This window comes from Lepisma saccharinum, chromosome 14 (genome assembly GCF_977018435.1).
Source record: "Lepisma saccharinum chromosome 14, izLepSacc3.1, whole genome shotgun sequence".
In the NCBI taxonomy this organism is placed as follows: Eukaryota; Metazoa; Arthropoda; class Insecta; order Zygentoma; family Lepismatidae; genus Lepisma; species Lepisma saccharinum.
In genome coordinates this window covers 53425127-53668919 of record NC_139242.1, presented here as the reverse complement: position 1 = coordinate 53668919, position 243793 = coordinate 53425127, and the positions used below count along the sequence as shown (strand labels likewise).

At 38.1% G+C, this 243793-nt stretch overlaps 3 protein-coding genes across 7 annotated transcripts; 2 read left to right on the top strand and 1 right to left on the bottom strand.

Annotated features, from left to right (window-relative positions):
* Positions 1 to 4117: 4117 nt before the first annotated feature.
* On the top strand, positions 4118 to 66469 carry roq (RING finger and CCCH-type zinc finger domain-containing protein roquin). 3 transcript variants are annotated; one of them, XM_083135607.1, is made up of 18 exons: positions 4118 to 4197; positions 5933 to 6095; positions 7668 to 7857; positions 18442 to 18675; positions 19496 to 19671; positions 23720 to 24053; positions 31047 to 31278; positions 31705 to 31913; positions 34431 to 34641; positions 36218 to 36437; positions 38855 to 38983; positions 42231 to 42376; positions 44799 to 45019; positions 49136 to 49307; positions 55958 to 56027; positions 57413 to 57514; positions 62565 to 62678; positions 65808 to 66469. In XM_083135607.1, the coding sequence occupies exons 2-18, from the start codon at positions 5934 to 5936 to the stop codon at positions 65925 to 65927; spliced, it is 3042 nt and encodes a 1013-aa protein (XP_082991733.1). In that variant the 5' UTR covers positions 4118 to 4197; position 5933; the 3' UTR covers positions 65928 to 66469. The 3 variants fall into 3 exon arrangements, 2 of the variants coding, with proteins under 2 accessions (XP_082991733.1, XP_082991732.1); XM_083135606.1 differs by having other exon boundaries at positions 44784 to 45019; XR_014443351.1 differs by lacking the exons at positions 55958 to 56027; positions 65808 to 66469 and having other exon boundaries at positions 44784 to 45019; positions 62565 to 62666.
* A 15059-nt stretch (positions 66470 to 81528) lies between these two features.
* LOC145998888 (mitochondrial adenyl nucleotide antiporter SCaMC-like) lies at positions 81529 to 182449 on the top strand. 3 transcript variants are annotated; one of them, XM_083135602.1, is made up of 10 exons: positions 81529 to 81859; positions 117162 to 117203; positions 118124 to 118250; positions 119313 to 119400; positions 120848 to 120959; positions 165422 to 165580; positions 167242 to 167502; positions 168871 to 169038; positions 175822 to 175969; positions 180429 to 182449. In XM_083135602.1, exons 1-10 carry the CDS (start codon positions 81680 to 81682, stop codon positions 180620 to 180622), a joined length of 1479 nt encoding a protein of 492 aa, XP_082991728.1. In that variant the 5' UTR covers positions 81529 to 81679; the 3' UTR covers positions 180623 to 182449. The 3 variants fall into 3 exon arrangements, with proteins under 3 accessions (XP_082991728.1, XP_082991729.1, XP_082991730.1); XM_083135603.1 differs by lacking the exon at positions 117162 to 117203; XM_083135604.1 differs by lacking the exons at positions 81529 to 81859; positions 117162 to 117203; positions 118124 to 118250; positions 119313 to 119400; positions 120848 to 120959 and adding an exon at positions 142814 to 143152.
* Positions 182450 to 189253: 6804 nt separating this feature from the next.
* Pgls (6-phosphogluconolactonase) lies at positions 189254 to 203947 on the bottom strand. The gene is made up of 4 exons (XM_083135601.1): positions 203706 to 203947; positions 195074 to 195274; positions 192268 to 192551; positions 189254 to 190913 (listed from the first exon to the last, which is right to left on the bottom strand). Exons 1-4 carry the CDS (start codon positions 203827 to 203829, stop codon positions 190806 to 190808), a joined length of 717 nt encoding a protein of 238 aa, XP_082991727.1. The 5' UTR covers positions 203830 to 203947; the 3' UTR covers positions 189254 to 190805.
* Positions 203948 to 243793: the final 39846 nt, after the last annotated feature.

The window sequence follows — 243793 nt, the reverse complement described above, 5'->3', positions numbered from 1 at the left end:
CCAATAATGTTCGCATGAGCACGTGAACACTAATGTATATGTATTAAATTAAGTACATATTAAATGCACACACACACACACACATACATATATTTATTCGAAAAAATGCTGTTTGATGTACGAGTATATACACACAATTTACTCTGACGCGACGTCTTTCACGTCTGATAACTTGTTTAGATATTTTGTAACACTGACTCCTACGGTGTTCAACGGAGGGCGTTGAACACAATTGGTGTGCATGTTGCATAGAACTGACAGCTAAGGGGCTGTTGGCCACTATACCCCAAAGATGTTCACTTTGCTGTGCAAACCCTCACTATACCCCGAAGATGTTCACTTTGCTGTGCGAACACTGCAAGCGACAATACTTCTTACATTCGGCATCAGAGTGCAGTATATACATGGCATGTCTAGGGAGACTCGAAAAGGTCTGTGCTACATAGTTGCAAACTTAAGCGACAATTCGCTAAACCTGGCGTATTTTAAAGGGGAGGGGGACAATTTCCCCTAGGTCCTTCTTGTATTACTTCAAATATAGCGTGATTTTGGGGGAAATTGTTGAAAATAAATTGAACTGTTATTCTCACTTTTTGAATTCAATGTGAAGTTACAAGGGAGTGGAGTAAATCTGCACTCAGTACAAAAACATTATTGTGAACACTCGTATTCGAACCGCACGTGACGCCACTGCCTCTGGCTGATACAACATGACACTGCTTATTATCGCAGATGTCATCATATATGTTACTGGGAACCAGGCGCAGAGCGTCCATGTAAGCCGTGTAAGCCGGGCTTACACTTTATTAGTTCTAGTAAAATGTATGTAATTATATGGCAAAATTCGTAAAAACTTCAAAGTTCATCTCGGCCCGATACCAGTCTTCGAGATCCTGTTTGTTAGATTGCAACACTTCAGCACCAGATGGCACATGAGAACTCCCGCCTTTTGCTTGGGGAAAGTTGTAAGCCGTCTGAATGTTGCCTTACAAATTTCTGACCGCGAAGGAGCAGTGCCTACCCTCGCCCACCGTATCTCGAAGGAGAAGAGCAAGGAATATAGGGAGAAGAGCGCGTCGAAACCCTAGGTGTGTAAACCTACTGGCAGAGGCTTACAACAGCGTTGCAAACCTCATGTTTAGAAAAAGTGTTGTTCATGGACGTCCGCAGTATTTCTTTCCACCAGGGAGGATTAAGCAAAGTATTTTTTTCAGGGGTTAGGGTAAACTAGGTATATTTCCCTTCTCAAAATATACTAATTCAATTTGAAGTTAACATTTTTCTGCAACGCCCTTACAATAATTAACAATTTGATGTGACTGAAATGAAATTATATGTGTGAAAATGGTTGACATTCATTTTTCAGGAAGTGTCTCCTCCCCTTGCCCCTTCTGGACATCCATGGTGTCGTTTAAACTCCGAAATTATGCTACATATTACTAAATTGTTCTGGGATTTTCATATTATAAATATTAATTTATAACAAAAACAAATATAAATTCGAATGGTTCAACCAACGGCATCGTTATGTGAAAAGTTTGAGAAAATTCAACCACAACGAAAAGCGGCCCTGTTGTTTTATCTATATCTCCAACTTACAAACGACTTTTTAAACTTGTGCGAGATTTAGCACCATTATGCTTGGGTTGGCTTCACTGAATACGCGACAGCGAGACACAGGTCCTGCAAGAGGAGGGGCTCCAGCGTTGTCGGGTGTGAATGGTTGACTGCAAAGGAAATTTGAGCCGGTGGTGCTTCAAGGATGTTTTTTACCCCAGGAACAGGGAATTTTGAAGCAAAAAACTAACAGGAAGGGGAAAAGGAGAAACCTAGAAATGAGCAGGACACGGGAAAACTAGATACACATTAATGTGCTAAATTCTTGTTGTTTCTGTTTTTCGCTTGTAGGAGAGCATAAACATTAGACATATTAAGACTCTGTTTTCCGTTTATGTATGAACTCAGCTGGTAATAATTGAGCTAAAAAGTGAAACAAATATTAATGAAAACTGAAGATTGAACCAATTTTACAAATTTCATGTCAAATGTGAACCAAATATTATTAATTACATAGTCCGTGATTCAAACACTCTTCGAACAACGTACGAAAAGCCTGTTTATGATCTTTTAGGTGCTAGATTTGCCTTTACACTATCCTAAGAAAGCACTTACATGTCCTTTGATAGAAATTTCTGGATATATCCCTACAATTTGTGAACATTTCTTTTATATTGTATTTTTTTTTTACTAAATATAGGGAATTTTAAGGCAAGAGGGGGAATTTATTTATATCCGAAAGGGATATTCCCCTCACAGTCCGAAAGATCACTGCTTTGAGCAGTGACCGATTTTGGATCTGGTTTCTTTTTGTTTCCCCCTTCTTGCTGTGTGTTTGTTAAAGTCTCGAGGTATTGCTTTTGCAAATTCTATTGAAAAGCGGACTGTCGTCCCTGTGCTGTGGTGTGATACAGTAGTGAAGTGCATTATGGAATAAAATGTGTGTGATTGTGCGGTGGGGTGGAGAACTTGTTGAAGACGCCGTTGTCCAGCAAGGATTTTGCTGCCAAGAATAAACTTGTGGATATAGGTAGGCCCACCCCTTTCTTCTCTAGCGCCGATTTTGCGATTCATGATACGGAGCTGATACTTGGTTATGCGGTTGTAAAAAGTATTCAGCACTTTTTTGTTTCCTTCTGTTTTCGTTTGTTTATTATTATTCATTTTATCTAACTTTGCATATTTTTTATCGATACGTTACTCATTGTGATAGGAATAACACTGACTTAATTATCAGATATCCAGAATTTTTAATTTGGTGAAAAATTCCAGGGAACTGTTCTGGAAAAATTGGGGGGGGGGTCGATGTGTGTAGATAAATCACTAACCATGTCAGCCCAAAAATAAGCACAACGGGAAATAGCCTTCGTCATGCTAGGCTTACACTGTTGGAAAGGTCACGCTCCGCCACTGCTGGGAACCAAATTTCTGTTTCGTAAATCTTTCTTTTTAAATAAGCGACACTATCTGCTGATATAAAATTTCAGGAGCATAGAGAAAGAGAGAGAACATAGGGGGGGCCCTACAGGTCGCGGAGTCGGCCGCTACGCCACTGTAATCAGTCAAAGCAAAGATTTCTCCTTTTGTGGAGAATAGATTGTAGAAATGTCTCGTTCTGGATTGGAAGAATTATGATCACCCTATTCTGTACCAAAATCTACATTCATTCTTTCTATCACTCTATTTTCTTTCCAATTCTCTTCGCTAAATTTTCTATCTCCCCCCACCCGCTTTGTGGTCATGTCAGTTTCTGAAATGCCGGAACTGTATTTGGAGGGGAGGGGGGGGGGGTTCGTCTCGATCTCGACTTTGGGAAATATTTTTGGTATGTTGAAAAGTCAGGTAAACCAAAACGTGAACATGTGTTAAAATGCTTTCTCGAAAGCTTTTCTTATTTTATAGAGTATTGGGGTGGCTTGGACAGTACGACAGGTGGGGATGCTTGAAGCATCAAAGAGGGGTACTTCGAGTATTGTTAGTCCGCCACTGGAATTCTTGCGGAGCGGCATAATGCCTTATCGGCATATGCCATAGGCTGCCGATCATCATCGCTTGTTGAACGATGTCGCCGCAGGAATTTCGTAAAGGGCAATAAGGAGTTATTGCTACATTTCCCATTTTAATGTATTATTTTTTAAACAAAAAATCTGCATCAAAGAGGAAGAAATTCACTCGTTGCCAATGTTTTTATTCGAGGTTTTTATTTTTTTATCGGTGTTTAAAAATGCATACCAGGATGGATACTGCTACTCCCAGAATAGTTTTTTTCTATATTTTTCACCCTTTTATCTTGATGCAGGGTCATTCCCCAGGACCGTCGCTAGAGGGGGACCATGGTGGACTAAGCTCGACGTGAGTCGGAGGTTTGCCTAACCTGTTTTGGTTTTAAAAAATGAAAACTTTCGTATCAGTGATTTAACACTTGTCGATGGAAATGGAAATGAATATATTCTTTTTATTTGTTGATGACGGGACCGTACAAATACAAGAAAGTCATACCAATAGGTAATCCTTGGTCACACTGCGCAACTCGTGACTTAGTTGTCTGTCGTAATTTGCACAACAGATGGCGATGTGTCAACAATGTTCTGTTATGGCCGCAATGGAGACTTCCTGATGCGCAAGATAGTGGTATTTCAGGTAATTTTTACAAATTTTCTGATTGGTGTAACAAAGTTACACTTATATCTTTCTCAGTGTGATTAATAATTAGCTTGTTTGTATAATTTTGTGGTTTTAGTGTCCGCTAGAAAACTTACGGGGGTCTCGCAAAGCAAACCGGAAAGAGGTGGATGTTGCATTACAAGGAAATAAATATTCCTGAACGAATGTAATTGGAAAATATTACGCAGGTCTTAGAATGTCCCTTAAGATACAGTTTTTACTTACCACAGAGCGGCATGAACCATACTTCACATGGTTGTTTAATTGCGTGAGCGTCGTTGAGGTTTGCAATGGGGGGAAATGACCTTCCTTCAAGCTCTTCCTGACCCTGAAACTGAGGTTGGTGGTAATCATCGTGAAGAAGAGTAGACGTTTGTAAGTTGTAATCCTCGTTCGTAAATTACCATGTATGATTGTAAATCATGCATTTGTATGAAGTTTATGATCTTCAAGCACTGATAAATATTCTAAACTTCATATATACAAATGTGATATTCGATCATGTCATGACCAAGCCCATCATGGCCCATTTCAAATAGGATAGGTATGTACATGTTACTGAGTATTATATGTTGAATGAAAATAATAATTTCCGTTGGTAACAATATGATAGAATATTATTTTTTTTAAATAATCTAAATAATGTATTTGAAGTCGAATGAAAGGTCAATGTCCTTAGTTCCTTGACTGTTGTCGTTTTCACTCCATATTAAATGATTTTTTTCTCGTTTTTTATGTATTTCACATGGAATTTACATTATCATGTCATTTTTATATATACTGTATTAAATGCTCGATTGAAGGGATCATAAAACTTCCTTACACCTATATTTGAATAAGCTAGAACATGGACTTAGTTTGTTTGCCTGATAAGCTTGTATTTTATGTTCCATGTTTATACTGAATTATTAAGTAGATGTTATAATTATAATGATGATTGATGTGAATGAGAAATGTAGTAAGAATCCTAGTTGTGAGTTTTCGCAGATGTGCTGATTTATTGGTATGGTGAAGATATTATGGGTTCAGATAGTGAGAAGCTTGATATTGATGTGAATAATTGTTACTGAAACATAAAGATTATAGTAATTTAGTTCTTGATTAACCCATGAAAAAGTAATACACAGTAGTTATTTACAGCATAATGTATGTCAGCCAGTTGTTTTGTTTATGGGAAATTTGCACACACCAGCAGGTGAACCATTATTCTGGCAGTGGTAAAATACATTTGATGCATTACTGTGTTATTGATTTCACAGTACTCGTGTTTCGCCCATATTGTATTGTATTGTTGAATTTGTGCAACTCCCATTTTGTTTATGGAACCAACCTGCTTTCCAACAAGAAGGTGATGGTCATGAAAGGATCACCAGTTTGAACCTGTGGACAACCATTGTATGGCTTTGTTTTACTATGATGTCTTCCCCACTCACCACAGATACTGGATTCCGGCATGGCGTTTTTAATAAATGCCATCGATGTTACTTTTCTTCCTGTTCAGTCTTTCTCCATTATAGCTAACCTAAGATAAGTAGTGTAAAAATGTCAACAGGAACAAACATTAAGAAAAAACAGTGAATCAACCGTTCTAGTTCTTGCTTGACAATTTTAGTGATCTGTTCCAATTAGTAATATATTTTATCAAGTGAACATGATTGGTGCGGATATTATTGTAGGTTTGAGGTCATTTTTTTTTCTTTTTTAATTTCAGAATGCCAATCCAGGCACCACAGTGGACTGAGTTCCTGTCATGTCCAGTGTGCTGCAATGAATTTGATGGCACTTTACGCAGCCCTATTAGTTTGGGTTGTGGCCACACTGTGTGCAAGACATGCCTCTCCAAGTTACATAGAAAACAATGCCCTTTTGATCAGGTAAGCGTGTTTTGAAATTTCTCTGAATGTGTGCACTTAAATTACATTAATAGCTATGAAGTCTTATGTGAATTATTTTGGAGAAATGAATTATTAACATTAAAGTAGCACATGCTGGTATTCTTATTAACTTTGCACATTGTCATGTATTGTACAGAATTTAACTATTATAGAGACCAGATATTAAAGAAAAAATATAACTAGGCATTCTCGTCATACTCATTTAACTTGTTTTATGCCTATATATTGTGTGTTTCATGTGTGAATGGCTGAAGTGAAAATAGTTCAATTATAGATTATTAATGAATTAAACTACAGCCCCGTCTAGTTGGCTGCACTTTTTGACACTGTGCAGTGCAGGTGTATCCAGTGTCAGAGTGGTGCAAGGAAATTACGTTCAACTAACTAGACGGAAAGCCGTGTTCGAGTTCAGAAGATTCAACAAATGCCTGTCTGCTGCATTAAACAGTCATTTGATTTGTTAGCAAGCATCACGTGACCAGATACCATACATACACCAGTCCGGAAGGTAGTGTAGACGGTGCACACACCAAATATACTACTTGACTCCAAATCAACAAACTTGACGACTCTGTGTTCCACCGTGCAACCAACTAGATGCTTTGGTGCAAAGAGAGTCAAAGCGAGTCAAAAACTGCAGTGAACTAGACAGGGCTTACAATTATAAGGAAGAAATATTAGATGTTTGTATATTTTAGTGATAAAAATATATATAAATAACTTACGTGAGTGAGTAGGAATGGTTCAATACGACGTTTCGGAAGTCTGTACTATTTCCTTCATCAGGTAAATAACAAACTTTAGGTGCCAAACATGGCACCACGTTGTCAAATCGTAAGTTGAGTTCATAGGGAGTTTTTAACCAGTGAGTTTCTCATCGGGGTTTTTATGCCGTCACCTTAGGTTTTTTTTACCTTTCCTAACCTCAACCTGAATCCTCAACTTACGATTTGACAACGTAGTGCCATGTCTGGCATGTAAGGTTTTTTATTTACCTGATGAAGGTAGTAGTACAGACTTCCGAAACGTCGTTTTGAACCATTTGAACTCACTCACGTAAGTTATTTATATATATTTTTATCTGTATTGATAGTGAGTAAAACGCACCATTGTAAAATGTTTGTATATTTTAGGAAAGTAGAGCTTTTTTGTAGATTAATTAGTTTGTGTAAATAACACAACGTAGCAGTGAAGTAAACAAATTAAATGTCCACACACATGTGAAGTATTTTTCTGGCAGTTTTGCATATTTGTTTAAATGAATATAATAATACAGCATGTACTTAAAATAACTTTAATTTTTGAATCTGATAAAGATGTGTTCAGAGATAATTGCATGAAAAGTTGGGTCACTCTAGCTGAAGTGTATTATTGAAATATACACCTTGGAGAAAATTTACTAATTTTTCATGCTTCGTCAGCACCTTAACTTTTTGTATTTTAAGTAGTACATATGCACCACAACTCATGGAGTTAGGCGAATACAACTTCCAATAATTTTATGTTATTGACAAATGACAAAATAAAAATGCATATTACTTTTTTTTACAGACAAGCATCAATACAGAAATAGAAAACCTCCCTGTAAACTTTGCATTGCTGCAGTTGGTAGGAGCAAGCGTTCCGGAAAGTGAACTAAATGGAACTGTAAAAAATCTTGGTAAAGACGATTTGAAGAATTACTTACAAGCCAAGAAATGTATAGAAGAACTAGCATTATATTTGAAACCCTTTTCTTCAGGTATGTTCAGTGCTTAAGTATACACTATTCTCTCTTTTATCAATGTGTGCATTCATGTTGTATAGTAAAGCCAAGGTGATATTAATTTTTGTGTCCCAAACCTATGCACACATAAACACTAAACAATGTGGTCTAAAGACAATAAAATCTGTTTATGTTTGTCACAAATTTTCATGTAAAAAAACATGATTGTATGCGTAAATCCACACTAAGTTTCGATTATGTAGTAATTTTTACAAGCCTTAAGCAAGAATGAGGAATGTGATTAGAATACTGGAAAGAGAGTGGACATAAGTTTGAAGTGAATTTGAGTGTATTTAAGTATGATTTTGTATATTGTGGATAGTAGCTTGTGCAAGTGACAGTGCTGGTAATTGGTTGCTATCTGAGGTGATGTATTTGCTTGGAAAATGTTACACATGCATGCTGGAGAAAAGCAAGTGTGGAATTATTAAGGAAATCAAACCTCACAATCCTAACCTATTCAAATTGGATACATAGTAGTACCATAAGTGTGTAGGGGTGCAATGACGGTGCTAAGAGCAGCAAACCTGACCTGCATAACATATTTTTTTGTAAGTACATAGTAGTAAAATGTAAATATTGTTCTGCGCAGCATTGTTCAGTATGTGCTTATGGACAAGCACAAAATTTGATTCATACATAAAATGCCTGTGAAAGATGATGGTGTCAGAATTTCACAATTTGAACATGAGCCGAAATCCACCCACAAATTACTTTAGCTGGCATCCATGGGAGACAGCTAATTGTGCTAGGAATCCAGGGTTCGAATCCTGGTTGGGCGTGGATGTTGTTTGTAAGTGTCCCTTCATAAATTTCATCATTCAACCTCATCTTCACGAATAGTCAAATGAGGGAGAAAAGTAACATAAATAAGCACATTAATCTCTCCCACCAGTACTAACTCAACAGTAAAAGTAAATGGGAAGCATCACAGATAAAGATGCAGGAGAGCTGTCACACTACCCATCACAATTTCCTGACGAGATCTTGGACTTGCGAGTGAAAGTTAATGTGAAATCTGACAATCTGCACGGTAGCAGTTTAGTAGTATGGTGGGCATAATAATCCTTCACAGACTTGTGAAAAGTGAAAGTCCAGGAAGAATGTGTACTCCCGCTATATATAAAATTATAAAGTAAAGTAAAGTGCTCCCCTGTGCTTTACACCATGCCATGAAGGTGTATAGGGGCGTAGAGTTAGGGCCCCACACTTTTTTGATCTCTGCAGAGCTGGGGAGGATGTGATCAGCATCATGCTCCTGGCTGCCTTTACCCTGAGTTTCCTTCAGGTACCTACTTTATACGACGCTCGGTGGGTGCCGGAGCCACCTGAACAGGTGGAAAATATCCCGATTTTCCCCCGCCGGGAATCGAACCTGGGTCTCTTCCATAATAATCAGTCGCCCTAACGACTGAGCTACAGTGGCTTTCAAATAAGTTACAAAAATTACAAAGTATTAAATTATTTTAAATGTATTTTATTATAAGTAGGGATATAGGCATATCAATTCATCAGTAAAATTCCCAATGTTTTTACTGATCCAATGTGTCTATATATGTCTCCTGCTATTTAGTGCAAAATTCTACCCTTTGTCACATTTTTAATCAATATAAGGGTATAATTCACATATTCTCATTTTGTGAAATACGGTATTTATGCGCATATAATGTGTATAATTTTTGCCCCCAAAAACTGTGGTGCGTATTATGCAGGGAATAATTTGGACAGCCAAAATGAAAACATGCATTTTTTTCACTATGTCATTGAGTATAGCATGTATTTACCTACAGATTGTCTTCCTTTAGGAATAATAATTTAAAAAACTAACTTTTAAAAGCAAAATGGCAGTTTTCCATGAGTTTTAACTTATTATTGGAAAGTTTTGCGACATCGAGGAAAGCAGCACCATTCTGGCGGCATTTAAGCATGCGCCTCCCGTCACACAGGAGGCGTATCAAGCGGTATTTTTCGCGGGAGAAATAACTTCCACAAAATTCGTTTTTGCCTTAGAAATTTGCAGGAAATCATCGTAAAGAATTGCGTGAAGCCATGCATGTTTTCACTGTCACTGCGTATGTCACGTACATATCAACAGGTGCAAATACAAATTACGAGGTGATGTGGCATGCCGAGGCTTTTCGAAAGGCGGGGGAGAGTTTACGTATACTTTTTATATTTTTCCATCTTTGGCATTCTTTTTCTTAGGGATGCTGGATGGGAGGGTGTTTGCTTTGGCTCCCGCTTGGCCACGCCACTGACAGATTTGGTTTCTTCATTAATAATACACTGGTCTTAACAATTAGGGGTGCAAGCAAGAAATCCCAAATCCAAAGTTGGAAAGTCAAAAGTAGCAATGTATGTTGATGAAGTGAGTGTGTCCTCAACCAGTACAATTCATCTGTGATGAATTGTCAGCATGAAGAACTCTCTAGTGACACCATAAGGCACGTGGCAGAATTTGTGATATGAGGAGCAATCACGAGGTCACTTGGGAACACCGGTTGTTTGGTGCTGGCAGACCGTAAGTGCAGGTGGGATTCAGTTGAGTAGTGTTGAATAGGAACGATGGCAGAATAACACGATTTAGGGGAATCTAGCGCATGGAGAGCCATTCGGAGGATGGAAGCAGGGCAAACACAACGTGAGGTGGCTGCAGCCCTTGGTGTGTCACGCAGTGTCATTTCCAGGTTGTGGACACGATTTCAACAGACAGGTACAGTACGAAGGAGGCCTGGGCAAGGTCGCCCACGGTCAACAACAGTTAGGGAAGACTGGTACTTAGCATTGTCGGCTCGCAGGAATAGGCAGCAAACTGCAACTGACTTTCAACGCGGCCTTGTTTTGGCAACAGGATGAAGAGTCTCGGGTCAAACTGTACGAAATCGCCTGCGGGAAAGGGGTTTTTATGCAAGAAGACCAATGGTGTGTGTCCCTCTGAATGCCCAACACCGTAGGGCCCGCAGACAGTGGTCTGTGGAACATCGTGAGTGGGGACATGGAGAGTGGAGTTCAGTTCTCTTCTCGGATGAGTCACGTTTCAGTCTCCAGTCAGATAATCGACGCATTCTCATCTGGAGGGAACGTGGGACTCGCAATTATCCCGCACATGTGCGCGAAGTGTCTCAGAATGGTGGCGGTGGCTTAATGGTATGGGCAGGGATCAGTGTTGGTCGACGTATCCCCCTGCACATTATCCGGAACGGTACTTTGACAGCCTTACGGTACCGGGATGAGATCCTCAGGCCTCATGTTGTCCCAATGGCTGCAGATATCGGTGATCGTTTCATTTTTGTGGACGATAATGCCAGACCTCACCGAGCACGTCTGGTTGACGCCATGCTATGGGATGAGGGTATCGAACGAATGGTATGGCCAGCATCCTCCTCAGACTTGAATCCCATTGAACATGTGTGGGACACACTCGGAAGATGCATTGCTGCTCAGCCAGCGCCGCCTACAACTCTGCAACAGTTGGAAATGGCCCTTCTGGAGGAATGGGTGAATATCCCGCAGGCTGTCGTTGATAACCTTATTGGTTCCATGCAAAACAGATGTGCAGCTGTCATAGCAGTTCATGGCGACCACACACCTTATTAGAGGTATGGATCTGTTGCGTATCTGTCCATTTCTGTTGTCTTATCACCGTGCTGTTCTCCTGATTTTGTGCAGTACCTTGCAGAAATCACCCCTAGAACTCTGTTGTGCTAATGACTCAATAGACATGTATTGTACTCACCTAATCAAAATACATTGCTACTTTTGACTTACCAACTTTGGTTTTGGGATTTCTTGCTTGCTCCCCTAATTTTTTTGACCAGTGTATTTAAAAAAAAATGTATAAATGTGTACTGGCCATTTCCCATATATTTTTCCTTTCCTTTGTATCGGAACGTTTTGACGCATCGAGAATAGCAGGATTCTGGCAGGATTCAATGATGCACACGGGAGGCGTATCAGCGGTATTTTTTGTGTTAGAAATAACTGAAAATAGCTTTCTCAAAAAACTGAACTGTGAGCTGAAACTGTCACTAATATCTGCTAGCGACCCCTGCCAAAATGACAAGAAAAACCAAACGGAATATACATAGCATATAATCTGATAACAAATATGAAGGTAAAATAATTACGTCAACACTTACCATATAGGAATAACTTTTGTATATTTACTGCACTATTGCAACTTGACTCATGTAAATAAATAAATAACGTATACATTTAATTTCATCATTCACTCCCAGCAGTTCACAGTTACTAACACAAGCTATCTGAAATGCACAACACTCTCTCACTGTCACTACTGCTGCTGTCACAAGAATTGTTGCTGTGACAGTCTATGTCTTCATAAATTTTCTCATCCTCACTTCCATCCATCTTGTTTGATATCCCCGTTACCTTAAAACTTTTGATCATCATTTCCAGGGAGATGGAGTTTCTTGCCTCATGAACCCATTCGCAAACAATTGGAAGCGACTCATACTTCATCCTCCCGCGTGGTGTGAGTTCATGCTTCATTGATGTCATCCATCTATTGTAAGCAGCTTGCAATGCAACCTTGAACGGGCAGTTGATAGCTACATCCAAGGGCTGCATTCCCCCCGGTATCACCACCAAATCTGATGAACGACGAATTCTTTGTTTCACATCATTGGTGGTGCATCCGGCAAAACTGTCTAAGACAAGTATCGAAAGTTGCCACAATATAGCACCCGGCCGCCGATCCCACACAATTCAACCAGTCCTTCATGAGTTCTTCCGTCATCCACCCCTTTTCGTACGCTCTGACTATAACTCCCGATGGAAATGCTTCTTTGGGGACTTTTTTTCGTTTAAATATTATATATGGAGGCAACTTTCGACCGTCAGCCGTGATAGCCAGCATATCTGTGCACCGTTGCTTATCTGCTCTAGTTGCACGGACCTATCTCCAACGAGATGAACACTCGTCGATTCTGCCATATCAAACCACAATGGAGTTTGATCTGCATTGCCAATCTGTGACATCATGTAGTTCTTCTGCTGTCGCAGCCTGATTATGTATCGGATAAATCTGGTACACTGTTCTTCATAATCTTCGGGCACCTTCTGTGCAAGTGTTGTTCTCCACGTGATGGACAACCGGTTTCTGTTCGTGAAGTGCCGGACCCAACCGTAGCTTGAAGTCCTTTGCGGGAATGTTCTTGTTTTGAGCTATTTTGCTTGCTTCGAAGATGAGCATATCAGTCGAAATAGCATATCCTGAGCACCACAAATTCATAATATATTTGTATAATTCTTGCTCCACTTCTGGATATTTGCAATTTTCCCCCGAAAAGCCCGCTTCTTGGATGGAGCTCTCTTCAGTTCTTCCCCTTGTTTCTGCCAGTTTCGGACATTTACTTCACAAAGATCGAAATTTCGAGCCGCAGCCCTGTTGTCGTTTTCCTGCGCACACTTTAGAACTTGCAATTTGAAAGCAGCAGTATAACTCGTCCTCTTTCCCATCCTGATCTCTCTTGCTTCTACTACAGAATCAACAAGGAGGTTACAGAAGAGATAGTTTTGGGGTGCTAAACATATTGGTGGGAGGGGGGGGGGAGGTGGTGTGCGTTGGTGACTCATAGTGTACAGAAGGCGATATTCACGTCTTGGTCCAGTAGGTGACTATTTGAACAGGCATTTTGTCATTCGACCTACAACTACTGTCTGATTAAAAATTAGGGATACTCAAATTTAGACTCCTGTTAAAAATTGACCAGCGGACCTGCATAAAACTAGTTACATCAAATTTTAGCTTACTCAATTCTGCCATAATCAGTTGCTGGTTCGTGGAGGCGTAACCCCACCCCTTTGGCCAAGCATTCCTAGAAAGAGAACGTCAAATGCAGGAAAAGATAACAAAATGAGTGCCAACTACTAAAATAAGTATAAATGCCCCCCCCCCCTTTTTTAGAAAATTCTGGGCACGCCACTAGCGTTCTGGGCAACCATTTTTTTCTGAGTATGCCTTAGATTTTTTTGTTGTCCAGAGAACAATAAAGTTCCTTTTTTTAATGTTTTCCAAACGACCGCTCTGTTTGAAATTCTATTAATAAAAGACGTGTGGCCATAAAAAGTTTATCAATTTCGTGAAAAACTGTTTCGTTAGTATTTCGAGGTCCTATTACCTCTGTAAACAAACAATTCAACGCACATCGCAATCGTGAAATCTGCGGATTGTCAATGCAAGTCTGTATCTTCAACGCACATCGCTATTTCATTGAATATTAATTCCTATAAAAGCTATTTTGCAACGTGGGTCTACAATTGTAGTGAGTTTTACAAAGAGCTGCAAAGAGCTTCAAAACAAGACCAGGAACTTACTTTTGGGGCTATCCAGAACTCAGATTTTACGTTTTCCGGGGGCCCATAAATAGAAAACTTAAAATGCGGGTAAGCATAAGGGAGGAGCAAAACTCAAGTGTCGATAAGAATCTAAGGCAGTATTAATATGAATTGTTAAGGAAAAAGCAAGACCTGCTGTGTAAAACAGTGGCGGATTAACGTGACCCACTTTCGAGGGTTGACTTCTTCTGACTGCCGTCTATTAGGTTCAGTTTATGCATCTGATTGTGTGGGATATCCGTTTACTCTGTAAACTGGTAATTTAGTTGCTAATTTTTTAAGTCTCTGGTAATTGGAGGGGATGATCATTTGTAGCTAAATGTCAAGCATCTTTAAAAACCGTAATCAAAGTGTCGTAAATTCAGTTCACAGTGGAGACATGTAGAATAATTCAGATCCTACATTGAGCTGAATATGTATCCAGTCCCGGTCAGCCGAACAGCATAAAGTGAACTCAAAACAAGCTTTGTCAAACTTACATATTTTTAGACATCAAAATAAGGGGGTTATCAGTGACGTGCTGGGATTTTCGAAAGGGGGAGGGGTAGGTATACTTTCTTTTAGTAGTCAGCCTCCATTTTGCCATCTTTTCTGCCTTGGACGTTATTTTTCTTTTTAGGAATAGTGGGCCAAAGTGAGGGGGTTATAACCCCCTCTCCCCTCGGGGCACACTTCTGATTTACGTCCATATTGATCGACGATTTATTGTTGAATTTAGCAGTCTTGCAAAGTGAAAATACCCCTTCCATCTTTAGTTTCCCCGTAAATAAGTGTTTCGGTTGGTTTCTCTCTCTCGCTCCACGTTTAATATTGCGTGATTTATTTTCAGCATGTGAATGGCTCTAAAGGAAAGCAACCATTATATTTTATTCTTAGCATCGTGTGCATTTCCTTCCTGTTTATCAGAAGGTGCAAAAGTAAAAAAGAATACCTAGCCTTTTAAGTCCTCGATTTGTGTCTGGCACTTGTTTCCTAATCATCAAAGAAAAAGAACTTTGTGAGACAAGATTCAAAACACTGCTGTTTTTTTCCCCTTCACGATGGATGAGTCACTGATTGCTCTGTAGCCACCAGACAAAACATTGGTGCTGACTGCCCTCGCAAACACTTCCAACCATTTGCAACGGGAGGGAGGGGAAGTGGAGCTGAAGGTCCTCGGCACCAAAAGTCTTATCAGAAGTGTGCTACTGCTCACTCATTTCCCACCTAAGTTGCAGAAAGAAAGAAGGGTAAGGGTGAGGACCACTGCTTTACGCCCTCCCATGCTGTCAACACTACAGACCTACGAGCAAGATTTCTTATGTAGATACGGGCATTAAAAAAAGAATAGAAACAGGCTGAACCATGCAATTATTGCATAGCGGTGCACACAGGTATGGGCAAGATGGGTGATTTTTTACCTGTTTTTTTTTTTTAAATATGTTGAACGTACGTATCCAGGAGCAACTTCTTAATTTTAGACGTCACAGGCAAGGAGGGGGGATGCTTTTCGCACATATGTTAATTGGTTAAGTAAGATGTCTCGTGTTGGGCTAATGTAATCAAGGGGTCTCCCGGCTTCAATATCCGTTGGAGGCACATAGTGGTGCGGATTAGACTTTAAACTGTAGGTCCATTACCGATTAGTTTTTCTGTGCATAAAGTGGACTTTAAAAAAACAACAATTCGATCAATCAATCGTGTTGGGCTAAATTCCACACGAACAAGAAAATTGGAACAGTAATACTTGTCACATTTTAGTAATTATAAGACTAGTGGTGGTACGTACCACAGGGGACATGAGGAGGTTAACCCCCCGCAGCAAACATGAGAAAAGTGACAGTAAAGTTCTCCATACACTTTGCACATGTTGTGATGCATATATATATATAGGGGAATGTGGGATTTGACGCGTTCAGGTCCATGCTCCGACCACCTTTCCCCCACACACTTCCTTCGATATCTGCCAGTTTGGAGGTGATGTGATGAGCGCCATGCTTGGGCAGCCTTTACCCTCCACCCAAGGTTGTCCCCAGGTACTCATTTATTTGATGCTGGGTGGTCTCTAAAACAGCTTTATGCGGCAGTTTAGATCACCCACTTCAGAAATTGAACCCCGGTCTACTTCGTGTAAGTCAAGATGCCCTACCGACTGTACCACCATGGTACCCCAGTAGATGAGAATAAATAAATATATGCTCTTTGGCCCAAATAAGCATTTTAATGGTATTTAGATGTTCACTAAATTTGACTGCTCCCAGAAAATATTGCCACACCCCTCTTTATCCACTCATTTCTCCTTGCCCCGTCACTGTACAACACATGAGTCACATAATATGCATAGAAAAATTGTTCTTTGCCCCACACAGAAGAATACATGTGTCCAAAATTTGCCCCTCATCCCCCCAACAATCGATTTAACAAGAATATTTTCCGTCAGTGAGTAAAATATCGCCCATCTGCCCATAGGAAAAAAGAATCACTTCAGCTTGTGCATTTTCAGTTTCATTCTGGTAACCAAACGAAATAGCATTCGTGAAAAAACTTCAGATTAAAAATAATTTACAAGGAAATATAGACTAGATCCAATTGTATTTCCAAACGGCTTTCCAGTATTGGATAGCGGAGGTTGACAAACCCTTTTATTTTTTCCCCCCATTTCCAACACTGCAGGCAAGAAGAAAGGAGAAGTTTTTACAAACAAGCCCCCCCCCCTCCTTTTTGTAAATTTTTGTCCTCTTGTCAGCCAATTTTCCATTTGCATTTTTGTGTTTAGAGGGAGGGCGAAGAAGACACCTTAGTCACACAAATTGTGTCCAAACTCTAGAGACGGCAGCATTTAGCGAGAATCAGTTTGGCAACAGTGCGCATGTTGTCTAAGGCAGAAGCCAAAGAATGGACTTGAGGAAACACAGACTTTCTGCCTCTAGTTCAAGGGGGGTGGGGGGGAAGCGGTGTTGCTACACGCCTGATTTTTGTCCAGTCGTACAGGACACCTCTTTGTATCAACGACCCTCCTTCGCTCGCATTTCAGGGACAGGCAGGAAATCAGAGACCCATTCGCTTGCTACGTGGCGGTAAACATTAGGCTTCGCCGTGCTTGACTTTGATGAGGGTGCCACCTGTTTCGAAAATGACCCAAAAGTGAAAAATTGGGCAACGCAGAATACCACGAGAATTCCCACTCACCATGGCAACTAGACAAAGCCGATTGGTTCAGCGGTTCATGTGACCCTCCATGGCTTTCTACAGAAAAGACAAATATAGAATTTCCAAGTCCGTCTTTTGGCCGGAACCACTTGTAATCTTGACGGGGAATACAAAAACTGATGTTTTCCCTTCTTGTCCATCAAGGGAAGTGTGGCAAATGCATGTCCCTTCCCTTACTGAACCATGCCTCTTCGCTCTCTCCTCTTCTATGAAAAGCATAACATCTGGAAGTTCAAGATTGCGTGTTGAATGCAACAGATGCGAGAGCAAGGAAAAACTTGTTTTTATGGTCTACTGATTAATTTTAAATGAAATCCGTAATTGTTAGTCAGACACTAAAAAAGCCATTTCTGGGACCTGAATTGTACTGCGCATTATATACGAGATATATTTTTTGTTGCTTTTCCCCATCCAAAACGAGGGTGCGTATTACACACGCACACACAATTAATAATAATAATAATCCTTGCGCAACAGCCCTGAAGGGCCTTGGCTTACCTACCGCCTGCCGGTCTCTCTCCCACGCTTTCCTTCGTCACCTCTAAGCGTGGAGATCTGCAACCAGTATTGGAATAGCCGGGGGGTCAGCCCGACGTATTCCCAGCCGTTATAGTAGGTTTCCAGGACCGGATTATGCTTACTCATTCGAACCTCCCCAATTTCCTCACGATGGTGGGTTGCCACCGGCCCTATACGTAGGCCGAATAAATTCCGACCAGAGCCGAACCTACGCTGTCCGGCAGCAAACGATCTTAAGTTGAGTGAACGCCTTAACCCACTCGGCTACGGAGGAGGATGCACGTGCAATTAAGAAGGTAAATAAACTATTCAGATTCTTCATTGAAGATTAGTGAATTTATGCCTGTAGAACATTGGTATTTTATTAGTATGGGCAAAATTTTCATATCGGACATTCCTTGAGTATAAGCATTGAAATTTCAATTGAAAAATGTAAGAACTTGTATCATTAAATTGAAATTATATTTCCATTCTTTATTCTTAATTTTACAGGGAATGGGAGCGGGGGAATCAGCGTTCTCTCGCGACCTATGCAACGCAAGCTTGTGACCCTCATCAATTGCCAGTTGATGGAAGAGGAAGGCCGGTCTCGTGCTATGCGAGCAGCCCGTTCTCTGGGAGAACGAACAGTAACAGAATTGATCTTACAGCATCAGAACCCTCAGCAGTTGTCAGCTAACCTATGGGCAGCTGTGCGAGCTCGTGGTTGCCAATTTTTAGGACCAGGTAAGTTGAATGTCTGTTCAAAGCAGTTTACGTCATGATATTAACATATGCATGTCACACGTCTGACTTGGTGTCAACTGCATTAGTATCTTGATAATATCATCATGGAAATATGTCAGTTCACATTTAATTAACAGTACTGGCAATTTGAATAGTTTGTTGTTAATTCTGGGTCAGCATTGTGTGGTAAATTGACTGGCAGCTCTTTTAATATTCTGTATGGATGGACTGGATTATGCTGTAGTGTATCAGTGTTGCCTAATAGTGTAGATATATTGGTGTATCATTAGTGTTGCCTCGATGGCATAGTGATTACATTGTTGCCTTGTAATCAAGAGGTCCAGTGTTTGATACCCAGTGGAGGCACATTGCACACTGGTTTGGATCCCACTTTATACTGTAGAGCTAGTCCCGATTAGACTATCTGTGTATAAAGTGTATTTAAAACAAAAATTCAATTAACCAGTTAATATTAATAATTTTACCAATGAAGTTTTTCTATAAAAAAATTATCAGTAATTTTATGGATCCAATGAAGGAATTTCCATAAATTGTGCATTTCCAACGTCTTGCTGTGCTTAATGTGTAAATTAAAAAATTGCATAATCTATTCACTATTTACTTGACTTTTCAACAAAAAACTCATAAAGTATCTTTTATCATGCTATTTGTGTGTTTTTTTTAACAAGTATATTGCTGGCACGTGTTGTCGTAAGAAGTTTTTTACTTTCATAAAACTTACGAGTGTCGCGCATGAGTCTATTGAAGATAGGCAGTTAAAAAATCAGTTGATACTAACAAATTCAAATGTTTTTTACAGCAATGCAAGAAGAAGTTTTAAAACTTGTACTCCTAGCATTGGAAGATGGCTCAGCTTTATCTCGGAAAGTGTTGGTCATGTTTGTTGTGCAGAGGTTGGAGCCCCATTTTCCACAGGCCTCTAAGACAAGCATTGGTCATGTTGTACAGCTTCTCTACAGAGCATCATGCTTCAAGGTATGTGTTTAATTCTTAGATGTTGAATAGAACATCATGTAAAATAAAGATGAATCTTAAGTTGGCATTCAGTACTTTTGCTTCAATTTTGTCATTCTATTTTAAGTGAAATATACTATAGTTTTCATAATGGTTGTGGTAAACGCAGTTTAAAATTACTTACGTGAAATTTAGAAAATTTCGCACTTCCGCATTGCACAATTTAATGTCTTCATTCATAAAAGAGTACGGCGTTTGTAGGGATGGCCACAAAATCTCTGGATTGGATTTCAAATTATACAATATCCATTTTGGAGAATTCAGATGTATGGATAGAACAGATTTGATGAATGATTTGTAGAAAATCCATACTGTGAAATATAAAAGTGACAAATGAAAGAATATGTGAACAGCTTGTATAACAAATAAACAATAAAACTGTCTGGATGATGCACATATTTAGATATCAGGACATTTCAGATAATCTGGATATCCAGAAAACTCAGATAACACAGTGCAACAAATTTGAACTTTGTGTCTTGCCGCGAGATGAAAGAAGGTGTTCTTTACTAAATCAAATACGCTGATTACGAAAATGACATCAGAAATGTTCCATCACGTACCAATTTTTCTGGAAAAGATACGCCACATGTACCATTTAGCCCATGTACCACTTAGCGTATATTTTATATAATTAGCAATATATTGTAATTCATGAAAAACGAAGTAGCAACTTTCGCGACACTTGGAAATGACTCCATTACAGTACAGGAGGAACCTGTAGCTGGATAAAATACAGATCATGGAACAAAATTAATTGTTTGTATTACAAAACATAAAAAAAGGTATGAAAAGGCTGCGAAAAGCTTGAAATGTGCCTACAAGTTAGAAACGTGTCCTGGAAACTTTCTGCTTTTGGGTAGATGGTGAAACTTCTTATAGGAGTGTCCAGCAGTAATCTGCCAAAAGGTTTGGTGACCATCTTCCTTTATATCGTCTCTCCATGGCAGCAATATCTTGGTGGAATCGCTCGCTATGTCATGTCTCATCTCAGAGATTAGGCGGGAAAAAATCGAAATGAGAATGCAGGAAATGTACTTTCAAAGACATGTTGCACCCCATAGCCTGCTAACAGTCCAGCATGCATTCCGTCAGGTCCCTGTAATTGTCACAACTGACGTTACCCAAAAAATTGTTGCAAACATCTTTGAAGGCAAGCAAAGCTGCCTTCTCATTATCTGTCAGCAACTCTTCAAAGGTTATGTCTTTCATCAAGTCACAAATCTGAGGCCCAATGAAAATACCATCTTTAATTTTTGCAGTACTAATCGTAGGAAATTTGGACAGTAAAAATTGAAAACCCCTGCCATCTTTGTCCATTGTTTCTCAAAATTATTCATGAAGCCCAATTTCATATGGAGTGGTGGTAAGAGCACACTGTCTTTGTCAATAAATTTTTCTCCCAGACTGAAGCTTTCTCTCGAAGGGCACTGTTTCACAACATAATGGTCTTTCCTTGCCTTACTGTCCCAGTAACACAAGAAACAGCAATATTTTCTGTAACCAGTCTGCATTCCCAGCACAACCCCAGAACTTTGAGATCACCACAGATTTTCCATTTGTGGTTTGAATAGCCAATATACTTCAGAAGTAGTCTCATTTTCTCGTAGGTTTCTTTTAACTGAATGGGATGGACCACTGGTATCGAAGGTTTCTCGTTTCTATTATGCAAAAGAACAGCTTTGAGACTACTTTTTGAGGAATCTATGAAAAGGTGCCATTTTTTTGGATTGTGAATCATTGAGAAAAAAGTGGAAAGACCAAACTGTCATTTACGGAAATATATACAAGGGTTTGGTTGTAGTAGGTTTTTTCTTGAAGACAAACCCAAGCAATTCAGCTTGCCTTTTTGAAAGACTTAGATCACTTACAAGATCATTCAATTCTACCTGTAACAATGGTTGTGGTTGAGGCTATGATTTAGATGGCATGTAATCAAGATCTTCGTGATCTATTGGTTGGTCACTACCATCATCTTTTTCATCTTCTAGTGTCCACTCCGCTGGTGGTTTTGGAACTGGGAGAGAATCAGAATGCGGAACTGGGCGCATTGCAGATTCCAAATTTGGATATGAAACTGTTTGTTTTGATTTACTTGAGATTCCTGTTACTTTCGTTAAACAAAAGTCGCAATCTGGTACGTGGTCTGTAGGTTCCCTCCACAACTGTGGTACGGAAAATGGCATAAATGGGTGGGTTCAATGCAACCAGTCTCTTAAATAGCGGGAGCAACGTGGGCATCAGTTCTGTGGTGCCCAACACTTACCCTCTTTTCCTTTTGATTTAAAATACAAATCTTACGCTTTTTTGATGAGCGTGGAAATGGGATGTCTTTGGGACTTCGTCGTAAACTCGCCACACACATAACAGAAAGGGTTTGGCGAATTAACTAAACTTCCTAGACATTGCTGAACACAAGAAACTCGCGAACACGCATAAACAGTATTCTTCACGTTAGGAGTTTTGCACGACACGAACTGCAGGAACAGACACTGACTGATGCAAATAACTACAACTCCACTATACCTCAACCAAGTGGTTACGTATCCCTTCCCCCTCCACCCCCTCTCTTATGCACTGTCGAACCCTAGTAACAGGCTGTGCTGATAAGCGTCGCAACAACAATAACATGCAGTCGTGCACTGATGAAATTGTGTTTCCAGAGAAAAGTTTAGGTGATAGCGAAAAACTGTTTTCACTATTGTCATCAGGGCACTGAACTACATAGGAATCACATGTTTTTGTTCTGCGGCAATTTTCATTGTCGCACAGTGTAATCAGAGTATCAGATATCCTGATTTGGCCATCCTTAATATGAACATACAGTTGTTTGTAATACATGTGAATGTCAAATGTTGGAGCAGAGCCATAGATGACTGGAAAATCCTCACTTGTGTATTGGTCCTCTGAAGACATAGTGCTAACACTATTGCCTTGTAGTGTCTGGTGGAGACGCATTGCACAGTGGTTTAAACTATACGTCTAGTCCCAATTAGAGTATGTCAAGCCCTAAATAAACAATTGTGTGTATTGTTCATGCCCATGGATACTTATCTAAAATTATTCCTTGTTTACGTTTGATTTCTTGTGGACTGCAGTTTTGGGATAGTATTTAAAATTTAAATATCATGTGAATAAGTAACACAACAGTATGTATTTATTAAAATGATGTATTATTTACTGAATAAATACAGAAAATACATGCACAGATATGGATTATAACACCATCTGTTAGATACTTTATTATTTCTTTGTGATTTGAAAAAATATATAATGTGCTATTTACAGTAAGTCATTCTTTTACCCAAATGGATATTCTGAATACAAAGAACTACATTGTGAATATAAGCAGAACTTGACCAGATGCATGCTGCCTAAGTTTTTCATGAATCGTCATGTGCATCCATTATATGAGGGGTTCAGAGCACAAGTGACGTAATCCCATTGAAGACAGTTTTGAGAAAAAGGGCACATTTATATAAGTTACTACTTTGTTTAGCTGTTGGAGCGCAAGCACAGTGGTGCCTCTATGAACAAGAATTTCAAACTTAGGAGATACTTATCTCGAGCATTGAAATGTTGATACTTCACAGTTCTAAGTTCAACATGTAACTCCATTTCCACTTGTGCTATGAACCCCCTCATATCATGACTACTTGGTAATTAAAGGTGGCCACGGTGGCTCAGTCGGTAACGCGTCTGACTGCCATGCTAAAGGTCCTGGGTTCGATCCCCGGCCGGTTCAAATCCGGGAACTTTTCTAACGTTGGAAGCGGCCCCGGCACCCACCCAGTGTCGAATAACATGGGTACCTGGGGGAAACCCTGGGGGGTAAAGGCAGTCAGGGGCGTGATGCTGATCACATCACCCCCAGTCACGACCGGATCAAGAAAGTGTGGGGCGTTACTCCCACACCCCCTATACGCTTTCATGGCATGGTGCTATGCACAGGGGAACACTTTACCTTTTTTTACATGGTAATTAAAAATATTTATGTATTTTGTTGTAGGTTTCCAAACGGGAAGGTGACTCTTCTTTGATGCAACTTAAGGAAGAATTTAGAACTTACGAGGCACTAAGACGCGAACATGATGCTCAAATTGTACAAATTGCCACAGAAGCTGGCCTTCGAATTGCTCCTGATCAGTGGTCAGCACTTTTATATGGGGACACTGCTCACAAGTCACACATGCAGAGCATAATAGATAAACTACAAACTCCTCAGTCATTTGCGCAGTCTGTACAAGAACTGGTTATAGCTTTACAACGCACTGGAGACCCAGGAAATCTTTCAACGCTGAGGCCTCATTTGGAACTGTTGGCGGCCATAGATCCTAGCCCAGGTAAGAAATTACATCAAAAGTACATTAAGTAATTTCTTTTAATAGTTATTCATTTATTGTTTGTAATATTTTTGTTGCATATCTCATTTGTTTTAAAAAAAGACTCTTATTAATTATTTTATACTATACTACACCAACAGGCATGACTTGTTTTCAGTGAATTTGGGCCTTAGGTTTTTTTGTTTGTTTGTTTCTAAGCAAATGATCATTTTTTATAACTTATAGCTTGTAACTTAGCTTATAACGTGGAAATTTATTATAACTATTTAGAGAACCTTAGTATTTCTCTTCTACCCAAAAGTGAGTGAGTGAGTGTGTATGTGTGTGGGATCGCCACATGCATGAGAAAGATATATATAGTAGGGCTGAGTCGATACCGATTCAGATACCTTAACTGATTCCAACTGATATCGATACAGTAGGCACCCTCTAGTTCAGCCACCTCAAGACCAAACCGTAGGCCGAACTAAAAAGTGACCGAATGAACTGAAGTAATACAAAAAAGAACAATAAATCCTATATAGGGTACGGCCATACATTAAAATTAGTTATAAGGTAGTTTAAACCATGTTTAAAAAACAAACTACATCTGGCCTACTTAGTACTTACCGACAACGTGATGTTTTTCTCGACAGGTTTCGTCTACTTTCTTTACCTTCACTCACAAATGCAACTGTTGATTGTTGCTTCATTAAGTATGAAAATGAAACTAAAAACACAAAACACAAAGGTATAAACACTGTCACTAATTTATATGAGACAATACAAAAAGTAAATGCTGTACAGTATTCCTTTTACTGAATAGCGAAGTTTTTTCATGGACGCTATATCATTTGATTATCAGAATGAAGCTGAAAACGCACAAGCTAAAGTGATCATTTTTTTTTCTATTGACAGATAGGGCGATATTTTACTCACTGACTGAAAAAATATTTGTGTCAAATCAATTGTGGGGGGGAGGGGGGGTCAAAGTTGAGATAAATGATTCTTTTACATGAGGCAGAGAATGTTTTCTCTAGACATATTGCATAACTCGTATGTTGTAAAGTGATGGGGCCAGGAAAAATTAGTGAATAAACCAGGGGTGCGGCAGTATTTTCTGAGAGCAGCCAAATTTATTGCACATCTAAATGCCATTAAAATGCGTATTTGGTGCAAAATAGCAAGGGGGCTGCCCAAGCGTGGTGCTGATCACATCATCAAATTGGGGGGGAATGAAGAATATGTGGGGTAAAGGTGGCCAGAGCATGGTGCTGATCACACCATCTCCCACATCCCCCTATGTATATATGTGTGTCACAGCATGGTGCAAAGTGCATGGGAAACTTTACCTTGTTGTTCTCATTTGCAGGGGGAAGGGGCGTTTGCTTCCTCGTGCCCCCTATGGTATCATCACTTGTAATTATTGAAAAGTGCCAAGTGTTTCTGCCCCGATTTTCTTCCTCGTGTGGAAGTGAGAGCCCTTTACACAAGACATCTTAACCAATTAACATAACTGATAAGCGATCTCCCGTCTCCTTTCCTGTGATGTCTAAAATTACGTTGTTGCTTTAGAACCTGAATACACACATTCAACGAACATAGCATAGGGCCAGCAAAAAGAAAAAAAAACCTCCTTCCGTCCACAGGAGCTCATTTATTTGCCACTGTGCACAGCTATGCAGTAATTGAAAGATTCAACCCTTTTCACTTTCTTTAATGCCCGGCGTCGGATATCTTGCTCATATGTCCAAAGCATTGACATGACAGCATGGGAGTGTCTAATCAGTGATCTTCCCCCCTCCCCCACTCCTTTTTTCTTTCTGCAACTTGGCCCGGAATGAGCACACTTCTGATAAGACTTGTTCAACTGCATTTTCTCTGCTCCACCACCTGTTTGTCTCCCCCTTCCCCTTTCACCCGTTACAAACTGGTCGGAGGGAGGGGTGTCTGTGAGCAGCTGGCTACAGGCGCCACTGTTTTGTCTTGAGACTCCAGAGCTATGACTCTTCCACTCTGCAGGAAAGAAAAAGGACATTGTTTTGAATCTTTAGGAGACAGGAGCACCAGGTACAAAGCGAGGAGTTGAAAAAGAAAAAGGACAACCTATTTTGTTTCTTCTTGTTCTTCCATCTGACAAACACCTTGAACAAACAGAGCAGTGCAGGAAGGAAATGCACATGATGCTAAGAATAATATAATCGCTGCTTATTATCAGAACAATTCACGTGCTGAAAATAAACCACACAATATTAAACGTTCACTTGAAGACAAATAAAGAGAGAGAAAAATTAAACACGTTATTTACGGGGAAACTATTGGTGGAAAGGTTGTTTGCCCTCGGCAAGACTTCTAAATCCAATAATAAATCGTCCATTAACATGGATGTAGCTAAACGGGGTTGATGAGGGTCATAAGCCTCCCTCCCTCTGGCCAGTATTTCTAAAAAAAAAAAAAAAGATTGCAAAGTGAGGACTGCTTACTATAAAGAAGTATACGTAACCCCATCCCCCCTTTCGAAAATCCTGCTCATGTCACTGATAATTTATTGTGACGTCTAAACATGCATAAGTTTGATAAAGCTTGTTTTGTACTCTTCATGCTGTTGGGCTGATCTGGACTGGATACATATGCAGCTCAAGTGGAATCTGAACCATTCTGTATGTCTTCAGGACACTTTGATTACTGTATATAAAAATGCTTGGCACCCAGCTACAAATGATCAATACCCCTCCAATTACATGGGACTTCTAAAAATAGCAACTAATTACCAGTTTACAGAGTAAACGGAGATCTCACACAATCAGATGCATAATTCATATTTGCGCAGGTGTGAATTACTCACTTTACTAAATAGTATTTCATAAAATATAAAAAAGTGTTTACTTCCATTATGTGAGTATGTTCCGTTTGTAAAAGCAACGTTTCGGGGCTCTACTGCTCCCTTCTTCAGGCTTCTTCCTTGGCACGTATTATTGCTACATGCCGCGTCAATTTACGTTGAACAAGGAATAAGGTAAAAGGTTTCAAATGGTTAAGGAATTGTTAAAAACTTGCCCATGTCTCAATAAAACTTTCCATGCCCATTTCATTCTTTTTTAAAAAAAAGCCTCTGAAAACATATAAAGGTTGAAACTAAAACTGTAAAAACACCCTCCCCTCGATCACCTGTGTTGCTACCCGATTTTCTTTCTTATATAATGCAGGAAGTTCTCCAAGGCTATTCCTCTCCTACGTAGCTCCCCTCCCCTCCCCTCTGCCGTATCCTTACGTCATTTTCTACTTGAAATCCCGTGTCTTCTGGGCTGCGTGAATTACCTCCAGCGTGACATGAAATCCAGTTTTGTTTTTCTTACCTACTTCCCACCTTTTAAACACCTTTATCCATATTTCATCAGATGCATAAACTGAACCTAATAGTTAGAAGCAGTCATCCACCGTCCCTATCCTCGAAAGTGGGTCCCGTTAATCCGTCATGGACTTTCACAGCACATCTTCCTTTTTTCCCTTAGAAATTCATTGTCATACTTCTTTCCTGTTGTTAAATAATTTTTGACACAATATACCTCGTAAAAAGTCGATTGTGTAGTCCTTTCTTACTGACACTTGAGTTTCACCCCTCTCTTATACTTTCCCATTTTTTAAGTTTCCAGCATTTTACGTTTTTTTATTTACAGGCCCCTGAAAAATGTAAAATCGGGGTTTGACTGTACTCCTAAATTATTCTCATATAACATTATATTACTTAAAATGTCCTATGACATTTTATGTGAACTTCTTTCTAATCCCAGAGGATGCAAAGAAGGAAAGAGAAGAAGTTTTTGAAATGTTGCAAGCATTGTTAAAGTATTATATCAAAAAAATCAGTGTATTATTATGTCCCTGCCAGAGAAAGTTATAGTGTGTAAAATAAAATGTTTGTAGTGCGTATAGCTTACAGCTTGCACAAGGAATGCAATATAAATACAAATGTAAACAACATTCTTATTGTTTGGATTAACCTGTGGAGGGAGGAAAGTGATGTAAAAATATACACAAATACAGATATATATACTTAAATATCATTTGGCAGCTCTGTACTTGTCCTGCTATCCATTATTCTCTGTCATTTGCAATAGAATCAAGTCACTGCAGTGTCGGGATCGGGCAGCAGTCACACAGAAGGGTAAGAGCACAAGAAGAAAATCCACAACCCTCCATCCCACAGTGACATTCATCCCTTTCCCACGAACTCCGGAATGAGCGTAGGATTAAAATAATGCTGGTTTTGATAATGTGACGTTCTTAACCCACAAGTTTGCGAGCAAGAATTGGCAATGAATGGGTTCTATTATATCCACATAGCGTTGACCACCAGGCAGTTACATGCCTTCAATGTCACTTTTGGGTGCAGCACTTTCTCTTTAGCCCTGCCTTTGATCTTGTCATTTTCTTCCCAATAGCGTGCATCATTTTCGGATATGTACATGGAATTCTTGTGTGGGACCCCAATCTGTCACAAGGAAAGGTGAACGAACTTTTGAGGAGGATAAATGTTGACAAATGAGATGTTTCTCTTGGCCGCTCTAGCCACTCAAAATCTTTGGTATCATCGCCTCCGTGGCAGAGCGGTTAGCACATCATGCTACGATGCCAGGTGACCAGGGTTTGAATCCTGGCCTGGGCATGGATGTTTGTGAGTGTACATTCATCAATTTCATGATATCATCACTGATTCCCATCTTTGCAAATTAGCCAAAAGTGGCACAAAAAGCAAAGTAAAATAAAGCAGATCTATCAATCAACATTTGATATCGGTGAAAAAAAATTGAAACGATACATCGGTATCGGCTCAGCCCTAATATAGAGATTAACATTTTAAACTACTTTTTTTTTTCATAGAGTTCCTCATGTGAATCAACAAATAATTATAAATGAAAAAGATGTATTACCATATTTACGCAAGTATAATATGCACCCTGGTTTTTGATGGGGAAAAGCAAAAAACATATCTCATATATCATGTGCAGTACAATTCAGGTTCAAGAAATGGCTTTCTTAGTTGTAGGTTGTAAAGCTGTTCCGATGCTAATCAATAACGAATGATATGATACATGTTCAATAAGTCACCTCTTGCTATGTGGACTAAGATGAGAATGTTGTCTTGTGTATACAATGAATCGTCAACCCACACCACCTCCCAAGCTCCCGCCACTGTGTTTAGCATCCCAATGTTTTCACTTTTGTAAGCAAGATCAAAATTATGTTATGGATTTGCAGTTCTCAGGAAGTTATTTTCTATTATTTCTCGCCTGACAAATGCCACTGATACGCATCTCACGTGACGGGAGGTGAATGCTTGAAATCTGCAGCGTGACTTTTCTCGGTGTTGCAAAACATTTTGTTACAAAGTAAAATATCATGAAAAAATAGCCATTTTGTTTTTATAGTGTTTTTTTTTAAAAAAAATATTATTACTTAAGAAATCCAACCTGGTAATTTGTATTTGTGCCTGTTGACAAATGCATGTTATATGCAGTGACATAGTGATGTGTGATTTTAATATTGGCTGTCTGAATTTTTCCGTGTATAATATGCATCATAGTTTTTGGGGGCAAGAATTTTGCAAAAAAGTGTGCATTATCATGAGTAAATATGGTATTGTCACATTCTGGAGTGTAACAGACACACAGGGGCATGTGAATTACCTTAGCAACTTAAGGAATTCCCTGTGTGGCGGGGATCGTCGGCTGGTCACTCTACTCTACCTAGCTTATCCTTATACGGAGTTCACGGGAAGAGTAGGAGACATACCTTTCTTATATGCCTACGGACTAGCCTTACCTTGGTACATAAACTTAATGACTTCACAATTAGAATGTAAAGGGGGGAATGTATCTGTGGGAGAGGTGTTAAACAGATGAAAAAGAGGGATGTGAGTGTGTCTGTATGGGATATACGATACTTACATTGAATGTGATTGTCCAAACGTCTCATTCAGTATAGCTCCTGGCATTCTTAATGCTTAATCTTAAAATAAGATCTTTAGTTTATTACCTTACTGATAGTCACAGTGAACTCATATGATACCTATGATCAGAGGAATAATAGATAAAGCAAACATTTGATTTAATAAGCAACAAAACAAATAAAGAATATACGTGATACAAGGATTAATACGTATATATATATATATAGGCCTTAAGGCATGGTTATGATTACATTGACCCATGGGGGTTTAGCATTCAATTAGTTTAGGACATTATGCTGAATCGATCGGATTCTATAGTGTAAACAACAAAATGAGGGCTGGTGTACAGAGATGGCCCTTCTGGATCTGATTCTCTAAATCTCATCATAGTAATCCTAACTATGCTGTGTGTCAATGTACCACAAAATCTATTAATTATAATCCTTAATCATAACTAACTATGGGTGTGTGCCAGTGTATGCCTGCATACGTGTGGGTGTTAATACAAGGTGGTGCAAAAGTCATCACCTGATTTTCTTAGCCTATAGCTTGAGTTTTAAATTAAACAAGTAGGTTTTTTGTGTTAAACTTTTATTGATACTTTTAAGTTTTATGTCCTCAATTTTTAAAGATAACATCCAATAAATGACCACCATTCGAATTGATTCAAATTTGGGCTCATTTTATTGCATTTTCCATGGTGTTGGAAATCTGCGGGGAAATGTTTTCAATTTCATGCTGAATATTGTCTTTTAGTTGATGTAACGTATCTGGTTTATTCACATAAACCAATGACTTCAAATATCCCCAAAGGAAAGAATCTGTAGCAGTCAAGTCAGGGGACCTGGCCGACCATGGCAAATCGCCAAAACAGGAGCCCGAATATGTAGAAATGTTTAATTTTAAATTTCCTGAACTATGAAGATAGAGTAAATTATGGCTTCAAAATACTTTTTTTTTTGGCTAAAATGAAATTACTGTTATCTGTGCATGCTTTGATGTACACCACTTTTGTAGTGTTACAAAGTGTATTTATAGTATTTGTATGTTCCCTCTCCTTACAGAATCAAGTGTTCCTGCCTGGTGTGAGTGCAGGGGTGCATTAGAGGCTGTGAGGGTAGTTGTAACAGGGTTGGTTGAATTCATTCAACATCACGGCAGCCGCAAACTTCAGGAGCCAGGCCATCCCCATAATGCCAAATACAAAATCAGCATGTGCAGAGATCTTACACTGCGAGGAAGTTGCCCTCGTGGCAGTAATTGTACATTTGCTCATTCAGATGAGGAACTGGAGAAGTAAGTAGTTTGTTAAACGCATTATATAACTATATATGTATTGGAACCTTGATATAAATATGCAGTTCCCAATTCTTTTCTAATATCAGATATTCTGTCAATAATTGAAAATGATGATCTAGTGCCAGTGGTAAAGATTTTTTTTAAATTTTGAGTAAGTACGCAAGAAATAGTTTGAGCTCTGTAAAATAGTGTTACTTCAGGGTACTAAAAGAAAATGTTGTTTTAGATATGAGCTCTGCAATTATTAAGTACTGTCAGGTAGTAACAATAATAGTTTTAAATCCTATCCTCAAATTGTTACAAAACTATGCATTTTTTAAGTTGTTTTTATTCCTTAAAGGATATGTTTCATTATAGTTTCACAGCTAAAAATATCAAGACATAGGTTGCTATATTTAGTATTAATTGATTGTATTTTTTAAGATACAGGGCTAAAAATAGAAAGGCAAATTCCAGGAACAATACAAACCTAACCAAGAATGTAGATCACGTACATACCAATAAGCCTGATAAGCAGACGAATGATTTCCACAGTAAAGATAAAGTGTTTGTTCAGACAGATGATCTCTTGTACTCTACCACTACACCAACTATCACACCTGCATCCTTTGACAATACAGCCATGAGAGAAGGTGAGTCTTAGTATTATTATTATTATTATTATTTGTCTTAGAATTGTTATTATGATTTTGTCATTTGTAGAGATGACACAGATTCTGATCTGTTGATTAATAGGCATATTGATGCATTTGTTTGTCAGTAATATTATGTATAATTTTATTGTGTAATTTCCGTAAGAAGTCTTCGGAAGATTACTTTTAAAAGTAAATGAGTTGGAATTTAATCATGGTTACCAGCTGATACTTGTGCGGATCAAAGTGTTTTGGGAAACTTAGTTAATGTGTTTGTGAATAAAGTTGGGCTGAGCCGATACCCTGACCGATTCCAACCGATACCGATACTCGTATAATTCCAGTATAAAATAACAAATGCTAACTACTGAGTCATAAAACTCATCACATCACATTCTATTGACATTAAGTAACTCCCAAATTATTCTCATGTAGCTTTATAGCACTTTAAAATGTCTTGTGACATTTTATGTGAACTTCTTTCTACCCCCAGAGGATGCAAACAGAAGACGAAGTTTTTGAAATGTTGCAAGACTTTTTAAAATGTTGCAATTACATCGAAAAATCTTTGGTGTCCTTGCTCCATTTCATGTAAACAACATTCTTGTTGTTTGGATTAACTTGGAGCGAAAGGAAAACTACTTAAAACTATATACAAATGCAGATATATATTTATTAATGCTCATTTGACCTGCTCTGAACATGCCCTGCTGTCCACTATTCTGTCATTTGCAATAAAAACAAGTTACTGCAGTGTCTGTATCGTCCAGCAGTCACACAGAAAGGTAGAGCACAAGAAGAAAATCCACAACCCTCCCTCCCATAGCAACATTCACTGCTTTTCCAAGAACTCCGTAATGAGCCTAGAATGATGATAATATTGGTTTTAAGAATGTCCACGTTCTTACCCCACAAGTTTGCAAGCAAGAATTGGTTATGAATGGTTTCTTTTATTTCCACATGGCATTGACCAGACCACAAGGCAGTTTCATGTCTTCAATGTCATGTTTTGTCAGCACTTTCACTTTAGTCTTCCCTTTGATCTTATCATCTGCTTCCCAGGAGGGTGCAGCATTTCTTGGGGAATTCCTGGGCGGGACCCTAACGGAAGGGTGAACGAAGCTTTAACGAGGACAAATCTTGGCAAATGAGTTGTTTCTCTTCACCGCTCTAGCCACTCAAAATCCATGGTGTCTGATGGTATCAGCGAAGAAAATTGAACCTATACAAGAGTATCGGCTCAGTCCTAGAATAAAGTCATAATTAACATGCACTGGTTTTCTAGAGTAAATGTCTAAATATGCAGTTCCTTTTTCAAAGCCAACGCCCATTACAATCACCTGGTTACAAACTCTATATGATTGAACCATTCAGATTTATCACAGAATATTTGAGATTTTACATCAGATTCTTATTATGTCAGGTGTTGGTATTGACGAAATCTTCCTATTGTCCCATCCCTATCAATGTATGTATGTTGTACAGTTCTCGAAACCTAGCCATGCTGTAAACCTAGCTTGAAACTTGAGGGGGGGGGGTGATTGAGAGTGATATTTTCATAGAAAATAAAATCTTTACCAATGTCCACAAGAATTGTTAATATTGCTAGAACATGTGCATTTTGATTTTCCACCATTTTTTTGGGGGGGGATGCTTAATCATGTATTATGCTATAAAATTTACCAAGATTCTCATACGATAAATGAAGAATAAATTCGAACCAGTCATTTTAATTGATTGAGTTGCGGTTTTAAGTCCACTTTATGCACAGTAAGGCTAATCGGAACTGGACCTGCGGTTTAGAGTGCACTTGAAACAGAAACTCAAACTCGATCTTCTTTAGTACTGTGATTCAAAGCCGTAAGGTCCCAATCTAATCTCGGCAGAAATAAATAACCCGACCGATACCAGCAGTCACACAAAAGACTGACACAGAAGGTAAGAGGATAAGAAGAAATTGCTGAATCCACTTCTCGCTTAAACGTAGATAAAACATAGCTAATTTCACAGTGACCTCCATTCCTCTTTTCCAAGAACCGCATCCACCTAACCCGGCATTAGCATGGCGTGTGATTTTAAAATGACCACCTATGTTACCCCCAGGAGATTTCAAGCAAGAATTGTCAATGAATGGTTTATAACTAAGTTAAGCAGTTACATGGTCACATTTGGGTTCAGCTTTCACTTACCCATGCCGTTGATCTTGCCATCTGCTTCCCAGGAGGGTGTCAGGTTATCCAGTGTTTGTAGGAAAAGCTATGCAACTTCTTGTGCTGGCCTCCCAATCTGTCACAAGGAAGGGTGAACAAACTTTTTAAAAGGACAAATGAGACGAGCTGCTGCTGTAGCCTACTCTCCCGAGTGGTATCGGCATTGTCTCAGCCTTAATTTTTTTAAATGAACAGGGAATGCTTCTTTCTGTATGTGCAATTTTTGAAGGGTAAAGACAACTATCTATAAGCACACAGAATTAGCCTTTTTTCTTCAATATTATATGTTATTATTTTCTATCTTTAGGATATTTGGGGCCAACACCAACAATGCAAGTAACTCCTCCCATAGCTCCTAATGTAGCTCGTCCTCCAATTGGAGTAGCAGTTCCTCGGATAGGGTATGAGTATGGACCATACAATGCAACATATCCTCCTGCAGACCAAGCACCCCTGTACCAACCTCCACAGCAAGTGTTTGCAGCCACCCCAGGAACGTTTACTCCGGACATATACAGGTAAGCAGAAGTGCAAACTGTGGATAGGGATTTAGGGATTTAATTTTGTCATTTGGTTGGGAATTCATAGGTGCGATATGAATAAGAATGTACTACACACATTGTTTGCAACTGGCTTTTAAAGCAACAAAATTCAATCTCACAGTGCTATAATCTTTAAAGTAAGTATAATTTGATATTTTAGTTACACTGTTCTACAAATTTTCACTTTCTTTCTGTTACAGAAAGCAAAATAGCGGTTTCGTACTGAAATTGACCTCCTGAACACGAATATGCACTTGTTTTTCTAAGATTGACTCTTAATTTGAAGTTACATCATATTTCATGTTACCCATAAGCAATGCATTGACTCTTAATTTCAAGATAAGCATAATTCATGTTATATAACAATTAATCATAAGCAATGTGGGCATAACTTCATAAATATGTATATGTGTGCCGCAGCCATAAACCTTCAGGTTTACGATGGCTAGAGAGTTAGTTAGTTAACTTGGGGGGTTTGCTAGAAGCCAAAGGTGGTGAAATACTTCCCTGAATACATGACATGTCGGAATGGAGTGCTGTTGTTGGAAAGCTACGTTGCCAAACAGCCACCAGTGTTGCCATGTCGCTGTATATACTGGATATACGAAATATAACAATACTCTGTAGACACTGCACAACAGAATGCAAACTGGCCAATGTTGAGGGAATCTGGAACAACAAAGGATGGCGTGATATACTGGAATGCGACGTGCTAAACCATCAACAGTGTTGCTATATATACTCTAGCTAAGCTGGATCGCTTGAATGTGCCCCCTCTCCCCATCCCATCTTCTGTTACACCAAAACGAGAGCCAATCGAACTTTTGTTTCATTGTTGTCATTTCAGTGTTCAGCATCCTCAGATTAGTAAAGAATGGGTACTTTCATTTCTGTGACAAAATGTGTGTAGAACAGTGTTATTTGTTCATACCTTTCCATAGCATGAAATTGCATAATTGCGTTTTACTGAAGTTTGATGAAATCTAAGTAAATCACCAGCTTTTATGTCTATGTCAGTTGGGACTGTGGTTGAAAAGTACATTTTCATGTCAACTGTGGTGGGAATTGTCTGACATCAACCTTTACTTTAAAATATTCATCTCAGTTCATACTCCTAACGTGCAAGAGAAAAGCTGGTGGAATAATTGTAAAACCTGCTCCTAAGATCTTAGGATTGCCGCAAATGACAAAATGCCGTCTACTTGTGTGGACACTCAGTTCTTTCCTCAACTGTCTGTCAAAATATTAACTCTGTCTTTGATCCAGTGGGTGAGAGTTCTGTTGCCTGTTAAAGAGTTCACATTTCAAATTAAGCTGATTAGTTTCCTGAAGAGAGAATTTTGAACTAGAAAGTGTCTGGATTTCGATTTATATATACCGAAATGCATGCATTCAAAATTCTATATTATTGGCTAGCGAATATAAACAGCTTGAAATTAGAAGGTACTTCTTATCATCAAATATTGCATTTACAAGTTTTAGCGTACAGGTACGTTTTTTGTGTGGTAAATATTTCTGGTTTGTTTTATATTTGATTTCGTATTTGTTTCAGTGCTGCCCCTCAGAACATGATGATGACCTCTGGGGCATTGTATGCCACTCCACCTCAACCAGATTATGGATCTCCAGCACCAATGACAGAACACAGACAGATGGAACCTGCTCGGACTATGACACGCACCGGATGGGAAAATTCACAGAATAAAACCCAGGCTACTGTAAATTCTGTGAATCAAGGATGGGCTATGCCTGTTGTAAATAATACCAAGAAGGTAATTGAATGTTATGTGATAATAGACAAAGCTTGCAGCATACTAAGTCTTAGCTTAGTTGAAAATTATTCAAAAGGTAGTACAGTAGCCTTATATGTTTTTGAATGGTCTCTGTTGCTTGCTTATCTGTACAAAGTTGCATATAAATAAGCATTATAAATTGACAGTGATGTGTCTGTATGGAACTGCACACAGATGAGGAAGACAAGTTACTAGTCTTTCTCTTTTTGGTGTGCAAGGGGACACCCTTTCTGAGGGCACCCAAATATCAATGTCTCTTTCACCTACTGTATCCTGCACTGCATTTTGCAGACCAATGAGGATGTGGCATCTGGACCCTGTGGGGCTCAGGTTCTGTCATCCATATATGTTTGTGATTGTCCATTCGCCCATCTTATCACCATTCATTCCCATCATCACGATTTGTGAAAAGTGCCAGAAAAGTGACTTAAAATAAACTATGAGGGAGAGTCAAATGTAAACTTTAATTCGTTTTTGTTTTTTAACAGTAGGTTTCTGCATATAGGGTTACACAAGTTTGCTGAATTTTAGTGTATACCCATTGCTGATCAACATATATTTTCAAGTCTGAGTTAGAAGAATATTTGGTATCTGTGTGCAGTCACTTATGAGCCAGCGTGGAGGTCTTTCCACCCATCTGCATGCGGACTGTTGAACTTCCTCCTCTATTTGTAAACTTGCTGGCGTGGTAAGCATACATAGAGACATTGAATTTTCATTTGCCGTAGAATGCCTATAAGTTTTAGGCTTCTAGATGACAAGAAACCAACCACTCCTCTTCGCTAGTGCATGTGTATGCAGGAGGCGCCATCTTTAAAATGACATACATGCTGTTGTGGAATTCACTTGACAAGTGTTGCAGCCTTGAGGTCATTTAGTAAATAACAGTCAATACCTAGAGGCATGTATTTTTGGTAAATAAAATAGCAAAATTTTGGTTCAAAAACTGTCAATTTCCAGTTCAATAGCATTAAATAAAATAAAATTTTGGTGTTATACCGGTGAAAAATCACTATATGAAATGACATTTTGGTTTTAAAATTGTGAATATAATCCTAAATTTGATTGATTGATTATTACACAACATAAACATATCCCTTCTAATAGCACATTTATGTAGTTACCAGAGTATTAAGTTTATTCCTGTGAAAAGGGGTCCATTTTTGTTTCCCAAATATTTACAGCAGAATTAATCAATTTGCCATGAATTGCATAACTAGCAGGATAATTCAAACAAGAAAGAGTCGCGTCTAAATTTCATGTTTAATAGTCTATTTCACATTTTGCAGTTCATTTCGCATCATTTCGTGACAAAACAGGGTAGGAAAATGCACCTCACACCTTTCAGAAACATGAAAAATTAACATTACAACGTGTTATTTTACATTTTGTGTTTCCTTCAAAAAACAAATATGCATGCCTCTATCGACTAGGGCTGAGCTGATACCAATTTCCAGCGATACTGAATTTGCTTGAAAATTGTAATAATTTAAAGTTGTTGAAGATATTCATCAATTTACCCAGATTTTTGCTTTAAAATATACAAAAATTACCTCATAATATTAAATTACATGTTATCACAAGATTAAGTTTCTTCAAACTAAACTCGTGGAAAATATAAAGAAACTTCCAATTTTGCATAATTTCCAGGATGCATCGGTATCAGCTCAGCGCTAATCGATACCTCATGTAAATTTCAGCTGTTTACAGTCGAACTTTTAAGGTTTTCATTTGACTCTCCCTTGTAAATCAATCAATCATCGAGTCTTTCTTTTTAATGTTCATGCAATATGTGTGCGTGCACATTGTTTCTTAATTTCTTCAATTACGGGAATTATTGACACAAGCAATTAATGTTAACTCTGTGTGAATATTCTTCATAGACATGATAAATTGTCAGTGCTGCAAAATCATTGAAAACATCTTTTTTATGTTTTTTTCATGTTGTAAGGTCAGTGTGAAATTTTGCCTACAAAGGCCCTCAAGCCATTGAGATTGTAGCTTGTGAGTACCAGAAAAGCTAACCTCTCTCATTTTTTCTTTTGGAATTGCAATTTGCCACTTTTGAGGATGTCAAATATATGAACTGCATTAGGAAAGTTATAATTAGCCCATCATTGAAATCATTACTAAGTGTAAGGACATTTTAAGTTAATTTACAGTATTTCAATGTTTGCGGTATGTCAAGATTAATTTTTGCACATATTTTCTCAAAATAAAGCAGAAATTATCTGTGCATCATACAATTTTCATCTAGAATGAAATCCGAAAGAACTTGAATTTTGTTTCCATGCTCGATTTTGTAAATTCCACCCCCCCCCCCCCCCTCTCTCTCTCTTTGCTTTGCATGATAACTGTAGCAATTTTTCATGTTAACAGATGATTTGTTCTTACAGAGAGTCACATCAAAAAGCCTGGCAGCACTACAGCAAAGGAAGCAGGAAATTATATCTCAGTTGGAGAAAGTTGTTGGAAAATCTGCTGCATCAGCAATATCCAGTTCGGCTTCTTCTCAGGCAAGAGTTGTAAGTATCCTCTGGTTGTATCTACAATTGTCCTTCAGGATTCTTTCATGATCAAAAAGTCTTGCTAGAATTAAGTACAATGGAACCTCGATTTTACGTTTTTCAGGGGACCAAGCTGGAAAACTTAAAATCGAGGAAAATTTTGTAACATTTTGCATCAGGATTGAATGTATAATGCGGGAAAATGTAAAATCCAGGAACGTAAAAATGGGGTTCCACTGTTTAGATTAGGAATGCTCTTATGGATCCAACATTTATTGCCTTGTCTTGTCTTGGAAAATAAAATTTGATGTCATAAATATGCAATTAATGGTGGGCGTTCCCTTTGAAATATAGCTGCAGTTGTTTAACTTGAGCATAAGTAAGAACAGTGTGTTTATTTTACAGTGGCTGAAAAAAGGAAGTTGCACTTTTACATTTGTTTTCAAAGCTTCATGATAAAGTGGTTAGCAGAGCATGCTACGATGACAAGGGTCCTGGTTTCTTTGTTCTCATCCTCATCTTCGCAATAAGCCAAAAGTGGCAGAAGGGCGAAGTAAAATAAACAGAATCAATCAATCAAAGACATGTTTGTCAAACTGCTAAAAAACAGCCCAGTACTTATTGTAGAATTGGATTTACAGATTACTCTTAGTGTGCTTATCAGCAAAAAAACATGTCAACTTTCAATATCTCGGTCACGACCAATGAACAAGGATACATTCTTCAGCTTTTTGATTTTGATAGAATATTTTGATCAAATAGATTTGCTACAAATGAAGGCATAGTCAATTCTAGCATAACACAGCATATATTATTTTGATTGTCACATCCATCTGTCTGGGGGAGATAAACAATTGAAAATCAACATGTGTCAGTTTTTAATATTTTGACATCAGTACAATTAGATATAAAAAAAATGTTTTTTTTGAAGAACTGTGAATTCTCCACATGATGCGATCTCCACCTCCTCGATCGGCTTGTCCATTTTGTCTGATGTAGTCAACCATCCATTCCATTGATCTTCAACTATTAAATATGGACAAAAACATTTACCTGATGTCAGTGTAATTTTAGATGAAGCATATTGATTGAATTGTATGTCTATCTGTGGAAACTATTGTAGATACATATGATATGAAAGGATACCAAGTCTTGGTATATTATCGATTGATGTGTCCATCCATCTATGGGCATCAAAAATTAATATCAATCATCTTTATTAGAACCTTAACCAGTAAAAGTATACATATATATATGGGTAAAATACTAATAATAGGGCTGGACTGATACCCATATCAATGTCCATGCTCATCGATTCTCACAGATACTTATGCTTGGAAATTTTAGTAATTGATAGTGGTTCAAAATTTTGATATTAATTTTTTTGGTATGTATGCATTGCTTGCATAATAACCATGGACTACAAGAGAAATAATATTAATATTAGTGTGTAAGTATTGCATTCCAATTCTAAGTATTAATTTATCAGAGTTTTGCTTCAAAATAGTTAAGAATTACAGCAGAATGGTCTGAAGTGTGTCTCCTGCTTTCACTGAAGTGCATCTGCCACAATCCGTGAGGTGCTGTATTGAGGTTGCCGATGGGTAGGGACATTGGATTTTTGCAATGCACGAAATCCGAAAAAAAGATAAAATAATGAACATTCTGCACATAACTACACCCCCAATGATGAAATATGCATGAGTTTTATTCGCGAAATGTGTGCTTTTCCACGAAATGAACGCTTTTTCGTGAAATATCATCAAATTAAGTAGAAAACATGCAAAAACCGGCAATCGAGGTTGTGCCCGTAAACTGTCGATTTGTAATGAAACGTTTGCCTAAAGTTTCCTACCACTTGCAGCTGAAGAACATTTTGTCTTCGATCACATCCGAATGACTCTGCAAATTGGGATTTCCCATGCATATAATCTCAGTTCGAAAACTTCGCTCCCTGTCAAGCTGCATTTCTTTCTTCTCCCGAATGTCTACTCAACTTCCAGTTTCATTGAACTTGCTAGATGTAGCAGCGATAAGATTAGTCTGTTCCCGCACATCAAGGGAAACAATGGTGTCATTTGTGTACAGTCATGAATGAATTTTGTTTATCAATATGTGACTTTCAACATGTGTTTGTGTATGTGGAGTAGTGATTATTTTATTTGTTGGACAGCAAGGATATCCTTTAAATACATGCTATGAATAAATCACTTGAGATATGCAATTTTGAAATGAAGTGATTTTGTGTTGATGTTTTCTTTTTGGTTGGACAGCTAAGTACTTGTGTATGTGTACAGTATATAAAAATGAAGTAGTTTATCAATTTATAGCTCTTTTGTATGTTGTTTCCTCTCCTAATGAAAAAGTGTGTGCCAATTTTTTTTCCCACCGCTGGTATATACCGCTGATCAAACATTTTATTTACCGCTCTCCTCAGTTTTTATTTACCATAAATTTGTCTCCCTACCGATGGGGTTTGGTGCTGCTACCACTAGAGACGTAGTCGATAACACACAAATGTTGGATGTGCATCTCGTCAGGAGCGAAGCGAAGTAATTGTGAACGATTTTTACGACGAGTTTATAAAAGAGTTCGCAAGAAATCGTCACAAATGGAAACTTGAAATTTTGCATATTTTCCAGAGTAATTAGACTTTGCAAAAGTGTTGCATGGCATTTTTTGCAGAGCCTGCAAAAGACCAATATGCCAGTATAGGATCAGCCATAGCCAATAAGATAAAATGTTCAATGAAATGTTGGTTGTTTTTTATTTGGCTATTCAAGAAACTATAAATGCTGCAAGGATGGAATTTTGTGTAATGGATTTGGATTCAAATACTAATGAACTATGATATAGATTAGTCTCATCCCCTAAATGTGACTTCATTACACGGTGCCATATGCATGGAGAACTTTCACCTTTATCTGACAATGAACTGGCAAGTACCCATAAAGCATATTGGTATTACATAGTAAATGCAGCTTCTGATTGTTTTCTTACTAGTGTTTTAATGACTGGCTTTCATATCTGCTAGTGTTTTCACACATGTTTGGGTGATATTTCTTATGTGGAAATTGCTCAGATTTTTTACTTATTGCAATTGGAAGAAGATGAGAACCTTTTTTTTATTTCTTTAACTTTTAAAAATTGCTCTCTGAATATTATGTTTGTTGTAAGATCATAACTAGTTATTATGTGGTGAACAATTTTCTCTCTAGTAGAAGTAAATATAGTCTAATCACACGATAATTTTTTTTTCTTGCAGACAACTTCCTTACCAAATACTGACAATCAAGTGTGTACTTCAACATATTCAATATGGACTTCAGGTGGTATATTCCATACTGGAATGGGTGGTAATTCTCAAGTCAGTCAGCTATCTACCGCAGGACCCCCTACGACTTTGTACAGGTAAGCAATCAAAGCTGAAACCCATTGCATGCATACATCATTTAACATGTTAGAAATACATGAGTATTTGAAAGTATTAATTATTAATATGATATGCAAATTGTGACTTATTCCTTACTTCTACTTAAAATTCTGCAAATATGGATTTTCTTCAACTTTTTTTCATTGTACTTATCTCACATGTACAGATGGGGGACAAAATAATACGAACACCACCTGTGAATGTAGAGAAAATCTTTATTAATAGGGGGTTGGACCACCCTGTGACTGAAGTACACTTTGTATGCCACGTGGGATGGACGCATAGAGGTCATGCACAATGTTTAAGGGAATATGGAGCCATTCTTCCTCCAGAGCAGTCTCCAATTCCGAAAGTGTGGCTGGAGGCGGACTTCGAGCACAAAGTTTGGACTCCAAATATCCCCAAAAATGTTCTATAATGTTCAGGTCAGGAGACTGTGGGGGCCATTCAAGATGTCCTACTTCACAGACCCAGCAGTGTGGATAGGAGCGTTGTCGTCTTGAAAAAGTGGTCGGTCCCCAGGAAATAAAGTCTGGACAAAAGGATGGAGATGATCCCCCAGAATGCTGCGATAGTGACTGGCATTGATCTTCCCATGCAGAAAAACAAGTGGTCCCACACCATGCCAGATATCGCGCCCCATACCATAATGGACCCACCTCCATGCTTCACAGTCAGCAAGAGGCAGTCAGGATGAAATGCATCTCGAGGCGTTCTCCACACATAAACGCGCCCTGTGGTCTGAAATAACGTGAATGTTGATTCATCAGACCAGATGACTTGTTGCCACTGCTGTGGGGACCAACTTCTGTGAGCTCTGCACCATTGGCGTCGCTTGACAGCATTACGTGATGTCACCAATGGCTTACGAATTGCCACTCGGCCATGAATGTTTGCAGCATGGAGTTCCCTTTTGACAGTTTTGGTTGAAATGGGGTCCTGGAGATGCCTGTTCATTTCAGATGTTATCTCGGATAACGATAGCTTGTGCTTTCGGGCCACTATGCGCTTCAACACCCTCCTATCCCGAGCAGCAAGCTTTGTCTTTCGTCCACTGTTGTGCTTTGAAGACGCCATCTTACCTTGTGTTGTGTACGCTGTCATAACGGCTGATACTGTGCTCCTTGCACACCCAACAAGCTTTGAGGTTTCAGTCACCATGGCTCCAGCTGAACGTGCTCCAACAATCATGCCTCTTTGGAACTCTGTCAGGTCTGACATTGCAGTGTCTCTTGAGAGCGTATGATAGACGAATGCACCACCAATGACTGCTGTTGGCAAACTAATACCTTCCCCTTCACAGCCACTAAGTGGCAGACTTCAGTGCCAGGTGGTGCTGCTGTACTGCCGGTGTGAAATGTGGCATACTTTTTCACAGGTGTTTGTATTATTTTGTCCCCCATCTGGTAAAAAAAAAAAGGTAAAGTGCTCCCCTGTGCATAGCACCACGCCATGAAGGCGTATAGGGAGTGTGGGGGTAACGCCCCACACTTTCTTGATCCGGTCGTGAGTGGGGGTGATGTGATCAGCACCACGCCCCTGACCGCCTTTACCCCCCAGGGTTTCCCCCAGGTACCCATGTTATTCGACGCTGGGTGGGCGCCGGGGCCGCTTCCAACGTTAGAAAAGTTCCCGGATTTGAACCGGCCGGGGATCGAACCCGGGACCTTGAGCATGGTAGTCAGACGCGTTACCGACTGAGCCACCGTCCCCCATCTGTATATTATTAATGGTTTTTTTTGATAAATTACAATGCATTTGTACACTATTTTTTATATTATTATAATTCAATATATAATCAGAAACATAATCAAGCAATTCATGTTTAGGAAATAAAAGATGCTGTAGTGGAATAAATACACGTAAGCAAATTACTAATTATGTCGGCAAGACTTACCTTATATGGTTCTATATTAATTAATAGACATTGTTAGTAATTCACTTACATGTATTTATAATCAAGCCAGGAAATTAACATAATACAATATTCAATGTGCTGTTTATTATAAATATTTAGTGAATAATATTGTATTTTCCAGAACAGGCATAATTGTTTGTTGTGTCAAATTATATTATTTATAACTTCATAAACATGTGGCACAAAGTGTATGCTATGCCTTAATTCAATTTTTAACTGTTATGCATACTTGTAAATTGCTAAAATGATTAATACCAGCATCAACAGGAATCTGTAAGACTTGCAAGGCTTAAGAGATTTTGTGTTGTTATTGTGTGCTTTTTTTCGTTATTTCTTGTAGTCTCATTGTTCATGGAATAACATATCATTTTAAGTTATTTGTATTTCAAATATTGCCAATTTTTATGCAACAGTTTATTTCTACATAACATGAACATCCTAAGAACGCAGATACTAATGAAAAGCAGTTTTTTCTCCTGCAGGACTGATGCGCCATTGGCAGATGATGAATTCATACCATTTGACCCTCCAATTGTTAGTAAATATGGACCTATCTCCCGTATGTCGAAGACGATTTTACGACCAAGCAACCCTGTCCAAGCCTCATCATCATTTGGCGACAGCACAATTTCTACCCCTATGGTTAGGAGGCCAGTACCTGCAGCAAGCCCTGTGGCATCGTGGTACTACAACAATGCTCAAGGTTAGTCTTGCTTGTTAGAGATACGTAGCTCAGTAGCACTGGGTCCCTCTTTGTTTTTGTTTTTTGGCTGTCCTTCATGGCGAAAAGAGGGCAATGTGTTTGCGGTGAATAACACTTTCATACATGTGAAAATACTAGGGATGGGACAGATTAATCAGTACTCCATTGGTTCGAGCCGATATAGGCATATCGATGTATGGGATCCTATATATGTGAGTTGGAGATTTAATAGTGGCAACTATTTATTTACAAATGATACAAAAGAGATACATATGTCAAACTTTTACAGCCCTTCAATGTATACACTATCATTGTGTACGACCCATTGCCAGCAATGTGGAAGTATGACTATAACCAGTGGCGTAAATAGCACCCCCGCAGTGCGGGGGCCGCACGAGCTTCGGAGGTGCAATAAGAATGATAAATTAAGAAAGACTAACAGTTCACAAAAGTTTTTCTTTCTGCGGTAAAATACAATATATTTTCAACCGAACATATATTTCTATGCCCCTACAACTACAGACAGAAAAATAATCACTAGAAAAGTAGAAAGTGGATTACCAGATTAGAAGTAATACCTGAATAGTTTACGTCGCCGAAGGGTAGACGACAAGCAAGAAAATGCATTGGCAACGCTGACTTTCACCGCTCCCCACCCCTACTTACAATTTCTACCATGTTATCAACATTATATAAGTAACTTTCTAAACCCATTGGATTGTTTTAAACTAAAGATATTCTTGTAAATCAAATAAACAATAGATTTCAGGGCATGAGACAAATCAAAGAAAGCCTCACCTTTTTAGTTTTTAAGCCCCATGAAGATGTATCTTGCACTAGAGCTACAGAAATTGTTTGTTTTTGGAATGTAATCAAAAGAAGAAACATGTCGGAACATCAGCGAAGTTGCATAATTGCTCTTGATAGAAAACAAAATTCTGGCTAGTAGCATTCCTAACGTATTATATGCTGTATTTGACCCTACATGTGAGGTCTTCATCAGCTGAGAAGTCATTTTCCAAGCTAAAATTGATCAAACATTACTTGAGAAGCACAATGACAAGAGTAAGATTGAGTGGACTGGCACTCTTAAGAATTGAAAATGAGCTAGTTCGAAAATTGGTCTCGACCAAACTAGCACAAGAACTTGCTTCCATAAAAAAATAACAGAGAACTATAGCTCTTTTCAGTTGTTACGGCGTGCGCTCTAGAAGCTAGCAGGGGAAGTGGAGAGCGGGGAAACGACCTATCCAGCGCAACGAGACAGGCCGGTTAGAGAGAGAGACTGCAGCGTTGCCAGAGTAGCGGGAAAGGCGAGTTGAAATCGAAAGAACCATGAAATACAGACGTCCCATTGTTCGCGTATGGCCTGAGAATGCGTATTATCCCCATCTTGCGGTCAGTAGAATACCGATAAGTGTATGATATCAAGTGTATACGTTGTAGGAATTCTTTCCAACTGTACCGAATGGTAGCTAGCATTGTCCATTACAATCATTTCATCTTCGATGTTCCTTTCGTCAAGCGTATCTAAAAACTGCAGAAACCACTGAAAACTAATTTACATTCCTGTAGAAAACCAGTGTGACTGGAACCTACGTGACAAACAATAATGCTCCCACCTTTACCCACGGGCACTTTTAAACCCCCTGTACCCTCTTTATTTTGCCAGATTTTCGTTGGAGCGTAATTCTGATGTATGTACGTTTCATCTAAATGAAATACCTATTGGGCAAACGTTCCTTATTTTTTAGAAGATGCATTTTTCGCAAAAACGTTACTCTGGCTGTAACTATATCGGCTCTCTCCATCAGAAATCGTCTACCGTCGTTGCTCTTTTTGTACTTGAACCCCATATACTTCAGTATCCTCCACAACTACGAAACTCCCCACTGAAAGCTTATTTGTGTATGCAAATCAACGAAAACTTGTTCAGTGTTGGATATTCGCCCTTTACATAATACCCGAGGATAATTCTTCTTGTTATATCTTTATCGCAACCGTCGATTGCCTTTGTGATACTGTTCCTTTTGATTCGTTTGCGTGGTGATTCAAATTACGTTGAACCCGACGCCTCAAGACTGTCATTGCCTTCCCTAACAATACGCTGCACAGTTCGCGTACTCACTCCACAAGTTTCCTGCCTTGGCTACAAACTACCTCTTTCCTGTTCGCCATCGTACGATACTTACTGCGTTAATAAGCAAAAAGCTCCGTATGGAACAACGAGAGTACAAATAAACGTCACATCACATGCCACATACACGTTTATCGAAGAAACAATGCAGTTAGGCAATACACGACGCGACAACAATTACTCCCACGTATGTTATTCCTACATTCCGCTTATAACAAACAGGAATCAACACTGGGGCAAAACACCATCGGCAACGCGGTGAATTGGCAACACAGCAATGTGCAGAACGAAGTTAGCGCTGCAGCTTCCTCCCGCAACTGCGTAACTCTCGGCTCCACCGCTAGGTGGTCTGTTCTCTGGTTGGTCAGCGGCATGTTCCCCGCTCCCCACTTCCCCTGCCAGCTTCTAGAGCGCACGACGTAAGAACTGAAAAGAGCTATAGTAATGGGCATTTAACAGCATCGTAATTTTTGTAGTAACACTGTACTGTCATATGCAATTACAATATCTAATTTTTTAGTTTGTCTGTTGTCATAACTTGTCATATCAGTTTTTACATTGATTCAAATTCATATACAGTAGAGTGTCGATTATCCGAAGTAATTGGGGAACATGGGTGTTCGGAAAACTGGTTTGTTCGGATAATCGAACTGTACATGTTTATTTGCCAAAAAGAAGTACTGTACAGTAAATTTATTCATAAAAACAGGCATCTCTTTAAGTATTACAAAGTAACGTACAAAGGCAACTTTAGTAGGAATATATAGTATGTGGTACAGTTTATTAAACAAAAATATGTACATATTACATACGCATTTTGCATGAACAATACATACACCGACAGAAGTGTGCTGATTGTTGAAACACAGCGACTGGCGGCTTGGCCGGTCAGCAGCGTCTTATGAAGGCCCCATTAGAAGCAATGTTCCACCAGCGGTGGCTCAGTGCGGCGACTACTGTGGGAAACTTGGTTTGGGAGTGAGGGGGATGATGGACGGTAGGGTGGGAGAGTAACAGGTGCGAGCGAGTACACAGTTCGGTTAAGCGGTCGTTCGGTTGACCGACGTTCGGATAATCGACGCTCTACTGTATGTATTTTCATATTTGTATACCTAATATAGCCTAAATATAGGCGTGACTTAATATTTTAGAAGAGAAAAATTTTCTTTTAAAGAGTAGGGGCGGGACGGGGGCACACATCTGAAAGTTGCGGGGGGCGCAGACCATGTTAGTTATGCTACTGACTATAGCTGTAGCAGCGCCTGGTTTGTTGACTCTAAATGAACAGTCTCTTGCCTGAAGAATTTCTGGAACAGTTTGGAAGTGAATGCTCTTCATCTTAGTGATGAGATCAAAGTTACAGGGGCTTACATCCGGGTAATATGAGGGATGATAGAGCACCTGCCAGCCCCATCAAGCTAACAAATCAGCCACAGGTTGTGCTACATGCACCCGAGATTTGTCCCTCAAAATGATGGGACGATTCAGCAGAAAGTGTTGCCTCTTCGTTCTCAATGCAGGTTGCAGGTAACACAGATTCCCCCAGACCTCACGAAGACATTGATGACACTGTTGTGCTGTATGGCCGTGGGCACATTCAATCTTTATCCAACTCTGCTGTGCCTGCTTTGAGAACATTGTTGTGACTATACAACTACTCAACTTTAGACCGACCGCCAGCTCCAATGATTCTCTGTTCCTCTCGTCAATGCACATGCGCTCAGTGTTAGAAGGAAGAGTCAATTTACTGGGAGGTAGGTTAGGTATCTAACTAAAGTGTGGTATAAGTGAGAAGCACTGGTTCTGTTTCATGGTGTATATACAACTGTGTTGCCACTATTAAATCCACGTGTCTATTTGTTGGGACCATCTAAAATCTGGAAACATAAAAGCAAGGTTCCGCTGTATATTGATAAATCTAAAACTGTACTATTTGTCCACTCTACTGTATTAATTATTTCTGCTTTTTGATTTTGCAGGTTACCCAACACCTTTACCAGCTGCTGCATTGCCTGGGGGCCATATTGTTGCTCCACCAACAGCAGGATTGGGAGATGGCTACATAACTATAGGTCATGGTATTTTGGATCCACCACAGTTGTTTGTACAGAGTCGGTCTGCGGATGGTACCTCGAATTATGCTTCCAAAGAGTAAGTTGGTGTGATCATATTTAAAGCCACACAGAAAAATTAGAAGCACTATGTAGTTCTCACTTTATGATTTGCACACACATTTACTTAAATTTCTACGTAGTACATTTACTCTGTGTTTCAAATTATAAGAAAATATACAGCTCCATGCGGGGAGAATCTAGGCATGCTTGACATCATCAGTGTTTCAAGGGCAACAGATCCCAGACAAACATTTCCACACAAATAAAACAGCAAGAGTGAGAAATCAATGATACCGCGGCTGGCTCTGTAGCTCGGTTCGTAGAAGAATGGCATGGTATGCTAGAGACTCAGGTCTGACTCGTAGTTGATCATGCATACTGGTATTGAGTATTAGGTGCACAAATGAATTTTCGGTCTTCCTTGAAGAAAGAAATGCTTCTTCATGAAAAATAGTCTTATTTTTTAATCAGCAAAGTAATCTTCATTGGAATATATACTTTTGCCACCTTTCAGGCAAATGCAAATCCCCTGGCGATATAGTGACGGTTGTTTAAGAGTCCATATACTTAGCAATGCTATTTTCCACCTCTTGGAGGTTTGTGAAGTGGGAATCCACTAGGTGATGCTACAGTGACAGGGCCCAGGTCAGGGAAATAAGATGCATGAGGCAGAACTCCCCAACCCAATGAGTAGAGTACCTCCTTAGTTCATTTTACCATATACAGCGTTGCATCATCATGCAGCAATATCACCTTCCTAGTCCCACTGCTGGTAAATGGTCTCTTCTCAAGTTCATTACTGAAATGAATCAGTTGACATTGGTTTTTGGATTTTTGTTCAAACAGTTGCTCGAGATAAAAATGTCCCTCCTGGAATCACCAAAACCATTTCTCGCAGGTGCTGTAGTATGATATGGCATCTTCACCCAAGGCCGAATAAATCATTTCCTTTGCCTCAGCGGCATTTTTTTTTCAGTTGATATGTAAAGGCATGCAGTATCTGATGACATTGTGCCGCCTGCTGTTTCTCCATGTTACGTTGTCTTCTAGTCAGCTATTTTATCTTTTTAGGTTAGTATTGGAGTGCCAAAACATGGCGGGGAAAGTTGCAATTTGAACAATCACAACAGTAAAGTCTAATAAATGAATTAATGTAGGGGCCAATAATTAATTTGTACACCTAATAATTTTGCCATCAAACCACGTTGAGTGTTTTTGTAATGCATGGTGAACTACAAGGTGTACAACTTTGCTTCCGCCGTTTTTCCCCAAAAATATGACGCTGGAATGAAAAACATTGCTTACCCAGGCATTATTCAAAGTATTGTCCATCGCTGGCCACTACTTTCTCCCATCTTTCGGGCAGCGTACGAATGCCGCGTCTAAAAATTTGTTCATCTTTGGAGGCGATCCACGAATCGATCCACTTTTTGACTTCTTCATAAGATCGGAAGTGTTGGTCAGCCAGTTCATGAGCCATTGATCTAACAGGTGATAATCAGAGGGAGCGATGTCTGGAGAATAAGGCGGGTGGGGTAGGACGTCCCATCTTAATGTTTCCAAGTACGTTTTCACCACTTTGGCAATGTGGGGTCGTGCGTTGTCATGCTGAAACATACCCATGGCTTTCAGATGTTTTGAAATGGCTTGCTGTGTCAATTGTGATAGTGCCAATTCTTCTTGAGTTTGACGCGAGTCTCCAATTCTGCATCTTCGAAAACTTTCTGTCTTCCACCACTATGCCGGTCTTCGACGTTAAAGTCACCGTTCTTGAAGCGTTGAAACCACTCACGACAGGTTCTCTCACTTATAGCGTCCTCACCATACGTAGTGGAGAGCATTCGATGAGCCTCAGCCGCAGTTTTCTTCATATTGAAACAAAAAAGTAGAACCTCCCGCAAATGGCGAGAATTTGGCTCGTACACTGACATTTTCAATCGCGAACAACTTCACGATGCACACACCACTCGACTAATGTTTGAATGGGGTTATCTTGACAGAGGTCCAAGCTAACTGCGTGACGTCTGCGGTCTGCTTCTTCGACCACTACTTCCTGTTGTTGCCACCTGTTGGAAAACGGCGGAAGCAAAGTTGTACACCTTGTACAACAATCATTACAATTTGCCATCTTGTGTCTAATATAATCATGGTGTTACAGTCAGGGAGACTACTGAATCAAGCTCTCATATCCAAGAGGGCCTCCATTAGAAAAAAATGCTTTGAAAAGGCCAAAAAAATTAAAGAAAAATATGATATGTGATAAAGATATAAAAAAATATAACTAACCATCTGACAACTAAATGATATATCAGAAATTATACACAAAGAAACCTCATGGTGTTGTTATCCCCAGCCTCAACATATATAATAACGGCCTCCCGATGGCATCGTCGTAACATGTTCACCTTGTAATCAATGGGTCCCGGGATCGATACCCAGTGGAGGCACATGGCACAGTGAATCGGATCCCTCTTTAAACTGTATGTTCAGTCCGAATTAGCCTTTCTGTGCATTAAGTGGACTTAAAACAAGTCAAATTCAACATACGAGGGCAAATCTAATAGTTTTTGAGCCTAATTTTTTCTAGCTTGTTTTAAGTGTTATATTGCAAAATATACGAGCGATGCAGTAGGCTTTTCTTGGAACGGCCCTATTGTAACTTTCGATATCTTCCACGGCACGGCACTGTTATCACTTGGCAAAGATGACCAGAGTGCTCAGGAAGTCCACGCCATATGAGCAGCGAAGTGTTATTTGTTTTTTATGGTGCAAAGGACAAACAGCTACAGATATCCACAGGGAAATGGAGCCAGTGTATGGGGACAAGTGTTTATCAGTGCAAAGTGTGCAGTGGTGGTGCAAGGAGTTTGAAAATGGACGGGAAAATGTGGAGGACAATGAGCGATCGGGCCGTCCTCGTTCCTCGCTGACACCAGACAACATTACTCATGATGATGAAATGGTGAAAGCTGATCGACGTGTTCATCTGAAGGACACACCACACCATGCTCTGCTGTTTTGACTTGGGAGTGTAATTCTATCCACGTGTCATCGCCAGTGACAATGAGGTCCAGGAAACTGTCACCCCGTCGACGTAACGCTGCAAATGGTTCAGTGATATGACCATTCGCTTGCCCTTGTGGACATCATCAACAAGCTTAGGAACCCACCGACACGACACCTTACGGTATCCCAACGAATCGTGAACAATGTCGTAAACACTACCATAGGAAATGCCAAGTTCAGTGGCAAGGTCCTGTTTGTCCTTTGCACCATAAAAAACGAATAACACTTCGCTGCTCATATGGTGTGAACTTCCTGAGCACTCCGGCCATCTTTGCCAGCTGCAGTGCTGTGCCATGGAAGAAATCGGAAGTTACAATAGGGCCGTTCCAAAAAAAAGCCTACTGCATTGCTCGTATATCTCGCTTTTGTAATAACACTTATAACAAGCTAGAAAAAAATTAGGCGCAAAGACTTTTCGATTTGCCGTCATATATAAATCCGAATCTGTGTATAATTGCACATGAATTTTTTTTCTGATGATGCCCCTCTGCTCTTAGTTAAATTGATTGAATTGTTGTTTTAATTCCACTTTATGCACAGAAAGGCTAATTGGGACTGGACCTACAGTTTCAAGTGGAATCCGATTCACTGTGCTATGTGCCTTCACCGGGTATCGAACTTGGGACCCCTCAATTACAAGGTGATGATACCACTATGCCATTGGGGAGGCCCCTCTCGGGTTTGCCCATCCTCTGACCCAACATTATGCCTTCATTGCATGTTGCAATGCACAGGAAGTAGGTTTACCTTGTAGCTTGCATCTAATTCAACACAATATGCAATTCATTGTACTAATTTGTACTGATACAAAGGAGAGGATGATGAAGCACCACTTTAATAAGAAGGAACGTAGTGTTTATAAAAATAAAAAAAAGTAAAGTACTCCCCTGTGCTTAGCACCATGCCATGAAGGCATATAGGTGGTGTGGGGGTAACGCCCCACACTTTCTTGATCTGGTCGTGAGTGAGTGTGATGTGATCAACATCATGCCCCTGACTGCTTTTACCCTCCAGGGTTTCCCCCAGGTACCCATGCCAATAGAAAATTTTCCGGATTTGAACCGGCCGGGGATCGAACCCGGGACCTTTAGCATGGTAGTCAGATGCGTTACCGACTGAGCCACTGTGGCCACTATAATACTATATAGCGAATAAAATCAAGCATTATGTTTGTGAAGTTAATGCAAGTGAAAAGTGAGTGTCTTGACAGCATAGCATGTTCAGTGGCTTAAAATTTACATAAATCATATGTATATTTTATTTAATAATTGAAAGCAGTAAGATCATGAACTTTTTTTTAAGACTGGTCTTTTAGTACGTAGAAATTTTTAAGCGAAAAATGCAGGCTCGACCAGGACTCGAACCTGGGTCTCTGGCATACCGTGCCGTTTGCTCTACCACTGAGCTACCGAGCCAGCTTTGCCTCGTCTGATTTATCGCTGTCGCTATTTTAGCTGTGTGGAATCGTCTCTGCCAGTGCTACCCCAACATGATCTGCTGCCTTTGAAACACTGTAGACTTCGACGATGGCTGGTTCCTCCCTGCGTAGAGATGTTAATTATTGAAATAGTTAATAATAGTCAATAATTAATATCTCCTGTGTGTGCCTAATCTTCAATGGTCTTTTAGTGTTTAATTAGACTTTTTAATTCAAAACTTACTTTTTTTTTTCAAAAACTTCTCAAACATTTGCCTAGCTGTGAAATTTCCAGTTTGTGGTGCTCTTTAGCAAGATATACAGGGTGAACATAAAGTCCCAGCCCATTTTGCAGAAATAATGTATTCATGAACGTGATATTACATCATTAGTATACAGCATATCAGTGCTGTTCAACATGATGTCCATCAATTTCAAAACACGTTTCCCAACGGGTCTGTGTTGCTCGAAACACTGTGTCCAACATCGCCCCGGTGATGAGTTCGCATGCGTGCCTTATGCGTTGTTTGAGGACTGCCACATTTGCAACCTTACTCTTGTAGACCTGTTCCTTGATAAAAAAAAAACCATGCAAAAAAATCCAATGGTGTAAGGTCGGGGGACCGCGATGGCCAAACACGTGTGGATCCTCTTCCCATCCATCTGTCTGGAAACATGTTGTTGAGGTATGCCCGCACAGTCAAGGCGAAGTGCGGTGGTGCACCGTCTTGTTGGAAGATCACGGAATCAAGAATCCCATCATCCTGTAGCTGTGGCTGGAGGAACAGTTGCAACATTTCGAGATAGGTGTCTGCTGTGATGGTGTTTTCTGCAAACATGAATGGCCCATAGTTTTTGTTTCGTGAAACCAAGCCATACGTTCACCTTGGGTGTATTCCGTTCCCATTTGATAGTAGCATTCGGGTGTTCAGAAGCCCAGATACGACAGTTATGACGGTTCACAGTTCCACAGGTGTGGAATGTCGCCTCATCACTGAAAAGGATGTTCTCCATTAATCCATCCTGTGCTGCAGCCCCGCAGAATTCGTAGCACACGTCTTTCCGTACAGCGAAATCCTCCGGTTCCAGTTTGTGGATAACCTGGACGTGGTACGCTTTCTTTTTTAAGGTGTAGTGCAACACTTTCCACACCGATGGTTGAGGTATCGCCAGTTCTCGACTGAGGCGACGAGTTGATGCAGTGGGACTACGCTCAATGGCTTCACGGATACGTGCTACTGTATCACCTGACATCGATGGTCGACCTGTACGTTGCTCATCGAGTACAGATCCGGTGCGCATAAATTTGTTCACCAGTTTTCTGATATTACCTCGTGTTGGAGCCTCTCGTCCACATTTTCTACGAAACGTCTCCGTGACCTCCTCGAATGTCTGACCACGCAAACGTGCCGTTACAATCACAATTCGTTCTTCTGTTGTTAGCATCTCCTCGGAGTATCATTCACCTGAAATATAAAAACCATGCATTAATTATTTCTGCAAAATGGGCTGGGACTTTATGTTCAACCTGTATATTTATTTTGAATATAAAATCTTGGCATTTCACTGTGAATCATTGTTATAGTGAGGTAGCTGTCACATTTCTGTGTTGAAACTGAATACACTGTTCTGATGACTTACTCATTTTGCTCATGAAAAGTAACAAACATAGTTTAATTTGTGGCTTCTTCAGATAGGAACTTACAGAAACCATGGGAAACTACCTTTCAATAATGTTTAATTAAGAAGGGGTGCTGTGGTCAGATCTGCAGCTGGCAGGATAGAGAACAGAAGTGTCGGATACTGCTTGCTCCTTATGCCATGATAAGCCTCATCAGCAGGAAACATTGGAGGGTGAAAAGGGGGTGTTGGGGGAACGTATCACTGTCACTCGATGTAGCCTATGTGAATATGTGAAGTTGCACATCAGCTACAAGGAAAGCACAGGACTAGTTTTTAACATCTTTTTTTATCTTGAATGAAGTATTAATTTTTACTATTAATTTATTTTTATTCAATTTTTACTCTCATTGCCTTTACTCACATGGTGTAATACAAACTTCTGACACATTTGTGGACGTTCTTTGCTTGCTACAGTTTGCATTAAGTGTGTGGTGTAAGCAAGTTGACAATTAAAGTTTGGTTAGAAATTCATTTGAAGAATTTTCCCATTCATTTGTTTTTCTTCCGTTCTTTGTTTGCAGCTTGTTGATGGAGTCACAGAAAGTCAAGCAGCAGTTATGTGATTTGGAGAGAAAAATAAATGATTTGAAGGTAAGAGCTTACCTTGCTTTTCTTAACTTTCCCTAAACACGTAAAGGCAACTGACTTTCTAGACAGTTAACGATTAGTTTTGATCACCCTTTTTAGAGTATTAAAATACAACAAAAACAGCTATCCTACCTACTTGAATTAATCATTATAACAAGTAGTTGAGATGAAAACATACACATATTATTCATAAATCTTTAACTTTATGTGGCACTCGAAGTACAGCGGAACCTTGATTTTATGTTTTTCAGTAGAGTAAGGTGGAGATACTTAAAATGTGAAAAAAATGTATGATCCAGAAAAATATAACGTGGTTTTATGAGACCATAAAGATTAAGTGTGTAATGTTGAAGAATATAAAATCAGGGTTCTATTGTATTGAAATATGTAATTGCTTGTTGGTTTAGATGTGTGTTCGTGTGGATATCATGACATAGTTGTTGCTATATCATTAGCATGAAAATCATGGACTTAGATTTCATCTTTAAGATACTATTTTCATAACTTTTTATCATCACTTGTGTTTTTTGGTTGACACACAACTTTGTTACCTTTTCAGTTAGTTGTAATTGGTATTAGGAACCAATATGAAATTTTTACTGTTATCAATTATACTTGAATATAAAATGTAATGATATTTATAACTTATTCTACCAATCTGATATAAAATTACAAATTTCTTCAGCTTATTAATTAATGTTTAAAACCAGGTGACTACAATAAATAAGTCTTAGACATTTAGATGACAAAACCAAAAATAGAAATATTGGATCTGACATCATATTGGCTGGTACTGATAGAGTATCCGTCCCATTCCTAAATAAATATGTAGCTTGAAAATAAAGTGGAACCCAGATTTTACATTCTCGTGCATTATACATTTAATCTTGATGGTCCCAACATACCAAAATGTTGTTATAGTTTCATTGATGCTTCATTTTCCCACATTTTAATTTTTTTCAGCTTGGTCCCCTGAAAAACAAAATCGAGTTTCCACTGCAATCTGTTGAAAATCAGGCTGAGTTGATACCAGTTTCAACCAATATTGATACTGATTCGTGTTTTGTATCAACTTAAAAATGTTCAGATTATTGATATTTGATTGATGTGGTTTTTAACTAGTCATGCAAATATTTTTACCTTGCTGCTGTTAGCTTGAACACTCCTTGGAAAATAGAATGAAACATCATATATAAGGTGTATAAACACTTTTAAATGTGAACTTTCCTAATTTTGTAGAAATATTACTTTTTTTTAATTCAGTACACCTATAGTGTCCAAATTCGTAGCTCGGTCAAGTCAAAGTATGCATTACATTTTTATATTGCAGCATTAAATTAAACCACATAGTATGTTGGTTGTAAATAATTGTTTCTCCTCTTCAATAGCTTGCAACACAAGGAGCAGCATTAAGCGAAGGAGAAAGGTTGACCCAAGAGCTTCAGTTGATAGAGCAGGGTATTCGAGAGAAGGAGAAGGAGCTCAGAATTGTAAGTAGCTGTTGTTCTTTTCTTTTCTCATAGTGTGTGTATGTGAGTAAGTGTGTATGTTCATGCATGACTAAATATACATATATACATATTATATATACCCACTTCGTTAAGAATGGCACCACTGTTGAATAAGGAATGCATGAGATCAAGATAAGGGTGTGGATAGCATGTTTGAACTTCTTGCTTTTTTATGCAGTTCCTTGACAAGAACAGTTCATTTTGTGAATAGCACACCTATGAGGTGCAGCAACTGAATCTGACGTTTTTAAATCAAGTTGTGAGAGGTAACGAAATTCAGTTGTTCGTTACCTCAAAGCATGTCAGTCGGCATGGAGCAGTGGTTGGCACAACGCCGTGCTTGTGGTTGAGAAATAATCTCACAATGAATGTGTGGTGGCAATACAACGGGTCTTCTGTCGGCACTTTAAACATTCACCGTAATATGCATGTTCCCAGTCGGAATACCATTTTACTATGGGTAATAATCTTCAAGAAGACCACTTCAGAAACACCTGGTGGACATCATAAAGTTCACACTCCCAAAACATCGAACGGGTACGGGTCTCTGTTTTGAGAAGTCATTCAAAAAATGAACCGTCTGTGACAAGAAAGTGCTTTCCTAAAATGCTTTGAGATGTAGTACAATATGTATTAAAGTGACTTGTTGCATGAAAGAGTTCTGTTTTTTAAATTAAAAACTGTCAGGTTCAGTTGCAACACCCTGTATAATTAATGCAAGGGCTTCTTGCAGCATGATGGTGTTATAAGAAAGTATGGCTCATCACAAGGTGGTTTCAAAAACATCCTTCAGATTCCAGATCTGAACCCCACCTTTGGAATGAGGTCAAATATGCTGAAAAGTCTATAAAAGGTCTACATGATGACACACAGACTGTATGGACCAGCTTGCGTGTGGAACTGTTGTGACATTATCCCCCCCCCCCCCCTCTTTCTCTCTCACTCACTCACATATATATCTGAAAGATTTATAAATGTTCTCAAGGTTCAGAGTGTCACTTGCTGTGTTCCTACTCAGTATTTGTGCACTATCGTACAGTTTGTCTGTGGAGAATGAAGACTTATTGCACTAATTCCTTATTCACTTCTGCCACGTCCTGGAGAAGGTGACACCAGTCCGGCTTAGGCCAGGGTAAAACATGAGATTCTCAGGGCAACTAAAACTGATATATATATATATAAAAAAAAAAGTAAAGTGTTCCCCTGTGCTTAGCACCACGCCATGAAGGCGTATAGGGGGTGTGAGGGTAACACCCCACACTTTCTTGATCCGGTCGTGAGTGGGGGTGATGTGATCAGCACCATGCCCCTGACCACCTTTACCCCCCAGGTTTCCCCAAGTACCCATGTTATTCGATGCTGGGTGGGCGCCAGGGCTGCTTCCATTGTTAGAAAAGTTCCCAGATTTGAACCGGCCGGGGATCGAACCCGGGACCTTTAGCATGGTAATCAGACGCGTTACCGACTGAGCCACCGCGGCCACTAAAACTGATTGATAACTTATTTTAGAAGGAGAAAGGAAACAACTTATTTAACCTACTACGGAAGGTACAATGCACCGTATATTCTTAATTTTTATATTACATTAAATTTATATACAGGATTGTATTTAGAGCTGTCTCTTTGTTTCTTGGTCACATATATCTCCATTAAATATATTTCATCTACTGGGAGGCTTCTTCTTCTTCTTCTTTATGGATATGTGATGGACTTCTTCTATTTGACTAACAAGCTTCTTCTTACTCTGCTAATAGGCTCCCTCTTCTTCTTTTTATAGGTTTGTCGCGTGTTACTCACAAATCCAGAATATAGAAAAGGAAAGTTAAAAATTGTACTTACGTATGTGAGTATAGTGCTCTTATTGTAGAACGACGTTTCAGAGATTGACTATCTCTTTCCTCAGGTTCGTATAAAAACTAAGTACTTGGCATAGTACTGCGTCAAAAATGTAATATGAGGATTGTGGTTAAGGGTTGGTTAGGGTACATTTAAAATATTAAGTTTTTGCTATTAGAAGTACGTAAAAACCAAGCCGTTCCCTAATAAAACTTGTACAGTAGACCTATTCACAGGTAAAAAAGTTCAAAAAGTTAAAATTCTAAAAAACCTGCATAAATCACAATGCAACCTGCAGGTTTGGCCTTTCCTACCCAACTGTGCTTATCTTTCCACATGAAGGTCAATTCTCAACGAATATTTCCCCTCCCCTTAATTTTCTCGTTTCCCCTTATTACGTCACAAATCCAACGTGAATTCACGTTCCTCTCTTGCAGCTTGCATAACTTCCGGAGTGACGTGGAAACCGATATTGGGTTCAATCTTCCAGGCTTTATCCCATTTTTTGAGGAAATTGATCCACCCTTCTTCCAAATTTCCTTGGTCCCTATTAAGATTACTCTTCCCCCCCCCTACAAATACTCGCTGTTTCATACACGTTTCTTCCTAATTTCCTCCCCTCTTTTCTGATTACCTCTTTTTTTGCGATTCTATGCCCACTTTCCAAAATATGTTCTGAGAGACCCGTTTTGGGAACTTTTTCCCTTATGTCCTTTTCATGCTCGCTCCATCTTTTACCCATATTTCGGCCCGTCTGTCCTATGTACTCCTTCCCGCATTGGCATTCTATTCGATAAACCCCCTTCTGTTTTTCCGGTATTTCCCTAGTTGTCTTTCCTTTCTTATAATCGGTGAAGTATTTTTCTACATTCTTTGGTGCTTTCATCTCGCAAACGATTCCAAAATCTCTCGTTATTTTTCCGATTTTTTCCGATACGGATTGATGGTAAGGGATGCCAACGTACTTTACCCTCCTATTTTTGATTTTTTCCCCTTCTTTTTGATCCCCTTCTTTCCTAATAATTTTCCGTGCTCTCTCCGCTATCTTATCCATTTCTCTATTTGTGTATCCATTTTTTAATCCTGTTTTTCTTATCCACCGAATTTCGTTGTCTTTTTCTTTTTCATTATTGCATAGTCTACCGGCCCTAATAAAAAAGTTAAGGAATACGTTTTTCTTTGTTATTTCGGGGTGCGCCGATTCCTTGTTAATATATAAGTTCCCCGATAGGGGTTTATGATGTACTCCTGTTCTAATCCTATTCCCTTCTTTCAAGATACTAAGATCCAGGAAATTGATTTTTCCATCGCTTAAGTTTTCCCTAGTGAAGTTTATTCTTTCGTCTTGTTTTTCTAATTCTTCAAAAACCTTGTTCAGTGCTAGGATTTGTGACGTAATAAGGGGAAACGAGAAAATTAAGGGGAGGGGAAATATTCGTTGAGAATTGACCTTCATGTGGATAGATAAGCACAGTTGGGTAGGAAAGGCCAAACCTGCAGGTTGCATTGTGATTTATGCAGGTTTTTTAGAATTTTAACTTTTTGAACTTTTTTACCTGTGAATAGGTCTACTGTACAAGTTTTATTAGGGAACGGCTTGGTTTTTACGTACTTCTAATAGCAAAAACTTAATATTTTAAATGTACCCTAACCAACCCTTAACCACAATCCTCATATTACATTTTTGACGCAGTACTATGCCAAGTACTTAGTTTTTATACGAACCTGAGGAAAGAGATAGTCAATCTCTGAAACGTCGTTCTACAATAAGAGCACTATACTCACATACGTAAGTACAATTTTTAACTTTCCTTTTCTATACTCTTCTTCTTTATGGATATGTGAAAGACTTCCTCTTCTGTCAGCTAATAGGCTTCGTCTTCTATTAGTTGATAGACTAATTTTTCTATTAGTTAATGGACATCTTCTTCTATTGTTGATTGGTTAGTAGACTTCTTCTTCTATCAATTGGTTAATAGACTTCTTCTTCTATCAATTGGTCAATAAGCTGCTGCTTCTGTCAATTAGTTAATAGACTTCTTCTATCAATTAATATGCTGATTCATGTATTGGTTAATAGGCTTCTTCTTCTATCAATCAATATACTTATTCTTCTATAAACTTCTTCTTCTATTATTTGATATACTTCTTCTTCTATCAAGGAAATCATATGCCTTTCATATATTTATTCTTCTAGTAAATATATATCTTATTTACAAAGGCACGTATATCCAAAGTCTTTCATTTAATAAACATTGGATTGATTCCCGTATCTTCCCTGCTATATTTCCCTTCTTTCTTATGCTTTGTCAAAGATACAACAATAATTCAACTATATTTTTGCTGCACAGTAGCCTAATACAAGCAGAAAAAAGGGGTTAATCGAAGGGTGCCGCCTGTCCCGCACTCGACCTCGATCCGAGTCAGCAATATATGCGCCGCAACGGAAGTGCTTGGGGGCCGCCACTGAGTTGGCGTCGCACCGGTGAAAACAACCAAAAAGATCTAATGGGAAATCTCCTTCCCACTAAGACGGTAGAGATTTAAAATTGTAATCGCTTTTTAACTTCATTTATCTTTACATATAATCACATATCCGCACGTGTCGAACATTTCTTTATCTCGCCTTTATCCATCTCCATTGTTTATCTCAGTTCATAAATTTATGATATCACAAATAATTTCAGTTCACCAAACACTTTCATTCAATTCGCGTGCGCATTGTTACTATAATCTGCAATTCTAATATTTCTTCAGCGTGCTGCCATCTATAATTTCTTATTTCAATCATTGACCATATGGTTTACATGTGCGGGTGCGTAACACTTCATTGTATCATTAACTCATTGACATTCCTAGCCTGAAGGCTTTTCCTCAGGTCTGTCTGTATTGTCATTGGATCCTCATCTTGGCGCTATTACAGGTCTTTTACCATCAGGTTTCCCAATAAGGGTGATGTAAGTGTTCCTTTTCTCTCCCATCCATGTTTATGGTTCACATGGAGACGGTAAACACTTATCACAAACAGAAATGGTACTCTTTTCCTCAATGTATTCTTGTGTATTTTGTGTGTGTGAGTGAGAGAGAGATAGAGACAGGTATATATTGTCACGGTTGTTTTTTGTAACAGGAAAGAAATGTTAATATGTTTGTTCAAGAAAGTGATAGAATGATGTAACATTTTTATTCACAGAACCAATTGGTGTCAGCCTCTTTAGTGTCACCAACCATTAGAAATGCTGGCTGGAATAAGGACCGAGGAGTGAATTGGAGTTTGAAGGCCAATTCTGGATATAAGAGTGATGATGTGAGTATCAATTTAATGTACATTGGAGTGTTGAATATATATTCCTCAGTGGGCTGAGAATAAGGTGGAAAACGGTAAGATCTGTGAATGTAAAAATCTGTGTTCTACCATACTTGATGGTGTTTTGGTAGCAGTAAAAAAATATTAGTAATGCCATACATTTTGTATATGTAGTCACAGACAGTTCTGGGTTGTGATTAGTCATTGAAAGTCAATGGTGGTGGTTACAACTCAGAAGTGTCCATGACTGTACATTCACATGTACGATCATGGTCCTGTTTTGTCAACTACGAGGGGAGAGTGAAAAGTTTTGAGCCTCACAGGGAAGGGGTGTTTGAGCTACAGTTTCTCATTATGATTTCTCTATAATCACCCTCCAGATCAATGCACTTATGCATTTTTGCTGCAGTTTGTTTACAGTCATCTGGTAGAATGATTTGTCCTGAGTGTCACACCTCTGAATGACCACCTTCGTCCGTGTGGAAGTGACGTCCTCGAAGTGAATTCATTTCATAAAAGTTCGCACAGTGCATCCTAAAACTGAAACCTTTCAACCTTCAAAATTTTAACTACCTATCATCAGTCCTTCCATGTGAGGCTCAAAACTTTTCACTCTCCCCTCATACTGAGTGCTCAGAAATTACAAGTGCTATTCCAAAATCTACCTCTAATTGGATGAAAAAAAAATCATGCTATTCACACATAACTGCATGAAAAGAAAACTAAAAAATATAGTAATGGTGTGACAAGAGAAGAGGCAGGCCATGGTTAAAGTTTACATTAACTGATGCATATTGCAAAATTAAAATGTACGCCACATCACTACTCAAACATCTATCAAATGATTAAAGAACTGGTTGAAAAGTTTTATTTTGTGTGTGCATTGCTTGTTCTATTTACACTTCAAGACATTAAAAATGCAAATTTACATTTTTAACAAGTACAGTATTCCTTTGCAAGAAGAGATGAAATAGTGTTTGTATGTTTTTATTATCCAGAAGTATTGGTTGTATTGTAAAAATTAGGATTATGCAATTTTCACATTAAGCTATGGTGGTCTAGTAGGTAGGACATCAGATTGCCATCCAAGAGAGACAGGTTTGATTCCTGGGGTACAGTGACGTGCGGTGACGTCGACCCTTGGGGTAGCAGTCATTGGCGTGCTCAAGGGGGGTGGGGTTGGTGTGGGTCACACCCCTCCCCTCTTTAGGGCCCAGTATTCCAAAAAAAAAAAATGTCAATAACAGGAAAAGATTGCAAAATGATGAATGAGTACTAAAAAATAGTACACTTAAACCCCACCCACATTCGAAAATAAAAGACTATTTGATTTTACACTAAGCCAGAGATCCTGGGTTCGAATCTCGGCTTGGCCATGGGTATTCTTTGTGTGTGTCCCTTTATCAATTTTATCGTATCATCTTCGTGATTAGCCAAAAGTGGGGGAAAAACGAAGTAAAATAAACCAAATCAAGCAATCAATCAATGATTTGATTTCATTTTTGTTACTTAGCGTCGCTTTTTTGTCACATTTGGTTAATTGAGAAGATGATAGGATAAAATTAATGAAGGGACAAACACAAAGAACACCCACGCCCAGGTTGGGGTTCGAACTCGGAACTCCTGGTGTCGTAGCGTGCTGTGATAACCACTCCCCCATGGTTGGCTGATTTGGTGTTTTAAGTACACTTTGTGCACAGAAACAAAACGGGTAACAAAACACAACACTCTTTTTTGTTGTTTCTTCAATGATATTCATTTGACTTTTTGAGTTCTGAGATACATTTTTCATTCCAAATTATTTCATTATTCACTTCAGAGTACAACACATAGGACAAGAATGTGCACTCATCAAGGGTTTGAATCCTGGCCTGGATTGTTCAAATGAGGTCCCTTCATCAATTTCATCATATCATCACTCATTCTCATTTTCGCGATAACCAAATGTGGCAGAAAAGCTAAGTAAAATAAACCAAACCAACAACAATATGAACACATGTTCTCTTGCCCAAAGAAATACATCCGTATTTATGACTGTTAGAGGCCAAGAGATTAGTATATTTAAATAAAACTACTAAAACGAGAGTGAGAGAGAGCCCGAGCACATATTTGTAATTTAATCATTATATATTCCGTACTTGGAAAAAAAAAAAAAGTAAGAAAGCATAACATTATTGTCTGCACATAACACGTTCCCATTTCATAAATAATAAAACTACATCCCATATTATACATACATATTGTACAACTGTAAAAGGTTGTGTAAATACAGAGAACATAAGTCATGCAAAAAATTTTACCCTAAGTTATTTAGAGGATTTACAAGAAAAAATCTATTAGAAACCAATCCCCTATCTGTCCTATAGGAGATAGACTGGGGGACCTGAAAGCCTGGGCTTTCAGCCATTGCATCGGGGGGCGAGGGGACAAAGGAGGTAGAGGTAAAAATCTTCCTTTTTCCTTCGGCATGCTGTTTCTACCTGGGAACTGGTCAGGCGGAGAAAGAGGGAGCTAGGGTATCCAGCCAGCTTTGCACGCGGATCAGACCGATGGACGAGAAGCACGTGGAAAAGAAAGTGTTGCATATGAACTGTGGCTTTAACAAGACAATAAATATTGTGATTTGAATATAATTCGAAATGTGAGATTCATGATCTGTCTGTGCTAGACTAGCTACTCCTCAGTGCACGTTACTGCTGGGGTAGCTGGTTTCAGGTGAGAATTGTTCAGATCATGTTCCTGTATGAGGCAGCTCTGTAGGTTAAAGGTGACTGGATCATGGTGCTGACATCACCTCCGTAATGTTAGATATTGTGAATGTGTGTAGCCTCTACCTCCACCCCATCCTGCTGACCCCAGTGGCAGAGTGGTTAGCACATTGCGCTACGATGCCAGGGGTCCTGGGTTCAAATCCTAGCTTGAGCATGGATGTTTGTGAGTGTCCATTCATCAATTTCATCATATCATCACTCGTCCCCATCTTCGCAAATTAGCCAAAAGTCGCACAAAAGCAAAGTAAAATAAAGCAAATCATTTCACTCCATCCTCCCTCCTGATGACCCCCATGCCTTACAGCAGTGTACATGGGGAATGCTTTATCTATTTGTAATGTTCACTACTTAATTCTAGGAGGATTCCTACGAAAAGGGAATAGCAAATGACATGCGAGAGCTGGAGCTCCGGTGGGAGTACGAACTCGAAGAACAAGAGAAGCGTTGGTCCAGCGAGGAAGAGTCTGGCAAGAAGTGACACTATGTGCCGCCTGTCTTCAAAGTTGCTCTCCTTGACAGCAAGTTATATTTATCAACCCAATGGGTTGTAGTGATTTTGTTTTCTTTTTCGCATCAAGAAAGTGTTTCATTTGTATGGAGAAAGGAACAAAGAAAAGGTAACGTAAGTGAAATCTTGAGGTTCACAAGATTTTGCTTGCGGACATGGTTTTTTTAGTAATTGTAAAAGTGTGTTGTTGTGTATGTGTATGAATGTTGCTTCAATGCAGAAGTGAATCTTTATATATGTATATATACACATATATATGTAGAAATTAAGAGGAACAAGAATTAGTGAATTTTTATTTATGCACTGTAAAGAGAAAGAAATGCAAATACAGTGTTGCAGAAATGTTTCTGTGATCTATGTGGTAGCCTTAACATTTATAAATTTATATGTGACCCTTATAATGAAATCAATTTGCAAGTGAATTTTTCTAATGCAAGACGTATAAGTCAGTTATTCTTTTCTGTACCACTGTTTCATTCATGTTACGAGGTTTCTGTTAAAAAAAAAAATAATTAATTTTTACTTCTATGCTGTACTGTTTTTCTGTGCATCATTACGTTGCCATAACCTGAATGGCCTAATGCAGACATGGTAAAAAATGTCTGTCGTGTCATCTTAATCTGTATAATGGAGAAAAGTTATCTTTATGTTTAAATCAGTTTACATTGTAAGTATTGTCATTATTAGTTATGAACCTCTTTTTCCATAGCAAATATGTATTTCTTTTTACTAGTTGAAAAGTCACTTGTTTTAAAGATTTACCTGCCACGTGTTTATATAGTTTCGTAAGAATACCTCAAATTATTTTTGAGATAAATGTTAATAATTTTTTCTACTACTACTGTGTTTGTAGATACATTTTTATAAGTGAGTGCAAAAAAGAAGTCTGACTTGAAAATCCTTTTTTTAAAAGCTTCAGTGCTTGACATTCACACTTGCTGCTGTAAACATTGAAGCTATTTAAGAACTAAAAAAAAGGCCCAAATCTTAATCATAGATTCTTCCAGTTATAGTGGGAGAGACCTTCGAACTGCATTTGTAGAAATATGACAAGTGGAGGGAACCTGGTGTATAATGAAACTTACTAAAATTATGAACACTGTACAATTTTAAAATATATATTTAGATATATATATATATTATATATATTTTCATTATTTCTTTGCTATCTGAGCTAAATGTAATTGTTTGTGTGTGTGTGTATGTACAGCTAGGGGATAAACATTTAGCATAATACACATGCAGTTTGCTGCAGTTTTTAGTAATATAATATTGTCCACGAATACATATGTGAGTTGCTGCAACTTGTTACTCTTGGTTTCTAGTCAATTTGTTACTTAATGTCATTCTTTGAAGAGCAAGTACTTTTATTCCCTATGATAACGTTCTTCAGAATGTCTATTATTTCTCTTTCTGAATGCAGAAAAGTTCATGCTTCAAATCTGCAAAATTTTTCCTCCATTTAAAATTAATAACTCTCTATCAATATCGTTCATGGTGATAAATGTTGACTGATAATTGTGTAATGATTTTTTGTGCAAATTATTCTTTTACTTTATTATTCACAATATATTTACATTTATTGGTTTCTGAACCCAGTGAGTAATGGAACTACTGTTCTTTATGCAATTTTCTCTGTTTTGAACTAAATTATTTAGGCTATCTTATGGAGATAGATAGATAAATCTTAAGATAAAGCAAATGCAATTTTCCACTAAGCCTGACCTGCCAAAGAACAAACTTCAGAAAAGCCAGACTTTTTGCCTCCAGTTGTGGGAGTTTCAACGGGGAGGGGAGGGAGAACAGTGTTGCTACACGCCTGATTTTTGTCCAGTCGTACACGACACCTTTTGCTGTGAACATGAACCCTTCACTCGCGTTTCAGGGAGATGCAGGGAATCTGAGACCCATACGCTTGCTATGCGGTGGCAACCATTAGGCTTTGCCTTGTTGAGGGTGCTCCCTGTTTCAAAAAAGACTCAATACGAAAAAATTTGGCAATGCAGAATACCACGAAAATTTCCTCTCACCATGGCAACTGGACCAAGCCGATTGGTTCATCGGTTCACGTGTGACCCTACTTGGCTTTCAACGGAAAAAACAAAAATATAATTTTGAAGTTTGTTCTTTCGCCGAATAGCCTTTAGTTCTGCAAGTAGTGTTATGGATATTTGGCAGTACTTGTTAGAATCTTCAGAAGGTTTTACAGATAAGCTGCTATAAATAGTGTGTGTGTTTCATTAGTAAACCTGCCACAAGAATTAACACACTGAATCAGTGTGTGTGATTGGCCCCACAGTGTGTGTATGTCGGTGCGGAAAGGGGGTAAGGAGCTGAAAATGATGACAAGTGCTTTTAAATTACTTCTAAATACTTGCGGAATAAAGTAATTTTCATTTAACAATGCATAAAAAATAATAATAAGATTTCCGAATGACCTTGAACCTGGCTTATAAATGCTGTTGTAACAGTCACAGTATTTCTGCATATTTACTATCATTAATAAAATAAGCATATATGCACAGTCATGATTAATTCAGAGTCATGAACTTGCAATAATTTATTAAAAATTGCTAAATATAGGCACAATTGTGTGAACACCAAGATAGAATCAATTATATATCAGTATTTATTTTCAAGTTGGGGCAAACAACATATGTAAAGCTATTTTGTTTCTCTGTATCACAACTTCCAAAATCTTTGTGAAACTACAGTTAGTGCCACGTACAGATTTACGTAATCACTTGTGTGTACACACACACACACATATATAGTAAAGAAGAGTGTTAATGTTAACACTCTGAACATTAATGTTCCATTGTTAATGTACGTTTGCCTACACACATACATACATACATTCATAGAGACATGTTTATTTTTCCACCCTTTCTTCAGCCTAAGTAACCAAAGTGTTTCATCAGGGATAAAATATTTTTCATTATATGCACTTTTTTTTGTATGAATGTGCATCCAATATGTTTCAGAATTTAACTGCACTAAAAATGCATAATTATCTGAATGAACACATGATGTAGTGCACAAGTAATTATGTAATGGTATTTAATATGTTAATGTTTGTAACCTTTTAGGAAGGGGGGTAAAATGTATGCAATGTGCAATAAACATATGTTAGTGTTAAGTTTGAAAAAAGAAACAGGCACATCTGGTGTTTATTAGCTAGACAAATTAGGTTTACAGCTGGTTTTTATTACCTAGCTTTTTTTTTTCATTTACAGTGTACTTTCTTCTCCTACAGTGCTACAAACTCCCACACACATTGCAGAATTATAATGTTCAATCAAAACCATATTTTCTTAAAGGAAAAGCTTTTTTGTTCAGTTCGTTGTTGTACAACTCAGTCATATTTTGTTAAAAGCTTTTAGGTTTCTCACATAACAAATTATTCTAACATATCAAAGCATTTGTAGATTAAACTTTCAGAAAAAAAAATAATTGTATACTTGGAGAAGCCGAAGTGTAGAATAATCTAAAGCAACATTAGTAAGAAATAAATTAGAATGTGCACACAACAATAATCACAATCTGCCAGTAATGTTTCAATGATTGTGTCAAACCGAAATGTTAGAATTACATAAAGGATATTACATTACAGGAAGTTCTACATTCGAGAACAAACCATATCTTACTCTCGTTATTTGTTACGTTTTGTAAACGTTCTGGATTTCAAATGATGCACATAGTTACAGATTTCTGTAAACTATATTTTTGCAAACGTAGAATATGCAGTCAAGTTTTGATAATTATAGAATTCGTATTTTTCAGTTGTGTAGAAAGACTTACTCAGTTCCCAATGGAAAAATACAGGTTTTAAATTGTAAGATGATAATTAGTTTTTATTCAGAAATTATGCAATTAACACTTTTGTGCACTCACTCATTGGCACTCAGCAATTAAACAATCATGTTATAATTGTAAATTAGTGTTAATTGCTTTGCAGTGTTAGTTTTGTGAACATATTGTTTGACACAGAGAAAGAGAGAGAGTGTGTGAAATGGGTAGAAGCTTTACATTAAAAAAAATAAAGAAATATAACTATTAGATTTGTAGGAGAAATCAAAGACTTCTTTTGTAACTTCTGCCTTGTTTTATCTGATGCAAATTTTTTGCATTGACAGAAATCTTGGAATAATGCTGTTTAATCAGTGTTTGCAACTTTTTCACCAAATTGGTGAGTTATTTGTTTAATTTGATCTTGTATAAGCGAGGTATGTGCTAGAAATGATTCCATAGCAATCCTGTACTGAGTCAGTAATATATATATATTTTTTATAATGATACATTTTTCTAATTTTATTAACTTTAAAGAAAACAGGAAAAATATCATGAAATGGAACATTAATTATGATGCAGAGTGTTCTTGTGTGCCATAAATTTAGGTGAAAATATTTTGTGGCCAAGAATGAGTAAAAGAAAGCATCTGGAAGTTAATTGTTACAGAATTGAGGGGAAATGCCTCATCAGTTATGTGTAATAGTGGGAAGATGAGGTAGGAAAAACATGATACAGTAGAAATTTTTAGTGATGTAAAAATGGGAAACTGGAAGATAGTTTTTTGTTTGGATATGTCCTCATAATCTCACTATTACATGTGTTGGTATCTTACGCAGCATTTTTTCTATGTATCTGTCATAATGTATTTCCAGATCTATCTACATTGATCACAAAAAAAAAAAAATTATGCGACACCCTGTACATGCAGATAAACCAAAGAAACACCAGGTTCCCTTCTGAGCATATAAGGTACAATTACATTTTTTTAAGAGAGTATTCTTAGAATCAGGTTTCATGTAAACTGTAGAAAGAGTAAACTGTACAGCCTATTTGATGTGAAATGTAAAAGTTGTAGATTCATTCCATTACATTGGATCAGATTGTTGTATTAATTCAGATCGACAAAGTCTGTTGCTTAGTAATTATGAAGCTAAGTGTTAACGGTCTACTGTAGAAAATAATGTTGTTCAATACAGTGTGATACACTTTAGCTAATGTTTGTAACATATATATGTTTGTTCCTTACCTCAGATCTTTGTACACTTAAAAGAAGGAAACTGTGGATTTCAATGTAAAATATACATTGTGCTGGATATTTAAACAAATTCCATATGTCAATTCATGTTTATGGTTTTGGCTGAGAAGTGTAAATGTTGTTTTTGTTATTTTCATATTTATATGTAGGCGTGGTCTTTCATCTGAATATGAACTTTTTTTTATGTTCTCCGGGACCGTGAGGTATCATACTGTGGCATTCTGTGTTACTGTGTTAGCGTAGAAACAGTAACTTATGATGACTTTAAGTGTGGGTAATTTTTCTTGCCAGCACTATATTTATATAGCTAATATTTGCATGTTAAACATGTTCTTTGTGCATATAGTTCTTTGCTTGGAACTTGTGACTGTACAGTTATTATATATATATATATCTAGTTTCTTTTGTATACATGTGTGAATACTGGTGAGTGTGTGTGTGTGTATATTAGTGATATACATTGAAGCGTGTATGGATGAAGTTCCTTAATTGTAATCATGGGTGGATCCAGTGTATGTTAGGGCTAAAGGTTGATTTAATTTAATACTCTTGTCATGGGAGAAGAAAATTGAGGAATGAAGTTCACTAATTATAAGGAGAGATTTCTACTTGCTGGTGATCCTGGACTGTTTTCGTGTCCTGAATGTTTCGATCAAGCTGTTGCATCCAGTTGTTTAAAGAAACAGGCTGTTTTGATAATCTGTGAAATAGATTTAACAGACTGCTGCTTTTGTGTCACTTTATTGTTCCCGACAACGCCCAGGAGTGCATCTGTGAGAGCTGGATGGAAACAGGATACTCTAAGGATTCCGCAATCATCAACAGGTTGATTTGTTTATATAGTTAGAATACTTGTGTTTCCCCGTATGTTCACACTGTGAACTTGAAGGGAAAATGGGGACAGGGGCCCTGAAGTAGCATACTTCAATGTTACAGAGTAGTAAGGCTATCTGCAATTCTAAACTTTTCCCCTGTGGTGTAATCTGAACCCTGTTTTGTAAATTGTGTGAGGCAGTCTAGTGCCACTTTCAAAACTGATTTTTCTTTATTGTATTCTTGAACACTTATTGTAACCACTATCTTGACCACCATCTGTTGAAACAGTAAAATTAATTGCATAAACCATTATAATATACACACATAAGTGAAACACTCCACATTAATTATATTAAAATATCAAATTAAATGTTACAAAACACAGTGGTGGTGTTCATGTGTTACCATGTGGAAAATTAGGGTATCGTTTGCAATTTAACCATGTCTCTTTTTCTCTCTCCCAGTGGAGAAACAGCAAAATGCTATTTTTTTTTCTCCACTATATTAATTTTTTTAAATTCTAAGAACAACATTACACTCATTTCATTGGGAAAACCAAATCATACTTGGATAGTAAGAAGATTTGTCTGTTTTACTGTTGATATTAAATACCTTGATTGAAAATTTAATCCCTATCAAGAGAGAATGGTCATGGCCAATTGAAAATCAAAATTTTAATCTTTGCATTTCTGCATGCCTCCTTTAAGAAACAACCTGGATCCACCTGCGATTACTTAAACTGTTTGTTGGGAATACAAAGGTGTTTTTTTTTTCCTGTTCACATGTCCATGTATGTGGCATACTAATTATGACCAGCAATCTTCTGATAGAAGAGGTATTTTAATGTTTTTTGTCGCAAGGTGCATAATCAGAGCACAGGTTGTATATAATTGCTGTACTGAAAAGTAAGCAAGGGAACATTCTTCAGGTGTTGATTGGTGCTCATCCCATAGTATCTATACATGTAGGTATATAAACAGGCAGGCAATGTCTGCATTTAGTTACACCCCTCATCTTACGTATTGTACACTGGGTGGAATATATTGCATCATTGTGATACATAGGTAACAATAAATCAAGAAGAATGCATTTGTTAGACGTTAAAAAAAAATAGTACCTTTAACATAAGTGTTAGTAATCAATTTGTGTTACACCAATAAAAAGAGATAGTCCAGTTATTGTCACTGGTATTGTGTGCTCTTGATGTATCATGGCTTACACAATGGTACAGGAGGATGGGTTTATTATTAGAGAATGCAGAAGGATTTTTTTTATTGAATAAAATGAAAAAGAGAAAACAATCCCTGAAGGCTTATAATTAAGATATTAATTGTTGCAATAACTTTGTGGAACTAGATGGTCAGCTATTATATAGTTGCTAAGTATTTGAGGTTAACAGTTCCATGGAATTCTGAGTGTGCAAATTGCACTGTGTCATTTTATAGAGTGCATCACAGGGCTTGTTTTTTTAATGTTGTTTGTTTTGCTAATGAGAGGTGGATTTGTTTCGTTTCAAAATGTCTGATGGTTCAAAATCAAAAGCTAAATGGTGTACTTGTATAATGTATAAGTACAAAAATATTTTCAGTTTTTTTTAAATATAATTAAATCATTTTTAAGGGGGTTCTTTATTTTTGAGAAGTTACTTCAGACTTGCAATATATAATGCCAATATTGTGCCTTATGTATAGTGTTATTTAAGTTTCTTAACCTTAACTCCTTAATTCGTCCCAAGTTGAATGCTTAAAGTTGTCCAAGTGTTCATTTGTTAAATGCCATATGACCATTATTAAGCAGTCCCATTCAAATGGCGAAACATTGTGTGTGAGAAATAACTTAATTCATGTTTTCTTACATTTCTTTAAAATCTGAGAAGATTTTAATTACTTAGAGCTCTTTAGACTTTCTTCCCTGATTTTTTTAGGATATGCCCAGTTAAAATTAGTTCCTTGGCTAAAATCCATTTTGGTTTTCAACAATTGCATTGACTTTGTGCATTTTTCTTCAAAATCTCCCTTAAGTCGAATGAAAGGATTTGAGATTATCTGAAACAATACGAAATATACAAAATAGCAGTGATGAAATTCGATGTTCTGTTAATAATATAAGCCATATTGGTGAATAATATTACACATTTCAGTTTCAAACTATTATGGATGTCATAATACAGTAAGCACACACATATATATATCACAAGATATGTGAACTACCTATGTTTTTCTAGGTTTTAGTGTGTTGCTCATACACTTACGGGAACTTCTGTGCCAGTACTTGAATTTCAAGTGAATATATCCTCATACTTATACACACTGCTTCTTTTTCCTGGGAAGAAAGATTCCAGTACTCTTGAAGTGGGTTTGTTCTTGTGTTCACAAGAACTACTCAAAACATCATGAGATATGATAAATAATCATCAATAAATAGGTCCCAGTATGGCGTACCACCAGATCAGAACATAGACCTCCGTAGATATCATAGGCTCGAAACCTGGTTTTATATTTGCTTAGTTTCTGCAAAATAATTGTTTGGGGAAAAAGCTTCTGAAAGTTACATCTATTACATTCCCTTCATTAAAAACTAAATGCATAATTTATCATGTGTTATAATATAATATGCAGGATTTGTCATCCATGAAAAATGGAAGAACATTGTGGATTTATTTGTTAATTTTTTCCCCCTCAGGACTTTGAAATGGAAAAATCTTCCTCTCTGAAGATTTATGAATTTACGTGACTTCGTGTTAACCATGTACAGAATTGCGTTAGGTGGGCATAGGTGACATAGCAAGACAAGTTTCTGGTGACTTTTCTGTTAACAAGTTTTGGAGAAGACTGTGTTTACTGGTATTTATATTTTCTAATGAAGAGAGTTAAGTATTCATGTTGCTTGATCCGAAGCGGTATAAAAAGAGAGTGAACAAAGATTGATGTATCCAAAAATGAAGGAAACAGATGTTCATGATATTGCACATACTGTGGTTAAAATGTAAATGTATGTAACTGTGGTGCTTGAAATTGTATAGCTATTTTGTTTATATATAAAACTCTTAAGAGCATTTATTTGCAGAATTTGGTTCATGTACATTTCAGGAAGTTGGCAAGTCAAGCTAAAAATATTTCTTAGATTACTCTATTATAGTGACAGTATTTTAAGAAAAACAATAGGCTGCAGAAATCATTAAAATACTGTAGATTGAGTGGAACATGCTACCATATGGTAAACGGAAGATTTCGGAATGTAAGTAGGTAATTTTCGTCTCATGTTTTTCAAATATATCCTAAGGATATGCATAAAAAGGACAAGCTGATAATGATTATACCTTCATTTTTGAATTGAGCCAATTTCTTCACACTATTGTTTTGGAGAATCAATTAAGATTGCAACACATAGCTTGTTTTTAATTTTTTTTGACAAATACATGGTGTGAAATATCAACTTTTCTACAGTTGCTTTTATCAGAAAATACTTCAAATTTAAGAACGATGATGAATTCTTAAATTTTTATTTCAAGTTTGCTATGATTACAGATCAGTCATGATACACAGCAACAGACAAGTGAATATGTACTCTTCTTTCTTTTTCTATCAAAATATTGTGCATCATATTTATTTTGAAATGGTATTTACTAACAACACAAAACTATCCATTGATAAGGCAGGAGAGAGAAAAATACAAGGAGAGAGAAGTTGTCATTTCACACACATATATACATACACACACACACACAGTATATTACTGTATTTTTGAGACCATGCATTCTGTGCTAGCAGTAAATGGTTTTCTTTTTTTTTTGGGGGGGGGGGGAATGACCGAAGGAAAAGCACCTTAGATAATTCTTGAGAACACTTATATATGAAGAGATTAAAATTAAAAATCCTGAACCTAAAGTTTTATCAAGCTGAATGTTTTCTCTGACATTTTAAAATGTATTGATGTCACTATTTTAAAGTACAGAACATTTTATTGAAAATGATTGCTAAAGAATCTAGAATACTTACATATTTGGTTTTCCAGCAGTAATGTGCAATGGCCAGATATATATTTATTTTACTGTAGATGCTTTTTTCGCATCATTATTTCAGGCATCACAGTTGTCGAAGGGTTATGAATGCATATAAACGCCTAATGTCACACATGAAGTAATGAGCATTGGTTAGCAGAAGTTACGAATATAGAAATACTATGTATGAGAAGGCATGTTGCACATGTTACCTTACCGATTATATTAATCACTTCTGTAATTTGGTGGCTTGAAATATATATATATATGAATATAAATATATATATACATATATTGTACATAAGTGTTTCTTTTTCTGATTACCATGTTTTGTGTTTATTTTCCATTCTATATACACCTCACAAAAGCTTTGAAAATTGTTAGTTAGACAATAGGTGATAGACATGGCCTTGGAATGTAACAACACATGGTATCTGTCTGGTGGATGTTCTAGTCTTTTCGCTGACATATGCTGCCGTGCCTATCACCTATTGCCTAATATAATAATATTCCAAACTTGTTGTGCCTAATATAACAATATTTCAAACTTTTTGTGAGGAGAGTATCTTCTTTGGCCAATCGGGTGATCGTAGTTATGATACAAGTACAGATGAATCTCTATTTTTATCTCTTTAGGGAGACCAAAATCCAGGAAAATGTTATAACATTTTACGTTGCTGAAACCATGTAAATTCTGGGAATGTAAAGTAGGGATTATCCGAATTTGTTACTTTTGAATTTTTCCCTTACATTTGCCATGCACAGGAGATGTACTACGAGATCGAGAATGGAGGGGGCACTACCCCCACATCCCCTAAATGTGCCTTCATGGCACAGTGCTATATGAACAGTGAACTTTATAGTTATAAATTTAAGAAAGAAAGAAAAAGACTAAACCAGAACTTGAACCTGGGTCTCTGGCAAACCATGTCATTGCTCTACCAACTGTTTTCACTTGCGCTGTTTTACCTGCGTAGAATTATGTCTGGTCAGTGTTGCTGCAATGAATCTGTTACTTTTGAAACACTGATGACGTCGCTGGTGTCTTGTGTTTCTGGTATACCGTGCCATTGTTGTACCAACTGAGCTATCGAGCTCCTGGTTTTGTACAATTTTTCGCTTCCAAAGTTTTACCTATTGTTTCAATTACGTTTTCCATGTTCAGCCATGTATGAAGAGCATCTAGTACAGTGCCAGATAGTTAAAAATATTATAATACATTAAAAAATATATATTTAGAATTTGGCCCATAAACAGATGGTGTATAATTTGTGACTATCATCAGAAAAAAAAAACACAAATATATTTTGCGGAACCACTGTCATTGCACTCTAACAATGTTATGGCAACATATGTAATAATAATTACAGTGGAACCCCGATTTTACATTCCAGAATTTTACATTTTCCTGCATTATACATTCAATCCTGACAGACCCAAATATAGCAAAATGTTATAAAATTTTCCTTGACTTTACATTTTCCTGCATTTTAAGTTCTTGCAGTTTGGTTCTCTGAAAAAAGTAAAATCGAGGTTTCACTGCATATCATATATCATTTCCTCTGATATTTTTCTTCCTTGTACCTATTAACTGCCTTACCTGTTGTCAGAAGTTTAGTCAACCTCCATGGTGGAGTGGTTAGCACAGTGCGCTACAACTCGAGGGGTCCCGGATTATTATCATAAAATTCAGCAAGGAACAGTAAGCAGCAGCAGACAATGGAAACAAAATTCAGTTTTGTTTTAGGTTCTAGACTGCAATGGATGTTATCTCAGTTGATTCAATTCTTCGGGAATCCTATTGCTCATGTTAAAGGTTAGATACGAACAGTCAAAACATAACCTTAATATAACAATAAAAAATCAGAATGATATTGTAGACAGTTGTAGAACTGGCAACTTAACCCATGGGTGGAGAAATATACTTGCACAAGGACAGCTATAAATTATATGCTATGGGTTTAGTTGCCAGACCCTCATTAGTACACAACCAAAGCAGTTTTCAAGCTTTTGTATTCCTTGAAAAAAGAAAATAGTTTATAATTGAATTTGTATGTGTGTCTCCAATAATATACAGAATCTTGGAAAGAGTGAGCATTCTGTGGATGCAATTTTGTCTTTCTGGCCAATATGATTTGTAGATATAGCTATACGTAGAGTTTCCATTGACCTGAAAAGCCAAGGAAATTTTGGTTTTCTTTCTTGCTAGTATTGGAAACTGAAAACTCAAATTTTTCTTCCCAAGAGTTTCCTTTTTTTGGTTGCAGAAAAATGTTTTTATTTTTCATCATTTATTTTCAACAATATTGAACAAACTTGATTCATTTAATTAACATACAAAAATTGAAGACCTAGCCTCAATTTCTAAGTGTGATAAATAGGGAATGGATTTTTAGGTGCTAAAAAGAGGGATTTAGAACTTGATAAACTCAATTTTAGAATTTCCAGGTGTTTGTAAATTCTATTCTTTGATTATAAAGAATATACAATTTGTCCAATACAAAATCTTTATCATATTTTGAAGTTGCACCACATGCTTTTCAATGTTCTCCATGGTGAGTTTCTTCTGGTTATCTGTGAGAGAGTGCTAGTACACCCAACGGTGAAAGAAACAGTAGGCGAATTGTCCACCACCATTTTCATTCGGTCTGAATTACACAATGTGTTGCCAATGAATTGAAATAAAGATAGGATACTGGGAGGCTGGGGCAAGGGAAGTTTACCTTCTTTTGGTAGACAGGATTTAGCGTTAAGGGGGTCATAAATTGCAACATTTGGGGGGAAAATGTCCACCTAATTCCTGCCAAGGGTTATATAATTTACCAATGTGTTGAAAGAAGTTACTGCCCCCCCCCCTCCAAATACTACACTGCACTTATCCAAGAGACTGTTAATTGTTTAGAAGAGTAGCAATCCTGGTACCCCGGTGGAGACGGATAGTAGTTAGGACTCCACTTTAAATTGTAGGTCCAGTCCTGATTAGCCTATCTGTGCATGAGTTGGACTAAAAAAAAGCAACTCAAAATTCAAACTGAAGACAGATTCTTAGTGGTCGTCTCTACCCAATAAACGGCCACTATACTAGGGCAGTTGGTTTCCAGCCAAACACTCGCCTAGACTGTATTGTCATTGGGGAAAGTAGGTGACGTGATTGGTCACTTGTGTGGTTTCCTTTCCTACTCCTCAAAGCAGATGCTCGAAACAGCCAATCAGACGAGCATATTCTTGTAATCTTCCTGTGCTTTATACTGTTGGAGACTGGGAATAATGTCAGTCGTGCCTTAACAACTGAATGAATTTGTAGCTAGGGTTCTGTCCCAAAGCAACCTACATCTTCGTTCGGCATGCTACACCTACAGTCCTTCAATTGCCTGAGATGGACAGCATTCAACAACGGAGAATGCCTCACCCAATCAGTCTTGCACACATTTTTCCAATTTCGTGATGCAGGTTCAAAGATAGTGGAACTTTGCACAGAGGAGATGCTGACACCCCTTGTTGTTGCATTGCTTCTCAGATTCGTTGAAGGTTAAATGGTCTGAAATCTTTGTGCTGGAAATTAAGGGTCACTCCTAATAAAAGTTATTTTTAAGTTTACGTGAAAGATTTAAAATAAGTTTTGCAGGTGCTAACAGTGCTTTTAGGCATTTATAGGAATTTATTGTTGCTTTAGGCATTCTAGGTCCTATAGAATTCAGTAGAGGGATACTGTGTACATGAAACGCAAGAATCTCTAAATAGCATCCATGTAGGACAAAGCAAGAAAAAAATAGGAATTAGAATCATTTCCTTAGTGATAAATCATTACATGGTGGTCTAGAAAGGTTTTTTTCAAGGGCTGGGAAATCTGGAAAGTCGGTGAATTGAGTTTATTAAATTGAAGGTGAACCCTGTACTATAGTGTATCATTAGTCAGAATGTTAGAGCAAATAGAACAGCATATTTCATGTTGATCCCTCAAAAAGAAGGCAGTTATAATTAATAACATAATCCACCCCCTCAGCAATGAGTAAGGATAATTAAGCAATACATCCCATGGACTGATAAGAAATTCATTACACTTGTAAACAAATTTCACATGATTTTTTTCATGTTGGGTAGTTGCCAATTAATAAAATTCATGTGAGAGATAGGCAACTAATGGAAGTCACATGAGGAAGTCCAAACTTCTTATTTTCAACTGTTCAGCTTCAATATTCCATGTTATGTTTTCACAATAACTTCTTGATCTGGATTTGAAGAAGCGGCATCACAGACGGTGGTGATTTCATGCAGGTAAAGTGGCAGAAGCAATAAAATTAGGTGAAAGCAGGGCTCGCTCAGTTGGTAGAGCAATAATAAGGTATGCCAGATACCTGGGTGTGAGTCCATGGAACCATGGGCGTTCGGAAGGGGGGGCCGTGGCCTCCCTGGAAAATGAAAGTCAACCAAAAATTATATATTTCACACACAATTTCATTTCAGCCGCAATAATATGTGTTAATTATTGCAAGAACATGGTAAATTCAAATGTAAGCAATTTTTTTGAGGGAACAACACTATTATTGGAGAAAATGTGCCTTGTTTGCCCCACCCTGGAGAAAATCCTGCGGACGTCCATGCATGGAGCCTGCAATTTTTGCTTCAATTTCTATGTAGTCCATCTACTGTGTGCGCCAAATTATAAAGCTATATCCTCTGGCTTTGTATAGCATTACTCTATCTATTCCACCACAAAGGATGGTGTTCAATTGGGAGGAGATATCAGCCACTCAAATGACTGTGTCCCATAAAAAGAGAATTTATATTTACATTCTGGGTGTTTAGTCCAGTGGGGATAGGAGCCTATCCCACCAGTTAACAACATTTGTGTAAAGCATCCCTCACCTGGGAATTTCAACTTGGAAGTTTTTGGTTTTAACAGAAATGAGAGAATGTAAAGTCTTTCATAGGGCTACTACCAATCCAAATCAACAAATATTTACAGCTTTGAATATCGTCACCTTATAATCAAGGGGTTCTGGGTTCGATACCGGTGGATGCACATAGTGATTCTGCTGCCACTTTAAATTAGAGGTCCAGTTAGCCTATCTGTCATAAAAGTGGACTTAAAACCCTAACAAACAAACAATTTACAACTTTAAGTAAGGTAAGTTTATTAATTTGATTAATTTATTAATGTGATTTCCCTCAACATACTGAGCTATTGCAATATTGCACAGTGCTTCTCGATTTTAGCAGTCATGCACCGAGAATTTAATTGAGGGTTGGATTTTGCTCCCCCTACCCAGTAGCATGCTCAAGGAGGCTTGGTGGGGTCATTTGGCCCAGTATTACAAAAAAGGTCAAAGGCAGGAAAGGATGGCAAAATGAGGACTGACTACTAAAAAAGAAAGTGTACGTAATCCCCATTTCGAAAATCCTGGACACACCACTGCTCTCAACAAATGTAAGGTCACTTATGTATTGTTGGTTTTAGATAGCCAGATACTAGCAGCGAGAGAGAAGTTAATAAGTTTATACTTTCATGTATTGCATGTTAATTACCACATTTTCGCTTGCGTATTTTGGGTTGCAGCCCCTCCCCCTCTCGATACATAATGCTACGCACGAAATACGCCCCTGTTCTTGCTACTAAAATCCTTGAATGCATCGGCTGTGTGTTAAGTGATAATTCTCTCCACAGATGGCGTTGATGCTCACAGAGTAGGAATAGGTAGCACGTCGCAGTGCGGGCCGTGGGATCGCGTGAGTACTTGTTTGGGTTGGGAGTTGTTTCGTCGAGTGGGAAGGGATGCCCGAGGAAAGTGTTGTGTTACATGTGACGGTTGATTTTTAAGTGACAGTTGTGAATGTAATAGTGTCCTTCGATTAGCAATCATGGTTAAAAACAACAAGCAAGCTCCACCATCTCATTATGCCCATGAACTTCCCATGGAAGAGGAAGAGAGGCTAGAGAAATTGTTCAAAGGACTGGATGTTGATGGAAATGGCAGAATTGACATCAACGAGTTGCGGAAAGCAGTTGGAGCAACCGGTGTTCATAAAGGATATGCTCAGGTAAGATGATTGATCGTCTTTTTTTCTCGTAACGCAGCGGAACTTATATCTGCGTGTTATTTAGATAGACCACTTGATAATTTCATAATTCATTATATGTACTCGGGAATTTTTCATAGTGGAGCTTATTCAGCATTCATCGAGCAAGTTTTTTCGAGCGAGATTTTCGGTAGTGAGAAACGAACACATTCAGAATGTGGAATTTTATGTGATTGAGTCGTTTTTAGTGCTGAACTTTTTCTTGTTTTATTTTTTTTGTAAGGAAATTTGACGTTTATACGTTTATGTTCTGAATGACATTTGTTTATATACTTAGGTTAATCGTGACGTGAATATGCATGTTATCATTTGACGTAACTTTTTTCCCCTTTGTACTTTGATTAACGATGTTTTAAAATGGGTGAGGAAAAAACAACTATTACATACATAACCATGCCCCACTTGAGATTTTAATTCAGGACCTGTGCTGGAAAATTATATGCAGTGGCGGCGATTGGGTACCGAAACTGGAGGTGGGCAAGAGAAGTTTACTTTCTCTTTGTAGACAGGACTTAGCACAAAGGGGGCAAAATTTTGGGGGAAATGCCCCTAATCGCCGCCATTGGTTATATAATTTACCAATGTGTAGAAGGAAGTTACAGGACCCCCCCCCCAAACTAGAAATGTTCCAAATACTTCACTGCCCTTCCACTCAGGCCGTAGCTAGAATTGATCTGGGGGGGGGGGGGTCATGTGTTATCAGGTGGCTTTCTAAACCTAGTCAATTTTTCAAAAGTTCAACAGTATTAAATTAAGTTATATTATGTGTGGGGGTGGGAGAGTCTCATTAAGTTAATATAAAATTTAGGAATATCATACAAATCGTACACTGGCCTCAACAACAACAACTGGTAACTTCGTTGACCCTGTACTACAGTTTCTCTCTACTATATCTTCTAAAACATCTCTTGAAGTGTTAATTGACTGCTACTGACATCATCCCTTATGTACAGATATTTATTTCATACAAGAAAAAATGCGCAATATTCAATAACCGTACATTCTATCTCTGGCGGGAGCAATAAAACTACCCTCCTCAAAACTTGACTTTTAACAGATGTTTAAGGAATATGGATGATGACTTAAAAGTCCCAGATTTCTGTATAAATGGGAGGCAGCGAAGGTGCAGTTAGGTGAAGCTCCCCTAAGAAATAACTTTCTAAAGTCTAGAGAATCTTCTAAACAATTGCAACTAGTTAGACTTCGGCTCATAAACAAGATGAAGAAATGTAATAGTTGCTATTCATGTTCTGTGAATTTATCCTTCACCAAGTTGTGAACAAATTAATATCTGCTGTCTACATTTTCACTCTTCACTCTATACAAATTATATAAAATAGTTTTATCTAATACAAAGGGAGCTAACGGCAGTGCTGGGGTGCATATCCACCCCTCCCACTACATTACCAAGACTGGCAGGTTGTGAAAAAGAATGGTGATCCCAGATTTTTTTAAAAGTGGGTAAGAACGTGATGGGGAACAACATTCCCAGAAGTTCTTAAATTAATACACAATTCTGTATGTGGTACTTAACAATTAATTCGTTATGTATTCTTAAGTTAAAATATTTCTTCTAGAAACTAGAATAAGCCATTTTTCTGAGGGAGGTAGGAGCGTGCCACTTCTACTCTATAAAAATTATCCCATAATTAACATGAAATCAGGCGCAGTTGGCTGTATAGCGCAAATGTGCAGTGAACCCCCAGTAATATACAAAATAAACAATAACGGAGATGTTCATAAGCGTAGAGTGCCAAATTCTCTTAGTGAGAAGGAGAAACCGCGGGCCAGAGCCACTCAGCTCCCCTCTAAGCTGCTCGTCAAGTCAACCTTGCAGCAGGTTTTCGCATATGTAGTTCCAAACGTGCGCGCAAGAACATAGTTCCACTGAGACGGGTTCTATTCCGACACAACTGCATACTTGCAAGAAAACAGTTATTTAATTTGTAATATACAGACAAAATAGTACATCCATTAGCAGGTATGGACTTAATTGGTTGCAATCACTGTGCAGACGAACTTAGAACCGTAGATTCGCCAACTGCAATGTGTAGTGCGTTGAAGAGACACTGAAACTTTAGAGCGAGTCGAGCGAGACTGAATGCGTTGCAGAACGCGTGCAATCGGCGATACCAGTGTTGCACATCCCACTCTTTTAACCCTATGTTTATTGTAGAGCGGCGAGAATGGCTGAATCTACTGTTCAGCGCGCGGTTTTACCCTAATGTTATTTTGGACTTCGTCCGAAGGGAAATTTTCTTCAAAGACAAGCAAGTTGTTTTGAATGCATAATCCTCCTTGCGGCAACAAGATCAAAGTAAAACAGGGCGTGAGGTGATTTGCCGTCAATGTGCGCACGAATTGTATCACGGGTGTTGAATGATTTGCTGTTTGAGTTTAGGAAGAGGAAACGATTGTTTGTTGTTTGACTACAAAAGAATCTCCGCGGTATTAAAAGATATCGCAGTGAGAAGAAACATGTTTATTATTTGGACTTCAACTCGGTGGGTGGAGGAAGGGGGAATAAAACATGGAAGGATACCAGCATGCAAAACCACGCCAGGGCTGAAGAAACCAACGATGAGGGGAAGGGGGAGGCTTATTGTTTCACCCACTGGCGGCAATGAAAGCTTTGTTGAAGGTGCATATTTACTGTTCCGCGCAAAGAAAGGGAAGGGTGATTATCCGCAAGAAATGGACAGACCAAGATTTGAATCCTGGTTTAGTGAAGTGATTCATAAATTGAAACCAGAGTAATAGCGACAGACAATGCACCTGATTGTATATATCACCAATAACAAATCATGTTTTTTTGGTGGTATAACTTGAATTGCGTGTGTCTTACAGGAACGGATGTATTGCGGACGAAGCAACCACGTTTTTCATAAATGTATTTCTTTCTAAACCAAAAAAAAAAAAATTGTCATTAAATTCAAGAGGGCCTATCGTTGTTTACTTTTATCTTTGTTCATTTTTATTTTTGCGTGCTCGAAATATACACACACGCTCTCATGTTTCGAAGATATTTCGCATTTATATTAAGTAATGACACATTTATTAAATAATCTATGCGCAGAAAGTACTTTTAAAATTTTATGTTTCAGGAGACAAAGAGAAGCAAAAATACATTCCACTTGACATGCATGCGGGTTTTGATGTGTTGTGCGGTTGGCAATACTGTGGATTTTCTCAGTGTCTGCGATGTAAGCAGCTCGGCGGTTGAGGAAAGACTGGCACGGAAGATTCTGAGCTCAGTTCTCGCGCGGATTGATACATAAAACCTGCTGCAAGGTTGACTTGACGAGCAGCTTAGTTCCGTTTCGTGCAAAGCCTCCGCTGAACCTCCGCAAGCCAATCCCTACCATGCTAAAAGCTTAGGACGGCTAGCAGAAGCTCGACGCGTACATATGGCGAAAATACATGCAGTCTGAGACTCCAGGAAGGTCGTCTCGTCAAAACGGACATGCGCAGTTCGTAGGATCACCAGCGAGCTGGAGTGAACCACGCTCGTCTCTCTTCCAGTGTTGCACTATCTGTTTCAATTTGAATTCATTTGGCATTCTCTTTGTATTATTTATATTTTACAAGACTTATTAGATTAATGAAGAGGGTGTAATATAAATGTAGAGGTGATCCCAAACGAAAGCTAGAAGTAAAGATGATGGGACAAATAAGATAAATATGATAGAAAACAACTTGCCTACACATTCAGAGTTTTCATCTTTAAGATGGAAACACTTCAGGTGGAAGGAGCGGAAAAGTCAAAAATAGCACGAGGGCGAGGGGTAGCTTATCGGACAAGACTTAAACAACCTTTTGGTCTTCTTACGTCAGACTAAATGCTTTCGTTGACAGCTAGGCTTTTTAGGTTTAGTTGTCTTAGAATATATACACTACAATTTTCGGGGCTTTACCGTGCTTGACCAAAAATGTAATATGTGCTATTTATTCAAGCCTAGCCTAACAATGAAGGCATTTCGCACTTCCGTCAGAAGACGACCAAAAAGTTGTTTGGGTTTTGTCTCCATACTTGTTAGTTTGTTTTGAAGTGCGTGGCTGGTGATTGAAATATATTTGGCGTGGTGATACGTTGAGTGGAGTGAGGTGGATTGTGTATTGGAAGGTGTGTAGTTGTTGCTGTGCGAGAAGTTAACATATTGCATAGAATAGAATCGAATCGCTTTGATTTAGCGATATACTTTCGAATAGTTATATAAGAATTATCTTGTAATCAAGGGGTCTTGGGTTCGATTACTGATACTCATTTTAGCAGGCGGAGATTTGTATTTTTAACTGTAGGTTCAGGATCCAGTTCCAATAATATAGTCTATTTGACAGTGGTGGGACCAGAAAACAGTTGGCAAGAGTGGAAGAGGCAAAATTGAGGCGAGAATATTTTCTGAATTCTGAGATACCCCTAAATACAATACCATACGAAAATCTTAAATTAAAATGATCGCCCCCGACACACACACTCCTTGGTGCTGTCCCTGTTATCTGAACATAGAGCAAATTAACTGTGAGTAATCTACCGGCCAAAATTTGATAATTTTCCCAGTACTATCTCTACGAACCAAAGCGTGTAGTGTCTCAAAAGGTTTAGATAAGTCCACTTTGCATAATTTTGGTGAACCCCCAGAAAAATTATGCACGAGCCGCGCCTGCATGAAATATAACGCATTTGATTGACCTTAAACAGTGGCTTGAACTAGAATTTCGTAAAAGGAAAATACTATCGGGTATCACTTGTATTTTGATTAATTTGCGTCGTTTTTGTACCCCTTTGGGTTAATCGCAACAATGTGGGACATAAGTAACACTGGAGGACTCGATGGTCATTAAGGACAGCTCCTGCAGTAAGGTAGTTAAGGCCCGTGAATAATTGTGTGTGTGATTATAGCCTGCGGGTATTAGCTGCCTCTGGCTAGTGTCACAAATCCGTCTTCTGATAAGCGGATTGCTATTGTCTGTTTGCGATTAAATGTACTGTATCTATGAACAGGTGAAGATGATATCTGAGGGTAGAAGGTGCCACTTCAAGTAATTTCATGTGTGTCTGTGTGTGGAATTTTGTTATTATTATTATGTTGCACTTGTGAAACAATGTCGTGTCCATGCAGTTTTGTGTTCCGGAGAACCTGTGCCTTACTCAGTCAATATAGTGTTTGCCATTGTTAGATGACCCTGTTTTATCCCCTTTCCTGCAGGAACCGCAGATCGTGCCACGGTTGACAGTGGAAAACGCTGCCACTATTGTTCCTCTTTTCCGCTATCTTCCTTAAAATAATAATTTTGAATCTTTCTTGGGAGGGGGACCCCTTTCCGCTCTTCTGGAAACTATAGCCAGATGTCTACTAGGGCGACCCTCATCCTGCCCAGTGAGTGAAGAGAAAGAAACGTTCCAACTCATAAGCAACGTTTTTTTTTGTTTGTTTCGAAACTCTCAATATTTTTACGAGGGTCGTCAAAGGCTGTCTCTGAGAATACATACACATTTACGTTATACAATGGTTGTTTTAACAAGGATTTGATGCAGAAGCTTGGATATTAAAAACATATGGTTAACCACATTTGATTGTTTCCTTTTCTTATCATTTAGTTTAATCGCGACGATGAAGATGAGTGGTGAATTGATGAAAGAACCTATGAAACAACAGCGCCTTATCCGGGATTCACGTTGAACCTCTTCTTCGTACCGCGCTTCTCCAACCATTCCACCAGAGATACTCTCCATTGGAGAAAATAACAGAAAGCACAGAGGAATACCCTTCTCCAGGCCGGGACTCCATTTCAGTATCTTCACGATAATGTGAATCGAGAACCCAACGTGCTCGGCCACCAAGGTGGCTTTGTTTTCATTTCTGACAGCGCTGTTGGGAGGGCAATTTGCAGATGTTTCGCCGATAAAACTAAAAGTTGATATCCCCTCTCAAGGGTTGCAGCTTCTCTTTATCTGCTAATGGACAGATACTGCTTATCGCTCATTTCAGGTGTAAATCCCTTGAAATCCAGAGAGAATTGGAGCTGAAGAGTTCGCCGAGATGAAGTGCTCCCGTCGAGATTAGCTTAAATGGGAAAGTCCACGTAAATGTGTTTCTATATAGGGTGATTCACAAGTCCCTCCGGCTTTTCGAACGTGTGTAGTACAAGAACTGTAGCACATACAGAAAAAAAATGCCTGGTTTACCGCAGCAATTTTTACTTATTGCCCGTCTAGATTAATTAGGTATAATATAAATAGAACAAACGTAAACATGCAAGTAAAACATACAAGCAGGTATTGTTTTTATATGTTTAAAAACTTTGGTTAACTTTGTCTACTTTTGTCATATAGGCTAATTGGGGTTAAAATTAGTTTCGAACCATGTGCCTCTACTGGGGGTCGTAAACGGTACCCTTTGATTTTTTTATTATTATTAATAGTGCACATAGTCTATAATTTGTAAAAGTTACCTCATTTCTCCCATCTTTATTCTGAAATCTTCATATCTAGGCGTAGCCCTACAGTCATGGACACTGCCGGCTTGTAATGAATACATTGACTTTCAATGGAATCGTTACAAGTGGCAGTGTCCGCGACTGTACCAGCTACTTGAATATGAGTTTTACTCATTCTCATCTTCACGATTAGCCAATGGGGAAGAAAGCAAAGTTAAATAAACTAAATGGATCACACCAAAATAAACAATTGAACATCTAGTTCTAAGTTCGGATTGGTAATTTCATGCCTTTATTTATTTACGAACTTTTTTGGCTTCCTGAATAGAGGACCATGGACGTCCGAAAGGTGGGCAACCCGAGGAAATTTTTTTGAGGGGGCAACACTTCGACACACATACTGAGTCCTGATCGGGACGAAGAACACCCATGCCCAAGTCGGGATTCGAACCTAGGACCCCGAACTTCCATGGCTGTTACTAGGGGTGTGCGGGATCCCGAAAAGTATGGACCGGGTTGGGGAAAAAAATTTCCCGTCCCGAACCCGACTTTTCTGGATCCCGAGCAGTCTGGAAATACCGAATGGTCATTTTAAAAAGTCGTTCATTCTCGACGTTTTCTGCATTATAAATGTCTGGAACTTATCGAAAATTGTTACTTTTGTGCTAGAAATGCAAAAACAATGACTTAAAGTGAAAATGACTTGTAGAATTCGAGATATCCAGAGCTTCGGGAAGTTGCGAATTTTTCCCGTCCCGAAGGTCGGGATTTAAAAACTTTCCCGCCCCAAAAAATTCTGTCCCGCATACCCCTAGCTGTTACACATATATGAAGTAACAAGTTGGATTTTATCCTCTAAATTCAGGACCGATACGTATACTGCATGTGCCGTGTGAGACTGGCTTTACATAGGAAGCCAGACAGACATTGATGCGGTTGAGAGACCAAATTCACATTCCGGTACCTTTCACTTGTTGCCTCGTCCTAATGAAGCAGTTGCCCTTCCCATGAACATCGTGCATTATACAAGATAACAGTCAGGCAGTCGTTGAGAATAAGGACAGCTATTGCCACAACTAGCTACCATTAAAGGACGTAATCCCGTACATGCAGCATATCTGCCTTCAATGCAACTTTATTTTTAACGACGAAGTCGTAAAATGTTATGCAGACTCGTTCCCAAGATGAGCTTTGTATCGAAATTCTCAGGAGTGACTCGTCTCGTCTTCAAGGTCACCTGCATTCGTGACGCAATTGCATTCTGTAGCTCGGTGTGGACGTGAACAGCTTGTCAGAACCCTCCGTTTTTTTCCTGAAGCTTATCGCAACGAAATGTATTACCCTAGTGTTAAAAAGTTTGGAAACTATACTAACATAAACAACTTGCGTTGGAAAACTGATATTATGGGATGCTTTTCTGTTTTCGCCATCATTATTACGTCATCACTCAAAATACCTTGGTGGTACACCCAAGGGCGAAAGAAACAGTAGACGGATTGTGCACCACCATTTTCATTCCGTCTGAATGACACAATGTGATGACCATGAATTGGAATAAAGACGTTAATAAGCAGAGAACAATGCCTGCTTCGAACCAACGTAATTTCATTCCTTAAAACAACACAGGATGTAGAATAATAAAGCAATGAAAATAGCTGTGGACAATTTGTCTACCATTATCTTTGTCGTTGACTTTACGAGTTGAAGTTTGTTCAGCTATGACTTTACGGAAATAAGAGATGAGTAACTTTGGCACTATTTTTTCAAAAATCTTGTGGAAATTCTACTCATTCAAATTGCTCGTACTCTCAAGAACTAGACAAAGATTTGCCTTATTATGATAGATAACTTTTGAACCATGCACTAATTTTCCGTTGAATCTTAACCACAGCTTCAGTAATTACACCTGGAAGGTGATTTTTGTAGAGTAACACCGAATCGAGAATATATTACATTGGCAGTGTTTAATATAAATAATGACCGGGACTAATGTATAACAAAAACTTAGCTAACCTGCGTGGCGTAGTGAATAGCATACCACAATGGCAAAATAGTGGTTCTGACTTTGAATCCCTGGAAAGGTCTAAAATTTTATTGTTTTATCATCATAGGCCCCCGCTTCAAAAGGGACGTCGAATTTAAGAAACGAGGTGGGGTACTCCTTTTAAGTTGCATATTTAAGTGGCTACAGAAGATGTCTTACAACTATCGGTTGTAAGCAGTTACAAGTACAAATAATGCTTGCACTCATAACTGTATATAGGGAACAAATTTTTATGTTTGGGGCAATTTAATGTCTATGGTAGCAGTGGCGTGCCAAGCCGAGGGTTGTGAATTGGTGGGGGTGGCCAGGCTTTCCTAAAATATATACATGTCGAAGGCCGGAAGGTGTGGCAAAATATGAATGCTAAATTAGAGAGCACAACTTATTTTTACGAAATTCCTGAACACCTCCTGTACAGTCACCGGCAATAAAAATTCTAAAACACCCTATTGCCTGCAATGCGTTGTGTGTGTTGCCTAACTCCACGGCAATAGCCAAAATTCTTATTGAAAAAGTTGCTATTGAAGTTGGCTTATCGGCTTACAGAATCTAGGTGTTCCATTTTTGGTCGGTGACTGTACATCCCCGATTTCGTACTTTTAACGTCGTTTTGCAGTCAAGGGAACGCGGGGTTGGAAGCACATAGTGGTTCGGATCCCACTGTAGTCCAATCCATCTGTGCGAGAAGCAATAGATCATATAATTCATGGGCGTTCTTAACATAATGTTCATTCGGAGGATGGTCTTACAGTTTGCCAACTGATGCAAAATATTTTGCGTCTCTTTTCTGCTCGGCTGATAAGAAGTTGCTGATCCAAAGTTCAGATGAGTATCGTAAAAATAATCCTATGAATGCTAACGTCATCCATGATGACCTTCGTTCTTCACACTGCAAATTCTTTACGTACGTACAAAGAAGTCAAGGAGTACGAAACCAACAGTGGTTCGTACGTCCACAAGATAAGTATTATGCTGATAAGGTTCACTCGTGTGGTGTATTTGTCCAAGAATTTTAATTGAGGGATCAGCACAAGCCTTTATGATGTCAAGATAAATATTTTCATTGGCCGTATCTACCGGTGTCTTTAAATTCGAAGTAGCAATATCAGGCGAGTAAGGTGAGTGGTTAAATTATGAAACCCTTTGTTTACGATCGTTTTTAATGAGGGTTCTTTTCGTCCTTCACTTTATTATTATTCTGTAAGGTTCGAGTTTGCATACAGGAACAATCACAAACTATCATGTATGGCTTGACATACATCAAGCAAAAAACAAAAAGTTGATTTGTGACTTTCCGATAAAGTCTGAATCTTCCCGATGGGTGTGTAGTGTAAAAGTAAGAGACAAAGTTTTCTTCCCAGAGTTCATATCCATCGGCATGCTATGATTTGATATGCATGATTTGAGAGAAGTGTCTGATACATATGATTTTGGAAAAGTCTCTTTTCCCATTCGAAATTTTTCAATTACCACACTGAATATAAATAAATACATCTTTACATTTACGTATATGCTCGTGACAGTAATTTGATTTTTGGGCGTAATATGTCGCGCTAATTCATCTACTAATGCCAGCGGCACATCAAAGAATTCTTTAGTAAGAGAATGAAAGACAGTTTTTCCTTAAGCTATCAGCCACGAGATTCGTTGAATATTTCAGTATTTCAATGAGAGCAGGATCGTTTGCTTAGTTCTGGATGTCAGCAGTTGCGTATTCTCCGTGTTGCTGCGTGTACCGCCAGTAAACCAACTTTTTCCATAGATTTTTTTACATTTAACTTTAATATACGTGTAATGCTCATTATACATATATAATTCAAACAATGTTGCAACAGGCTTACCCTACCCTCAACAACAGTTTACCGGTGATTGTTTGCTTTTAAGAGTGGCAGAACTGAAACAAATGACATGCTAAGATCAGGTCGCCCAAAAACTGTTCATACAGAAGAATTAGTGCAAAAGGTGAAGGAAATGGTGCAAAATGACATGAGAATTAGTGTAAGGATAATTGCAGAAGCTTTGGCAGTAAATAAAGACACAGTTCATCAGATTCTAACAGCGGACCTTAACAAAAGAAAGAAGTGTTCTCGCATTGTGTCCAAGGTGTTGAGTGAAGATGAAAAGTTGAATCGAAAAATGCTTGGGACATAAAAGGGTAACAGTCATGCCACACCCTCCATAAAGGTGGGAAGACTGTATAAAAGCTGATGTTGATTATTTTGAAGGGGACTCTTAGGGCTTTAAGATAAATGTAAATATGTTCATAAATATATTTTAGTTTTTGAGTTGTTGATCCATTGCCACTACTTTTTAGACAGACCTAATATTAAAGCAAGCTTTTTAAACCAGAATTTAATTAAATTATTAAAAAAATAAACAACGTAATGACTTGTTTATGTACACCACTGATCATTTTCCATTGCACCCTTATGACGACCAAGACTTTTAGTAGTTTTGTATGACGACCATGTTTCCTCCCCAATTGTATGCTGGGAGAGCGAGGGGTAGAAGCGAGTTGCTATTTAAAAACACGCGACGACCGGGGGGGGGGGCAGTTCCACCGCTGCAAACAGCTTTGGTAGGAGAACACGGCTTGTTCCTTCCTGCTTTCTGTGCCATGCTTGGCAGATGCAGTGTTGCAACATGAAGTGAAATTTGGACCCCGATGGCGTAGTGGTAACGTCGACGCCTTCTAATCAAGGGATACCAGTTACAGCCAAGCGACAAAGGTAATGGTAGGCAAATTGTCCACCGCTATTTTCATTACTTTTTTATTCTACATTCAATGTTGTTTTAAGGAATGAAACTATGTTGGTTCGAATCAGGTATTGTCCTCTGTTTATTGACGTCATTACTTTAATTCATTATCATTACATTGTGTAATACAGATCGAATGAAAGTAATGGTGGATAATTCGCATACTGTTTCTTTTGCCGTTGGGTGTACAATACCCGGTAGAGACACGTAGTGGTTCGGATCTCATTTTAAACTGTAGGTCCAGTTCCATTTAGCCTTTCTCCGCATAAAGCGGACTTAACAAAATGTCAAAAAACGAAGTGAAATTTCCCTTGGCGCACAATTTAGATGAAAAGGGAGATTTTATGAAAAATTACATAGAATTTGGAAAATTTGAAGTCATCGGACTTCTCTTTCTTTTACTTGAATGACGGTATTGGTATTTAATTTCTATTACATCTAATTAATCTAGATGGAGTGTATTATTAAAAAATACAATAAACCAGAATTGTTACTGTAAACCAGGTCAAATTTTCAGAATACTCCCAATACATATCACAGGGTACGATCACCCCGCCGCCCCATAGTGTCCACCAAGCTTTGCTTGACAAGAGCAACCATAAACTTGCTAAGTGATTTTGTTATTTATATACTAATGTAAGGGCAAATCATCATTAAAACAAGAGCGAGTTAAGTCATTCAAAAGATACTTGGCTTTATGTAAATTTTATAGCTCACGATCACCCTCTTAAAACTGCCACTCGCATTTGTTTCATCGGCTTTGGAACGCGGTGGAGTGGAAGGAGCGTTTGTTTCCACGAATCATGTACTAAGTTTCTAGGTCACAGCACTCGATAAGATTAATCAGCAGTCGCACACGCCATTACGTATTCCGTGTACTGAGCTCGAGGCAACCTTTTTCTCGCTCTGATTAACGCACAGGTTGTTGAGTACAATACACGGTAACCTCAGCTACTCGTTGACGAAATCTGTTTGTTTGCTGTAGTCCCATTGCTGATATTGTGAAATCACAAGACGCTGGTTTCGAATCGTTATTTTAAATATTCGCCATATTCTTATGAAATGTGTTGCTGATTTCGCTTTCGTCACACAAAGTTTTAATCTCCCCATCAGTTTTATCATCCATGTTGAGAGATAATGACAGTCCAAGGTGGATTGAATTAAATCAAGATTTAAATAAGGTGATTATTTTTTTTTAAAAAAATCACTGATTCACTTTAAATAAAGAATTTATAGAATAATGTACATAAGGATTTTGTAGATATCAGAATCACTTTTGGTGAAAGTACGTTAATCTTGTAATCGTTTAATGGTGTTTATTAGGCTCTAAGAAAGGAATTTAAAGGAAACAGAATATATGTACTGATGGGGTGAAGCTCATATGAAAAGAAATGTAAACGCACTTACGTCCATTTATCTTGATTTAAAATTCAGTATTTTCTATAGACAAAAATAGCAAATCATTTTGTGTAGAAAAATATAAAAAATACTAATCTTGTTAAACCATAAATAGTGTCATCATTAAACTGTCAATAAACATGCTAGCTGATATTTTTCAAATTATCATTAAAAAAATTTCCAAAATGCTGTTACAAAGACTATAAAAATATTTTAGTTAATGTTTTAAATTACAATTATACAGTACATCCCGAATGTTTATTTTCACTGGGAGAAAAGTTACTGAAATTATTATAGTTTCATCAACACACTCAACAAACATTTCCATAGTAGGTTCATACATACAGTATCAGAAACAAGAAAGTATAATTACATTTTTTTTTAATTTGCATTAATCAACCTGTTCGAATATTTTACAGAGCTGTTCACTAGAAAAGCCTTTCTATAAAAACACATATCTATATGTATGGTGCCAAAGACAATACAACCAATTTTAAGCTTGTTTTTTGTAAAAGAATCGATTTAAATAAAACCGCACTAGTTTTAACTTGTGAGAAAAGCAGGCCTCTAACACTGTTTCTAAGGTAATTTTTAGTCTATCCTTACCTTTTTAATGTGTTGTGTTTCTGATGCTGGTCCATTTGCAACCTTGCGCTTCTAACCTTTCTCAAGGGGCCCTTTACACCCATTTGTTAACTTTAAGGAAATGGTTTGAGATAAGAGAATTTTTCCTCCTATACTTTGAAGGGTGCAAAATGGTCATATGTGCCGACGCACCCAAAAATTGTAATTCGTTCATTCATTTGACATCACTCAGTAGTGCTGGAATCCACTTCTTTATGCAACATTTTTGCTCAAGGTTATAGACATCCGAAAAAGGAGGAAGGAAAGGGTGGGCTAGCCTCTCCTGGAAAATGAATGTCAATCTTAAAAGTATATATTTCAGGCATATAATTTCATTTCAATATAGTAATACATTAGTCACACAGTTTATGAGGTGTATACAACCGACCCAACGAGGAAATGCGAGCCACTCCTCTCGTTTTAGCAACAAGTGACGTCACATGTCACAATCGGAGTCGTTGCCATCTGAGTGACCGAACGCCTTGAGCGGTCGACTTACAATCTCGCAAAAAAGTTTCGGGTTTGAATCACCCCCTGGCCATGGCTGGTTTCATTGTGAACGTCTCTTCGTTAATTCCATGTAATCAGCATCCATCTTCATCGTCACGATTCTCCAAAAGTGACAGAATATCCGCACAAAATTGGAAAAGATACATGATCGGCAATTGTTCTAGGTATAAAATAGACTAAACATGGATTAATGCACAGAGCAAAAAAAAGTTTGGAATAACCAAAAAATAGTTCCTCGTAACAAATTAAATGCTTGAATAGACGACAAACAAATTGTTGTTCTACCAGGACCAAATTCTTTTAGTAATCATTCACATTTGCTTAGAATTACCAAGAAAATTAGAGAAAATTGCCAAAATTAGTCAAGTCGACTAAAAATACTTTTCCAAACGTGTTTTGTGAATTCGGATTTTTTTTTTTTTTTGTAAAAATATTCATTATTGTGAACTTATTATGAACTTATTACTCGTGAACAGATAACAAGTAAAGTAAAAAGTAATGTTCACCGTCCATATATATCCGTGCCATGAAGGTACATTTAGAGGATGTGGGGGTAGGGACCCAAACATTCTCGATCTCGGCCACTTTGGAGGTGATGTGATCAGCACCGTGCTCCGACCGCCTCTGCTTGCCCCAAGGTACCTTTTTTAGGGTGAGTGAGCCCCAGAGCCGCTTTACGCGGGGACAAGGCCGGACATAATCCAATCTTAGATCACCCACCACGGGAATCGAACCCGGGTTTCCCTCGTGACAGGCAGACGCCCTACGGACACATAACAATTCCTTTTATTTTTGTTATTTTGCGTCGCTTGTCTTCCACCTTTGTCTAATCGCGACGATGAGGAGTGTAGACATGACGAAATTGAAACACTCGCAAAGAACACCCAAGCCAAGGCCTGGATTCGAACCCGGGACTCCTGAAATAACAATGTTTTTATAGAAGCAATTGCTCCCCACGCCCAAAAAAAACTGAATATAGTGCCAAATCAAAGAGGTACAAAGTGGAAATTTATATTTTTATTCAGATGTCGTTGCAAACTCCGGATCATTAGCTTTCGTAAGTCGCGAATTGTCGCAGTGTTAAGCAAAGAACCCTTTGCGTTCCCTATGCCCCGCAGGGAGCATCTCGTCGCACCGACACACGAGGCAGGGATCGATTTTGTTACAGCTAGACTGAGATTTGGCGAACCAAAACGCTTGGTGCTCCCTCTTCGTATAGCCTTCACTTCCTTCTGAGGTGAATTTTTCAGCGTTTCCCTTTGTACCGAAGGGAGTATTGAACTTTGGATGAACTCCGGCTGTCTTGGAACGTCGTGACCTTGGTAATATCTCAGCACCAGTATTCTTTGAAGCCATCTTTTCTAGGTTCGAACCCCACTCATCACGTCGCTCACTTATTTTTTACCGCACTTGCCGTCCTTGATGGTGTAGTGTTTATTATTATTTTTTAGAATTGTTCTTTTACCATTTATTCCATTCCTCGTCCTGACCACTGCAAGCCAACCTTCCTGGCGAAGTGGTTAGCGTGGCGCTACATAGTCAGGAATTACGTGTTGGAATCCTGTCTTTGTCATTAGCCTATAATTCCGCGAGTAACAGGTTACATAGAAAACGCTTTATTTGGATTAACTAAAAATAGTTTTGGTAAAAATCAAGAAACAAATGATTGCTTATATGATTGTTTGCCAGTACCAAATTGTTTTAGTATCCGTGTACACTTGTTTAAGTGAAATGAATTAATCAGAATTGCCCAATTTAGTAAAGGGGACAAACTGTTCTTTACTGTTATTAAAGAGCTTGACCAAACGTGTTTATCTTTTTTAATTCAGACAAATCAGTTCTTTTTGCGTAAAGCGACATAGATTAACTAAACTCTTATGTTGTGTTATAACTGTCAAGATTAATGCAAGAACGAGAATGTAGGTGATGGCCCTTAACTTGCATAACATATTTTTTTTCTGCAGTATATTGTTAATATTACACAGGTTATTTCGAGACTTCTATTTGGGTTATTTTACGTTGCTTCTGTACACTCATGTTCACATAAAGGTCATTTTTTTGGGGGGGGGTTGAACAGTTGTGCCACTTTATGTGAACAGGAGTGTACTTTTTGGGTTAATCGCGACGGTGAAGATGAATGAGGAACAGTTCATTAGACAAACACAATGATTGATGCATCTATGCCTGACGAGGGTTCGTGTGACCTGTGGCTTTCTGGTGCGTTACGCTACGAAACCGGGACTAAATATATTCTCTCTCGTGGTTGCGATAGGCGTAACTTGGTGGAGGCAAGAAAGGCAATTGTCCCCCTAAAAAAAACAGGTTTTTTAAAATATGGTACTTTTGTTAACCTTCTGTGACTCGAGGAGGAAAGTAATAACTGATTTTTATGATTTCACAAATGTAACAGCAAAATAGTTCTATATGCTATTTTTATGGGATAGAAAACTTTTCGGTTCAACCCCCCAAAATTCAAGCCCCATGTTCGACTCTGCCCCCCTCCCCAAAGTTAAGTAACGCCCATGGTAGCAGTTAATAGCAAAATAGTCCCAGGCGCTATTTTTGTGAGAAAGCAAACTCATTCTGCCCCCCCTCCCAAAGTTACACCCATGGCCACAACAATGAAATTAATAATTCTGATGAAGCATGAGGTAGAATCTCTCAATAGAGTCTTTAAAACATTGACATTTGTGAAATTATTAGTAGTTGCTAAAAATCAATAAAAAGTCACACTACAGAATATTTTTTCGTCTCTTTGAATCACAAACTTCCCTCTTTTTTTCTGTCGTGGTTCCCGACAACTGCAATTGCCACTGTTCTGTAGCAGTTGATGTGACGAAAGCAACAATCCTTTTTGAAATGTTCGTGGACTGTAAGATTCTGGAACCTACCTAGACACTACCGTTAGTTCACAGAGAGCGACGACCCGTGCCTATGGTTAACGTGACGTAATTCCCGTGGAATTCAAGGGGAACTTAACACATGCCCTGTATGCTAATTCTGCTTGTTGTTCTTACGTAGTCTCAATTCTTCGTACATAACTTAATAATTTGTTTGTAATTTTTCTGCGGAGGGAGGCAATGGACTACGGATGGTATCGAGGCTACATTGTTAACGAGACTGAGACTTTGTGTTCGAGACTCGTTTTTTCCCCCAGAACTATGGAATGATGCATGAAAAAGTTACCGATGCGAAATTTGCTTTACTGCACAACTTCTATAGACATTCCAAACGAATATCTAATCGGTTATTTATAGGTAAGTCATACGTCTTGTCTGTGGTAATTACAAAGTGAACTTGCTGTACTCTATCCCAGGAATCTCTTGAGCAAGCGAACGAAAACAAGTCTCTGCGCAATAGTGACGCGAGAGGGCCGGACCAATGAACCGTGAGATTGAGTTCATGAAGAGGAAAATGTGACTGCAGCTATGCTTCGCTCCACCCACTCTTTTTTTTCCTTCCGTTATGCGCCCCCTTGCTCCATAGATTGCCAGGACAGAGTATAGTGGCAATTGTGAGTCTGCGCTGCGTGGTTGCTTGTATATACAATTGTGCCATGTTTTCGAGGGTTCGTAGCGTTGAAACGGTAAGTCAAACAAAATATACTATTATCAGTGAAAGATTATGAAGTGACAAGCTATATGTGTGTGTGTGTGAAACGCCCTCCCTTGCCCAGGAAAACAAATGCTACCACTACCAAGATAGAGGCGGCAAAATCTCCCTCGGACAAGCGAAATAGCGTTACGGTCCAGGTTAAGTTCGTGTGTAGGAACCGGTGACCGACAGTGCATAGTGATAAGCCATATCGAATAAAACAAAGACATATGTACTTTCAAATAACCACCTCTTTACCTGTAGCCGGGAAGCGGCTAGCTGCATACCTGAAAATCACGGGTAGCGACATGCGTACGAAATGATATAGCCCAAAATTAACATGAAAATAAAAAGTATATTCTATTCATAATCAACAAAGATCAATTTACTACATCTCCCCCTCTTTCACTCTCACTTTCACTCACAGAATCAATCCTCACGGGGTCATCGACACAAAGAATGATACATGACATGTACAGGTGTTATGACGATAAGCCCTAATTATTGCATTCTCAATTAATTTTACCTTACTTTTTGTCTAATCAGGTCATTTGTGATTTTGCTCTAGTGCTACTCAAATCCTAGCCAGCCCTTACTTAAGTTCACCTTTTTTTTAAAAGAAACTAGTCGGCGCGGTGACAATACATTATTTGATCAGCATAAACAAAGGCGTCTCAACGGCAATTACATTCACGTGGGCGGACGTTTTCCTTTTACAAGACCTCACGTAGTTCAAACATAACAAATAACCTTCGTGGAGTGACGCAAGCATATACTCTCTAGCAGGCGGGACTTAAACACTTCGCCGCGACGAGCAATTCATATTACCAGGCAAATACTTTTAACAAATAATCACACATGCGGCCTGACCTAGCTAGCAGCGACACAGCACTGACACATAAAAAATGAACAAACCTCCAGTAGATTAAACAATTAAGTGGGCGGCGCTTTACTCTAATGACACGCACTTTAAACAAATACAAAGGAGCACAAACAACCATGAATTTAAGATCATTAAAAAATATCACAAGGAATAAGAAAAATTGACCTGAGACGAATAAATTACAAATGACAAGCGCGACGGGAGTTTGATATGAAGTTTCGAGTTGTGTGGGCGTTTTCAAAATGTTGACGAATTTCAAGGGCGTTCTCTAAATCAATCGGGCCGTCACGTGCTGACAATCACACAGATGAATACATTACCATCTCTCAGCTTCCGAGGTGCATTCTGGCGTCTTTATGGGTGATTGAAAACACATAGTATTCACACGAAAGGTTTCCTTGGTCGGGACGATGAAGATGCGAAAATTGTTCATACGTCCGGTTCCTCGGTTTCTCTTCCCCTCGGGATCGGTGAACATCTCCGTGGTCTGGGCGTCGGGACGTCAACGTGGCGGCTGGTAGGCTTCGTCGGAGCATCAACAGGGCGGCGTTGGTCGTCTCTCTCCCTCTCCGTGGCGGCGGATAGGCGTCATCGGTGTGGCTCGTCGTCTCCCTCTCTCTCCCTCCGTGGCGGCTGGTAGGCATCATCGGCGTAGTCTCTTCTGACATCGGGCGAATCGACGGTAACGCCCTCATCTCTCTTCTTCCTCTAGCCCGCCATAGTTTCCGGTGTTCCTCGTTTCTCAAAAATTATAAACGGCGTAAGGTAATCACGAAAACACGGTCTCGCTTCAACTTCTCCCAGCGGTTGAGGTAGGCGCACTCGTGTAGACTTACTGCCTATCACACACTGGTGTTCGCAAAACACAACAAAGTCCACTGTACACAAAGAGGTAGCACGAAGGCGCTCTCGTTACAAGAATCGCGGCAAAACTGTATACGGAGAGGTAGCACGGAGCTGCTCTCGCTACAAGGATCGCGGTAAGACTGTGTATCGAAAAACCATGTCCTTCGTTTTATTTAGATTTTGAAAAAAGACGCTAGGCGTTCGTTGAAGTGACGCTTCCGAAGAGGTCATTCCACTTTGCTCTATTGTCTCCCAACTGGGACGAGCCGTGCTCGAAGTTGAGTTTCTGCGGATTAAGCCTCAGCCTCGCTGTCGCCCATAGCTCAATTGCAACGGGTGTCCACAAACTGATCAATTACAACCGATTTGATCTGGCGTCCGTAATTGTTGCTTGATCGCGACGAAACTCCACACATCCGTCCTTGCACACATGCCGCTGCGCTGGTATAAGTTTCACATGAATCTGACCGCTGGAAACCGAGATATTTAAATGTTTGTCACTACGGTCGAATTTCCTAAGCTTTAGACGCATAACGTGATCCTTCAGGTGCTCACCCTTAAGACACGCGAACGTCTCGTTCCTCCCGTCGGCTTGGCAAAAATTAAATATGTATTCTTACAAATTAAAACTCTCAACGCTTTGAATCTACACATTTTTTACCGCTATGGACAATAATAATAATAATAATAATAATAATGACGTCGGTAAATCTGACTGTCACATGTGTGTACACTGTATGCAATATATTTCAAGACTCGGGACGAGAATGAGATTTATTCTTCCGAGAACGAGATGGATGTTTGTAAATCGAGACGAGACAGACCGGATCTCGACTCCTCTCATCTCGATATCATCCAAAACTGTGTCTCACCGATTGATGAGTCGAATCATATGACTTATCTCCACCTCATATTTTAAAGATGCCGACCTCCGTGGTGGAGCTACGATGTGAGGGGTCCCGGGTTCGAATCCAGGCTTGGACAAGGGTGTTCTTTGTGAGTGTCCCTTCATCAATTTCATAATATCGTCACTCATCCTCATCTTTTCGATTAGCCAAAAGTGGCAGAAAAGGAATAACAATTAACTAAATAACAAGACTCAACATCATTTTAAAGATGATAAAAAAGTAACGCATGGAACATTTTTGTTTCCACCTTTTCTAATATCAAATGATGTTTGCTACACCCTTTTCTTGAATGAATTCAGTTTTGTTTTTTGAAGCCCAACTGTAGATGTTATCTTTTCTTGGGTCACGAGATCCTACATTGGCAGACCAAAAATCAATAGCTGCTCCTGGTGAAGTGAACACAAGGATTTCATTTACATAAAATTACGAGTGCACTTCGCTGATGAATATGTCCAAATGATTTATTTAAAACGCACATATTCCGTTTGTGTCTACGCAAGTGTTTCGATAATAAATAACAATTAAATTTGTTTACTGCTTTCCTATTTGTATCTTTGGATTACTCTTTAAATCTTTCGTACTTTATATTTTGTACCCCAAACTAATAATTTGGTTATCGGATACTGTTCACAACTTCTTAATCTCAAAGCATGTCTGATTGAGTGTGTGTATACCCCTAATTGAGCCACCATATGCAGGAACACGGTTTCAAAAATTCCCATCTTGAGATCACCTACACCGGGAGTCGTACCCAGGGGTGCCCACAGGGGGGGCGCGTCATGGGAATTTTTTTGGGGGGGAACAACATTTTATACCAATTCTATATACAGTATCTTCACACAACACAAAAATGGGGGGATCGTTTCGTTTGATTGACTTGTTTTTTATTTTTAGTGATGGTTATAATGTACAGTTTTTCTGCCTACCTGTGGGTGATCGCGGCGATGGGTTTGAAATGAAACACCACCTCTTATGTCTTTAAATCGGTTTGTAACTGCTTAACTAACCTTGTTAAGAATAAGGTTCATTACACTAACAATATCAGTGAGCCTGAGCAGTTCTGTACGTTTTATGTTAGCAAACATGAAAGTGAACCTAAAGTAAACATATATTGCTTAAATATGCCTGTATTATATTTTTCCGCAAATTTTGTCTGACCAAAATACTCTGAATAAATAATTCAGCACAAAGGGATGGGGACAAATGTTCTACCTTTTGGGGGAATGCGTCATAGGCCTTGGGGGTGATGGGCACCCCTGGTCGTACTCGTGTCCCTTGCATGGCAGAAACCCTGCAGACTGGACGACCGCGAATTATGTGTGTGTGTGTCAAAAAATTACAGAATACAGAATTATTTTTTTGTTTTCTGTTAATAATAAAGATTTTTCCACACAACGTTCAGTATGTACAGTGGTGGAAAAAAGTTCTTCCCAAAAATACTTTAATGGCAGTAAATAATGCCGGAAGGGTAGGCAACACACATTGCACCATTAGGTGATCGGGTGATTCTGTCTGTCTCAAGAGCAACTCGTCTTTCATGCAAAAGCCAACAGGCACAGTAAATGTAGGAAAGTCACGTGACTTATCAGGTGGAATGTTGTTCGTCAGAAAATCGCCTTTTCTCAAGCTAGGTCGCAGAACCGACAAGAGCTACACGTTATATCTCCGAAAATGATTCCCCTAAAAACGTTGAACGAGACGCTAAAACAATTCTTGCCTTAATTACTGTATGTGCCGCAGTAGCACAGTCGTTAGGGCGTTTTATTACCATGCGAGAGATCTGGGTTCGATTCCCGACGGGGGATAATAGGGATTTTGTCCACCTGTTCAAGCTGCTTCGGTGCCCACCCAGCGTCGTATAAAGTGGGTACCTGGAGAAAACTATGGGGAAGGGGGTAGGGGAAGGCGGCCAGGAGCGTGGTGCTGATCACATCATTCCCACCTTCGGCCTGATGAAGAAAGCGTTGGGCCCCAACTCCACTAACTCCACATGCCCTATACGCCTTCATGACTTGGTGCAAAGCACAAGGTAGGACTTTGCTTATTAATTTACTATACATTTTGTCGGAACAAAACTTCCCAATCTCTACGTGGGCTTTCTTCCAAGTTCCGTAGGGATGTGAATAGGCTCCAATATTTCTTGACACAATTCATACATGTTATATTTCCTAATAAGAACAACAGCCGATATATATTTTGTGTGCGTGTGTGTAAGGGGGGGGGGGGGTATAATCGAAACATGTGAGGTGATCCTTTCCCCACTACTCACTCCATTCTCAGAAATAAATCTCAATCCCACACACTGAATATGCAGCACTTTCTACATCTTAGCATGCAAATATCTACATAGTAGCAAAGTAATGTGTGGAAAGAGAAAAATTAACGATTTGTAACGGCACTCTGGAAATTTTTTAGTTTATTTTTTTTCAATTTGAACTGACATTCATAACATTCATTAACAATCCCAATATTGACAAAAGAATAGCTTAGTCGTTCTGCTACTTTCAATTCTTCATTATCGTAGTCACCGTAACTCTCTCTCTCTCTCTCTCTCTCTCTCTCATCCTTCCCGATGGCGCTGTAGTAGAGGATTCGCCTTGTAATAAAGGAGTCCCCGGTTCGATACCCGGTGGAGACACAGTGGTTAGGATCCCACTTTAAACTGTAGATGCAGTCTCGACTAGCCTCTGGGTGCATAACGTGGACTTAAAATACCAAATGAAAATAAAAATAAAAATCACCGTAACTCTATACAAAGCCAGAGGATCCATTTTTGAAACCTGTTGAGGCTTAGATGTAGCATTGCATTCGTATCATTACCCATCATCTTCATCGTCGCGATTATCGCAAGAGGTAAAAATGCGATACAAAATAACCCAAACAGAAGCTTGGAATCAATCTGAATATTGGTTACGTTGGATACGTGGTAGAATTGTTTTAAATATCACTTCCTGTGATGTAATAGGGTTTTTGATTAGAGACCATTTGTATAATACATATCGTTGTTGCGAACAATAAGTAGTTTCACGTTCACCACACTCTTCGGTTGTTTAGAAATCGTAAGGAAAAAGGATCACTAAATTTCCGCTTTCACATGTCAATGAAACTTTAAAATAAGTTCAGTGTAGGTCACAAAAGAGATTTACATATTGTTATGATATCTTTTAAACACCACGAAATCTAATTCCAATAGAATACGATACTACTCCTTACGTTCCTGTAAATGTTCACCATTAGTCTGGCGAAAAAAAGTAACGAAGATTTCCGTGTTTCCTTGAGGAAAGATAAGGCGTCTGCTTGTAGGAAGCAAGCACTAACTGTTTCGATCATTGACCTTCACTGCCAGAGTGACTCACAGCTGGCCTTCCCTCGTTCCAGTGTGCGTATAAAACATGTATTTTATTTCGTTCGTTCCAATCCACAGTTATATCAAGCTAACATTCTAATATTTTCGTAAAATATGTATTAAACAAGTTGTATACATTATGGTCTTCCAGTGTGTTGTTGCCTCCTGCTACTTACACGCGGGAGATGGGGATGTTGTAAACATTTCTGAACCCAAAGGTCGAGCACGAAGGAAAAGTTGTGTAAGCATTGGAGGCAATAACAAGGTAATAGAAGTTGAAGGAAATGCTGGAATGAATTATATCAGAAATTGAGTAAAAACTGTTCTCATCACGCATAGGGCTATCAGATCGCTCTTCAGCAGAGAGTAAGACAAATTGTCTCAAAACGTTGGACACGAACGTATTTACTAGGACATCTTAGCATATAACAAGAGTATGACATCTTCAGCTCAAAAATTAATGTTGAAGTGAACGGTTGAGTTCAAAATTCCTCAACTGCTAATTAATAGCACGGCTGTATGTGATTTCAACTTGTGTATGTAAGACAGAACGTTTTTCGTCGATGTGGGGCCAGGAAGAGAAAACAATCCATGAATTCGGGAAGGAGAAAATTCACAATTTCGTAAATAAAGTCTGGAAGTTCTTGTTTATTAATATGTAAGAAACTACTATACACTGCGAAAAAACAGAATTGTGTGCCTTATTTCTCCAATAAGGAGAATAATTACTTGTTACTTCGAACAAATTACCGACACTTATATCGATAAAACTTCACAAAGTAAGCATTTTTATACATATATCCGGAGTTTTCCGGATCTAGAAAATCGTAAAGTAATTTCTGAGCTTTTCCGAACATCCAGTAGCAACCATGCACACTCTTTGATTTAAGCATACTTCTCCAAGGAACCACGTTATCTCACACTCCCCTCAGATTTTCTGTTTATCCATCTAATTTGAAGTTACGTGATGCCCAAAATACGTATAAGGCATTTGAGATTTGTTTCAAATTCCTTCCGGAGGCCAGACACAACTATAAAATGTAGGACACGTCCGGAAATAAGAATGATTCTTATAAGTCTTTTTATTTTCTTATTTAGCGTCGTTTTTCTTTCACCTCTTGCTAATCGCGACGACGAGGATGAGTGATATGATGAAATTGATGAAGGGGCACTCACAAAGAACACCCATACGCACGACGGGATTCGAACCCAGGACATCAGACATCGTAGCGCACTGTGATAACCACTGTCACGGGCGGAATTCTTATAGCCCTAATCGTTTCTCAAGCATTTTTCCTATCTTTAACTACACACGAAACATAAAGAACAATCTAAATAAACAGGTGCCAGTTCACACTCTAACCGTAAAAAAAACATATAAACGTGAAAATGCAAAATAATATTTATTTTTAGGTAGTTGTGATTTATTATTGTATATTAAAGAAATATATTAGTGATAAAATGACGGAAGTAGAGGAACTTCGCCAATGAAACACTCATGCCTTATGGATATTTGTATTTCTTGCCGAACAAGGTTCCGAGTTCGAGTTCCGACCAAAATGGGTTCATTGTGTATGTTCATTCTTGTCTTTAATGTAATCATAAATCGTCGTCATGAATAATTTAACTTCAGAGGAAGAAAACTGAGGTAATTACTAATAAAAACAATAACAAAACAAATTTGATCTTAAAGCCCTGGCTTTGCGCTACATATTCCATCACGGGGATCATAGGCGTGCGCCCATGGGGCCAGGGGGATCGCAAATGCACCCCTAATCATGGACGTCTGCAGATTTTTTCCACGAAGAGACAAGCAAGGTATTTTTCCATGGGGCATATTACCCCGATAATAGTGTTGCATTATCGCATTCCTGCATCCTCATTATAATAATTAATGTACATTATTATGACTGAAATCAAATTATACATGTGAAAACGTACTTTTTGGTTGACATTCGTTTTCTAAGGGAAAGATGTGGCAATCCTTGCCCCCCTTCCAGACATCTATGCCCCTATATTATTATATTTTCACCTAGAAATTTAGGATAGATGAATCCTATCGCCGTTATTAAACTATATTATACTCTTAAAGAAAGTTAAGTATTTTCAAGCCGATGAATGTTCAAGGCAACTACGGGGGAAGGGGGTGCAGTGGCGAAACCACAGCCCCCCACAACCTTGAACGGGAATCAATTTTAGGGGGCAAACATGGAAGTAAAGGAAAGCAAGAGTAGCAGAATCTAAAAGTAGCAGGACGAAAGGATACTCAAGATGGATTTTGTTTTCACGTCTTTCTTGCATTATTTCTTCCAGACTGCCAAGAGCACCTGCGGGGGGGGGGGGGGGTGGGTGGGGACAGAGCTGCAATTGCCCCCTTGATTTCAAATTTTATACAAATATAAATACCTTTTGTAAAATGTTCTTGCTCGCTTCACTCGCAATGTCTGCTTTTCTTGCAGTCTAGTCAAGTTCAGAGCAGTAGCTAGGGGTCGACGGGAGTTAACCCTGGAAGCCAAACGATCTAAATGAAAAAAATTGTAAAAGAGAATAATATGGCGCTCCATGATTTTTTTCCCCATATTAAATCGAAATTGTTTTCATTTTGCAAAAATTTGGATCTGAAAATTTATTGGTCGCTTCGCTCGCAATTTGTTTTCTGTAATTCATTTTAAATTACCGAGGAGAGAAGTACTGCTGCTAAAAGGTTTTCTCTTAAGTGCATGAACAATTGTTTGGAGGAAAAGGAACGCGCAGATTTGAGAGACAATTTATATGATTTTTACTGTTGGTATATAAGTATATGTGTGTGTGTGTGTGTTGTATATATATATATATATATATATATATATATATATATATATATATATATATATATATATATGTATGTATGTATGTATGTATTTATATGTGTGTGTGGGGCGGGGGAGGGGTGTATATATAAACACACCCATCAATGCAATACAATTTAAACAAGTGAGATAAAATTACGTTATTCTTTTCCGGCCTGAACTATCATGAAGGCTATCCCCCCTAATCAGAGGGTCTGCGCACGCGTATGTTGGGGACTGACAATTTACGTAGGTGTAGACACGCTTCGTACAATTTGATGATATCGCGATTACGTAATGGATGTGCAGCCACTTAACTGAACCCCCAAAAATTCACATTTTATTACTAAATTCTAAATTAGCATAATATCACATAGTTTACCTATTCATACCTTTGGTGCACTTTGTGGATTGTGCATTAATCAACATCAGGTTAATCGCGGCAGGCAAAGTGGAGGGAAAATGACAATGAAACACAACGAGGCCCTTGGTTCCCAATTAATGAAACTTAGTCTACATGCAACTGAGTCGCTGCGTGAAATCGCTGAAAATGTCATTTATTAATTTCTTAATTTTGCTTATTTTATATTGCTTTTCTAGCACTTGGCGTCAACAAAGGCGATGAGGATGATTAATGAAGTTATGAAATGGATGATAGGACATGATGATCCATGTCTTACACAAAATTCTAAGTTGGGACTAATGAATTTCGATTCGTCTTATCATTTGTCAAGTAGTTACTTTTAACTCCAATCTTTTTCAAGGACTTCTGGGTTGACAGCATATGTGTTGCGCGATGATGATTCGACGAAAACCACCATTTCAGTGAACTTTCTTGACAATGACTCTAATATCAATAAAGAGAACATTTTCTTACGAATAGCTGTTGATAAGAAACCAATTCCTGAAACTTTTTCTGGTAGTCTCACGGCACCCAGCTGTCGTTTGTTATGGCTGGGCCTGGGGGTATGTATGACTCACGCTGCTGTCAATACTCAATCATTCCCGAGAATCCAGTACCGCCAGGCAAACCCAAGCGACAATTTTGTTATTTGGGTTGCATAGACAACAGGCTTTAAGATGTTACGATATCGTAGGTCTCGTGGCCCAAGAACTACTTTCCATGACTGTACACTGGGTATCTAATACTATTGGTGTATTCTGTTAATACGAATTTTTCCTTATCAGTCTAATTTGATTTATTTTATAATCAACTCAGAGACTAGCAGTGCTGCGTTCTTGACTCCATGTCCAGTGCTTGGCGTGAGGGGGGTATGGTATCCCGCCAGCTGTCTCATTGCTACCATGTTAAACCATTGGGACATTCCTTCAGCTAAGCCCCAAGTTACGAACAAGTATTCCCCATCTAACAATTTCCACTTCAAGTGCTGCTCACACGGTTTTCGGCCCTAAAAAGGATGCGAGAGAACTGCGTACAAACACATACAAAGATCTACATTGTGAATGTGTGCGACATTGTAAAGTATATTTGAAATCAAAACTAATTTCTTATTTTTGGTTTTATAAAAATCAAACTCTCCCCTGAAAACTTTAATGCGGAGGGAGAGTGATATTTTTAGGGCGAGAGAGGGGTCTGAGGCCCCACGCATTCTGATTGCGTATTGTTGTTGTCCCATTGTTTATTTATTATTGTTAGATTCAGACTAAATGCGGGAAATTTGTTAATAAAATGAGGATCTTTAGTGAACATATTGCAAATCGATCACCGCTGTTCATATTGTTATGGCGATACGTTCTTACGAACTTACGTCATTTTTTGTGTGTTCCAGTTTTATTCACTAAGCCATTCTCTCCTAAAACTCACCCATCACCCATTTACTTTATTGAACTCACTCCTTTTCACACCAATTGAAGTACTTCCTCATTTGATATCTTATCTCTAGTCATTTCGCGAGTGGTTTGTGTGTTGTATAGCTATGTCTTGCATGCATAGCTACATAATACGATAATTTTCTGAGCATATCGCCCATTATACTCTTAAGGTTACTTTATATACACGCGACATTCGAAAAGCCTATCATCTTAATCATTTAACAGGTCGCACCGATTATTAATAATTTTACTATTCTGCGTACACGTATTTTGGAATATCTCCGTGATGTACGTTTGTGTACCTCTAAGCAATTATATTCTGTGCAATCTGTGTGTACCAGCAGTGGCGGCGATTAGGGGTGTGAGGGGGGCATTTGCCCCCCCCCCAATTTTCACCACTTTTGCCCCCGCACTATGCTAAACCTTATATACAAAGGGAAATATACTGTCTTTGCCAACCCCCCCCCCCTCCGGTTTTGGAACCCAATCGCCGCCACTGTGTACCAGTAATAAACGTTGATAATGTGAAGTGAGTGAATTGGAGATGGATAGTTTGTGTACCCGTACCTCCGCTGTTGTCTGACCTGTTAACGAATTTAGTGCTAATCTGCCCTACATTTAGTATGAGAATAGCCGGTCTCCATCTGCAAAGGGGCCTTCACTGTCGAAACATTGTTCTGAAAAGCTCCATAAAATGTAAAATACAAGATATTTGAAATACGGTAAAATATTTAAAAACATAATAATAACCGTCTTAACATGACTCGACCTGTAGTGGTGTCCATAAGAGTAACTTGAGACCTGATCTTGAGTGGGCAGAATCGAATATGAGGCGTAACTTTGAGGGCCAGAATCAATAAGTTTTCTTTCCCATAAGAATATCATCCAGGACTATTTTACTAAATAACTGTTACGTTCGCGAAATCATAAACATGACTTATTGTTTTGCTCCTCAGATCTCAGCAAGTTAACAAAAGTATAATTAACTTGTAAATTTTAATAAACCTGAACATTTTGGTGGGTGGCCAGTGCCACCTTGTTCCCGCCTCCCTGAAATTGAATTAGGGGAGAGAGTCGAGATGTTCTTAGCCGGGGGACCTGGTGCTAATATGGAATTTAAACTGTATTATACGTACATTCGCTCATGAGCAAACATCGGAAGTTGCGAATGTCCGATAAATATTAGCTGGCATGGCTTAAAATAAAACTGCATTGCGCTCACCTTTTTCTGATTAATGCGGTTTAAAGTCGAACCCGAGACGCTGGAATCTACCCCCAGCAGTGCATGGAGAGACCCTATCTACGCAGACTATATACACGTAGCAACATGTAGATTACTTGAGATCAGTCCATGTAGGCACAGACTTATATCCGCAGCTCAGCATGCCACTAGAAGTTGCTGCGATGTTGGAGTATGGGGTGGAAGAGATTGTGGGTGGAGGCTTGTAGGCTGCGTGTGTTGTAACGCATGCAGGCTTCGTCCGGTGTTCTAATGATGACGCAGAGTTCTAAATTCAGAACAGGTTTCTGCTGCGAAATACGCCAAGAATTCTCTTAACCTTCATTGTGTGAAAATAGGATTTGGAAAGTCGCACAATGGTTGAGTGTTCTCGCTCTACGCTAGCCTTGTCGAAAGTTACATTGGCAGGAAAGAGCTTATTTTTTTAGTTGGTTCACGTATACATTCATTTTCTCATATGTTTAAAAAAATGAGTGGCAGTTTTCGTGCATATCTCGACATATCAGTGATTAAAGGGTTACTACAGTTCAATAATTCCTGGAAAAACTGGAAAAAAGAGTAGGAATGACACGTAGCAGTAAGATGTGTATATTTTTCCATCGATTTCGTTACACACTGTACTGTTAAATATTATGAATATGATCATGGGCGTATCCCTTGAAAACAGCGTCCAGGACTACTGCATTTTACTAAATAGTTGTAGTTTCGATTACATTTGGTATAAATCTAATACTTTTTGGTTCGGAATTAGTATTGTAGGTATTTGAATAATAGTCTTGTTTGTATTCGACAAATTGATTTAAAGGCTTTGGTTGCATATTCTTCGGGTCAATAATTTTAACTAGGGTGCTATGAAAGCTTGGTGGATATAGTATTTTGCTGGTTATTTCGTGTATTGAAGGATTAGCTATGTTAAATTTGCGAAATCATATAAGTTACTAATTACTTTAGTTCCCAGGTCACAAAAGTACACTCACCGGCAATAAAACACGGACATCCCCATTTTTATTGCCGCTGACTGTACTATTGTAAATTTGAATAAACCTGGAAATTTGGGGGGGGGACAAGTGCTCTCCTTGCATCCGCCAAGTTATGCCTATGGATATGATGCAGCAGCCTACCAAATGCACCAGAATACCATTAATATTTAAATAGCTCCGCAGTCAGCAACAACAGTTGCTGTATAATATTTTCCATGCTTTCTTGGCAGCAATGCTTTACTTATGCTCCCAGCCCCTCCCAATATATAGAAGAAAAATCTTTATTCAGAGAGGAACATGTTGCGTAAATTTACCTAATCAAAATACAGTAAATGTTCGATAAAATAATTAGCAAATAGTGTATAAATTAGTGGTAGATGTTCCTTATTGTCAAATCTCTAATCGACGCCACTATTTTATGCTACAAATAGCAAAGGCTGTGCTATCTGTTTGGAAACAACTATTTACAAGCAGAATTTGTGCTATCTGTTTGGAAACAACTATTTACAAGCAGAATTTACAAATAAGACGTATACCCAAGTACTTCATTCAACCTGTGATGTTTTCTTATTAAAATTCATCGTACTCAAAAGCGTGGTAATTTTTCATGTCGATGATTCCCACGCCAGTTCACTTGTTAGTTTTGTTGACAAGATTACACAATAAGTTGCCACCATGGAAAGAGTAAATCATGACGTACGCGTTGTATTTACCAAGTGAGTTGGCTATTTCACAGACATACGGCATGTGATGGTAAAGGGACATTCAATTGTGTAAACTCCACAGCCATTTAGCAATAAACGTGCCAAACAGAAAGCTAATGGAAGAGAAGCTAGTACAAGGCGGCTGGAAAGGAACTTCGTTTATTTTTAAACTTTCAAACTGTAGAAACTAAGGAGACTGATATTGGATGCTATATTTGGCGTTTTGCCTTGGCCTTGTGAGTCCTAAGACATTTGATATCGATCGGTTGGTGATTGTGTAGCCTATCAGCTCGTCACGAATGTTGAACCTCACAACGCCGTATGGCCACTAACAGTTAAACACTAACATCCCCGATGCAGTGGTAGCGTCGTCGCCTTGTAATTAAGGGGTCCCGGGTTCAATACCCGGTAGAGGCACATAGTGGTTCGGATCCCACTCTAAACTGTAGGTCCAGTCCCGATTAGCCTTACTGTGCATAAAGTCGACTTAAACACCAAATCAGCAACTAATATTCAGGTATTGAATAAATGAATTTAACTCACACTCACTATACCGGAGTGAAACAAAAATTGGGAAGAAGAAGAACATGTGCCCGGATTTTTGTTTGTTTTTTTAGGGGGGAGCGTGTGAATCGATTGATTTGGTTTATTTTACTTCGCTTTTCTGCAACTTTTAGTTAATCTCAAGGATGAGGATGAGTGATATGATGAAATTGATGAAGGGGAAACTCACAAAGAACATCCATGCCGGGATTCGAACCAGGTCTCTTGGTTGTGATAACCACTCCGTCACGAAAGTCGGCTATTGTTGATGATTGTCAAAGAAAACATGTCCGGATTTCATGTTCTGAAAATATGCTGACCTTAACCATGACGGTAATTATCACTCATATTCATCGTTGCGATTAGCCCAGAGTAAAATTACGTTAAATAGCAAACATTCAATACAGAAAAATAATTAGTCAACCCCTTCATTTTTATGCAAAGATTAATAGAAGTGGTAGATTTTTAAAAAATAACTTATTGTAGAAGTTCAATCATTTTTGTTCCTCCCCTTCGACAAATTCGGCACCCTGAACTGCATTTTGCAGACTAGCGAGTCTCTGGCGTCTGAACTCCCAGACAGTATAATCCTCTGTGGGGCTCATAGTGTCGTCCATATATGTTTGTGATTGTCCTTCACTATCTCATGTTATCATCATTCATCCTTATCTTCGCGAGTAATTAATTAATTAGTTAATAGACTAGTCAGTCAACAATCGTTGCGGCTAACCCCAGAAAAATTATGTTAAATAGCAAACATTCAAATCATAGGCGTAGCTAGAACTTTATATTTGGGTGTGCACAAAGAAAAAAAAATGAGGTCTTGTACCTTTTTAATATCATATTTTGCAAAACAATCTCTTGGCTCTTTAACTGCACTGATGTTTGTAAAGGAATATAAATTCACTAAATGACAGTGTTGGAAATTTCTGAATATATGTACGAAAAAAAATCAAATTGCATAGAAATTACACACACACAAAATGTTCATAAATGTTATAAACAAATGCATCAAAATACACGTCATCTATAAGAAGAGACATCTGTCAAAGGGTACAATGCTCTTAAACTCATCAATAACTTCATTTACATCAATAGACTAAGCTTTTCCCTGTTCCACAAATAGCAAGAGCAGGGCTGCCAATCTACCCTGCATCTGAGTTGCTCTTAATTTAGTTTTAACTTGGGAAAGCTTGGAGAAAGCTCTCTTTTAAACGTGCAGCTTGTGACAGGTATAGAAGAAAAGTGCTGCAGTACAGAGTAGAATGCTGTAAATATATTTTTTTCCAATGACGTCAAATAATCGAAAAACTAGACACTCGTTTCATCAGCGATAATGCACACGTTTGTACCAAGTAATGACATTTTCAACTTCTTACTAACTGCCGCTTATTTTCTCTCGTATTGAAATCTGTATTTAATTCCCTTTGATAAAGAAGTCCATTAGGGTGTGCCTAGGCACACCCGGCACACCCCGTAGCTCAGCGGCGTATACTCTGGGTCATCTAGGTAATCGCAGATGACCCGGCTGTATTTCTTTTTTTTTTTTAAATATATATATATATATATATATATATATATATTTCCTCGCAATATTCTTCCAAACCAATTTCGATGCATACATTTCCTTGCTTCCAGCGCGCGAATACTTCCAATCGTTTGCCACCGAATGTCCGGGAACCTTTCTCCAGCCGGTGGAATGACTTCAGGGAATCTCACCCTGACGTCATTCCTCCCGCTTTCCTTACAACCCTTGGCGAGGAGGGAGGAGAAAGGAAAGAGGGGGAGGAAACACTGCTTTTCAGGCGCGGTGAGGTGATTCCGTGCCCAGGGTAAGCTCCTTCTTGTGAGAGTCCACCGGTCGCACTCTCAACCTTGGGAACCTTTTCCGTTCCCTCCGCTCAACTAGGGAAAACATACCCGGCAGAGTGCGAAGAACAGGAAAACTGAATAACATGGGCAAACCAATTCTACGATAATTTTCACTTTACATTTGCTTCTGTCTTGCTGATTTCTGTTACTTGAACATAAATTTATCAAAAGGGAAAAGCTTAAATATTGAAGATGAAGCAAACTGAATTAAAATTCAAGGCTTAAGCAATTAAAGCACCTATTTGCTGACTCCCCCCATCCTTGTATTTACAAAAATAGTGATTGTTTCTCCTCTCTAATCTTCAAAAGCAGCGAGAATACTTCTCTCACGGAACTGAATATTTTTTTAAAGGGAAACCCCCCTCCCCGAAATCCTACAAATATCTAATTTAAAAGGTGTATAGTGGTAATTCATTTTACTTCATTAGCAGGATTAAACACTTTGCTTAATACGTTGTAATAATCTGAGATTCATCTTCAGGACTTCTAACCCCACTGTTTCAAATTTATGTGGCGGCTGCTAATAAGGGATGATCCCCATCCCGAAATAAAATTCTGACTCTGACCTGCAATGATTCGAACTTTTAAAAACCTGTCATTTCGAGCTCGGAAAGGGATTTTTTTTATTATTCATAGGGAATTTCATTCTGAGCCAGGAACACAACAAGAGAAGTTTGGCGCGTGAAACTGAATGCGTGTAGTCGTTGGCTTCGTGCTGTGCTTCGTGTTTATTATTTATTTAGGTGTTAGTGTTTGTCGTGATAGTGCTGTGTTAAAGGGTAATGGATGTGATACAAGATTTGCTGGTGAAACCTTTTGGAACAAGATCTTTTCAGGAGAAGTTGCAAATTGTTAATACAGGTAGGCCAGTGTGATCGCTTGAACTTATTTCTACACACAAAGACAAAATCGGGAATATGTGAGGCATTTTCGCAAGCAAATTATGACAAAACACCATGGTTGACAGGAAGTATAAGTGTTAATAAGCTTTGCATTTTTGTTCGCCGTGCTTACTTTTCGGGGCTGAAAAGAATGTATGGACGCGTGACTGTAATCTTTGCAACACTTGTGCCAAACATGAAAAATCCAAAAGTCACATAACTTCCTTTGTTAAGCTGCAATCTTTCGCCCAGACACGTATTGACGTGCAACTGGACAAACAGCGTGCTTTGGATGTAGTACGGCACAAGTAATCGGGTCCTGGAGTAAGTTGAATTTTGCACTTAAATTAATATTGCGGGTTTTTATTTCACTAGTGCACGTCTTTCATTTTTATATTTCACAGGCTGTTTTTTTATAGCTTTATAATACTGTCTTGTTTTATTATTTGAAATTCTATGCGTATAGTAAACTGCAATAACGAGAATTAATTGATTGTGATCGTAGCAATAAGACAAACATTCCGACACAATATTCTTAAATCCAATATGGAGCGTGACATAAATTGCACGGAAACTTTTGGAGTTTGAGGATCAAAAGGTCGGAGATTACCCACTCGTTAGAACCAGCATACGCCACTGCCGTAGCTACGCTTACGATTCAAATAAAAATATAATTAACGAAACCCCAATTTTTGTGCGAAGATTTGTAGAAGTGGTAAATAAAATTTTAAAAAATAAGTTGTTATTATTATAATGTCAAAATTGAATAAATTTTGCCCCCCCCCCCTCGACAAATTCCTCAAACTCAGCAACCGGCAACTCTCCCCCCTTTTAGGATGTCCCTGAGCGTTTGTATGTAATTACTTCCTAAGGTCTGGATCAAATCCAACACATGTGAATTTTTCAAAATCACCTGTTTAATTTATTCTAAAAGAAACTTATTATGTCAGCCATACTAGCTACTTCAACCAAAAACTAGTGATTTTAATATGAATACCTGTGATTTTAATGGAGCGTTCCTATATCTTTTATAGCGTAAACCCTCACCCGCAAAGCTGACTCCTGAGGGCACACAGGTAAGTTCTCCTGTAAAATAAGTTTACAAGTGAAGAATAACAAACATATGCTGGTATGGCTACTCTCAACATCTGACTTTTACTTGGACTGCAATAGGATCTTAACCCCCTATGCTAAGAAAACAAGTAGATTGTCAACACTTGTCTTCTGCAAATTATGTCTTCCTGTGACCGAATAATTTTCCTTTTCCAACACTTTCCCTGAAATTCCAACTATGTCTGCTGAGAAATTTCGGAAGTGGAATATTCTTTCAATTTCCTTGGTTGTGATACACCAACATCTTGCTTGTAGAATAGATATTGTACAGTGTGGAATGTTAATGGAAATCTCGAGAAATTTATTTTGCCATGAAATTCTTGTAGAATGGTAATGGAAAATTTCTGATACTTCTTTGCTTTGCAATAATATTAGAACAATAGAAAAAATTGAAAACTTTTTTCTTGTTTTTGGTGCAGTACTAACTTTCGGCACGCAAATTGCATGAAAATGAATGAAACTTAATGAAATGTTCAATATATGTTTTTTTGAAGGAAAATAAAGTTGTTGCTTTATTAACACAGACTTAACATACTTGAAATCAAACAATAATATTTTGGATATATCTCAAAGTTATTGTAGATTCAGGGAGTAATTAATGATTGTAACGACAACTGTGATAATCCATTCATATTTTTATTTTATTTTCTGTATTCATTTATTCACATGGACACATGTAAAAAACGATCTGATATTGTTTCCGTCATTCAATTGGAAGCAACTTTCTCCATTACCACTTCTAGAGTTTTTTAAAAAAAATTACACACAATTTGTCTTTGCATCCAGAGCCTCTACAGAGAGATCAATGACAGTATCAAATATTAAAAGCAAGAGTAATTTGAGTTTTGTCATGTATTCTTATTTGTATTATTTTTCATTTCAGAAATTTATGGAGTACTCAGATAAGGATAAAAGCGGGGATGTTACGCTAGCAGAATTTATTCATTACATGAAAGAACACGAGAAGAAACTGAAATTAGTATTTTCCAAATTCGATCGGAATCAAGACGGTGAGTTTTTTTTACTTTGCTGTTTAAAGTTATTGTTCAATTATGTGCTACCCCCCCCCCCCCACACACACACACATACATATACATACCTACATACATACATATTGGAAAATAAAATGTGAAGTGGCTAGGGGAGAGGAGCCATTTATTGCATCTCTGAATATAAAATGCGTATTTGGAGTTTTAAGTTAATCCATGTAACAATTTTGTCTTGTTTAGATGGAAGATGGGAAAGGAGCGAACTCACTTCTCGCATCCATTCCCCTCCACCCCCTCCCTTTCCCTCTCAGGTAATTTTTGAAAGATGATTTCGTTTACATTTGAGAGTTTGGTACAGTGGGATCTACTAGTATTGCTCGGCAAATTGTCCATGAGTATTTTCATTAATTTTTCTCTTACTTCCTATGTGTTTTCAAGCGATGGATTTTTATGTGTGCTGGTGCAGAAGTTACCAACAGCTTGTTTTGAGTTTTCTTTTAATTCCTGAAGCTCTTATTGGGTCAAATAAAGTGCACGAACATGGTGATGGACAATTTGCACGGTAATACTCATGGATCCCACTGTACACCATTTTTTACCTTTTCCCATATATTAAAAAGTATCCAGGTGCTGATTTACTCTCTCTCTCCAAAATAAATTCTTTCCATGTATTTGCAACATGAACTGATACGTATTTTATATAAAATATATAGCTTGTTGTTGAAGCATACACCGTGCCATTAGATAAACAGAAAAGTAACTCAGAATTTGCTCTTAAGAAGAGTTCAAGAAAGGAAAGAGTTTAATTAATGTCAAGAAATAATACGAATTGAAAACATCAAAATTTGAATTAACTTACTAATGTTCAAAGAATTAGATTAATGAATGTTCTCAAAATTTATTTCAACTTCTACTCTTCACAATGACCATTTCCAAGTCTCATTTTGTGCCTTCTGTGTATTTGTTAATATGTAGAATATTTCATAGCAGTAGTACACGTGATATAATCGCTTCTAAATATAATTCTAACGGGTTGTGTTGTTATATGGTGCTTTTAATAATGCGTTCCTTTCTTATTTTCAGGTAAAATAGATCTCGAAGAGTTAAAGAGAGCATTTAAAGACCTTGGCGTGGATATCGATTCAAATGAAGCAATGAATCTCTTGCAGAGGTAAGTTATAAATAAATAAGGGGAAAATGTTGATTTCTAATGTGTCCGCTTATGGTAGAAAAAGTAAGTGTATCATGTGAAGAAATGTACATTAAAATATCTTAGTTCTATTGGTGTATATGACTTGTAGTTTTGACTCTGACAAAGAGTGATAAACACTAAATATGACGAGATGGAACATCAAGGTTGACTCCGCTATTCTTTCTGAGCTAAATCGAGTGTACAGTGGGATCCATGAGTATTACCGTGCAAATTGTCCATCACCATGTTCGTGCACTTTATTTGACCCCAATAAGAACTTCAAGAATTAAAAGAAAACTTAAAACAAGCGGTTGACAACTTCTGCACCAGCATACATAAAAATCCATTGCTTAAAAACACATAGAATGTAAGAGAAAAATTAATGAAAATAGTCATGGACAATTTGCATCGTAATACTCATGGATCCCACTGTACAAGACCCAAAATGCAATAGCAATGCTTGTTTCTAAATGCCTTGAAAATTTTGCAGTTTCATTGCCTTTGGTATCGACTAATATATCTACACTTCAAATTCCCGTCAATTTAAACAAACTATAGAAGTGATAGAGCAACGGAATCCATCGACTTTTCTCGAAGCAAAGTGAATGTGAAATCTTGCCCTACTGTATCTGCTGGCAGCCAGCAACTTTCAACTAGCAGCTCCGCAAGGAGGTCATATGGTTGGTTCCGTTGCCTCCGGCAGCCTGTTTCTTCACGGCCGATATAGTTGGTCACAAGATTACATTCAATTTCTTTCAGGCAGGTGCCACTCTAGAACTTCTAACTCATTGGTTCAAACACAACAACCTGCACACGAATCAAAGGGTTTCTTTTAAAATCACTTTATGATCAGAACGGCTAATTGGGACTGGATCTGCAGCAAGGCCTTGCCTGCAGTTTAAAGTGGGATCCGAACCGTTGTGCAATTTGCTTCCACCAAGGATCGAACCCGTGAGCCCTTGATTACAGCCTGCACACAAATAACTATTTGGGAACTTCAGTACTATGTGTTGTGTTTCCCCGTAGCACTTCCCACATTCCGATCGACTCACTATTTCACAACTGCGAGTGTCGCTTCATGAATTTTATCTAAGAATGAATGATTAGATGAAATTCATGAAGCGACACTCACAGTTGCGATTAGAGGCAGAATTGTGTAAAATAAGGAAGATTGAAAATACAAATACGTTTAATTTTTTTCAGTGATTTCATGGTTTTCATTAGTTTCATTTGTGATTTACAGAGCAAACTGCAGCACAGAATTATTATTTTTTTTATTAATTTTTTCAGTGTGCTTTCTTTTGGTGCAGCTGCTATTTTGTGACGAAACACTGATTTTTTTTTTCAAAAAATGAATTGCGTAGATTTTTGGATTATTTCACATAATTTGTGTGCTAATCTTGGAATTTTTAAAATTATTTTGCAGGATGGATCAAGATGGTACCCTTGAAATCAGTTACGACGAGTGGCGAGATTACTTACTATATGCACCTAGCACTGACTTGCGGGATCTCCTCAACTTTTGGAGACATTCAACGGTGAGTACTGCCTTTTATCAATCCTCAAAGTCAGTGGCGTGCCCACGGTTCTGGTTCTTGCTGGGGGATCATAACCTCTTTGAGGCCTAACATTCCGTAACTGAAGAAAACGCCAAATGCTTAAAAATTGATTATATATTGGATTGGATTGAGTAAAAAAAAATCACAACTGCGCCTTAGGGAAATCCTGGTTGCGCCACTGCTCAAAGAGACTTTGAGCCGAGCCTACAAAAGTTGTTCGAGAAAAAGTACCCAATTTTGCAGTAGAGAGTTAGTTATATTTATTATTTTAATAGCAAACATTACACCCATGATGCACACGTTGGATCATCACTGTTTAGAATGAGTATACATGTCCAATATAAAATTACACTGATAATATGTTCATTAATTGGTTCAGTGTGACTTCGATGAAAGCAACGCAAAATTGCAGTTTCTGACTTATGTGCCTTTTCCCGAACACCCAAGATATAGTAGTTTGTATTTGTACCAAAAGCATGATGCATAATAAATATACAATGATTTTCATACATGGATATGATTTTGATTGAATCTTGTTATGCAGATGTGAAATAGAAATAGTTTGCGTCGGCGCCATGCATGGACGTCCGCAGGATTTTTTCCAGGTAGGGGCAAGGATGGTATTTTTTTTTTCCAGGGGGTCAAAGAAGGTACATTTTCCCCAATATAGTGTTGTTCCCTCAAAAAACATAGCTTAAATTTAAATTTATCATATTCATGCAATAATTAACACATGATTGTGGCTGAAATGAAATTATATGTGTGAAATATATAATTTTTGGTTTACTTTCATTTTTCAGTGGGGACACCCCCCTTGCCCCCTTCCGGACGCCTATGGCGCCATGTTTGTATGCAGCAATTTTTAAGAAGCCTACAGACATTTTTTTTGTGCTTTCCAGTGCTTATTTTCTCACTTTATTCAAAGCTATCGTTTTTAATTTGCATCTATTGTATTGGGGGATATATTTTCCATTTCAACGTCCCTCATATTGGACAATCCATTGATTTGTTTAGTTGAAACGATTTATCTCATTCTGATATTGATTTTCCTTGTCAGTGAGACGGGCAGCCGTAAGTGTGACACTATAAGGGGTATTTTTAGGGGGTTCATTTCATAGTACCTTTTTGGTCCAAGGTAATAATAATAAGAACATAGGATATAATTATTATTGCCGTACAGAGCCTATTCTTCTACAGAACGCTAAACCATACACAAAAAATTAGTCCTGAATATATTACACGAAAACTATAAATAATAATGTGAAAAAATTGTAAAATATAGCAACATTTACGAAAGAAACACGTGTATCATCCCCTTCTTACCACATTTCTATGCTCGCTACTAGTAGCAGTTATCGATGTGTTTTGTGATGATGCTCTTGAGCCTGCGTGGGAGGCGACTCAAGCAACACATCACACTTTAAATTTCATTATGATGTCAGTTCTTAATGGAGGCTCTGACATAATTGATATTTAGGTTTAGCTTTATAACTTTGAAATAGAAAACAAAACACCTAACATCGTGTACCAACGTTCGTATTAACCCCAATTTCATTCTGTACGGCAGGAAATTTCTTCCACATGCCATCACGTTTTATGCCGCACTGGCTAATCAATTCGTTTCTCCAGCTGAAAATTGCCTGTTGCCTACGAATCGTGTTCGATAAAGAATCGACCTGCTAGTTTGGAAGATGGGCGCTAGGTGGCAACCTCATCTTGAAGCTCAATCTTTTATTCACGTATTTTACTGCCCTCATGCGGATTATTGCAGAACCTGTTGAACATGGACTGTGACATTTCTAGTTCTGGAATTCCTTCGTTTTGTCATATAGTGGCGACGGCGAGGATGAGTGATGATTAGTCGAAGGGACCAGTGGCGTGCCCAAGGAGGGGGTTTGTGGAGGTCATAATCTCCTTTGGCCCAGTATTCCTAAAAAAAAAGAACGTAAAAGGCACAAAAGGATGGAAAAAATTAGGCCGACTACTAAAAAAAAGTGTACGTAACTCCTCCCTTTCCAAAATCCTGGGTACGTACGCCACTGGAAGGGACACTCACAAAGAACATTCATATTCAGATCCAGACTCGCTCCCGGGAATTTCGGTGAAGAGAAACTTGCATTGTTAACATATATTATACATTTCTTACATATCACATGATGGTAGACAGGGGTCCTGGCTGGGGTGACCAGACACATACATGTAAAAAGGAGGACAGAGCATGGTGAAAAACGAGGACAAAGTCATAAAAGAGAGGACCCCGCAAAAATGGCAACTCATTTGCCATTACTCATAATTTAATCAATATAAAAGAAAACCGTACCAAGACTTTGCTCAAATATACAAGTAATTCTGATGATTTTTTTAAACAATTTCCTCTTACCTTTAAGCAACGAAAGCAATCTCCTAATCTTTTATTTAACACATGACAATCATAACTAAGAATATCTATACTTTGAAGCACAGAATTTTACTCTTTCTACAATCTTGGATATTAGAATGCAATGTCACCACAAGTGAATGCAAATGTAACAAGTAAGCTTTAACTTATTTTAAAAAAACGAATTTAAATTTTAGGTAGTTTAGATTGGGTCAAAAAATATGATTTTAATGCCACGGACATTCTAGCACTCTTTCAACAGCAGGGGAAAGTGACAGCCTCCTTACACTTTACCTCATATTCGTTTCTTCCATCCTTTAAAAGCTGGATATTTTCTTGCAAGATCATTGATGCACATTCGCTTCGTTATTTCATAAAAGTAAATATGACTTAATAATCAAAATTCTGAGTACGCGTTTCTGTATCACGTATGTATGACTCGAAAATGAACTGGCCAACCTCTGTGGCGAAGTGGTTAGCACACCGCGCCACAACGCCAGAGGTCTCAGGTTCGAATCCCAGCCTGGGCATGGATGTTCTTTGTGAGTGTCCCTTCATCAAAATCATCATATCATCGCTCATCCTCATCTTCGCGATTAACCAAACGTGGCAGAAAAGCGAATTAAAATAAACCATATCAGTCAATCAAAAAGGAACTGCTCAAATTACATGTTTTTCACAAGTCTCAGATTGCGAAGCAACGAGTTAGAATAATAATACGTACTAATGACTAGGGGTGTGCGGGACAGAACTTTTTTTTAGTCGGGACGGGGAAATTTTTTAAATTCTGACGTTTGGGACGGGAGAAATCGCAATTTCCCGACCAAGCCGGGAAATTTTCAGTAACGGGAAATGATCAAGAAACTTCCCGACGCTGTGGAAATCGCGAATTTTACGTCATTTCTCTTTTTTTTCTTTTCTGAAATAAAAGCTAACGATTTCCGAGAAGTGTCAACACACTTACAATGCAGAAAACATCAAGAATTAGTCAGGATCGGGACGGGGATATATTTTTTTTTTTCTGGATCGCGCACACCCCTACTAATGACTCAGTCGGGAAAGTGATCATGTTCAGCTCCCAGATGCTAGGTGAGCATTGCTCTAATATTTAACGCACCCCAAGTGATATGAATATCATTATGTGTGGAAGTATTCTCTATGCAGAACATTTGCTACGGTCGATGCTATACTCTTTATAAAAAAAGAGGACATTTACCGATTTCTAAAAAAATCCACCCGGACGCCGGACAGACACCTAAAAAGGAGGACATGTCCGGATAAAGAGGACGTCTGGTCACACAGCAGTACAGCCATAACTTGAAATTCACTGTTTTGGAAGGATGCGTTGCTTGTTTCCCCTGGAATAAAAGTCTGTGGATCTTAACTCTACTGCAGCACAATGCCCTCAGGAAGTATGCGACAATAGCGCCACTGCTCGCAGGCCACATGCACAGATATGGTGGTGGATTAATCACTGGCGCAACCACGAATTTTTGTCTGGGGAGGAGCAAGTACCAGGATAAATGTACCAATAATAATGATAATATAAAGTTATTAGTAGTACTAGTATCAAAGGCGTTATCCTCGTAAATTACGCAAAAAGGGGTAGAAGTCTGTGCTAAAGCATTTGTTTTGGAACAAACTATTCGAAATATGTTTTCTAAAACGTTCAATTTCACATTAATAATGAAAAACAAGCACACAAACTGTATTTTTCAAAGGCCAAAAATGCTTAATAAATGCATTCCGAATATATTTTTTTTTTTTACATCTAACATGTATAACTTTCATGTACGATATGTTTTACACATATGCAAAATGGAGCGACGCAAGATAAGAAAATACACATGCAACATTTAACACTAAATTGTGTACGTATTCAAAGCTTCTTTAATCAGTGGCGGCGATTGGGTTCCAAAACCTGGAGGGGGGGGGGCAAAGTGCAAAAACTGGGGGCAAAGACAGTATATTTAACTTTGTACATAAGATTTAGCATAGTGCATGGGCAAAAGTGGCGAAGAGTGGGGGGCAGCCCCCCTAATCGCCTCCACTGTCTTTAATGCATATATATATACATACACACGTACATACACACACACAACATATGTTATTTAAATACATTACATAATCAAGTCATCCACCTCATAATAAACCAACAGGAAAAAATTACATAAATTGTCTCTCAAATGTGCACGCTTGTTTTCCTCAAAACAATTCTTCATGCACTTAAGACAAAATCAATTAAGTGAAGTCTGTCTCCCTCTCTGGTAATTTTCAATGCATTACAGAAAACAACCATGTATTGCGAGCGATGCGAGCAAGAAAATTTTTAAATCCAATTTTTTGCGAACTCAGAAGAATATTGATTTAATTGGGCGCAAATAATTTCACGGGGAGCCATGGCATTCTAACTTTTTTGATTTAGATCGTTCGACGCCCAAGGCCGACTCCCGCGCCTCCTAGCTAGGGCTCTCAACTTGATAAGACAAAGAAAAACAGGTATTGCGAGCGACGTGAGCAATAAATTTTTATGAAATGCATTTTTATTTCCATAAAATTTGAAATCGATGGGGCAATTGCTCCTTTGGGCCCCCTGCAGGTGTCCTTGGCCGTCAATGTTATTCCCCAGCCCCCCCCCGTAGAATTAATTTCCGTCCAAGATTGGGGAGGGATATAATGCCCCACCCCTGTGGGTGCGTCACTTGAATTAGTAGAACTCTGAAGCCGGAAAGTGAGAGAGATAGGGGTGTTGAACTCGCAGGTATTTTTCCCCATGGAAAAGTGACATGTTGAGAGTTATCTCCGTAGCAGAGTGGTTACTGCAAAGAGGTATGACGCCAGAAGTTCCGGGTTCGAATCCCCGTCTGGGCATGGACACTCTGTGAGTGTCATCATATCACTCATCCTCATCGTCGCGATTGGCCAAATGTGGCATAAAGGTGACACTAAATAACAAAAATCAAATCAAATCAAGTTCCTTGTAAAATTTGTAATTGTCCTTATTGATCTTCTCAATATTTGGATGAGAAAAATTTATAAATAAGTAGAGAAAAACATTAAAGACTCTTCACCAATTCCTTCCTGTTTTCTAATGTACTGTAATATGTTCACGTTATTTTGTGCGTATAATAAAGACAGCCTTGATCAGCATATTAGGCGTTTTTTCTAACATGACGCAGTGGTGGCGTCGTCGTCTTGTAATAAAGGGGTCCCAGGTTCGATACCCGGTGAAGGCACAAAGTAGTTCGAATCCCACTTTAAACTGTAGGTCCAGTCCCGATTAGCCTTACCGTGCATAAAGTGAACTTAAAATACCAATTCAGCCAATCAATCAATCGAGCATGGAAATAAGGCTTAATAGTAATAGTGTTACCATCCTAAATAAGTTAGAAAGAAAACATTGTGATTATTAGTTGGTGTGTTTTCTGACATGTTTCTCACTAAGAAGTTCGCGATAACATAATTAGAACATCATGTTGAGAGAACGTTACTGCGGAGAGTATGACGTTTTAATAAAATTGCATTACTTTCAGTGCATACTTTCATCATCTGAGTTCATCTTGAAATTAGAAAAAAAAAAACAGTAATATTCTCAAAAACTCTTGTCGAGGTACTGCTGCCATCTACCGGATTCCCGTGACACTACGTAGTTGTCGCCTTTCCAGTGATAGGAAAGAAGATTCGTCACGAGTCAAGATACTATCTCCCACATTGCGATGTTGCACTCTGTGTTAGCCCATGCTTTCGGGTTTATCACACTGTGAATAACATTTGATGTGAGACAGTATGTGTGATAATCTGTAAACTTGGACAGCATTAAAATGTGAAGACATTTTATTTTCGACAGTTTACATGCTATTTTCAAACATTTGTAGTACTTTCCTTTTATGTACGAGTTAACTCGGTTTAATAATTATGGAGGATTTTTGAATACTTTTGTGACCTTATTTGACCCCAAAAATAGAATTTCGTTACTGTTCCTTAATTGCTGATATTGGTACATTACAAACACACAATAAAAAAAGTGTAAAATATGGAAACTTTTTGGGAAAATAATGTGTCAGGCAAGTGGACGTGCAGTATTACAATGCATAGAAAAAAGAACTGTTTTAGAATATTCAAAAACCTTAAACATCTACTCCCTCCCCCAGGAAATAGTTTGCAGACAATAGCATGGGTGTGCTAGATTAGTTGCTGCCATGCTGTCCACTATAGTGTAACAATCTTGCAGCCCGCTTCTAGTTGTCCAGGTCATTTGTCCAAGTCCTGGACAAGCAGGAATGCAGATGCTCCGGGTATGGTATGGCATACTGTATGGCAAATATACTATAAAGACAAGGAGCAAATGTGTGCTGTGTTCCTGAGAAGCGCCAGAACCTACGTAGAATATGAGGGCACCCTGCTTGCGTGTGTGCGATGTGTTTCATGAAATAATTGCATTAATTGTATATTTACGAGTATGTTGTCTCAAACACAGTAATCAGTCTTATTGTTATTATAATAGCTCTTCAGCACCGTAAAACAGCCATTATATTGAATTTAATTAACATGACACTGTTGCCTTTTGCCGTACGTATTTAAAAAGAGTGCGCTATCGAGTATTACCTAACATATTGTTAAGACATCAAAGAACATCTTAAGCCACAAAGGTTAATGTAAATATTTCGTAAGATACTTATATTGGAGGCTATTTAAAATTGAAATAATTTGTAACCGTTTATGAATGACAGTTCATATGACAGAACAGTAAAACCTCGTTAATCCGGACTAATGGGGCGGATAAGTTGACCGGTTTAACAAAAGTCCGGACTTCGGATTAACTGAAATAACCTAAAAGAACAGTAGAAAGTGCAATAAAACTCCGACACGTTTATTAAGGTGTATTTAAAGGGCATAGGCCTAAATACACTATACAGTACAGTACAAAGTCTGCGGGAAACAGAATTTCATCAGTGGTTGACTGCATTTTCTTTGGGAAGTTCTCTTGTTGACTTCTAGCCACTTTCAAAACCTTGCATTCTGCCTTTTTTCCTTTTGCCTGTCCGGATTAACGCGGTTTTACTGTAGTTGTACAGCAACAGTTTGAACGTATCGCTCTTTATTAATATCTTCATCACCACCATTGTTTTTACTGAGGATATTTGTAGTTAAAGAAGGGGGTGCATTTTACTGATGTGTGCGTGCAATGTTGCTCAGCATGAATGTGGCCAAGAAAGCTATCGACCACCTCGACGTCTGAAATTATTCTACCCCTCTCCGATATGCATTTAACTAATCCAATGGACAAGGAAAATGTCGTATCACGTGGACAGGTAAGGGATCTTGCATGCCGGAAGGAAATTATACCGGTTGCTGCCTCGACCTGAGCATGAATCTTTGTCACTAAGCAATTTCATATAACCATTGTTTATCTTCTTTGTCGTGCTACTGCTCATCAAGAAAACGCAGCATGGAAGAGTTGGCAACACTGCTCGGAGGGGCCTTTCCCTTCTCTATCTCTCGAACGCGTGAAAGTAGAGTCGGATAAAGTTAAGTCTCTTATCGCTTTTCATGTAGTTTCCATATTGCAAACAATGCACCGATCGCCTTTTGTTGCGGTGTCGCTGCATTTGTGCTGTGTCTGCCCTGAATAGCCCAGTCGATGATTTTCTCCTCGTTTCCTCCCAACTGCAGGAAACTGCACCAACGGACCCAATAAACTCTGCTTCGGACCTTGAGTGTGAAGAGAAAGGTGCTTGAGGGAGAGAGTGACAGATGCCTTGTAGATGAGAAAACACGTTGTGATTATGACACATGGGGCATGCTTTCCCAACGTTTTCACTCTACCGTATAAAACCAGGAGTCAGTGTGTCTCCGTTATCTAGCAGTTGTAGTGTGCATTTGCGAAACCGAGGGTGCATGTGTTTTATTCTATTGTGTCGTATATCATTCCTCGTCACAGCGATTATTGGAGATAAAAAAGCGACGTAATGCAAAAATTCAAACGCAACAGCTAGGCTCTTCGGTATAAAGCATTTAAGTCAAAAATGAAAATTTACACCAGTTTTTTTATTGTTCTTTTAGCAAACATGACAGCCATGAAATACATGTTAGATCATCACTGTTAAGAATTATTTCATATGCCCAATATAAAATTATACTGATAATGTTTTCGTTAATTGATTCAGTGGGACTTAAAAGCAACAAAAAATCGAAGTTTGCAACTTATGTGCCTTTTCCCACAACACCCTTGATATGTTTTTCTCCTTATGCCTTTGACGTAACAGTCTATCGAACAATCGTATTAAAAAAATGTCATGTTTGGAATGCACGAGAAGAATATGTTCTCCCTATAAGTAGAATTGATTTAGTATTTCTATTCCGCCGTTAATAATGTGATAAATAACCGACTTCTGTGACGGTTAGCACAGCACCGCTACGAGTCCAGGGGTCCCGGGTTCGAATCCCGTCCTGGGCATGGGTGTTCTTTGTGAATGTTCCTTCATCGTATAATCACTCACGCTCATCTTCGCGATTTGCCAAAAGTGGCAGAAAAGCGAAGCAAAATAACCCAAATCAATCAAACAATCAAAATACAAAGAAAAATTTCGAAGTCTTACAAGTAGCACTGACAATTTAAAATTAATCTAAAATGCCTGACGACACTTCTCTGGTCTCGTTGGAATTGACTTCATGGCTCAGATCGAAAACAAAATAAAACAAGAAACCCATAAAGTTGAAACAATAAGGTACATGAGAGATACATAATCAACTGGCATAATTCAGTTGAGCATGATTCCAAGAGTAGGAGTCCAGTAAGAATTACATTACGAGGAAATAATATAAGGTCCTGATATTCTCATGCATCGCTCCTCACTCCCATGTATCGTTTATCTTTTCGTCGACTTATTTCATTCACCATATATTTATATACAATATATTATTTTCGAATAACGCTCAATTTGAAAATTGAACATTATCTGCACAGTTTTGAAACGATTTGAAATTGCCATTTGTCACTATTTTTAATAATTTAATCCAGTTGCGATTTTATGAAGCTTGAGGCCCTTTAATTGTGAACCCAAAACGTTATCATCATAACTTGTGCACTTACAAATGATTTTATACTTATCATGACTGGCCTAAACTTTAAGCACCCCCAAATGAAATCATGAATACACCATTGATATAAACACAAAATGGTGGAAATTTCAGACATGTTGTTTTCTCAAATCGACCCGTTACAACATCAAATAAGTATTCATGCTTCAGGGAGAGACAGAGAGAGAAAAATTATGTAAGATAGAGAGATATAAAAGATGGGAAGGGAAGACTGTTCATTCAAAGTTAAACATTCTAATCGATCATCTTGGTTACAAACAGCCTATCACCTCACACTTTCACAGTTCACGACAGCAAGTTCTAAATCACCCTAGAAGAAATTATAAATTGCATACCAAATTATATGCAAAACCTTACGAAAGCAACATTTATCCGGCTGCCTATGCATTATATTTTCATGGAAGCGAACATATTCTTTGCGCTGTTATAGCGAGCAAATTTAACAAACGATTGCTACAGACCTTTTGTCCTTGTAAGCATAACGAGTGCAGTTTCCTTGAAGAAAGTGTGTGCTCACTTCTATCAGTCACGAGTTGTGTACAAAGTCGTCATACAGGAATGGATTGACTAGGTACACACGAGTAAGAATAATCAACATTGAAAGTGGACAATTTTCACAGTGAAGAAGAAAAGGTTGTTAAAACCAGTAAAATGCCTTCAACGCCAACATTGGCTATCGCTGATATCAGTGTTTTTATTGTGCAAGATCCAGAGGTGTTAGTTTTCTGCGTCGTCTTTCTTTGATAAGGGAGGACAGAAGTGTTAACCGGATCATGTAAATACGCAAGTTGTGAAGTCCAAATTACGAAGTTTCCTGGGAACTTTGTACATTTGATGTAATAAATCATCGTTCGATTCATTTACGTGAAGATATATATATTTTTAAGACGATACGGTATTGTTTCTGATTGGTTAAGTAAAGTCGATTTTTTTTACACGTGTGGCAATCGAACTTCGTACCTGGAAGTGTTCATGGAACAGACAAGGTGCAAAATGCACATGATTACACATTTTTTTTAGTCTTGCGCACACATATGTTGGCAACATACAACAGGAATGAAAGTATGTTTTCCTTGCAGTTTGTATGATACAAAAGAAATGAGGACACGCTTCAGAACTATTATAATATTCTTTGCCTGCTTACAACCAGGAACTTTCCACAGAAGGATAATGACGGGCCAATACTAAAAGCTTGACTAACTGATAATGATGGGCAGATTGGAGTGGAGGTTGTGCATGCCTTTCAAATCAATATTGCACTGTTTACATCTGGTCCTCCCCAATGGCGTATTGGTAACGTCGTCGCCTTGTAATCAAGGGTTCCCGGGGTCGATATCACGTGGAGGCAGATAGTAGTTCGGACCCTACCTTAAACTGTATACCCAGTCCCGATTACCCTATTTGTGCATAACATGGAGATGAAACAAAATCTTAAATATTGTTTACATCAATTTATCTGTCACTCTATAGTGAGAATGATGAAATATATTACTTGGGTTGCCATAAATGATTGTGCCTTTTACCAATGTAAATATTTATTTTAAACTAAACGCTACTCCATGGATCAATAGACCCCTGAGTGCCAGAACCTGAAAAGCGGCTTTTTCATAGGGTGACGAGCAAGTCAGCGCGTCGAGTCCCATCGCCGCTGTTTTCTTGCTTTCCAGATCAGATCCCGCTACTGCTCTTTTCAAGTAGAACCCAAATTGTCCTCACCATGATGGGCCAACACCGATGTTGTGGGAGCTCCTCGGGAATTGAACCTAGGACCGCTCTCACCTTTGGTGTGAGCGTAATCATTTGATTACTAGGGATCCCTAATTACGGCATTTTTTTTTAAAAAAAAATGCCGTAACAAATACACAGAGAGAGAGAGAGGGGGGGGGGGGTTGGCGACGTAGGTAGTCTCCCCGATGTTGTTGTAAATCCGGTCTTAAACTGTACACCCAGTCCAAATCATTATATCTGAGCATAAAACGAGTTTTTTTTTACACCTAAGTGAAAATATTTATTGGGAGGGTGTTGAAGGAAAATGAGAACTTCAAACTCAAGGAGTGTTTTTTGAGGGGGCAACACTATTATGGGGAGAAATATGCCTTCTTTGCACCCCCTAGACAAAATTACCTTGCTTGTCCCTCCCTGGGGGAAAAAATCCTGCAGATGTCCATGTTGCGCATGCAATAAGACCACTTTTAAAAAATTATCTCTTCTCTCTGGGTTAACTTCTGTCATTTGTTGTTAGGTATTGCTTCACATTTTCAATCCTTAGTTATTGCATTATTAACTTTGTGTTTTATTCATGAATGTGTGTTAACCGGCTAACTTTGACATTCTCAAACCCAAACTTTATAGCCTAATTGTGACAACGTAAATATTTTATCTGTCCATATCCTGGACGAATCAATCGAGAATGTGTTGTTAGTGTTTTGAAATGTGCTGGTAGAGCTTCAGATAAAATCCGGTTGAAATTCTAAAGGTCATGGGTTAACTAATATCAAGTGGGGAGACACGTCACGGAAGGCAAGTGGAAGGCAGCAACTTTCCGTGCGATTTGAAACTAGTTCAATGCTTCGAGTGTTGCCTTTTGGCCTGCGCTCTTAAGCAGAGGGTAACAGAGCGAACAGTCTTCGTGAGCTGTCTAAATCTCAGACACGAGAGTTCGTCTTTGGTCTGGATTGACGCACATGCATCGAGTGGCATAATTCTGCATTATGTTTGCCTTACTGTGACGTAGTCGTGACGTTTGCAGTCTCTTCACTATCAAGGCCATCGACAACATTTTTCTCTTTTTACAGGAAGAGGCTAGCAAAGTCTGTCTGAACCCAAAACGATGGTTAGCTCCATAATAGCGCTTTAATTCGAATTTCTGTCATTCCTATGACGAACATATAACGTTCACTTTTCAGAAAGGACTGTACTCCTTAATATGATGAGAATTTCGATGTTCGACGTCCACGTGTGGTTAGTTATTACGAGCAAATCCAGAAGTGACCAAGATATTATACGATTGTATTAGAGTCGCCCATGATACGAGACTGGTCTGCCTCGTAAAATGCCTTCTCGTCTCATGTCTCGAAAATATTGGTTTGGACACTTAATGTCGCCTCCTCACAGTGAGCGTATCCTGCTTTGTTATATTATCTTCATTATTGTTACAAGGGCGCCGACTTTCCACAATTTCTATGGGTGCAAATCAATGGCGGTTAGATCTGTAATTATCAAGTATTGTATACTTTAAACAACTTACATGCACAATGATTGCAAGAGGCAATGATATTATCAACACGTTACTAAAAGAAAATACCACATTCATACAAATTAAAATGAAAAAATCTGCATAAATGCAAATAATTTTAATTGTATTGCAGAAATAACTAAGCAAGGATTTTGTTGTGAAGAGAAACTACAAAATGACTAACTTTATGTACCAAATAATAATAATAATAATCATGACATGTTAACTTTCAATATAAAACACATTCCTTCTTACGTCATTTGCACTTCTGAATTTGTTTGCAATTTTGGTAATGTCAATATTTTTAGTCATTTCTTTATGAACATGCAAAATTGCCAAATCATTCAATATTTTTTGGGTCATTGTTGACCGCAAAATCGTTTTCAATCGTCTAAGTGCTGAAAATGACCGCTCAGAGGTACAAGATGTAACAGGTATAATTAAAATCACCCGTACAAACTTCACAAATTCTGTGAGCATTTCACGCATTTTACCACTGTTTTCTCTACTTAAAATATTTGTAATGTCTGACAAGTTGGCCACTTTTTGTTTGTTCGTTCTGCACACATCTAGAAACATGTCCCTGTGCAATGTTAGCTTGTCTTTATCAAAGTCTGTCCCATCTCAATGTTTTAATTGCTTATTTTTTTTGATAATGGCACGTGAGAAATATTTATTTTATTTTGTTCTTATCAAACTAAAAATCTTGTGGGTGCGGCTCGAGCCCCGGAGCACCCACGTAGTCGGCGCGCATGTATTGTTATTATTATTATAAGTATAGCAACGATTTAAAGTTTCCATCAGCTAAAATTGATTTGTTCCTGAATTCCTTATCCATATAAAGTTTGGCGCCCACTGATGCGGAAGATAGGGAAGCGACAGACGCTATGGGAACATCAATGAGAAAATTGCATGTAATCAAGTGCAAGCTCCCCCAGTAGGATGGAAGCAAAGTAGAAGTTTTGTTTTAAGTCCATTTTATGCACATGAAGGATAATCGAGACTGGACCTACAGTTTAAAGTGGATTCCGAACCACTATGTGACTCCGCAGGGTGTCGATCCCGGGACCTCTTTATTACAAGACGACGACGGATGGGAGGCCTGCTGGGCGGAACGGAATTCTTCTCTTGTAAAGAATACTCGCAGACTAGAAAGGGAGATTTTTCGCTTCCGGATGTAATAGTGCTTTACAGACACTGAAAATAACAATTTTCTGTATTGTTAATGTTTTTGTATGTTAAGTCAGAACTTATCTTTTTATCATAAAGGAAGAAGACGTTATTGAAATGTGAAATGAAACATACATATTATAATGTAATCTTGGAGAGCCGCTTTCCCTGAACATAGTGCCGGACCCTGTGGCCTAGTGGTTAGCACATCGCGTTGCGACGCCAAAGGTCCCGGGTTCGAATCCCGCTCGGGCTTGGTTGTTTGTGAATGTCCACTCATCCCCATCTTCGCAAATTAGCCAAAAGGCACAAAACGCGAAGTATAATAAATTAAATCAATCAATCAATCAATCCCTGAACATAGTACTATGCATTTTTGTAATTACTGGATTATCTGCAAAGGGAACACACACAAAAATCAAGTGTGAAAGAATAGGGTGCATTTGATGCATCTGACTTTTCAGGGTTTTGCTCGAAACTACAGACGGGGGAAGTTGTTGCTTTCAAATCCAATCCGTGGCACTTCAGCATTACACACAGTCTTACTGGTGAGACTTCCGAAGGAACTCTAGGACGAGGTTAAAACTTCCGCCTCTTCCTTCCGCAACAGATCGCCAAGTGGAGCGGAGCCGAAGGGAGGAGAACGGAACTCTCGAAACTTCCTCAGGAGAAGAATTTGGCCGCAGTCATTTCGCTTCGCCTCGCTTTCACCTTAATGGGCGTCTATAAATATCTCGATACGAAACAACGATTAACGCTGTAGTATCTCTTCTTTCGTATTTTAGCTTTACCTCTTAAGATCGATGAACTAATATTATACGTGTGAGAATGGTGAAATGTAGGAATAAACAGTGAAGCAACTGAAATATAAAATGAAACTGATTTTATTTTAATAAACTTACCTAGTTATCAGAAAATAACATATTAAAGAAAGCACGAGATGATCAGCTGTTATGACTAAGCTGTTTATTTATATGCATGTCAACAATTAAAAAATAATTTAAAAGCAAAAACACGGGAGGGGAACCAAAACGTTGTACAAAAACGATAATCAACGTCGCAAACTAAAGATTAAAAAGGAAGAAGAAAAATCTAGCTCTTTGACTCATAATATTTGTCCCTGATTTGTTTTTGCTCTTCTCGTTGTGACGTAACAGGCTAAAGGTTACAATTTTACGTTTCGTCTCAAAAATCCTTGTTTAAGCTTTGTATCTTTGCAGATAAGGTTTCATTCTGCGTAACGGTTGTGACGTTGTTCCTTGGAAAAGGGGGAGGGGATGTAAATCGTACATACATGGTAAAAAGAAACGTGATTCTGTGAATTACGGCATATTGGTTTTGCGCAGTCAGGTTTTACACGTGAAATCAACAAACTTCTTTACCTTGGAAGGTGATCGTATTGCAGATTCGTGCGTCTGTGCTTATCACCACATGACCTTCAGAAATTATTATCGCATTGTGATGTACAGGGGCGGCGAAAGGGGGTGCGAATGGGTACTTGCGCACCCCTTAATTTCTTCAGCATCCCTTTTTCAAAACATATTTTCAACCGAATACACCATTATCTTACGGTGTCATATTACATTACGACTTATAAAACTGTGTCATCACATCGATCATGGAATGTTAGATATTGAAACGAGACCGTTATCTTTGCATGCAGCAGGCAAATTAGCTTTCCTGTACTGGGGGTGTGTCTGCAATGATATTATAACCGGCTGTTGTCTTTCTTTCGTCAGCATTGTTGTTAAGAATAGTTTCTTCTTTTGTAAGACACAATAGTATGTCACTGGCCTGCCTTGAACAAGGTTTGTTCGTTTCAAATTACAAAACATGTGATTGTTGTGATCATAGCAAATAAAATGAAACATCACCCTTCAGTTCCATTGGCATATTTTCACAGAAGCCTATAAAACGTTGATTGGTAGTTGATGTAATGCATGCTTCATGTTATATATATTTTCAACCAGGCACGTATCCAGGAATTGCTTTTGGGAGGGCTGAACACCATCTTTTTAAGGGATATAGATAGATAGAACCTCACAATTGTATGTTTAAGGCCAGTAGTGGACACTGGGTTCCAAAAACGGGGTTGGGGGTTGCAAAGAAAGTTTACTTTCTCTTGGTAGACAAGGCCATAGTGTGGAGGCAAAAAAAATGGCGAGCATCTATCCCCTAAATCGTCGCCTCTGTTTGAGCCTGCCGTTTAAATCAGAACGTGAAATCGGAACGTTTTTTACCAGTCGATTCCTCTGTTTCCATGCATTAACATTATTTGCCGGAAGCATCTCAGTATGCGTGTTTGTCCATTTCTTCTCATCAGAAATCAAAACATCTATGGTGTCTTTTGAGTGTTTTTACGAAGCTGTTACACATGCACGGGATGGACAATCCACTCGACAATGCGAGTTTCAAAATGTGGGCTGCGAACTGGACGCAGAAAGCTCGAATATTTATCTCTGATTCGAGCCTGGACACCACTAATGTGTCTTGTCCTCCCATGTTTGCATCTCTTATCAAAGCCAAAACCCACCAAATTGTTCATATTCAGGCCTAAGCTCTCGCAATTGTTCAAAATTGTCTGTCACAGCTTCCGCAGTCTTGTCATATATCGGCACGAAACAAAGGAAGTCTTCTAGAATACAGCTGGATCGCGAAATAATTAAACAGTGAAAACCCTTCCGTTCCAAACACATTTAATGTTTCGTCTCCCAATATGACCAAATGCTTACTCATTTATCTCCAGTGTCGTGCCCAAGGGAGGGTTGGTGGGGTCATAACCTCATTTGAGCAAGTATTCCTAAAAAAAAAAAAAAAAAGAACGCCAAAGACAGGAAAAGATGGCAAAATGAGGACTGACCGCAAAAAATAGTATGCGTAACCCCCTCATAATATCCCCATTATATTCTAGAACATTCCGCAGATAAATCGATTCGTTAATATTGCCAGTAGTTCGACTCCTTCTCTTATTCAAGAACGTTCCCTTTCGAATTTTCCAGAGATTAAAAATTACAGCGAATTATCCTACTTGTGGCGCTACCTTTTGTTATATTCAAGAAGCCAAGTACCTAATTTTATCTAGTGTGGACTGAAAAATATCCTGGCTCGAGTCCCCTGATCCCCACCTTGGATACGAGCTATTAACATTAACAGGGTTATAGATTCTCCACCTTGTCTCGATAATTATTTCTCTCAAATTATCATCACATTATTATTTAAGAAGCCAAAAACCTAATTTCATCTAGCGTAAACTGAAAGAGGGCTCGAGCCCCCTGATCTCCACCTTGGATAAGTGCTGTTAACAATAATATATCCTAAGAGCGATAGTCACGGACATTTCTGGCTTGTAATGATCCAGTTGAAAGGTTTGACTGAATTAGGTTATTTTATTTCGCTTTTCTGCCACTTTTAGCTAATCGCGACCCTGAGCAAGAGTGATGATATGATGCAATTGATGAAGAGACACTCAAAATGCCCAGGCCTTGATTCGAACCAGCGACCCTTGGCGTCGTAGCGTGCTGAACTAAGCACTCCCCGCGGAATTCGGTAATTCAATTAAAAGGCAGCTACGCTGGTGCAACTGGTGTACATGAATTTGAATGCATGACTCCCCTTGTGAAAAAGCCACATCAACACCTGAAGTGGAGGTGAGGGGAAGTGTGGTCGAGCCTTCGAGCATATCTGGGAGAAAGAGGGGTGCTTTGCGAAACTTTTGCTAGCTGGGGCATACCCTACTCCCCTGCGTACCTTCTCACTTCGAGCACTGAGCCGCCTGCTCCAACTAGAACACTACAATGATGCAGTAAATATCCTAGATAACGTCCAGTGGCTAACCTTACCGCATTGTAGTCAAAAGGTCATGGTTTCTTTCCCTGGTGGAGGATATAGCGATTCTCTTTTCCACTTTAAACTGTAGGTTCAGAGCCGACATAAAACGGGCGTAAAATATTTGTCAGTTCCATAGATGGACACAGGGACAGTATGAACTGATGAGCCGCCAGTGCAAGCAAGACCTTCTAGTCGTTAATCCCAAGATTTACCGACAGATGGCAGACATCCATCTCGCGCTCGATAAATGTTTGTTGCTATGTGGACGATATGGACAATGATAAAGACAAGACTTAAAACAGGGGGGTTTAATACAAGGGGAAGAACCACAGAACAAAAACTGGAAGAATAAAGAAGACTAAGAACATATAAAGATGGCCGTAGAGGTTATATTGTAACTCTCCTAGGCCATTGTACTAAAATCGAGTTTCCATATGTACAGTGGGATCCATGAGTATTACCTTGCAAATTGTTCATCACCATGTTCGTGCACTTTATTTGACCCAATAACAGCTTCAAGAATAAAAGAAAACTCAAAACAAGCTGTTGACAACTTCTTCACCAGCATACATAAAAATCCATGGCTTAAAAACACACAGGATGTAAGAGAAAATTTAATGAAAATAGTCATGGACAATTTGCACGGTAATAATACTCATGGATCCCACTGTACAGTTACTTCATCTAAGAAGCTTACCTTTCGAGATTCATTTGTTTGTCAGAAGGATTACGCAAGAAAGATGTGGACGGATTTTGCTGAAACGATAGACTACCGTCCAAAGTGAAAAGGACGAAGATTAATCTAATAGATTAGATCCTAGAATTAAAAAAATAAATCTTTTCATCATTGAGAGATAAGCTAGAAATTGATATCTACACAAAATTCATTTCAATATTTGGATAAATAAACAATATTTTATTAGCAAGAAACCTATTGGAGTAGATAAACTTCCCTGAATTCAAAGTATGATTACGTCATAAGTGATGAATTGATACATACAGTGACTTTCTTCTCGCCACAATATTAGTGCTGATTAAATGGAAGCGCAACCATTTGCTTTAATTCGCAAGTTGGAAGGGTTCAAGAAACAAATTTATGGCAAATAGCGATTCTCAGAGTGTTGCCAACTCCTGAAACCAGAAGTTACTAGCCACGCAATTTGACTGAAAATTTATCAAACTGAAAAGTATCTGAAGTGCATGTTATTTGTCCTCCATAATTGACAGTGTCAATTTTCCTCACTTTCAATAACTCCTTTAAGATGCCAATTCCTCTTCCCTTTGTAGTTAGTTATATATCCCAAAGAGGGAAACTTTTATTTCTGTGTGGAGAAGGAGCCACTCTTTTCCACGTAGTTCATCCTAGAAACTGCATTCTTGGATGTTACCTGGGCTCTATGGGGTATGTATTTTGTGTTCTACATGATTATCCTTTCGCTAATTTAATATAATCACTATTCATCCTCATCGTTACGATTAGCCAAAATTGGCAGAAAAACAACGTCTAATGAAATAAAGTACAAGTTAATTTTATTTAGTTTAATAAAATGAATTTTAATGAAATTGTTAGTGTGGAAATTAATACATTTTATTTAATATCGAATTTCTGCCACTTTTGGCTAATCTCGACGATGGGGATGAATGGTGATGAGGTGAAATGGATGAAGGGACAAGCAGAACCATGTATGGGCGACACAACACAACCCTTATCCGTGAATCCAGACGCCAGAGCCTCGTTAGTCTGCAAAATACAGTCCAGGGTATACTGCGTGAAAGAGAGGTTGGCTTTTTGGTACCCTCACCGAAGGACACCCCTTACAACTCAATTGGTGAATTCAAGTAAGACAGTGTAAACGCAAAAAATGAAGCTATCCTCTGTGCCATGCCATGAAGGGACACAGGACCCCAATGAAGGTGATGTTATCAGCGCCACGCTTCGGCCGCCTTTACCTTGCAGGGTTCTCCATAGACATCAATTGATTTGAGAGGGTGTCTACCAGTCAAGAAATTATGTTTGTGGTCGAGAATTTTTGCTATTGTTTTTTACAGTATAGTGAATTTTTATTGTTATATACCTGTAGTGGAATTTGATAAAATTGAATATTTGGAAATCTGAAATTTATTGAGTTGTGGTTAATATTTTTCACTTTGTTTCGTAAGAATACATTGGTATGCGTGAAGTTTTGTAAAAGTATTAAATGAAGTAATGTGGCTCTTCACCATCCAAGATGAAGTCTGAAGCATTCACTTTTACGTGCATTACAAATTGAAGCAAGTCTAAATCTCCTGTTAAAGTCCAGCCTCAGTTTTCATCTTCATAGGCCTTGTGGTAGGGGGTTGTCTCTTTTCTTAATTTCCAACTATAAGTGGGAGGGGGGCGATTAATTAAATGTTAATAAAAAGAAAATGGTCAAAGAAAAGTGAAGGAATTTTGGATTTATAATTTTGGTAGAGGTTGGGTGAGCCCTAGAGACACCTTCTGAAGAGACATTGGGGAAAGACCGCGAGGTCACCAGATCCAACGAAAGCTCTTTCTCGATTGGCTTTTCCTCTTCAATAGACAATGACTGGTGACAAATCACAACTAAAATATAGTTTAGGGAGTGGGAAAACACAGTAATTATCCTGGTCACATAGATACTTCCGCCAGCGCCTCTTTACCCATCACTACTTCGTGCAAATTTATGACGAAACTGCTTGTAATACCCTTCCGACGTAATTGGGAACAGGAAATATTACATATTTTGAAACCGTTTATGTAGCCAGTATAGAACTGGCTCGATGGCCAAGTGATCGTCGCACCATCTCGCCATCGAAAGTTCCGGGTTCAGGTCCATAGTTTGAGCATGATCATTTATTTAGCAGTTTGGATGAGCAACAAACATTTAACTTGCCAGGATGTTTTTTTTAAATAACTGTTACATTTTTACATTTTAAAAATCATAAAAATCACTATTTCAGGTCACAGGAAGTTTAACAAAACCTCCCTTAGTTTGTAAATTTTAATAAACCTGACAATTTGAGGAAAGGGGAAAGTAACCCTCCTTGCCCCCGCCGAGTTACGCATATAGGCACGTATCTAAAAATATATTTGTGAAAGATTCCTTGCGCGCTATCCATGTGTCTCGCATATAGGAATAATAATGACATATTATTGCTACTAATATTTTAATTTTTATTGATAATAATTATTACATGAAAAAGTAAATGCATTCCATAAAAATAGGCTAATATAATTCAGCCTTGTTTCCAAATTAAAAAACACTAAGTTGTTGACCAAGGCAGTTTATTAAGATGTAAAAAACACTTAACATGTAACGTTTCAACCCTAAAGAAAAAGAAGAAGAAAGAAAGGCAAGCAAACATCATCTCATTCATTCATTTATCATTAATCTTATTCATTGCTTCTTTTTTTTAGTTCGGCGAGGAAGACCCTGATACAGGGTTGAAACGTTACATGTTAAGTGTTTTTACATCTTAATAAACTGCCTTGGTCAGCAACTTAGTGTTTTTTTTTTTAAAAAAATAGGGATATAACGACATTATCTAGTCTATTTCTACTTAAGACTACAACTACAATTTTTATGTAAAAAGCTATTCTACGGAGGAAAATAGTGTAAAAATAAAATTAAAACAAGATTTATAGCAAAGATTATTTCCAACGTATGAAAAATGAAGTGTTATTATTATGCGTTAATTTATATACAAACTCAATACAAAACTAATAAATTGCAATGGAATCCTATCTTCATGTAAGTTCGGCAGAAATATAAACTTCCTATTCAACAGCAATCAACATACGAATGTTTGGTTTTAGTGCTGAAACACCCATGTTAATTTTATCAATCAAAAAATAGTTTGTATCACCCCCCTGGGGAAGGTTTCTGGCCCCCTGCACCCCCTTTCTAAATACGTCATTGTTATTATTGTTAGCAATCGCTCAAACGTTCCAAATTTGTTTTGAAAAATAACACATTCAGTGTAAGGGGATGCGAGTTAGCAACGTGGATTCAATGATGGGACAGCTGTGGAGGCGGGGAAAGCAGTTGGCAACATCGCGACGTGGTTAGACACTAGCGCCGGTGATGGATCATTCTGGAACTAACACCACTGTCGTTCGGTCTCGCCGGTTATAGCCAGCCGACCTTGAGTTTCTAGACCTGGGAGAACGGTCCGAGAGTGTAAAGGTCGATTGTCGCTCATTCAGTGAGCGGTACTCGGTCGTGCTTGTCGTGCAGTAAGTTACATAGGAGACATAACCTGAACGTGGAGGCAGTGAGTCTTTCCGATCCAAGTGAACCATTTTCTGTGTGTTACCCCCTCGGTGCATTCTCGTCATATCGACACGGCTACGAAATGGAGCAAGAATTCGCAGGTAATGCCTCGATGGCCGCAGCAGGCTGTGAAGTGTGTGATTTTTGCCGGGCAGTTGTGGATCTCGTTTACAGGAAACTGAACAGGGTAAGGACTTTCAAAGATGTTTTACCTCACCACCACCGTACTTGCTGGACTCGTGGGGATATGTGTGCATTTCACGGTGGTAGCTTTTCGACTGACATCCCCTTCTAATCTCTTTGTGGTGGTGGGTAGGTATACGGAATCCGGGTTTACTATTTTTCTACACTTTCTTGTCTTTATAACAGTATTTTCCTCTTACTAACAAGTGCAAGGGCATGATCTTCACTAAAATGTATTGCTGTGACGAGTCCAAAAGTACGTCTTTCCTCTAAAAAAGCATGCAATTTTCTTGCTATTTTGAACAATTCAAGAACGAATTATTTTTCGCATGATTGGTGATGGTTTACTTACGCTTTCTGAAGATCCTGGTAGCATTGTTTTCGCTAGTGAAAGTTGACAGCTGCGTGTTCTGGAAAAATCCGGAAGTAAGCGACTGGCGTTCTTGGAATTCGGGAGGTAAAAGCTCCTCGTTGTGGGCAAACTGTAGCAACACAGAAGCAGTCTTTTTGTCGATTTTCTATTGTTGTCTTTATTATTGTTCTCATTGTAGTATTTGAAAAATTTCCAGGGCGGAGAAAGTACTAGGGTTCGATACGTTAGACCCATCCCCAAGAGCCAAGAAAGGGGATATACAGAAACTTCATCCCCTTCAGATACCACCCTTCTTGACCTGACAGATGTATATTTTTTCGCCACCAATCCCATTGATTTTTCACTTTCGATATATTCCTTGTGTTGCCCTAAAAAAAAAGACACGAGTATTCAGGTGCCATATTCAACCACTGTATTTTTCTCAGGCTAAGGTAAATAGAAGTAATAAATACATAGAAAGTGAGAGAAAGAGAATTAAAGCAGGGAACAATTTGTGTCCACTATATTTGCCTTCGACTATATAAATAGATGGAAATTTTTGCTTATCTAATCTTATGGGCCTCCTGTTTTACGAACTTCCTCAACGGTTAGCAGTAATGTAAAGTAAAGTGCTCCCCTGTGCTTAGCACGACGCCATGAAGGCGTATAGGGGGTGTGGGGGTAACGCCCCACACTTTCTTGATCCGGTCGTGAGTGGGGGTGATGTGATCAGCATCACGCCCCTGACCGCCTTTACCCCCCAGGGTTTCCCCCAGGTACCCATGTTATTCGACGCTGGGTGGGCGACTGTTCAAATTCTGTTGTATTGAAATCAGTGGCGGCGATTGGATTTCAAAACAGGGGGGGGGGCAAGCCAGTATATTTGCCATTGCTGATAAGGTTTAGCATACTGCGGGGGCAGAAGTAGCGAAAAGTGAGGGGCAACTGATAGTTTATACTTTTTCAACACTGAAGGTTTGACACATTTCATATGCGTTAGCGCCAGTCAAGTGCTATCAGAATGAATGAATGATGATGGTATTAAGTCGTTGAAGCACGGTTTGTCGTCACCTATGGGGAATGGTGACATCAAAGATGAATGGTTAATCAGTATTAAAGCCCACGCCAGGAAAAAAATCTTAAAAATGAATGCTTTGATAGTGTATAATATATTATGTTCAATAATTTAGTGCAGGTATTGTACATGCACATTCAAATTTAACGCAACTTGTATCGATGCAAGCGTATATGATCAATTTTTGTAATTCACAAGTGAATGTTTTTAACAATTTAACAATTAAAAATTATAACCACTACAAGATTGATTATTGTTACTAATTCATGTAATTTAACATAACATATTCATTGCTTCTTTTCTCTTAGAAGGTTAAGGAACTCACTTGTGATAATTATGATTTTTAAATATATAAATATATATATATATATCAATTAAGAAACTCTTTCTATTTATTCAAATGCATTAAATTTCATCACTATGAATTTAAGTACAACATACCTTGTTAGCAGTAATTACACTCCACTGGGAGAATATTTTCTTTCATTTTCTTCCATTGAGAGCACTTGTCATTGGAATACCGCTCAGTGGAATTTCTTTTGTTATGCATATCTATTGTGTGTAGTAGATTCTCGGAAGAGCTGTGAGGGTGGAAGCTTGGATGTTTTGTTCATTCGTAATTGGTAGAGATTCTTTGAGTTCTATATTGCAGAATGGAGAACCGTCCTGTAACCATTATGGAACTTGTTTTTGTTTATTGGATTTGACAGCACTTAAAAAATTGCCACTTTAAGTAATGCCTATTTATGACCATAAACTTTGCAATCTTCGACTCCAAATGTAATGTTTGGTAAGGCAAGACTTTCAACAGTAATGTAGAATTTCCGAATTTATTTTATCTGATTTGTCATTTGTCAACACACACACACACACACCATAACCGAGGTATACTTCAATTTCCTTCGTTATGAGTATCGTCGCGATGAACAAAGAAAAATGTATCTAAAGACGACGCGGAAGACTTAAAATGCAAATACAGTATACCCATAAGAGTTCCACAATAAATACTAACTGTGTAATTGCAAGTAGTATTCCCAGAGTATTTCTCTTTGAAAGGTGTTCATTGCACACCTCGATTCGTGATTGAAGATTTTAAAGGAGGGGGCAGGACAGGTTAACGAACTCGGTGCAGCGGAAATAATTACCTTCTTTTTGCAGCGGATAATGCATTATTGCATGCCCCTCAGCTGTAACGACAATAAGAAGGGTGTCTGTGAAATATAGCAGTCGGCCAGTTTTATGTTCATCGTCCGTTATGAATCTCTGATACAATGTGACGTAATTATATATAAATTGATTTTCCTCATATGCTTGCCACCAGACTAAGTTTTCGTGTTGTTTCCGTACATAATCTGCTTTAACTTATTGAGTCCGAGGCAATACAAACTGTAAAAAAGGGACTGAACAATTGTCTTGGACTTTGCCATCTGTTATCCACCTGAAAACACTTCTTTCGGTCCAAATTCTCTTATCTAGAGCGACATCGCACGTTACAACAGTAGTAATTTTTCATCAGTTTCGAAACTTGCTTCCTGTATTGTTTAATACTTAGGAAGCGAATACATAGGAAGAGAATTATCGTAAAATAATATAGGCTACTGTACGTCCTGGCTCATTTTCAACTTTTCGAAACTTGAGATAATTTTTTGTTCATAAATTATATTGTCAATATCAGAGGAGGTATGTGGATGTAGCGATTTCCCCTTTTGTCATTTCGATAAACAAACTGAAATTTTGAATCGCAATATCTCCGGTAAATTTAAGGAATACAATCAAGTCTGTAGTAGTTATACGGCCAACAGTGGCGTCCCGGTGGGGGGTCATAACCTCCCCCCCTCTTTTGGTCCAGAATTCCAAAAAAAGAACGTCAAAGGCAGGGAAAGGTAACAAAATTAGGACTTGAAAATATAATGTGATCATGATTGAGCACAATGCAGAATGATTTTACGCTGACAATATTGATAGGGACCAAGTCGGGAGACGTAACTTTGGGTGACGCAGTACTTCTAGGGAGTTGCCTGTGATTTTAATCGGCGCTACCTTGACCCAATTCATGAGTGGCCCATGTATTCCCTATTGAATTATTATTATTATTATTACAAATGGTAACGGTGGTTTTTCATTTTCTCGGAATCTGTATCATCCTGACTTAACATGTTTGTGTTGGGAAGGCAGTACTTATGTGTATGTGACTTCGTTGGCATTTTTAATTTCAATCATTTACGCCAAAGAAAATATAATTACTTTCGAGTAAAAATACGGGCAATGCCAGCTCGAGAATAACTTATATCATCCAACTTGTCCTTTGTTGTGTCTCGGTTATCAACGTGAGAAGATGGTTTATTGGATCCATAGTGACGTTTGTTTTTGAATGTTGTTTACTGCGAACCCCACACGTAAATCACGCCACAGGATGCGAAACGTTCAGTTAATAAATGCCATGACCCTGTTTTCACAGGGTTTTCGACCTGCGTACGATGAGTGCGAGACTTTGGCTCGCTTAAATTTATCTGTGCCCTCTGCCCGATCGTCGCGAGAGGAAAATGCCACTGCCACCACGTGAGGACTCAAGATCATCGGGCTGTGATGAAATATAGTATACAAGAGGAAGTGCGTTACAAAATTGAGTAGCTTCTGTTCTTGGAAAGGCCATGAAAGTTACTATGGACATTGTGTGTTGTCGTTCATATCTGGATTATCCACATCTTACATGTAATTTGTGACTGTCGGTTACCAGTGTTCGGGGTGAAGGCCACCATCAGGTTCCCCTCCATGTAAACTTGTCTCCCATTGGGTAATTCGAGGTTGCCTCTTTCTACTTGGACCCTTTGGTAGCTCTGACTACAAACTGGCCAGGGTGATGTGTCGCGGTCGCGGGGCAGATATTTTGTCAACACGCCACGAGAGGGTACGGATGGCACCATAACGGAAAGTGACAAACCTTGGAGTCTTGCAGGTTAATTCTGTTGAGTTAATAGGGAAATAATGAAAAACTTAGTTAAATAAATAATTTTGTAAGTTAAATAAATAATGTTGTAGCCGTAAAGCTGCGGGCCAGCAGTGCTGTGCTGCAGTGCACGTGCATGCCTCATACGTACTGCTGGTTACTGATATACCGAAGTATAATTTCGTGGATATACCGTACCGTGTCAGCCTAAGCAGTCTCGGTTGTAGCTGATTTATGAATTGGCAGTTTCATTTACATTTTGCTATGAAGACATTTTTGCCTCTTACTTTACCAACACATAGTTGCAGTGTCTTTATTTTGCTGAACTTGGTACGAACTCAATTCCACGTAGTCCATCCCGCTATATCCACTCATACTCGCGATTAGCCAAAAGTGACAATACCTCTGTGGGACTTGTGCTGCGTCAATAAATAAGAAACCAAAATCAATTACGAGATGTCCTTGACCCAACTAGAGCGGTATGGGTTACTCTTTACATAAATGATAAAATCATGGAAGTTGCAAACTTGAAATGAACGATTACATTAAATTTCTACCCGAATATGCATTATAAAGCTGTTCCATAGTATTCCCAATCAGTAGAATGAATGAATTCGTTGAAAGCATATCAATTTTCGCCAAGGAAAAAACATTCAAATGTGCAAAATTTCGTCCCTTACCCCTACGTCTAGAGATACCGTCTGAACAAATTTTCCACATACAATACACTGTCTGTATTGCGATAGTGTTTTGGTTTACATCGCCGTCTCCAAATTTCTAGGTTAATCGCAATGATGGTGAAGACGCGTTGACAACCTCCTGACTTGCACAGCATTTCCGTAGGTCCATCCACAAGGATTGTACAGCCAATACTCCGCAACGTACTTTATACTACATTAATCAGGCACAACATTAATGTTGCGTAATGAGAATTCGCAGACTCGTAAATCTCGAGAGCGGAAACTTGTCCCGTGTTGAATGAGTTGAGCGAATGACACAGTGACGTGTTGGAGTGGGTATTGCTCGCAATATGGGTCAATAGGAAATTCAGAGCAGGCGTGTAAGCGAGAAATCGGGTCAAAGACTGAAAAAGTCCTTTCCTTTTTTTCTAAGAATTGACAATATACGTTTGGACAGATTGTTATGATCCTGCGATAAATATCTAGGTATAGTGATACATGCGGGAATACATGTTTACGTCTATCGTTACTCAGATTTACAGTTGTCTAACGTTAAAAAAAGAAATACAAACCTAGCTTCCAAATTGCTATCTGATGTATCTGAATTAATTTCTGTTTTAACTTAGCAAAGATGTGTTCGAATGGCCAAGTCGAACGATTAGCAAAGATGTGTTCGAATGGCCAAGTCGAACGAATAAGGCGGGTGCTCCACGTATTCGTTGTGTGGTTAATCTACTGAAGAGCCACGGGTTTTGATCTGGTGCCTGATTTCGTGACTAAATGCTGCTAAGTTGCGGCGAAACATAATAGGATTCCCATGCCCAACTACAGAAAGACTTTTACATGTTAAATAGCAGGCAGATTGTGATTTGCTTTTTTCATTCATTTTTGGATCTGCTTATTTCCACCTCAATTCAGCAGACATATTGCGTAAAGCAGTGTGATCGCAGGTGCTCCTGGGAAACTTTCATTGGTACATTTTCGTATTATCATGCACGATAATAAATGGAAAGCGGAATATTTTGCATCTGGACGAACTCTTATCAGTAGTTAATGCATTCTTAATGGAATTGTTTGTTACATATGAAGTACATGGTCATATAGGTGAGCCCCTTAAGTAAGATCTTGTGAACACGCAGATTGAGGATTGATTCTTTTAAAGTTGGATCTATAAGTATTACCGTGCAAATTGTCCATTACCATGATCGTGCACTTTATTTGACCCAATAGGAGCTTCAAGAATTAAGATAAAACTCAAAACAAGCTGCAGACAACTTCTGCACCAGCATACATAAATATCCATCTCTTAAAAACCCACAGGATGCAAGAGAAAAATTAATGAAAACAGTCATGGACAATTTGCACGGTAATACATGTAGATCCCACTGTACATCATACCTCTTCTTAGGCATTGTTGAATCACTTATCGATGACTGTGGCGCAACATGAGGATAACGTTTAGAGGTGTTTAACTTCATTATTTTATATGTCCAGTCAGTCTGTGTAGACTTGATTGGTATTTGTTGTGAACACCAAGATTTATTGTTACGCTGTTGGCATTTGTTTCTCAAGCATTCTTGTTTATGACCAGACAAGCCTCTGATAATCTGTGACGTCATCACTTGAAGCAACTGATAAGCATATGCAACGGAGGAACTATTTTATACTGCGCATACTCGCTTGTATGAATGGGGAGATTTCAGTCGATTCCCAGTTGAATATCGTCTCATACCCTTAGGTATGGGGGGATCGTTACGATATGTAGCATTTGTCAAATGCTGGGCTTGAATTGCTCAAGCTAATTTTCCACTTTGCAAAAAATATCCTTGCAATTTTCCTTCCCACAACTTATTTTCCATCTCTTCCCCTTTGCATTCCTATTTACGGAAGATAGATTGCGGTACTGGTTTGAATAATATTATTCAGTTTGTTCCTATATGATCTTCATTCCTCTACAGCTTTCACAGCAACTTAGCGATCTGGTGATGCTCTTCAGTCGAAGGTTGCCTGATCTTCCCTTTATATTTAGATGTGGTTTTTGCGAAGGGTTTTCGCAATATGCGCATGCTGTAGACATTCGATTGTTACTCAGTCCACCTATTTGATTGATTTGTATTTTACTTCGCTTTTCTGCCACTATTGTCTAATCGCCTATTTGATTGATTTGTTTTATTTTACTTCGCTTTTCTGCCACTATTGTCTAATCGCAAAGGTGAGGATGAGTGATATGATGAAATTCATGAAGGAACATTCACAGACACGCTTTCCCAGACCAGGAATCGAACCCGGTACCCCTTGCGGATATATGTATTTGAACTGTTAATTTAAAGACTATAGCTACATCGCATGTAAAACGAATAGAAAGTTTTCAATACATTTGCAACCTGCACATTAGAGCTTTGAGGTGCTGCCCCTATATCCAGAACCAAGGCAGGGCACTTCAATTATATTTTTGTTATTAGCGCCTCTTTTCTGTCAGTCGGCTAATCGCGGCTATGAGTATTATTGGTGATGAAATTGATGAAAGGACACAGGGCGGAGAGCAGATCGAAAGTATACCCTGGCCATCCAGCCGTAGCACTTGACTTGTCATTGGTTGGATGACTTGATTGGATTTTGCGGAATGCGGAAGAGCTGATAAAAGACGAAGCGTCTGCTGGAATTCCATGGCTCTTCGGTGAAAGCTTCAGGTGCGCAAATTGCAGGGGGAGGAATTCGAACACCCTATTATTGAAGTATGGAAGTGGTGAAAGGACAGACTGCACTTCTTGGCTGTTCCACAATTTAGTTCAAGTTCTTTTGCATGCTGAAATCTTGTCGAATTACTTTCGTAATTTTTTGTAACTCTTGCAATATCATTGATAAGGATGCCGAGATAGCTCTGACCGGATTAATCGTGTTCTGTGTTTTGCAACTTGATATTTATATGTTGATTTTTCGTTTTGGTGAAGCTAATTGCTTGTATTATCGAAAGCTGAGCCGCAGTATAAAAATTCATTCTCTTTACAGTAAGTGTTTTTTAGTTGATTTTTTAAATTTTGTTTTTGAAGCTCACGATAATGTTATTATATTTGTAAAACCGGCCATAAATGAAGATAATGCCTTTATATAGTACGTTCGAAGAGATTGCATTTCACAATTATTTTGCATAATTGTTCTTGTAATTACATGACGATGGAAAATACTTAAATAGGTTCATAATAGGTATGAATATTGTATTGTATACATTATCATCTTTATAGTTGTGTGTATAATGCGATGTACAATCAATACGAGACAAAAATGTCCCGTCATCTTCATTCAATTTTTCTGTTCAAGAATCTAAGCAAAAAGTGGAACGAATCAGCTGACAACCTGTGCTAAAATCAGTACAGTTCGGTTTCATAAAAACATGTAGGATGTGAGAAGTTTCAATGATAGTAACAACACTGGCATTCCCTTACCCGAAGGTTCTTTGGCGCAGCAACAACTTTTCTCTCTGTCCTGGGTGCGCACTCGTGACTTTCCATACCAATTTCCTTCATCTTGGTGCTCCTACAGGTCTCTTAACATCAGGTAGGGCCACAGTTTGCCTGTTAATATTTGTGTGCCGCTCTATACAGTCCACACATTCTGATGAACACCACAAGAGGACTCTGTCGCAGCCAGATCTGTCAACCAAAGAAGTATGAGGGAACCGTGCAAAGCGGATGTCGGGACAGCTTGGTGATTGGGCAGGATGCGAATCATCCAAGTGGCGGGGTGTTGCCATGCCAATGACTGTTCCTGGGCGGAAAAGTCGCGGTCAAGATCATACAAATGTTTCCATGCACTAAAGAGATTGTCATTCATTATATTCGAATGTTAACATGTTCTATGAAGGTTTATTCATGCAGTGTGATTTGTAAATTTAATTTACACTATACCGCTGACCACTCGATAAGTCAAGTTGTACCTTGTGTATTGCATCGAAGTATGCGCGCACCGAGGGGGAGTTATGGGGATACCAACCCCTTTTGATATAATTTTCCTAAATTAAATATTTCTATTGAACAATATATATCTTTCCATCGGTTGGATCCCCACTTCTCCCTTGAACAATGTATAGGCCCTCTTATGCATTCAATGCGACGATTGCGAGCCTGAACCGTAGCTAGGGCGTTTCTTTGTGATTCCGTCGTCAGTTTAATCAAATTGTCGTTTATCCTCGTCGTTGCGATTAAGTGAAAGACGAGCCACGCAAAATAAAACTAAATGTGACCTCGAGTGAGTGTTTAGATGGGACCCAACACATTTCGCGATCGCTCTTCATAGAGAAGGTGGTGCAGTCAGCAAGCACTAGCCTTTACATTGGCTTTCTTGTCAACTATTAGTTATAACGTTGGGCTTGTCTGGTATCGGAACAGAAGAAAAAACTGCAAGCTACTTCTGGGAAGCAGTGTTCTTTTTGGCTTTGCGCATTGGCGATATTTTTTTAATGATCGAGATTGTGGCACGTGGTTGAACCCTACCTTAATTAAGCTGATGTAATTGTGTGATGTTGACGTCACGTGTCCGAGACTGAACTGCTTGCTGTTTTGACGCGGCGGGAAACGTGTTCGCGTCATTTCATGTTGAGCATAATGCCAGATCACGTGTTGCGATCGTGGACTGTTCGTTGCCAAGGTGACGTCTATTGTGCGTGGTTCTCATACTTTAGTTTCGTGATCTTGGAGCGAATCTCTGCGAATAATTGTCTCGCATAGGCTGCGGTCCACCTTTTTTTCGCCATTGGACACTGGGCTTATGAAGAGCATTCTTGGAGGTTGAAACAGTAGCAGCCAACTACCCTTACTGTTATGTCTTTTGTTGTCATCTCTTGAATACATCGTCGTAAACAACACCTTGAATTACTAGTCGCTCGGCGAATATTCCTTCATCGATTTTGTCTGATCATGATTCATTATCGTCGTGACTGACCTAAAGATGCATAAAAGTGGCGTAAAATTATATAAAGGGGGGGAGAGCGCAATGTATGTACATAATTATACCAACCGGATCTCACTTTAAACTGTATGTCCAGTCCCGATTAGCCTTTCTGTGCATAAAGTGGGCTTAAAAACAGGATCCAATCAAGCAGTAATACTTAAGATGGCTTCTGGCCTTGGAAGAAGTTCGAATTTCAAATTATTTGGTCTACGTTTAAATGTAACTAACTGTTGATCTCCCGGACGGAATTGGTAGCATAACGTGCTTCATTGGAGGATCCGAGTTCGAACCACAGCCGTGCATGAATGTCACATCGCACATTCTTATCGCGAGCTGTGGTTAAAGCACTTAAAATATCCCAAATGGAATATAATATAACGTGTAAGATGTATATCCGGGCATTAAGGATGACAGAAGTAATCAGTTTCCAAACTTTTGATATCCTAATAAAAACAATAAAAACTTTGCGATGTTTGCATGAAATTTCATTCGGATTTGATACTTCACATTCCTGCAGCACGTGCTTCAGAGAATGTGGCTAAAGGGTAGAAGGAGATCCTTGTAATGAGGTTAAGGATACAGAAACACAATGAATTCCTGAGTGGAGATTGAAGGACGTGTCTGTTTTTCCGCACCTTTTCAGGTAAAAGCTGTTGGGGAAAAAAAGTGTGACACTTGGAGGTAATTGCAACCCTTGATGACATGAATGCCTTTTCTTTGCCCTAGACTGACTGCTTTACGTCGGGGTTCTACATCTACGTTCAATGACGACGGTCGGAATAAACGATGACATGAATTTTTTCGAATCGATTGATTTCAACCGCGAAGATGGAAATGGGCAATAATATTCATGGGCCCGACCCTGTGGCCGAGTGGTTAACATATCGCGCTGCGACGCCAAGGGTCCCGGGTTCGAATCCCGGTCGGGCTTGGTTGTTTGTGAATGTCCATTCATCAATTTCATCATTTCGTCACTCATCCCCATCTTCGCAAATTAGCCAAGAGGTACAAAACGCGAAGTAAAATAAACTAATTCAATCAATCAATCAATAATATTCATGAAGGGATATTCGCAAAGAACACCCATGCCCATGCTGGGAATCGAATCTATGTGCTTTCTTTCACTGGCCAATTGATTGTAACATTTCACTCTTTGACGGCGCTAGATGCTGCTTATAACCTGCCATTTGATTGGTTCGTTTGCAAGCGTCAGTACTTGGCCCCCCTTATCGCTCAACACTTGAGCAACCTTGACGTTCGTTTGCAAGCGTCAGTACTTGTGGTCATCCTTATCGCACAATACTTGAGCAACCGTTCGTTCTGACGTCGCCGGGGAAAGCTTTTATTGTTAGGCTAAATGCCCAAGTTGTTAGGTTAGGCTAGCTAGGTTTAGTTCTGTTAGCATAAATAGTACATTTATAAGAGAGACCCTCAGTACTTCGGTCTGAAAGTTCCTGTATTCTGTTGAAGCACAATTAGTGAGGGAATGTAAATTAGAATTTGTCAAACTAAAAAGACGCTAGAATTTCGTGGCGAAACTAGCAGTCTTCTTTGCTCTCGGTAACTTGTGATATAGCCTATTCTACAATAGGGACATTGTGTGAAATATCTGAGGGAGAAGTCACTGAACAGGAAGATTTGTGTTTAGAAGAGAATGCGTATTATCGAGTCAAAAGCCTAACGATACAACCGGTTATCTTCCGTAATATCTGCTTTGGAAGCAACGTTGCCATATTTTGGCGTCTGCGATAAGGCACAACGATCTCCTTGCTTATCACATGCTCCAGGGTTTTCCCCAGAAGGATTGAGTCAGGTTACTCCCCCCCCCCACTGCAGTTTAATATGCGCTTTTGCGAGGCAGTCAACCACGGGTAATTTTTCTGAGAAATTTAAAACCGGTTGATTCGCAGGGTTAACGCTTATGAACTTCGAACAGACATGGAAATCAAGGAAACTACTCTCTATCCGCCGCAAGAATAAAGTTAATGTAAATATAAAAGGTGTGTAATTGTGCCCCGCAGGACCGGTTGAGGGGGGGGGGGGCGAGCCGTGCCGCTGCCCAGAGCGGCAAATTTGAAGAGAAGAAGAAAAAAAGTTATAATATTATATTATATAACCTGGAAGTTAATATATGCCAACACGCAGGTTTGAACGAACATATCAGTAGTCTCACTTTAAAATCACAGAGTACCACAAGGAGGGAAAGCAGATTCGATGCCTTAACTCCGGAGGTCTAGGATGCGCTCCTTCAAATAATTGGCGACAATAAAACTGTCCAAATGGTCGCACATGAGGCTCAGTATATTGCAAACCAGTTGCCTGGCTTTACCTTCCTTTGCTCACTAGTTATCTGGTATGACTTCTTATTCCACGTAATGTAATGAGCAAATGTCTTCAAGACATTAATCTACGATGTGTTAGATGCTGTTACATGATTTCTTGCAAACATATCAGCGCTTAGAAAAAAGCAGGAGTGATGAAAAAATTTCAAAGTTTCTCACACGCCACTTCTCCCTCCCCCACTCGTGGAGGCGTCGAGGGGCGGCGACCTGTGAGAGTCCCGGTTGATGAGAAAGAATTGGCGTCGAATTTAGGTATAGATGATCGAAAGATAGGCAAAACTGTACAGGCCGAAATCGAAAGAAGAAGCATTTTGAGTATGATGAAACTGTTGAAGATACACAAAAGCTGTACAAAGTTGATTTTTATTACCAGGTCCTAGACGATTATTTTAGCTCCAAGAGAAAGATTTGAGCAGCTTAAACAACACAGTGAATTTTCGATTTCTTTTATGATATTAGTAAGCATAAAGATATGCCATCTGATCTTTTGTCTGAAAAGTGTAGAAAACTTGCCGGGATGTTAACACATGAAGGCTACTGAATTAAAAGATGAACTAAAAGTGCTCTCGGCTATAATAAAACAATTACACCAAAGGAGACCTTAAACTGATAAAGGGTCATGATTTTGCACCTAATGCGAGTGTAGAACTTTTTAACTTTGTCGGTAATCGTAACAAGTGTCGAACGAAGTTGTTTTTTTTTAATTAAGGCTAATAAAAAGATACTGTAATATTACATGTAATTTTTTAAAAAATTCAATCATATTTCACAGATCTACAACGGTAAACATATGAAGTCAAGTGTTCATTTCTTTCCTAATACTTGTTACATTTAAGATAACGTTTAAGAGAGAGAGAGAGAGAGAGAGAGAGAGAGAGAGAGAGTGAGTGAGTGAGTGAGTTAGTTAGTTAGTTTTCATATAATATAAAATTAGTGTCGCATTTTCTAAAGTTTAACTGTGATCGAGCGAAGTACATATTGACTTGGTTCTTATAACGGGCAGAGAATGGTGGGATTCGAGGGAATTTTTTCCACTTCTCGGGAACGGCGTTGTTTGTCTGTGGGGTGGTTGAAGTCACGGCTGGAATAATCATTGGTTAAGGAGGCAATGGTCGGAGTGCGTTTTGTTCTCAGGTTGGGCAATTGTAAATAAGCAAACATTGTGCAAGATCGAACACATACACCACAGGCCCCTAAGTTCGCTTGCAACTAGTGTTGCCCACGGGACGAGACGGGACAGGCTTTTAAAAATTCGAGACGAGACGAGATCGATCATGTGTCCCGAGACAAACTAATATTTTCGAGACGAGACAGCATTTCACAGCATTTCCACGAGACGAGACAGGCCAAAGTCTCGTCTCGTGGGCAACACTACTTGCAACATGTTGCGAGGCCTCCGTAATGGCGTAGTAGTAACGCTCTTGCTTGGCAATCAAGGAATCCCAGGTTCGATTTGGTTAACCGCATGGGTATCATCATATGGTTTTGAAAAGGTTGTTTCAGAAATACGACTGTGTCCCAAATCATCCCCCCCGAAACATTACACTTCAAGTGTTGGCCAATATGACAAGGTTTCCAGCTGTGGGTGAGAGTGTGTGAAGGAGAGGGGTTTATCACAAGTAAGGAGACAATACTTTTATTACTTAAAAATTCAGTGCAACAATCTGACACAAAGAAGCGATAAAGAATCAAGCACTTGTTTGGTTAATTTACTCACATATACTTTGTTTTTGAACATGATTTATAATCTGCTGTACTTGCATTCGAAATTTACTAAACAAATGCCCAAAATACAGTGCTGGGTACTATCTCACATGCCACGCTCGTTTCCTTTGCGTGGCTTATTCATACAAGCTTATATGGTCACATGTCTAGCGCGTGTCAGGCTATCGCTCTCAGTAACGTCGTATTTATCAGGACTCGATGAAAATAGGTGTAAGTGAGCGCAAATTCTAACGATACTTCTTGAATATCTTACTACACTTAGAAGGTTCGATTTTTTTTTTTTTTTTTTTTTTTTTTTTTTTTTTTTTTTTTTTTTTTTGGTACTCAAGAGTGTGTCGTGTCGCATTTCCTTTCTGCGCAATTTCATGCATGCTACACTTGAAATTCTGTAACCTATCGGGGCCTCGTTTTATTATATATTACTTTTGGGGTTTCTTTTTAGAATTGGGGTGGATTTACAGGTCAATCCTTGTTGCCACAGTCTTATGAAGGGCGAAGACATGTCTAGGCGGCTGTTTCTTGGGACAGTCACAGAGTCCCATCGCCGCTGTCTTGTTTCTGTTGAAGCAGGTGTCATAGTAGCAAACGTAGCCGGGGTATTTTATGCTGACTGATTTTATTGTGTGATATTGTTAAATAATACTTGAAGTGAAAATTCATGGATGCAATATTAGGTGATGTTCTTTAGTATTTTTCGAACTTGAGGAGGTTGCGCCTCCCACACTCCCATTTCGAATATTGCTATGGTATTTTTTGTAATTACCCTGTATGAAACAATCTGCTCGTTAAAACCTTAGACTCTGTCATTTCTGGCTTTTGCACTAATGCAGCCTCGAAAAAACAGCTGTTCTTAGAGCAAGCAGTACACTCTAGCCTTTCGACGGCTTAATATTTGCAAAAAGAATCAACGAATGCGGTTGCTTATAAAAAGGCAGCCTTGAAAGATCTTAACCTCAATAACTTTCTGTAGGCTACTATATCACATTGCAGTTGAAGAATGTTGTGTGTAGTACTTCCCACAAGTTAGTTGGAACTTGTCGCATGTCCAAAGGCGGTTACGTAACCCTAGGTCCAGGAATGAACGCATAAATAAACAGCTGACTGAGAGCAGGAAAATAAACCTCAAGGTTTGCCAATTGAAACTTTAAGAAAACTGAGAGGACCGTGAAGTTGATTTCCGTATTTCATTACCTAGGTATTTCTGTTATGTCCATATTTACAAAATCAGGCAGAAGTGCCTGTTGATGCGTTCTGTGTATGTGGACGGATGTTTTCAGTATGTCAAATTTCGACACACACACACATACATGTACAGTTACGGACAATTCTGAGTTGTAATGAACACAATTATACTTACTGGGATTGTTACAACCCAGAAGTGTCCATGACTACACGTATGCGGAACTAAATGTTGCTCTTGTTTGCTTGATTTTTATTTTTCGGGTCAGAAGATAAATCTGGTTACAATATTGGAATACACACAGTAACTAATGCTAAAAAAAAATACCGCGACATATCAATACTAGTTTATGTAGGTATAGTAATCCCAAAAGAATCTTCACATGTAGCCTCACCGTAGCAAATTTAACAGCAAAGGGCGATTCATTATTAAATGGCACGTGAATATGAATTTTTCGAAGGAAGTTTATCACACTAAATACTCATTCAAATCTCATACTAAGTATTGCTGCAATAAATACATAGAATACAGATCAACAGAATACATCAGTAAAGAATCCTGCATGCCCCTAAGAGCTGAACACGAGTAATGTTAACTTTGGAGACAGACAGAAGCGAGCCAAGTTATACGGATGATGCAGGAAGCGAGTCTACGCTTCGATATCCTAAATTGTCCTACCCCTAGGTTTATTTTTGTTCCGTCGACGTTGCTTGTTCCCGGTTACCCCAAGGCACGGCTGTTGGTCTTGTTTCATGCAGTGTGTTCAGGTTGTTCTATCATACCCCCCCCCCCACTAGTATTTCAAGTTCATTACAATGTAAGCAGACAATTAGTGCATCATGGACGAAGCTTTAGAAGGTATGTTAACATAATTAGCACCCTTTTCTGAAGGTACTGTCGTGTAATGTTCCAATTGAAGTTGAGAAGGCAATTCTTGGATGTTGCCATCATCATCAGTAGACTGTTATATGATTGGATAGACAATTGAGATTTCGTACAGTATTATGGAGAAGTACAAAATTTAAAGCAGTTAATTTAGTTTGCAAGTGGAATTCCTCTTTGATTGTGTTATTTAATTTCCGATGTCTTAAAAATTTTCCGTTATTTGTGACCTTTCGTTTACAGAACGAGAACACGAGTAGGCTAGGCTGATCAGCTGGGAAGCGAGGTTTCGTCATCGTTCCACGAAACCGCTACGTAACACTGACGTCACGCACCTTCTTGCAACGTTGCCGAATGCAGCTCAGCTGGAATGAACTTGAACCTCTTTTTTTTTTTTTAATAGAGTAGACAATATGCACCACTCCACCAGTTGTTTACTTTGTTTTCTAGTTTACCTGAGGTGTGTGCAGAATGAAAACTGTGTCACAGATTAATTATAGTCGTATCATAACCCATTAACACTTCTCGTGAATTAAGTAATCTTTGGTTTGTTGCTTCACCAAGGATATATAATTATTGGCTTCACTTAGTTAATGCATACAAACAACGTTTTTTCTTCTACATACATAGGCGAAAGTTTCTGCCTGTAGCCCATCCTATTGTTACTGAAATAAAAAATGAAATATGCTGCGAGACATTGTCTAGACCTCCAAAACCGGGGCCTTTTTATTGTTTTTTAACTGCATGAAAAATTGATGGAAAGCTTAAACTGCTTTCTCTTGTTTAATTGAACGCTTTAGACATATTTTCTGGTACAGATTATAGAGTGTGAATTTTGATATTCTCGAATTACATTTTGAATTGCAGGTTCACGAACAAATGACGCTGCGGGTGAAAGTTGTACTCGAACAGAATGTGAAGGTCTTTTGCAAGTTACAGATTAGTCTGCTGAGTGACGAAATTGTGTACAGAAGTTAACTTTCCTCGTGTTTGGGCTATTCTAGGTCAGCTGCGTAAACAGTGATCTAAATCTGAACTTAAGTGACTGCGCTAGGAACAAAATATGCTACGGAATTAACTGTTTGTAACGGTATTTGCTTTGCCGTGGCCTCAGATAATGAAAAACATTTTCCTTCTGCAATGTCGGAAGTTCCCACTTAGCTTTTCACCAGCCCGAATATTCCCGTCACATGATACAAGAGCATTACGTACATTTTAGGTACATGCAATTGTTTTAGTTTTATTAAACTACATGGGCGTCCGGAAGGGGGGGGGCAAGGGGGCCGTGCCCCCCCCCTGGAAAATGAAAGTCAACCAAAAAATATGTATTTCAGACATATAATTTTATTTTAGCCACAATAATTTGTGTTAATTATTTCATGAACATCATAAATTCAAATTTAAGCAATGTTTTTTAGGGAACAACACTATTTTGGGGGAAATTTTGCCTTCGTTTGCCCCCCCCGGAAAAAAAATACCTTCCTTGCCCCTCCCTGGAAAAAACCCTGCGTACGTCAATGTTAAACTACTTAATAGGGAAAATATCGTAAGAGAAATCGAGAAAATGTCTGTATTTGTCGGATCAACGTAAGATCTACTTAATCGAAAGTAGAAACATTTCAATATTTTGCATTCCTAATTCGCGTTCTATTTTGATAGGAATAAGCAGCTGGGGATAACCCAAATCGTTCAAGGAATCGGGCCTTTGTAAATAGGCCACGTCGAAATAGTTACGGGACCTTCGCAGATGTCACAAGGAAATATAGATCTGCAGCATGTGTGATCGCAAGGTCGCATTCAAAGGCCTTCTTTATTAATATCTGCCATTCCAGCATTTCAGAAGTGCGTTAGCAGTTTTTTAATGTATTCTATATCATTATTTTCCTGCGTGTGTGCTAGTCATGCTATCAAAAGAATTCGAAGCCGCTTTCTTGGTTGAATTCAACCGAACCATAAGCATCTTTGACAGGCATTTGATGACAATGGCGTGTGCCATGTTAATCACGCCGATGAGGATACATGACAACAATTGATTCAATTAATTGGCAAATGAACAAAAGTAAAAGTGTCAGTTTTATTCTATGCCGCGCTAATTAACCTCTGTACCCAAAGCTGTGATTAAAGCGACACTCAACTGCCCACGACGCAATTTATAGTGCAAATTATACGTATTACTGGTATTACTCTGTAATGAATACGGAACTGACTTGAAATTACCCTATCCACACAACCCTCTTGTTGCCCAGATCTAAGGCAAGCCTCAAATCGCAGGTCGTTGATCTCACCCGCTGTCCTACATAGAAGTGCGCTGCCACTAGAACAAAAATCAATATTTGAGGATTTCCCCGCCTTAGCGGTTGATCGTAGTTTCTAGTACAATTAATTTATTAGCGTTTTTAGTATTGTTTTCAGTCTGGCATTTGTATTCAGTATAAGTAACGAGCCCAGTGTAGTGATGAAATAGGTGTCCTTCATCTGTTTTTCTGTCGACATAATAAATCTTGCAATAGAAATAACATGAAATTAGGTTATGTTATTTTTGTTTAGCGTAGGGAAGTTCATACGAAACGTTAGTGTACAAATCCCTAGCGACTTATTCTAACGTATTCATGCATTTATTTGTTTTTCCTACAAATCGTGACTTTTCGTCCACACCTAAATCTGATTGGCTGCAGCTTGACGTATTTCGGTAGCCGCGAAATGTTCAGCTGTTTGCCTACAATGGAAGTCGAAAGGTTTTATTCGATTAACTATGGAATGGAGAGCGACTCCGAACCTGTTGTAAGTAGTATGCCCCAATTACTATTGAACGATCGCACAAATTTGAGAAATAATGTTTTGTTGAATATTTGAATAGTATTCCTGTATGAGCGAGGGAACTATATTGGAGTATTTATGGAACCTGTTCTCGGCACTATCACCCGCTCGCAAATTCATATGACAAAAGTAGATTTACATCACTTTTAGTTCAATCATGGATCATACCAGTTTTGCTGCGATAATTGAGGTTAACAAAGAGGTTCGAGTTGACATTCAAACAATAGTGAAATCACTTGTGAAAGGGTATGATGCCTACGTAAGTGATGGATAATAAAGTATTTTTTTAACAACCTGATTATTTGAAGTCATGCACGAAGTTGTCCAAATGAAGGTATAGTGAAGCTCATAAGATGCTAAGAAGCTGCGGGTTATATACATCTGGTGCAATTCTCTATGGAATGCAGAGCGAAACCAACTACTGTTCATTTTTGTAGCTTGCGACACTTCGCATTTTTTGAGTGACATAGTGGTATGCAGGCAGTATTTTTTGGAAGAATAAACACAAAATCACAATTTTCTTTGAATTGAAGAATATCATTTGTGTTAGTAGCCAAAATTGTTATTTTACTTCCTGATTCCTGAAACACTTCAATTTCAAAATTATGTATGTAATCTGCCTTGTGATTGTCACTTCCTACAAGGCACTATAGATCGACCACAAGGAAAAAAACCTTGGGAGGACAAGTCCCCGCGCAGCTTTCCCTTCTTCCCTCCACCTTGGGCCATAAGGAAGCATGGTCCAATCTCCCCCTCCCCTACTCGCGGGGGTACGGTGCACAGGACTCGCGGGTCTGCGCAGGTTGTTTTGCTCGTGGTTCCACTATATCCACAATTACTCTTGCACATAATGGAAATTATATGATTTTAGTTTTCAACGAGAAAATACTCCTGTAACTGTCATTTATATTTTGAGGAATATATGTGTGCATTTTGGGAGTAGAGGAAAGAGGTATTGATAGGGAATCTAGGGTTCTCGAGATATATAGGGAAAAAATAATTATGCAGCCGATTTAAATATAACTGGGAATAAGTTAAGGAAAACAGGATTTCAGTTACTGTGATTAGCATGTAACTCACTTGCTCACTAACAATTCTTGCATGCTTATTTGGCTGCAGGCGTATTTGGCTTTCATCAGACATTGAGGGGAATGGGCATTTTAAAATAATATTGTCAGGAATTTGATAATGGGACAAAAAATAAATGGATCCAATAACAGTATGTACACACTGCAGATATTCGCAAACACTTCCTTTTAAGGAAATGTCTGTATATGCTTGTGCCAAATTGTGGAAAGTCTTATTGGTTCTGAAGAATGATCAGTAATAGGCATGAGTGTTGCCCTGCCCTACCACATGAATATTGTGTGTATGTGTGTGTGTGTGTTAATCACAATGTGAAAACTAATGGATAGAATTTGACATAGGATCACCATAAATATTCACTTTAACAAACCATAAATTGTTCATAACTCAAACCACCATCTCTGTTAGTGAATATTTATCCTCCTGGATGTAGGGAAGGTCACAACCTGAAAAAATTTGACATTTGCAAGAAATTACACTATTTTTTAATGGAAATAAAAATATCCATCCAATTTATAACTGAATGCTATGGCTTTTTTATGACAAAGAGGACAATCATCTTTCCTAAATTTAATCATCTGTGAAACTGTTCTTTTTTATCAGATGGAATGCTTAGGTTGTTTTTTTTTTCGGAATAATTTGATTGCCGTATGTAGTTGTTATACATTTTAAAAATAGTAGTGTTTGTGTTGTGACCATGTTATCTGCAGGACTGTTGGAATGTGATTTGTATCATATAATGGGTTTATTTTTTAATGGACAGAAAAAGGTTTACACTTTTGTCTTTGTTGCTGCTGTTGCTATTCTGTGTCTGTCAAAATTTGTTTGTGATGGTTCTGGTTAATATTTGTTTTTTCCGCTCTATATTTTCCTTAACTATTGTCTTGTAAAGTTTGTTAAGCACGAAGAGACAAACACTTTTTTTTTTCTGGTGACCAATGAAATGTTTTATTTTGGACAATGATATCCCACTATCTCCTCTATATTCTGCCTAGTTCTATTTCACTATAAGGAATAGTAATTGTTGTCAGACTACTATGTTGATGTAAGAAGATAAATTGTCAAGTTCAAGGTAGCTGGTCATATATTGGACCTGTTTTTAGTTTTTAAAATTGCCACTATCTAATTTACATAAATTTTCCAATTTCTCATATGATTTTTTCCATGTAAAGAAAGAAGAGAATATATACAGTTCAATAGAATGATGCAAATAAGTGTCTCTGAAAAGTGTTTGCATAGGTATTGTACATAATTGCATGCAAAGTACTTTAGTTGGGAAAATTAATGAATGGACTGAACTTCAAGGCAATGTAATTGTGTGAGAACCAAATTGACGTAACTCCAATTTACAGGGGAGAGAGAAATGTGTATTATTAGTAATAAGCGTGACTAAAAATAATCTGTAAATTGGAGATAATTGTCTAGAGTTAACCATTAATTAGAAATGATGGAATTAAATCGATCTGACTCCAGAGTAGATAGGTTAAAGAAAACCAAAAACTGCATTTTTAGAGTTCTTTCTCTGGTTCTTACATGATATGAAATAATACCGGGGTGTTCAAAAAAATGTATACACACTTTAAAATGGAATAGCTGCTATATTATTGTATTACAACAATACAACGGGAAAAGTTACAACATAGACACAGTTTCTGCGTGCAATTACAATAAGTGCTCAAACTGCAAAACACCAGCCTGCAAACACCTTTGCACATAATGCAGTACATTCCTGATGACATGTTCCAGAGTAGCCACAGGGATTGCTGCACAAGCCATTTCAATTTCATGGCGTAGGTCCACTAGTGACTGTGGCTTCTTACTGTACACTACGTCCTTGACAGTTATGCCTCCAATACCACTTCAGAATGTTTTTTGCACCTCAAATGACAGCCGTGTTTACGCCATCACTGCACTTTCTCAACTTATTGTAATCGCCTTGCGCAGCACATTGCGTCGCTGAACACTAACGCTATCTGTTGCTGATTCTGAATGATAGTACTACTCGTTGAACCCGTAGCCAACATGAACTGAAGCGTATTGCATGTATGATATGCTTTTAAAGTGTGTATACATTTTTTTGTAAACCCTGGTACATATAAAATTAAATATCACAACTTTCAATTATGTTTGTCCTGTATGTTATAAAGTTAGGTCTCATTACTGTCAAAAAATGTTTTTTTTTACATGTGTAACCAAGTCTGCCAAATTGATATCTAACAATGCATTTTTCCATCTTGCAGTATCTGGACATTGGGGAAGATATGAATGTGCCAGACGACTTCACCCAGGCTGAAATGATTACTGGTATGTGGTGGAGGCATTTAGTGTCTGGTGGTTTTGCAGGAGCAGTGTCGCGAACGTGTACAGCACCACTCGACAGGTTGAAAGTATTCCTTCAGGTAAGTCTTCAATATTGCATAACATTTTGATCTGAAACACTGCAGTGTTGCATGAATTTGAACCATGTAGATCTGGTTAGGTTACAGCTTTTACAATGCCATACATATAATTTATTCTTGACCACATATGTTGCGAAAAATCCTGCTGGTTTTAAGCCATGTCTTTTACTTATTAACAACACCTACTGTTGTGATTTTCCTGAGCACAACTTCAAGGTCGGACTTACTTATACTCGACCAATGTTTCACTGATAAAGGAGGACTGTTAACCACTTGCTTCAACCTCCACCCCTCCCCTCTTTTCTTGCACCCCATAGCATTCTGTCAATGCTGGGAGCCTAGGAATTTGAAATGTTGCCAGATTTCTCAACATTTTCTCTATTATTTATATGTAAAGTTTCATGAAAAACTTTTTTTTCCATGAGGGTAGTGTAAAAAGGGGGAGGTGCTTGTTCATAAATGCAGCATTTTTTTTTTTTGGGCAAATTCTCAGTGTAGTCACATTCGTACAATTAATAATATAACTCTTAAAACATTGAGTATTAAAATGGCTTAGTCACTAGAGAAATAAATTTCAGCATCAATATGATCCTCACATTTATTATAATTTTCATAGGTATACATATTATGAGCTGTGGGTTTGGAAACTGATAGCCCTTTTAATATTGGAGCCCTAACTAATATGAGTTTTTGAGTACTTTCACCTTCTTGAACTCTTGTTGTACAAAGTGGTGCCAGAACTGGATGAAGTGTATGTCTTCCATTGACGAGAATTATACATGCAATTGATTGCATCCTGGTTCAGATCCACTAGGTAACAAAAAGTAATCAAATCACATTGATTGCACACTTTGGTTAATCCACTTTTCCAGGTCTTTTATACATTCTAACAGTAATAAACTTGATTAATAATAATAATAATCTTTGCTTGTGGACCCATGCTTTAAAGTAGGTATGGATTATTGTGTGAACAATAGGATATCAATGAGACAAATTCCTTCATTTGTTAAATCAAGCCATCATGGTGTTACTGTTGGCTAATAACTGCATGCAATGATATATTTTGGTACAGAAACAAATTTGCTCTTTAAAAATGCCCTTCATTGAATTGCCATGATGCTAAATTTAAGTTGTATGCTAATTTTGAGTAGTTTGTTACATAATGTTGTGATCACTTGCTTCAAGTATAATTCTGATACATGTTGTGTAACTTTAATAAGCTATATTTAGGTTTACAACCACAGTAGATTAGTGTACTTTGTGTACAAATGTATATCTTTATTATTATTTTTTTACATAATTATATAGTTTTATCACAAAGTTTTCTCTGCTTCTTTTGTTTTGTTTATTTTGATAGTTTTATTATTATATAATAAATTAAGGAGTAGTTTTCAATGTTGATCAGTATTGGACTTTAATTTCATCATTAGAAAATGCAGTCCTGAAATGAGTTCTTGCACAACAAATATCTGTATTAGTTAACTGAATACCAGTCAAATACTTACCTGACTACCAGTTTTTCTATTATTCATTTTTTAAATGTCTATTATATATGCTTTCACAATTAAAATCCATATTTGTGGTGAGAGAATGTGCTAGTTGAACATTAATTTGTATGTGCTATTTTATAGTTGTATGAACAATCCTACTTTTCTTTCCAGGTCCATGGATCTAAAAAAAACATGTCCATAATGAAATGTCTGAATGGCATGTTGCAAGAAGGAGGGGTAGCAAGTCTTTGGAGGGGGAATGGAATAAATGTATTGAAAATTGCACCTGAATCTGCGTTGAAGTTCATGGCATATGAACAGGCAAAGAGATTGATACGTCGCAATAGCACAAGAGATTTGTCCATCTATGAGAGATTCGTGGCTGGGTCCACAGCTGGCGGTTTTAGCCAAACAGTAATTTATCCATTAGAGGTAAGATTTACATTACATTCTCCTTTACATACAACAGTATGCATACTGGAAATATGCATGAATTTTGACACCAGTGGCATTCACTCTGGTATCCATGAATTTTTTTGATAAGCATGACTTGTTCTGCCTTCTTGGTTTTCGTCAGAATAACAATTTTTTGAATATTATGTACACACTCTCAGACTGATGGTAACATTTGGAAAATTACCATACCAATTTGTGTGATCTTTTTCAAAAATCTAGTGACAAGGAATGTAAATGACAAAGATAACCTTGCAAACATTCTCACATTTAAGATGAGGAATATTGTGTTTAAAAACTAGAAAATTCATTTTCTAAATTGACAAGCAAACTTGCTCACCAGGTAAAGGAATCTAATGATTGTGTGTTCTAAGGTGATAGAATTATACACCCTCACCTTTTTCTCATGTGATAGCCAAGCACTCTTAGTGACATTGTTGTCTTCGAAGGTGGTGGTTTTTTAAATAAACAAAATTATTTGCATTTTATTTTGACCAGATATTGTCATAAACCATACAGTATTGTGTACACTAGAAATATTAACCTTGCACCTTCTAAAACCTGTAATTGTACAGTGTGTTTTAAAAATCCTGCAGGATTCTAAAAAGCTACAAGAGTGGGTTCATTACAATGAAATATTTTGTTTTTACACAGAGGAAAATTTCAAATTTTCTTCTGCCCATGCTTCTGAATGACATGTTTGCAGGTGATCACGTGATTGCAAGATGACGCCAATGCAGGAAAAAGCCCAATGCATGTTAGTTTTTAACTGAAAAAAAAAAAAAACCAACAGACAAAAGTAGCCAGAATGTACAAAATGTTTAAGGCTACAGGAAAGCATAGCAGATTTGCCATGTAGAGCACTCAGAAACTCAATTCTTTTATTCAAACTAAGATCGCAAGTGTGTTCAGACGTGAATGGTACCCAGCTGGAGATCTGGCAATGAACCAAACCACATCAGACATTAGTTTTAAAGTTTCCTCTGTGTGACAAACACTATTTTATTGTAATAAATTTATTACTTTAAAAGTTAACGGTTTTTAGAATACTGCAGAATTTTTAAAACACACTGTACTTAATTTTGTTCTGTGAACAATGGGTAAACTTTTAATGGTGTGGTTAAAACTAATTTTTGCTTATTTCACTTTACAAATAAAGAGATGTGAACCTCCAAAGGAAAGCATAACAGAGAACATATTTATGTAAATGATGTTAAGATAACCACAAAATAGACGTATAAGAAGGGATATATTGTAGAAGTTGTATGCTAATTATAAGGTTCACTAAGCATAATTTAGTTATACTCTAAAACTGGCATGTTTTAATCAATCTGTGTGTTATTGCAGGTTTTGAAGACAAGGTTAGCCCTAAGGAAAACTGGCCAATACAAAGGTATACTGGATGCTGCAAAGCACATATACTCAAAGGAAGGTTGGAGGGGCTTCTACAGAGGATATGTACCAAATCTACTTGGTATAGTGCCGTATGCTGGAATAGATTTAGCTGTTTATGAGGTGAGACTTTCTACTGTGTATGGGGTATTTTTGTTTAGTGAGAGTTACTGATACCTATTAAATATATGGACTGTGATTTGAAACATCATTCCCATGGAAAAATTAATTGGATCATTTACCTCCATAATTAATGTGTATAATCGCATCACTGTAATTATAAAATGGATTGGTAAAATTTTTGAAGTTCGTAGTAGCATTTGCAGAAGCCCAGAAATTCATGTTATGTTCGGATTGTAGACATGTCAACTGATTCAGTAAGAAGAAACTTATTTTTTCCAATTTTAAAGAGTAAATTGATTTGTTGGAAATGTATAAATGGAATATAGTAGGTTGGGTTGTTTTGGAGCTTTAGTTTTTACCATTAGCCACCTTGTGTGTATGCGTGTCTACTTGTGTACTTACAATCTGAAGGTTCCTGGTTAGTCCTGGGCATTCCTTTGAGTTGCTTCATCAGGTTCATCTAGTCATTATTATCTTTGCAATTAGGTGAAGAGTGGGTAAAACAACATGGAATAATAATAATAGTGTAGATAATGTACTATATACAAACATAGAATTGTCAAATCTGCACCCATGAATTACCAGCAGGGTTGTAAATCTTTTTTGGTGTCAAACACTTGACAAATGTTCCTACTATCAATAACCTGATATGCCCCTTTGCCCCGTTAGGTATTATGGTGTATAGTGTAGGTGGACTTTTGTCATGAGTTGTAATGGTACAGTTTTCAATCCCCAACCATACTGTACCTTTAGGGGAACTTAACTCAGATGGTTGTGATTTGAGCTGATTATTAAGTAGAGCCTTCATACTAAATGGGAAAACCTGTAGGGTGTAGACATAATTGGACACACAGATAACAATAACGGGGCTTATTATAAGAGAGATGTAACTGCTGATATATGAAGATTGTCTCAACCTAAGAGAGTTAGAAGTAAAAGAGCTGCTTGGAAAGAAGGATCAAGTTAGTGGGTACTTATGTAGTTGTTAAGTTGGCCTGTGCCCATCTTCTAAAGACAACTTGGACGTGGTTGGGTGGATAGCCATCTTGGGTGTGAGACTGGACACGTTAGGTGTTTAGTTAAGACTAAAGGGTACAATGAGAGAAAAGTTTGAGAACCGCTGGTATAGACCATAGAGGGCAAATGGACAAGATAAAACACATTGTACCCAAAACACAAGTTAGCAGCAAAGTTATGAACATGCAGAAACGTTAGAGTTGTGTTTAAAACATAGAATTGGATGGAGAATAACAAAAGGGAAGTAAAACAAAGTGGGTGTGGCCAAGAATTTCCAGAAATTGCAGTCTCCCATTTTCTGTTTGCTCCTACTTCCCAGATCATAGGTTAACATGAATGTTGGTATATTTTACATGTTGAAAGAGTGCAAATATTTATTTAAAATAATCAGTGTTGTAAATACAAGAGATGAAAAGAAAAGAAAATAGGAGCAACAACTTACCAATGTCATCCCACTCAATAAGCATGATGTTTTGCGTCTATCCACAAATTCAAAACAATTACTGATCCAGTATAGTTAAGAATAGAATGAATTAACTTCTTGATGGTAGAATGAATTCTCAATCTCAAAATCTCAACTTGCAGAAATTTGAAAGTACACATGTGTGCATGTGTATTGCACGTACATATGTGTGCAAGTAACACATGTCGACCACTTGATTCTGCTGCTTGAATCCACCAATAGTAACACACTTGCTTTTGTTTATGAGTCATTCCATGTGAAATCACCCAATTTTAAATCAATTGGTTGCTTGACCATTTTGTTAATTTTTTATATTTTCACCATAGGTGGTCTTGCTAGTGACCTGCTCAAAAAGATTTTTTTTTTTGAAAAATCTTCCACCATCTTGGATTTTTGCTCCTTTTTCATCACTGCGGGAAGCAAAAATGAGTGTTTACAAGGGTTTTGAAAAAAGGTTGCTGTGTGATTTCTATTACAGATGGAATGTTCTAGTTTTCACTGCCTGAAAGTAGAGATTCTGGCCTTTCAGAAAATGTATATATATGTAAGGTAAGAATTAAGTAACTGGGACTTTAATGGGTTTCAATATAACCATCGTAACGGGAAATTTTGCCAATTTTAAAGGTCTGTAAAATCAAAAGGGCTTGAAACCACAGGATGGAATTATTTTTGCAAGAACTATGAGTGGAAGGCTTTTCAGCCATGGTGAAACAAATCCGGGGTTGTAAGCCCTTCTGTCCGATTTTTAGTTCCGAAATCCGAAAATTTCCAAAATTTGTGAATTTCAAGGTCAAATATCTCTAAAGGGGGACCTGCGAAAAAGAAATTTTGGCCATGGATACTCCTACTAGTACTTAGTAAAACCTGTGAATTTCATTTTGGGGTTCACACCAATGTTCATGTTACAGGCTGTCAAGTATCTCTAAAAATGACATCGTGAAAACATAATAATAAATAGGCTTAAAGTGACCTGATTTCCATTATTTTATAATCTAGTTATTTTATAAGGGTAAACAGAAATTAAAATAGATAAACTAGTTAGTTACTAGTTGATATATTTCAATATATACTTAGTGTGCTTTTGTTAATAAAAATCAAATCAAATCAAAATCACTTTTTGGATTGAGAAGACAAATGTTAGTAAACAAACAAGAGTACTATTATGTCAGCAAGTATATACAAGTTGCATGAACATGTTTCTTAAAGGTTTATGAATATCCAATACTATCAAACCTTACTCAATACATCCACTCTGGTACATAACAATTGTATGTAAAATATAACATAATAAATACAACAATTGTCTGCTAAATATAACACAAGCTACCTGTAAAATATGACAAGCATTTAAACGCTTGAGAATATACGTATTCAAGTTCTTCCTCTATTTTTTGTATCCCAGTTACTAGGGACATTGAATTTTTGCGATTCGCGAAATGTGAAAAAGGATGCAATTTTGAACATTCTGCACGTAACTACAGCCCCAATGATGAAATATGCATGAGTTTTATTCACGAAGTAATGCGAAATGTGTGCTTTCCACGAAATGAACGCTTTTTCGTGAAATAACCGTGAAATATCATCAAATTAAGTAGAAAACATGCAAAAACCGGCAATCGAGGTTGTGCGCGCAAACTGTCGATTTGTAACGAAACGTTTGCCTAAAGTTTCCTACCACTTGCAGCTGAAGAACGTTTTATCTTCGATCACATCAGGAAGACGCTGCAAATTGGGATTTCCCATGGACATAATTTCAGTTCGAAAACTTCGCTCCCTGTCAAGCTGCATTCCTTTCTTCCCCCGAATGTCTACTCAAATTCCAGTTTCATTGAACTTGCTAGCTGTAGCAGCGATAAGATTAGTCTGTTCCCGCACATCAAGGGAAACAATGGTGTCATTTGTGTTCAGTCATGAATGAATTTTGTTTATCATCATGTGATTTTCAAAATATGTTTGTGTATGTGCAGTAGTAATTATTTTATTTGTTGGATAGCAAGGACATCCTTTAAATACATACAATGAATAAATCACTTGAGATATGGAATTTAGAAATGAAGTGATTTTATGTTTTCTTTTTGGTTGGACAGCTAAGTACTTGTGTATGTGTACAGTATATAAAAATGAAGTAGTTTATCAATTTATAGCTCTTTTGTATGTTGTTTCCTCTCATGATGAAAAAGTGTGTGCCATTTTTTTTCCACCGTTGGTATATACCGCTGATCTAACATTTTATTTACCGCTCTCCTCAGTTTTTATTTACCATAAATTTGTCTCCCTACCAGTTACATATACCACTATGATATACAGAGTTTGCAATTCAATATATTACATCACAATGACATTTACAATTCCATATATCACTACTCATAATACAACATTACATCAATATATATATATATACACTATCTACACATGGACATCAAAGTTACAGGGGATCTTGTCTGTCTCTCAATCCATGGAGCCATGAAAAAAAGAAAAAATATCTGACTGGTGCATGGTCCCGAAAACACTGATTGGCACGGAGATGATTGATCAACGGACTATTTCTTCTTATGTGCTTGTAACTTTAGTGACTGTTCTGTGTTTTTCTGTTGAGTAAAATGTTGTATGTTCTCCCAGTATCAGTGGTGAAGTCACATGGTGTCAGAACATCAATTATATTGTTCAACTTCACCCAAGCAACATCATTTCCTTGTAAAGTAAAGCTCGTTGATGGTCCACCAGGATTGAAGAACATCGCTTTAACATCATTGTTTTCTTTTGACATTTCAATTACTTTACCTACATACCACCTGTTATTGTAAATGCAAATGACATTGTCATTTTCAATTATTTCATTAAAATGAAATATTCGTGGTGAGTCATCAATTCTGAACTCTACATGATTAATTTGAAATGATGCAGATATTCTACTGATGAGAAGAGTTGAAGAGTCCTTGGGTATGTAGCAGTGGTGATCTCTTGTTCCTTCAAATCTATGAGCTTCATTGAAGCGGTCATTCAGAAACCCTTGCTCATTTTTTGTCACTTTCAGTTCACCATAATGAAGTTTATCCTTTAATATTTTCCACACAAAACTCATGCATGTCCTTTGGTGTAAGAATATGGCCCTCAGTTGGTCGCTGCAGACTTGCCTTTGCCACAAGTCTTTTTACCGTCCCACCAATCCCATCACAAGGACCCTTGCCATGGCTTGTGGATGTATTGAGTAAGGTTTGATAGTATTGGATATTCATAAACCTTTAAGAAACATGTGCATGCAACTTGTATATACTTGCTGACATAATAGTACTCTTGTTTGTTTACTAACATTTGTCTTCTCAATCCAAAAAGTGATTTTGATTTGATTTGATTTTTATTAACAAAAGCACACTAAGTATATATTGAAATATATCAACTAGTAACTAACTAGTTTATCTATTTTAATTTCTGTTTACCCTTATAAAATAACTAGATTATAAAATAATGGAAATCAGGTCACTTTAAGCCTATTTATTATTATGTTTTCACGATGTCATTTTTAGAGATATTTGACAGCCTGTAACATGAACATTGGTGTGAACCCCAAAATGAAATTCACAGGTTTTACTAAGTACTAGTAGGAGTATCCATGGCCAAAATTTCTTTTTCGCAGGTCCCCCTTTAGAGATATTTGACCTTGAAATTCACAAATTTTGGAAATTTTCGGATTTCGGAACTAAAAATCGGACAGAAGGGCTTACAACCCCGGATTTGTTTCACCATGGCTGAAAAGCCTTCCACTCATAGTTCTTGCAAAAATAATTCCATCCTGTGGTTTCAAGCCCTTTTGATTTTACAGACCTTTAAAATTGGCAAAATTTCCCGTTACGATGGTTATATTGAAACCCATTAAAGTCCCAGTTACTTAATTCTTACCTTACATATATATACATTTTCTGAAAGGCCAGAATCTCTACTTTCAGGCAGTGAAAACTAGAACGTTCCATCTGTAATAGAAATCACACAGCAACCTTTTTTCAAAACCCTTGTAAACACTCATTTTTGCTTCCCGCAGTGATGAAAAATGAGCAGAAATCCAAGATGGTGGAAGATTTTTCAAAAAAAAAAATCTTTTTGAGCAGGTCACTAGCAAGACCACCTATGGTGAAAATATAAAAAATTAACAAAATGGTCAAGCAACCACCTCTGGGTGATTTGACATGGAACGACTCATATATCCATTTGTTAGTAAAAAGAATAACTGTAGGGGAGTTAATAACAAAGAAGTTCAATAATTATTCTAATCAAGTCATTCAGTAGTTTTTTGAACCCACCTTTCTGTCAACTTTGTATGCATTTCTAACTAAGCTGCCAGAAAGTTTCAAAGTCAATTGTGCTTGAAAGAATTACTTGGGATAATTAAATGTAGCTCAATTCAAATGCATTATCTTCCTCCATGTACCTGCCGAACGGATACCTTTAGGTAAGTCTTTTCACTCCATCAGAAATGTTGTGAAATGAGGAGGGTAAAAGACTGAATGAAAGAAGACAAAGAATCTTTTACCCTCTTCCGTATCACAACATTCTGCATAGACCTTCGTTTAAAACACACAAACTTTTATTAACTTCTCCAGGTATGATGAGCATTGAAGGTTGCAAATTTTTAATGTTACCTATTTCCATTATATGTGTGTACTGTGACATTGTTTATGTGTACAGGCATGCAAATTTCGTTTTTGACGAAAACATGAAATAACATGCTGTAATGTTCATTTTTCATGTTTCTGAAAGGTGTGAGGTTCATTTTTCTACCCTGTTTTGTCACGAAATAATGCGAAATGAACTGCAAAATGCGAAATATACTCTTAAACACTAAATTTACCGTTTATATACCGACGCGACATTTTCTGAAGTCTGATGAAGTATCCTGTGAGTTATGCAATTCACGGAGAATTGATTAATTCTGCTGTAAATATTTGAGAAGCAAAAATGGACCCCTTTACACAGGAATAAACTTAATACTCTGATAACTACGTAAATGTGCTATTAGAAGGGGTAAGTTTATTTTGTGTAATAAGTGCAGTTTTAAATCAAATTTACGATTATATTCACAATTATAAAACCAAAATGTCATTTTATATAACACTTTCGATGTGATTATTCACCGCTATAACACCAAAATTTTATTTTATTTACCGCTTTTGAACCCAAAATTGACTCTTGTTTTTGTACCGAAATTTTGCTTTTTTATTTACCAGAAATATGTGCCTCTATTTGTGTGTAATAATTTGCAGGGATCGTACAGGGTTATGCTAATATCTTTCTACTTATATTCTTTACAGACTTTAAAAAATATGTATTTGCGGCAGCATATGAAGGAGCAAAACCCGGGTGTAATGCTGTTGCTGCTGTGCGGGACAGTGAGCAGTACCTGTGGGCAGATAGCATCGTATCCATTGGCTCTTATTCGAACGCGGCTACAAGCACAAGGTATGTAGAGTGAAATTGTCCTTTAAAAATGTATTAGTTTGGTGTTTTGTTTCTTCCAAAGTGCAAACTGAATGTTAAAGAAAAGAGAAAAATTGATGCAGCAGGTATGCCCAAGTATATTCTCACCACTTGCTTCAGGGTTGGATACCCATTTTTGAATTTCCAGTACAACAGATCCTGGTCATGTGGAATAGTAGTTTCAGCAATGTATCAGCAATGTACTGTTCTATTTCTGATTTTGAGGTAGGTTGATCCTCTGAATGAGAGTTTGCAATAATTTTATTACAAGAACTCCACAGTGGTGAAAATCCATAACCTAATTTTCAATAAATCTTACAAAAATAAAATATTAAACTTATTAGAAAGTAAAACTGTAGTGTTATCGGTACAGATTTAAATAGCAGATTTTTGGTCGATATTCAAACAGTGCTGATCGACTTCTTCGCATTCCTAGATTGAACATTAATTTTTCTCTCTTTATATTGGTGCATAAAGTTCAAGTGGTCAATCCTTCTGACCTAAGAGCAACAAAGAAGAATCTAACAAAATTTTTGGATTACACCCTGTAACACGATTTTTGTTCCTGTGTAGTGAGTTTTATTTTCTAAAGGCTTCTGACTGGAAACCATAGAAAATGCGTATTATTCCCCTCAAACTTTGTTTTTGTGACCAGGACAGTGTTATTTTTTAATTTTACCTGCTTTCAATGAGAAAATATATATGAATTCGTGTTTTTTGTTTACATAAAGAAAAAGACAAACACATATACATCAAAAGTGACATATATTTGCACTCTAGTTGTGAACAAAATTATTGCAAAATATTTAAAAATGAGTATTTTTCCGGGATTTACGATTATACTGTACTTTTCTTTCACGAATCAGCCCCCAAATATAGTCTCCCATCATGTTCTCGTTATACTGGCCTTGAAAGCGACGTTCGAAGTCCAATATATCTTGATGGAAACGCTCGCCTTGCTGCTCCTAGTACGCTCCCATGTTATTCTTAAATGTATTAAGGTGACCATCGAGGACATGAATTTTCAGGGACATCCTGCAGCCCATTTTGTCGTAGTTCTTCACCAGAGTCTCGACCACTTCCACATAGCTTTTGGATTTATGATTGCCCAAAAAGCCCTTAACCACTAAGACAAAGCTGTTCCAAGTCGCTTTTTCATTCTCCCTGAGCTTCTTGGGAAATTCTTTGCACGCCAAAAGCTTCTTTTTCTGTGGGCTGACGAAGACACCGGCTTTGATCTTTGGATCAGACAGGTTAGGAAAGAAGTCTTGAAGGAACTTGAAGGCTGCTGACTCCTTATCTAAAGCTTTTACAAATTGTTTGATCAGGCCCAATTTAATATGGAGTGGAGGCATTAGCACCTTGTAGGGATCTACCAGTGGCTCCCACTTGACGTTGTTTTTTCCAACAGAGAACTCGTTCCTCTGTGGCCAGTACCTCGTGTTGTAGTGCGCTTTGGTGTGTCTGCTGTCCCATAGGCAAAGATAACAAGGAAACTTGGTAAAACCGCCTTGGAGACTCATTAGAAATCCTATGATTTTGAAGTCTCCGATGACTTCCCATCCATACTCATCATATTTCAAGGTATCTAGCAATCGCTTTATGCTGTTGTAATTTTCTTTGAGGTGGACTGAGTGAGCTAGTGGAAGAGACGGGTATGTATTTCCTTTATGACCAAACACGACTTTAAGACTTCTGGACAAACTGACAATAAAGAGGCGCCACTCATTTGGGCTGAAGTCAATTTTAATTGCTTCAAACAGACCGGTGACATTGTGGATGAATCAGAGTCCATCTTGACTTATGAAAAAGCTGGAAAAACTTTGATGACGCTTCCTCTGATCTGTTATTTGCACACTTGATCTAATAAATTCCACTACTTAAGCCTGGACGTCAAGAGTTCTGCATTGGACTTGGTGAGACCAAGATCTCTTATTAAGTCGTTAAGATCTTTTTGATGTAATCGGCTCGAAAATTGTAAGTATCAAGATCAATGTCTTCCTCGCTCTCTGACTTATTACTCTCATCTGAAGAGGGCAGCTTTCTCTCCGGAGGAGTGGGCACGGGAAACTCAGGGCAATGTGGCACAGGGGCGATGGACGAAGGTATATCCGGACATATAATAGCTTGCGCATTCCTTCCAGCCCGACGTTTGGAAGGATCCACCATGCAAAAGTAGCAATTACTTGAGTAGTCAGTGGGTTCCCGCCAAATTCTTGGGATAGCGAACTTCATGGCTCTCTTTTCTCCTCTGTGCCATCCTGCAAAAGACAAAAATAAACAAAAAATTCTAGGCCTCTTCAAGAAAACCCTAAATATTTAATATATAATTGAAATTATTAAAATTTTACATTTTAATTTTCCGTCTTACCTTCCGGGTTTTTTTTTTGCAGGTGAAATGAGGTGCCCAGGTTTTGTCTTTATTTCCCTACAGGCATGTCGAAATATGCTCTGTATGCTTCACACATTTTAGCAGATGCTTTCACAGATTACTTATTTCCTCTTTTCTTGATAAAATGGCCATAACAAAATTAGTCTGCCATATACTTGCAGCCTCTTGATGCTATTGTAAACGTGTATCTAATTAGGTAGCTAGGACGACAATGAACCGCTTCAAACTGCACGATTTGCACTATTGTTGCTGGTAGAATGCCAAGACCTGTCCATTTCAGTTATAGGGAAGACCAGTATATTGCTACAGCACGCAATGTCACGTTATTTATCTTCTCTATTCATAATGAGAAAAAAACGTGTACTGGAAAAGGGTAAATCTCAAAACATCATTGTCCTGGCTACAAAAACAAAGTTTATGAGGAATAATAGCCATTTTCTATACTTTTGGAACACAAGGAATTAGGAAATAACAATTATTACCCAGGAACAGAAGAAAAATATTTTTTTGTTACATTGTGTTATTTTTTCAGTGTATATTCAATAACAGAAATCAAAACTAGATATCATTAATCAGATGCCATTTGGAAACTAATGCAAAGCACTTAGCTAACAACAGTGGCTGTGGTAAGACTAATAATAATAATTTGCCAGCATCAGTTTTTTTAGTATTTTTCCATAGTGTGAACGTTATGGAAGAAATTAAACTGGGGCTGGTGCCATGGTCCCTCACTTTTTGTAATGACTTCTTGAAGCATAATATAAACCCAAAGATTCATTTATCTCCAAATTTCCAGTTTTGAAAGTTAATTTCAAAGTAACTATCCACAATGTCCATTTTATAATTATGCTATTATAATTCTCAAACATTTATGTTAACATTTTAATTCAAAATGTACCTTTGTATTGTACTAAACAAATCGGTACACATAACATATTGCTGAACTTCCAATAATTGCTATCATTTTTCTTAATGAAAACAACTAATATGTAGGTGGGAAGTTCATTGTTCCATAAAATATGAAACATGCACATGTACATTGATTAAATTTTCCAGAATATCTAGAACCTGGATGTACTTGAAATCATGTGTTCACATGCTAGTTTAGGAAAAGAGAACCTACCAGTGCTATTTATTTACTCAATTTAGGGCTAAGGCTAATTTGAAGTACTGCCTAGTGTTGCTAAAGTTTATTCTCCTGTTTGTTGATCTTAGAAGATTATCCTAGTTTTCTAGTTGCACACAGTCTTCATTGTATCGCAATAGTCAGTTCTTAGCCAATTTGTTAGTTAAAGGGTAGAAATTGCAGAAAAACGAGCAAGTTTAAATCGATCACTCGTTACAAAGGCCTCTAAAAGAGTTCATGTTGAATTTTCACAATTAACAAATGCAAACTGTAAATTGTTAACATACAATGAACATCAAACTATCTTCCAATGTGTTGACAATTTAACTTAAATAAACATATATGCAGGACCATTACATCCATGATGGAGGATGGAAATGGGCCAAACTGAATAATTAAATAGGTAAAATATATGTGAAGTGTTACAAAACAAAAATATCTATATAATAAACACTATTACAAGTAAAGATAACATTCTGCAAAACGAGAAATAATGTGCCAGAACTAAGTGATTTTATCTAATTATCATTTTATTACAAGAGAAATAAATGTTAAAATATTGATGCAAAAAAATACATACATTTAATGCTGGTTCAATTAATGTGGATTTTTATGAAAGTATAACGCAACATAATTAAGAAATATTATAATTCTGATATCACATAACTTGCAGAGTTAAAAATAGTTAAAATGAATGCAAAAAAATGTGCTCACAAATGTTGTAGACACATGTGGAACATTAACATTATCAGTCATATAATTTGTTCAATGACTTTTCCTTAATTTGGCAATATGGGTATTAGTGATATTTGTTCTCCATATGCAATTGATGGATCTTGCTGCACATTGAAAACCTATATTTATGCAACGTATCATCCATATGGAAGGTAACTGAAATATTTCCTTCTTTCTTCCCAATTCAGCCGTTCTTACAAGTGTGAGCCATGCGCAGACGCTTACAATGACAAGTTTAGTAAGGACCATACTTCATGATGAAGGTGTGACAGGACTGTACCGTGGAATAACTCCTAATTTCATGAAGGTGGTTCCTGCTGTGAGTATCAGTTACGTTGTGTACGAACACTGTCGCCAGGCCTTGGGTTGCAACATGACTTGAAGATGGAGACATTTAGGTGCGAACAAAGAAGTCTGTACGAACTACTGCAATGCAGCGGACAGGGACCTTGCCACTTTAGCTCCCAAGTCTAATTCTGCACTTACGCTTCATTCTTCATGTTTTAGTGCTTTAATTTATTACGAGTGGTGGAGAGGAATTGCGAAATGTATGCATCGCATAGAATCCTTGCATGGTCATATATAACAAGTTTGGTGCTAAAAAAGTCATCCACATTCTGTACAGTATTTTTCAGCATGTCTTATGAAGTCTCACATATTCTCCAAATGTGTTCTGGATTATGAAGAAGATACAAGTGGAAAAGTAATGAAATCTCGTGCTTGGCAAAAGTGAATTAGTGTTGCGCTCCTGAGTATGTGAGTGGATGTACACATACACACACGTGCCAGTGTGTGTGCGTGTTAATGATGCGAGTGTCTGCTTGTGATGTTATTGTCGATGGAGTCTAATTATTTATTTTTTTAAGTTTATATCAGACACATTATCTGTACGAAAGTTATGTACATACATTTTTTTTTAATTATTTGTATTCATGGATTTAGCATGCTGTTTTCATTATTTCGAAATATTACCAAAAATACTACACTGAAAGATGCGTTTAATAGATCGGGAGGTTTTTATGTTCAGCAATAGGTTTCTGGTATCCTGTTTCAGTTAATGTCTGAAAGTTGTAGGAAAGGTTTGGCAACGAGTAAGGTTTCAGAACAGTTACTGCGTATTTGCCTTCAGTACTTGAACAGACATGGTCATTTTTCCTTACGCATGTTTTATATGACCTGCAGGCAGGATTTAAATACATAAAGGAAAAAGGGGCCTGTATAGTGAAATGAGCCTATGAGTGTAATGCAATCAGAACATGATATAACCAGAAAACACCAAACATGTACTGATTTCTTTCCTCTAAGTAATGTTGCCTTTTTAGTACTTGAAATTGAATAATTTCTTGTATTCTTCCACAAACAGTCTAAACAAAGGAAGACAGGAAATGAACTTTAGTATTTAACATGTATTACATTAAAATATTACAGTTTTCATGTTACTTTTTCTTGATCTCATGGGCAGGTACTGGAAAAACTCTTTGATGAATTTTAAGATTTCAAAGTATAATATGTAATAATAGTGTGTAAACATGCATGCATAAAACTCCAAACTTAATAAAAATAATATATGTACTAAAGGAGGGAAGAAGCTCCATGCAAAACATTTTAAGTTGTACTTTTTGTGTTCTGAATACACGGACTCTGTGATATGCTCTAAGAGTTTTGCATAAATATATATATTTCATGCACATGTCAACAGCTAAAAAGAGAATTCAGTTTTTCTTAAAACATATATCTGTGATGGTCTAGTTCTTGTGATATGTTAATGTGAAGTATTTGAACTCTTGTTAACTTTTTTTTAAGAATTATGTACAAGTTATTGTATGATAAATGCGTGGCAGTTAAAATGTACAGAATTCCTATCTTTAGCAACTTACATCCATACAAGTGGAAGCAACTGTTCACAGTAACAACTTGATCGAAGTTTGCACTTTGAAGAAAATCTTGGTTTTTTGCAACTTGCTTTTTAAAATCTTCTTCGTGAAGATTGCGAAAAAGCATTCATTTTCAGCTGTGGTGTTAACTCGATTGTCGATTGTTGAATACTTTGTAATAAGAATTTTCTTTTTGACAAAATGATCGTCAATCGTGTGTCTTTCATTATGAATGTTAATAAAACTGTATCTTTCATTTTTATGTAAAAATTAAAGTTTCTCTTGTAAAAACTGTACCATGAAAACCTGTGGACAAATACAAAAAGTACTATTTACTTGATTGTTTTATTACTAATGTAACCGTTAAGGGACTAGTTCAGTTAGTTTGCTGTTAAAGAAATAGATAACTGATTCCCCCCATTATCAACTGTTTATTTTGTAAACTGCTCGCCATTAAAAATGCAACACCCAGAAGGAGTAATCGGAATTGGACAAAATGTGCACAGTGTGTAGAGGAGAGGTGCAGAAGGAAATGATTAGGTGTTCAAGGCCGTCATGCGTCATGTCCGCCTGCCATGCCATCTGGTAAGTGGTACATGTAGCAGGTCAGATAGGTGCAGAAGAGCAGTGAAAGTGCATGGTCGTGAGTGTAGTGTGTTAAAATCGGTCAGCAATGCCACGTCGTCAAATACGGCAGCGATTCCAGCAGGTTTCCCAGTTCGATCGCAGCCGAATTGTTGCATACCGTGAATGCGGATTATCCTACCGTGAGATCGGTGCCCGTGTAGGACGGAATGCATCCACAGTGATCCGTGTATGGAACCAGTGGATCCAGGAAGGCACTGTAGAGCGACGTAGAGGTTCACAACGTCCACGTCGGACGACTGAACGAGAGGACAGACGTCCGATACGCATGGCCCTTACAAACAGAACGGCCACGTCAACGAGGATTGCGCGTGAAGTACGGGATGTTTTACAACGTCCAGTGTCCCCACGAACTGTGCTTCGTCGTTTGGCGAACCGGGGAATTTTTTCCCGGCGCCCACTGTTGCGGATTCCTCTTGACGCTAGAGCATAGGCGTTTGCGTCTGAGATGGTGCCAAGACCCTCGTGCATGGATGGCGGAGTGGAATGCTGTAGTGTTCTCTGATGAATCCCGCTTCTGTATACAACATCATGATGGACGTACACGCGTGTGGCGGCACCGTGGCACTAGGCTTCACGATGCATCATCACACAGGGCCTTCATTGGGTATCATGATATGGGGTGCCATCGCCATAGGTGTTCGTTCGCATCCCGTACGCATTCAAGGGAAATTGAACAGCCAACGGTACATCACACAGGTTCTCACCCCTGTTGCTGTCCCATTAATCCATGCACTGCATAATGCCACTTTTCAACAGGATAACGCGCTCCCCCATGTTGCAAGGAATGTCCTCGCATTTATGGAAGCTAACCACGTGCCCCTGCTTCCTTGGTCAGCACGTTCGCCTGATACGTCGCCAATTGAACATGTCTGGTCCATGGTGGGTCGCTGGCTGGCCCAACTCAGGTTTCTGGCACGTAATGTTGAAGACCTCTGGCACCGTGTGGAAGCCGCTTGGGACGCCATACCGCAAGCAGACGTCGATAGACTCATTCTGTCCATGCCTCGCAGGGTTGCAGCAGTTATTGCCGTCCGTGGAGGCTGTACACGCTACTAGCTCCTTGGGGTTATGCAACCATGTTCTACGTGTCACATGTCACACCACCGAGCTCTAACTGTAATAATTTTCTTATCTTATTATGACCTACATATTTGCCAAGTTTCGTGTTTCTATCTCGTTTCCTTCTGTGTGTTGCAATTGTAATGGCGAGCAGTGTATATTAACTTCAAGTTATAAAGAGGAAAATGTGTTCTACAGAACAAGGAACAAATTTTTGCTTTATGAATATTTGATATGCCAAGTTATCTTTAATCAAAATCAAGGTGTTTAATATTTACCATTGCAAGATTAGAGTTCTATACCAGACATAAATATCTCGTGTTCTAACATTCAAATAAGTTCAATTTATGTCAGACACGTTTGGCTTTAAAGCACATAAAAGCAGTGAACATCCAGTATATAAACAGAAAATGAAAAATGTATTGAAGAAAGAATATTCTTCATAATATGAAACTTTTTTTTTTTCAGAATCCTAACAACGGTTTTTGTGATATGAGGCACTTAGTATGTTTTTGTAGATAGCAAAAGTTATAAGGGCAACATCAATAAGTGTAGTATAAGGGTAGGATTAGTGATTTTCCTTGGTCCGAAGTGTTCTACTGAAATAATTGGGATGAAGCTCTCCCACTCCATCCTACTTAATATGCAACCAATCAGGTGACAAACAATTGAAATTGTTTCTTCCACCGTAAGTGATGAAATGTGTAGAGAGTTCAATATCTGTTTATTCCCAGAGGGGATTTTCCTTGTTTGGATGTATGGAAATTAGAATTATGAAAAAATATCTACTTAATGATCAGCTTTGCCGGTAGCAAAGGACTTTAAATATGTTCTGTACATAGTAAAGGTTAGCCAGTGACCTGGCAAAGGGGGTGGATTTCTGCTAACCACTACCGGGCTAGCAAGGCACCTCAAGTTCAATAAACACAGGATCCAAAAAAAGTTTCAGTTAGGCAAACATCACACACCCTAATGACACCAAAATCAAAGAGACTCATGCAATTATGCACGAGCTGAATATCGACAGCGGTCAGGCTCATCATGTTTGGCCCGCTATTACATCAAACCCATCACGTGCAGCAGACGAAATGGCTACACCAGCACCCCTAGCGGTAGTTGAGGAAACCACAAGAATCTGAAGTCAACCTAGCAGTGAAGCATCGAGTTCCCAAGTGGATGGTGGCAGAGGCCACTGAAATTAATAGAACATTTATACAAGCAAGTTTCGCGGATAGATCTTTAGTAACTCGTTTATGTCTTATATTCATGTATTCTATGTAAGTTGTGTTGCCATGCTCTTCAGTATGCATTTTCCCCCTTAAAAACAAGAGCATCGCATTCTTTACAGTGCTGGAAACACCACACACACTTGAGAAGTTTCATCCTGACACAGAAACCCTGCCGGGGTTGTAACATAGGGGCTGAAAAAAAAAGCCATGTTATGACCAGACCATCCAGAGCGGGGGAAACTAGTGGTCGACGGACCTTGCAGAGACCCATCACTGCTGTTTTCTGGTATTGGAGAACAGTGATTGCTGCTTTTCAAGTCCTCATGAAGATGGGTTAACAGTTAAATCATGAGGACTGCTAGAACCAAAGGTGAGAGCACAAACCACTTGCTTCCATGGGCAGGCCTCTTAACCATGCATTGCATTTGGAATGCATATTAGGAGTCTACTTTCACAATCTGAAAAACAACTTTTACACCTACGCTATCCACGAGTAAATAAAAACAAATCGAATGGCATAATTGATTGTGGAACTTTAACACATCAACTTCCGGTTGGGTTCAAGTATTACTGTATCACGTACTTGCGGCCTTTTTGTCCGTCAGATGAAATGGACCACATAAAAGCACTTTGTGACGAGGAGAAGTACGGGGTTATTCCAGGATGACCTAAGTTTGCTTCACGCTGTTACATTTGGTGATATTTATACATATTTAAAATAAAGTAATTACACCTACACTACAAAAGGCAGATGATTAAAAGCATATAAATCTTTGGATGTCTACAATTATGTTTCAAGTGGAAAAGCTCGAGATGTACAGGAATTATGTTAAAAATGCGGCAAAATAAGTTTGTTTCGTTCTTCGAGAATGTAATAGGAAACTTAACTGACTATGCAATATGCACGGTCCTTAGACCACAGATGTTTTTTTTCTTCCCAATAAGGAACAGTTTTGCTTTATGTTAGCCGTAAAACAGAGAAAATCGAGCTTTCAGTGATTTCACCTTTCTGCAATGAAGTAATTACTGCAAAGTCTACTGCTGCTTGTCGGCTTCCAATTTTCATGCCTGACAGCTTGCACCCAATAATTTTGGTGCCCTGGGCCTTGAGGAAATGTGAAATATTTTTTAGCCCGAATCTCATTTTACATATTAGTCACACTCATTCATTCCATTCCATCTCAATTCCCTTTAATCACATGTGAGCGTATAAACCACAAATTGGTCGTGCTACAACTATGATGTCTGTGCACTTTCTTCCTGTGGATAGCATACAGGTATGTCTACTTGTAATTCAGGTGTCTTTGTTTTTTATGCAGAACATGTTAAAATTAAAGGGCTTACTATTTGTACTTCATTGGAAGCATGAACACTTTCACTACTCAATTCAGATGAGCCTGCAACCAGTTTCAGTAACATATTTTTCTTAATGCACTTACATTGTCCTATTGAGAAGACAGCAGCCATTTTAAAAAGAAATGTCCATAGTACTGCTTCCAAGAGCAGCTGAAGATTGTTGGAAGTGTGAAGACCAAGGGATGCACATGCAGGTAGTCACGTGACAGGAATGGGACAGAAACCACGCTACTCCGTCAGGATGTGGATGGTTCAGAGGAAGGTTCAATGTTGTAGAGGCAAGGGAATATTCCATACCTACCTGTTCTCACACACTGGCATATGCAGAGGGGGCTCAAGAGGCTACAGCTTCCCCCCAAAAAATATTCAGAAAATAATAATTAAATGAATGCAGTTTTAATATCTAAAGTGACCAGTGCAAACCCCCCTTAAAATGACCCCTGATAACCCCTTTGTTCTTTCTCTTTGAATAATTTTTAAAACTAAGTATAAAAATTGTAAATGAAGTTCATATCTCAATGGGGTATCACCAAAATTGATTTATGGTGATGGAAAGGTTATATTCAAGATACTGAACCTCCATTCACATTCAGCTGTAGATGTTGGTACAATTTTCATTGAATTCACATAGGTTTTGAGTGTGGTGGAAATGTATTTTAGATGAAAAAACTAGTGACACACATGCTTTCCTTACAATGAAGTTCACCTGACATGTCACCTTAAAACACATTCACACAAATCTAAATGCAGTGCGTGTACATTTCATAGGCCTACATGTGAAAAGAAACCAAGTATTCAAACCACCTATTCATATTGTCCACCATTAATTGAAAAAAAAAAAAAAAATTTCCTCAAGTCCATAACTACGGACCTTCCTGCCCGGTGAATCAATTGTTTTCAATGTTTCAGGAGTAGTCATGTCAATTTCTTACTTTGGTATAAGAACTGAAGGATTTCGGTTTTGCACATACAATGATAGTACTTTCATGTCGAGTCTTGTAGTAATTATAAATTGTTATACAATTATAAATAACTACTTTGTCAAATGCTTTACCAATCCTTCAAACTTTGACCTCTCACGAGTCGATCGGGACCATCTTGACTTAATTTTTAAAGAAACAAAACTCTAGATCTCAACAAGTCCTTGAACAGGATTGAACAAGGAAGCGATCCAACATTCTTAAAAAATAAAACACCCCAGTTTTAGTATTCAATAGAAAGTACTTGAAAAACACCAGAAGTCGGAGAAAATAGCGAATATATAGCATCTACAATGTAAAAAGACACCCCCCCCAGGGGCGCTAACTTTTTATAAATATTGGATGCACTCCAATACTTGAATTATAAGTTCACAAAAAACTCATAAATTGTTCCTTCAAAGTATTATGATATTAATGCTTACAAACATTGCATCCTAACGTTTTTAAAAATCTGTTATTTACTGGCTCGGAGCTCCACATGCCCATGTAAGTTGGTGCCAATGTGTACCCCCCATAAATTACATAACGCAATTTGTGCATAAACTTAATTGACTGATTTGAAACTTAATAGAATGCAACTAAACCACCCAAAAGCCAGTCCCCCTTCTCCCCCCCCCCCAAATTTCTGCATACGCCAGTGCCGTCATGTATTATATTCATCAAATTCAGAATACAATATTTGGTAGTTCACAATGTTTCTTAGCATCTTAGCAACCACTGTTCATAATATATTAATCTTCACATCCATGGAAATGGTACAAGGAAAAGAATCTGATGTTACAACAGAAACTCTTGTTTTGTTACTATTTACATGCAGACCAAGTTTTTCTGCATCCCATTAGTAGTAATTCATTATGAACTGAACAGCATAATTTGAGTGCCACTTGATCAAAATTTAAGGAGCTAGTTCAGATATGCAACATCTGCTTGTTGCAACATTGATGACGTACTCTTTGTTGCTTACTGGGGTGCATCAAGTATCAGAGTGCCTAATGAGTACTGTTCACATAATTCACTAGCAAACTTTCACCTTCTTCAGACAAGAATTAGGTCACATAACATCCATTGCCTCTGGATAGATGTCAGAGAAGGAATGACAAAAAGTTTACCTACAAGTGCCAGATTCTACAGCTCCTATAAGCTGCCATACAGGATACTAACCTGAGAAAATTTTCGCTCTATAACAAGAAGTTGTAAACATCAGAAATCCTTGATTTTTAAGGTGTTGAGAATGTCTAGAGCCCGTTGAGCCACAAAACAAGTCAATGTAAAGGCATGAGAAGGGAAGGGGGTTGGGGGCAGTTGCTCCTAATATTCTTAGAAATTTAGTGTTTAGAAATCTTGTTACTGTTATTCAACAATATTATTCTCTTTAAAAAATAAAGTATTTTCAAGCAGACGGAAGTTCCAAGCAACTATGCTGGGTCTATTTTCTATGTAATTGGACTACTCAGTTCGTTCTCCAGTAAATCACTTGTTATTAAGATTCACACATTTTATTCGTTAGTCTCAGAATAAATTGGTCATACATTGAAAATGAATAAATTATGCATAGTTGTTTCGAATCTGCTGTGCAAAATCATGTTTTATGCAAATTAGTTTGAACCACAGAAGGAAAATAGAGGTGGAGGGGAAGAGAGAACTTATGTGCCACTGAAACTGATATCCTTCTAATATAATTATTTTCGATGGGTCTGGACACATACTCTATATGCCCCTGTTTAGTACCCATCAATACAATAATAAAACTGTGAGATGAAATGAGATTTTTCTTTCTCAGACAACTTTCATCAAGGGTTTTGTTTTGCCCCCTTACGCACGCACACATCTAATATGCATGCATACCAGTGTAAAAAATAAACAGAAATGCAAACATATCCTTTTTATTTATCCATTTATCTAAATATTAAATATACACATTCAGCCATGCATTCAAATATAAAACATTGCCGTATTCACCAAACTGCAAAAATAAATTGTTGCACTTTTCATAGTAGTTTACAGTAGATTAAGTAGAAACATATGTGTGTTTTAATAAAAGCTGAAAATTAAGCTTCTTAAAACTGAACTTACATAATTAATAAAAAAAGTAGAAATGTTCCACACAAATGCTGTTTCAACATAATACCTCACTGTAAAAAAATACAAAAATCCATTATACCTAAAGCATGATGAGCGGTATTTTCAATGTACATTTCCACCAACAACTATCTCCATAATTGAAACAAAAAAGGAACAATTAGTAAAAGTTATTTAGAAACAAGCGTAAATAATGAATAAAGAATAAAGGGAACATTTTTTTCTGCAGTAATTGGAGAAGTGTACTCCCTCTCATAACCACATGTACATACAAAATGCAAAAACTGCTCACATAATCTTCTGAACATGAAAGAATGGAAAATTTGTGACACACATGTTTGATTATACAAATTTCAAGCTTTCAGATTTCCCTTGCAACTTAATTCCAGGAAAATTAGCGTCTTGTTACAAAGTCAGCGATTCTTACTGTCAAGTTTACAAAGTATTGGCATTTTATTTTCAATACTTCTAGATTGTAAGGAACAAGCATGGATAATAGCAGCAAAATCTCAGAAGCTGTACATATAAGAAATGTGATACTAAGCATTTAAAAGGCAATACATTCAAATTCTGCACTTTGAATTCAAACCCTAAGATGAAATTGGAACCGGTTCTACAAGAAAGAAACTAAAGATACATATTTTGGGATCTATGAAGGATTAACATCATAAAATGAAAGAAATTCACAAGATGCCATCAATCAATTGACAACAACACTAAAATAAGCATCATATCTGTTTTAACCACAAGTACAATTACTAGTAGTTGCAAATTCTAATAGAATTAAGGCAATGTAGCTGTAGTTGATTCTTGGATAACCAAATTATCACTAAATAAACTGACAATGTACCCTCCTCTGTGCTAAAAAGACCAGCAGCTATATACACAGCTACGCCACACGTTTAAACAGATATAGAAAATAGAGGACATAAAACTAGTTCACTCGGTTTAAAATAATGGATAGAAAACTTGTAAGAAAATAACTCCATCATAGCCTCTGTTGAATTTACAAAAACAAGGCTACACAAATTCATTCAGCACATACATGAACATCTGAATTAGCAATTGTATGTCTATAATATCAATACGTTTTCCCATGACCAGTTCACTTCTCTGTTCTTCAGAAAAATGATGTAAATGGTAGGTTACTCAGACTGAGTAACCTATCTCTATTTCTCTTTGATCTCCTATCACAGACAAACACCAGTATAAACCCTCACAGACCAGCATAAAGGATTACATTGTTTCAGCCTAGACATACTTTGGTATTCATTTCTCGGTTTTTTACGTATGGAAGTTCTATGTAGTTCTCATGAGAGATACGATAATGGCACAAAGAATCAGTGGTTCAGCAATGATGCAGCACTCTCATCTAAAATCCAAAACAAATCCCCATTTGTTGGTTGGACTCGAGCAGCTGGTAGCTGTTCTTTGTCTTGCAAAACTTTCTGAAAACCAGGATGGAACAATTAACAACAGAAATGTTAAATGAAAAAGCCCTTACAAAATTATACAAAATGATGACCCATATAGGTCTGTACAAGAAATAATAAACAACTCTTTAATTTAAGGTAGAACGATACACCAAACAGCTTCAGAATAGCTTCAAATTGGAAGTGGCTTGACATATCACTTCTGTTTTATCATGCATAAACATTAACAGTAGTTGTGCCATGAGAACTCTTCTCTGCCCAATTTTGTTTCTCATTAGAAACACATTTGATAATATATTTTAAATAAGCCATATCTAGCTTAGTTTTCCTTCGTGGTCGTGCGGTCTAAGGTGCTTTGGACTCCGACTGCGGAATGGCATGGGTTCGAATCTGCCTGGGTTCAGTCTCTCGAGTTCTTGGCCTGTGTATTGAACCGGTGGCCACTCACCATCGTGAGGAAATTGCGGAGCTCGGAGCGAGTAGCTCGGAAATCTCCTATAACGGCTGAGGGTTCAACATGCTGACCCCACGTCACCCCATTACTGGTTGAAGATATCCACACCTCTAGGTAGGATTGTGGGAGGGAGACTGGCAGTCGGGAGATCTGCCTAGGCCCTTCAAGGGCTGTCGAGCCACAGGTTATTACATATCTAGCTTAATAAATCAACTTAAAGTCTACTGGCAACTGCAACGTGAGGGAAATTCCATAACAGAACTCTCATTCATTCTGCCAGAAGTGCACCTTACGCAAAACTGTTTCAGCAGTTCAAAAATAAAAATCTATTTATAGGAAAGTGTGAAACTACTAACGCAAGGAAACTGTGAGATAAAAGCAACAGGGAAAGGGAAAGTTTACATCTAAGAGATGAGCATGGGCCCCTTCAGTCTACAAGCATGCACAAACAACAGACCCCAGGCAATGTGGTGCATGCCACTGAGGAATTGACAAGAGTCAATATTTTGAGTTTGCTACTGACAATTTCTATTACTTTTCTGTTAAAACAAAGAGTGCAGTGTATGTTTTTTATGTATCATTACATCAGAATAATAAAAATGCCATTATAAATTTTAGATAGCCGGATTTTAATATCTGCGGTGATATGGTAGGATCGGCCACATATTAGAATGCATTTCATAGTTATTCATGGTGTTACCCATTGAGCTTTTAATCCAATCTTGTATTAATTAATAAATTTAATGTTTTCAAATCATATAACTTTATCTTAGTTTGATTCACGGCTTTCTTAGACCATTTTTGCCACAAAAATAATAAATAAAGAAAAGCTGGCTCCTGAATTAGTGTTTTACCCCTACGCATGACCATTACATTACATTCTTGTCGCAATTAAAATATAAATCTCCTACTCACCTTGACAGTTTCAGCCTTTCCCTCTCCTGTTAGAGCAAATATACAACATTCGGCATTGTTCACCACTGGGAATGTCAGAGTTATACGTGATGGTGGTGGCTTCGGCGAATTGGTGATGGGAGCCACCCACACGGACGTCTCCTCCAGTAGGCGGTGATTGGGGAACAGGGAACAAGTGTGGCCATCTGGCCCCATGCCGAGCAACAGAACGTGAAAGCGGGGCAATGAGTCGGGTGGAAAATAGACAGCCATTTTCTGGATGTAATCCTTTGCTGCTGCTTCAGCTTAAAAAGAGAACAAACCGTAAGTAAATTAAAAGTACACATAATTAGCATTGAAGACTTGCATTTCATAAGATTTAAATCTGTCCAATTAAGTTTTCCTTTGTACAAAATACTTTATTGGAATGGGAACGACTTGAGATGACCGGACACCTCTCCGATTTTCTTCATATTTGACATACTCACTAATTGAGGCCTCCTAATCACGAATCTGAAGTTAAAATTTGTCGGAAACGTCTAGAAATTGCAAAATAAGAGGAAATAAGGCATTAGTTTTTGGAATGGAAACTGTCTATTTTCGCGAATTTTTTTGTTTCACAACCAAATATATATATATATATATTCTTGATACTACCACGACACCAAATTTGGTACTAGTTTACTATCCTTCGGACACATTTATTTATTTTTACAGAAGAAACTACTTACCGTAATAAGTTCCTGTAGCATTGTCGAACATCGGGAAGGTGTTTTATGTGATGTGGGAATGTTTCATAGCTGAAATTCATGTTGTTCGTTGAAAATGAATTCTGCGACGAAGATAGCGTTTGGGGCGTACATGTTCGTATACCATCAAGTTCGTACACCTTCATACACCGTCGTGACTATCATGAAGTGTCGTGATTGTGTTTTGTTGGTATCCAGTGTTTCGAACTGTCTGTGTTTGCGACGAGAGTTAGAACTGTGAATCGAGGGTTTGGATAATGACGTGTGGTGGGTGTGTTGTGAAATTGGTGCCGGGTGTTGAGGATCCAGTGGAGTTTTTGGTTGCACACGGGGTGGTGAAGAGAGGAAAGGAATGTGCAAAGTGTGGGAGCGAATGTAAGCTACTCGTGAGGAAGAATGGGATGTGGGAATATGTATAATGGAAAGGTAAGAAAGAGAATATATGTTTCGGTAAAAATTTGGTGTTTTTTTTATGAGGATGTAGAAATTGGAAATAATTGTGAATCATTGGCGCGTGGATAGGTTAGTAGGGCCACGCAAAGGTTTCAATAGTGAAAAAGATAGCCCCACGAACCATTGGCGCTAGCCCCACGAACCATTGGCGCGTGGATAGGTTAGTAGGGCCACGCAAAGGTTTCAATAGTTAAAAATATAGCCCCACGAACCATTGGCGCTAGCCCCACAAACCATTGGCGCATGGATAGGTTAGTAGGGCCACGCAAAGGTTTCAATAGTGAAAAAGATAGCCCCACGAACCATTGGCGCTTGGATAGGTTAGTAGGGCCACGCAAAGGTTTCAATAGTGAAAAAGATAGCCCCATGAACCATTGGCGCGTGGATAGGTTAGTAGGGCCACGCAAAGGTTTCAATAGTTAAAAATTGGTTTCGAAAAAAATATTCGTAGCCCCACACACCATTCTCGGATAGGCCCACGAACCATTGGCGCTAGCCCCACGAACGATTGGTGCGTGGATAGGTTAGTTCAGTTAGGTTGGGATACATAGTTAAAATTTGGTGTCAGAACGCGAAAAATAAAGTTAAAAAGAAATAGATCTGATTAAGTTTGTCGACGGGCATTTCTTGGGTTCCGAAGGTTGAAACACTGCATAACAATTGAAAATCGAGAAAAAACAAGGCCGATGCGTCATTCCTACGCGTTATTATTTACGAAGGTGTCCGCGCCATGTTGTGTGTGAGGCAAACGGAAAGGTAGGAGGAAGAAGTAGTCGTAAGGTGAAAAATTGCTCTTACTTTCATCAAAACATTGTTAATACACGTTCAGGAATGTTCCACGAAGCAGATACGTAAGTATCAATGTCAAAAATTGACGAAACCAAAAAAATAGAGGTGTCCGAAGGATAGTAAATTTTTACCCCAAGTTTTAACTATGTTTGCCTAACCTAACCGAACTAACCTAACCATGTGCCAATGGTTTGTGGAGCTAGCACCAATGGTTCGTGAGGCTAGCGTCAATGATTCGCAATTTCTAGACGTGACAGACAAATTTTAACTTCAGATTCGTGGTTAGGAGGCCTCAATTAGTGAGTATGTCAAATATGAAGAAAATCTGAGAGGGGTCCGGTCATCTCAAGTCATACCTTGGAATGTCAACTGGCAGATTTCCATCTATATCCTAAAATTTACCATGTGAACACAATAGTCTACATAATCTTATTCAGCACAGCTTTTAAGTTCAAAACTTCATTAACAAACCATTTTTAAAATTTTCTTTAAGTAAAATTTGTGACCAGAAAAACTCTATATTGATATTTTTATACAAGAAACATCAATTACTCTACTACGTAAAGATAGAATTGACATAATTAAAAAAAAAGAAAGCCATTTACTGTCACCTCAAAATATGTCCAAATAATAACACTAAAATAAAATAAAGCAATAACCTACATATCTGCACAAGTAACTACATTAACTTCCTGGTGGATGCAAATAATTTAAAAGCTTTTCACAGTTCCTTCTGTAACACAACTGCTAATAAGTTCAACTTTCATGTTGTAAACGATAGAGAAAGCCTAAATCATGAATACAAAATTCAAATTGTGGAAAAAATACGTCCATACCTGGCAAGTCAGGATCAATTTTTATAAACTGGTCCTCTGTTAGTGGGATTCTTCCTATTAAGGAATTCTTGTATGTGCCGAATGTTGAGTCTGCACTGTCTACCGGAACAACTCGTTCATCACAGAAGAATAATCTCCATTTGGTCCAGTCTGTATTGATTTTTGGAAGACCAATTTCAAGGAATTTTGTAAGGGAACCACCTGCAATGAAAATGACAAGAATTGCACATCTATACTTCGTAACAGTCCCCTTATAGTCACAAGAAAATGTGCAAAATTTTTAATAAGCAGAGAAGCAAAACAAAGGGAAGAAAATTAAAATTACCAATGTGGAAACACATTTAAGTATGTATGGTTGAAGCAGAAACTATACCAGTCTTGGAATAACTGGTCAATAAAAGGGAATTTAATTATCAACAATCTTTCAAATTTTAAGTGGAACAGCAAGCTATAACAAATGATACAATGTTTATATTTTTAAGGTGAAAGCCTATTGAAAGTAATACAGTCTGTTACCTTATTTTATGTAAAGTTAATATATGTCAACACAGTGAAAAAAAAATTGGAAATTTACAATGTAATAAAAAAGAAACACTACTAGTTTAATCTAGTCAAAACACCTATAACTAATTTATTTCGTCCTTTTTAACATTGCTACTTACTTATAGTGCATTGCGGAACATTCTATAAGGTGTAATTATAAATTTCTCCCGAAGATAACTTCAATTTTTCATGTTACGAGTAATTATTGTTGTTCCTTTATTTTCGTTTGCGTGACACACAATACAGCGCAAGCATTCTGGATCATCACGTGTCATGCTTGTGTTTTGTCGATTTGAGTGGGTATGCAGGGTTTCCAACCTTGTAAACAAAAAATACCTACTTTTGGGTTTTAAATTATGCTAATACGTAGAACCACGCACGGGTAGCCCCACAAACCATTCACTGATAGCCCCATGAACCATTCATGGTAGGGTTAGGTTAAGCAAGCATAGATAAAATTTGGGGTCACGTAACCTTTTTGGAAAAAGACGGGGTGGTTGGAAACAGTGACAGGCCAGGCTAGTACCTAGAATTGATCTCTAGGGGGCTCATGTGTTATCAGGGGGAGGGGGCTTTGTAAACCAGTCCAGATTTCAAGTTATAAAACATAAAATTTAGAAATATCATGCAAATACTACAGTTGTTTCTTTATCTTCTAAAACATCTATTGAAGTGTTAATTGACTGCTACTAACACTCTTTACTATTTTTGATGATACAGGAATTAGTGATGGGTCGTTCGTGAACGAGTCGTTCAAAAGTAACGACTCTCTCTTGTGAGCGGTGAACGACTCGTTCACCAGAATTGAACGACACGTTCAAAGAGTCGTATGTGTGCCACGACTCCTCCGCCCGCCAAGCAACTATTATTCCATTATTCCCTCTCCTTTCCACGAATTTTGCGAGGAAGGCGCATGCGCAAGTGTATACTCGCCTGGCGGCCGGAATTTTTGAAAGAAAGCAAGTCGATTCTGCGGGCAGCAAATGGGGACTGGAGAGGAGAGGGAGGGGGGGGTCCTCTCTGTTCCTTTTCCCGTAAAGCTGGCTGAAACGTGCCGTGTACGATGAGAGGGGAAGGAGCATGCTCGCGAGTCGACTCTTTCCTTCGTTCAAAGAGTCGTGGCACACCTTAGCGACTCTTTGAACGAAGGAAAGAGTCGACTCGCGACTCGCGAGTGTTGTTTGCAGAGAGAGAGCGCGCAACCTCAGCCCATGACGGGCAGCGAAGAACAGCCAACAAATTTGTCCTGTAGTTTCAAGTTCGGCCAAACCATTAGCGCTAAAATTACAAGAAATTAAATGTTAGTAAAAAATATTAGGGGAGTCTTGTAAAAATTTTGAGAAGGTGTTAGGCACAGACCTCTTGATTACAATATTCCGATTAGCCTTTATGTGCAGATAGGATAGTCGGGACTGGACCTACAGTTTAAAGGAGGATCCGAACCTCCACTTTGTATTGAACACGGTACCCCTTGATTACCGGCGACGTTATCACTACACCATCGGGGAGACCCGATTAGCCTATTGGAGCATAAAAGTGGACTTTAAACATTGTCTGACAAAATCGTTTTCATATGACGTGAAATATTTCATTAACATTAACGTGTAAATATTTTACTAATGAAAACAGCATTAAAGAATAAATATAGAAGTTTAATCATAAATCTCATCGTACATGATACTGCAAAAAAGCTTTTATTGAATGACTGCAGAATTAGGAACAACTACGTAAGATGGACATGGGTCATGTTCACGAGTGATATAAACAGCTGTTGGCCATCTGCGGTGAGCCTACGTGTTAAGGTGTTTTACTAGTAGAAGGCAACATTAAAAAAAAATACATACGTATAATTTGGCCCGCTTTATAGAAATTCGATCATACATTATGATATTGGCAGAAACTTATATTGAATGACTGTAGAACAACAAAAAGCTATGGATATGGGATGGACATGGATAATGTTCAAGAGCGATATATATTTCTTAAACACAGCTGTTAGCCATCCGCGGAGAGCGAGCGGGTGGATCCTACTTTAAACTGTAGATCCAGTCTGCTGGCGAGACTGCCGCCGCCGCGCCTTGTGTAAGAGAGCTCGCGACTCGCGAGCGAACGATGAGTGAGCAGAAGAGTCGCTAAGGCGAGCGAGTCGTTAAGGTGCTCCACGACTCTTCGTGCCGTCTCGAGAGTCGTGAACGATGAGTGAGCAGAAGAGTCGCTAAGGCGAGCGAGTCGTTAAGGTGCTTAATGACTCTTCGTGCCGTCTCGAGAGTCGTGAACGAATGATGGGGAAAGAGTCGTGGGACTGTGCTGTGACTCTTCGTGCTGTTTCAAGAGTCGTGAACGAGCGATGATGTGTCGCAGCGCAGATCTGCAGTGCATTTTGTTGACTCGCTTTCTCACATTTGTTGCGATATTAAAACCAGTGATCGAATGAAAAAAAGGAAGAATATGTAAATGCACGTTATTACTAATAAAAGGTTGATATAATTATATAGCATTTCTGTGTATGCTATCGTACTGCATAATTTGCATTATCCGCAGCATGAAATGTAAACTGAAACAAGATACAAATATAGAAAATCTCACTCATGAGGCAGAGTAATGAAAACAAGTATGTGCAATAAATTTTGTTTGTGTGTGTGTGTGTTTACTGTTTACACATATATGTATATCCATACACATACAGAATCGTATTTGTATTTTTCTTATTTTATGCCGCTTTTCTTCAAATTTTAAGTAATCGCGACGATGAGGATGATGCTTGATGATACAGATGAAGGGACACTCGTAAAGAATATCCTTGACCAGACCGGGACTAGAACCCGGGAACTTCTGTGGCAAGATCAAATGTCGATTACTTCAGAATCTTGGCCATCTAGTCGGCTACACGCACACACTAACTAACTAACTAACTCTCTAGCCTTCTTAAACCCGAAGGTTCATGGCTGCAGCAACACAGGCCTTCCATGTTTCCCTATTTTGAGCAAGTTCTATATACTCTTTTCCATCCCTACCGATTTCCCTTAGGTCCATCTCAACGTTGTCCCTCCATCTTCGTCTTGGCCTTCCTACAGGTCTCTTACCATCAGGTTTCCCAACAAGAATCCTGTAAACTCCTCGTTCCTCTCCCATTCGTGCCACATGGCCTGCCCACCTAAGTCTTCTTGATTTAATTATTCTAATAATATCTGGACATGAATACAAATTATGTAGTTCTAAATTATGTAACCTTCTCCACTCACCTGTCTCCTCATCCCTTTTAGGTCCAAATATTTTCCTAAGGATCTTATTTTCAAATACTCTCAATTTATGTTCCTCTTTCAATGTAAGGGACCAAGTTTCACATGCATATAATACTACAGGCAAAATTACTGTTTTGTATATTTTAACTTTCAGTTTCTTAGATATTAAACGAGAAGACAAAAGTTTATGAAGAGAGAAGTAACATGCATTTCCTGAATTAAGCCTACTTTTTATTTCCTCTTTAATATAATTTTCATTTGTTAATATTACTCCTAAGTATTTGAATTTGGAAACTGGTTCAAACGAGTTGTTATCAATAATTAGATTTTGATTATTACCTAACAATTGGTTTCGGCCTGTAAGCATATATTTAGTTTTCTCTTTGTTAACTTCCAAACCTATCTCTTTAGCAGTTTTGAAAAATATTTTAGCATTATTCTTAATTGTATTCACATCATCCCCCAGTAAGTCTACATCATCTGCATATGCTAACAACTGAGTCACACCATTTAATTTTAGTCCTTCTTTAGTTTCTTTTACCTTCCTAACAGCATATTCTAAGGCAAAATTAAAGAGCAATGGAGATAATGCATCTCCTTGTTTTAACCCATCATGAATTGTAAATTTGTCAGACATATTAATACCCACACGAATTTTACTTTCTGTTTCACTGGTGCATATTTTTATCATACTAACAAGCTTCTTAGGTATTCCAAACTCCACTAATATATTATATAATTTATCTCTTTTGACCGAATCATATGCTTTTTTGAAATCAATGAATAGCTGATGGACATTTTGATTATATTCCCACTTTTTTTCAAGTGTCTGTCTGATGTGAAAAATTTGATCTGTAGTTGATCTGTTACGTTTAAATCCACATTGATAATCACCTATAATTTCATTAGCATATGGGGTTAGTCTTGTTAAAAGAATGTTAGATAATATTTTATATGTTGTTGAGAGTAGAGAAATTCCACGGTAATTATTGCAGTTCATTTTATCACCTTTTTTAAACACAGGAACAATTATGGATTCTTTCCACTGTTGAGGGATTTCTTCTTTATTCCATATTAAACAGATTAATTTATGAATTTGATACATTAATGAATTTCCACCATATTTAATTAACTCAGCTGGTATTAAATCAATGCCAGGTGCTTTGTTATTCTTTAGCCTTTTAATAGCATCTTTAACTTCAGTCAAGTTGGGTTCTGGAACTAAAGGTTCTGCTGTGTGTACTTCATTCACTTCTGATTTATCTCCTACATGGACATTTAAAAGGTCATTAAAGTAGTTCTTCCATCTATTTAGAATATCACTTGGGTCAGCTAGAAAATCACCGTCTTTATCTTTTATCAAGTTTACTTTAGGTTGCCACCCCTTTCTAAATTCATTTACACCTTTATATAAATCTCTGATATTTTTATTTTTGCTGTTTGTTTCAATTTCGTTAATTTTGGTTTTCAAGTAATCTCTTTTTTTACTTCTAAACGTGCGGTTAACTTCTCGCTTTATTCTATTATAATTGTTTAGATTTGTATCATCAGAGTTATTTAACCACCTAAGTCTAGCCTGATTTCTTATTTCTATTAGATTATGACATTCATTATCAAACCATGGCTTACTTTTTCTCGGTTTATGGTATCCTATACTTTCTATAGCTGCTGATTCTATTGCATTACGTATGTGCTCCCAATTCTTATTTACGTCTGTTTCATTTATATTTTCATCATCATTTAAATCCTGCAAAACATCAAATCTATTTGACAGTTTAATTTGGTAATCTTTCTTAATTCTTTCATCAGTAAACTTTCCTGTATCAAATTTTAGAACTTTTAGATTTTGTTGCTTATGATTTATCACTGAGAGTCTTTCTCTTAATTTAGCAATTACTAAATAATGGTCACTAGCACAGTCAGCACCTCTATGTGTACGAACGTCAATTATACTAGTATGCCTTCTCTTATCAATGAGAATATGATCTATCTGATTGTGAGTTTTACCATCTGGAGAAGACCAGGTATATTTATGGATATCTTTATGTTTAAAAGTGGTACTTTTCACACATATACACTAAAATGCAATACAATTTATTAATCTTGAAGGACGTACGTTGTGTTCGTTTACTTAAATACAATCATCTGCTTCAACACCTCCTACCCCCTTCCCCCTCTTCAGGCATGTGTTTCGAGAAAAAGAAGCTTGGCGACTCTTTTGAACGACTCATTTGAACGACTCTTCTCAGTGAGCGAGCGCTCATGAGTCGACTCGCACAAATGAACGGCTTGAACCCATCACTGACAGGAATTTATATCATACAAGTAGAAATGTACAATATTCACTTCGGCCCAAGTTCCTTTTGTTTTATTGCAATTTCATCATGCTACGATTTCGATGTACGTCTTAACACATACTGCGGAGTTACAGCGATTACTTAAAAGTTTGTTCAACATATGCTTTCGTGGTTAGGTTAGGCAGGTTAGGTTTGGTTCCCTTAGCATTAAAAATCAAGTCCCTACATGCATTATACTAAGGTTCCAATTTACTTCTACATTCATTCCCATGCTTCTACGATATTTACTGTTGCTTGTCGACTGAGAATATCTTGTCCATGAGAAGTGCGTAAGGTAATTTTTCAAGTTGTTTTTTTCAACATGAATAACTTTTTTGAGTCCAAACAGTGCTCATTACTTTAAGGTTCAAATTTCGTGTGACAATGATTTCCAAAATTCTACGATAATTGGTCTTTGTGCTAGGAGAAATCATAAAACAATCGGAACCGTTTCCTTCACTTCAATCATAGTGTCTACCGTGCCCCGGCCGAAGCAATGAAACTCCTCTTCGTTCCCAAAACTATGAATCTGTTGGCATTTGACACAGCTGTGGAAGGAATGTGGATGATGAAGAAGTTAAAGTCCCAGATATTTGTCAAATGAGAGGCTGCAAGAGGGGCAGGGAAGTTACAGATAAAGAAGCTCCCCTATGAAAGAACTTTCTAAAGTCTAGAGAATCTTCTAAACACTTCCTGCCACTTATACTTCTGCTCACGGTACTAGTTTACTATCCTTCGGACAGATTTCTACAGAAGAAACTACTTACCGTAATAAGTTCCTGTAGTATTGTCTAACATCGAGAAGGTGTTTTGTGTGAAATTCAGGTAAGTTTTCCGTATCCTGGAAACGGATTTCTTCAAATTTAAAAGTTTGGGGCTCATTTGGGGGCAAGTGACTCCGGCAAATTTCTAACATGCCTTTAACAGGGATTCTATAGAGAAAGCTGGGGAGGAGCGGAGGCGGGGCCACGTTAGCAGGTGGGGGCGGTAGGTCAATTACCCCAGGGGCGGAGCCCGGAATCGGTGGGAAATTTGGACTCAAAAATTTCAAACGAAAATAATTTTTTAGTTTAAATATCCCACCGATTCCGGGATGGATAGCCCCAAAAACCATTCACGGAATGTTCCGCGAAGCAGATAGGTAAGTACGAATGTCAAGAATTGACGAAACTAGGAAGTTATAGGTGTCCGAAGGATAGTAAACTGTTACCCAAAAGAATATATGCTGCCTACATTTTCACTCTCTACCTTAAAGAAATTAGAATACAAAATAGTTTTACGTAATGTCAAGGGGGCTGGCGGCAGTACCAGGGGCGGCTGGTGGCCCTGCCAGGGGGGGGGGAGTGCCTGGCTACAGGCCTGTGACAGGGGTTTAAGTCATCAAATTCATGGAACATCCGGTTGAGGTAGAGAAAGTACATGGAAGGAACGGCAATTGCGATATTTTTATAGATAAAAACATGAATTATGGCCAAAAAAAGATGAAACGATAACAGAAAATACATTCGGGAACTTCAACAATGCTACAGAAAGTGATTCGCGTAAGTAGTTTCTTGTGTAAAAATGAAGAAATCAATTTTGACTAGTTCAAACTGTTACCAAAGAAACAAGTATGGGAGCACAACGTTTTTTTCTTCTGTACTTTCATCTCCTTTTTCACTTTCCAATAACCAAACATCCTGCATATCAAAATAATTTTTAGATTGTCTGATCACATGGCTCTTATACAGGAAGGAAGAGAAAGTTGTGACAAATTAATCAATCATTTACCAGTCTAACACATGCCAAGGTGTCATGTTATTCCTTGAAAAAATGTCAATGATTGTAATATAGGCTAACTGTAAAACCCTGGATTACCAGCACAGATAACAAAAGACATTGCCACCAATATTGTGCAACTATTAACTCCTTATCACAATTGACGTGAAATTCTGAGTAACTGTGGATAAATCCAGTTCTGCCTAACCACGACTTGCATCACAACTTACACTTAAAAAAGGTGGCATCATGCTTCATAGGCTATCAGTTGTCCGGGTCTAGTTTTTCTATGTTAATAGCATTGTATATACATAAATTGTGATATGTGAATAAAAAGAAATTCATACACCGAATCTTTGTTTGTAAATTAAGTACAAGATTAAAAAATTCACGTACAAACATGTAGACCTGTCTCTAGATGACTCATTTCTCTAAGAGCTGCACCTTTTTTTGAACACGGTTATTATTATTATTCCCCGCTTTCAATGCAACTCATATTTTTAACTTACTCTAATCTTAGAATATAGTTTTAAATATCATGCTATCTTAGGTTTATAATTTAATCAACTAATAACTTGAGTGTCGATACCGAAGTTGCACAACGTTAATTGGAAATTGCAATACACCGGAAATCAACAAAACAAAAACCTCGCTCTTATATGTTGCCTTAGTTCACAAACGCGAACATAACCAATATTAGCAGTGATCATGCAATATTTTCGGCTAGTTACAAGACAAGGAAAATAAGTTAACCTGATAATCCAACTTTGAATACATCTTCTTGTTCTATCGCCTGCTTTGCTCTTCCTTCGATTAAACTACATAGTTCACATATTACATCTTCTTCAGTTTTCAACGTTTTAATTATTTGTGGCATTGTAACAGTTCTTATTGGAAAATAACTACAGATAGTTAGAAATGTTTTCACTAAAACTACTTCGTGCCATAAAGTACTCGGCCCGCCCGAACGAATCAACTCGGCTGGCTACGGCAACAGCAGATGACGTTTTACTGATCGGTAGCGTCCTCTAGAAAGACAAGAAACAACTGAAGCTCGAAATGCACAAGTGCTTCAGTTTTTTTTTTTTGTTATCACTTGACAGCCCCAAGTAACTTATTTTATCAGCAGAGCCTGCATTTTTTATGAGATTACACCAGGGTGTGAAATCCTGCAGGACAGGAGATTTTCCCTCCACCAACAATCTTGTCCTGCAAGAATCCCCTACTAAAAATTTCCGGGCTGGGGGAGATTGTTCGAAAAGTCACGCAACAGAGTTTTTGAACGTACGTAACTTTTATACAAAAAGGTACATAGACATGAAACTTAAGCTGGCATTAACTTTGTCTATGTGGATATTTTTCAAGCATTAAACAGGAAAATCACGCTCTATATGAACATTCAATATGTGGAACACCCACAGCGAAAATTTTTGAAAGGGACTCCAGCCAGAGCTGCCTTTTATTCATGTTTGTTTTTACTTCGTACAAAAACTTTTTTACACCTTAGTAACTTTTCCCGCATACTGAACATTCATATAGAGCATGATTTTCCTGTTTAATGTTTAAAAAATATACACATTGACAAAGTTAATGCTAGCCAGGCACGTATCTAGAAATATATTTCGGAGGGGGTCCGAACCAAGTGTCTCAGAAATAATATTAAAAATAATGTTTAAATCAAAATGTTTATGCTATAATTGTATTTAATTTAAATAAAATAATTTTAATTACACTATGTAAATTAATTAATATTGTATTGTTATTGTTACATGAATAGGTACAAAGACTGTATAAGAATAGAGATATAAAAGCACATATTCATTATTTAGTTCAGATGAAATTAAGATCGCCAAAATTTGTATAAAGTACAGTATGTAACATTCTTATTCGTACATACGGATTTTCAAAGAAAATACTTTAATATCTGAAAGGAAATACACTCTTTTGAAATTGTTTCTTTACAATTCAATAACTAATATCATTAGGAACATAAAATCTTACCCAAATTCTGTATATCCAATGACAATAATAAATTAAATGAAACTGAAAGAGAAATATGCCATACAACTTTTCTATTCGTACACTAAATAATAATATAAGAAAAAGTATATTCATAACAAATTGACTGACAGTTCTAATACTTTGATGTGTATCCTTGGCTTTAATTACTGCTTGACACCTGTTCTTCATAGAATTAACCAGTTTCCGACATGTTTCAGAGCTTATTTTATTCCACTCGGTTTACACAACAGTTTTCAACTCTTGTTTGGACTTGACGCCTGCTTTATGGACTCGCCTCTTCAAAATTGCCCATAAATGCTCAATGGGATTTAAGTCTGGACTTTGAGCTGGTGTTTGTAGTAGTTTGGGCACATTCCATATTAGCCAATTCATGTTAACTCGCGCCTTATGCTTTCTGTCATTGTCTTATTGGAATCTGTAGATAGGCGGCATGTCCATTTTTTGGGCACTCTGCTTTATATTGTTCTTCAATATGTCCAAATAGACATATGCATCCAAAAACTAAAGTGCTCCGCTGTGCATAGCACCACGCCATGAAGGCGTATAGGGGGTAAAGCCCCACACTTTCTTGATCCGGTTGTGAGTGGGGGTGATGTGATCAGCATAACGCCCCTGACCGCCTTTACCCCCCAGGGTTTCCCCAAGATACCCATGTTATTCGACGCTGGGTGGGCGCCGGGGCTGCTTCCAACGTTAGAAAAGTTCCCGGATTTGAACCGGCCGGGAATCGAACCCGGGGCCTTTAGCATGGTAGTCAGAGGCGTTACCGACTTTTTTTTTTTAAAGGAATACCTTTACGCGGTGGTATCCCCCGTCATTCACACTTTTTCAAATTTACACTTTTCAAATTTTACAGTATTCTCAGTTTTTCACGTTTTGGACAAACACAAATGCCCATGCCTTACCCGGGACTCGAACCCGGAACCCCTGGCGTTGCAGCGCGCTGTGCTAACCACTCTTTTTTTTTTTTTTTTTAAAAAAAAAAGGAAATACCCCCTACACGGAGGTATCCCCCACCATTCACACTTTTACACTTTTCAATTGTTACTGTTTCTCAGTTTCTTATCATCTGGACAAACACAAATACCCATGTCTTACCCGGGACTCGAACCCGGAACCCCTGGCTTTGTAGCGCGCTCTGCTAACCACTCCGGCACGGATGTCGACAGACTGAGCCACCGCGGTGATATCATCATTCTATGATATCATTAATGACCCGCCACCGTGTTTAACTGTTGGAACTATGTTAATGTGATCATTGTCTTCATTTGATTTTCTCCAGACCCTTGCCACGTCCTCTTACGTGAGCATCTACCAGCTTAGCACAGGGTAGAAACGATGAGATACCTCTGGGTACAGATCAGGGTGACTAACACTACGAATATATGGAAAGAAACAATTTGGAGCTGCAATAGATGCGCCTACCAAAAGTGCTTGGGTGCCTGCCGTGAGATGGCGCTACACCTGTGAAAAACAACCCAAAAACCGCACGAAACTCTCAGTTCGTGTGAACCGTAAAAGACCCAGAATCGTAATTACAATTCGACTTCTTTACTTTTATATAATGATCACATATGTTATTACTGAATATTAATTACCATTTCCACCTTATTTATATCCTGTTATTGTGCTAAGTTCATTTATTTATTTCATTATAATTAGTATTAATATCTACAATCATTATTTCACCACATCATCTCTTTGCTCCTTCTCCTTTCACAACGGCAAACGTCTTCTTGAGTACTGCCATCTCTGGCCCATTTTCTAAACTGCTTTATGCATCATCAAATATATGCGTCGTTCTTTTTGCATGCTGCCATCTATGATCCTCTACCTCAAACAATATCAATGCAGTTTGTGTACGTGACACCCTATTTATCCCATCTGACCCGTATATATTAATCTTGGACTCGTCTGACCATATGACACTATCCCAAAATTCCTGGTCCTTGTGGATGTGCTCTTTCGAGAATGGAAGTCTATTCCTGCGATTCACCTTATTTACATACAGCCTCTTTCGTGGTATTCTGCCATGATATCCATGCTTCCACAAGGCACGTCGGACAGTTTGACCGGACATCATCTTGCCAGTAACATTTTCTAGTAACGGTCGTAACTGAGGAACATTTAGTCGGGGTTGTCTCGTACTCTTTTTAAAATAAAGCGTTCATCACGTTTATTCAACCGTCTCTCTTTTGGTTTTCTCGGCACATTCTGTGTTGAACCTTCCTCTCTGAATTTGTTTACTATGTATTGAACTGTGGAGTGTGATTTATTGACTGTTTGTCCAATTTTTCTTAACGAGTAACCTCTAAGGGCCAAATTTATAATAACATCCTTCAGTCCTTATAAGGACCTTCACCTTGCCCATTTCGAACACGCTGATAGATAGACGATAGGCCTACAACAATACCTACGCCAGCATTCCGTTTGACGGGGAGCGCCTGCATGTTCAAACTTGTTACGAAGTTGCAAACTGCACGAAATCACCCGAATAGCTGTGGCGCTGTATGCGAGGAAGATTGAAACTCTTGCCTGTACGAATAAGGAATAACAATGTTGCATGAAACAGCGTGTTTTTCTCTTTTCACACAAATTATATGCTCTGTTTATACACTTTGATCATACATTTTTATTGGCATTTGTTGGTGAAACCTTCATTAACATTAATTTCCAGGTACATATGAAAATGATTATATTTACTAGTAGATATGACATTTTTTCCTCGGAAATTCTGTGTACAAATAACAATGTTACATACTGTAACTGCCCTGGCAAGTAAATTAATGTCAAATAGACAAAAATTGAATATTACAACAAATATTCAACAAGTATATTTTCATTATGTAATTTTAGTACTTAGTAAGACTTTCGGGGGAGGGCAAAAAAAAAAAAACCTGGGCCCCTCACCCTAAATACGTCCTTGATGCCAGAGTAAGTTTCATATCTCTACAGCTTTTTGTACAAAAGTTACGTACATTCAAAATCTCCGTTGCGTGACTATTCGAACACTCGAATACATAAGTGTAAGCAATCAGTTTTGACATCAAATATACTGACTTCGGTGGAGGAGTGGTTAGCACAGCTCGCTACTGCGCCAGGGGTCCCGGGTTCGAATCCAAGCCAGAACTGTGGCGTCTCTCCTTCACTACTTATCCTCATCGTCGCGATTAGACAGAAACAGCAGAAAGCGACGCTAATTAACTAAAATCAAATCAAATCTCTACTAAGGATAATATCGAAAACACACAAAAGAACGAAGAATAATGTCTGTATCTTGTGTGTTTGATTATGCGAGTTGTATTCTCTCTCCCTCTCTTTCAAGAGATCATTAACCAGTGCACAATAAAAGTAAAATAAGAATTCAAGCCTAAACAAAACTCATACATAATTAAACCATTTCAACTATACTTAAAAAGTAGGCTATGCTGAGCGTAAACAGCTAAATGTAAAGCTGTAAGTTATTCTGTCACTTTATAAATATCTGATTTCTATAAATGTGACGAATTTCTTTATATATAATTCTTGAAAACCTCTTCCTTTATATATATTTAATAACATATCTTTAAATATTTAGTAATTTCCTCTTATGTGTGATAACATAATAAATATGTATTGTACATCATATAATAATTCCGAACTGCACCACGAGGAAAGAACACTACATTTATGCTCATTGTCATACATTTAACCCAACAAATAGTGCTAATACAGTACAATGAGTAGTAATGTAAGGCTGCAATATTCTGTTACAGGTTTTATTGATGTGCCCATAGCATCCCATGTTTAGACAAATGCCTGGTGAGAACTAACACCTGAAAACTGGCAACATTGGCCTTTTGAAACTGAGGCCAAAGTGTGAAATTTTGCAAATTTGTTTGAAGAAAAGATTATGTTCCTTCTGCTGAAAAGAAAGGGGAAAAAATGAAGTAAGGTTATTTAGAGGGACATAGCTTCCTACCATTGCGTCTTGGCTCACCACAACAAACTTAGGTGTGGCCTTGATGGTAAACCGGGGTTGTTACGAACGTTTGAATACTGAATTAAGATCTTTTTGTATTAGTACATCGTTTTTTGTTTTATGACAACATCCAGACAGGATATATAATGCAAGTTGCATAAAAGATTTAAGAATAATCATTTTTTTTAAATATCTGAGTAATCCAAGTTGACACATTTGATTCCACATTAGGTCAGAAAGTTAGTTGTACGTACTGACGAATCCTTTGACTGAGCTCGATATTGCAACTCTGTTTTGGCCAATCGTCTCGTCTGGTCAAACGTAGTGTGTTGGAAGCAACAGAATTACGTACGTATTTGCCTACGTTGTGTTGTTGCTGTGATGAACTTCTGTCTACAGTGCAGTGAAAGATACCAGTGTTCATAAATATTGACTGTAACAACTTTGTAATAATCAATAATCTAAGTATATGGCTAGGCATTCGTGTTGAAATGACGTTAAAAAGAAGGGTACACAAGGGATCAACTTAAATCTGCTTCGTTGCCTTGCAGAAGCTTAGACTAAAGGTAAGATAAAAAATCAGTTCAATATTAGGATTTCAACTTGCATAATGTTATTGTTTACTATGCTTTATAACAACATTGCACTAATATTTCATCATACATTGTCACACGTTGTTCACCCCACTGTGAAATGCATATACCGACGTGACTTTTAAGACTTTTAACGTGTATGAGGTAAGGCTTGGATACTTGAGTTCGTTTTATCATCCACTGATTGTATTCATTCATATCCTCGCAGTTAATTAATCTAGCAGTACAAAAGGTCGACATAAAACACAAACCACACATTTCACTTAATCATATCATCATAATCGTCTTTTTTACCCGTTGATTGATTCATTATTACGCGTACATGGATATGGACATCGCCAAGAAACACGAATGCATATAAACTTACAATGGTTGCACTGGTATTAATCATTTACATAGCCTGTTGGCTTGGGAATTATCGTCCGTTTATTAGTGACAGCAATTTTGGAATCCCACCTCCCCCCAGTATTTGATGTTGGCTTTACTGATGACGCTAACTGTTCGGAATGTTCAATTAATTTTGACAATTTTTATAGGAGTTAGGATGAACTTTAAAATACTGGAAACGATTGTGAACTAAGTTCGAAGCTTGAAGAAACTAATACACAGTTAAAAGTTTCACTAAGGTACTCAATATTTAGCGTTTTGCAGCGATCATCGTTGATTTACGTTCGTCCCAGACACGGAGTTGTGGCGACTTTTCATGTATTTAGCACAGGGATGTTTTATTATTGCTAAGAGCTGTTAACCTGATCCCCCTAACCTAACAACGAAAGCATTTAGTGACGTAATACTCCTTCGGACCCCACGCACGTGAAGAAGATGGTTGCAGCAGTCCGTATCGACGCAGTATGTAATTATTAGGGAGCGGATTTGTAAGTGTTATGTTCTGAAAGCAGCGAAAATAGGTGGCTACAAGTAAAAAAAATCATTCAAAATGACAGACTTACCCACACTCTTTCATGTTCGCACAGATTGATCGTAACACTGTGGGAGGTAGTGTTGGCGTAACGTGGGGCAAATTATAGTACCGAGTGGTCCAAAAGTCCCGGAACGGTCACATATCGTGAGAAATACACATCGAATCGGAAAACGAAAAAATACGTGTTTAATAAGTGAAAGAAAGCTTTTCAATGATATCACACTTGAATTCCCCACTCCCGCCCATTGTAAAATTTTAAATGGAAACCCCCATATTGTATTGTAGAATCGGAAAGAGGACTTCATTCCGAGTCCAACGAGCTATCAACCATCCTCCTAGCTCAAAGAAACGGAGATATGGCGATTTTAAATTCTCGCAAAAAAAAAAAAAAAAAAGTGAAAGGTCTTGACGTGCAGATTCCGAATCTGCAATCGCTTGCACTCTAGCTCAATTTGAAAATTTTATGGGTTTTATGAAATTTTCACCTTTTTTTTTTTTTTTTTTTTTTTTAAATCGCCATATCTCTGTTCCTGATTGAGCTAGGAGGATGGTTGATAGCTCGTTGGACTCGGAATGAAGTCCTCTTTCCGATTCTACATACAATACAAAATGAAGGTTTCCATTTAAAATTTCACAGTTGCCCCCCGTTCCACCACCAGGGGGCGGGGGTGGGGAATCAAGTGTGATATCATTGAATAGCTTTCTTTCACTTATTAAACACGTATTATTTCGTTTTCCGATTCGATGTGTATTTCTCACGATATGTGACCGCTCCGGGACTTTTGGGCCACCCGGTATGTATTGGACAGGAAGTTTTCAGAACCGGATTATTTATTTTCTTCAGTGGGATGTCCATTGCAACAAATATTCTACTTTAATCTAAATAATATTGCGAACACTTAGAATGTGCTTCATTTGAACATACTGGGCTCCTATCAGCACATGTGAACGCACATGTAAAGCTGCATCGTAATGCTGCTTTCATAAGAAATGCTGAGTGACGTGAGAACGCTGCTCTTCATGAATTACTAAATTGTCTTGCCTTGCCTTGATAAAATAAAACCGACAGTAGTGACCGGTATGTTGTTGAGTCCCGAATAGTAATTAATAATTTACTGCATATTATGTCTATTTATGTATGAAATTCAAAACATGCAATCCACTAACCGAACCAAACTTGAACACGTCGGTAGCTCACCGGTATAGATTAGTAGTTGTGGAGTCACGAATGTGATATTAATTTACCGCATATTTTGTGTATTTTATGCATAATCCCAAACAGTGTCGGCGAGGGGGGCAATTGCCTTCCCACGTTTCGCCACTTTTGCCCCCGCACTATGCTAAATCTTATCTACAAAGGGAAATATACTGGCTTTCCCCCCTAGTTTTGGCACCTTGTCCCCCCCGGGTTTGGGGCCCAATCGCCGCCACTGATCCCAAAATATGAATTTTCACAAGGAATTTGGAAACTTTATTTTGTCTGGATTGTCTCATTATATGTTCTTTATGTTTTATATGCTAAAGGTAAAATTATGATTTTTTATGTGAAATAAGACGCATGAGAACGGAAAGACACATAATAATGAAAAGAGAACAGGTTGAAGATTTTGTTTTTGTTTGTGGTGGGAAAAATCAAATCTTTCATTTGATTAGCAGTAACTTGAAGTTGTTTCTCCATAAGTAAGTAATACACATATTTTACAAGTCGTATCTAGCTTAATTATCAACTTTAGAAAACGCTTTCACTTGCAACATGGGGAGAAATTCATAAGTATCTTCTACAAGGGTTTTTTCAGTAGCATTGCCCATATGGACGATTTGAACCCCTGGTGCGAAACTGTCACTCTTTATCTTAAGCCTATGAAGTATCTTCTAACAAATAAGTATACATCGAACCATGTAAATATACCTGTATAACATCATTAGTTCGGAATCAATCAATCGGAATCTGGGCCCTGGTGACAACCATTACCGATAAACGAGAAGTAATATATTATATTTGCTAGTAGTATTTCAGTGCCAGTGCTTTTTATAGAGTCACTCGGGGGAATACGCCCAACTTTTTTTTGGCGGTTTATAGCTTCGCTAAATGAAGGAGTGCCGCAATAAAAAGGATGTCAAATGATAGCTACATGTTTTGTTATTGTTACCTATAAGTTTCATTACTGTAAGTCATATAGCAAAAGAACAAGAAAGAATAAACAGATGAACGTCAATTTGGGCAAATTACCCCGTGTTCAGGGTAAAATGCCCACCCATTACGGGTAAAATGCCCAATACAATAAACAATTGTTGTAATACTTGACATGACATATTTAAAGGAAAATAATACACAGCATTAACTGGAAGATTATTAACGTTTATTTCGTAAACAGAACATCATTTGTACAGACAAGCATAGCGTTTCTAACAACATTTATTTTGAATTTACCATAACCTCTTTTACTGTTTACATTTGTGAGAAATTGCATTGCACTTTGGACACATGGACGTGAATTTGATACATATTTCATGCATCCACATACTACAACGAATACACTGGATCCAGTCACATTGTGCTCCTTTCCCATAATAATGCTCATGGGCATATTGTACTTAATTTCTGTGGGCATATCATCCCACAGCTACAAGCAGAAAATTGAATCACTTGGTTGGGAACTCTGAGCACCATGCGACAGTTTCACTCTGCAGATACGTTTCCCTGACTCTTGATCTTTACACCAAACATATTTCAGTTTCTTTCACTCTTGGGAATATTATTGCACACTGATAATACAACAACGTGCAAAAAAATATTACCTCAAAAATTGTTATCTTACCTCATGAAATTAACCCTGGATGGCTTGAGAATCTTCTCACAAGCTCCAAACCTGCTGCCTCGTCTCACCACGGAGGGCGCTTTCAAACAAGATTCGCAGAGTTACCACAACATTAACGTTGCGCGAGATACGAGGGGGTGGGCATTTAACCCCGATGGGCATATTCCTCCGAGTGGAACATAATTTATCATTGTCACTCATCTTATCGATTAGCCCAAAGTGGCAGAAAAGAAAATTAAAATAAACCAAATCAGTCGCTGATGCTGTTTCCATGCACTGAAATTGCATTTGTCAGTATTTTGTGTTATCTAAATTGCGAAGAAAACCAGTAATATTGCTGCAGTAATAGCATATCGCAATGCATAATGCACAATGTTAAATATGTAACTCTTTTCAGCGTTGTCAAGACCGGGCGGGCTTGCCACTAGGCTATCCTGGGCTATAGACTAGGGACCGCACAAAAATGAGACGCTGAAGGATTAGCAGTGACAAAGAATATCGACTATTAAAATTGTCGGTCTCTTTTCCTTTGGTGCGTGTGCAGTAATATTTTTCTGTGGAAATATGCATAGTGCAAGTGGCACTTTTATAAACGAAGATGAAGATTAATGAGTAATTTTTAATCTGATGTGTCTATATTTTAAAGTTTACAAGTGTTATTAATACAGAGCATGCAATTATTAAAAGCGAAGTACCATGGTAACATAACTGTTAATATGATAATAATAATAATTAAAATGTCGGCAGAAGAACCCAAAACAAAGGATAGCCTAGGGGCCCCAAATTTTATAAATACCCATCTGGTCAAGACAAATATAAATTATTAGTTTTGTAATATCTCGTACATTTGTATGCTTATTCATCGTCAACTTAACAAGTTTAAAAATAAATCTTAAAATTACATTGTTTATAGTAGAAATGTCAATTTATTCAGGATCTCGCCACTGAAGGTTTCGGATTCGACTCGGCCTGAATGTGGATGCTCCTTTATGATGTTTTCCTTCATCAGTTTCATCCAATCATCATTCATCTTCATACTTGCGATTAGCCTGTCTAATCAGGTAGAAAAATGGAACTATACTAGGTAGGTGATTGATTAAGTTGGAATTTTAAGTCCTCTTTATCCACAGTATGGCTAATTGGGACTGGACCTACAGTTTTAAAGTGGGATCCGAACCACCATGTGCCTCCACCGGTATCGAACCCAGGACACCTTGATTACAAGGCCAAAGGTATCCCGTGCCCAAAGATGGTCCACGTTACGAAAATCATAGTATTTAACACAGCTAACAAATTACACGTCATTAATATACCCAGTCCTCCCAGGTGCACCATGCAGAAAACGAATTGTCTCGGGCTGCCAGCAGCCATTTTATTTAAGTTATTGTGGTCCCACCTGGCGTCGTTGGGACTGTGCAGACCAGTCCTCCACGGAGGTCGGCTATTGCAAATAACATATGTCAACAATCAAAAGTTTGACACGAACAATTTTCTCTAATAAGATGTAGAAACATGAATAAATATGTTTTCTTGAGTACAACCCAACAGATGTAACGGTTTTGTATTTTTTTTTAAAGTTACAAGTAATGTTACAAAATATCCATTTGGTACACGTTGTTAATTGAGGACAAAGTGGTAAACGTTGTAAGTGTCAAAAGCGAAAGTGTTGGGAAATCGCATCGTTCAACACATCAGACCGTACGAACGTTCACACTTTTGCCTTTTTACATGCCCTTTGAATTACTTAGAGGGCTACCAGCCACTTTTCACGTTTACCACATTATCAAGCATGGCACAATTGACAGTTTAACGTGGAAAACGGTTTTTGAATTATTGTGGCACTTACAACGTTTACCAATTTTAGTCTTCAATTAGTTATAGGAGTAATTTATCTTAATTTCAGAAATTTATCTCTCATTAGAAATTTGTAAATTGCCCTAGAAGCTTAACTCGGGCCACCATTGGTTCTCCTACCTTAGGAAAAGTACATGTATGATTATATGATTTACTACTTTAAATAACCTTTTGATAACTTGGTGGTAAAGTCGTGTGTAATAATCAAGAATTGGAAGTTAAAAAGACGATAGATACTCTGGACACATTGTAAATTTAACTCTCAATATGATTTTCATTTTTGACATGGTGTCAAACTGTGACAATTGACAAACTCTTCCACATTCATCTACCGATGATAACTATTTGGACGACAGAAAACTAACACATCTTTCCCAGACTTATCAACAAGAGGGGTGCTATGCAAGGACGTATTTAGGGGGGGGCGTTGTCCGGACCCCCGGAAAGACTTACCAAGTACTAAAATTGAATAATCAAATTATAACTTTTTTAGCATTTGTTACATAAATGATGGTTATTTATATCCGCTGAACTTATTTCAAGGCAAGGAATTTCGCTCATAAGGCTTTGAAGGACAGTTCCAAAGATTTATGCACAGTACTACTTATGATAATATGTATAAAATATTAATTAGTACCTTTACTTTCGTCAAATGTAATAGGCAATTAAAAGTGATCACCGTACAATTACTTTGCCTATTACAATTGGATCTAACTCCTTTTTGTTATTCAATAAATATTCAATTCTTTATCTAATTCACATTAATTTCCTTGCCTGGGCAGTTGTTTTTATGCAAATTTGACAATCTTAACTACACGTTAGCCAGATAATGAATACATGCTGTTATATATCTATTCTTTTACCATATGTTTACCTATTCATGTAACAATACAATATTAATTAATTTACATATTTTATTATTATCAATTTAATTTAATATAATAATTATATTATGATTATTATTGAGATACTTCGTCGGACGCACCCTCCCCGAAATGTATTTCTAGATATGTGTTTGGGAGGAAATCTTAGCAAAAAGCTTTACGCTCCAGACTTTCGTCTCCCCTTTCAGTATTTAAGCTGGAATGCTGGACTGGGCCTATCTAAATAAACTCTGCCCGAAAGGTATGGGAGTCTACGCACCTCTCAGCCGGATATTTACTTCCTTCCTCTCCTCGCCCCCCTCCTCCCCACCAACCCCCTTTCCTGTTAGGGAATTCATTTCCCTTGATACTCTTTTATGAAGAATATCAGCATATTTCGAAACGGAACGGCTTACTTAAAGACCATTTTGAAAATTTCAAGTCCACTCGGAAGTTATCACTTTGCTGCTAAATTAACTGGATTATGCAGCTGCCTCGGTGGCCGAGATAATATTTACCTCCGTGGCGTAGTGGTTAGCACAGCGTGTTACGCTAGTGATCACGGGTTCGAATCCCGGGTAAGACATGGAAGTTTGTGTTTGGCCTGAATGAGAAACTCGAGAAATGAGTAAAACTGATACAATAGAATACAGGGGAAACTACACCTTTGGGTTTTTCCTTTACAAAAAAAGCATGTTAAGTGATCGATCCATCTCACCATCGAGGTTTCTGGGTTCATATCCTGGGGTAGGAACGGGTGTTCTTTATATGTGTGTCATCATCAATTTCATCACATCATCACTCACCCTTATTGTCGAAATTAGCCAGGGTCCTCCCCGATGGCGTAGTGGTAGCGTCGTCGCCTTGTAATCAAAGGGTCCCGGGTTCGATACCGGTAGACGCACATAGTGGTTCGGATCCCACTTTCAACTGTAGATCCAGTCCCGATTAGCCTTACTGTGCATAAAGTGGACTTAAAACACCAACTCAATGATCAACTCGAAATTAGCCAAAAAGCGGAAGAAAGGCGACGCTAAATAACATAAATACAAACTGAATTAGGCTACACGCAATCTCTGTTCCTTTAGGACAGACTATTCCAATGGTATTAGTTTTGTGTCTAAAGAAGAAACTTGGCAAGTAGATGTGATGTACGCCAACGTCGGTCGCTATTTAATATTCGCAATTTATTTGCACGTATTTAGAACGGATTTGCACGGGTGTTAATTAATTTGCACGTATTTAGAACTAATTTGCACGTACTTAGAATACTTTACATTTATGTATTTGCATGTTTATAAATTTTATGAATATATAATTATTTATTTTATGAAAAATATGTATATAGAAGGTAATTAGAGGTACTAAACGCTATGCATATGATTTTATATTCATTACTGCAAAGTATGTAATGTATCAATCGATAATATTAATGTTTATAATATTGAAAATAAGAGTTTATGGTTTAATATCGCTTTGAATGGTGGTAATGGGTGTAGATACAGGTCCAATTACGATTTGGGACGGTCCCGGTACTCGAACCCGCGATATGCAACGGTAATAAATGGTTAGGTCTATAGTGTATACTACGTATGTAATAATGTATGTTATTATGTTATGAAAGACGATGGTACGACACGCTAGACAGAATACGGTCTCTGAATCTGAACTCCGCGCTGAGGGTAGAGGAGAAAGGAATTTGGGGGATGTGCGGTGAAGGTCAAATGACGTCAGAACGCCAGAACAAAGAAAGAACCCGATTGACCAATCAGAACCGGTTTCCCAAGGTTAATTACAATGCAAGAACAGGAGAAAGTTATGCAATGCCGTAGGGCATGGGAAGGGGTTGAACCAGACAACAAAGGATGCCTGGGAATGCGCAGCAATGGTCAATTTTTTGAAACTGTGCGTCGCTTGCCTGCTAGAACATGTTTCTGTCTAAGTAGGCCAAGGTTTTCTAGAACACTAGAACAAAGGATGTCTGAGAATGCGCGATGTAGGTCAAATCTCTGAAGCTATGCGTCGATTGTAGAACCGGTTTCCGCCGCCAATTCAATATTCTGCTCAGGGTTGCCCCAAGGCACAGGAAGCTTTAGCGCGGGTTTTGGGCTAGAACGCTTGCATGTCAGAACAGGTTTCCGTCAAAGTAGGCCAAGGTTACCAAGAACACAAGAAAGAAAGGATTTTTGGATACCCAATTAGATTGGACCGAGAATTTTACTTTGAACAAAGAGAACGAAGCGTAAGGGTTTTTTATCTGTACTATGAAAAAGGGAGAGCTATCAGGGACTGGATCTACAGTTTTCACTATTTGCTTTTATCACGGGGTAACGAACCTAGGACCCTTTGATTATTGATTTAGGTAGTAAATTTATGTTACTGTGTGCTATTTAACATAATATTGAGTTTATTTTTTACCAAACTTTGACTTTATGTCAAACATTTTCCCAGCTTATCCTTATTTTTATTCAAATAACGCAATTTTATCTATTCAGGCAACGTTTTTATTATATTTTCAACACACAAAGTGTGTGTTTTCAACTTCTATCTGTTTATTTCACAAGTTTAGGCTTATTATTACCAAAATAACACAATTGAATCTGTTCAGGAACGACTTTTAGTTACATTTTCGACACACAAAGTGCGCTTAGTCAATTTATATCTGTTTATTTCACAAGCTTAGGCTTATTATTACCAAAATAACACAATTCAATCTGTTCAGGAAAGAATTTTAGTCATATTTTCGACACACACAGACACTTTTTCAACTTTTAACTTATTATTTTACAAGTTTAGGCTTATTATTACCAAAATAACACTATTTATACTATTCAGGCAACATTGTTTATTAAATTTTGGATTCACAAAGATATTATTACAACTTTGAACTTATTATTTTAAAAGTTTATTTCAATGTTTTTTACACAAATAACACAATTTAAGCTATTCAGACAGAAGTGTTTATTTCCTAGTGCATTTACAAAGAGAGATTTTCAACTTTTAATTTATTATTTACAAGTTCAGGCTTATTTTTTACTCTAATAACACAATTTCATCTATTCAGGCAACATCTTTTATTAAATTTTGGACTAGCACACATTTTTTATTTTTAACTTATTATTTTACAACTTTATGTTAATTTTTTACCAAAATAACACCATTTATACTATTCAGGCAAATTTTTTTATTACATTTTGGACTCGCAAAGACACACACACACACACACACACATACACCTACACACACACACACACACACACACACACGCACAGAGAGAGAGAGAGAGAGAGATTTTTTCCAAGTTTACAGGATTATTCTCTAATTTTACCAAGGGACTATAACTGGACGTTTATTTTCCCCCTTAAATATAACAATATAATGACAAATCACAGGACAAGACGATGCTAGCAGATGACTATGTGGCTCTTAAGTCCACCTGCCAAATTTTTTTACCATGCTATTTAGCCTTATAGTTTTTATTCAGGGTAATTTTCAAGTATTACTGACTTTTTGAGTGATAGACTTAATATCAGGAGTTATTTGTATCTGTTATATTATGCGAGTTTTATTTTTACTACAATTATGACTAAATTCGACTGACTGAAGATTAAAGCTTAGGCTCTAAAGGGGCCATTTAACACGTATAGTGACAATTCATAGGACAATATGAACCTTACAGAGGCTTGTAGGAGGCATAGGAACACATGCTAGAGCTTTATTAGACTGCAAGAAGCACTTACAAGGAGTACTACGAGGAAACGAAGTTGATTTTTTGAGTGCTTTACCAGTTACACAGCCAATATTTGATATTTTGACACACAAAGTGTGTCTTGTCAAGTTTTGTCTATTTATTTCACAATTTTCTGTAATTTTTTATTCTAATAACACAATTTTAACTATTCAGGCAACATTTTTATTGCAATTTGGACTTTCAAAGATATTTTTTAAATCTTTGTATTAAAATTTCTATTTATTGCATTTTGTGTCTCACATTCACTAATTTTTAATTTAGGTTTTTATTTTTTATTTTTCTAAAACTAAAGAAAAAAGTATTTTTAACTAAAAGTTATTTTATAGTTTTCGGTTTTCAGATTTCAACTATGCTATTTTTGGTTCTGTATTTCTATATTAGGATATTACAAAGTTTTAAGGTGTGTATAATATTTCAAAGTATTTTCTATGTGTATTTGTTAATGCATTTGGATGATAACTATTAGGTTTTTGAATGAACTAATGTTAAGAATAGTTCAACCAATCAGAAAACGCGTCGGTTTTATTTCAACCAATAAGAAAACGCGTTGGTTTAATTTCAACCAATCAGAGAAGGCGTCAGTTTTGCTTATGAGGTATAAAAACTGCGTAAAAGCAAGCAGAAGCTATTTTGAGAAGTATTTGTGAAGCATTGTGTCAGAGAAGACATCAAGTTGTGATTATTGGCCGAGAGTTTCAGACAAAGAACTCAAGAGAAGCTATAATTAAGGTAAATTATTTTTATTATGTAGTGTGTTTTTAAATAATATGTAAATGCAAATATTGAAACGAAGAAAACGTCAATGCAAACCAAAAAGAATATGCGTAATGTGAACAAGCACTACAACTATTTTTCTATTTTTCAGGTGCTTCTAATTTTGTATGTGTGACTGAAAGGGACCATTAGTGAAAGATGGCGTCTTCAAGCTCCACTAACAAGGCTAACCACACTGCGGTGAGTACCTCGCAAGAGATTTTACCATTGGAATGTATATTTCTCCACTAGTTTTTGAATCCAGCGAAGGTGAGAATAATAGAGAGCGACCCTCTATATATACACATTCAGCTCAATGTTGGTCACTCCTTGACCTAGTTATTTTCATGCAATCACCTATAGTATAGAACTACATTTAGTGATTTTTTCCGTCTTTCTGTTTGATCTGTTAAATAATCCACTCAATATAAATATACTTACATAGAAAAATCTGGTTTTGTATAAGTTTAACATATAATCCTAATATAGTTGGATTCTCAGAAATATAGTTCCTGCTACATTTATATAAATCGAAGTCTAGTTAGTGTTGGTCTGTAAATATTGGATATGTAAAAGGCAAACTGAATTTTAGTTATAATCCAGGAATTGTCGATAATTTCCGTTCCTTTTGTAGCACTAGTTGCATATTTTTTAAAACTTTTTATTGATACCAAACCAAAACACTGTAAGCATTGCGGTCTATCAGAGGCACCCGACAAATGAACAACATAAAACCAGAAACCAGATTCATCATCGATGCCAACATGGATATCATTATTCGAGGTACTTTCACAGACACTGAATTGATTTTGAAACATGAAAAAAATTACATTGTCCTAAATAGCAAAGAGTACCCATCATGCGTGTACATATCAGATGCGATCTTCGACACTTACAAGAACCGATTCCCCACACGAGAAGACAGATTCAGATCTATAAACATTATAGGAGAACTTTACTTCACCTTCGAGGGCATTGGAGAAAACATAAAAGTGGAAATCACCAGCATCTCTGGTGGAGTCACCCTCAACTTTAACCAGTGGCGAAAATTTCTCTCTTACTACAAATCCCTCATGGAAGAATTTCAGCATCGGCTAAATCCTAATCCCTATGTGACTTTTGCTCTTTGGTAGAGTACTTTTCATATATGTAAATCTGTTATATTCTATATTTGTATATTAAATGAAAATAAACTTAAAAACTTAACTTGCGTGTTTTATTTGAATCCAAAATATATATGTAATCTAATGAAAATGATTTAAACTTTATAAATATTATTGCTAAACAGTCACAATTCAACATATAAGTTGTTCTTGCAGGCTAATAAGGCTCTGGCGTGTGGGCCTATGCCTCCTACAATCCTCTGTATGGTTCGTATTGTCCTGTGTTTAATCAATATACATAGTAAGCCTAAGCTTTAAGCTTAAATCAGTGGATTTTAGTCCTCATAGACATATAGTGATTGTAGTAAAAATACGGCTCGTATAACTCCTGGTATTAAGTCAATCACTCAAAATAAAAACAAAAAAACGGTAATACTTGAAAATACCTTGAATAAAGGCTTTAAGACTAAATAGCAACATAGAAAACATGTCTTTTTCACAAATTTATTATTTACACTAAAATACATTACACATTAATATTTTTATTATTGTACCAACATACAAGTCTTTGAACATTTCTGAATGCGCAACCTTGTTCAGCTGGGGGAGAAGTATCAGAATGATACTTGCACAATCCTCCTTGAAACATATACAAATTCTTAAGGGATGGACAGTTTACAATTTGTAAATCAACAATGTTATCAATATTAAACAAATCTTTGATAATTTGGGATTTTCCTTTGCAGAAAAATGTACCACCTTGACAGTTCAAATTCCTAACTACCCTCCGGACATAGTATATTTCACATCCACAAGGAATATCATACATTAATGCATGGAGATTGTCTTTAATCCAGCGCGATTCTTTGTTCTCTTTGAAATAATCGGGAACACTCACAAGCGCATAATACACAGTGTCCAAATTTGTAGAACTCACACAAATCTCACGCAATATAAATTTTCTGTTATAAATAAATCTTTGGACATCAATAATGTATTGCACCATTTTCGCTGTTATTAGTCAGTCTCTATTCAACTCTCACAAAAATCATGTGCTACCATAAGTAAGCTCTGCTGAGCGTATAGGATCTATAAGGGTTTTCACTAGTTCGATATTGTTTGAAATTTCACATAACACACTATAAAAAGCTTTGTATTCCGTCTGTACCTCGTGTGCCGTCAAAGCATCCGCAACATCCTCATGGTTAGTAATATAAAAATAAAAAATATGTTTTGTGTTATCCAAGTCCTGTAAATAATACTGGATTCTCTCACACATCCACTCAACACAATGCTGGCATTCATACAAACAGCTTTCCCCTTGGCAAATAGGAAAACATTCGAAAATCAGAAATTCATCTTTACAGCATACGCACTCGCACTCATAGAAATGGTTGCCTAGATTTAGATAACAACCCCTGCATATAATATACTTGCTAGGTGTATACCTCTTCAAAATCTCCAACACACAATCCTTATAGATATAATTGGAAAAACATGGACATGATGCAATTATTTGACTCATGTCCTAGTCGGTTACTTTGTTGGCGTTATTTCCAGTAACAGATCCTTCCACTCACAGGTACACAAATAAGAGCACCTGAAAAATAGAAACATAGTTGTAGTACTTGTTTACATTACGCATATTCATTTTTGTATTTACTTTTTTCGTTTCTTTGTCTTCTGGATTTATATGTTATTTCAAAAACTAGTGGAGAAATATACATTCCAATGGTAAAATCTCTTGCGAGGTACTCACCGCAGTGTGGTTAGCCTTGTTAGTGGAGCTTGAAGACGCCATCTTTCACTAATGGTCCCTTTCAGTCACACATACAAAATTAGAAGCACCTGAAAAATAGAAAAATAGTTGTAGTGCTTGTTCACATTACGCATATTCTTTTTGGTTTGCATTGACGTTTTCTTCGTTTCAATATTTGCATTTACATATTATTTAAAAACACACTACATAATAAAAATAATTTACCTTAATTATAGCTTCTCTTGAGTTCTTTGTCTGAAACTCTCGGCCAATAATCACAACTTGATGTCTTCTCTGACACAATGCTTCACAAATACTTCTCAAAATAGCTTCTGCTTGCTTTTACGCAGTTTTTATACCTCATAAGCAAAACTGACGCTTATATAAAAAGAAAAGAAAAGGGACGTATAAAAACAAAAATACACATGCCTTGAGGAATAAATCATCGTAGATATAACCCAAGTACTGCTCTAAAATTAATTTCGTAGTCGACAGATTTTTGAGAAGGACAAACATACAAATGTTTTTTGACTAGCCACAAAGTCGTTTCTTGTGAACCGAAGGCTCGCAGGGAGTGTCGAGGTAAAGTTCCACACATTCTACAGCTAGGTGTGATTAGCACCACGTCCTGACTGCCTTTACCTCGAAGGTTCATCCTTGAGAGAAACTATGCGAGTCTTACATTCCCTTACGCAGGGAAGTTGACGAAGAATTCCTACTTGACGTTACCTACTCGGAGAATCGAACCTGAAAAATCTGATACCATACCCACTGGGCTACCATAGCTTATAACGAATAAACAACATATAATCGCCACAGAAAATTTTAAATAGCATATTCCTATTCTTATTCCACACATCGAGCTGGATGGCTCGTCGCCTCGGTGGCTGAGCGCGTTGAGTGCTGGACTCAACAGCGACCGACGGTTCCAGGTTCGAGTCCTGGCGTTGACATGGGGTGTTTCTTCTTCTGTGTCCATTTATCAATTTGATGTAACAGTAATACATCTCGTTTAACCAAAAATGGAAGAAAAGTGATAATAAATAACAAAAGTACAAATACACACACAGACGATGCCTATTGACATTGTGCCGGAGCGCAATATCATGCATTTTCACTTTGGGACATATGACAAATGCTAAATTCCATGTATTTATTGATCTGATCTCTATGCGTCTGCGACTTCTGTTTCTCTGGAATACAACGTAGCTGTGTCTTGACTTGAGTTTTAATTAAGGTTACAAAGTAAAAGGATTTTAAGTGTATTTTGAACAAGATAACGACAGTTTCTGAAAGTGGAAAAGTTTTGTTTTCCGATTTTAATGAGGGACATAACGTTTCTTTTTCTCCCCGCTAATTAGTAACTACTGTTTTGCAGCGTTCCGCTCATTAATTGAAGTAGTAGCAACGAAAGAAGACATGAGAGCGAAAACAAATTGCTTCTTCTAAACGTAGACTGATAATACTAAGTCATGAGAACACAAATCTATAGAATTCTATAGAAGTTGAAGTAAGAGACAGGCAGAAGATGGAAGAATGTTTTTGTGTTGTTTTTCAACATAGTAAATTGTCATTATTGCATATTTGATTATCAATAATTGGATTCATGTCTCTTTTCGAGGTTGGTACCACTTTGTGTGTGTGTGTGTGTACATTTGAAGCCAACAAATGCTAGTTTTTCGTTCCGGTACTTATCTTCAAATCCAGTGTGCGAATTAACAGGGGGGATGCCGAGGATCCCCCCCAAAGACATTTTATCCCCGGCAAAAAAAAATTATTTTATCCCTGCCAGGGGTGTTTTCATCTCCCTCAAGGAAAATGGAAATGAAAGCATATATAGTGTTACCATTTCTTCACTATGTAATAAAAGCAATTGAAAAATCATTCATGTCCAGCACATCGTGCTACGACGCCAGTGCTCCAAATGGCAGAAAAGCAAAGTAAAATGAACCAAATCAATCAATCAATGAATCATTTGTGTCCATTAATGGTCCAGTCATCAAAGATTTCCATGCCGAAAAGTATGCTGCCTTTTGTGGATGAATGAAGAACCATTCTGCAACTGACCAACCTCACCGAAGTGCAGAGACGATGGCGGGCAGAATTTGACACTGCGCCACCGTCACGTGTAACAATTACGAAATTTCGCGATAAATTTGATAGGGAAGGAACTGTGTGTGATCGGGGACGGTGTGGCAGGAAGAAATCAGTATCGGACGAAAGAGGGATGGAAGCAGTGGTACAAACTTTCACAAGATCCCCCAAGAAGTCCACACATCAAATTCTGCCCGCCATCTTCTCTGCACTTCTTTCATGTTCTCACATTTCCAAAAACACTTTAAAATCCACTTCCGTTGCTCAACGGAAAGGTTCCCAGTCATCTTGTCAATTACTTGTCACTGCTGGCAACTGAACTGAAATTAAAGAAAAACAAATGAATGGCAAACAAGCACTAATCATGACAGATCCGGATACAAAAAGTTCCATCAGGTTATCTGTAATACTTTCTCTGTTATTAACATTCAAATCGTGTAAAACCCTTTGTGGGACACTCGGTATGTATTAAAATGTTCACAAGAAATTTGTATAGGTAGGTTAAATGTACATTAAGTTTGAACCTGGTAATGGTTACTACTTCGAAAGCTCTTTTTCTGTACAAGTTTGGGTTTTCTTAGAATGTAAATACACTGTTTCTAAATTACGTCATAAAATGTATTAAGTAAGATTTAATGATCTAGGTTAGAACCAATGTTGTAAGGCACTTAGACCCGCAATGCAATAGTTTAGTTTACTGACTGGTAATATGTATACACATTTGCAAAATGTTACTTCCCAAAATGAAATCACAAATACGCCACTGAGTGGGGCCAACGGCGCCCGCAGGGGCCACTTGCTCCCCCCTGAGATATCTAGAAAAAGTTCATGTAATTCGAATGGTGAAATTCTAGCGATATCTTATCACAAAGAATATTGTTTTCTGCAATTTACAGGCTGTCAGTTATAGCAATTAACTGCCATGTCCAACAAAATAACGAGAGAATGTTTTCACAATGGGCATTAGAATCATGTTGACTGTCTTAACTAGGGGTGTGCAGGGGTGGTCGAGATGGGATTGGGAAGTAAATATTAATAGTTCTGACGGTCAGGACTAGAAAATAATCAACGAGGTAATAAAATCCTGGACGAGAAAATTTCGAAATTTCCCAATGTGGTGACGATCTCGAATGGTACACACTATTTCCTCTTCATGTGACTGTTTTTGAACTTCGGGAATAAAAATTGTCAATTAAAAAAAATCAAACACTTATAGACTTGTGCAGAAAATATCAAGAATTAACCTAGTTTAAATAAGATGGTTTTGAATTTCTCACTGCTCGGGATAACGAAAAGTCAGGATCTTACCTAGGTACTAGTAATTCACACCCCGTCACTTTGAATTATTACTTTTTTTAGAGTACCCTTCGGCATGTATAAACATGGATGAAAGGTACCATGAAGGACGTTGATTAAATACTCTTTATTTGATATCTGTGCATTTTGAAAAAGTACAAAAGGACAGAGAACTGTTCATCAACAAAGTGATAGATAGATGTTTATGAAAAGGAAGCAAGGCGAAACCAGTTTCTTTTCTATCTGAATAGTAGATTCGAGTCTGAACTTGTATACAACGTGAAAGTATTTTCAGTTCCATTTTAATTTTAATGATTTGTAAAATAATAATAATAATGTAGCAATAATATTATTATAATAGCAATAATAGTAATAATAATAACAACAATAGTACAAGTTTTCATGACCAAAGGGCAAGATATGAAATGCCCCCCTTCCCCTTCCAAGAAAATATCCTGCAGGCTGCCTTCGAGTGTGCATCCCCAAGAAAGCAGAAAGTTTAATTCTCACAGTGTTGAAATCATACTAACAATAACGATATTTTAAAATAAAACATCATAATCATTAATATCGATTAATATCTCCGACTCTAGCATTTCAATTTAATAAATTGCCAAACATAGGACACTTCAAATCAAGGAAGAAACCCTGTAACCAATTGCGAAAAAAAAAGCAATTGCAAATATGAGAAAATTTAAATATCAGATAGTGTGAAAGAGCACGATCCCAACATAGGACTTTTGATTTGGTTTATTTTACTTCGGTTTTCTGCCACTTGTTGCTAATCGCGAAGATGATAATGAGTGATGGTATGATGAGATTGGTGAAAGGGCAGACGAAGAACGCTCATGCCCAGGCCGGGATTCTAACCCTGAACCCATGCCTTCGTAGCGCGCTGTGATAACCGCTCTGCCGGCTGGAGACGCAGGACTTCCTTGTGTATTACCGAAATTACATGTGCCAGAAATATCTCGTTGGTTTGCAGGCGATATAAAACAGGCACGTCTGAAATAATGTTGGCAGGAGAAACATCGTCTTTAAACATAGGTAAATGTGTTGAAGTAAAGTATTTGATACGCAAGTCGACTCAATGTCTCGTCGCAGTAGGTTTTGGGTTCGAGTGTTACAAAAAAAATATCTGTGTTACAGTTGAACGCTCCAAATGTTACGTGTACAATTTTACGCGAAAAAAGTGTATTTTATATTTTCTGTACGTGTTTGGACCCAACTTCTTTTTGTACCTAAACATAAAGATATTCAAATTCCTTCCACGTGAGAAATACATGTCAAATATAATTTTAATCAACGAATTCGCATATAAATTACATGTCACATCAATCAGTGCGCCTTTTCGTCACTGGACTATCATATCAAACCTGACAACTGGAATTTCTGTCTCTTTTTTGTTTCTTGTTTGCAGTTGTAGATTATTTCTAAAGTTTGTTAGAACAAGTTCATATTTTAATTTTTCGGAACTTTTAATTACCTAGGTATAATACTTGGAATGATATGGAATTGTAGATATAGTTTAGTTGGGTTGTGTTAGTGTTTTAAGTCCACTTTATGCACAGTATAGCTAATCGAGACTGGACCTACAGTTTAAAGTGGGATCCAAACCAGTACCAGTATGTGCCTCCACCAGGTATTGAACCCGGGACCCCTTGATTACAATGCGCCATCGGGGAGGCAACTGTAGATATAGAAATGCATCATTCGTTCTGAAGACTTATTAAATAATATTCTTTATTTAGTCGTGCGTAAGGTCACCGATTTTGAAAGAAATAACATGGTATCTGAACCTCTTTGGTCAGCATTAATTTTTACAGCTGTTAATGAATTCCATGACGATCTGTACATCACTCCAGTTATTCCAAGGTTGGGTGGCAGATCTGCCATATTATAAACAAGTGGCAGGATTATATATATATATATATATATATATATATATATATATATATATATATATACAATATATGCTAATAGCACTTTCTAGTTTCTGAACGTCAGTTCGTGAATTGGTTACATAGCCTCAGTGCATTTACATTCTGGACGAAAAGTATACATAACGTCGAAAAACGTAATGTAATGCGCCTATTGCAACAGCTAATAATACCATCATGTTGTGGAATTGTATCGCTTGCATCACACAAAATATGCAAATATTTATTTTTCATTGTCTTGTTCACAGTAGTGACAAATTGAAATGCGCAATATTCTATTGTGAAGGAACTGTTCGTAAAGTTCATTGATAACAAGAATTACTGAAATGTTGGTGAACGGATGATGAATCGAGTCCCGGTTTTCACGCAGGTGTTCATTTTTGTGGTTCTCTACATCACTTTCGTCTAATCGTCATTCATCCTCATCACCACGATTAACCCAAAGAGGCTGAAAAGCGATGTAGAATAAGAGATCTACAAACATACAAAGGAGAACAAAGAAAATTGGGCAACGCAGAAATGTAGGGAACCCCCACAGGAAGGTAATTTTGGCTGTGATTTCCGGTGTCGTGGCCTCGTTAGCCTGCAGTAATGCAGTTCCCAGGCAGTGTTGCAAGGAAGTGACGTTGGCATTTCCTTTCAGCTCTCTACTCTCTTTTGACGACGCACATAAGTAACGAAATGTACTAGCTTCAGTTTCACGTCTTTTGCCAAAAATTTCCGGATCTTGATTTCCGTCCTTTTTTTCTCGGCCAGAAAAAGAAAAGAGGAAGCGCCGAGTGGTATTTTGTTGCCCAATCTTCCCGCAAGGAAGCGTTGGTGTTGTTGGCCAGCGTTCCATCTGCTGGAAAGCCTACAGCATCATTCCGTAGGATGAATCTGCCCGCAGAGATCGCACGGAACCCAACAGAGTGACTCCGCTTTCGCGGGTGCGTCGGCGACCCACCGTCGCGTAGCAACCGGTTTTCCCGCGCGTTCCCGTCGGTTTTTCCGCGCACTCGCGATGCCGAACCGGGAACCCGATGCCGAATTCGGGCAGCAGAGCGGGAGGCGACCGGGAAGCGACGAGTGGCCAGTTCCCAACGGTCTCCGATACTCCTTCCTGACCACGCTCTCTTCGAGGCTGAGGGCCGAAAGTGAATCGAGGCGCGACAACGACTGTGATAGTGTACCTTCGTCCAGTGACAATAGCCCCTCCCCGCTGAGAAACCTGCTTCCCAGGTCAAAACGGGCCCGGCCTGGCGGGTCGCAGAAGGTCGAGGAGGCGTTGAGTGGCGCCCAGGGCGAAGAGGAGGAAGAGGAAGGTGCAGAGATGGCCGTTCCGCCGCCTGTCCGAGAGAAAGAAACCGTACCCCCGCTGCCCCCAAGGTACAGGTTCCGTGACCTCATCATGGGCGATTTTGCGTTCAACGACGACGGTGAAAGGTAAGCCTCATGTCGTTTCTAAGTCAATCAACCTACTCCGTATTAGAATTCCAATGTATTATCTAATTTCCGGCGCCGGGAATGAACAATGGCAAGAAATAGAGGCTCTGTCCGAAAGGTACGAAGTGCAGACTTGAAGTATGGTCTTGGCGGAAGTGACGTCAACTAGTACAGTTCGAAAGCGCCAAGAACAGAAGGATGCAAGTGCACAGCGTGCAGTACAGATGGTTGGTGACTAGGTCACGTGGTTTCCACACTCGTTGTTCATTTGTTTAAAATCACGGACGTAGAAAGCGAGCAGCACAGGTAGATATACGTTATTGGACAGCAAGTTGTTGGTTATAGTTCTTCTAATGTGTGGAAATGCATGTGTACGAGCATTTGAAAATGCTATGTGATGTCTGTTGTGAAAAACAGGTGTTTAAATGTCGAGGAAAACAACGAGTACTCAGTTTTATCGTATTTGGCGCTGCAGTCGAAGTGCAATTCGAAAGACAACATTTCCAGTCCACGACTTGAAGATCGCACTCCAAGACCATACTCGGAGGATGCTCGCTTCAAGTACGGTCTTGCACCTTTCGGACACGGCCAGAAACCTTTTCCGCCCATGATCAATATAATTCTTGTCAACCTTGGCACGATAAAGGCAAAGTTCAAAATAATTTCCGACACTATGCATCCGTTCCCGTTGTGCCAAAAACTACCGAACAAGCCTCGTTTCTTCGTTTTTCATGTACTGACTGGGTAATACACACTTGTAAATACAAACAGATTGATTGATTTGGTAGCGTTTACTTCGTATTTCTGACACTTTTGGCTAATCGCGAAGAAGAGAACAAGTGATGATGTGATGACATTCATGAAGGAACACTCACAAAGAACACCCATACCCAGGCCGGGATTCGAACCCGAGACCCCTGATGTCGTTGCGCGCTGTGCTACCAATCCGCCACGAAGGCTGGCATAAATACAACCTTTCTTATATATTGCGGAGCAATTGAAATACTACAATGGAAATTATTCCAGAACCCTTTCTTAGGGAAAACAATACCCAGCTTTGAATTTTCTCTCTTAAAATAGGTCTCTGGCAAATAAAGGTTTTTATCTTCGCGCGTTAATTTAGATGCGATCGATAAAGTGCCCGCGAGTAGCTTTACGATCCCATTAGGTCCTGAATTATTCTTCGTGGAAAGTGTAGCATAAGTACTTCCCTGTCTTAAGAAGAAAGTACTCACAATTTTGTGAGATTCGATAGAATAAAGTTACCCTTCCATTCACGTTCGTCATTGACATGCGCGTCCGGAAGGGGGAGGGGGTCATGCCCCCCCATGCCAACCTAAAGTATATATTTTTCACATAAAATTTGATACAATCACTGTAACTTATGTCAGTTGTTATAAAGGTTTTGTAGAAACATAACTTCAAACTGAAAGAGTGATATTTAAGGGAGCATCACTTTTATGGGGAAATATACCACGTTTGCTCCCTCTGAAAAAAAAAATACCTTGCTTGCCCCTCCCTGGAAAAATCCTATGGCCTGTGGACGTCCATTTATCATTGAGTGTCGAATATCACATGTAATAAACTGCTGGTGTAACGGTAGCTATGGAGTTTTGATTGTCGCATTAGTCCACAAAGTCAAAGACTGTTACAAAGTACTTCCACTGATACACATAATCATAGATCAAAATTATCTCCGATTTATTGTTATTTTCACAATTGATTGTGGACGTGCACTTGTTCCTAGAAAATACTGCACAACTTTTCCAGTAATTGCTTCTTGGCATATGCTTACAATCATTCACACAGTTTTGTGCAAGCATAGTAATATATTACATATAGAAGAGCTGACTATACCATGTTACAAATAACTACATAATTTCACGCAAGTCATCAGTTTGATTGTCCATGTCGTGCGAGATTTCAACCACAAGAAATTCGGTTATTAGTTTAAACTTCAGCTGATGGTTAAGTTAAATTTTAAAAGTTTCAATATGTTACTATGTCTAATAGGACTGCAAAAATTACACATGAAATCATAGTTTTGCGTACTTATAATTGTTGTATCGAATAATTAGGAAGTTGCAGTTATACTCTCATTAAAGTGTTAATAACACTAGCTACTTGTTCTTGCACATAAGAAATACCGAATATGAATAAACAGAAAAAAAATATTGTTCGATATCACCATTTGGTTAATTCAGTGACGGCAAGGTATAAGAGTGTATATTTAATTCCATTTTAATGGTGTTATTAATTAAGAAATGAACATCTGAATGTTTTGCTTATAGAGACATCTAGTGCTAATATACAGCAGAGATTCTAACACTATTCAAAATCGAAACGAATAGTCTTAACTAATACAAGTAGGACTATATATCTATTTGTTTATCTCCTGCACATATATAGAGATAAATTAGTGTTTCATTTTGTTTAAAAATATAAATGTAACAATATAACCAATTAACGCGCTTCTCAAATTCTCCTGATCACATATATGTTATATGCAGTACCTGCATATCTCAGGCAACCTGTTGCTTTAACAGCTGAACTGCGTTGGGCTGTTGCATTGGTGTTTTTGAATCGTGAATCAGAGGCGGAAAAACCAACACTGACGTTTACGATTAGCTATGTAAACTTAGAGCGAAGTTTGCATTAATGAATGCATCGCCAATCTGCAAATATTGAAATACCGAAACGTGCCGTTTGCGCATGAAATATGGACGGGGAATAATGAGCTGTTTGACGAGCAGCTTCCGTCGTTCAACCTCATTCGATGTAGCACTCGGAGTAATCACGGTAACCTGGGTAATTTATAGGAACGTCTCATCCGGCGTTATTATGCAGTTGCAATCGTCGTTTTGGAAGCGAGACATATTTCGAGCTGTCAGTAGAAGCTAGTAATATCGTTGTAATTGAATTGTGGATCACAGGATATTATTTAAAATATCAGAAGATGTAATGTATAGCAACTTGCTTTCCGCTAATGAAAACAAAGCAATAGAATACAGTACTGAATGTTTGTTTCTCGATATATATATGCCTTCTACCTTGATCGCAATTGTCCTATATATATATATGGGTTGCTCCCAGGTACCAAATTAATTGAGGCTGGATGAGCCCCAGAGCAAGGCCGTAAAATTCCGACCTAAAATCACCCACCCCGGGTCTCCTGCGTGGCAGTCAGACACCCTACCCACTAGACCACCGCGGTTTCACACATACATACATACATATAGGCAGTTACGTTATTAACCTGAATCGGGGTGTAAACTACATAACAGTTTTGAGTGTTATATAATTTGCATACTCATTATAATCCGGCCTCCCCGATGGCGCCGTGGTAACGTCGTCGCCTTGTAATCAAGGGGTCACGGGTTCGATACCCGGTGGAGACACAAGTGGTTCGGATTCCACTTTAGACTGTAGGTCCAGTCCCGATTAGCCTTACTGTGCATAAGGTGGACTTAAAAACATAAAAAAAGTAATGATCCGTGTCATATTGATTGGTTTGGTTTTACTTCGCTTTTCTACCACTTTTGGCTAATCGCGAAGATGAGGATGAGTAGTGATATGATGAAAGGACACTCACAAAGAACACCCACAACAAGGCCGGGATTCAAACCCGGAACCCTTAGCGCCGTAGCGCGTTGTGATAACCAGTCCGCCACGGAGGTCGCCCCCCCCCGTACCATATTATTATGAGATAAATGAACTAAAAATGTTGTTGCAACTTCGTACCCTATTAAGTAAATACAAGTGATGTTCACAAATGAACCACTTGCGACCTATTTGGGAATGTATGAATGTATTGTTAGGATCTGCCACTGACATGCTTGTTAATACCCATGCTGTTCTCCTTACACATTTGTCCGCGAGGTGCACAACAGTTGCTGTAGTCATACCACTAGTACTTAAGGGAGAAACGAATATCAAAAACAAAACGTACGTAACTGATGAGTTTGTTCGGAAAACCGAAATAAAAAAAAAAGCATATATCCCTAAGAACGATGCTTATTAAACATAAGACTTCAAACAAAGCAAGATGTTATATGTTGCACTGCGTTTAAAACAAAAGTGTTCGAAATGCTATCATTGTATTCGTACGCAACATTGTGAGTTACAAATTCTTTAATGAACACACCCTAATCAGCTGTTGCAATTCTTGAACTGTATCAACGGGAGAACTGCACACTACCTTTTTCAGATGATCCCAGATACAAAAATCCCATGGATCGACTCATTGTTGACCATATCTTCGAGTTAGAGCAAAATGTGATGGTGCATCATCACGCATAAACTACATCAGTGGCGGATCCTAACAATACATTCATAGATTCTCAGTTATCTTGCAAACCGTTCGTTTTGGACCCAAGTTTGCAGAAGCCTTGTTTTTTTCTACAATTGCTTACTTATCACTAGACCCCTGATTTTTATGTAATATCAAAGTACAAAATATGTACATAAATATGTAACAAAAATTGATAAAATATGTACCTAAATATGTGTAATCAAAGGGATATATGTAGCTAAATATGTAGTATCAAAGAATAGGTAATATTAATAATAATAATCGAGTATCCAAGCAATTTCAAGAATTCAGTAGGTATTTATTTTATTTGAACATATTCAACATAATTTTAAGGACATAAGTTGTTCAAATTAAAATATATATAATATTTTCAAACTGAAAAAAGTGCAGCAACGTGTACATATTTTAAAAAAATCCCACTGCATTGAGGCAATGTAACTTTCGAAACAAATTGTAAAAAAAATGCGTCTACAGAAAGAAAAATCGAATGAAAATACTTAGCTACTTTTGTACTTTTCGTACAAGGGAATATATTGTGTAACTCTCCACGTAGAGGAAAGTAGCTTTCTTGTCCAGTAATGGCAAGTTTCTAGGTGTTTTACCTAAACATAAAAGCGAAACGAAAATATGTAACCAGAAAAGGGGGGGGGGGAGAAACTCCTGCATCTTTCGATAAATAACAGTCCTGTTCTTTTTCCCTTTCTTCAGCCTGTCTTGGCAGTTCCGTTTAGGTGACAGTAAGCACTAAGCATCTCATTGATTAGAAAATATGACATCACATGAGCTACAAATTTTCTACATCATGTTTCAGAGATCGAAAATATAGGGGAAAGATCAAGATAGGAAAACATTACCGAAATTTGTTGTTTTATGTAAAGTAAATTGGCAAATATGTAAAAATATGTAACATAAAACTTATGCAAAATCATGTCAGTTACATAATTCGTTGACATTTTCCTGTTCAAGGTCTAGGAATAGAATATGTAAAATACATACAAATCCTTGCTCTACTTATCACCCTTACAGTTTGGATCATCACTTATGAACCACTCTGTATGTAGGGGAAGAAGGGGCTAGTTGCAACAGGGGTAGGTTGCAACACTGTTAATATCTCCTCAACGTGAAGAGTTACGAGAACGAACTTCTCCTTAGCGCATGCGCATTTTGTGGAGGAAGAAACGTTCGTTCTAGATTGTTGGTGCACGCGAGCTGATAACAGTTACAGGAAATAAGGATTGTTGTTTTCAGACTAGGTGAGTAAAATGTGAATAATTTATTTTGAAGTGACTGGCGACTAGGACAAGTAACTGTCGTTGACTATGTTGCTATTAATGATACACATGTACTTTCACCTGTAAAAGAATAACAGCCATGTTTACAATGAGATTCATGTTGAAGACACTTTCGTCCTTTTGTTAAGTAAAGTGGGTGAGGGGTAAGTTGCAACAGGTGGAAGGGAGTGAGTACAGTGTATAGTGTGACGGGTGGGCACATTTCAAGAAATGTGCGAAAGAAGATGCGATTTATGTCTGTCATCATTGTTTCTCAGATTAAAGAAATTGTTTCTTTTGTTTGTATACTCCTTTATCTAGCGTACATTTATAAACCACAAATATGCTAAATTTAGGTCTAGGCCTACTTGAAGTTTAAAATATTGTTACAATGTCAACATATGTTCAACAGTTTCTAACATAATATTCATATAGTTTTTTTTGTCATTTGTTAAATAAATTAAGATTTTCGTTCTTACTTTCATTTATGTTTCCAAGTGTTGCAATATGCTTCATCCACTGTTGCAACTTGCCCCGCATACGGGGCATATTGCAAGAAAAGTTAGGTGTTTGGAAATTTTAAATTTCCAATAAAAGTACATGAGTGTCGAGGTTCACAAATTTTTCTGCGTAAGTGGAATGTATCGCGCCTTTCAACTACTCAGTTTCGTGGACGTATGTTGAAAAGCAAAAATTATACAATTTTTTGAAGTTGAAAATTTTAAAAGTGTTGCAACTATCCCCCGCTTCCCCTATATAGAAGGTGGTATACGGAAAATGTACTGGGTAGTAGTCCAGTTCCCTTTTTAATGCTTTCTGACAAGTAAAAATGACAAGTGACAATCTGTGACGCATGGTTTCATACAATACAGGATAAAAATTGCCGAGGGCTCGTAGCGTCGAATCCAAGCTTCAACGAGCAAGTCGTTGCTAAGAAAAAGTTACTGATCTACACTCTGTCTCAGTTATCTCGGAGCAGGCGAACGAAAACAAGTCTGCGCAAGTAGTGACGCGAGACGACTCCACCAATGAACACGCGAGAGGGAACGGTATTGCGTGGAGGGGGAAAACGACTGCTTCGCTTTGGCCACTCGATTTCCACCACGTCGTCTCTGACGCAATGAGCGACCTTGCTCCAGAGACAGCTGGAACAGGGTATATATGTCCCCTACACGCTGTGGCAGCTTGTTGAGAACGCCCTGTATATTTGTACTTCCAGTTTTGCTTCATCGCTCTCCAGCCCCTTCATCCACGTTACTGACCCTAGACATCCGGTGTTGCCAAATTTAGAGAACCCATCACGTGCAGAATCCTGAACAGGGCACTTCCCGTTCACGCAATCTCGTTGTATTTATAATGAGAAAGAGAAGTAAAGATTGACATTGCGCCAAAAAAATATCGCCACTTTGTCTGAGGGGTGCTCCAGAGCGAGGAGTAACAGGATGAATCGATTCCAAGGGATTCGGTTCGTTCTCTTCTGCAACGTATCTTTTCTCTGTCGCCCTTTTTTTTAACAAAACAAAAAAACAAGGACACTTGTAGATTCAGTTGCTCCTCTCTTACCCTGGAAAACTTTTCCCCGTGATTTCCTCTTTATTTTTGAAACTTGTTGTTTCTTTTTGTTTGCCCAATCTTTTATTCCATTTGTCTGTGGCGCCGGATTCCGCGATTGGGGTAAGGGTCAGGTATCCGATGTCGAGTCATCCATGAATTACTTTTTTATGGCGCTGACGGGAAAGAGGATAAGCTTTCCGTGGGACGAGATTGAATATTTCAACGAAAGCTAATTTCAGTACTCGTTGAATTTTGCATCACAGATTGGGCAACGTCGTGAAAAATCTGACTCATGCAAGACAAATTCCAAGCGATATTCAAGTCTGAATTTGTACTTCTGCTATTTTCCGTTTTCTCTACTAGGTAGGGTCGTCGCTAGCGGGAGAGCAACGGTGGGCTCCAGTCCCCACTGTTAAATATTCATAAGCAACTCAAATAGCTTACATGATAAATTAAATTATCAGACTTTGTTGAGCAGGAATCACACGCACAGAGGGATAGAAAGAGAAAGAAAACAAATACAGAGAGAAAGAAAGACATGAATAACGAAAGAAAAAGGAGCAAGAGATACAGAAGCAGAGAGGGTGAAAGAGATAGAGAAGCAGAGGGAGAAAGGAAAGATGTAGATAGAGATATAGGATGGAAGAGTGAAGATATATAGAAAGGTTTAACAGAAAAGGAAATGTAGGATTTTAGGAAGTAAGAGTGAAACGAAAAGAACAGAAAGATGAAAGTTAGAGAGAAATAAGTAAGGAAAGAAAGAGAGGAAGAGATAGATAGATAGAGAAACATTTGAAGACCAGGATAGAAAGACACAGAAACATTTGATTAAAGAAAGAGAAAGGAGCAAGAGATGGAGAAACGGATGAATAAGGAAAGAGATTGAGAAGATAAGAGAGAAATTAAAGAGATAGAGAGACAAGGGTGAAAAAGAGAGAGAGAGAGGGACATAAACAGAGTAGGAAAGAGAGGATAAGAGAAACATGAAAGAAGGAAAGAGAGAGAGCAAGAGAAGCAGAAGCAAGAAAGGAAACAGAGTGGAAGAGATAGGGATGGAGGAGAGAGAAGGAGAGTACAAATGAAGACCGGGATAGAAAGATACGGAGAAGCATCTGAATAGAAAATGAAAGGAGCAAGACGTAGATAAGTAGATAAAACAAAGAGGGAGGAAGAGATAGAGAAACGTAGGAAAAATAGAGGGTGAAATAGAAAGAGAAACAAAGAGAAATGTAGAAGGAAGGAAATAAAAAGGGAAAGAGAGAAAGGACCAAGAAGAAAAATGAGAGGGAGAAAAGTGAGATAGAGATATAGAGAAAAAGAGAATCTTAGCCATAAGGCAGAACTCTCGTGAACATATTTCGTCCACATAATCGAAGGAAATTCATGGATAACACCAATGCTTGTAGGTTAGGCACGACTATGGAGACGACCACAGATAAATTAGTACCTAGAAGTAGTTTCTTCCAAAACAGTCGGTCGAAAATGAAATGACTGGATTAACAAACTAAACGATGCTAACGAAAAGGGAGGACCATGTAAGAATCGAGTTGAGACGGGGCCAGATTGCTCGAGACCATAGGAAATTGGAATGTACAGTATATGAATACTAGGCCTGCTTCAGCATGCCACTTCCCCAGACATGTAAATAGGTGTCTGATTAATTATACAGGGTGTCATTTTAATGACGCCCACGGACCACGGAAACGTACAGAGAACATCAAAACAAACAAATTTTCTCAGTAACATTTTTCTCGTTGGTGCGTCGTTTCGGCGCTACAGTCGTTTAAAAAAGCCCGTTTTGCCGCGTGAATGCTGGCAACCCAACACAACATTTGATAGCATTTGTGACGTCATATCAGGTCGTGAAGCGATGCGTTCCAGGGTTACCAGGAACACACATATTCTGTGAAAAATGACATAGCTACAATCAGCCACATTATGTACCGTAAAACAAAACGAGGAAACACGTTCTGTAACCTAACAGGAAGTAAACAAACGATACGAAAAATGGTAGAAAGAAATAGAATTCAAGTGGAAGTGGTCATATCGAATTTTGTAGCTTGCATGTCAAATATTTGCAAATCTAGTTACAAAGTTGGCATCTACAATTTAGTCTTATCCACTTCGTTCTTCTGATACTAGTTGTCTGTGACACACTGAACAGATGACAAAATAGAAATGAAAGAACTCAAAATTCCAAAGGTAAGCAACACATAATACGAGTACAAGGCATTATGAGGCAAGTGGCAAAAATGGTTGAAAATACAGGGATATAAGTAGTAGTAATACAAACTCTCCGACGACTGTTTTTATCTATGCACCGGATACACATGTAACAGGCCAGTATATTAGTTACTACTGATTCATCATTACGTTGTTACTGTGGTTGTACGTGTTTTAGCCGTAATGTAACAACGTGAACCTCGGATACTTCCGTTATCAGCACAAAAGTATCACAAGGCATCTGGACAAAAACCTGTAGATATCAACCTTGCAATGAAATTTACAAATATTTGACAAGTAGCTGGGCGTAAACAGCCACTTGTAAGCTGTAAGTCCAATAAAATTTATTGTTCTTGATATTTGACATGTAGGCTGAGACAAAATCCGATAATGACACTTCATTTCGAATACCATTTTTAGCATTTCTCATATCGTTGGTTCACTTTCCTCTTCCCCTGAGATGACTGCTGATCTTCTGGCTGGTAGGCTATGGGCTATGATGTTCGGTCTTCTGGATGCGTTTTTCGCTTCGTTTTACAGCTAATAATGTGGTTTTTAGTTTGTCATTTTTCACAAAATTTATGTTCTCCTTGCAATCCTGCCGTGCGCTGTTTCGCCGCAGGAAATGCCGTCACAGATACGATCAAATGTTGTGTTGGGTTGCCAGCATCCAGGCGGCAAAACGGTATTTTTTGAACGGCTGTAGCGTCGAATCAACGCATCAACGAGAAAAATGTTACTGAGAAAAGCTGTTTGTTTTGATGTCCTCTATGCGAATCTTTAGTCCGTGGGCGCCATTAAAATGACACCCTGTATATATAAAATTAAATTTAATCATACGAAAATATTAGGGCCTTTCCGATGCCTTATTGGTAACGTCGTCGCCTTGTAATCAATCCCAGGTTCGATACCCCCATGGAGGCACATTGCACAGCGGGTTGGTTCCCACTCTAAATTGTAGGTCCAGTCCCGATTAGCCTATCTATGCATAAAATGGACTTAAAACAACAATTAAAACAATCATATATAATTATTAAAGCTAAGTCGATATCACTTCGAACCGATACCAATGCCGAGTATTGATTCTAAGTACACCTAAGTAGAATGGAATGCATTAATATACCAAGCTTTTTACTTTAGAATGTTCAAGATTGATTGATTGATTTAGTTTATTTTACTTCGCGTTTTGTACCACTTGGCTAATTTGCGAAGATGGGGATGAGTGATGAAATGATGAAATTGATGAATGGACATTCACAAACAACCAAACACGAGCGAGATTCGAACACGAGACCCTTGGCGTCGCAGCGCGACGTAGAATGTTCAAAAATCACATAAGAATAGTAGAAAAGTACATGTTATGTTATCACAAATTTCAGGTTTTGACACAAAACTTGTGCAAAATGAAAAGAAGCTTAGAATTTTGACTAATTTCCGGGATAATGAGACTCCGCGAAAGTGTCACGCGGCATTTTGGGACCCCGTGAACGGAAATGTATCGATCGGCCGATAAATAAATTCCAAACGACACTTTCCGATACCGATACATCAACATCGTTTTCGGCTCAGACCTAATAATTATTATATGTAGATAGGGTGTACCAGGAGCGTATATTCCAGGCGAGCTAGGCTATCTGCGAAGCCTGAAGCCTAGATAGTAAGATACTGAAGGAAAATCGATTAGAAACTGTGAATTAACCTGATTTCAAAAATTAGATAATGGAGATTCTGAAGTTGGCAACCTGAATTCTTAGGAGTTGGCAACCTGAATTTTTTTAGAAGTTGGCAACCTGAATTGTTTAGAAGTTGGCAACCTGACTACCGTTGGGATGGCAACGTGGCTTCCTTGAAGACGTCTAGAATGAGCCTAGCCTTCTCCCTTCCTCTACAGCCTAGGACCAGGTGTCAAAGTGATTTAGTCCAGGTCTTGGACTTAGCATACGTCACTGGGATGTACAGTCACGGACACTTCTGGAGTGTAACAACACCATCGACTTTCAATAAAATCATTACAACCCAGAACTGTCCGTGACTGTACGTTGCCAACTGAACTGAGATAGCAAATTTTCAGTCCAATTTGGCAGCTATTCTGGATTAGTACTTAAACTGTGGCATCGAATATTTACAGATGTTAAATTTTGGAGAAAAACTTTAAAACGGTAATACTGATTGTCCGTAGGTATTGGGTGATGGCGTAGATGAAACAACAAATTGAGGTATGTTGGATGTGACCCATTCAGGATTTGATTAGGAGATAAAACAATTGCGTTCTCAGTGACAACGTCATGGGTGCCCGCAGGTACGGTCAAGAGGGGTTATTTGACCCCTACTCTTGGAATGAGGCAAATTTCTTATTGAATCTTCCCTTACGTATCACTGTCACGGGAGAGACCCGGGTTCGATTCCCAGGGTGAGTTATCTAAGGTCGGAATTTTTCCGGCTTTCCCTCCGCATAAAGCGACTCTGGGGTCACCCATCCTCAAATAAATGGGTACCTGGGGACAGCACCGGGAGGTAAAGGTGGCCGGAGCGTGATGCTGACCACATTACCTCTAAAATGGCCGAGATCGATAATGTGTGGGGCACTAGCCCCCGACATCCCTTAAATTTGCCTTCATGGCACGGTGCTATATTCACGGGGAACTTCGCTGTTATATTATCTCCCTCTTGTTTGTAACTTATTTCTGTTTTTCTTTTTTGTGTCTTCTTTCTAGCTTCTAATTCGCTGTTTTAGTATCACTTTGTTTGTGCTTACTTCTGCTCTACTAGAACTAAGCCGCGGTCAGGCTAACTTTGCAGCAAGTTTTATGTATCAATCCGCGCGAGAACTGAGCTCAGAATCTTCCGTGCCAGTCTTGCCTCGACCGCCGATCTGCTTGCATCGCATCGCAAACACTGAGAAAATTCACAGTATTGCCAACCGCACAACACATCAAAACCCCCATGCATGTCAAGCGGAATGTATTTTTGTTTCTTTTTGTCTACTGAAACATATTTTAGAAGTACTTTCTGCGCACAGATTATATAATAAATGTGTCATTACTTAATATAAGTGCGAAATATCTTCGAAACATGAGAGCATGTGTGTATATTTCGAGCACGCAAAAAGAGAAATGAACAAAGATAAAAATAAACAACGATAGGCCCTCTTGAATTTAATGACAAATTATTGTTTTTGGTTTAGAAAGAAATACATTTATGAAAAACATGGTTACTTCGTTCGTAATACATCCGTTACTATAAGACACACACACTTCATGTTATACCAGCAAGAAAAACATGATTTGTTATTGGTGATATATACAATCAGGTGCATTGTCTGCTCCTATTACTCTGGTTTCAATTTATGAATCACTTCACTAAACCAGGATTCAAATCTTGGTCTGTCCATTTCTTGCTGATCACTGTTCGGCAAAATTAAACTTTTTGTCGCTCCCATGAACCAAATTAGGTGATTCTTATAGATTTCGAGCCCCTGAGTTTGAATCCGCAACCCGTTTTTCTCCAATACGTACCAGTTTTGAGGGAGGGGGTGGGGGCGGGTGTCAATTACCACGCAAAGGTGCTATTCTCCCCCCATATAGAATTGCATGCTATCATCAGAATTTCAATATAAAACATATTATTTTTTTTGATAGTAGTGTGGATAATATTATTACAATTGATGTAATTATTATAATTAATAAGCAGATACAACTACATAAAGAGTAAAAGTTCAACATTTGCATGTGAATTGGTGTTCCTGCTCCTCTTGTAATTTGTACAGGGTGTCTCGCGTGTCGCATTCCAACAGAAGTCGGCCAACATATTCACACTCCATTTCCTACTGTAGCGCCTCTCCATGGTAGCTATTTGTTGATGAAATCTTTCACCGTGTTCATCGGAGACCTCCCCCAAGCTGTACTGCTGAGGGAAGAAGTCCAAGTGACAATGCAGGAAATGTAACTTGAGGGACATATTACACCTCATGGTACGAAATGAAATAATTAACCTGCCCACAATGTCTTTGTAATTAGGTGACTAATGATTCCTGAGAAAATTACTGCACACGTTCCGCATCACTCAGCTTATAAGGAAATGTAGGATCCTTCAAAACGTCTCTGATTTGAGACCCTGTATAAACACCTTCTTTCACCTTGGCCTCGCTCAGTCTTGGGAACAGTTTTCTGATATGAGTAAATGCTTCACCATCCCGCTTCAGGGCCTTGACAAATACCTTCATTAGACCTAATGACAAATACTTTCTCCGGATCCACAAGAGGTTCATTAGCCACGTTCATCTCTCCTGGGACCAGTTGGTTCCTTGGTGCCCATTTTGTGATGGTA

What these genes read in the sequence shown, in the direction of transcription:
- roq (XM_083135606.1), top strand. Translation starts at nt 5,934, where the DNA reads ATGCCAATCCAGGCACCACAGTGGACTGAGTTCCTGTCATGTCCAGTG. An exon ending in GGCCATAGATCCTAGCCCAG is followed by an intron (nt 24,054 to 31,046) that starts GTAAGAAATTAC and finishes CTCTCCTTACAG; the next exon opens with AATCAAGTGTTCCTGCCTGG. An exon ending in AGGAGAAGGAGCTCAGAATT is followed by an intron (nt 57,515 to 62,564) that starts GTAAGTAGCTGT and finishes TTTTATTCACAG; the next exon opens with AACCAATTGGTGTCAGCCTC.
- LOC145998888 (XM_083135602.1), top strand. Translation starts at nt 81,680, where the DNA reads ATGGTTAAAAACAACAAGCAAGCTCCACCATCTCATTATGCCCATGAA. An exon ending in ACTTTTGGAGACATTCAACG is followed by an intron (nt 120,960 to 165,421) that starts GTGAGTACTGCC and finishes TCCATCTTGCAG; the next exon opens with TATCTGGACATTGGGGAAGA. An exon ending in CAGTAATTTATCCATTAGAG is followed by an intron (nt 167,503 to 168,870) that starts GTAAGATTTACA and finishes GTGTTATTGCAG; the next exon opens with GTTTTGAAGACAAGGTTAGC.
- Pgls (XM_083135601.1), bottom strand. Translation starts at nt 203,829, where the DNA reads ATGCCACAAATAATTAAAACGTTGAAAACTGAAGAAGATGTAATATGT. An exon ending in AATTGATCCTGACTTGCCAG is followed by an intron (nt 192,552 to 195,073) that starts GTATGGACGTAT and finishes TCTCTTTTTAAG; the next exon opens with CTGAAGCAGCAGCAAAGGAT. An exon ending in GAAAGGCTGAAACTGTCAAG is followed by an intron (nt 190,914 to 192,267) that starts GTGAGTAGGAGA and finishes CCTGGTTTTCAG; the next exon opens with AAAGTTTTGCAAGACAAAGA.